At 41.0% G+C, this 253,192-nt stretch overlaps 2 protein-coding genes and 1 long non-coding RNA gene across 3 annotated transcripts; all 3 read left to right on the forward strand.

Annotated features, from left to right (window-relative positions):
* The first annotated feature begins 74,838 nt into the window (after positions 1–74,838).
* Positions 74,839–148,785, forward strand: LOC134359593 (mucin-19-like). The gene is made up of 58 exons (XM_063073090.1): positions 74,839–74,945; positions 79,372–79,425; positions 80,764–80,838; positions 80,981–81,209; positions 83,477–83,594; positions 85,314–85,392; positions 85,512–85,603; positions 88,147–88,348; positions 88,514–88,639; positions 89,202–89,322; positions 89,417–89,555; positions 89,690–89,782; positions 89,870–89,942; positions 90,042–90,179; positions 92,601–92,756; positions 94,603–94,697; positions 96,678–96,804; positions 98,649–98,895; positions 98,985–99,040; positions 99,142–99,221; positions 101,001–101,149; positions 101,244–101,382; positions 102,895–102,999; positions 103,112–103,300; positions 105,197–105,436; positions 105,516–105,672; positions 106,846–106,971; positions 109,397–109,538; positions 111,422–111,453; positions 111,886–111,966; positions 116,218–116,271; positions 116,566–116,616; positions 118,366–118,419; positions 118,697–118,747; positions 119,843–119,896; positions 123,077–123,130; positions 123,415–123,465; positions 124,346–124,399; positions 124,698–124,748; positions 134,767–134,820; positions 135,110–135,163; positions 135,896–135,949; positions 137,075–137,128; positions 137,419–137,472; positions 138,205–138,258; positions 139,386–139,439; positions 139,730–139,783; positions 140,517–140,570; positions 141,698–141,751; positions 142,041–142,094; positions 142,827–142,880; positions 144,008–144,061; positions 144,351–144,404; positions 145,137–145,190; positions 146,318–146,371; positions 146,661–146,714; positions 147,447–147,500; positions 148,628–148,785. Exons 1-58 carry the CDS (start codon positions 74,897–74,899, stop codon positions 148,783–148,785), a joined length of 5,313 nt encoding a protein of 1,770 aa, XP_062929160.1. The 5' UTR covers positions 74,839–74,896.
* Positions 148,786–151,278: 2,493 nt separating this feature from the next.
* Positions 151,279–152,469, forward strand: LOC134359368 (uncharacterized). The gene is made up of 3 exons (XR_010021095.1): positions 151,279–151,334; positions 152,067–152,120; positions 152,427–152,469. It is a non-coding gene; the product is annotated as an uncharacterized LOC134359368 (long non-coding RNA).
* A 154-nt stretch (positions 152,470–152,623) lies between these two features.
* Positions 152,624–193,503, forward strand: LOC134359594 (mucin-2-like). The gene is made up of 35 exons (XM_063073091.1): positions 152,624–152,630; positions 153,247–153,300; positions 153,591–153,644; positions 154,377–154,430; positions 155,554–155,607; positions 155,898–155,951; positions 156,684–156,737; positions 157,865–157,918; positions 158,209–158,262; positions 158,996–159,049; positions 159,348–159,398; positions 160,169–160,222; positions 160,513–160,572; positions 161,308–161,361; positions 162,442–162,495; positions 162,782–162,835; positions 163,515–163,568; positions 163,858–163,908; positions 165,075–165,125; positions 165,399–165,449; positions 166,122–166,175; positions 169,816–169,869; positions 170,679–170,743; positions 171,852–172,023; positions 172,135–172,367; positions 178,297–178,501; positions 180,527–180,743; positions 183,331–183,503; positions 184,671–184,740; positions 184,883–184,992; positions 185,087–185,118; positions 190,647–190,754; positions 191,357–191,408; positions 192,392–192,497; positions 193,151–193,503. Exons 1-35 carry the CDS (start codon positions 152,624–152,626, stop codon positions 193,317–193,319), a joined length of 2,847 nt encoding a protein of 948 aa, XP_062929161.1. The 3' UTR covers positions 193,320–193,503.
* Positions 193,504–253,192: the final 59,689 nt, after the last annotated feature.

Raw genomic sequence — 253,192 nt, forward strand, 5'->3', positions numbered from 1 at the left:
ACTGGTAAGACCTGAAAGCTTCTTGATACGCAGGATGGACCGAAGTTTTGATTCGGAGAAGGCAAAAGAGGGGGTCATGATGGTGGTGATTTGTGGTGCTTGGATGTGAGGGTTTTGTCATACTCTTGTTGCTATGATTATTTTATGTACCAAAAGAATTCTCCTCTGTGATCCTGACTGCAGTTTACATACTGCTAAGGGCCAACGTTAATCAGGCACTCGAAATATTAAATGCTGCCATCACTAAACAAGAAACAGCCCACTCTAAAATATTTCAAATCATATTCGGAGATTTCAAGCAAGCTTCTTTAAAGAAGTATCTGCCCAATTATCATCAGCATACAACCTGCAACACCAGGGGTACCAACACACTGGAATGGAATGTCTACTGCTCCATGCATAGATCTCATTTTGGTAAATCTGATCACTTAACTGTCCTCCTCCCCACACATGGGCAGGGGCTAGAGAGCAAGTCAACAGAGAAAAGGAAAATAAAGAGGTGGCTGCAGGAGGCGGAGGAATGGCTATGGGATTGACTTTCGAGTCAGTGGAATGGACCATGTTCAAGTAGGCATCAGAGAATCTGAGATGAATACAGAACAGTTGTCATGGACATTATAAAAACAGTCATGGACAAGTGTGTCCCCACAAAATCATTCAGTCTTCTCCAACCAGAAGCCCTCGAGAACCATGAGATCCAGAATCTGGTGACAGCCCAATCAGAGGCATTCAGGTCTGATGACCAAGCGGGGTTCAATTATAGCAGTCCCTAAGAAGAACATGGCAAACTGCCTCATTGATTATTGTCCAGCAGCACTTATATCCATAGTGATGAAGTGTTTTTTAGAAGTCAGTAATGAAACATATCAAATCCTATTTGAGAAGCACCTTGGATCCACTCCAGTTTGCCCAGCGGGAAAACAGGTCCACAGCAAATGCCATTTCACTGGCTTTTCATTCAACCTTGGAATATCTGGACAATAAAGGTATATACATCAGGATGTGTTTTAGCGACTACAGCTCAAGAATCAATAGAATCAGAATCAGAATCAGGTTTAATATCAGCGACATATGTCGTGAAATTTGTCAACTTAGTGGCAGCAATACACTGCAATACATGATAATATAGAAAAAAACAAATAAGTAAATCAATTACGGTAAATCTATATATAATATTTAATTTAAAATAATGGAAAATTAGAAATAATAAAAGTGAGGTAGTGTTCATGGGTTCAATGTCCATTTAGAAATTGGATGGCAGACGGGAAGAAGCTGTTCCTGAATTGCTGAGTGTGTGCCTTCAGACTTCAGTACCTCCTTCCTGATGGCAACAATGAGAAGCAAGCACATCCTGGGTGATGGAGGTCTTCAATAATGGATGCCACCTTTCTGAGGCACCGTTACTTGAAGATGTCTTGGACATTACGGAGGCTAGAACCCAAGATAGAGCTGACTAATTTTACAACTTTCTGTGGCTTCTATCAATTTTGTGCAGTAGATTCCATCCCCCCCATCCCCCCTCCCCCCATACCAGACAGTGTTGCAGCCTTTCAGAATGCTCACCATGGTAGATCTGTGGAAGTTTTTAAGTGTTTTAGGTGACAAACCAAATCTGCTGTCTTGCCTGCTTTACAGCTGCATCAATATGTTGGGACCAGGTTAGATTCTCAGAGATACTAACACCCAGGAACTTGAAAATGCTTACTCTCTCTACTTCTGATCCCTCTTTGAGGATTGGTTTGTATTCCCTCATCCTACCTTTTCTGAAGTCCACAATCAGCTCTTTGGTCCGAGTGCAGGTTGTTGCTGCAATACCACTCAACTAGCTGGTATATCTCACTCCTTTATGCCCTCTTGTCTCCATCAGCGATTCTGCCAACAATAGTTGTATCATCAGCAAATTTATAGATGGCATTTGAGCTATACTTAGCCACACAGTCCTTGGTATAGAGAGAGTAGAGCAGTGTGTTAAGCACACATTGCAGGGGCATGGAATTAGCCCCTTGCTCTACTGGTTTTATATCTATGACTGTGGCTAAGTACAGCTCCAACACCATACGCAAGTTTGCTGATGACACCACCGTTCTGAGCTGTATCAAAGGAGGTGATGAATCAGCATACTGGAGGGAGACTGAAAACTTGGCTGAGTGGTGTAATAACAACAACTTCTCAGTCAATGTCAATAACACCAAGGAACTGATTGCAGACTTCAGGAGAGGGATATCCGAGGTCCATGAGCCAGTCACCATCAGAGGATCAGAGATAGAGAGGGTTAATAACTTTAAATTCCTGGGTGTCACTATCTCAGAGGACCAGTCCTGGACCCATCATATAAATATTATTGTGAAGAAAGCATGACAGTGCCTCTACTTCCTCAGGAGTCTGTGGAGGTTTGGCATGTCATCGAAACTCTTGGCAAACTTCTATAGATATGTGGTGGAAAGCGTGCTGACTGGCTGCATTACGGCCTGGTATGGGAACGCTGTTGTATCTGTGCAATTACATAATGATTAAATAAAGGCACACACATGGGAGATGGCTTTATCTGGTATATTCACACTGCAGCAAGAGAGAGCGATGAAGTGAACAATAATGCACATATAGACAACCCATCAATATGTAGTGCTAAGGAGGGTGTCATTGCTCTAAAAGAAATAGATCCATACGTTACACTTCCTCAGCCTTTAGATTAATTCAACATAAAACTGTATATTTACAAAACATTCAATTCCCTTTTCACAAACCATATTCAAATAAGCATGCTTTCACAATAACAACCCAGAAGTAACTTCAATTTTCTAATGATTCGGTCTTTTGACTGGCGCTCTGTTTCTTTCAGGGTAGCGTCTCTGGTCCTGTGGAGTGGCATCAGGTTTGGTAGGGCCTTGTCTAAGACAACATTCGCAGTTGCTGGTGAAACATTGCTGTCAGTGACATCATCACTGAGAGGCAAGTCCTGTGACTGTAATGTGTCCATCTTGTTGGTTGCAATCAACTCGGCTGAGTTCTTTGGTTATGCTTCCAGTGTCTGGTCTACATGATGTCTCCATGTCTGATCTCCAGCATCCACGGTCTACATTAGTAGACTGGTTCTTGTAGCTATCCTACTGGGAATCTGCTTGCCTTCTCAGTAATCAGGTGCTTGAACTTTCTGTCCAATCTTGAAGCTCCTTGCTGCTTCACTTGGCAACTGGCTGAATTGTTAATTCTGCACTTCCCTCTGTAGGTCTGGTAACAGGAAGTCTATGCGAGATCTCAGATTCCTTCTCATGAACAGCATTGCTGGTGTTTGATTTGTGGTTGCATGAACAGAATTCCAGTACACAAAAAGAAAGTTGTTCACCTTGTGCTGCAGAGAAATGCCCTCCTTGTCCATAGCCTTAATGGATTTCTTGAATGTATTGTTACGTACCCCGTAACTGGGTTGCCAAACCAGCAGAAATGGATCACTCAGTTGGAGTCTGGAGTACTAGAACTAAGAAAGTTTTATTAAAGAAACGAGCAACACAGTAATCGAAAGGATAATAAATGCAACAGTTCAGCGATGATAAACGCACATGTGCACAGAATTAAGATAACAGCATCAATCAAGCTCTATCGTTGTCTAGGGGTAAATGACCAAATTTCAAAATGACTCAAAGTTCAGTCCAGTTCAGTTCGCAGTAATCGTTGCCATGGCGATGGACAACGTGGGGGAAGAGAGAGATAGAATAGGAACAACTGATCATTCAGAACCCTGCTTCACTCACAGACCAGCGAGATTGCTCACAAGCAACTTTTGAGCGGGTCCTTGGTGATGTCACCTGAGGTCACCGACTGTGACCCCTCCTCCAGATGTGGTCGATCCTCTGCAGTGAACCCGGCACCCAGGCAAGGGCGGACACACACCGGGTTCCCGCTGATCGTACCTTTCCACCCTTGTCGTTATCTGATACTTCTCACCCACTCGTGAGAGGCGCACCGCTTCCAGGGTCTCGTTACCTCGGGTGGCGTGTGTCCCTGTCTTAGCGAACCTGTCCCTTTTTATCCCCCTGCTGGGGCATCGCCTGTCCATCACTTCAAACAGCTCAGGGTTCAAAGGGGGAGCCGCTCCAGACAGCTCTCTCCCTCCCACGTCCCTTCATTACACATCTCCAGACGCTGCTCCATTGTTCCTTATCTCTCCTTCCCCTGAGGGCAGGTGGCAGACCAACTGCTGATGTCACTGATGCTAGCCCAGGCCAGCAAACATCTTAATTTTATGTGTATTCTCGTAACAGTATGGATAAACCTTTCAGCTAACCCATTAGCTGGGTGGTGAGAAGCTGACTTGAAATGCCTGATGCCATTTTTCTTCATGAATTGTCTGAATTCTTCTGACATGTATTGTGGTCCATTGCAACTCACAATCTGTTCTGGTAAGCCGTTTCTGGCAAAGATAGTCCTCAGAGGGGTTTCAGTCTTTGCTGAGGTGCTTGCCTCTGGCCCTTCGAATGAGCAGCCACAGCAATCAGAAAAAAATGGAGTCTATGAAAGGCCCAGCAAAGTCAATATGTATTCTTTGTCATGCTGAAGATGGCCAGTCCAAGGATGTAACGATGCCTGTGCGGGTGCATTTTGAACTTTTTGGTGTCCCGTATAGAATTTGGTCAAGCCTTCAAACTGTTTATCTCTTCCCTTCTCAAACAACTTCTCATTAGCATTGAGCAGTTGTGCCAGTCTCTGGTTAGTGCTACCATTTGGGTTGCAGTTGCCACTTGATGTCACATTGAGTGCTTTGATTGTTTGCCAGTCTAGTTGGATTTTTCTCAACCATTCACACCCAAAAATGTGGGCCTTCCACTTCTGGCCTCCATATGTCACATTCACCTTCAGTTTGCCTTTGGGAGACACATTTTCACTTAATAGGTCTTTAGCATCACTGCGGTCTTCTCTAATGGCATCTTAGAAAGCGATATACTTTAGTCAGCCTCTGAAATTACAGACAAAACTGACCCTGTATCCAGCTTCATTTTCAGTTTTACACCAGACACATCTATTGTGATCCATGTGATTTTGTGATCTGCTTCAGTTCTGCTATGCAGTTCTAAGCATGACAGCTCACCCTTGTCAGACTCTCCGTTGTCCGTTCCACATTTGGTCACTTTATTACCTTGCTTAATTTTGTGTTTGAAATTTTTCACTCGGTGTGTTTTTTCTCTCTGGTTGTCTCCCTTGTGCAATATCTTTATGTATACTTGTCTGGGACACATTCTGCAAACGCTTTCCTTAAACTAACAGTCACTTACATCATGGGAGGATGTGCCACATTGATAGCATTCGGGGACATTTTGCGCATTTCACATTCTAACTTCCTTTTCTGTAGTTCTACTGCTTCCTTTGCTGCAGTCTCTAACAAAATTGCATTGGTCAATGCCTGTTCTAAGGTTAGGTCTCTTTCTAACAGTAGCCTCCTCTGAGAGTATTGACTATGCATATGATATAAAGCCTTAATGCATCGGAAGGTCTATCTCTAAAATCACAGTACTGGGAAAGTTTGCGCAGTTCTCTAATGTACTAAGAAATGCTTTCATCCTTTGGCTGGTTGTTTTTGTAAAACCTAGATCTCTCAGCTATTACCACCAGTTTAGGACTCAAGAGATTTTGTAAAATGATAACAATTTCATTGAACACCTTGCTTGTAGGCTTTCTAGGAGTTACTAGGTTGCGTAAGAGAATGTATATTCCAGGACCCATGAAGTTAAGAGGTGTGAGGATCTCCAATGGCACACCTTTCTCTCTCCCCTCACCAACTTACTGCTTTCCACAGGGATTATGCCTTATGTGACTCCCTTGTCCCATTTGTCCTTCCCTACTGATCTCCTTCCTTGCAAGCAGAACAAATGCTACACCTGCTCCTACACCTCCTCCCTCACTACCATCCAGGGCCCCAAACAGACCTTCCAGGTGAAGCGACACTTTACCTGTGAGTCTGTTGGAGTCATTTACTGTATCTGGTGCTCCTGGTGTGGCCTCCTGTGTATTGGTGATATCCTACGTAGCACCTACGCTCCGCCTGCCAGAAAAAGCAGGATCGCCCAGTGACCACCCATTTTAACTCTACTTCCCATTCTGACATGTCAGTTCATGGCCTCCTCTACTGTCCTGATGACACCACACTCAGGATGGAGGAGCAACACTTTATATTTTGTCTGGGAACCCTCCAACCTGATGGCATGAACATCGATTTCTCGAACTTCCAGTAATGCCCACCACCCCCCCTTCAACATTCCTCATTCCCATTTCCCTTTCTCACCTTATCTCCTTACCTGCCAATCGCCTCCCTCTGGTGCTCCTCCCCCTTTTCTTTCTTTGATGGCCTTCTATCCTCTCCTATCAGATTCCCCCTTCTCCATCCCTTTATCTCTTTCACCAATCAACTTCCAATTCTTTACTTCACCCCTCCTGGTTTCACCTATCACCTTTTGTTTCTTTCTCCCCTTTTGCCACCTTCTTACTCTGACTCCTCATCTTTTTCTCTCCAACCTTGATGAAAGGTCTCAGTCCAAAATGTCGACTGTACTCTTTGCCTGGCCTGCTGAATTCCTCCAGCAATTTGCGTGTGTTGCTTGAATTTCCTGCATCTGCAGATTTTCACTTATTAAGAAGAATGGGGGATTCTTGTTCCTTCACGCTGTTTGCGTTACAATATAATTCCACCCTCTCAATACATGACTCCCAGCCTTCATTAGTACTATCGAATTCATCAACTCCAACTAGTCACTATTGTCTCGGCCTGAAACGTCGACTGCACCTCTTCCTAGAGATGCTGCCTGGCCTGCTGCGTTCACCAGCAACTTTTTTGTGTGTTACTATTGTGTTATTTTCAGTTTAACTTTGCTAGTTGCACATCTCTCACTGAGTACTACGTGTAGGTAACAGAGCGATACCATGTGTAGACAACAGATCAATGTGCATGCGCAGACAACAAATCACAATGCATGCATAGACAGCCAATCTTACGTAATGCTAAGGGAAATCATTGCTCTAAGAGAAATAGGACCGTACGTTACAAGCACCACTGCCTTTGAGTGGAAAGTCCTACAAAAGGTAGTGGATTTGGCCCTGTACATCACAGGTAAAACTCCCCCAACCATTGAGCACATCTACATAAAACGTTGCTGTAGAAATGTAGCATCCATATTCAAAGATTCCCACCACCCAGGCCATGTTCTTTTCTCACTGCTGCCATCAAGTAAAAGGTACAGGGTGCCTCAGGATTCAAACCACCAGGCTCTTGAACAAAAGGCGATAGCTACAATCATTTAAGATTCTATTGTATTGTAATTTCTGATGTGTTATTTATTGCTATCTAATTATATCTATAGTCACATGGTTTGTTGACATTTTCTAGTTCCTGGTGTTTACAGCTACTGTTCTGTGGATCAATTTGCAAAGTATGCCTGCAGAAAAAGGTTGTCTGTGGTGACGTGCATGTACTCTGATACTAAATTCTACTTTGAACTTTGAATTTTGGCTTGAGTCCTGATTAATGCTTTAATCATTTTTTTCTTGAAAAACATCCTTTTCATGTTGCCCTTCACTCTTACACGTGTGGGCACGTGGCCAAATGGTTAAGGCGCTTGTCTAGCGATCTCAAGGTCGCTAGTTCGAGCCTCAGCTGTGGCAGCGTGTTTGTGCCCTTGAGCAAGGCACTTAATCACACATTGCTCTAGTCTGTGCAAGGAGTGGCGCCCCACACAGACTTCCAATCTGCAACTTGTAAGGCACGAAAATGCCCGACACAGGCCCCTCATGGTCTGAGTCGACGTTCCCTCCCCCGTTTACTCTTACTTGTAACTTTTGTAAAGGTATGAAAGCTTTAGAAACGACAGAAAAAATCCACTGGAATATAAACAGGCATAAATCAAGTTAAATATAAGAGCAAGAGTAAACTATGTTTATTGTCCTTGGAACAGAGTAGGTTAGTGGGGAATTTCAATTCAAAAGTTCATTTATTATCAAAGTATTTATGCAGTATACAAATCTGAGATTTGACCTCTCCAGATGTGGGAGATGCTCAAAGAAAAACATCAACCCCCACCCCCGCACAAAAAAAACAAATCTTGGCAATGGCAACACGATCGTCAACCCCTACCCCACCCACGTGAAAAAAAATGTTGCATACGGCAACATGAACATCAACCACCACCCCCCATCCCCAGGAAGAAAAACAGTTTGTGCAAATGGCACAATCAGAATCAGTCTTAATATCATTGATATATGACATAAAATTTTGCAGAAGGGCAATTACTTGCAGTGTCTTGAAAAAGTATTTAGCTCGCACAATTATCTTCACATTTTACTGTCTCACTTTGTAAATTGAAAATATACCGAAGGAGGATTTTTGAGCAAATCTACAAAACATGTGCGGTGAGTCAAATAAAAAGGAAATTTCCAAAACCTGTTGACAATTTTCTAAAAAATTAAAACCAAAACTGTGAGACTGAAAAAGTATTCATCCTCTTCATAATTACTATGGTAACTTACTCAGATGCAGTACTGTATTACCTTTCCAACTCACCTAATCTGTTGATGTAGAAAATTGGTGGATCACCTGTTTTCAATGAATTCATAAGAATAAATAACTCCTCTCTCTGTGCGGTCCAACAGTATGGTGGATTTTCAACAGATCAAACCTAAATTAAGACAAAAGAGCATTCAAGACAAGTCAGGGAAATGATAGTAGAGAAGCACAAATCTGGGAAAGGGTAAAATCCTATCTCGCGGGCACTGAACATTTCTCAAAACTCAGTGCAGTTCATCATGAAACCACATTTCTTCTGTTCTTGTTTAAAATATTGCACTGAGAACTTTACATTCACCTCTAAGTATAGCAGGGCTGTGGTTTAACATCTACAAGGGGTGAATGATAAGTTCATGGCCTATGGTAGGAGGAGTCAATTTTAGAAAACCCAGCACATTTATTTTTCAACATAGTCCCCTCCTACATGAACACACTTAGTCCAGTGGTTGTGGAGAATACGGATCCCTTCTTTGTAGAAGTGGTCCACAGCAGGGGTGATTGATAAGTTTGTGGCCTAAGGTAGAAGGAGATGAGTTATTAACTTAAAACTTTCTGCATTATCACGCAAGGAGTTGAATGGCACGTGCACGTAACGAGACCATCTTGGATCTCCAAGTGGTCCACAGAATGGGTGATTGATAAGTTCATGGGCTAAGGTGGAAGGAGATGAGTTATACAACTCTCGTTATATGCACGTGCTGTTCAACTCTTTAAGTGAAAATGCAGAAAGTTTGGTGTTTCTCCTCATCTCCTTCTACCTTAGGCCACAAACTTATCAACCACCCCCTAGGCCACAAACTTATCAATCACCCCTCGTACTTCAAATGAAGGCACTTTCAAGGGTTCAGAGCTATATTGGAATGTCTGCCTAGTGAACTCTAAATCCAGATTCCTCTGATCTCAGGACAAGAATGCCCACAACTGCACTACAACTGGGATTCCTCTGCTCTTTATATTGCAAACCACTCAGGATAAAAGCAACATTCAATTCTCTTTTATGATCACCTTTATATGTTTATTTATTTGTATACAAATGACCTGACAACCAGGAATCATAAATTATTTTCTTCTTTATAGTTTCTAGATTCTCATAATTGGTAACTATAGGAATATATTCACTGTGGGAACCTCTGACCTGTAAGCAGACTGCATAAGAAATATTTTTAAATGCATGGGAACAGAGCAAATGTTAACATTCTGCATTAATCATATCTGTATGTTGACTTGATTGTCCCCATTGCTTTGCATTGTGTTTTTTTTAATTGCCAGGTGTTCTGGCCAGAAATTAATGTTCTTACCACAACCTGAATTACTAACTGTACCACCTACATTTATGACCTCCTTGCCAAAAGTTGAACTCCCACAATAGAGATGAGTTGTATATTTCATTAATGAATCAACGTGTACTAGGTGATCATCCTGAGGGTGCAACTCATAGATAGCTCATTGGACCCACACCTTGATGAAGTAACTATATGAAGATAGGTAAAGATTGCTTAAAATGTTACAACATCAGTGAACTTCTTTGTTATTTCTACCAGATCTATTATCTGAATAGGATACTCAAGACATCAGGTAGCAGGTCACAAAAGACATATATTGCAACTTATAAGAAATGAAATCTTGGATTTGGATAATGTGTAATTTTTATCTTTTATATACAGGTGTCCCCCGCTGCTTTTCGAACGTTCGCTTTACGAAACCTCACTGTTATGAAAGACCTACATTAGTACCCTGATTTCGCTTTCAGAAGGTGTTTTCACTGTTACGAATAAAAAGCAGCGTGTGATAAAAAATCAGCACGCAAAAAAATCAACGCGAGATAAAAGGCAGCGCGCCCCGAGCAGCCGCTCTCGCCCAGATTCGGAACAGCATTCTTGCCGGCATTCCTTAAACACTTGCCTGTGAGCAGCCATTTGCAAGATGAGTTCTAAGGTGTCGGAAAAGCCTAAAAGAGCTCGTAAAGGTGTTACACTTAGCGTAAAACTAGACACAATTAAGCGTTTCGATCGTGGTGAACGAAGTAAGGACAAAGTGAGTTTGGCTTGTGGAAGCTGATGAAGATGACGTTGAAGAGGTTTTGGCATCTCATGACCAAGATCTGATAGATGAAGAGCTGATGCAATTGGAAGAAAAAAGGATAACAATCGAAACAGAATGAGTAATGATAAAGTACGACTTTAATTTTGAAAGGGTACGTCGGTTTAGGGGATATTTTCAGGATGGTTTGAGTCCTTACAAAGAACTGTGTGATAGAAAAATGCGCGAGGCTCAGCAGTCAAGCAAGCCTTCCACATCAGCCACAGTAGACGATGAACCTCGACCTTTGACATCAAGGCGGGCAGAGATAGAAAATGACATGCCTGCCCTAATGGAAACAGATGATGATGAGATCGCACCCCAGTGTCCCACCACCCCAACCCTCGGGCCACGGACAGATACTGATTCGCAGAGAATGCAATGGTAGCCGGGAGGCACACAGCACATCTTTAAGAAAAAAACAAAATAGACATGCTAATTAATTAGGTGCTGCCGACACGTAATTGTCGACCCAGATCAGAGATGATGAAATCGGCAATCGGCACTGATCTGGGCCGACAATTATGTGTCGGGCGGCACCTAATTAATTAGCATGTTTGTTTCGGCTTGTTTCTTAAAGATGTGCTGTGTGCTTCCCAGCTACCGCTGCACCCCTGCATGGTTCACAGCAATGTATCACTCGGCGGCCTGGAGGGTGGGGGCCACTGCACCACCCAAACTCCGACTCAGCCTAACACACCATCATCAGTGTGCTCGGCGCTGTCTTCCCGATTCCGGTAAGTGATACAAAACTGTACATACATTATTTCTACTTTATATAGGCTGTGTATTTTTACGTGTTATTTGGTATGTTTTGGCAGCTTCATAGCTTAAAGGTTACTGGAGAGCGCTTGCGCCGTGTTTTTACCAACAGTGCTTGTGTGAGATTTTCTGCCGACGGCGCTTGCGTGAGATTTTTGCTACGGAGAACAGTGCAGTAATGATTGTGCAAAAGTATTTCTACTTTATATAGCCTGTGTATTTATCATATCATTTCTGCTTTTACTATATGTTACTGTTATTTTAGGTTTTATTTGTTATTTGGCATGATTTGGTAGGTTATTTTTGGGTCTGCGGACGCTCACAAAATTTTCCCATACAAATAAATGGTAATTGCTTCTTCGTTTTACGACATTTCGGCTTACGAACCGTTTCATAGGAACGGTCTACCTTAGGATGGCGGGGGAAACCTGTAATCTACTTACAAATATATTTACTCACACAATTATGTACACTCTATATGTATAAATGTAATTATACTTTATAATTATAGTCTTTGAAAAAGTAGTCAGCCCCCAGAACTAATTTCACATTACACTGTCTCATTTTCTAAATTTAAAATATATCAAAGTAGGATTTTTCGGAGCTAATCTACAAAACATAGTGCATCATGTAAACTCACAAGAAAAATTCCAAAAGCTGTCAACAATTTATGAAAAATTAACAACTAAAATTGTGAGGCTGAAAAAGTATTCATCCTCTTTGTAATTGCTACACTAATTTTCTTCAGGTACAATATATTGTATTACCTTACTAACTCACCCAATTTGTTCATGCAGAAATTGGACGATCACCTGTTTTCAATAAATTCTTGTTTCAATGTTTTCAAAATGGTCCCTCATGACAGATAGCAGCAACCAAACTTTGTCAATTCTCAAGTTCATAATTCCCTGAAATTCACCTAAATCCAAGAAAAGAACGATACAAATTGCTGAGTTTCCTGTTCAAGTACAGGAAGCTCTCATACACACAACTGATGGATATAAATACACAGCTACATAGATAGGATCCTATGTTGGACACGATCCAGGCAAGAGCAGGAATAGATATGAATGTCATCCAAATACACAAAAACAAACCGATGCAACATGTCCCATAGCACATCGTTCACCAAGGTTTGATGAACAGCTTGGCATTGACCAGATCAAATGTCATCACATGGTACTCATAGTGGCCAGTGGGTTGTGGAATACACAGATACTTTATACTTTATACTTTATTGTCGCCAAACAATTGATACTAGAACGTACAATCATCACAGCGATATTTGACTCTGCGCTTCCTGCTCCCTGGATTACAAATCAATAGTAAATATTTAAAATTTAAATTATAAATCATAAATAGAAAATCGAAAATGGAAAGTAAGGTAGTGCAAAAAAAACCGAGAGGCAGGTCCGGATATTTGGAGGCTACAGCCCAGATCCGGGTCAGGATCTGTTCAGCAGTCTTATCACAGTTGGAAAGAAGCTGTTCTCAAATCAGGCCGTACAAGTCTTCAAGCTCCTGAGCCTTCTCCCAGAGGGAAGAGGGACGAAAAGTGTGTTGGCTGGGTGGGTCGTGTCCTTGATTATCCTGGCAGCACTGCTCCGACAGCGTGCGGTGTAAAGTGAGTCCCAGGACAGAAGATTGGTTTGTGTGATGTGCTGCGCCGTGTTCACGATCTTCTGCAGCTTCTTCCGGTCTTGGATAGGACAACTTCCATACCAGGTTGTAATGCACCCTAGAAGAATGCTTTCTATGTTGCATCTATAAAACTTAGTGAGGGTTTTAGGGCACAGGCCAAATTTCTTTAGTTTTCTCATGAAGTAAAGGCGCTGGTGGGCCTTCTTGGCAGTGGACTCTGCTTGGCAGTGGACTCTGCTTTGGTTGGACCAAGTCAGGTCATTTGTGATATTGACCCCGAGGAACTTAAAGCTTTTGACCTGTTCCACTTGTGCACCACTGATGTAAATTGGGTCGTGCGGTCTGCTACTCATTCTGAAGTCAACAACCAATTCTTTCATCTTGCTGATGTTGAGGGATAGGTTATTGTCTTCGCACCATGCCAACAGGTTCTTAATTTCTTCTCTGTACTCAAACTCATCATTACCTGAGATACGGCTTACAATTGTTGTGTCATCAGCAAACTTATATATTGAGTTTGATGGAAACTTAGCTACACAATCATGGGTGTACAGTGAGTACAGCAGGGGACTGAGTACACAGCCTTTTGGGGCACCGGTGCTCAGAGTGATTGTAGAGGAGAGCTTGTCACCTATTTTTACAGCCTTGGTCCTGTCTGTGAGGAAGTTGAAGATCCAGCTGCAGATCTAAGTGCTAAGGCCCATGTTCCGGAGCTTAGGAATCAGTTTATTTGGAATGATGGCATTAAAGGCAGAGCTGTAGTCAATGAAAAGGAGCCTTACGTATGCGTCTTTATTCTCCAGGTGTTCTAAGGAGGAATGTAGGGCCAGAGAGATGGCATCTGCCGTTAACCTGTTGCTCCGGTAGGCGAATTGCTAAGCGTCGAGGTTGATGTGTGCCATAACCAATTGCTCGAAGTACTTCATAGCAATTGATGTCAGAGCCACAGGTCGGTAGTCATTCAGACATGCCACTTTCCTCTTCTGCACTGGGATTATTGTTGCCTTCTTAAAACACGAGGGGATCTTAGACTGAAGCAAGGAGCAGTTGAAGATGTCAGCAAACACTCCAGCTAGCTTGCTTGCACAGGCCCGGAGAACCCGTCCCGGTACGCCATCTGGGCCCATTGCCTTCCTTGGATTTATCTTCAGGAAGGCCCTTCTAACGTCCTCCTCAGTGATGATGATTCTCGATGCCACCAGGTTCGGTTCATCCGGAGGGAGTGGGATGCTCCTCTTCTGTTCGAATCTTGTGTAGAATATGTTAAGTTCGTCAGGAAGAGAAGCGCCACAGTTATTGATATTCCCAGCCTTTTCTTTGCGCCCAGTGATCTCATTTAGACCCTGCCATAGTCTACTGGCATCCCTCTGGTTAGCCTGGGCTTCCAACTTGGCTCGATATTGCCTCTTGGTGCCCTTAATGACTTTCCAGAGTTCACGCTTGGACTCCATGTAGCGACTGAATATCAGGAGTACATTCAGCCAGAGACTCATTCCCAGGAGTACATTCAGCCAGAGACTCATTCCACCGAGATGCAACACAGAGCGTCATAGGAAGTCATTCCTGCCTGTGGCCATCAAACTTTACAACTCCTCCCTTGGAGGGTTAGACACCCTGAGCCAATAGGCTGGTCCTGGACTTATTTCCTGGCATAATTTACATATTACTATTTAACTATTTATGGTTTTAGTACAATTTATTATTTATGGTGCAACTGTAACGAAAACCAATTTCCCCCGGGATCAATAATGTATCACTATGACTATGACTGGTATCCCCAGACCTAAAAGCTGCAGCTCTAGCCTTCAAAAGGGACTTGGCCTCATAATTCATCCCAGGTTTCCGGTTAGGAAATACCCGGATCACCTTGTGAGAAACACAGTCCTCCGTGTATTTCCAAATAAAGTCCGTGACAGCTGAGGCATATTCATCTAGGTTAGCTGCCGAGTCCTTGAATTCTAACCAGTCCACCGATTCAAAGCAGTCACGGAGGATTCCATCCATTTCCTCCATCCAACGCGACACTACTTTTGACACCGTGACCTCCTGCTTCAGTTTCTGTTTGTAAGCCGGGAGGGGGAGTACAGCCTGATGGTCCGATTTTCCGAAGTGAGGTCGTGGGACAGAACGGTAGGCATCCTTGACTGCTGTGTAGCATCTTTGATGCCAACCAATTTGTATGCATTGTGCAGAGTTATCTTGGAGAATATGGTTGCTCCTTGGAGATCTTCAAAAGCAGATGCAAGCAGGGGAAGAGGATAGTGGTTTTTCATCATGGTGTTACTGAGAGGGTGATAATCAATGTCAGGATGGAGCTTGCCATCATTCTTGCTCACAAAAAAGATGCCTGCCCCTGCTGGCAAGGTTGATGGATGGATAAATCCTAAGTCCAATATTTCCTTGATGTCTGCTTCCATAACCACCGCTTCAGGATGAGAGGGAAAAGAGCTGACCTGGAAATTAATAGTACCAGTTAAGAGATCAATATCGCAGTTGTATGGCCGGTGTGGAGGCCGGCAGGTGGCCTTCTCCTTACTGAAAACCTCAAGAAGGTCAGCATATTCAGCTGAAACAGCAGACAGATCAATACTAGCAGTTGGCACAAGAGGGTACACATTGACTGTGAACACAGTGAAGGTCAAACACCAGCAGAAGTTCAGGTGAATCAACAAGATAGAAGGATAGCTGTCCTCTATGGTTGCTTTCTAGTTAAAGTTGGAGGGGTCCTGTGGAAAGGTGGATCTTGCTGGTGCCCAGAGGCTGACCATTCAGACTTGATATTAATATTCTCTCTCAATTGTTGAGTCAAAGCTCTCCATTTTGGAGCCAGACAGATATCCATGAGGTTCCTGGCTGCCCCAGAGACAATAAATATCTGAAGCTCATGGGTCTGAGACCTTCCATGACCAGGAAGCTATAAGCAATACGTGATTAAGGAAAGATGCTTGCGATGAGAAGCAACCCATTAGAATTTCCCTTCCTGCTGACAGGTATCATTTTTACCAGGCATTAGGGAAATGATGCCCGAAAGTGTCCTAGAAGCTACAGTGGAGGCAGTAACCTGTTCTCCTGCGCTAATCTTGTTCCTCCTGAGATAGGTACATGCTCCCACCTGTATAGGCTCCTCCATGAGCTGTATACTAGATGATGACAGAGAAGATTAAGACAGACGATCATCTAAAGAGTAGGAAGCTCAGGACGTTCTCTTGTTGCACAACGCGGTTACCTGGTTTTGATTCAAATGGCCAGGTTTATTAGGTCATTCAGGCTGTTATGTTCATTTCACACTGTGATCTCGTACTGAACACCTGCGCTCAACCCATGCTGGAAAGCAGTGATGAGGTATCTCCCATTCCACCCCATCTCAACTCTGAGAGTGTGGAATTTAACTGTGTGGTCCTTCACTGTCTATTTCCCTTGGCACAGGTTCAGGAGTTATTAGGCAGCCTCCTAACCCTGTACTGGAAGATCATACTCTCTCTTGAACTCAACTACGAAGTGCTGGAAAGACTGGGCTGCAGGGGAACATTGTTCTCATAGAGCACTGAACAGGCTTAGTGGGGGTCCATCTAAGAGATTCCTATGCAGGCCAGTTTACATGCATTGTCACCGAACTGACCATGGGAAGTCAGCTCACACTGGTTAATGATGTCTGATTTATTTCAGACTTTACCAGAGTTTCCAGTTTGAAATCATCATTTGCATTTTACTGGTTCAATCAAGGAACTTCTTTATTTAGGAAACATTCTAGGCCCTGAAGAAAGGAAGTGAATGTTAGCTTAGTCTCACACTGTTAACTATATTGTGGTAGAGGTTGGGGCCTTTTCAGAAAATCTGCAACAAGTCCATAAGATATAGGAGCAGAATTATAAATGCACTTCCCATCGAGTCTGGTTCACCATTTCATCATTGCTGATCCATTTCCTTCTCAGCCCCAATCTCCTGCCTTCTCCCTGTAACCCTTCATTCCCCCACTAATCAAGAATCTATCAACCACTGCCTTAAATATACAAAATGACTTGGCCTTCACAGCCCTCTGTGGCAATAAATTCCACAGATTCACCACTCTCTGCCTAAAGAAATTCCTCCTCATTGTTTTTTTGAAATAAGCTGCAGAGACTTATAAACTTAGTCAGCTCCATCATGGGAAATAGCCTCCGTCGTGTCCAGGACATTTTCAAGGAGCAATGCCTCAAAAAGGTAGCATCCATCATTAAGGCTGCCGATCACCCAGGACATGCCCCTGTTTTCGTTGTTACCGTCAGGAAGGAGGTACAGAAGCTTGAACAATTCAGGAACAGCTTCTTCCCCTCTGCCATCTGATTTCTGAATGGACATTGAACTAATGAACACAACCTCACCTCTTCTTTTTGACTCATTTAAGTCTTTAATATATACATTTACTGTAATTCATATTTTCCCATTATTATGTACTGCATAGTACTGCTGTCACAAAGACAACAAATTTCACAACATATTCTGGTGATATCAGACCTGATTCTGATTCCTTTGTTCTGATGCTGTGCCCTTAGGTCCAAGGCTCCCCCGCCATGGGAAACACACTTTCCACATCCACGCTATCGAGGCCTATCAATATTCGATAGGTTACAATGAGATCTTCCCTCATTGTTCTGAATTCCAGTGAGTACAGGCCCAGAGCCATCAATTGGTCCACATATGTTAACCCTTTCATTCCTGGAATCATTCTTGTGGACCTCCTTTGAACCCTCTCCAATATCAGCACATCCTTTCTTATATAAGGGGTCCAAATCTGCTTTCAATATTCCAAGTGAAATCTTGGCAGTGCCTCAAACTCTGAAATCCTCACTTCTGTATACTGGACCACAAAAAAGAATGGTAATATTGCATTTGCCTTCCTCGCCACCAACTCAACCTGCAAATTAATCTTTAAGGAATCCTGCACGAGGACTCGCAATAGTGTAAAGGAATTTGAAACAAGTGATAAGCCTTGACGTTCAAGATTAATTATGAACATTTATGTGTATTTACCTCAGGTAATCATCTCACCAGGAACTTATGAAAACAAGGAACCAAATCCTTCGTATTCAGTCCCTTAAGGCAACAAGCAAGAACTTCAGAGCAACAAATGTCTACCAAACCATCAGTGAATAAAAACATGCTCTGCCCACAATAGAATAATGTAATTGACTTACAACTGGTAAAGACACTCTCCTAATATCTTTATTTGGGCCACTTTTTGGACAAGACGATTGTTTACTGTCCATTCCAAACTTTCTTTCAGATTTCAGTAAATCCACTTAACCACTGACATCTGACTTCTGAAAGTGCTCCCACACTACTGTTCCTGAAACTTCCAGGATTTAGAATTGACAACGTTGAGGTAATGATGAATTCTTTGAGGTTTGAACATTGTGCTTCTTTAAAGGGACACTGAAATTGATAGTTGTGTCTCTTCCTGTCTTCTAAGTTGATAATGTGCCAGTAATGTGGTTTTACTACTACTGCACGGAAGTGCAAGCTTGGAATTTTTAGCAATTTATAACAAATTAGAATTCTTATTTTGTTGAGAAATGCCTTTATTTGAAATTGAGAAGTAATAAGATTCAGAGTGATGGGTGGCACTAGGATCTCCTTTTCAATTCTGTATCCCTTCTTGCTGATTTCAGGGTTTCACAACTTTCCAATTTGCAAACGACCTCAGAAAAAGCAATTTCACAAAAATGACCAATTCATTTCCCACACTCAATACAATTTAACTCCTGTCTCAATGGCCCATCTGCTGACTTTTTTTTAGGTGAGTTATTAGTTCCATCCCTCTTGTCTACAAAACTTGCCCAGACAGTCTGTGAATATCTGGCCCAACTTTTAAGGCAAATTTTCATTGCCACAACTAATAGAAGCAGCAGGATTTCTGTTGATCTCTGCTGGTCTGAGCAAACAATATTTCAGCTCTTTTCCCTTTCCCTGTCCAGCTAAATCCATGCCAGTTTGTAGAATATGTCACACATTGCCAGATGTTCTCTCAGCCTTATAGCCCTGTTTAAGAATGTACATTTAGCTGCGGTCTTCCTACAACACTATTACAAGAACTTACCTTTACTGTCTGACATCATAATATTTCAGACTTCAAGTCAATTCAAAATAGATTACCTTGTCCTTGTTGAACTAATACCATCAGTGCCTAACTTGGGCTGAAGCAGACATTCCAGACTGTCTTTAGCAGTAACTAGTACTGACTTAACCAGTCTATTCAGAACTTTTTCTGGCACAGACTTCCACCATCACCTGTGATGTAATGAGCAGTAGTAATCCACAAGAATATGTTTCAAAATCAAAGTTGAATTTGTTGTCTCATGTATAAGTACATTTATGCACTGCTGCAATCAAAAACCTGCCTGCAGCAGTATCACAGGTACATAGCATGAGACACAACATTCACAAGAAAAACGTCAATTTAAATTAAATAATTTATGATTGAATTCCACACTGATATCCCATCATGCTGTTCTCTTTCTCCCTAATTCGTTATGCTTTAAGTGTTCTGACGCTTCTGTGATCAGTTTGTTTCATCATTTTTGTCAACTGTTTTGATAAAATTGAAATTTCAACTCCAAACTACATTCCCTCTAATTTGTAATGACCAGTGTGTGCAAAGATCTTGTACTGTGCAATTTTTTGCCTAGTGGCAACAAAATGTGTGCACTGAATAATTTCTTCAATTAAAACAGTATAAATAAACCAATTCTAAAATCTGAAGACAAGTTATTGCAAATGCCACGTTGTCAACATCATCCGCATAAGAAACTGGAAAAGGAAATGTGATTGTGTACGATCGTGAAATATACCAACAAGGTAAAGGGTGACAAACTTTGTGCACAGTTTAAATTCCTTGGTACACTAGTAGAAAAAGATGTGTGTGTGTGTACACACACACACACACACACACACACACACACACACCCTTAGAGGCAACATTGCCTCCAAACCACGCTACAATCCTTACAGTATAGACTTGTGCTGGTCTAGCATCATACCTACTTCCTTGTATTCTTGTGTTTATGCTCTTCTACTGTGATATTGCTGAAAGTTTAGAGGTAAGGAAAAGCCTCAACAAAGGAGAACTAGGGGAGATATCAGAACTTTAAAGGAGACATGAGGCAGCGACTGGGAAAGCTGAGAGTAACTGGGGGATGCTACTGTCAGTGGCTCAGTGAGCTGATGAACTCAGCATGGAATATGCAGAATATAAATATCGAGGTGATGATGAATACTCAAGGCTGGGCAATTCAGGAAGGGATAGCCCAGTGTTCCTGAAAATCCTGAAAGGAGGGCTGAATTCAGTTCATCAGGAACTTTTAGATTTGGGGTTCAAGCTGCTCTTCAAATGACTGCCGAGGTAGACCGGATAATGAAGATACTATCCTGTAAATTGATATACTGAGAGAGGCAAGGCCTGTTATAGGTTCAGGAGAAGGAACAATAACATGGACATGTTGGCGGCAGCAAACAAGTACAACCCATAGAATACACAAACCGGCTCGCTTAAACACAGCTGCTCCAAGCATCAGGAACTGGAGCCAGAATGGTGCACCTGGGTTATTTTGACAGCAGTTTCCAGGTGTGTGAGCTGGATACAAGCAAGACTATGGTCGGATAACAAAATACCTAATTAAAAATAGGGGGGATTTGGATAAACCCCATAAGCAGGACTCCCTAAAAGTTGATGCACTGACTGCTGTCCATTGTATAGGGAAAGAGTTGAAAAACCAGGGAATACAAAGGGAGACCTCATCAGCCACTAACTCACCTATATACCAACAGAGAAACCAGATTGATTATATTGGTAGACAATAAGACTACACCCAGTTGGCATCCCATTGTGGCAAGTCCTGCCACAGTCCGGAATAGCTTGTTCGCTGTTCTGGGTATTCCTAATGGATTTCAGGGACCTTTCATTAGCACCAAAGTCCTAAGGCTTATTTACCTTTACTCTGGGTGGGCAGAAATATACATGAACCAGACTGTTCCACAAGAGCCAGGCATTTTTCATAAAGCTATGGGGGACTTAATCTGACAGCCTACTGCATAGATGTCTTACAATATGTAGATGATCTACTAGTCGCCTCAGAGGTTGAAGCAGGTCACTTAGGGGCAATAGCCAATATTTTAGAATTACTGTTGTTTAGAGGTTTAAGATCAACCAATTTGAAGCTAAGATAGGGAAACAAATAGTACAGTTGCTAAGACACAGTTTTGAAGAGGAGGAAGGACATGCCAGATGACAAATATTCTGCAACCAGTTCAAAGCCCCATCCAGTCAATGTAAGGGATAGAGGTAGGAAATGGGCTGTTCAATTCCTGCATAATTTCACCCCAGCGTTTGCTGGACTAGTGCTTTGATACAGGTTTTAGTCTAAGTAGGAAAGCATCTCTGGAGGAGGTACAATGGGTCCCAGATGAGGAGAAGGCTTCTACAGATATCAAGAAAGCCCTGGTCTGTCCACTTACTTTAGGATTACCAGATGTGGCTCCCAGTTTCAATTTTACTACTGCAATGAGGGAGGGTATTACAATGCAATAATGGTGCAGGCTCATGTAGAGTCTACAAGACCAGTGACATATGATTCAACAAAGAAGACACAAGACACATTGCAAGTTGACAAGTCTGTAGTGATGATAGGCAGCTCATTCTACATACTCCCCACACCATTGTGAAGATAGAGGGAAGATGGTGTGGACAGCTCCTGAATCCAGGGAGGCTGAGCAGTACTGGCAGCAGGAAAACAACTGGGAAGGCAAAACCCCATTCTACAACCAACGAAACTGCAGAATTTCCTTTGATCCAAGTTATTCAGAGCAAAGTGTACTTCTGTTCTTTTCCCTTTACCTATATGGAAGCCACGTCAACTGACCAAAATAATTTTAATAACTACAACAGGTGTACTGTACATTTTCAATGTGGAAATAAAAACTTTTAAGCTTCCCAGCACTTTATACTGCTGAACAAGGCCAAATGAATAGTTCTTGCTTATCAGTATTTTTAAAATCTTCTTTGGACAAAATTCAGACATGTGGAGCCTTTGTTATATGACATTATTTTAAATGCCATCTCTTTGGAGACACAAACACCCCAGCTGGCTGGACTTGCTGACTCCCCACTGTCACACAGCTGTTCTGCTTCTTATGTCCTGCATTCTGACTTATAAATCTGACTTATCTCAGGCCGGATGGGAAGAAGGCGCACAATCTTTCAGCTAATTTGTGAGAAATGTAAATTGCATAGTGCCAATGTTCATTAAGGCATAGGTAGCAATCTTTCATGCCAATATTGCTTGTTATTTATGCTATCTCTCTGTGCCTACTGTTTTTTAACTGAGCTATGGTAGATGTCACATTATTTGGAAAATGCTATCAGAGCAGGTGGTTGGCAGGGTGGTGATATGTGTCTACCAAATGAGACACAGAGGACTCCATCCCTCTGCTAGCCCACAGATCACCCGTGGGCAAGGTGTGGCACCTGCTTAGCCCCCTGATCAAGGTCACATGAAGCCATGGGAACAGGTGGTGGATAGTCATATGAGAAGCTGGTGCATATCACAAGTCCTGGTTATTGAGACCACTGACACTGGACAGATAATGTCTGAAGAGTATTGATAATGGATGGGGTTGCCTGTCATATAAAGACACCGCTCAGAAGAAGACAATGGCAAACCAACTTCTTTTGAAAAATTTGCCGAGAACAATCATGGTCACTTATGTCATACAACATGGCACAACGTAATAATTATGATGATGGTATAAGAGAAGATTAGTGAGTAGCTGCAAATGATTTCATCCATGCAAATGACTTCACAGTGTGCCAATGGCTCATAAATGAAGAATACTGTTTTGTCCTGAAGAATGCTGAACCTTTAAGTAATTATTGACGTGCAATCATCTTGGCAAGTGAAGACTATTACATTTTACTCCAGACCTCTGCCAAAGCTTTGGCGAGTTAGTAGAGTAGTAGAGCTACTAGGACTTGATGTTTCAATCCCTATGGTAAGTCGGCACTCTCGATGTTGGCAGTGGGCTTGGAGTGGTGACAAGGAGGGAGGGTAGGTATGTCATTGGGGTCATCAGGTGGGCACCCTCCTTCTTTGACGTTTTGTTGATAAGCCCACGACGTCTCCAGAGGGCTCAACGGTGCTACCTGGTGTCCCAGATACACTCCCCTCTGTTCGATACCCTCCTGCCTTCATCTTGCAGCCCAATTGTTGTCTTTCCTTTTAATCCAAATCCAATTGCTGCTTTCTTCTGCTGTGTTTGACAAGGACTTGATTGCTTGTTGGAGGGAGTGACCCCTCACCCCCATCTTCTTCAATAGACTGGTCATAGATGTAGCAACGAATCCCCTGCATTCCAATTCTACAGGGAAAATCTTGGTCTTCCAGCCATTCTGGGCAGCTTCAGTTGCCAGTTCAGAGTACTTGGTCTTTCTCCTCTCATAAGCTTCTTCGACACCATCTTCCCATGGTACTGTCAATTCCACAACATACGCCAGCTTGGCCGTTGTGGACCACAGGACCATGTCTGGCCGGAGTCAGTCAGAATCAGAATCAGGTTTATTATCACCGGCATGTGACATGAGTTTGTTAACTTAGCAGCAGCAGTGCAATGTAATACCTAATATAGAAGAAGAAAAAAACACAAAATAAAATAATAATAATAATAAGTAAATAAGTAAATCAATTACAGTATATGTATATTGAATAGATTAAGAAGTCATGCAAAGGCAGAAATACTATATATTTTTAAAAAGTGAGGTAGTGTCCAAGGGTTCAATGTCCATTTAGGAATCCGATGGCAGAGGGGAAGAAGCTGCTCCTGAATCACTGAGTGTGTGCCTTCAGGCTTCTGTACCTCCTACATAATGGTTATGCCCTGGATGCTGGAGATCCTTAATAATGGACAATGTCTTTCTGAGACACTGCTCCTTGAAGATGTTGTGAGTACTTTGTAGGCTAGTACCCAAGATGGAGCTGACTAAATTTACAACCCACTGCAGCTTCTTTCGGTCCTGTGCAGTAGCCCCCCGCGCCCCCCCTCCCCAATACCAGACAGTGATGCAGCCTGTCAGAATGTTCTCCACAGTACATCTATAGAAGTTTTTGAGCGTATTGTTGACATACCAAATCTCTTCAAACGTCTAATGAAGTATAGCTGCTGCCTTGCCTTTTTTATAACCGCATCGATACGTTGGGACCAGGTTAAATCCTCAGGGATCTTGACGCCCAGAAACTTGAAACTGCTCACTCTCTCCACTTCTGATCTCTCTATGAGGATTGGTATGTGTTCCTTCATCTTATCCTTCTGGAAATCCACAATCAGCTCTTTCATCTTACTGACATTGAGATTAGATTAGATTATGAGGACACGCAGTCCTCTTTTAATGTCATTTAGTAATGCATGCATTAAGAAATGATACACAGTAAAAGTCTCAAAGTCTCTCGAAAGTCCCATCATCTTACACAGACAGTAAACCTCCAGCACCGTAAACTTGCCAATGCAGCATCCTGGAAGCATCCAACCACAGTCCGACTCTGAGTCCGTCCGAAAACTCTGAGTCTCTGACCAGCTCTCCGACACCGAGCACCGAGCACAATCTCTGCCAAGCGCTTCGACCCCGGCCTCGGCAACAGGCAACAGGCAAAGCCTAGGATTTGGGGCCTTCCCCTCTGGATATTCTCGATCACATAGTAGCAGCGGCAGCAAAGCGGGCATTTCAGAAGTTTCTCCAGGTGTTCCTCCACACTTCTCACAGCTGTCTCCATCTCACGGTTGTTGCTGCAACACCACTCCACTAGTTGGCATATCTCACTCCTGTACGCCCTCTTGTCACCACCTGAGACTACCAAAAATGGCTGTATCATCAGCAAATTTATAGATGGTATTTGAGCTATGCCTTGCCACACAGTCATGGATACATAGAGAGTAGAGCAGTGGGCTAAGCACACACCCCTGAGGCGCACCAGTGTTGATTGACAGTGAGGAGAAGATGTTATCACCAAACCGCACAGTTTGTGGTCTTCCAGTTAGGAAGTCAAGGATCTAATTGCAGAGGGAGGTACAGAGGCCCAGGTTCTGCAACATCTCAATCAGGATTGTGCGAATGATGGTCTAAACGCTGAACTATAGTCAATGAACAGCATCCTGACATAGGTGTTTGTGTTAACCAGGTGGTCTAAAGCCATGTGAAGATCCATTGAGATTGCATCTGCCATTGACCTATTGTGGCAATAAGCAAATTGCAATGGGTCCACGTCCTTGCTGAGGCAGGAGTTCAATATAGTCATTACCAACCTCTCAAAGCGTTTCATCACTGTGGATGTGAGTACTACCGGGCGATAGTCATTAAGGCAGCTCACATTATTCTTCTTAGACACTGGTACAATTGTTGCCTTTTTGAAGCAAGTGGGATCTTCCACCCGTAGCAGTGAGAGGTTGAAAATGTCCTTGAATACTCCCGCCAGTTGGTTGGCACAGGTTTTCAGAGCCTTACCAGGTACTCCATTGGGACTTTCCACCTTGCAAGGGTTCACTCTCTTTAAAGACAATCTAACATCGGCCTCTGAGACAGAAATCACAGGGTCATCAGGTACAGCAGGGATCTTCAGCTGTAGTTGTGTTCTCCCTTTCAAAGCAGGGATAGAGGCATTGAGTTCATCTGGTAGTAAAGCATCGCTGCCATTCATGCTATTGGGTTTCACTTTGTAGGAAATAATGTCTAGAAAACCTTGTAAATTTTTATACTTAATTTATATAGTCGGTGATTTTTTGAAGAAAAGCTTACCTTGGTTACTATACAAGAAATTCTGCCAATGCTGGAAATCCAAAGCGACACACACACAATGTTGGAGGAACAAAGCAGGTCAGACAGGGCCCTGGCCTGAAGCATGAACTGTTTATTCATTTCCATGGTGGATGGTCTGAGTTCCTTCAGAATTTTGTGTGTGTTGCCTTGGTTATTACCAATATATTTGACAACTTGGCACAAGTCATTGTTTTGCATCATTGTACCACACTAGGTCTCACAATACACAGAAATATAACATTCGTGTTTAAGTAGTTACTTGTAGATTATGTGGTGTGGCCTTTCTTAGGTCCAGACATCTTTAAAGAGATTTATTTCATAGATGTTATCTTTATGTGACATGGAGCTCCTTAATATCAGTGTCAGAATACAATGCACTTTGGTACATTACGCAAGTTTTCCTCCGTGGCTTGAGTTTTGAAGTCAAGCCAACATTACCTAAAGTACAGGAATCTGCCAAGCCACAAGGACCAGTTTTCAAGTACACCTTAATGTGGGGGTGGAGAGATAAAATTGAATCTAATAGATCTACATTACGTGTAAACAATGCATAATAAGTAAAATTATATGCCTAATGGTTAATGGATCACATATATCGAAATGACATCTTCCTACTTTAAACAAACCAGTGTCTTGTCTGTCAGCATAAGAGAAATAAAACTGGATGAACATAAATGTCAAGTACCAGGCAGTTTGACAAAATATTTTGTCAGTGCCAGGGGGGATATTTGAAAAATCTGCTTGTACGTAATACATCTACTTTAGATTAAACTATTCTGTGTGGATGCTTTGTTCTTGAAATGGATCAAAGTACAGTCTTGATTGATTGTACTCTATTGCGATTACACTAAAGACAGCAAGACCCTGAGGATAAAAGAGTTGATTGATTTGCTCAGGAGGCTAGTGGGGATGGAGGGAGAGGTTGAGTGTAAAAGGTCAAGATTTTAAAGACTTCTATTCTATCGGCCAAATAAACATTCACATGCTCCTGATGATAGGCAAGGACACAAACTTGTGTATTGAGTGCAGTTAAAGGTTTGTTCATGAATACTATCAATCAGGATGGTGAGATTGCACAATTACAATATTCAAGTTCCTTCTAAGAATTCTGTCTGAGAGACATTGCAGTAGCATAGAACTAATTTACCTTATATTTTTCAGTTATGTCCATTATCATTTTTGGACATGGGGGATAGCAATCCCATCCCATAAAAACCCAGTGTCACAGAAACATTAGCAGAAGCTCCAAGGACCTTATCGCTAGGAGAGGAAGGATAGACCAAGAAGATAGGCCACACCTGGGGACAACTTGAAAGGAGGCACAAGAAAGAGTACGCTGGTGAGCTACAGCAGAGGCCTATGCCCCAGTAAGGGTGATGGGCTTAAGGTGATGATGAAGAAGACAACATTATCATTTGTACATTAGGGAAGCTATAATCCTTCATGAACATGAGTAGCAATGAACAAAGAGAAATTACAGGGTTCATCTGGTTTTCTTTCTGCCAACTTCGTAATCAGATGCAAAATGTGGACCACATCCTACATATTAGAAGCTTCCTTTCAGTTGAGGCAGAGTCTCTATTCAAAACAAAAATCAGGACTGACCTGAAATGTCAAATGTCTATTTCTTTCTATAGATTCTGTGTAACCTACTAAAATCCTCTAGCATTTCTTATGTTGCTCCAGATTCCAGCAACTGCAGTCTCCTGTGTCTCCATCAGACATTCTATTCCAAGCTTTGCATGCAAAGGGAAACTAAGAAAAAGATTCAAGAATGTTATTAAATCTTTTTGAAGATAAGTAACAAACTCACTGACTCCTATGGGAATGTCTAGCTTATGATCCTCCTAAGCAGAAAAGGAGCAATTAGAATGGTATTGAGAACCTCAAAGCTATGTAATAAAAGCTCACAGAAGTGGCAAAATGAAATCTCACAAACTATCTAGAAACCTATCCCTGCAGCTACCTCATGGCCTATTTGCAAAAGAGTCTGGTGTTTCCACATTCGCATTATTAGCCACCCTCAACAACAAAAGCAGAGTGAAAGTAAGTCACATCATATTAGGGAATAGCAGTGATACTTGGAAAGTATAACATTCAAGATATGATATCTATTAATACAAATGAGAATTGGCTTTCAAACTATTTTCAAATGTAACTTACAAGCTTTGACTACCTAGAGAATCGAAGCTCACAATACTGTGATAGAAGTCTATTTTGGATGTCCAGTCAGAGGCTTTAAAGAATGTTTCTGTGAACTACCTTGTCTCAATAAAGGTATTTGAAGATCTTGTTCACTTAAAATGTACTCCTACTGTAAATGTATAATTCTTTAAAACTGTTTGCTCACGCTCAAAATAATGAATTAAAGGGTACATTATAAGTTTTGAAATTGTACTTGATAATACATCAGTACCTTTGCAAAAACTCAGGAGAAATGCTGATCAAATCTCCTCTACATGTGTGCTTGTACTGAATAAAGATCTATTGCAGCTACAGGGCCTGTTTTGAATGTATGGCTCATTCAAAGTCACAACATTTGGACCCAAAGGACAACATGATACGATGGATAGTTCACTTGATAAGAAGATGTAGCATCATGAATGATACACTTGTTCAGATAAAGCTTTAATAAAGGGATTTCAATAAACCAATTTTCTATTTCACAGTTCCAGCCTAATCCACCCAACATTCTGTATTTTTATTTCAGGTTTTCAGCATTTTTGATTTTCAGAATATCTGAAGGAATTCAAGCTCACCTTACCACTAAAAAAAAACAAGGTATGACTTGAAAGCTGTAAAACACAAACTACCATGGGTCAAGCAACATCTCTAGAGGTAACAGGATGATCAATGTTTCAGGATCAAATTTTAGATTTTAAATTTGAGAATGTGGTTAAAGAGGTGAAAGAAGAGGGACTGGGAGGTGATGGTTGAACCCAAGTGATTTGGGGGATGATGCACAGATAGAGCCAGGTGGTGGAGGGGAAGGGGCAATCTAGAGAGCGAGGTTGGTGTGTGATAGGTGGAGGCAAATATGAAAAAAAAACACAGATGATGGCAAACAGTTGGGAGAAGAGGAGGGGAGTGTTGGTTACCTGAAAATGGAAAATTCAAGGTTCATGCTATGGATTGTAGATTACTTCCCCACACCCTCAAAATGGCTCCATTTGCCCATCATTCCCCCCCCCCATTTGTCTCCATTTATCATCTTCCAGTACCTATCTTTGCCCTCACCCTCTTCTCACCAAAGCTAACTCCATCTACATATTTGTTTCACTTATATCTGTCATTTGTCAACCCCAGCCTCTCAACTCTTTTTGCCCTCTCCCCCACCTGCCTTCATTGACTCAGCATTCCCCCTCATCTGATCCCACCATTCACCTACTGGCCTCTGACTCATTATATTGAACATCTTCCCCCTGCACTCTCTGTCCTGATGCAGGGTCTCAGTCTGAAAAGTTGACAATCCCTTTGTTGCTAGACCTGCTGAGCTTCCCTTGCAGTTTGCCTTTTTTTTGCTCCAAATTCCCGAATCTGCAGTCCTTTGGGTTTCCATGGATTTAGAGCTAATCAATAATATAGGTATTGAATTTTATATTCAACAATGGCCAGAAAATCAAGCGTCCTAGTTATCATAATGACGATCGGTGGAATACCCTTGTAGTATTTTGATAGGATATAATTATGATAAATTTCAGTCTAACTCAGTGCTATTTAGATGTAATTTCTTCACTGTGAAAGGAGCTTCAGAAATAACACACATTATCTGCATGCTAAAATTGAATATGATGTCATGTGAGCAGCTCCTTCACCTCAGCGAATTGTAGCAAATTATATAAAAACTACTTCTAATATCCCATTATAAGTACTTTCAAACATAGGATCATTTGATTTTTTTCACTGGTGACCGAGGCCCTGTGCTCTACTCATCAACGTGTTGATTGCTGACAATTTCAGCAGGTCTTTTCCTCACAGTACTGATTTTTCATTGGTGAACACATTTCCTTTTTAACAAAACCTCAGATCTGTTGCAGAGTCTCAACCCAAAACATTAGCTATCCCTTTCCCATCACAGATGCTACCTAACCAGCTGAATTATTTACTGCCCATAATTCTTGTAAGATTACACTGCTTCTCCAGGAAGGGCATTTGGATCCTGGATAGTGAAAGGGGTGAGGTAAAACAGCAAATGTTGGATCAACTGTTGACGCTTTAGAAAGTGTTGTGACAAAGGGAATGGTGGTAGACATGGACGAGAAGACCTGGTTTCTGGAATCGATCAGTACTGTTGTGAAGTTATTCAATTTAATATTAACTCAGGTTTTCTGTTTCCAAGTACACAGTCTAATCTGCTGGATATTTCCACATTTCCTTTCTGGTTTCAGGGTGTAGCAATGGCTCAAACTTGGGTATTTGTTTGCTTTCTCTCTCTCTAACTTCATTCATGAATTGACAGACAGTTCCATAAACAATGGGATCTCCAAGGAAACACTAGCCTCACCCTATTAGAGATATTCTGTTAATCATCCCCACCTAACCACCTTTGCAACTTAAAAATAATTTCTCACAGTTCAGATGCAAGGACTTTGATGATGCATTAACTCCTTCTACTAATGCTGCTGACTTGCTGCGTGTCCCCAGCACTTTCTGTTTTTATTTCCAATTTCCTGTCAGTGGGAAAACTCTTCTTTTGCTCCATGGCTGTGTTACATTATTTATCTCGGTCTGGTGGAGGAGGAAGAAATCCAGGTTTCAGAAATTTAGGACAAATTTGCAGCTGGAGAGACATGGTCAAAATTAGTTGCATGCACTTCCACTAGACTGAGTTTTCACAAGGCACCAGTGGTTACACTGTCACCAGGTTCGGATATGGCCCAAGTGCGGAGTGAGATACTGAAGCAGGTTGATAGTTTACAGACTTTAACGCACACAGTGTTAAAAAGAAAAGAAAACAATAAATGCTAAACCAAACAGGGCCGTTCACTAAAACTCTCACATGGAACACAAAGCCTACGCTGTGGCTGAAAAGAACAACTAAGAATAAAGCGAATACTGCCAGTCTTCAGAGTCAGTTGACTCGACAGTCCAATTTCTCAGGTAAGGCAGCGAAGCATTGGCTGTGTCCAAGTCTCGACCAGTATCATGATGGAATGAATGGAGTTAAATACTATCACAATGAAATAATAATTAGCTGACACATGCATATTCACGAGCGTAATTGCCATATCTACTGCGCTGCCAAATACGCAACACTATAACAGCGCGGGGTGTTGGGAGCTTGGAGTTCAACCCCGGTGTCCACTATAAGGAATCTCTGTAAGGAACCCAGTGGAATGCGTGGGTTTTCTCTGAGTCTTCCAGATTCCTCCCACAGTCCAAAGATGTACTGGGTGCTGAGCTGTGTAGCTCAAAGGCCGGGGGCCCTATACCATGCTGTACCTCTAAACAGTAAAAACAAAATAAATAAAACAGGCTATTCATATGTTAGACCATAATGCACAGGCGCAGAATTAGGCCATTTGGCCTATCAAGTCTGCTCCACCATTCCATTGCGGCTGACTATTATCCCTCTTAATCTCATTGACTTAGCCTCTTAAAACCTATTGAAAGGCCTAGACAGAGTGGATGTGAAAAGGACGTTTCCTATAGTGGAGGAGTCTAGGATTGGAGGACAAAGACTTGGAATGCAAGGATATCCTTTTATAACAGAGGTGAGGAGAAATTTCTTTAGCCAAAAGGTGGTGAATCAGTGGAATTCATTGCTACAGACAGCTGTAGACTCTCCCCCTTTAGGAAACATTCTTTCCACATCCGCTGTATCTAGGCCTTTCAATATTCGATAGGCTTCACTGAGATCCTCCCTCTTTCTTCTAAACTCCAGCGAGTAGAGGCACAGAGCCATCAAACACTCCTCATACTTAAACTCTCACATTTTTGGAATCTTACTCATGACCCTCCTCCAGACCCAATGCCAGCACACCTTTTCTTAGATAAGGGGTCCAAAACTGTGCACAATGCTCCAAGTGTGGCCTGACCAACGCCTTAGAAAACCTCAGCATTACATCCTTGCTTTTATATTCTTCTCCACTTAAAATGAGTGCTGACATTGTATTTGCTTCACTTACCATCGACTCAATGCAATGGTGGGGAGGGTTTGATCAAAATTTATTGGGGGATGGATGCTAGTTTGTGAGCAGAAAGCGGAGAAATGTGATGCACGAAAGAATGGAAGTGATGGAAAGGATGAGAAAGAAACTGAAATGGCCAGAAAGATAAAATGAGAATAGAATGACATAAACAAAATAAGATTTAATATCACCGCAAGTCTCATGGAATTTGTTCTTTGCAGCAGCAATCCAATGCAGTAAATACTAGAGAAAAAATATGAATTACAGTATACAGTATATACTGTACATTGAATAGTTAAATCAAATAAGCAGTGCAAAAATAAAAATAAAAAAGTAGTGAGGTAGTGTTCATGGGTTCAATGTCCATTCAGAAATTGGATGGCGGGGGGATGAAGCTGTTCCTGAATTGTTAAATGTGTACTTTCAACAAGAACCTTAATGATGTATGCCGCCTTTCTGAGGCATCGGTCGTTGAAGATGACCTGGATACTACGGAGCCTAGTGCTCATGATGCAGATGGCAAAGTGTACAATGCCCTGCAGCTTATTCCGATCCTGTGCAGAAGCCCTCCTCCCGTACAATACGTTGATGCAGCCAGTTGGAAAGCTCTCCAGGCTAAGTTAAACGTAAAATAAGGATCAATGGTAGACAGATAGCAAATGGATGGTTAAGAAAGGGTGAGGTGAAGTAGGAAGCAATAAGAAATGGGATACTTAGTGAGAATGCTGTATTATTCTGTTTCGCGAAAAAGGAAGCTAGCAAAATCTCAGTAAAACAAAGACTGTAGAAAAACTGATAAAGTGAAGATATTAAAAATTAATATCTGCTTTCAAACATAGTCAAATGGTATAGTTGGGATGTGCCCTAGCTTTCTAAGGCAAGTTAGGGTAGAGATTACATGACAGTTTGGCATAATCTTCCAATCCTCCGCAGGTGCAGGGAAGGAGGAAGAAGAAAGAAGCATGACAGCTATGGATTCAAAAAAGGATTTGAGGACATGGAGGTCAGACAGCATGGACAAGTAAATCTGACAGCATGGACAGGTAAATCTGACCGCGTAACCACTACTGGGAAAGTTTATAGAAAGAATAGTGAGACCAAACACAGATTGGGTCACTGCTTTGTTGGGCACCTGCTTTATCTGCAATGACCAACCTAAGTTCCTAGTAACAAGACATTTCAATTCTTCGTCCTATTCTCACACTGACCTATCTGTCTTCAGTTTTCTCACAGCCAGGGTGCAGCCCAATGCAAACTAAAGAAACTATACCTCATATTTTCCCTGGGTCTTCTAATCCACCTGCATGAACATTGAATTCTCCAATTTCAGGTACCTATTTTCTATCTTTCTCTCTCCTCCTGATTCACCCAGTATCTCTTGCAGCTCCTCACTTCTTTACACTGGCTCATTTCCTTTTATATTCTCAAACCTTCTGCAGGGTCTCGAACTGAAACGTTAACCAACTCTCTGTCTTCACAGATGTTGCTGATCCCACGGAGATCCTCCAGCAGCTTGTTTTTTTTGCTCTAGCTCCCAGCATTTTCAATCTCTTGTGGCTTTATTTCTGCCTCTACATTACTGAGTGCAATGTTGCCTTACCTATTATACTGCTAAAGTGTTTTTATATATATATATATATAATCTCACCGACTCCAGATGGAGTATCTGATTTTCCTTTGGCAACTTTCTCATTCTTCACTGCCCATACAATTCAGCATGTTCGAAATTCCATTCTGCATCTCCAATTACGCATTGTGTTTGGCAGGCACATTATGTACATCATATCTGAAAGAGATTAGCTTACAACTCAACTGCTTAAGTGTAAAAGCAAGATATAACACATTCTAGAAACCTGAAATACAAACAAAAAGTAATGTGGATACTCTGCAGGTGAGACACCACCTATAGAGCAAAAAACATGGTGAATGTTTAAGCTGAAAGATCCTCCATCAAAAATAGGTCTATTTCCTGCACACACTTCATCAACTTGAAATATTTAGTCTGTATGATACAGGAGCAGAATTAGGCCATTCAGCCCATTGAGTCTGTTCCACCATTCCATCGTGGCTGATCCGGGTATCCTTTGATGCCCTGACCAGATGTGGCGCCAGAGACATTTTCTTGCTGGTGCTATGGAGGGGCTGAATTATTCAGTGATGGTGCTGAGGGATACACTGTATGGTAATATGTATTTGCAAGGTCAGACGTGTGTCATTAAAAAGTCTGTTTCAAGCATTATGTGCCTACTATAAATGCCTCTGTTGATTCACAAGCAACAGCAATTGATAGATCTAATATAGAAGTGAACTGTTATAGTGTCAACAGCATCAGAGACAACCTGGGCTACACAGAGCATAAACAAAAAAATCAAACAGAGCATCTGAGCAACAGCAGACAACGTGAATCATGCACCAATCCTGCAATCAGTGTCAAATGCATGCTTTTCAACTGAAAAACACAAAACGAACCCACTGCTATTCGCATTACATAGACAGCAATGCCAAAAGATACACCATTATTAAAGTTAAATAAGGCAAACAAACAGATGCAAGGCTTTACCAGGAGGTGGACAAATCATACTCTGACCATGGAATACCTCAATTAATTCAGCTGTTGAATTTAAAACAAAAAACAACAGAATAAGCGCTTGGAAGTCTAAGCAAAACCAGTAGGCTTAATAGCAGTAAATGTAATATTTTAGGATCTGCAGGAAACATAAGGACTATGGGGTATCCACCACAAAATAATAATAATAATCAGCATTAGTCGGCCCAAATTTTTAAAAAATCAGCTGCACTCACCATTAATATTTTCAGAGAAGCACAATCCGTCTGTTGTTGTGATTGGTGGCGAAAGAATCAATGATTTTCTGGATATCAAGTGCTTTGGTCCTCCGGCTGTTTATGGCCAACAGAGCCAAGTTGCTGTTCCGAGCATCGCCGCTGCTATTCCTTAGGTAGTTTTTGATGCGTCTGAGGCAAGAGAAACTCCATTCGCATGAGGCAGATGTCACAGGCCGAGTCAGTGATATGCAGATTAGTTTGTATAAATCTATAAATGCATCACGGTAAGGTCTCATTAGAGCTAGAAATTCCACTGTGTCATTCACTGTCTGTCCTTGCTTTTGTTTTGTTTCTAGCAGACGCCGAACCTGATGTAGCTCTGCAGTCAGGTTCACTTCAGTCACTCCATAGTATTGGGCCACTGGACAAAGACAATTCTTGTCTCGGAAGAGCTTGTGTTTGGGACTCAATGCTGAGACTCCAGTCAGAACACTCCCAGTCTCAATTGAGAACCGTCTTTTCATTTCAGTCAGAAGTCTGTCTATAACTGGATAGAAACAGTGGTTGTGAAGGTCATCAGAGGATATGACAGGTGTGCGTTCAGTTTGGGCCTCAACAACAAAATCATGTAGGCGGCGGGGTGGCTGGGCCTGTCTCCTTTCACGTAATCTGCTCTTTATACCGGCCTTGACGCACAGGTCCCTAGCTCTTGTCTGAATTTCACTCCATGATTCCTCTCCCCGTTTTGCTGAGAGTGCATCGATAACAGACTGAGCCAAGTCCACAGCGGATGAAAGCTCCAAACTGGGAGATTGTAGCTGGTCTGACGTGAACTTGGTGACTCAGAATAAATCCTCAAACAGAGTGAGAAGTAAAGCAAACAGCTCGTCAATCAGTCCATTTCCAGCTCAGGCCTCCATTTTCCTCCTTGCATTTGGTTGACCCATACTATCCTGTAGTGTAGCTAGAATGGCAGGGAGTGATTTCCTTATAGCCCACAAAGCTGTATACTGCCATGCCCAGCATGTATCTGATAATTTCTTCAACTCCATGGATTGTGCAGTTGATTCCATTTCTCTCTATTTCTTCATGAAAAGATCGTGGGCAACAGAGTTTGAAAAGAAGTTGTAAAGCAGCTGCAAAGTTTCAAAAAACTCACCCGCTTGTGGTACTTGCTCACAACATCTACTAAAACAAGGTTAAGTCTGTGAGCATGGCAGTGTATATATAATGCCTGTGGGACCTCTTTCCTGAACCGCTTTTGTACTCCGTTATTGCACCCGGACATCACTGCCACCCCGTCATAACACTGACCTATACACGCGTTCTTATCAATAACACACTGGGCGAGTGTCTGTTCAATGCTTTTAAGAAGTGACTCTGTGTCCAACCCTTCTGCTGGAGTGAAGTGCAAGAATTCTTCAAGCACTGTTTCGTTATTCAAATACCGCACCACCACTGATATTTGCTCCTTTTTACTCAAGTCTTTACTTTCGTCCACCATGATGGCAAAATATCCAGCCTACCTGATTTATGCACTTATTTGACGTCTGACCATATCTGCCATTATACCCATAATTTCATTTTGGATATTGTGATGGGTGTTTTTTGCATTTCCAGGATTGTCCTCTATTTTTTTAGCTACAGTCTTATCAAACTTCCCAATTACACTGAGCAACTCAACAAAGTTTCCCCTATTGCCAGATCCATCATTCTCCCGGTGTCCTCGCTGGGCAATGCCTTGGCACGCAGTATAGCGTAGAGACTCAACCACTGCTCACATATGCTCACGATTTTCTTGGGCAATATTTGCATGACCCTTATCAACCATGTTTCCCAATCTTGAACTGTCTTGTTTTCTCAATCTGAATTCGGCCCATGCCTCCATAGCAAACTTATGAGCTGCACTTACGTGGTGGGTTTTGAAAGCTGTTGTAGCTTTCCGCCAGTTGTGGTAACCGGTGACAGTGAAGGTAGACTCAGAATGGAACCCATGTCCTCTACACAGGAAATGCCTGCATGCGAAGCAGAATGTAGCATCTTTTGCGATTGAATATTCCAGCCAGGAGTACAGGTCAAATCAGCCACGAATAAAACTAAACTGTTGCGAAGGGTACTTTTTCAATGCTGGCTGACGGGGTCCTTCCTCAGGCTGCTGGCTAACATCACTAACAGTATTCCCACTCGCACTAAGAGCAGCTTCATCCACGTTCTCTTCCAAATCCCGCTCCATTTCTTGTTCCTCTACTTCGCCCTCACACTCCTTCGATGAACTGCTGTCGTCCTCATCCCCACTTACTTTCTTTCAATTAAGACATGCTCAGGCTGAGACACCACTGATTCCTCGGATGAGGTCGTTTTCTGACTAAAAATTGATCCATTTTTCACACTGGCCAAAATAATGGACGTGCCAGGCCCACACTCGCTTGTAAAAGCAGAATGTGCGTGTGTGGCATCCGTTAGTCTCGCGAGACCACGGATCTGCGCCTGGATGTACACTATCAATCTCTCGTGTGAGTGAGAGTGAGTGACGTCACCACCTTAAGTGACCTTAGAACAGCTTAACTGATCTGAGGACAGCAACGGCAAGATATTGACAACGAACGAATAAGCAGAAGTGTAGAGTGGATCTGAGAGAGTTTATAACTTTATTGCTGCGTGGGTGCTATGGTAATTGTGGGCACTGTTTCACTAGATCAACTGGAGAAACAAGCTGTATTCAAAACTATACAGAGAAAGCAAAGCAGCTGCAGATAATTTCTTGGTGGTGCTATGGTGGTGCTATTGCAATTTCTGCTGGGGCTATAGCCCCAGCTAGCATCACCTTAGCGCCTCCCCTGGCCCTGACTGATCAGGAATCGATCAAATACCACCATAAATATGTGCACGGACTTGGCTCCACTGCAGTCTGTGACAGATCATTCCACAGATTTACTACTTTCTGGCTAAAACAATTCTATCTTACCTCTGTCCTAAAGGGTCGCTTCTCATCTCTTAGACTATGCCCTCTAGTTCTGGATATCCCCACCACAGGAAACATCTTCTCTACATCCACCCTATCTAGTCCTTTCAACATTCAGTAGGCTTCAATGAGATTCCTCCCACATTCTTCTAAATTCTAGTGAGTACAGGCCCAAAGCTGCCAAACGTTCCTGACATGTTAAACTCTTCATTCCAGAATCATCCTTGTGAACCTCCTCCAATGACAACACACTCTTTCTGAGATATTGGGCCCAAAGTTGTTGAAAATACTCCTACTGCAGCCTGACTAGTGTCTTATGAAGGCTCAGCATTATCTCGTTGCTTTTATATTCTATTCCCCTTGAAATAAATGCCAACATTGCATTTGCCTTTTTTACCAAGACTCAACCAGTAAACTAACCTTCTGGGAGTCTTGCACGAAGACTCCTAAGTCCTTCTGAATCTCTGATGTTTGAACCTTCTCCCCATTTAGATAATAGTTCGCACTATTGTTCCTTTTACCAAAATACATTATCAGACATTTCCCAAAACTGTATTCCATCTGCCACTTCTTTTCCCCATTCTTCCAATTTGTTTAAGACTTGCTTCAATTGCATTGCTTCCTCAGCACTACCTACCCACACTTCCCCCCCACCCACCGCATACATTCATATCATCACAAATTTTGCCACAAAGCCATCAATTTCATTATCTAAATCATTAACAAACAATTTGAAAAGCTGCGGTCCCAATACTGATGCTTGAGGAAAATCATTAGTCATCGGCAGCCAATCAGAAAAGCCCCTTTTATTCCCACTCGTTGCCTCCTGCCTGTCAGACATTCCGCTACCTACGCCAGTATCTTTCCTGTAATGCCATAGGATTTTATCTTGTTAAGCAGCCCCATGTGTGGCACTGATTCAAAAGATTTATGAGAACCTAAGTAAATGACATCTGCTGCTTCTCCTTTGTCCAACCTGCTTGTTAGAACTCTAATAGATTTGTCAGGCGAGATTTCCCTGTACAGAAACCATGCTAACTTTGACTTATTTTATCATTATTCTCCAAGTACCTTGAAACCTCATCCTTAATAACAGAATCTAACACTTTCCCAACCACTGAGGTTAGACTAACTGGCCTATAATTTCCTTTCTTTCGTCTTCCTCCCTTTTTAAAGAGTGAAGTGGTATTTGCAATCTTCCAGTCCTCCAGGACCATACCAGAATCAAATGATTCTTGTAAGATCATGACCAATGCATCCGTTATCTCTTCAGCAACCTCTCTCAGGACTCCATCTGGCACAGGTGACTTATCCACCTTAAGGCCTTTGAGTTTGCCTGGCGCTTTTTCCTTTGTAATAGCAATGGCACTTACTCCTGCTCCCAGACACTTACGGACCTTTGGCACATTGCTAGTGTCTTCCACATTGAAGATTGACGTAAAATACTCATTAGATTCATCTGCCATTTTTTTGTCCCCCATTACTGTTTCACTAGCATCATTTTACAGTGGTCCAACATCAACTCTCACCTTCCTTTTACTCTTTATATAACTGGAAAAACTTGGGGCATCCTGCTTTATATTATTGGCTAGTCTGCCTTCAGATATCATCTTTTCTCTTCTTGTAGCTTTTTAAGCTGCCTTTGTTGGATTTTAAAAGCTTACCAATCATCTCATTTCCCACTCACTTTTGCTACCTTATATACCTTTTCCTTGGCTTTTATGCAGTCCTTAATTTCCCTTCTCAGCCACGGTTGCCTACCCCTGCCATTTGAGAACAACTTCTTCTGTGGGACATATCTGTGCCTTGTGAACTATTTATAGTAACTTCAGACACCTCTGCTCTACTGTCATCCCTGCCAGTATCCTCCTCCAATCCACCTGGACAAGCTCCTCTCTCATACTTTTGTAATTCCCTTTTCTCTACTGAGATACTGATAAAACTGATTTATGCTTCTCCCTCTCAAATTGAAGTATGAATTCAATCATATTATGGTCACTGCCTCCTAAAGGTTCCTTTAAATTAAGCTCCCTAATAGGATCTGGGTTATTACACAACCCCCAATCTAAGATAGCCTTTCCCTGAGTAGGCTCAAGCACAAACTGCTCTAAAAAGCCATCTCATCAGCGTTCAACAAATTCCCTCTCTTGTGGTCTGACACCAGCCTGATTTTTCCAATCCTCTTGCATATTGAAGTCCCCTATTACAATTGTGTCATTACCCTTATTACATGCCTTTTCCAGCTTCCTTTGCAATCCCAACTCCACATCTTGGCTACTATTTGGAAGCCTATATATGATTCCCATAATGCTTTTTTTACCCTTGCAATGTCTTAACTCCACCCACAAAGATTCAACATTCTCTGACCCTATGTCACCTCTTTCTAAAGATGTAATTCTATCTCTTATCAACAGAGCCACACCACCACCTATGTCTTCCTGCCTGTCCTTTCAATACAAAGTATAACCTTTGATGTTTAGCTCCCAACTATGGCCTTCTTTCAGCCAGGACTTAGTGATGCCCACAGTTTCATACTGACCAATCCTAATTACACCACGAGTTCATCCACCTAATCAAATGCTATGGGCTTTAAAATACAACATCTTCAGTCCTGCATTCTTTGCCTTTTGAATTTTGCCTCTGTGGTACAATTTATCTCTTTGGTCTGTCTGCATTTGTACCCAGTCATTGGCTTGTCCTTCCTTACATTCATGTTACATGCATCATCTACCTGCTGGCTCATCCTCAACTGTATCATAATAGTTCCCAACTGAGTATTCCAACATTTTCTGCTCTCATCATGAATTCAGAATCCTCAGTCTTTTAGGAAAGATTTTAAAACTTTTCTATGGACCTAAAGTTGATTTCAAATATTACTTTTATGCTGTTTACTTTGAATTCAAATATAACATGTGGATCACAGTTTTCAGATATCTGGGCTCAACTTTCCAGAATTCCTTCCTTAAAGTCCTCTATTTGTCTTTCCTTTAAAAAAATACCCCAAATCAGATGTCACCGACCAACAGTCTGATAACTCCTAATTTTTCTTCTCTGTCTAAATACTTATTGTGCCTGTGCATATTTGGAGAATTCCTGGTCACAGAAAAGTAACTCATTCTCTGACAATGTTGGTCTTTCTGTATGAAGCATCTTGTGATATTTCTGGGAAATATAATAAGTTTCTGGGAAAATGGGATCACAGTTATACTTAAGACCAAGTCCTCCAGTAATAGGAACTTAATCAAGAAGAATAAGCAAATAATTTAGAAGAGACTGGAACAGAAGTGTACTGCTGAAGATAGCTTTCCGAGTTTAATTTATGAATGATATAAAATTTTCAGAATGATATATAACTTGGGTGATTTCAGTTTTCACAATTACTAGTGAAAGAAACAGAAATGTGGCAGAGGTAGTTTAACATTTTGAGGAAAGATAGCATTTTGAAAGAGATGATTGGGTGGGCAGAAATTGTATGATGAGGAAAGTGGTGATGACACAGAAGATACAAAAATTATGAGATTTAAGTCATCAGAGTAAATTGATAAGTTTTGAACAGTACTTGGTTTTGAAATATAGTAATTACCAAAACAAGAAAGTCATGCTAAATGTTAGGTCTCCGGTGGAGAATTATGAACAGTCCTGGTGATTAGGTTTTAGAAACAATGTCAAGACCTTAAAGAGGAAGCAGAAAAGCTTTTTAAAGAGCAGAAAAGACTGAGAGAGGTCTGAAAGAGCTATTCAAAATTGTGATTGGTTCTGATGGATTAGTATACAAGGGAGAAACTGTTTCTATTAATAAGTGAGTCAGTAACTAAAGGCTCCAAATATAAAATACAGTTGATTCAAATTAACTGGGACACATCGGAAATGTCGATACCTTCAAGTTCTTTGTAGTTCCAAACTTGCTGAAGTAGTGAAATTGTTTCATTCCGACTCCGACCACTTCCGGCATGCTTGAAAGTGCAATGAGCAAAACATTACTTCTCGCCAGCTATCAGTGGCAAAAATCACTGCTTTTTGAACACAAGCGTATGCAACTGGTGCTACTTAAAAACTGTGCACTCTAAGCATGGTGTAGTGGCTACATAAGTGTACATGTCTGATGCTAGTTATAAGCTGTTCAGCAACAGTCTCCGACCCTACTTATGTGGCATAGTGTTCCAAATAAATGGAGGGAATCCTAGCTATCATCGTGATTAGTGTTTGTTTCTTCAGAGTTTTCCTAAGTAAGTGGCTGCCCTGATTAACCGATGGCCCGATAACTGGAATCCACTGTAAAGGAAAATAAAGTAGATGGTAAATTTAGGCAGATACTTTTGACTTAGATGGCTGCTATCATTTGAAAGACACTTTCTAAAAGTGTGGGATAATCAAATTCTACAGGAACTTACAATTGGTCCAATGCTTAAAAAAAGATAAGTCAAAGAATTTATAGATAAAGGTTCATATAAATTTAGAATGTTCTCTCAATTATTTGCTTCTGTGAGACTTCAAAGGGGAACACGACTTGGAAAAATACTTTGAAAGAAAGCAGTCCTTATTGGATGAGGCTAAATAAGAGATTTCATGAGACAAACAAAATGGAGGGAAAGAAAATGAACAGTGAATGCATGAACAATTAGGAAAGCATCTTTCATGGTCACTTAAATTTTAACACTGGACCTACGTCATGAGCTGGTACAAAGGGATAAGGGAAAACAGTATGCTACCTCACCATTTTCCTTTATCGCTTTGATCCTATGACCCCTTCTGCTTCCCCTCCCCCACCAACACAAACTGCTCACCACTTCTTTTTCTTTATTACATGATCTCCATTCCTATTTGATTCCTTCTTTTTCAGTCCTTCCACATCACCTTCCAGTTTCTTACATCATTCAATTCCACTCCCCCCACCACCCTCATGCCTGTCCTCTCTCACTGGGAATCTCCCCCTCCCCCTTTCATTTTTTCGGGTTTCTACTCTCTTCCTTTCCAGTCCCAGTGAAAGATCTTGGTCTGAAACATTGACTGTTTATGTCAGATTCAGATTAATTGTGCCCCAATTAACCAGAATCCATTGCATACTGTTTCCGTGATAAGGGATGGCTTCCTGGATATACACACAGCCAGAAATTTGTGGCAAATCAGAGGTCATGAGTGAACAGTCAGTGGCTGGGTTATGTCTTTAACAATATGCTCATACAAGAATGGTCATTTAATGCTTCCCTGATCTCATCATTATATCAAAGAGAGCTGATTACTACATTCATCTATTACACAAATGTTGAAGAAAGTCAGTAAATCTCATATATTTATTCATCTATTGTTCTTTCCAGTGTAGTCAAAATGGCACAGACTGAGAACATTCCGCACCCAGTGATTGGTTTCCAGGGCTTTAAAGAACAAATGCAAGTTAAACTGCGAACAGATTTCTTTGAAGCAACACACACAAGATGCTGGAACTCAGCAGGAGAGGCAGCATCTATGCAAATGAATAAACAGTCGATGTTTCGGGCCGAGACCCTTCTTCAGGACTAGAGAGGAAGGGGGAAGATGACAGAATAAAAAGGTAGGGGAGGGGGTGGGGAAGGAGGATAGCTAGAACGTGATTTCGTCTACCACATCACTTCCCAGGATGAAGCTTTCTTTCCACAGCATCAGTGATGTCCCCCTTCTTCAAAGAACAGGGTTTCTTTTCCTCCACCAGTGATGATACCCTCACCTCCATCTCCATCATTTCCCAGACATCCACACTCACCCCATCTTCCTGTTCCCTTAACAGGGATTAAGTTCCTTTTGTCCTCACCTACCACCCCATGAGCCTCCATATCCAAAATATGATTCTCCGCAACTCCCTCCATCTTCAACAGGATTCTACCAACCCCCCCACCCCATATCTCCCGGTTTCCACAGGGATCGTTACCTCCACGAATCTGTTGTCCATTCATTGCTCCCTACTAATCTCCCTCCCAGCACTTATCGCTGCAGCTGATAGAAATACTACACCTGCCCATTCACCCCCTCCCTCACCTTCATTCAGGCTTCAAACAGTCCTTCCAGGTGAAGCAACACTTCACCTGCAAGTCTGTTGTATCATCAACTGTATCCAGTACTCCCAATGCATTATATTCATGAGACCCAAAATAAGTTGGGAGACCACTTTGCCGAGCACCCCCACTCCATCTGCAAAAAGTGGGATTTCCCAGTGGCCAACCATTTTAATTTCCAATCCCCATTCCTGTTTCGACATGTCAGCCCATGGCTTCTTCTTCTGCCATGACAAAGCCACTTTCAGGTACCTCTGATATGATGGCATGAACATCGATTTTGCCTTCTTGTCACTTTATTCTCCCTCTCTCTTTCATCTTCTTATATTCCTTACTCTGGCCTCTTGCCTCTTCTCCCTACCTACCTATCACCACCCCCTGGTGTCCCCCCTCTTTCTCTTACGGTCCACTCTCTTCTCCTCCCAGATTCATTCTCCTCCAGCTCATTTCCTTTCCTCTACCCATCTGGCTTCACCTCTCACCTTCTGGCTTGTCCTCCTTCCACTCACCCCACCCTTTTATTCTGGCAACTTTCCAGTCCTGGTGAAGGGTCTTGGCTCAAAATGTTGACTGTTTATTCATTTGGATAGGTGCTGCCTGAACTGCTGAGTTCCTGCAGCACTTTTTTTTTGTCTATGTTTTTCAGTGTTTTCTAATTTCTCTCTTATGGCTAGCAGTGATTTTACACTTATTTTCCTATTTACAGTAGCACAGTCGTTTGGCCTAGTCAACCCTTTAAATTCTCTTCAGGATTCTCCAAATCACTCCTTAACCATCTACTGTACAGCTACTTTATGTAATTGTTCCATTTCTTCAGACTAATGATCTACACTGCAGTCCTTCAATAATCTTGCATCCTTTGTAGTGTCTGATACCATAAATGCAAAAAGTAGTGCAGATGTGGTCTAATCTTGATGTCTAATTGAAGATCCCTGACCCTTACTTGAATTATGGCAATAAAACCTGTGTAGAATCAAAGGGAAATCATAGCTGCAATCAGTGAATTGTCTAACTAGTGCTAACAAGTAGACAACATGTGTGTGTATATACTGCAAAAAGACACCCAGACCTACCAGATTCTCACTTTTAGGAGAGTCAATGAATATGAATTTTCCTCACACTCAGAAATAAATATATTAAAAAACTCTGATATTTAGAACTTATGAGTAAACTAACCAGCCAGCCCTTAGTTTTCCTTTTCATCAAAATCTAACATAACAACCAAAAGCATTGATTTAAAAAGAACTGAAAATTATATTAAAAAGCAAAAAAGAATTTGTAAAGTGTGAATATGAAATGAAACTGAAAATGTTGGATAAATCAGCATCTGTGTAAAATTAAATATAATGCTTAATTTCAGTTTCCAGAAGTCTGCAATAGAGAAAATCTGGAAAAACCAGCAGACCAAAGAGCAAATAAAACTGAGCTACTTCATAAATGGCCAGGAAACGTAGGCTTTCCATCACCTGTCGCCACAATTTCCACACAACTCCCATCATGACCTGTCTTTTTTTATCCTCCTATGCCCAAGGTAAAGTCAAGAAGCAAAAATAAATTTTCTGCAGAGGCTCACTATTGGCTTTGGGGCATAGGGTTGAACTCAATTGTTTCAGATAGGCAGCCTTTCCAGTGAGTCAGAATGAATCATCCCTTAGCAGGAATTACTAAAGGTACCGGCATAGACCTGAAGCATCGTTTCTTTCCTTTGATTAGTAAGGGTGTCAGAAGTTACATGGAGAAGACATGGGAACGTAGTTGAGAAGAGAAATAAATTATCCATGATCAAATGGAGAAAATGACTCAGTAGGCCAAATGGCCGAATTCTGCTCCTATGTCTTATAGTGCTATGATCCAATTGGCCCCTCAAGCCTGATCTACTATTTAGTAGAATCACAGCTATTCTATTCTTGGCATAACACCACTTTCCTGTTCTCTCACCATAGCCCTTGATCCCTTGTAGTTCAAATGCCTGACAGTTCTTGGCTTGGATATATTCAATGTCTTTGCTTCATTGCTTTCTGGAGTTGAGAATCTAGCAAATCACAGTTATCTGAGAGAAGAAACACCTTCTCTCTGACTTAAATCAGCAAAAATTTATTCAGAAACCTACTGATGCCAAAGGGTATCTCAACAATACCCCTTCCTGCCCTATCTCCAATAAAAATGCTCTCACCTTTAACTCAGAGTTTTGACCTCCACCGCATCTGTTCCTCTGACGCGGCTTTCTGTTCTACGACGTGTCCACATTCTTTAAAGAGTGGAGTTTCCTCCAGCCATTATTGATGCTACCTTCACCCACATCTGCATTTCTCAAACATCTGCGCTCACCCTGTCTACCCGCTACTTTAACAGTGATAGAAGGATCTCGGCCCAAAACATCAACTGTACTCCTTTCCATAGATGCTGCCTGGCCTGCTGCGTTCCTCCAGCATTTTGTATGTGTTGCTGGATTTCTAGCATCTGCAGAGTTTCTCTTGTTTGTGACAGTGATAGAGTTGATCCTGTCCTTAACTACCAGCCCGTCAGCCTCTGCATCCAACACATTATCCTCTGCAACTTCCGTCATTTCCAAAGGGATTCTATCACTAACCATATTCTTACCTAACCCCTCCTCTCCCCTTTCTGCAGAGAACACTCCCTCCATGATTCCCTTGTCCATTTGTCCCTGCCTTCTAATCTTCCTCCTGGCACTTATCCCTGCAAGCAGTCTAAGTGCTACACCTGCCCATGCATGTCCTCCCTCACCTCCATTCAGGGCCCAGGCAGTCATTCTACATGAGGCAACACTCACCTGTGTATCTGCTGGGGTCATCAATTGTGTATAGTGCCCTTGATGTGGCCTTCTCGACATTGGGGAGACCCATCATAAATTTGGGGACTGCTTCATCACAAACCTTCACTCCATCTGGCACAAGTGAGACCTCCTAGTGGCTAAACATTTTAATTCCCATTCCCTGTCCAAAGTGTCAGTCCTTGGCCTCATCTTGTGCCATGACGAGGCCACCATCAGGGTGTAAGAGCACCAACTTATTCTGTCTGGGTAGCCTCCAACCTGATAGCATGAATATCAATTTCTTCTCTGGCAAACAAATTTCTCCTCACGCCCCCCCCCCCTCCCTTTATTCCCCACTCTGACCTTTTAGCTCTTCTCTCCTGCCTAATACTTCCCCCCGGGTCCCCTCCTCTTTCCCTTTCTCCCTTTACTCTAGTCCTTGACCTTTCCCACCCACCTAGCTTTACATATCACCTTCCAGTGAGCCTCCTTCCCCTCCCCCTCCCCCCACCTTTTTATTCTGGCAAATTCTGCCTTCCTTCTCAGTCCTTAAGGGGCTTGGCTTGAAATGTCGACTACATATTTATTTTCATGGATGATGCCTGACTTGCTGAGTTCCTCCAGCATTTTGTGTGTGTTATTCTGAAGCAATATCCTTTTGCTCTTGATGCACTCACTAGGGGAAAGGTGCTTGCAGCATCCAGTCTGTCAATCCTCCTCAGAATCTTATTACTTTCAATCAAAAGACCTCTCAAACCCATCAAAGCTCCTTTTATTCTATTCTTTTCCTCCTGCCTGTCAGTCAACTAATCTTTGATCCATGTTTGTGCCTTTCCTTTGGCTCATATCTTGTTTAGCAGCCCATGCATGGCACTTTGTCAATGAGGATCGATTTTAACTCTCAAAATTATTAAAAGGTAAACTCGCCAAACCTAGAGTCCCACAGCATCTGGTGAAACTGCAATTTCCACCTTGGAGGCTGACATCAGAACATCCTTAAAAAAAGGTGGACCTTTGCGAGGTGCCAAGCCTTGATAGTGTACTCGGCAGTGTATTGAAAACCTGAGCCGACAAAACGTTCAAGGACATCTTGAACCTCTCACTACTACACTCAGAGGTTCCCAACTGTTTTGAAAGGGCATCAATCATACAGGTGCCTGAGAGGAGGAGGGTGAGCTGTCTCAATGACTATCACCTGGTAACACTCACATCTGCTGTGATTAAATGCATTAAGAGATTGGTCATGGCTAAAATTAACTCCAGCCTAAGGACTTGGACCTGCTGCATTTTGCCTACCACCACCATCATCAGATGTACAGTGGACACAATCTCACTGGCTTCTCGCTTGGCTTGGACCTCTAATTGCTACGTCAGCTGCTGCTTATTGATTACAGCTTGGCATTCACTACCATCATCTTTTCTGTACTAGTCAACAAGCTTCAGAACCTGGCCCTTTGTGCCTCCTTCTACCACTGGATCCTTGATATTTTCATCAGGAGAGCAGTGTGGATCAGTAATAACATCCAATCCTTCCATACAGTAACATCCAATCATCACAGGCATGCTTCAAGAATACACTACTCTACTCTCTCTATACTTATGACTACTGTATGGCTAGACCCAACACTAGCCATAAATTCACCAATGACACCAATGCTGTCGGCAGAATCTCAGACGGTAACAAGGAGGTGTAGAGGAGAAGGATAGATTGGCTAGTTGAGTGGTGTCGCAAGAACATCCTTTTACTCAATATCTGCAAGACCAAGGCATTGATTGTGGACTTCAGGAAAAGAACATTGAAAGAACACACACTAGTCGTCACAGAGGGGCCAGCAGTGTAAAGTGCAAGCAGCTTCAAGCTCCTGGGCATCAGCATCTCAGAGGATCTAGTCAGGGTCCAATACGTTGATGCAATCATGAGGAAGGCACACTAGTAGCTTTACTTTATTAAGAGACTGAAGATATTTGATATGTTTCCAAAGACACTAGCAGATTTCTGCAGATGTACTGCAGAAAGCATTCTGACTGGTCCTATCATCACCAGACATAGAGGGACCAACACTCAGGGTCCAAAGGGGCCACAGAGGGTTGTAGAGTCAGCTGGCTTCATCACGGGCACAAGCCTCCACCATTGAGGACAGCTTCAAAAGCAGTGTCTCAAGCAGGCAGCATCCATCATTAAGGTCCCTCACCATCTGGGATATGCCCTTTCTCATTACTACCAATGTACAGGAATCTGAAGATGCACACTCAACATTTTAGGAACAGCTTCTTCTCCTCCACCATCAGATTTCCAAACAATCAATAAACCCAGAAACACTGTTTTGCCATTCTTCTCTTTCACATTATTTATTTATTTCTGTAACTGATTGTAGTTTTTATGTCTTATAAAATTAAAGATTACGAAATGGTTTACTGCTGCACAAAACAACTAATTTCAAGACATATACAGATGTCCCCCGCTTTTCAAATGTTCACTTTACGAAACCTCACTGTTACGAAAGACCTACATTAGTTACCTGTTTTCGCTAACAGAAGGTGTTTTCACTGTTACGAAAAAAGGCAGCACACGAGAAAAGCAGCGCGTGAAAAAAAGCAGTGTGCGATGAAAGGCAGCGTGCGCCCCGAGCAGCCACTCTCCCTCAGATTCGGAACGACATTCTCGCCGGCATTGCTTAAACACATGCCTGTGAGTATCTGAGCTTTATGTCGATTTATTTTGAGGTTCTGTTTGCAGAATGAGTTCTAAGGTATCAGAAAAGCCTAAAAGAGCCCGGAAGGGTGTTACACTTAGCATAGAACTAGACATAATTAAGCGTTTCGATCGTGGTGAACGAAGTAAGGACAAAGTGAGTTTGGCTTGTGGAAGTTGACAAAGATGATGTTGAAGAGGTTTTGGCATCCCATGACCAAGAACTGATAGATGAAGAGCTGATGCTATTGGAAGAGGAAAGGATAACAATTGAAACCAAATGCAGTAGCAAACGGACCGAAAGTGAAGTCATCTAGGAACTGAACGTGAAGCAACTGCATGAGATTTTCGCTGCAATGATAAAGTATGACTTTTATTTTGAAAGGGTACATCGGTTTAGGGCATATTTGCAAGATGGTTTACAAAGAACTATATGATAGAAGAACGCGCGAGGCTAGCAGTCAAGCATACTGTCATCTTTCAAGCCTTCTACATCAGCTACAGCAGACGACGAACCTCAACCTTCACCATCAAGGCAGGCAGACATAGAAGAAGATGACCTGCCTGCCCTGATCGACGATGAGATGACACACCCGTGTCCCATCACCCCAGTGGTCCCAACCTCCAGGCCGCGGACAGATTCCAATTCATGGAGAATGCAGCGGTAGCTGGGACGCACCCAGCACGTCTTTAAGAAAAAAGCTGAAATAAACAAGCTAATTAATTAGGTGCCGCCCGGCACGTAAACATCGACCCAGATCAGAGCCGATAGCCGATTCTGTCGCCTCTGATCTGGGCCGACATTTACATGCCGGGCAGCACCTAATTAATTAGCTTGTTTATTTCGGCTTTTTTCTTAAAGATGTGCTGGGTGCGTCCCAGCCACCGCTGTACCCCTGCATACTTCACGGATCGGTATCAGTTCGCTGCCCAGAGGGTGGGGACCACTGCACCACCCCAACCTCCGACAACTCAGCCTAACACACCATCATCAGTGTGCTCGATCTCTTCCAGATTCCCGTAAGTGATACTACACTGTACATACATTATTTCTACTTTATATAGGCTGTATATTTTTATGTGTTATTGGGTATGATTTGGCAGCTTCATAGCTTAAAGGTTACTGAAGAGTGTTTTTGCCAAGAACGCTTGCGCCGTGTTTCTGCCGAGAGCACTTGTGTGAGATTTTCGCTACGGAGAACAGTGCAGGCAATGATTGTACAATAAGTATTTCTACTTTATATAGGCTGTGTATTTATCATATCATTCCTGCTTTTACTATATGTTACTGTTATTTTAGGTTATATGTGTTATTTGGCATGACTAGGTAGGCTATTTTTTGGGTCTGCGAACACTCACAAATTTTTCCCATATAAATAAATGGTAATTGCTTCTTTGCTTTATGACATTCCAGCTTACGAACCATTTCATAGGAATGCTCTACCTTCAGATGGCAGGGGAAACCTGTATCAAGAATAAACCTGATTCTGCTCATGCATCATAACTCAGACTTTGTATGGAATGTTATTTACTTTAAGACCATAAGACATAGGAGCAGAATTAGGCCACCTGGCCCATCGAGTCTGCTCTGCCATCCAATCATGGTTGATCCTTTTTTTCCCTCCTCCCCAACTCCAGTTCCTGGCCTTCTCCCCGTAACCTTTGATGCCTTGTCCAATCAAGAGCCTATCAATCGCTGCCTTAAATACACCCAACGACTTGGTCTCCACAGTTGCATGAGGCAACAAATTCCACAAATTCACAACCTGCTGGCTAAAGGAATTTCTCCACATCTCTGTTTTGAAAAGGCGCCCCTCTATCCTGAGGCTGTGCCCTCTTGTCCTAGACTCTCTTACCATGGGAAACATCTTTTCTACATCTACTCTGCCTAAACCTTTCAACATTTGAAAGGTTTCAATGAGATCCCCCCTCACCCTTCTGAGTTCCAGTGAATACAGATCCAAAGCCATCAAACATTCCTCAAATGGTAACACTTTCATTCCTGGAATCATCCTTGTGAACCTCCCCTGGACCCGCTCCAACGCCAGCACATTTTTTCTAAGATGAAGGGCCCAAAATAGTTCACAATACTCAAGGTGAGGCTTCACCAGTGCCTTATAAAGCCTCAGCATCACATCCCTGCTCTTGTATTCTAGACCTTTTGAAATGAATGCTAACATGGCATTTGCTTTCCTCACCACCAACTCATCCTGCAAGTTAACCTTCGGGGTGTTCTGCATAAGGACTCCCAAGTCCCTTTGCATCTCAGATTTTTGGATTTTCTCCCCGTTTAGAAAATAGTCTGTATATTTATTTCTACTACTAAAGTGCATGACCATGCATTTTCCAACATTGTATTTCATTTGCCACTTACTTGCCCATTCTCCTAATCTGTCTAAGTCCTACTGCATCCTACCTGTTTCCTCAACACTACCTGCCCCTCCACCAATCTTCATATCATCTGCAAACTTGGCAACAAAGCCACCTATTCTATCATCTAAATCATTGATATACTGTACAGCATAAAAAGAAGTGGTCCCAACACTGATCCCTGCAGAATACCACTAGTCACTGGCAGCCAACCAGAAAAGGATCTTTTTATTCCCACTCACTGCCTCCTACCAATCAGCCAATGCTCTTACCATGTTAGATAACTTCCCTGTAATTCCATGGGCTCTTAACTTCGTAAGAGCCTCATGTGTTGCACCTTGTCAAAGGCCTTCTGAAAGTCCAAATATACAACATCCACTACATCCCCTTTATCTATCCTACTTGTAATTTTCTCAAAGAATTCTAACAGGTTCATCAGGCAGGATTTTCTCTGAAGGAAACCATGCTGACTTTGTACTATCTTGTCCTGTGTCACCAAGTACTCCATCACGTCATCCTTAACAAATGAATCTTACATCTTTCCAACCACTGAGGTCAAGCTAACTGGTCTATAATTTCCTTTCTGCTGCCTTCCTCCTTTCTTAAAGAGTGGAGTGACATTTGCAATTTTCCAGTCCTCTGGCAACATGCCAAAGTCCAATGATTTTTGAAAGTTCATTTCTAATGCCACCCCAATCTCTAACACGACCTCTTTTAGAACCCTAGGGTGTGGTTCATCTGGTCCAGGTGACTTATATACCTTTAAGTCTTTCAGCTTTTTGAGCACCTTCTCTCTTGTAACAGTAACTGCACCCACTTCTCTTCCATCACACACTACAACATCAGGCATACTGCTAGTGTTTTCAATCGTGAAGAATGATGCAAAATACTCATTTAGTTCATCAGCCATCTCCTTGTCTTCTGTTATTATTTCTCCTGCCTCATTTTCTAGCCGTCCCATATCCACTCTCATTTTTTTTATTTTTAACCGGAAAAAAATTTTACTACCCACTTTGATATTATTTGCTAGCTTGCTTTCATATTTCACCTTTTCCCTTCTAATGCTTTTTCAGTTGCTCCCTGTAGGTTTTTAAAAACTTCCCAATCCTCTATCTTCCCACTAATTTTTGCTTTGTTGTATGCCCTTTCTTTTGCTTTTAAAATAGCTTTGACTTCCCTTGTCAGTTATGGTTGTACTATTTTACCATTTGAGTATTTCTTCATTTTTGGATTACATATGTCCTGCACCTTCCTCATTTTTCCCAGAAATATTTAAACATTATCTGTGCACAGATGTTGCTTTATCTTACTGAACATTACTTTGAAGTAACAGGGGACTCTTCAATGATCATAACTACTGCTATTCTTTGATACTTCTGTGGTAATGCAGAAATTTAACAAATTGGCTGACTTTTAAGTCGTCACCAGAGGTTGATGATGGAAGCTGCTGCCTTGATTTTTTAACCCAGTTAACTGATTTATGTTTTTCAAGGATGGCAACCACTCCTATTTAATCTGGCATACTTGTAATCTGAGTTGGAAGTCATGTGGTTTACTTCTTATACCCTTAAGACTGTGAACAATGGGCTGGGCACATGGCTATGTCAGTGTCACCTCCAAATGAGGAACAAATAAAATACACCATGTGAACAAAGGTAAGGTTGTCTGGTTACTTTGCCAACAAGTAATTACAAGAGGAAAAACTTTTAAGTTTAAAAAGGCAAACCTCAATATATAAACAGAGAAGTAAAGATAATCAGGTAGCCTAAGTAACTCAGAGATGTTGGCCCAGACTTCACAGTCAAATTAATCGCAAGGGTAACAATGCCTCCATTATATATGTCTGAAATTGGGAAACTCTAGCTGAAAATGTGTAACAACAAAAAGTATGCTATAATTGTTAGCATAAAAGTTATGCTAACATTGTGCTATATCATCATTTGCTTCATAAAACAGCATGTTATTAATAGCATGAAGTTGTTGTCCGCACGTATAAACTAAATGTCATACTAAGTCTCATCATTACAATTTAAATGACTTTGAACAAGATGATACACTATTAACCGATAAATCTTTCTGACATGGAAAAAGAAATGCTACAGGGATAGAGTTTCACACCTTCAGATTAATTGTTGTAGGTTTTAAAAATATTTAAAATTTTACCTTCATAGTTCTTTATCCTCCCTTTCGAACTAATAATTTTACTGTTTCTTCCTCAACCTGACTGGTATAAGTTTGTTCACCTCTAATTGACTTTCCACCTCTGAATCAGAATGAGAATCACTGGCACATGTCGTGAATTTTTTTGATTTGTGACAGCATATTGTAACACATAATTAAAAACCTATAAATGACAATTAGATATATGAAAATAAGTTAAATGAGTAGTGGAAAGAAAGAGAAAAAATAGTGAGGTCATGTACATGGGTTCATTATCCATTCAGAATGCAGAGGGGAATAAGCTGTTCCTGAAATGTTGAGTGTTTCTCTTCAGGTTCTTCTAGCTACTTCTTGATGGTAGCAATGAAAAGAGGGCACATCCTGGGTGATGGGGCATCCCATGCTTTTTGAAAGTGTCCTTGATGCAGGGGAGGCTAATGCCCATGATAGAGCTGGCTGGGTTGACAACTTCCTGCAGCTTTTTCTGATCCTGTGCAGTGGCCCCTCCGTTCCAGTCAGTGAAGCAACCAAAATGCTCTCCACAGTGCCTCTGTAGAAATTTTAAAGATTCAAAGTACATTTATTATTGAAGTATGTATGCAGTACACAACCCCAAGGTTCATCTTCCCCACAGACAGCTACAAAACAATAAAAAACATGGAACCCATTCAAAGGAAAGCAACAAGCGCCCCCCACATTCACAAAAAAACAAATCGCACAAATGGCAACCAAAAAAAATGAGGGAAAAACACAAAAACGAAAGAGACCAGACTTATTCACTTCAGCTCAGAGTTCGTCATCTGCGGGACACCCCAATGCAAAATCGACTAAAATAGCAACAAAAAAAGGAGTGATCATAAGCCAAAACATATCACAACTTGAACTACAGAGTCCAATACACAAACCACGACGATTATATCGCAGAACTGCGGTATCATCTTACAACAGCATCAAGGGAGAGAGAGACCATTTGAATGCAGGGACCTTTCGTAGGGAGCAGCAAGTGAGAGGAAGAGAGAGATAGACCATCATACAGGGACACCTTCCTCCAGCAGCAACAAGCAAGAGGCTGGTAGGTGGCACAGAACACCCACTCACCTTCCACATTCGTCTCAATGATTTCAATCTTCCTCAGTGCCTTAATTGGCAAGATCACTAAGAAATGGAGTCAATCATGGCCTCACACCCTGTCTCCAGGCTCCTTGGCTTCCAGGCCAGATGCTTCACTCAAAGCCTTATGGAAACCTCTCGGAAACAGCAATGTACCATATCGCTCTATTGGCCTGAAAACCACCAAAATATAGATCACAGGCATTGAACAGTAAATCACAGGTTCCAACAGTAGAACCACATTTGAAAGAAAAAAAAGATGTAAAAGAAGTAGTTTCATGAACCATCTGGAAGATTTTGCCATCTTCTTCCAGAAGCAGTCTTTGGTGACATGCTAAGTCTCTTCAGACTCCTAATGAAATAGAGATGCTGTTATTCCTTCTTTGCAATTGCATCAATATGCTGGATTCAAGGTAGATCCTCAGAGACATTGACATGCAGGAAAATTGAAATTGCCCACTGCTGATCCCATGTTTACGACTGGTGTGTGTTTCCTTGACTTCTCCTTCCTGAAGTCCACAATAAATTCCTTGGTCTTAATGATGTTGAGAGTAATATTGTTGTTGCAACACCACTCAACCAGCTGATCTATCTCACTTCTGTATGCCTCCTCATCAACATCTGAAATTCTGCCAATAATAGTTGTGTTATCGGCAAATTTATAGATAGCTTAAGAACCGAGCCTTGGGCGTAGAGAGAGTAGAGCACTGTGCTAAGCATGCATCCTTGAGGTACGCTGATGTTAATTGGCAGTGAGGAGGAGATGTTACTTCTGATCTGCACTGGCTTTGATCTTCCAATGAGGAAATCTAGGATTCAGTTGCAGAGGGAGGTACAGAGGCCCATGTTTTGGAGCTTGTTCATTAGAACTGAGCGTATGATTTTGCTGACTGTTGAGCTGTAATCAATAGCAGATTAACATAGGTATTACTTTTGTCCAGGTGATTTAAGGCTGAGTGGAGAGCCAGTGAGGCTGCATCATTTGTAAACCAATTGTGATGATAGGCAAATTGCAGTTGGTGCTGGTCGGTTGCTGACACAGAAATTGATTTTGGCCATGACCAACCTTTCAAAGCTCTTCATCACAGTAGATGTGATTGCAACTGGATGATAATTGTTCGGGCAGCTCAACCTGCTCTTCTAGGGCACTGCTATGATTGTTGTCCTTTTGAAGCAGATAGAAACCTCTGACTGCAGCAGTGAGAGATTGAGGATGCCCGTGAACATTCTTGCTAGTTGATTGGCATAAATTTTCAGTGTTGCACTATCAAGACTTGTGCCTTACGAGGGTTAACGCTCTTGAAGACCTTCTGTTGTTGGCCTCCGAGACAGAGATTACAGGGTCACCAGACGCTGCAAGGATTCACAAAGGTGTAGTTTGATTCTCCCTTATTTCTCCATGTGAAAACTCAGTCCTTCAATTGGTTAAAGAGATATATAGTAGTTTACCCAGGTCCCAATTGCTTTTCTGTAATGTTATCCATCATGTAAAGTATATTAAAACCTAACATGGTTAAATATGTCTAACTAAAGACAAATATCTTTGGATGTACTGGGACGGAAAGATCTAGATCGATATAATTGCAAGAGAAGTTGGCACTTTCATAACATTAGTAAAGCAAGATAAAACCAAAACCTGCAGAGATCATTAACTTTCTTTCATCTCCAAAGCCAATTAAAAGTTCGATCAAGATAAAAAGATAATTTTCAATAATTGAGAAGGAACTAAAAATTGTGTTGAGAGTCATATGAGAATAAGTGTGCAAAATCAACATTAAACACACATAAGAATCTCCCAACAGAGTTATAGAATTCAAGAGGATTACAAGATATTTTTAAAAATGTCAATAAAATGTGAAATAAACACTTGTAGATTCACTTTCAACTTCTGTTTTCTGTGGTACAGCTAGAGACAGGGTTCGAACCCGTGATTGATTGCATTTCTCAATGATTAAAATGTTGAGGAAGATTGAAAACATCGTGGTAAGTGCAGAAGGCATGCAAGTGTTCAGCACCATCCACCAGCCTCTTGCATGCTGCCGCCGAAGGGAGGTGTCTGCATGTGATGTTCTCTTTCTCCATCTCGCTCGCTGCTCCCAAAGGAAAGTCCCTGTACTCGAATGGTCTGTTTCTCCCTCGATGCTGTCGGAGGATGGTGCTGAAGTTCCAGTTCTGCAGTTTGTAGATTCGACTCCAGTCCATATTATGATATTTTTTCTGGTTTCTGGTCGCTCTTTTTCCCGTTTTGAGCGACTTTGAATCAGAGTAGCCTGCAGTTAATGAACACTGAACTGAACTGAATTACGCCTGGACTCTTTTGTTTTTATGTTTTATATTCTGTGCTCTTCATTCATTTTGTTTTGTTGCTGTTTATGTGTTTCTTTTTGCATGTGAGGGGTTTGACGTTTTCCTTTGAATGGGTCCCATAGTTTTCTCTGTTTGTGGCTGTCTGTGGGGAAGACGTATCTCAGGGTTGTATACTGCATACAGTACATAATTCAATAATAAATGTACTTTGAACTTTGAATTTAAAACCAACATGTTAGAATTTCATCTTTGGACCAAATTATGTGGTGGATTTTCCCAATTTCTTCTGTATGTTTGATTTAGTTTGGGATTCCTAGGTGACTGCTTAAGTCTAGAATTATGGTAAGCAATTCAGAGTTATTGCAAAAGATCTCATTTGTGGACTGCACTGCACTGCTGGAAAGCGCTACTGGAAAGGCTTTGGAGAGGAAGAAGTCAAACCATTTCTCAATCTTATGCCCAGATGTTTCAGGCACAGTATTTAGGTAGTTTGTCTATTTCAGATGACCTCCAGGAGTTTGCAGGTAACACACAGAAAATGCTGGAGGAACTCAGACGGCCAAGCAGCATCTATGGAAAAGAGTAAACAGTCAACGTTTTGGGTCGAGACCCTTCAACAGGACTGGAAAAATGATAAAAAGTTAGAGCAAGAAGGTGGGAGGAAGGAAGGAAGAAATACAAGGTGGTAGGTGATAGGTGAAATTGGGAGAGGGAGAGGGGTGAAGTGAAGAGCTGGGAAGCTGATAGTGAAAGAGATTAAGGGGTAGAGAAGGAGGAAACTGATAGGAGAGAGAAGGAGATAGGATGTTGAAGGTGATCAGTTTGACAATTTAACATTATTGAACATCAGAACTCTGTCTTCGCTCAGTATCAGAGAGGCACAGATGTTTATAAATGGCCTAATCTCAAATGCTGTCCTGTTGCATTCAGGCACAAACAGTTCCTTTTCCTGAGCTGTTGTAAATGGAACTTCAAATTGTGCAATAATTCAAGGCCAATGTCTTTTCTGACCCCATGATGGAGACAAAGTGATTGGTGAAGCTGCTTAAAATAGTTGAAAGAGCTGTGATCAATGGCCTTAAATATACAATCACTTCTTCTTTATGCTAGGAATATGTCTGACTGACCAGTAGAGAGTATTTTTTTCTTGTATATTACTCCATTCCTGCCACGTTGGACACTCACCAATATGCTTACTGACAGAACCACTCTACAACACATACCATAGTATCTATCATCCATTTGGCACTGACACACCTAGAAAACAAGGACACTTATGTCAGAATGCTATCTCTAGATTTCTTTTTGGCATTCAACACTTTTGACCCACAGACATTGATGAACAACTCATTCTCCTCAGTTTAAAAACACCACTGTGAAACTGGGTGGACTTCCTAATGAAACAGACCTCAGGTAGTCAGGGTGTACAACTGCTCCTCCTTCCCCATCATCCTCAATAGGGGTGTCCCAGGGCTGTGTGCTGAACTATTGCTGTATGCATTGTACACACATGATTGCTGAGCCAAACAAAAGACCATAAGAACATTAGTCACAGGAGCAGAATTAAGCCACTCAGCCTGTTGAGTCTGCTCCACCGTTCCATCACGGCTAATCCCAAATCTCACCCAAACCCATACACCTGCCTTCCTGCCATATCCTTTGATGCCCTGACAAATCAGGAAACTATCAACTTCCACTTTAAATATACCCACAGACTTGACCTCCACTGCAGTCTACGGCAGAACATTACTCTCTGGCTAGATTCACTACTCTCTAGCCAAAAAAAAATCCTCATTACCTCTGTTCTAAAAGGTCACCACTCAGTTTTGAAGCTGTGCCTTCTGGATCTGGACACCCCCACATAGGAAACATCTTCTCCACATCCACCTTATCTAATCTTTCAACGTTCGATAGATTTCAATGAGATATCTCTGCATTCTTCTAAATTCCAGTGAGTACAGGCCCAAAGCTGCCAAACACTCCTCATATGTTAACCCACGCAACACACATCAAAGTTGCTGGGGAATGCAGCAGGCCAGGCAGCATCTCTAGGAAGCAGTACAGTCGATCACGGCTGATCATCCACTATCAGTATCCAGTTCCTGCCTTATCCCCATAACCTTTGATTCCACTATCTTTAAGAGCTCTATCCATCTCTGTTTTGAAAACATCCAGAGACGTGGCCTCCACAGCCTTCTGGGGCAGAGCATTCCATATATCCACCATGCTCTGGGTGAAAAAAATTTTCCTCAACTCCATTCCAAATGGCCTACCCCTTATTCTTAAACTTGGCCTCTGGTTCTGGACTCACCCATCAGCGGGAACATGCTTCCTGCCTCCAGCGTGTCCAATCCCTTAATAATCTTAGATGTTTCAAAAAGATCCCCTCTCAGCCTTCTAAATTCCAGAGTATACAAGCCCAGTCGCTCCAATCTTTCGATATATGATCCCGTCATCCCGGGAATTAACCTTGTGAACCTACGCTGCACTCTCTCAATAGCAAGAATGTCCTTCCTCAAATTTGGGGACCAAAACTGCACACAGTACTCCAGCTGTTGTCTCACCAGGGCCCTGTACAGCTGCAGAAGGACCTCTTTGCTCTTATAATCAATTCCCCTTGTTATGAAGGCCAGCATGCCATTAGTTTTCTTCACTGCCTGCTGTACTTGCATGCTTGCTTTCAGTGACTGATGTACAAGAACACTTAGATCTCATTGTGCTTCCCCTTTTCCTAACTTGACTCCATTTAGATAATAATCTGCCTTCCCATTCTTACCACCAAAGTGGATAACCTCACATTTATCCACATTAAACTGCATCTGCCATGCATCTGCCTACTCACCCAGCCTGTCCAAGTCACCCTGTATTCTCATGACATCCTCCTCACATTTCACACTGCCACCCAGTTTTGTGTCATTGGCAAATTTGCTAATGTTACTTTTAATTCCCTCATCTAAATCATTAATATATATTGTAAACAGCTGCGGTCTCAGCACTGAACCCGGCGGTACCCCACTAGTCACCACCTGCCATTCCGAAAGGGACCCGTTAATCGCTACTCTTTGTTTTCTGTCAGCCAGCCAATTTTCAATCCATGTCAGTACTCTGCCTCCAATACCATGTGCCCTAATTTTGCCCACTAATCTGCTATGTGGGACTTTATCAAAGGCTTTCTGGAAGTCCAGGTACACTACATCCACTGGCTCTCCCTTATCCATTTTCATAGTTACATCCTCAAAGAATTCCAGAAGATTAGTCAAGCACGACTTCCGCTTCATAAATCCATGCTGACTTGGACCAATCCTGTTACTGCTATCCAGATGTGTCGTAATTTCATCTTTTATAATTGATTCCAGCATCTTTCCCACCACCGACATCAGGCTAACCGGTCTATAATTCCCTGTTTTCTCTTCAAGAAGGGAGGAAGAGGGACAACATTAGCCACCCTCAATCCTCAGGAACTGATCCTGAATCTATAGAGCATTGGAAAATGATCACCAATGCGTCCACAATTTCTAAAGCCACCTCCTTAAGTACCCTGGGATGCAGACCATCAAGTCCCGGGGACTTATCAGCCTTCAGACCCAACAGCCTATCCAACACCATTTCCTGCCTAATATAAATTTCCTTCAATTCATCCATTACCCTAGGTCCTTTGGCCACTATTACATCTGGGAGATTGTTTGTGTCTTCCCTAGTGAAGACAGATCCAAAGTACCTGTTCAACTCGTCTGCCATTTCCTTGTTCTCCATAATAAATTGACCCACTTCTGTCTTCAAGGGCCCAAATTTGGTCTTAACTATTTTTTTCCTTTTCACATACCTAAAGAAGCTTTTACTATCCTCCTTTATATTCTTGGCTAGTTTACCTTCGTACCTCATTTTTTCTCCCATATTGCCTTTTTAGTTACCTTCTGTTGCTCTTTAAAAGTTTCCCGGTCCTCCGGCTTCCCACTCGTCTTTGCTATGTTATACTTCTTCTCTTTTATTTTTATATTGTCCATTACTTCCCTTGTCAGCCATGGCCTCCCCTTACTCCCCTTAGGATCTTTCTTCCTCTTGGGAATGAACTGATCCTGCACCTTCCGCATTATTCCCAGAAACACTTGCCATTGCTGTTCCACTGTCATCCCTGCTAGGGTATTGTTCCATTGAACTTTGGCCAACTCCTCCCTCATAGCACCATCGTTCCCTTTGTTCAACTGTAACACTGACACTTCCGAGTTTCCCTTCTCCCTCTCAAATTGTAGTTTAAAACTTATCATATTATGGTCACTACCTCTTAATGACTCCTTTACCTCGAGGCCCCTGATCAAATCCGGTTCATTGCACAACACTAAATCTAGAATTGCGTTCTCTCTGGTAGGCTCCAGTACAAGCTGTTCTAAGAATTCATCTCGGAGGGACTCCACAAACTCCCTTTCTTGGGGTCCAGTACCAACCTGATTCCTCCAGTCTACCTGCATGTTGAAGTCCCCCATAACAACTGTAGCATTACCTTTGCGACATGCCAATTTTAACTCTTGATTCAACTTACACCCTACATCCAGACTACTGTTTGGGGGTCTGTAGATAACTCCCATTAGGGTCTTTCTACCCTTAGAATTTCTCAGTTCTATCCATACTGACTGTACGTCTCCTGATTCTATGTACCCCCTCGCAAGGGACTGAATATCATTCCTCACCAACAGAGCCACCCCACACCCTCTGCCCATCAGTCTGTCCTTTCGATAGGACGTATACCCTTGAATATTCATTTCTCAGGCCCTGTCCACTTGAAGCCATGTCTCTGTTATTCCCACAACATCGTACTTACCAATTTCCAACTGTGCCTCAAGCTCATCCACTTTATTTCTTATACTCCGTGCATTCATATACAATACTTTTAATTCATTACTCCCCTCACCTCCCATATCAATTCCTATTTCGCTTGGCCATACTGTACGATCCCTTCTTGAGCTTTCTGCTCTGTTAATTCCGCTGTCTTTCTTAACTTTTCTTATTCTCACTTTCCCTTTATCTCCATCCTCATGTTCCCAGTTCGTCCCCTCCCTCCCCCACTCCTTAGTTTAAACACACTCGTATTGCAGAGGCAAACCTGCCTGCCAGAATGCTGGTGCCCCGTTTATTAAGGTGCATCCCCTCCCTTTTGTACAATTCATCTTTACCCCGAAACATACCCCAGTGGTCCAAGAATGTAAATCCTTGCTTCCTGCACCAGTTCCTCAGCCACACATTCAGATCCATTATCTCCCTGTTCTTGACCACTCCAGCAAGGGGAACTGGAAGCAAACCGGAGATAACTACCCTGGAAGTCCTGCTTTTCAGTCTTCTTCCGTGCTTTAGCTGCTTTTTATTGGATTTTCAAAGCTTCCCAATCATCTCACTTCCCACTCACATTTGCTACTTTATATGCCCTTTCCTTGGCTTTTATGCAGTCCTTAACTTGCCTTGACAACTGTGGTTGCCTACCCCTGCTATTTGAGAACAAGTGTTTCTGTGGGACATATCTATCCTTCACTTTGTGAACTATTGACAGAAACTTCAGCCACCTCTGCTCTGCCATTATCCCTGCCAGTATCCTTCTCCAATCCACCTGGGCAAACTCCTCTCTCATGACTCCTTTATTCCAGTGTAATACTGATACGTGTGACTTATGCTTCTCCTTCTCAAATTGCAGTATGAGTTCAAGCATACTATGATCAATGCCTCCTAAGGGTTCCTTTATGTTAAGCTCCCAATCTACAAAAGCCTTTCCCCAAGTGGGCTCAAGCTCAAGCTGCTCTAAAATGCCATCTCGTAGGCATTCAACAAATTCCCTCTCCTGAGATCTGATGCCAGCCCTGCACCTTGAAGTTCCCCATTACAATTGTGACATTACCCTCATTACAGGCCTTTTCCAGCTCCCCTTGCAATCTCAACCCCACATCTCGGTTACTATTTGGTGGCCTATATATGATTCCTATAATGGCTTTTTCATCCTTGTGGTTTCTTAACTACACCCACAAAGATTCAACACTCTCTGACTCTATGTCACCTCTTTCTAAAGATATAATTCCATCTCCTACCAACCAAGCCACAACACCATCTATGCCTTCTTGCCTGACCTTTTGATACAAAGTATATCCTTTGATATTAAGTTCCCAGCTATGGCCTTCTTTCTGCCATGACTCTGTTATGCTCACAAGGTCATAACAACCAATTTCTAATTGCGCCATAAGTTCATCCACCTTATTCTGAATGCTCTGTGTATTTAAATACTGCACCTTTAGTCCTGCATTTTTCACCATTTTGAATTTTGCCTCTGTGGTACAATTTAACTATTTTTGCTCTGTTTGCATTTGTCCCCCAGTCATTGGCTTGCCCTTCCTTACATTCATGTTACACCCACCATCTACTTGTAAACCTGCTGGCTCATCCTCAGCTCTATCATACTGGTTCCCATCAATTGCTATTGAGGGAGTGCAGCGTTAATTCACAAGGTTAATTCCCGGGATGGCGGGACTGTCATATGTCAAAAGGTTGGAGCAACTGGGCTTGTATACTCTGGAATTTAGAAGGCTGAGAGGGGATCTTATTGAAACATATAAGATTATTAAGGGATTGGACACGCTGCAGGCAGGAAGCATGTTCCCGCTGATGGGTGAGTCCAGAACCAGAGGCCACAGTTTAAGAATTAGGGGTAGGCCATTTAGAACGGAGTTCAGGAAAAACTTTTTCACCCAGAGAGTGGTGGATATATGGAATGCTCTGCCCCAGAAGGCTGTGGAGGCCAAGTCTCTGGATGCTTTCAAGAAAGAGATGGATAGGGCTTTTAAAGATAGTGGAATCAAAGGTTATGGGGATAAGGCAGGAACTGGATACTGATAGTGGATGATCAGCCATGATCACAGTGAACGGCGGTGCTAGCTCGAAAGGCCGAATGGCCTACTCCTGCACCTATTGTCTATTGTCTATTGTCTATCCCCTGCCCTATTAGTTTAAACCACTCCCAACAATAAATCTGGTAAACCTGCCAACAAGAATATTGGTCCCCTTTACATTCAAGTGGAACCCATCCATTTTGTATAAGTCACACCTGCCCCAAAAGATATCCAAATTATCCAGAATCTGCATCCCTGCCCCCTACTCCAATTCTTCTGCCACATATTTATCTGCCACCTCATTCTGTTCCTATCCTTAATATCACATGGCACATGCAGCAATCCAACATTATTACCCTTGAGGTCCTGCTTCTCAGCTTCCATCCTAATTCCCTGTCCTCTGGTTTCAGAACCTCCTCCCTTCTTCTACCTATGACGTTGGCACCAATATGTACCATGACTTCTAGCTACTCACCCTCCATTTTCAACATATTGTGGACTCGTTCAGAAACATCATGGACCCTGGTACCTGGACTGCTAACTACCATCCATGTTCTTATTCAAGAAAAGGAGTAGAGATAGCCCAGGGAACTATAGACCAGTGAGTCTTACTTCAGTGGTTGGTAAGTTGATGTAGAAGATCCAGAGAGGCAGGATTTATGAACAGTTGGAGGGACATACTATGATTAGAAATAGTCAACATGGCTTTGTGAAAGACAGATCATGCCTTATGAGCCTGATTGATTTTTTTGAGAATGTGACTAAACACATTGATGAAGGTAGAACAGTAGATGCAATGTATATGGATTTCAGCAAGGCATTTGAAAATGTATCCCATGCAAAGCTTATTGCGAAAGTAAGGAAGCATGGGATCCAAGGGGACCTTGCTTTGTGGTTCCAGAACTGGCTTGCACACAGAAGGAAAAGAGTGGTTGTAGAAGGGTCATATTCCGCATGGAGGTTGGTGACCTGTGGAGTGCCTCAGGGATCTGTTCTGGGACCCCTTCTCTTCGTGATTTTTATAAATGACCTGGATGAGGATGTGTAGGGATGGGTTGGTGAATTTGCTGATGACACAAGGGTTGGGGGAGTTGTGAGATAGTGTGCAGGGATGTTAGAGGTTACAGAGGAACATCGATAGGATGCAAAACTGGGAAGAGAAGTGGCATGTGGAGTTCAACACAGTTAATTATGAGGTGGTTCACTTTGGTAGGTCAAACATGATGGCAGAATATAGTATTAATGGTAAGACTCTTGGCAGTGTGGCGGATCAGAGGGATCTTGGGGTCTGAGTACGTAGGATACTCAAAGCTGCTGCGCAGGTTGACTGTGTGGTTACGAAGCCATACGGTGTATTGGACTTCATCAACCGTGGGATTGAGTTCAAGAGCCGAGAGGTAATGCTACAGCTATATAGGACCTTGTTCAGACCCCACTTGGAGTACTGTGTTCAGTTCTGGTCTCCTCGCTACAGGAAGGATGTGGAAACTATAGCAAGGGTGCAGAAGAGATTTCCAAGGATGTTGCCTGGATTGGGGAGAATGCCTTTTGAGTGAACTTGGCCTTTTCTCCTTAGAGCGACGGAGGATGAAAAGTGACATGATAGAGGTGTACAAGATGATGAGAGGTATTGATTGTGTGGATATTCAGAGGCTTTTTCTCGTGGCTGAAATGGCTAGCATGAGAGGGCACAGTTTTAAGGTGCTTGGAAGGCACAGAGGAGATGTCAGGGGTAAGTTTTTTACGCAGAGAGTGGTGAATGCGTGGAGTGGGCCACTGGCAGCTGTGGTGGAGGTGGACACAATAGGGTCTTTTAAGAGACTCCTGGATAGGTACATGGAGCTTAGAGGGCTATGGGTAACCCTAAGTAATTTCTAAAGTAACTACATGTTCGGCACAGCATTGTGGGCTGAAGGGCCTGTATTGTTCTGTAGGTTTTCTATGTTCCTATGCTTCTTTTTCAGGTCCACAGAATCGCCTATATCTCCCTTTAGTTATAGAGTTGCCTATTACTGCTGCCATCCTCTTCAGTTCCCTACCCATCTGAGTCACAGGGCCAAACTCAGTGCCAGAGGCATGGCCGCTATTGCTTCCCCCATGTAGGTCCTCCCACCCCACAACAGCACTTACAGTTGAGGTGGATGGCCACAGATGTGCTCTCTCCACTATCTGATGTTCTCCCTTCCCTCACCTGACAGTCACCCATTTATGTGTCTCCTGTAGCCTTTGGGTGACCACCTCCCTGTTGTTCCTGTCTATCACCTCTTCAGTTTCCCTAACAAGCTGAAGGTCATTGAGTTGCAGCTCCAGTTCCTTAACACGATCTCTAAGGAGCTGCATCCTGAGGCATCTGGTGCAGATCTGGCTATCGGGGGAGGTTCTGGACATCCCACATCTGACACCCAGAACAGAACCCTGGCTCTGTAGACATACCCCCTATTCTTTCAAGAGTTAAATAAGAAAAAAGAAATAAGAAATAAGGAATAAACTTACCTACTTAGCTTGACTCTGCCTGTTCCCATTGAAGTCCTGTTGTGGCAAAGCCTTACCACCCTGACTCAGAATACCCCTACGACAACCGCTCCCATGATGACCACTCCGCTGGATGGTTCCCCTCTTTGATGAAGACTGGGTTTTTAAAGCTCTTCACCGGAATTGCACGGGAATGCTTCTACTGCATCTGCTTAGTACTCCAATCAGATATCATAGCAATCACATGGTCAAGTTCAGTGATGACACAACAGTGGCTCACCATCAACAACAATGATTCGGCCAACAAAGAAAGCTCATCAACTCCTCTACTTTCTGAGAAGGCTGAAGGGAGCTGGGCTTTGTGCATCCATATGCACATCATTCACCTCATTCTACACATATGCAGCAGGGGGCATACTACAAGATCCATCACTGCTTGGTACAGAAGTTGCTCTGCGGTGGACCCGTATCTACCCGTCATTAAGGATGTATATACAGAAAGGTGCTGGAATAGAGGCAGTAATATCAAGAAGGATCCCACATACCCTGCTCATTAACTGTTTGTCCCACTCCCATCAAGGAGGAGACTACGTAGCATTCAGGCCAGTATCACCAGCCTCAAAGACAGTTACTTTCCCAAGCAGTAAGGCTGATCGACACCACCACCCACTAACTCCACCACTACTTTATTATTTTCTGTCAGTCACCTTATGTACAGTCTAGTATTCCTTTATGGACATACAATCAATGTATATAAGCTATCTTATGTATTTATATCTATTGTTTGCCTACGTGCCTTGATATAATTGCCATCAATAATGGACTACAGCATTTTTCCAAATAACTGTTGTCAAGGTAATATTCTTTTAGCCCATCATTTTTGTTCCCCTTCCTCATGAAAAGCAGTTTTACATTGGCTTTATCTCAATCCAGTAAGATCATTCTGAAAACCAAGAAATATTAGTGGATCGCTATCAATCCATTCAGTACTTTTGTGGCTACCATTTTAAAACTCTAGGATAAAATTCATAGGCTTGGGGATTTTTTTTTGTTTGAGTTCAACTACTTTCTCTGATTTTTTATCTTTACCATATAAATTACCTTAACCTGTTTGTTCAAACCATGGTTACTTTGTGGAGTACGTTTTTTGTTGTCTTCTGTAAAAAGAATTACAAAATATGATTCTAATATTTTATAATTCTGCATCATGCTTTTTCCTGACTTGATTTCTAAAGGGTCTACATGTACCTTCAATACTGTCTTCCTTTTTAATACTTGTAGGAACTTTTACAGACTTTTTAAAATTATTGCTAGCTCACTCTCCTTTTCATTTTTAGTTGTTCTGTAATCAATTTTTGGTGATCCGTTAAATATCCATAAATGTTTCAAGATTAATACTCTTTTTCACAACATTACAAGCCTAATCTTTTCATTCAATGATATCCTCAAATTTTTGGTTAGGCATAGTTGGAGCACTTCTCCCATGTAGGTTTTGCCATTCTTAACTTTGTTGAAAATTTTGGAAGGACAGAAGATTATTCATCTGCCAGTAGAAAGCCTTTTCTCCTGTGCTGCATTTGAAATAATACATTTAACTTTCAGATTTGTCCCCAGGTTAATTTGTATATGTCTCAGATAACAATCAAATCATCATTCTTAAAAATTTTATTTACTTGGTCTCCACCTTCAAATCTCACAGAACTTCCTCCTTATTTTTGTCATTTTATTGGTTCTCTACCAAACACTTCTCAAGCCCAAAGGATATAACCCTAATTCTGACATGACAATATGTAATGAGGAGGCAACTGCCATTGTGTGCCACCTCATTAGAAAGCCCGTGGTTCTGGTTAATTGTACTTCACAACACCAATTTACTCTCCATGATTCCCTTGTGAGTTATGTGACAACCATGACCTAATCCAATTCACATGTTTTCATTATTAAAAGCAGCAGATGTACAATAACCATTCAAAGGAACATTGGTTGCCTTTTCCTAGTTTCTGCACTGTAGGTCTTCCATTCTCTCCTTATAATCTGGCTGAGACCATATAGTTTGGTACAACATGGAATTTTATACTACTCACATAAGCTCCTGATCAAATAAACACATGAAGCAATCAAGGAGATTCTTCAAATGACGGCAAAATTAGTCCTTCTTTGCCATTATTGACTTTAACAATGTTAAGGATATATGAAAGCAGAATCACTATGAAGGTTAATTTCCTGTATTTAAGATGATACCAAAAAAGACCAAATTAGCATATTCTTCTTTAAGTTACTTGCTTATTTTCTTAACCTTTAGTTTTTTTTATATATTATGTTGTAAGAGATGGGTTCATATCTATGGATCTCTGCTAGACGAAAGGTATAAAAAGGTATAATTGTCTTCCTTACAGTTTCGCAAATATATTAATATACAGTATATTACAAAAACACCAACCCAAAAATGTAAATTAAACTTATAATAGTTAAACCATGTTTGCTCAAATACTTTGAACTTAACATAATAAAATTAAAACAATTTAAGCTCAGCCCAGTTCACTACAACCTATTCTAAGGTGGTTATTATAAAAATCAATTAAATTTCAAAGCTTAATGCATTTACAATGCATTCACAATGCATTTTAACAGCTTTCTGTGCTGGAAGGATGTGGTTTGAAATGACATTTTACATTTTGAAGATGAAAATCTTTTTGAAAGTTTATATTGTTTGACCATTTGAGTCAAGCAAAATTAATCTGTATTTTGCTATAGTAGTAAGCAGCACTTACAGCTTCCTCCTGCTCCTGTTTCTTATTACCTTAATGGGTTACTAAGCAGTCATCACTCAAGAATAAGGATGCACATTATGCAGAACCTTTGTTTATTCAATTTGGTAAGATGCCTAAAGGTGGTCAAATATTCCTCCAGGAAACTGAAAGAAAATTAGAGATTCAATCATCTGCTCTGCTCTCCTGCGCCACTCAGTTGTAAAATTAGGAGATGCACATATAGAATACAGTGCTGTGCAAAAGTCTTGGGCGCGCGCACACACACACACACACACACACACACACACACACACACACACACATGCACACACACACACACACACACACACACACATACACACATACACACACACATGCACACACACACACACACACCACACACGCACACACACACACACACACACACGCACACACACACACACACCACACACACACACACACACACATGCACACACACATGCGCGCGCACACACACACATACACACACACACCACACACACACACACACACACATGCACACACACACACACATGCACACACACACACATACACACACACATGCACACACACACACACACACACACATACACACACACATGCACACACACACACACACACCACACACGCGCACACACACACACACGCACACACACACACCACACACACACACACACACATGCACACACACATGCGCGCGCACACACATGCACACACACATACACGCGCACACACACACACATGTGCACACACACACGCACACACACACACACACACACACATGCACACACACACACACACTATATATATATATATATGTGCGTGTGTGTGTATATATAAAGAAGAATATGCTAATTTGGTCTTATATATAACTAGGGTGCCTAAGACTTTTGCACAGTACCATATTTGTCAATGTGGAGTGGAGAGTGAATTTGTAAATCTGGTGGGAGCAGAGGATATTGGAAATGGTGAGGGTGGAGCACTGTGGGGAGGGAGTTGTGAGACAGGTGGCAGTGAAGAAGTCCAAGGGGTGGGGGGTGGTGCCAGGACTCACTCCCAGCCCTGAGACACCAGATAAGGAAATATGATTCCAGACAACTGGCTTATTCATCATTAAATAATGTCTTTCTGGTGCTTCCCACCCCCTTTCCCTCCCCCTTCCCTTTTTCTCCTCTCCCCTCTCTGGGAAGGGACGATTCCCCTCTCTCTGTCCCTTTCCCATTCTTAGTCCACAATAGAGACCCATATCAGAATCAGGTTTATTATCACTCACTTATGTCAGGAAATGTGTTTTTTGTGGCAACATTCCAATGCAATACATAAAATTACTAAAGTATTATGCAAAGCTCTTAAACGCCTTAGCTATATATATGTGCCTAAGACTTTCCCACAGTATTATATAAATATGTTAAGTTTAGATAGTTATATAACAGCAAAAAGTGCACATAAAAGGAAAAGGTGAAAAAGATAAATCATTTCCATTTACTGTATTTTGAGCCAATTTCTTGATCTTAATATTCAGATAGTGAACCCCAAAAGGGAGAGGTGTTGTCACTGAGGGTCCAAAGACAGTTTTGGTCACTGGCATTAAACTAAATCTTCAGTTGCTGGGCCATGGGCAGAGGTTGTACATTCTGTTAATTTTACACCTTCAATCTCCCTGTCCTTCACTCTTACTCTCAACCTACAGAGACCAGAATTGGGGGCAGATCTAAGATGAATGCTTAATCAGTTAGATTTGGGAAAAAGTGTGATGAGCAAAGGGGAACTGGGGCCAGCAATTGGGTCAGTGAGATAAGAAGAAGAAAGGGAAACCAAACATAAGTCAGTGATGGCAGTAGCGGATCTGCCCTATGCTGTAGTTGGTGGGCATAGTGGGAGACAGGCAGGGTGGTTGGAGATCTATCCTTGAGTTGGGGTGGATGGGCTGGAGGAGAGAGGACAGGAGGTGACTCAGGTTTTGTGTCAGAGAAGGGAGAGGGAGTGGAGCTAGTGCTTAAATGCATGATTTATGTCATGATGCAGGAGAGGCTTTTCCTCCAAGGCAACCACAACCTTGTCATAGGGTATGGAGGCTTGTGTGCCTCAATAACCCAGAGAGCTATGTTGGCTGGAATCAAGGCCTTGTGCTTTGACTCTTGATAGGGTTACCCATGCCAAACAGGCCAAAGAGTAGAGCCCAGACTAAGAGTCTAGCGGTCCTTCAGGTTCAGCGGTTCAGCCCAGAGCTAAAAATCCTGACTGGTCAAAAAACAACCAGTAATGAAGAATCCTTTTATAGAGACAGAGATGGAGGACCTTCATTGCTGCCCTAAACACTAGCAGTGTAATGGGCAGTAAGTACAGTAAGTAAGGAGGAGAGGGTTTTGCCTAGGATCTGCAAACAATTAAGTCTAGTGTGACAGCATAGATTACAGACAATGATATGACAGTGATCAAAGCCTCCATGGCATTCCACATCACCTTTTTATTTTGTCACTCACCCTTCCAGTCTTCCCATTCTCTCAGATTTATTTCCAATCTCATTGTCTTCTCACGGATATAAACTGTATGTCTGTTCACTTGCATTCTCTACTTGCTCTCATCCCCAACTCACACACAACTATCACTCAAAGCTGCTTAGTTTCCTTCCAGCTACTCTAGCCCTGATATCTCCCCTTATATTATTTCTTGAAAGCTAAATCCATGTTCATTATGTCCACCCAATCCACTGCTCTCATTTTTAATCCAACCTGACTTCTGAATTTATATCATAAACAAGAGAAAATCTGCAGATGCTGGAAATCTGAGCAACACACAAAAAATTCTGGAGGAACTCAGCAGGCCAGGCAGCATCTATGGAGAAGAATATAGTCGGTGTTTCGGGCTGAAATCCTTCAGCAGGACTGGAGAGAAAAAGGATGTTTTCTGAATTTATATTATATACTGTCCCTCTAGCATCCATCCTCACTGATACTATTAGTTTTTGCCTTTCTTTGAGGACTCATAAATAATGTGAATCAAATGTGCCTTAACCTTCATGTTACTTCGTTTAAATCTCCTCCACAATCTCCTCAGTACGGGTGCACCAAGGGCTGTGTGCCTTTACCCCTGCTCTGCTCATATGTTGTTGACCATATCAAAGGAGGTGATGAATCAGCATATAGGAGGGAGATTGAAAATCTAGCTGAGTGGTGCCACAACAACTCCCTCTCACTCAGTGCCAGCAAGACTGGTAGGGACATGCCCTTGAATGGAAAATCACACAAAAGGGAATGTATGTGGCCCGGCAGTAGAGGTCTCCTCACCATTGTGCACATCTACACAGAGCTCTGTTGCAGGAAAGCAGCTCCCATCATTCAGTGCTCCCACCATCCAGGCCACGTTCTCTTCTTGCTGCTGCTATCAGGAAGAAGGCACAGGAGCCTCAAGACTCACCACCAGGTTCAAGAACATTTCCCCCAACAAAAATCAGGCTCTTGAATCAGAGAGGAGAACCTCGGTGGCTCCATCACTGAACTGTTCCCACAACCGATGGACTCACTTTCAAAGATTCTTCATTTCATTTTCTCAATACTTATTGCTTTATTGTTAATCTACTTTTTTTCTCTTTCTTTTTGCATTTTCAGGGTTTTGTTGTTTTTTTGCACATTACTTTTTGTCCATCCTGTTGGGAGTGGTCTTTAATTGATTATATTGTGTTTCTTGTAGTTACAGTGATAGCAAACAACAAAATGAATCACAGGGTTGTATATGGTGACATATATGTACTTTGATAATAAATTAACTTTTACTTTGAACTTTCAATTCAGTATTGCTTAACATATGCTCCTGCTTTCAAGTTTTCTTTATGTCTCTCTCAGAACTATCTTCCCAAATTCATCTTAGCACAAAGAAAATGTTGGCTAAATCAGAAATATCCTCTGTGGTTTCAGTTTTATTGTATTTTGTTGAGCATGCTCGCAGGAAAATGCATTTCAGAGTTGTAGATGGTGACATTTATGTACTTCGATAACTTAATGTACTTTGAACTTTCTTAACCACTGTCTCCATTACTGAACACTACACCACACAAAATGCAAAAACAGTGCCACACCTCAAAATAAACTTCATTTGTTCATCATTACACCCTCGCTCTAGCAGATAGTCACCAAGCATCTCAACGTACTTTTTAAACTCCTCTTCTTGCTTTGATATCCCTTAATGTGCTTGTCCTGCTCTTTTTACTTCAACCTATTGGGCAGTAGCATCATTTGGCTATCCTCATCTCAAACTTTTTATTCCCTACCTCCTTCTCCCCACCATTGATAAACATTTCACCTCTCTTGCTCAGAACAAATTTCACATCATATGTCACTAATAATAAATCTGATTCTGATTTTGATTCTGAAAACTCACCCTTTATGTCAAGATTACAAAAGTTTCACTCAATAGATTACAGAGCAACAGAGTCACACAATAAAATACAGGCAATTTAGCTCAACTTGTCCACATTGAATTTGTTACTCATTGAGCAAGTCCCAGCTGACCGTATTTGGTCCATAACTCTCTAAACCTCCCCTATCCATGTACTTATCTAGATAGTTTTTTAATGTTACTAATGTGCCTGCCTCAACCTCATACTTTAGTAGCTCATTCCAAATACACACTACTCTGCATGAAAAGGTGCCCCTGACATCCCCTTTAAATCTCTCACTTCTGTTTTAACATCTCCTCTCTGAGAAAAAAAAACTATATGCTTTCATCCTGTCTATGTCCTTCATGATCTTATATACCTCTATACATCATTTAGTCTCCAATATTCTAGGTAGTAAAGTCTTAGTTTAATCAACCCCTCCTTCTAACTCAGGTCTACAAGTTTAGATCAATTCCAGTAAATCCTTTCTGCACTCTTCCTAGTTTAATAGCATCTTTACAAGGGCAACCAAAACTGTGCACGATACTCAAAATGTAGCCTTACCCATGTTATAAATACCTGCAACATAACTTCTCATCTCCTATACTCAGTGCCATGATTGCTGAAGGGTGGCATCCCAGCTGCCTTCTTTCACCATCCTACCTACCTACAACACTGCTTGGAATTGGAGTTGTTTTTTTCCCAGTGAACTATGCATTCGTAATCCAAGGTCTTTATGTTTCATAACCTCCATTGTATAAGCCTTACGCTGATTTGATCTCCCAAGATGTAATACCTGGATTGAAACACATCTGCCAATCCGCAGTACAAATACCTAGCTGATCAGGATCTCCCTATAAATTTTCATAACCTTCTGCACTATCTGCAACACCACCTATTTAATATCCACTTCTAGCTTTTATAAGTAAAAATTAGTCCAACTGCATTCCAATGCCAATCGTTGAATTACGTTTATAAAATCACAGTTCAGGAATTCTCATTCAGCTATTAGGTGAAGGGAGAGTTTAGAGACAATAATCTACCTACTTCAGTCCTGAAATGGTTACAGTGCCTGTTGATGAAAAAAAAATCGCCAGCAAATAGTGATTTCCTCATACTATTCTAATTTAAACATTTGAAGGCAAGGTATAAAACTCATCTGAACCTCCACACTCAGTAGTCAGCTGAACTCACTAACTGAACTCACCTGATTGTAATATGATCCACAGTACAACAACACAATGAAGTATTACATGTTTGTAATTGTCCTTGCTTTGATCCTCTTGGAAGGTAAGCTGTTTGATATAGATTATATTTTAACTATTTAAGAAAAGTAACAGGTTGATATATTTGTAAATATAGTCAAATTTATGATATAGCAATCAATCTAACCTAATTTTGAATAGAAATTAATTTTCAATGAGTTAATTTATCTCAATTTGAGCAAGTAAATACACATTTTCAACTGGATTTTGATTTATTGTATAAATTATAAGATGTTATTATATGATGTTTCTCAAAGTGCTAGATAAGAATACAGTACTGCAGCCAAGTAACAAGTATGTCAGTGTACAGTTGGCAACTGTTATGTCAGGGCTAAACTATATTCTGCCAAATGCAGTGGGATCATATAGAAAACATATTTTTATTTAATTAAATTCAAAATAATTGCAGATGCTGGAAAATTGGAATAAAAAATGCTAGAAATATTCAGTATGCCAGGTGGCTTCCGTTGAAAAAGGTTGAAGACTCAATACCAGGACTGTGAGAAAAAGAAAATCATACTTTCTTTAAGTTGAAAAGAAAATGCTGGAGGGATAGCTAGGAAAAAGTGAACATCACTGACAAGGCAAGGGCAGCTATAGGGTGATAATACAAATAAATAAGTACAATGCAGGGCTGTGGAAGTGCTTGACAGGTCAGGTTGTTCTATAAGAGAGAGAAAATTGCCAATTTTACAACTGGATTGATTACTTCAGAATGGCCAGTTTTAATACACATAGAGAATGCAAATTACCTGAAGAGGTAAAGTTCAGTACTGAGCTCTGGAAGGCTACAGCATGCCCACACAGAAAAAGTATTGTTCCTTTAACTCATATTGTACTTCATTGTAGCAGTGCAGGAGGGTACTGATAGACAGTTAACAGTGGTAGTGAAATGGTGTATTAAAGTGGTTGGCAAACGGAAACTTATGGTTGCCTTTGAAAACAGAATCCAATTGTTTTGCGAGATGGTTATCCAAACTGTATTTTGTATACCCAATGAAGAGAAAACCAAATTGAGAAAATTAAATGAAGTACGTAAGATAGAAAACAAGCAAGTGAATTGCTACTTCATTTTGAAAAATGGATGGGAGGGGAAATTGTTAAAGGACAGGTTTCAGATCTTCTATAGTTGCATGAGAAAGTGTTTAATAGTGGGAGAAGTTGGTGGGGATATACTGCACAACTTATTCAAATCCATTCACTTTTTCCAGGTCAAACATGCAACGATGGGCTTAAGACAATGCTGATTTTTTGTGGAATACATGGAACAGTCATTGTTTCAGTCCTTTTTGGCGGCCCCTCCCTTAATCTTTTCCTATACATTGACAACTATATTGGTTCTGCTTCCTGCACTCATACAGAACCCAATAAAAAAAAAAATTACTTCTTTTTCCAATTTCCATTCTGGTCTCAACACTTCTCTTTTCCTTAATAGATCTATTAATTTTAATCTCATCTCAGGAGATACGTTACTCACAAACTTTGATTGAAAGCTACAGACTCCTGCACTAGTTTGACTGCATTTGCTCCCACCCTGTCTATTGTAATTAGTCAACTCCATTCTCCCAATTCATCAGTCTCTATTATATTTGATCCAATGGAGAGACTCTATTTAAATGTTTTAAAATGTCTTCCTTTTCCTAATTGAAATTTATTCTCACTTTCTTTTATCACCTTTTAGAGGTGCAGACACAGAAAATTTATACCAATGTAGAAACATATCAATGGCTTAACTTACAATTAGAGTTCAAGATTTTCTGGAAATCGCTTTGTCCTATCATACTGAGTTCTTTGATAATTTCGCTTTTGCCCAAATGTACCTTCAATTTGAGATTTTGTGGCAATTAATAATGGTGCAATAAACCTAGAAAGCCAAGAGCAAATTTACTCATCTATTTGGAAAACAAAGAATAAAGTCAAGGAAGAAAGGCACACAAGAGTATAGGATCAGGAGTAGATTAACAGCCCTTTAAAGCTGTTGTGCTATTTAAATATGAAGATATTGATGCAGGCCTCTAAACCTCTTCTATGTTGTTTTTCCCAAACTGCTTCAATCCTCAATTAATCAAATACTTAACCACCTCCACTTCATGTATTCCGAGTGATATAGCTTCCCAATCCCACTTGAGCAGAGAATTCCAATGGTTCACCACCCACTGCAAGAAGAAATATTATTGTACTTCAGTTTCAAATGAGCAGCCCTCTACCTTGCACTTGTGTGAGAATTTCTCCCTCATGAAAACATTTGAACATCCGTCCTGTTGAACTTCCTGGATAATCTTATATGTTTGAAAAGAGTAACTCCTCATTCTTCTAAACACTATGGAATACAGACCCAAAGTAGTTAGTCTCTTGGTAGGACCATCCTATCATCCCAGGAATTCCTCTGTTGAATTTCCTTTATACTGCCCATATATTGTCACTATATCTTACATTTTTGGTAGGGCGACCAAAATTATTTGCAAGTATTCCAGGTGAAGCTTCATTAATAAATGAAACAAAACCTCCCTATTTTAAAAATCAAATCTCTTTGTAATGGTGGCCAAATTTCCATTTCTCTTCTGAACTATTTGTTGGTCCTGCGAACTTACTGTGACACATCTTCTTTGTATTTCACTCACCAGTAGTAATCATATTTCTACATTCAGATAATTTGTCTTCTGATTTTTATTGCGCAAGTACATGACCTCATACTTTCCCACATAAAAATCCAATTGTCAGTCTTTTGCCACTCAATCAATCTATCTAAATTCTGTTGCAATATTCAGTATCCTTGACGGAATATGCTCTTCCATCTTTGATAGAGCATGCCTATTCACCTACTTTCATATCATCAGTAAATTTGTAAATCTTAAATATTGTTACTGTATCCAGGTCACAAAGAACACATATATTTCAACTCTTTTCCATGAAACAGCTAGCTTTTGATCCATTCCAACATATTTCTTCCAATACTAAAGGCTTTTAATTTATGCACCACCAGCCTATGTGACACTTAGTCAAATGTGTTTTAGAAATCTACAGGTATCTGCAGGTTCTAGTTTAGTATCTACAGGTTCCCTCTATTAACTCTCCTTGCTACATCCTCAGAGAATTTGAGCAACTTTGTCAAACATGATTTGCATTTAATAAAATAATGTTAACTAGATTTAATTATATTCAACTTTACAAAATGATTAGCTGTTTCCTCTGTGATTAATGACACTGAAATAGTGAAATAACTGTCTGATCTGTAGTTCTCTGCTATCTGCTTTTCTCCTTCTTTAAGCAAAGATTAAAATAAAGAAAACTGAACCAGGAGTAAAAGTAAGGAAAAACTGCCATATTTAGAAAGAATGAGAATCAATTTACTAGCAGCAAAGTAGAATTTTGCATCTGAATTCCTATTTTTTCAGGCATTGGTTTTCACATCTGGATCATTAAATAACACTTATGCAAGATATTTGTAGCAGCAAGTATCCGCCCAGCATAATCTTTCATCACTATGTAAACAGAATAATTTCTTCACTCTCTCCAGAGGGGATGAAAGGGAATCTGGATCGCTTATTACCCAACAATATGTGGTTTATCTTCCACACAAAAGATTACTGATATTATGATTAGTACCTTAAATCTCTTGATAATTTTCAAACCACATTAAACAAAAATGCAGGATTAATGCTAGTTTGATTGTTTATGTACCTAATTTGTTGCAGGTTTGTGGATTCTGTTACAAACTGAGGTGGAGAGATTCGGCTTTGATATACATTCATCTTATCACAGTGCTTCTTAAATCAAAAGAAATTTACCTGCACTGAAACCCTTAATAAGAAACCCCCATCCCTTGGTACTCATACATTCATGATACATATTGACACAGAATGAGGACATAATTTTACTATAAATTTTTGATTAATTTTGTGTAGAGATCAATGTCTTAAAGAAATCCTTGAGGCCAACTTAGCTAATTATTTTATGGCAGATTCTTTTAACTTTCAATCTTTGTAAAACTTATAACCCTTGATAGTTCATTGTTATGTAACAATTAATGTTAGCAATGCATTCCCTGCTGTCATAAAGGATTGTCAGAGATTTAAGATGCATTTTTAGTCAGTACTTGTTTAAGGATATGGAATTGCAAAGATAAGCATAGTTAGAAATAATTACTTCATTTGACATTCTGTCCTGAAGAGGGGTCTCAGCCTGAAACATCGACTATCTATTCATTTCCATAGATGTTGCCTGGTTTGCTGAGTTCCTCCACTGTTTCCGTGAATTTCTTAATTAGAATGTCTTTGTGACTTTTACCTTATTAGAGCAAATATTGTATTATATAAGGTATCTACTGGAGAATCGGAAACGTTATAATATTATAGAAGATATCAACTCTTTACCCAATTTAGGTGATAATTAAATAATAAACTTTACATGTTTTACAATATTTGACTAAAACTAATTACTGTTTAATGCAGAGGTTGCTTTTGCCTCCCAACGAGTGAAACGGGATTATACATCACATTATTATGGTAAGATAACATTTAGAATGCTTAAATAAATATTTGATCTAAAGGACCTATGTCGCATGACCATTCAGGCAATTAAAAATGGCATCTGTATATTCATTGTGCATAATGAATGGAAAGCTTATACACCATCTTAACTCTTGTGGTGAGAATTTTGATTTCTTTTCTGCGCTCCAAACTTATGTCTTTTCTGCAACCATTTCCAATGTTTTCTGCCCTCCATACCGAAGTTTTCTGTCCAATGTCTTTGTTCAGTCATTGGAACTGGTGATCTAATTCTTCCATATCCATGGGCCAATATGACTCCAAAACTCTATACAGATAACATCTACCCCATCCCCTCTCCCTGGTACAGGTTGAGTAATTGGTAAAAACTACATCACTAAAATTGCAGGAGATAATTATTGGGGATTGCCATGAACATATGTTACATTGCTTTCAGAAAGTATATTTAGTAAATTATAAGCTAAAGCAACTAATTTCTAAAGTAGAGTGTAACTCCATTCTCACAGCCACAGTGATTTAAAGCTAATACTTGTTTTTAAGTACTCTGAACTCATCAGTAGAGAATGGAACATGTAACTAATATCTGAGAAAAAGCTTCAAACAACTCTCCAGCCAGGAATGCTAATGAACATGCACTTAACTGCTAGTCAGTTTTAATTCTTACCAGCAAAGCATGCATCAATTACCTGACACCTTATCTGTATTAAAGCTGCATACTTCAGAAAAGTAAAAGCCAAAATATTGCCTTTTCTTTTATACCATATAAATAGGAATTAGATTGATGGAGATGATTTGACCATTTAATATTTAAATAGAAACATAATTTAGAAAGAGAGGAATTTTTCGTTGATTGCTAGTTTATACTAAATACTATTCAAATACAGGTGATTACCCTTTCAGATTTTGTTCACTCTTTCGGTAGCAGGATTATTGAAGTATTTACTTCAATCTGAAGAAGTAGAATATATTTACTTTTTAGAAGATACAAAAGATGTTAAAGTAATAGCAACAAATAGCAAGGGGATTTTGTCTGAGTAACTCAAGGACTTTTGATTGATTTCCAATAGCATCGACGATTTCAAAATAAAATGTTTCATTTTGGTGAAAATTTAATATATCTAACAATTATACTGACATGATAAATCCCCCATATAAAAGCTTCTTTCTGACAACAGTAATATTTGCTTATATAATTAAAATTAGAGACTGAAGTTTATAGTCACAACTACTACAAGCAAAATGAGTACTAAATGGAAAGGAATAATAACTGGTCTAGAAGGGAAAAACTTCTGTGCTCTTAATTTCTGTAATTAACTTGAACCTACTTTCTGCTAGATCTGGGTGGATCTGCAATCACACAAACCTTCAGAGCTGCAAGGGAAGTTTCAAGCACAGAAGATGAAGGAACTCGTAAGTATATTTATCTTTCATTACTAGATGTACAAGCATTCAACTACTTTATCTATTTATGTTACAAACAATACTGAGTTAATGAAAACATCATGTTCAGAGAGCTGTTATAATGGAGAGGTTTTTCTTGATATTTCTTCAGATACCTGCAGTATATGGGGTCGAGGGGCAATTAGGACCTATACCGATGAATTTTATCATTTTACATCAACATGCAAGTTTATTCTGAGCCGCCACTGTGCTGATGTCATGGAAGATTTTAATGTGGAAATTCGTCATGGTTCAGGCAGCTACTTGGAGCATTTTTTTGTGAAGATGGAAGGTGCCAGGATTGTTGTGGAGAATGGTATAATCCATGTTAACGATAAAGTGTAAGTTAAGTCTAACAGATAAATACTATTAGCTATAAGATCCATCTTTACAGAATTGGATAGCATCTGATGAGCACTTAATGGGTGGAAACTTGGCAACTTGGCAGAACCTGATACTGTTCTATATTCCAGACATCCACTTCAGTTTATAACACCACAGTGCTCTCGCTTGACGCCATCAGAAATTTTTGAATCTCTGTTACACAGTATTATTTTCATACAGCAGCTCCAACTGAAAATTATTTTATGGGAATTTAATTAAAATTATTATCTTTGAGAATATTTGAAAATTGCTTACATTGTACCATGTAAATATCAACATCTCTAAAGATCTGTGCTAGAACCAACATATTGAAGCAATTACAAAGAAGGCATGATATATTTCATTAGAAGTTTGAAGAGATTTGTTCTGTCACCAAAGACTTTAGCAACTTTTTAAAAAACCTGTTATTAGTTTTTCAAAATTATAAACTCAATAACAAAGTTGGTACAAAGAGATTGGAAAAATGTTCATCAGCATATATAAAATGAATTTTAAGTAACATAGAAATAAAAGACTTCCAAACTCATAATGAGATTAAACATTAACAAAGAAATAAAAAGAAAAAAAATATAAACAAAAAAAACCCAAAAGAAAAAGAGAAAAAAAAACCCAAAAAAAGGCAAAACAGGGCTAGACCAACAGCTTGTATCAGATATGATCAATAATGTTGTTAACTCCGCTCCTCTCATCATATCATTTTAGAAAAAAGATTCGGAAAGGTCAGATTACATCATGTGAAAATGTTGCATAAAAGGTTTCCAAGTATCTTCAAATTTAACCGAAGGGTCAAAAATATCACTTCTAATTTTTTCTAAATTTAAGCTTAATATGGTTTGAGAAAACCATTGGAATGTTGGAGGATTAGTTTTCTTCCAGTTCAACAAAATAGATCTTCTCGCCATTAAAGTAACAAAAGCTATCATTCGAGAGGCTGAAGAAGACAAAGATCTATGTTCTACCATTGGCAATCCAAAGATAGCCGTAATAGGATGGGGTTTTAAATCAAAGCATAGAACTGTTGAAATAATATCAAAAATGTCTTTCCAATATTTTTCCAGAAGAGGACAGGACCAAAACATTTGAGTTAAAGAAGCCACTTCAGAGTGACATCTATCACAAATAGGGTTTATATGGGAATAAAAACAAGCTAGTTTATCTTTGGACATATGAGCTCTGTGTACTACTTTAAATTGTATTAAAATATGTTTAGCACATATAGAAGAAGTACTAACTAATTGAAAAATTTTATCCCATTTTTCTATAGGTAGGGAAAGTTGAAGCTCCCTTTCCCATTCATTTTTAATTTTATCAGATATATCTGGCTGTAATTTCATAATTATATCATAAATTATTGCTATTAGTCCCTTCTGCAAAGGATTAAAACCTAAAATTTTATCAAAAATGCCAGAAGGATTTGAAGTTGGAAAGGTAGGCAACGTAGTATTTTAAAAAATTCTTATTTGTAAGTATCTAAAAAAATGGGATCTAGGCAAATCAAATTTCTCAGATAACTTCTCAAAAGACATAAAGCAGTTATCCAGAAACAGATCACAAAAACATACTATACCTTTCGTTTTCCATATCAAAAAGGCTTGGTGACTTTAGCAACTTAATGTGCTGTGGAGAGTATTTTAGCTGGCTGCATCACCATCTGGTCTTGACAGGCCACTGCACAGGATTGGAAAAAACTGCAGACAGTTGCAAACTCAGCGAGCTCCATAATGGGCATTAGCCTTCCAACATCAAGGACATCTTCAAAAGGCAATGCCTCAAACAAGTGGCATCGATCATTAAGTGGCACCACTGCCCCAGGTTTGCCCGCATCTCACTTACCATCAGGGAGGAGGTACAGGAGGATAAAGACGCACACTCAATGTTTTAGGAACAATTTCTTCCCTTCAGCTATCAAACTTTTAAATGGACTATGAACTACCTGTGAACAACATCTCACTATTATTTTTTGCTCTCTTTTTGCACTATATTTGTGGGTATATTTTTATTATTTTTATTCATAATTTTTATATATTACACAGTACTGCTAGCACAATACAACACATTTCCCAACATATGCCAGTGATATTAAACCTGATACTGATTCTGATTCAGTATTAGTAGAAACTTAGCACTGCTCAAAATAACACTTTTGCACAAAATATTAAGATTTTGATTGATATCAATACTGTGGATCTCAACTTATTCATTCATTACTGTTTCTCCTCCACAGAGTTTCCTTGCCATATGATGACAAAGCAATTAATATTCAGCAGTATGGAATTCAAGTACGCTTTAGAAACAGGAAGCATACCATATCTGTGTTCTGGAATTATAATGATGCATTGTCGGTAAGAATGTTTAAAATGTATGTCCTTCAATCTTAATTAATAACTAATAGGCTTTGACAATGGCTAAGTTTAATTTAAATTCATACCAGTGCGTTTTCTATGTCACTGACACTGTAATCAGAGTGATTCTTTTGTTGAATTTTAATAAATGTTTTCAGACATCAGGTGTAAAATTATCATAGGAAAATCAGCAAAATATCTGTAGTTCATTATGAAGTTAAATACCAATGTAAATACCAATGACAGGAGTTATGCTTAAATTATATAGAGCATTGATAAGAACATATGAAGCTCTACGTACTATAGTGATCTTATTTAAGGAAGAATCTTTTTGCATTTCGGAAGGTTTACTAGACTACTACCTGTCAAGCGCAAATGTCTTATGAGTAAAGAATGGACACATAATACTTACATCTGCAGAAGTTTAAATATCTGAGGGGGACATGATTAAAGTCTATAAGATGCAGATGGATCTTGGCATGGTGGATGAGAAAACGTTTCTTCTCAAGAGATCATTTAGAACTGCAGGTTACACATTGAAAGTAGAAATTAGTGTCTTTTTCTCTCTTAGAGGATTGTGAGTCTTTGGAATTCACTTCAGAAAGGGTAGTGGAAGCACAGTTTTTCAGATCAATTTCCAGGGAATCCTATTAATTAATTCTGTGGAAAGAAGTTTTTTGAAACAAGCAGTGTTTTCCACTTGTTTATACATGAAGTGAAGGAACGTAAAAGGATTCAGTACAATTCAAAAAAGGCATGGATTAGACCTTGAGATTTAAACTCAAATAATGAGTCTTGTGTGCTGGCTAAAGTCATTCAAATCATTCTGACAGTTCTGCCACAGCAGACATGGAGATCATTACTAAACTATTTACAATTTATACTAAAAACTTAACAGAAAAGACATAACAAAACATATCTGTCTACCTCTGGTACAAAACACAGTGGTAAGGTACAGTAAGTTGTGAGAACACAAAGGGTAAGCCAGCAGTGGGCAAAGAGAACCGTTAGAGCATTATATAGATAAATGTAAAGTTATACATGCTGATATCTAGAAAACAGAATATTTTTAAATGATAAGAAATAAGAAAATGCTGTTGTGTACAAGTATTCTAAAGAGAATACTTTCACAAGAGGTAGAAAATAATACATCAAGTACAGCAGCAATCAGGAAAGAAAAAGGTATGACTGCCTTTATTGTAAAGTTTGATTCTGTCAACATTTTGTAAAAATTGTGCAGGAGATGTGATTTGAATGTCTAGTTTGGAACCAGTGCATTGTAGATTCCTCCCTTCATTAGAGTGATTCCTGGACTGACACAAACATATTGAGACTGGCTTATTTTCTTTGGAGTTTAGAGGAATTACAAGTGATATTGAGACAGTCAGGGATGCAAGATTGATTTTCTGGGTAGGTGTGGTCTAACTGGAAAGCTGAAAATTTATGGGCACAATTTCAAATTAAGAGGTCAGCCATTTAGAACTGACATGAGCAGCAATTTCCCTTGCACATTTTTGGGATTCTTGACTTTAGTTAACAGTGGATGTTCAATGGTTGACTATATTCGCAACTTAAAGAGTTTGTACCTTAAAAAAAGATAGTGTAGGAATCAAAATGGCCAGCATCTAAATGAATAGTCAAGCAGGCTCAAGGGGCATTGTGTTACACTTCAGTTCTCATTTGCTTACTCTATAATTTACCATGTTCTTTAATTTTCAGGTAAGCGTTGATGCACAGTACAAAGGGTCATTATGTGGTCTCTGTGGACCTTTTGATGCAAGTGCCTCAACAACTTATGGTAAAAATAGATACAAATCCACCATATATCTTAATCTTTCTCCAGATACTTTGCCATTAAAAATACTGAAAACTCTATCAATGAATGAGAAAGCTAATTTTGTCTTGGTTTTGCTGTAGATTTGAATTACATCCAAGCAAATCAATTGGATATTTTGAATAAGGATTGCTCTACCACCTTCTCAGAAAATACTGCATGTGCATCAGCTCAAGTAAGTTGCATTGTGTTGGGAGTACCTCATGAATTGCATTTCATTAAAACACTAGCTTGACAAACATAATTCTTAATGAACGAATGTAACCTCACTCTGTGAAAATCACTGCATTCTGTAAAGTTTACTTACTATCCCCCCACCCCTTTAATTATCTCTATCATATTCTATTCTACCAACATTTTGATTGCATCCTCTTCTTTGGTAAACATTGATTCAAAGCACATACAATGATCTTTAAAGTATTTATACTTGGTTTTAAATCCCTGTCAGACACCTGCTAACCTATTCCTACCTGCTTACTGTTTACATGCTAGTAAAATTAGCTGCCATTTTACTTTCATACTCTCTCTTTGCCCACTTTATTTCTTTTTCATTCACTTTCACTCTTTTTCTCGTGGATGCATCTGCCTAGCATGCTTTATACTCCATTTATTTTACTTTATCACACCCAGCATTCACTGCACCAGTCAGGGAGCCCAACTTTGGTACTCCTACCTTTCCTTTCTGTGGGAATACACCAATCTGTATCTGAAGCATCTCCTCCATAAAGACCTCTCATTCTTCTGCTACCACCATCTGACAATCTTTGATTCAATTTCATTCTGATTAGGTCCATAAGACCATCAAATATAGGAGCAGAATTCTTATATGATCCATTCTAATCCCACTAAATTTAGTCCTCTTCCATTTTAAATGTTCCAGCTTAATTGTTCTTTATTTTTATCAAGTAAAAATCTATACTTACGACTGTTATTTTCATCAAGAAACCTATCCAAATGATTCATGTCCCATCTTATTCCACAACACCAGATTGAGCAATACCTCTTTCTACTAAGGCATGATAATATACCAGTTAAAGAATTGCTCTAGTGCGCATTTCAGAAATTTCTCCACAACATTACTTTTATTCTACCATTATCCAATATATTTTTCTTAATTAAGATCCACCAATATTACCACTATCAAACTCTATGGGTCTTCAGTGAAGAATCTGAAAAGGCTTATTGTCCACTCTTGCCCATATTGACCATTTGCTTCCACCATAACTTCCACATCATTTGTATTCCTGAATTATCTTCTTTTATATTCTCTATCTTTTATATGTTACAAGCTTGACTTTGATTGACATCAATCAGCCACTGAAACTCAGACAATAAATGGCAGTTAGAATTAAATGCTTGCTACTAATATGGAGATCAGTGAGTAAGTTGTTGTTTGTTTTGGAATTGGTTGTTGACTTCAGAAGGAGTAGCGGACCGCACGACCCAATTTACATTGGTGGTGCGCAAGCGGAACAGGTCAAAAGCTTTAAGTTCCTCGGGGTCAATATCACAAATGACCTGACTTGGTCCAACCAAGCAGAGCCCACTGCCAAGAAGGCCCACCAGTGCCTTTACTTCCTGAGAAAACTAAAGAAATTTGGCCTGTCCCCTAAAACCCTCACTAATTTTTATAGATACACCGTAGAAAGTATTCTTCTAGGGTGCATCGCAACCTGGTATGGAAGTTGTCCTGTCCAAGACTGGAAGAAGCTGCTGAAGATCGTGAACATGGCGCAGCACATCACACAAACCAACCTTCCGTCCTTGGACTCACGTTACACCGCACACTGTCGGAGCAGTGCTGCCAGGATAATCAAGGACACGCCCCATCCAGCCCACACACTTTTCGTCCCTCTTCCCTCTGGGAGAAGGCTCAGGAGCTTGAAGACTCGTACGGCCAGATTTGGGAACAGCTTCTTTCCAACTGCGATAAGACTGCTGAACGGATCCTGACCCGGATCTGGGCCGTACCTTCCAAATATCCGGACCTGCATCTCGGTTTTGTTGCACTACCTTACTTTCTATTTTTATATTTTCTATTTATGATTTATAATTTAAATTTTTAATACTTACTATCGACTTGTAATCCAGGGAGCAGGAAGTACAGAATCAAATATCGCTATGATGATTGTTGGCGACAATAAAGTATAAAGTATAAGTTTTTCACATAAGTTGTGACTATTTGGAACAAGCTGCCAGAAGAGGAAGTGGAAGCAGATACTATTACCGTATTTAAAATGCATTTGGACAGACACTTAGATAGGAAAGGTATACAGGAATAGAGCCCTAATGTGGGAAAATTGGATTAAATGGATAGGTATCACAGTTGGCTTAACAATCCATTTCTGTGCTGTATGGTTTAGTGATCTTTGTAATGAAGTAGATAACATGAAATACTTTCACACCCTGCACCAGACACAGGTTAATCATGCAAATGTACATTGCATTACACTGCCCATTTTTTGAATCTCAACCAGTCTAGTTCTCCTCTCTTCACCATTTCAGCCTCACCACCAATCCTCTCTCCTCCCTAGTTCTGTAACATTAAAATTCACAATGAATAGCTTTGCAATCTTGACCCTACATGTTTGCCCTGTATATGCACTTTGAGGAAGACAGACTTTAGCAAAATCATCATTTTTGCTCTCTTTTGTAGCTCAAGAAATGTTTTGAAATTTTATTTATTAAATTATGAGTCTCTTGTTCCTGTTTGTTCAGATCTGTTCAAATATCACAGAGCTTTTCGGAGTGTGCTCTTCTGAGAAGATCAACAATGAATTTATAGTGATGTGTCAGAGGGATGCCTGTGCCTGTAATAAAATAGAGAACTGTCACTGTGCCAGCTTTAATAAAGCAGCACAACAGTGTGTATATGTAGATCAATTACAATGGAAATCATGGAGGAACACTGTCCAATGTGGTAAGTTATTTTTGTGGAGGTTAGTCAGAAATTGAAGAATGACTCTTTTAAAACTTTACAGAATACTATGCGTTTTCAATTTCAAACTTCAGTAAAAACATTTCTTATGCTGTATAGCAATGCTGTGCAATTCAAATTGTGAAATCAATAACTTTTCCTTTTCAGCACAGCCCACATGTCCTGGGAATCAGATTTACCAAGATTGTGGACCTGCTTTTCTGGCAACCTGTACTGAACCAAATTCTCAACAGCAAAGTGATCAGTGCGTGAATACATGTATTTGTCCAAAAGGTAATTATGCTTGATCTTTATAGGTAGTTTAATGTTCTGTTAAAATACAGTTTACTAAGTATTACTCAGAGTTTTTACATGTATATTTTCTTTAACTGACGATCTTTTTGAAATGAAAATATTATTTTTTTATAAAAAGGTTGACAAGGTGAAAAAGACTGAATCAAACTTTTTTTTTTGCCCTGGATATTCACTCCTCTACTTTTCATTTTTTCTTTATTCTTTAAAGACGTGATACACTTGTTTAATTAAGATTAAACAGTTGTCTCCATTCCGTTCTCGTTTGTAAAATTCAATGTTAGATATTAAGAATGGAAGTTGGTTGCAAAAGTTTAGAAACAGGCTATGGAGTCTATAAATCTCCAAAAGACTTGCTAATTTTACTATATTATTGTGAATTTTAGTAATTTGTAATAATGTTCTGCATATATCTGAAGATAAATAACGCACATGGAAAGTTTAATCGTTTTCAGGTAAACTCTAATTTTCCGATGAAAGTTGAGGACTTTGTTTTTTTTCCCTTCGACAGACATACTCAGGTATTTATTTCATTTTTCTTCAGGTACCGTCCTCAATAATGCTGGAAGTGATAAAACATGTATCAGTCAGATAAATTGCCCCTGTGAATATGATGGAAAAATTTACAATTCTGGAGAAACAATGAATTCCTTCTGCCGATCATGGTAATTGCTCAAATCATATAATTATGAATACATTAATGCTCAAAATCTTTTAGATTATATACTTTGCTATAAATATATTTCTTTGTATTTTTAGTGACTGCCAAAGTGGAATATGGAACTGTACCAATTTTGACTGCCCAGGCATATGCAAAATTGAAGAAGGAACTCATATCACAACGTTTGATGGCGCATACTATAACTTGATTGGAGATTGCTTATACTATGCAATTGTTGTAAGTGTGCTTTTACTGTATCAGTTGATTCTAATTATTCTAAGTTACACTTTCAAAGATGTATTTTGCATCTATTATCCTTTTTATACATTCAAAACACTTCTAAGTTTTGTATTTGATACTGTTTTTCACAGACAAAAGACTGGTCGGTGAAAATTGAAATGCATCTATGCCAATCAGCATACCATCAGAGATGTTTACAAAAAGTTACATACGTAAAACATCAGGTACAATTTCTTTTATAATATATACTTATTTATTTACATATAGCAGTTTTTTAAACACATTTTGTAATATGGATATTTTCATTCTAGAACTCCTACTCAATTAATAATGAAGGCGTTGTTAAATTTAATGGGAATGCAATGGTAATGCCTCTACAACATGGTAAGTATCTTTTTTTCAATCATTCAATCAATCAATCAAGCCACCAAGCAACAAAACAGATGATTAAAGTGCAGATAACCTGTTAATATTTCATTACAGGTGAAATAATGATATTTCAACAGTCATCACAGTACATTCAAGTGTTCACAAAATCTGGGTTCTCGATGCAGATACTAGTATCTCCCATTATGCAGCTTTACATGTCACTGCCCAAAAGTGCACAGGGAACTACAAAAGGTACAACTAATTGTGCATTTCTGAGAAAACAACAATGCCTTGATTGTGAACAGTGTGTTGTCAGATGAATCTGCTGGAGCTAAAGATATTAATTGAAAAAAAGACTGCCAGACTGTTTTAGAATCTCTTTTGAGCTTGTCCTCAACACCTCCATGAAATAATGTACCAATCAAATTCCTTATCAATTCTCTCATTTATTTACTTTATTAGTATCCTATTTTGACCTTCACAGATTGAAGGAAGGAAACATATAAATTAATGAGTAGGATATAGTAGCAGCTGGTTGGAAGAAACATAAGGTTGTCATAGCAGGTGATTTTAACTATTGGATCGGATTGTCATACTGTGAAAGGACTAAATAGAATAGAGTTTGTCAAATGTGTTCAGGAAAGTTTCTTTCATCAGTAGAAGTCCCAACAAAAGCTTGTGTGATACTTGAGAAAAGTAAGAGAAAGAAACTTGTGTAGGGGAATACTTTGCATCCAGTGACCACAACACATTAGCTTCAAAGTAAATATGGAAAAAAATAGGTCTGATTCGGGTGTTGAGATTTTAAATTGGAGGAAGGCCCATGAACTGGTGAATGTGGATTGGGATGGGCTGTTTTCTGGCAAAGGGGTACTTGGAAAGTGGGAGGACTTCAAAAGTGAGATTTTGAGAGTGTAAAGCTTGTATGTGCTTGTCAGAATAAAAGGTAAAGATAACAAGTGTAGAGAACCTTGGTTTTCAAGAGATACTGAGGCCCTGGTTAAGAGCAAATGGATTGTAAGGGACAAAATTGGTCCTCTGGAACATCAGAATGGTAATCCATGCATGGAGCCGAAATAGATGGGGAAATATTAAATAATTTTTTGCATCTATATTTACTCAAGAGAGGGATACAGAGTCTATAGAAGTGAGGCAAAGTGGCATCAACTTCACGGACCATACACAGAGTGTACAGAGGAGAGGTGTTTGCTGCCCTGAGGCAAATCAGGGTGGATAAATCCCCAGGGCCTGACAATGTGTTCCCTTGGATCCCAGGGAAGGCAAGTGCAAAAACTGCCGGGGCCCTAGCAGAGATATTTTAAACATCCTTAGCAACAGGAGAGCTATCAGAGGAATGGAAGATAGCTTATGTTGTTTTGCTATTTAAGGAAGATTCTAAACATAATGAAGGAAATGATACACTGATGTCTGACATCAGCTGCGGGGAAGCTATTGGGAGGCATTCTAAGGGACTGGATATATAAGTATTTGGATAGACTGGACTGATTAAGGATAGTCAGCATGGTTTTGTGCATGGTAGGTCATGTCTAACCAATCTTATAGAGTTTTTTGAGGAAGTTACCAGGAAAGTGGATTAAGGAAAGGCAGTGGATGTTGCCTACATGGACTTAAGCCAGGCATTTGACAAGGTTCCACATAAGAGGTTGGTCAGGGAGCTTCAGTTGCTCAGCATTCAAGATGAGGAAGTAAATTGGATTAGACATTGGCTTTGTGGGAGAAGCCAGAGAGTGGTAGTGGATGGTTGCCAATTTGACTGGAGGTCTGTGACTAGTTTGGGAATGGCACCAAATTTGCGGATGACACCAAGATTGGGGGTGTAGTGGACAGTGAGGAAGGCTATCATGGGATCAGCTGGAAAAATGGCTGAAAATGGCAGATGGAATTTAATGCAGACAAGTGTGAGACACTGATCTTGAATAGGTACATGGGGAGTAGGAGTATGGCTGGCTATGGTCCTGGTGCAGATCGATGGAAGCAGGCAGTTTAAGTGGCTTCGGCATGGACAAAGGGCCTATTTCTGTGTTGTACTTTTCTATGACTCTATAACTAAAATGACATAATTCATCCTTCCAGAAAACCTCAGAATATAAGTAAAAGTAAAGGTTGATATTTTATCATTAGTTATGTTTACTGCTGAAATTTTGAAATCCCAGAACAGCTTCAACGTTATAAAACAATTCCAATCTACACATCAGTTCCATTAAATGCTGCTCTAATATTGAGTTGATTTGGCTTCTGTTGAGACAGCCAAAGATGTGCATTCAACAAAAACAATTTGGTCATGTACACTAGTGTGCTGGCCAGTGGTGTGATGGCATCGGCACCGGACCTGGAGGTGAGTAGTCCTGGCCTTGAAATCTGGCTGGCTTTTTGTATGTTTTGCACCCGTGCTGGGTTGAGCATTGAGGTAACAACTTGGGCTCATAAAAAAAGACAAAATGCTGAAGAAATGGCAAGGTTGCAGCCTGATGCACCACAAGGTGTGGTGAGGAATAAGAAACATTTCAAAGTGTAACTGTTCTCAAGTTACACAGTAGTATAACTATACAGGTTAGTTTCTTCTTAATAAAATAGTTTCATTTATGTTGAAGAAGAGGTGACCCAAAAATTGAACTGTTCCATTGTGATGACCTGAACTATATTTTTTCCCAGGTTTGTGCGGCACCTACAACGGCAATGCAAATGACGACTTCCTATCTGCACAGGGTGCTCCAGAGCCAACATATGTTTCTTTCAGTGAATCGTGGACAACCAGTGAAAACTGTGATCCTCCAAAACTGAACCCTCACTGTGTTAGCTCTGAAAAAGGTAATTTTGAATAGATTCTTCCTTATGATATTTTACAATGTTTATGAGGTTTAATTTAAGATAGTGTATATTGTGAATCAAACTGGTCAAATAATTTCATTTTTCTTCTTAACCTTCATTTGCCCAGTATTCAGTACATTAAGGCATAAATATCCCTTTTAACCTACCAATGTACAAGTCCTGTCTTTGCATTAATACACCTATATCATAAAATCTGACCTTGTTACTTTTCTGTTACTGTTTCCAATCAGAATCTTGCATTGGCTGAAAGCCTAATCAGCAGATTTGGACTGAAAGTTGAATAATATCTGAAAATGACCTGGAAATTAAGCATTGATTACCAGAGGAAGTGAAAATGTACATTAGTTAGAAGAGATTATTTATAAGAAAACAGTGCAATGAAAGATATTTAGAGTCCAAATCATGGTAAAGAATAGCAGGGCAATTGATGTAATAAGACAGAGATATTCTTTGTCCTGCAGATAACTCAAGATAAATAAGCAATCTGAAATAACTGAAGTTTAGGTAGAAATTCATTTTCCTTAATAAGTGCATAATAGAGACAGTAAACCAAATAAAGCCAAACTGAAAACAAAATAACCCTGTTTATTTTACATGTATTATGTGGGGTGTACATGATAGGGCAGATCTCCCATTGTCCAACAATCATTTGTTGAGAGTTCTTGGGCCACACTGCATATTTCAACATGAGTTCAGATAAAATTGTCTGCTGGGAACCTGGTTTCCAGCTCGTGAGAATGGTTGGTGCAGATCTGGAGATGTCTCAGTGCAGGCATCCTGTTGGAATCACATAATGACTGGTGACAGTCCATTCCATGGTTCAGTGATTAAAACTATGTTTAATCCATAGTTAGTGTAGTGTCTAAGAATACATTCACCAACTAAAAGTAATCAGAGGCATCAACACTAACTCAATAAACCACTAGATGTTGTTTAGTTACCTCTTTCCATTAGCCACTGTCTCCCATTCATCTCAATGGAACCTGTTCTATTCCCACTGCTTTAAAGTGATGCTAGATTTGTTGTCAGTCTTGCTAATGTGAGAACTGGGAAGCCTGTGGAAGTTTGGACTACATAAGGATTTTACCCAGTGCAGTTCAGGGGCAGCTAGTAGCTCGTATGACTTAGGCCCCATACCAGCACTGGAACCAAGACTGCTGATTAACCCTAATTAAACACAGGTGTAGAAATAGAATTTTTAGTGTAATATTCAATTCAATTAACTGAAGAAATATAAACTAGAAATGCAGTACCTGATAGAGACCTGACTGGCAATGCTGTTCGCAGGGTTGTTTGGTTCTGGTTAAAGAGTTCCCTGCAAACAGTATTGAACTTTCCTATTTCAGCTTGCCTGGACTCTCTTTTGTCCAAAACACTTTTAAGAAATTGATTCATTTAGGTAACAATAAAAGTTACCCAAGCCCTAACAATCTCTGAACAGTCACAATTTTCAGCAATTCTAACTTAAGTGAATCTTGCCAAAATATCTTAAGCAGACTAATTTTATTAGAAATAAAATTTAACTGGCTACTGAATTAAGTGTGTGCTTACAAGAGTGCAAATATGATTTTAACCTCTTGAGTACCAACATTTAACTTAGCAGCAATATTCTTCATGTAAATTACACTGTTTTCTTTCTGGGCTGCCTTAAAGGACCTCAAATGTGAGGGAAGGGATAATGAAACTATTGTGCCAAACACTAGTATAGACCTTGCTTGGCAAACCCAAGATACATAGTCATCATTGGTCACTGTACTGATCAGGAATAATTAAGTAAATTTCTGATCCCTCTCACATCTAACCATATTTTGCATTTGTACGACAGAACGTTACGCCAAAGAACAATGTGCATATATAAAAGACACATCAGGGGCGTTTGCCAAATGCCATTCGACAGTGGATTTTAATAAGTATTATGAAGTAAGACAGAACTTTGTTTGAATTTTTGCAAATGAAAACTTCAAATTAACCAGCCTGAAGCTGCACAACAATTAAGCACAATTGTTTGTATAGGTTGTACCAGTTGGGCTATTTTCAACACAATTCAATTGAAAATTGATTCAGTCCAAAGTAAATCAGCATTTTGGGAGTGGAGAGTCCTAATATTCATTGGCAGATTAAATTATGTCAATGAAAAAATTGTTACAGCACTTTTTGTTGTGAGTCATCTTTTTGACCCTAATGTGATTTTTGCATCAGGGTTCATGTCCTACCTGCTCTCATACCACCAGTCTAAGACCACATGACTCCATGATTCTTTTGCTGCCCTTAATGATAGCCCCATATTTGATTCTGGCCTCAACCCCAATCAATTTTACTTGATGTCACTATCTTGATTTTCTCTTCACTGATGCTATTTCCCACTACAGTTTCCTAATGCTGCTCTTTATTCGTCAATCCTAAAGCTCTATCACTCTCTCATAAAGCTATTCCTTATATTCCTCTTCTAATATTGCTCCCTAATCCTCTGTCAATGTTGTTTACAGTTTCCTTCTTTTGGGCCTGTGGAAGGAACTCTCCATCCCAATGCTGCCTGCTTCCCCATTTCCTGATGCTGTTCTCCATTGAGATGTTGCTCTGTATCTCTCTTTTCCCAGAGCCCCGCTCTTCATGCATCTCCCATTCCATTATTCTGATGTTGCTCCCAATTTCCCATTTCCAATACTGCTCCCCATCACCCTATCCTAATATTGCTCTTTTTTTTCCTTCTCCATCCCTCACTTCAAATACAGTTATAAGTCATTTTCCTCATGCTGGCACTGACACCCTTCTCCCAATTCTGTTTCTGGTGCTGCGCCCCCCCCCCCCACAAATGGGTGTTATAACTTCCCTCATCAAAGCTCTCCTCTCCCAATAAACACAACAGATTCAGAGCAATACACACAATGATGAAGGGTCTCAGTTTGAAACATCGAATGTTTATTCATCTCCACAAATGCTGCCTGACTTGCTGAATATCTCCACTATTGTGTGTGTGTTGCTCTCCACTCCCAAAGCTGCTTTCAATTTTCATTTCCTAGTGCTATATCCAATATTCCTCTCCTGATGCTGCTTTTGATATCTCCAATTTGGATGCAGTGTTCAACCTCCTTGATCTCAAACCTGATAAGCCCTGAGCAAATCTACTCTGTAACACTGTGTTTTTCTGTTAGAATGTTGCAAGGGATCAGCAGTGCTGTAATCTCCTGCTGTGATGCAGAAGAGTGGGGAGATGGAACCAGCTATTCTTCTGTTCTTCTTTTTTGGGGTGAAATACCACTAAATACTTCAAAGGCATATTTCCTGTTATAAACCATCCACATTTCCATTTGGTGGATCTCCCAAACCTGCAAACCTGGTTATGAGAGAAATGGACCAAACAGCGTGTTTTCATTTTTTTTGTAACTGATGGGATGGCAACTAATATAGTCATTTCCCATCTCATTCCACCTAGTGCTCATTTGGGGTACACAGTAAAATTTCTAATTAAATATGTTTCAATGGCAGAATGTTATTAATGATTTCAAATCCAGAGCAGGCTTTACTTAGCACTAATCCACTTGGATCTTATCCTTTATTTGTGCAGATTTTGGGAAAGTTCTTATTTACAACTGTAAATAACCATAACACAAAAAAACCATTGGAACAATGTAAACATTCCTTGGGGCTTGGAAATTAGGTTTCACTGATAGAAAAACCCACTATTATAAATCATAACAATACAATTTAATGCAAAAATATAAAACTATGTTCCTTTAACAATTTCACTAGAAATTAAAACATATTGATAGGTCTAATTTTATGAAAAATATGTTATAAAAGTTAATAAGAATGTCATACACAGGTTAGAGCTTTTAAAGTTGTAATGATATTCATTATGGAGACATTCAAGATTGTAACAAATTATATTTGTGTTTTCAGATGTGTAATGCTGCCTCATGTCACTGTGAAAATATCGATGGTTGTGTGTGTGCTGCATTGGAAGCTTATGCCCATGCTTGTGCTGCAAAAGGCATCATAGTGATGAACTGGAGAAGATCAATTTGTTGTACGTGGTCATATTTTTTGGTCATATTTTACATAAATAAAGGAACACTAAGAAAAGGACTGGGTCATACATTTGCTAAGCTATTCACTGCCATTCAATTACAGTGGATTCCTGTTAATTGGGACATATTGGGACTAGTACATTTTGGCCCAATTAAGCGGCTGCTCCAATTAGCCAAAGTTTCAAGGAAGTAGTTAAAAATGTACAAAAAAAGAAACAACCGTTCAACTGAGTATCAAATTATGTATTTAAGAGAAATATAGAACAAATTAGAACACTAGTAAAACCACTACAGTATTATAAAACTGTGTCTTAGTTCCAAGTACTTGTCAATGGAGGAATTCGTCCAGTGGATGGTGTCGTGTTCTTTTGATTGACTGTAAATGAACAAAATCAGTACAGAACTCTAGTCCAGATAATCGAGTACCTTCATACTATGGTTTCAACAAAATACTATCACCTTCTACTAAGTTCAAGTTCTTATTAATAACATGACTCTACTTTTGGGGCAAGATAAACATCCAGATGTGATCCCCGAAATTTTCATAGCATATCCTTTGAATACTTTATTTCATTCTGATGCCACATGTCCATAAGATTTCAAAGGTTCAAGGGTTCATTTTATTGTCAAGTACGCATGCAGAATATATACAACTCTGATGTTCATCTTCTCCAGATAGCCATAAAATACAGAAATAGCATGAGATTGAAAGAAAAGACATCAACCCCCACCACATGAAAACAAATAGAAACAAAAACTTGCCCACAAGGAAAAAGGCAGCTAGAACATCAAACCCCAAACACTCATCCTCTGCTTTCTTTGCCAATCTTCACTTTTTGCTGTAGTGTAGACTTTTATTTTAAGTACACTTCAAATCATTCAACAACAAATAATTCTAATGTGTGTAATACACTTTATCTATTTGCATCAAAAGATTTCTCAAGCTTCCTATAACAATATTTTAACAAACAGAACTACTTTAAGATAAGTTGCTGCATTACAGATTCAGAATCAGAATCGGGTAGAATATCATCGGCACATGTTGTGAAAGTTGTTGTCATGGCGTCAGCGGTACAATGCAAAGACAACAAATTTAATGACATACATCAGTGACATTAAGCCCAATTCTGATTCTCATTCTTCAATTAAGCAATTCATCTTAAAGTAGTTATGTTTATTAAAATAATGTTTGAGAAGGCTTGAGAAACCTTTTGATGCAGCAGATACTTAGATAAGTGTATTTATTACACTATGTTTTACAATTTTTCAACACAATCGTCCACCAGTGCAAACAATGCATTTAAGATGATGCAAAGTTGTTATGATGAAACAATTAATAGCAAGCAAATCTATGCATCGGAACAGAAAAAAACATTAACTTACCTGATCAATATGAAGTTGTAGTATAATATAATTTGTGAACAATCTTTCTATTTTGTTAATTGTTAAATATCGTTATTGAAATTTTTTACTTTTATGTAGTTGATGAAATGCAATATTGTTGCAAAAGCTGGCTCGTCCATTACTTATGATTTTGTGTCATTTTAGTCTTTTAGTGCTCAAACATCTTGCTTGATGGTATTGGTCCACGGCACTAAAAACGCTGGGAACCCCAGTTTTAAAATAAAGGGCAAGAATAAAATACAGTCAAAGAAATATATTAAATATGGCTACAATGCACACTATAAAATGTTGTCAAGTCTGCAGGGAATAAACTAATTTGGTTGTGTCTTCACCAGTTACAAAATATCATGGTTTATTAATAATGAACATATATAAACATTACACTATATTTATGAAATTAGCTAAAATCAAATACTGACATGGAGTTCTTTTCTTTAAGCAATAACTTGCCCCAGCTCACAAGTTTACCACTACGATATGAGAGCCTGTAATCGTACCTGTCAGCTCCTGTCAAAGCCTGATTTCACATGTGAACTTCAAGACATTCCAGTTACTGGCTGTGGTTGTGCTGAAGGACTATACATGAATCACAAAGCAACATGTGTGAAAATATCAGAATGCCCTTGTTATGTTAATGATTTGATCATAGAAGCAGGTAGTCTCATTGTCCATAATGGAATGAATTGGTGAGATTTTCATTTTACTCTGCACAATTTGAATCAAATAATGAATTGTCCACAATCAATAAAATGATAACATGAAATTTTTCTCGCAGTTTCTGTATCAATGGAGTTCCTTCCTGCCCTGATGGTACTCTGTCCAACTCAAAAGGTAATTAATTTGCCAAACTTTGTTCAACTATTTAGGTACAACATTTAAATTTATCGTTCCAATGATAACAAATACGTCTATTAAAACTTTCTTTTTGTTAGGTTGCGAAGAAAAACAATATTCGGATTGTAGCAATGCCACTTTATGTAAGAGGACATGCGAAACTCTAAACAAACCATGTGTAAGTGAGCATGAACCAATAATATTTTGCTGCTCAGGTATCATATTTTAAAGATTGAACAATACATTCAAAATTTTTGTTTAATAAGATTAATTATATAACAAATCAATTTACCCATTTGGAAGACAACACTGTAGTATCCAATACAAGTTTTAATACAAACTTCAACAAAAAGTGTGGTTACATAAGACCATAAGACATAAGAGTAAAATTAGACTATTCAGCATATCGAGTCTGCTCCATTATTCCATCATAGCTGATTTCGGATCCCACTCAACCCCATACATGCCTTCTCGCCATATCCATTGATGCCCTGACCGATCAGAAAATGATCAGCTTCCACCTTAAATATATGCATGGACTTGGCCTCCAACACAGTCTGTGGCAGAGCGTTCTACAGATTTACTACTCTCTGGCTAAAAAAAATTCCTTATTTCCTCTGTTTCAAAGGGTCACCCCTCAATTTTGAGGCTCTGCCATCTAGTTTTGGATATCCCCACCACATGAAATATCCTCTCCACATCCACCCTATGTTGTCCTTTCAACATTCGGTAGTTTTCAGTGAGATTCTTTTGCATTCTTCTAGATTCCAGTAAGTACAAGCCCTATGCTGCCAAATGCTCCTCATATGTTAAGCCCTTCATTTCCAGAATTATCCTCATGGAACTCCTCTGGACTCTCTCCAATGACAACACACCTTTCTGAGATATGTGGCCCAAAACTGTTGACAATACTCCAAGTGTGGCCTGACTAGTGTCTTATAAAGGCTCTACATTATCTCCTTGCTTTTATATTCTATTCCCCTTGAAATAAATGCCAACATTGCACTTGCCTTCTTTACCACAGACTCAAATTGTAAATTATCCTTCTGGGAGTCTTGCACGAGGACTCCTACATCCCTCTGCACCTCTGATGTTTGAACCTTCTCCCCATTTAGATAATAATCCGCAGAATTGTCCTTTTACCAAAATGCATTATCATACATTTACCAACACCATATTCATCTGCCACATTTTTACCCATTCTTCCAATCTATGTCCTGACACAATCATTTTCCTTCCTCAGCACTACCTACCCCTCCACCTGTCTTCGTATCATCCGCAAGCTTTGCCACAAAGCTGTCAATTCCACTATCTAAATCATTGAGAAACAATGTGAAAAGCAGCGGTCCCCTGACCCCTCAGGAACACTACTAGTCACCAGAAAAGGACCCTTTTGCCAGCCATTCCGCTATACATGCCAGTATATTTTCTGTAACACCAAAGGATTTCATCTTGTTAAGCAACCTCATGTGTGGCTCCTTATCAAACACCTTCTGAAAAACCAAGTAAATGATATCACTGCCTCTCCTTTGTCCAATCTTTACAGAAATTATGCTGACTTTGGCTTATTTTATCATTAGTCTCCAAGTACCTCGAAACCTCATTCTTAATAATACACTCCAATACTTTCCCAACCTCTGAGGTTAGACTAACTGGCTGATAATTTCCTTTCTTTTGCCTTCCTCCCTTCTTAAAGAGTAGAGTGACATTTGCAATCTTCCAGTCCTCTGGGAGCATGTCAGATTTATGATTCTTGAAAAATCATGACCAATGCATCCGTTATCTCTTCAGCAACCTCTCTCAGGACTCTGGGATGTAGTCCATCTGGCCTTTGAGTTTGTAATAGCAATGTAAAAGTCCAAAGTAGAACAACTGTAATGATTACCTATTCATGACGCCCTTTGTATGAAATCTTGCCAATTCTGCCCAATTAATAAAATGTTTCTCCTTTCTAAAGCCGGACCCATGCAAGCCAGGCTGTGTCTGCCCTGATGGCTTGGTGGAGGATTCCAGTGGAAGATGTGTTGAACCATCTGAGTGTCCTTGTCTATTTGAAGGTGAAACTTATGGTCCTGGAGAAAAGATCAAAGTTGATTGCAATAAATGGTGAGCTAAAGCAATTATTAAGAGGAGCCATACTATAAATTTTCATGGACTGCACAGAAATGCAAAATGAAATAATTCTCTATTTGCATTATAGTACATGCACCGGTGGAAAATGGAGTTGCACTGATAATGTATGTCCTAAAACCTGCCTTGTTTATGGAGATGGACACTACATGACATTTGATGGAAAACGATACAGTTTTGATGGCAATTGTGAATATATTTTTGTTGAAGTAAGTTTTCGGCTGTACACATTTAACGTAGCTGTTTCTACTGGCAATTCTTTGTTTAGATGCAGATGTATTTAATTATTCCTCAGGTCTACATAATTCTGAAAAAAAACTGAAAAAGTTTTGACATTTTTAATAATTTAGTGATGCAATGCAATTGAAACTTAATGATTGACACTGTCATTATTATATTAGCTTAAAGTAAATGTATAGTTGAAAATGATTGATCTGGAGCTTCAAATAACTATTAGCACACAGTTTGTGGATGTTGCCCATTGGAGGTAAAGACACCAAATAAATTATTATTTCCTGGCGGAAAGGAATTTAAATTTTTGAATTCAATCAAATGTGTTACTAATTATCCATTAACAATCAAAGATTCAAAGTATATTTATTATTAAAATATGTATGCAGTATACAACCGTGATTCATCTTCCCACAGAGAGTCATGAAACAAAGAAAACCATGGAACTTACTCAAAGAAAAACATCAAATTCCGCTCAACACAAAAAAAAACATATTGTGTAAATGGCAAAAAAAAGAAAAAAGAGCAAAAAACACATAACATAATACACCAACACACAAGTCATCGAAAGAGCCTAAGCATAAATCCAAAATCCCCACATCATTTAAAGGTCATTACGAAACACCAAAGTTCGTTTTTATTTGAAGGAGTGATTGATGATAAGTATTTGAAATATCTAATTTAAATGCTAACTTAAGATGTTCTTGAAAGAATAAAAAGAAGAGTCATGTGGAATAGAAAGTCACAGCAACTGCTTCTCAATTTCATAAGGTTGACCTTTGTTTCGTTCTCCCTACTGATGGCTGTTGGAAGAGTGGAAACATTGCTTTCACTGCAGCTGAACATGCTCATACATTCATTTGTTCATTCACCGTAATAATAACATTTCATACTTTTACATTATTACGTTTGCTGCCATAACCATGCAGTTAAACTTTGGATTGTGTGTCAAAGAGTACAAATTGGCTTGGGCTCTGAATGATATCTGTATCAGCAGAAATGTTTTTAAATGTAATTAGAAATCACTTACATGTTGCATTTTTATGAGATTCAAATTTTATTAAAGATCCTAAGAACCCATTTTTGAGATATGATCAGAATCATAGTGTAGTGAATCATAATGTGATCTGGCTTATGTATATCTACTGATACACCATCAAATTGACCCTAGAATTCAAATGGGACAGGTGAAGCAGAATACAGCAATCAAATTGCATTTTGCAGTCTTCTGAAGTGTAAATCGTTCTTCAAGACACAGTTTAATAATTTTGAAGGACCTGACTGCTACTTGGTGCTCAGAAACCCATTAGTCCTTAATATGACCTTGCATTTTCCCCTCTTCTGCATTATATTTTCTTAGGAAATATCTTATAAAAGTGTTCCTTATTACCAAATCAAAATTATACTCAAATTACTGAACTGGTAGTGCCATGCCTAATTATGCGTTGAAATTTCACTGCATAAATTCATTCAAGTTATTTTAATCTTAGGACCAATGTCTCCAAGAGAAAGGCACATTCCAAATATTGACAGAAAGTGTTCCCTGTTGTGAAAATGGAGTGACATGTTCAAGAAATATCAAAATCTTGTTTGAGGTATGTATTTTGATCCATAACTACTAAGAGGAACTGCCAGTTGCTTGCAATGCCCATCATGAAATTATTCAGCTTGTTAAAACTGAGTTCTCTTTCAAATGTATTCTTACAGGGTAAAGAACTAATTTCATTGACAGAAAATGGAATAAAGGAGCTGCCTCTTGGCCAAAGCCAGTGCACAGATAACTTGTATACAATTCACACAGTTGGACTCTACTTAGTCTTGAAATTTTCCAATGGGATCACTGTGATCTGGGACAAACGTACAAGATTTTCAATCACACTGGATCCAAAATGGAAAGTAAGTGGGTGTGTAAATTAAAGTTTGCTGAGAAGCTTGAATAACATATAAAGCAAAAAATGCTTAATTTTAAATATATATGAAATTCAAAATTCATACAATAAGTTGAAAGAAATTAAAGAAATGTGTAAGAAAATCTGTAGTGTGGTAGACTATGCAGTAATAGCAGGGTTGGCCAGGACAGAATCCATGATATCAGTGCAGTAGTTTAAATAAGCTTTCATCTATTTAATATAATACTGTAGTGCTGAACAACATTTTTCCATGTACATGTGAGACAATATTGAAAATAAGAGAAAAAATTAATAACCTTGAGGTTTTTTATGTTCTTCTGTTCTTATGTAACTGGTTAATATTTAATGATTTATACTTTTGGGGTGGAGTTAGTAATCATTCAACAATCAAAGGATGGTGGTCAGAAATTGCTGGAGGGAGACCGAATTTGGTTAGCAGCTGAAAGTGAGGGAAAACAAATTATTACAACACATTTCATGAGTAGGAGTTAGAACCTGCTAAAACGGGATTGAGCACTGTGAATTTGCGGCTGAAAATTGCAGGGGTGAGGCTGGGAATGCTGCCAGTTCAAGAACAGCTCAAGAGCCTGGCTTAATGCCAAGAGGCTAGAAACAACAATGTGGGAAAGTAAAGAATATTTCTTTATTTGTATGTGTGCAAAGATTGTCACTCAGATTCACAAAGAGTATTTAGATATACAACATATAGCTTAAAATAACATAGGACAGAACAGCACCGGAACAGGATCTTTGGGCCTTGAGGTTTGCTGAACTAATTATGCCTATTTCTTTCAGTTCCATGTATAGATGTCCACTCTGATCTTCCAATTTCTATAGAAGCCCTTGGCATTCTCCTTCAACTTGTCTGCCAGAGCAACTTTATGCCTTCTTTTAGCCCTGATTTCTTATACTCCTCAAGTACCTAATTTGCACCTTCCCTGACTGTACCTGGTATGCAGCTCCTTCTTCTTAATCAGGGGCTCAATATCTCTCGAAAATTCAGGTCCCTAAACTTGTTATCTTGCCTTTTATTCTGACAGGAACATACAAACTCTGTAATCTCATAATTTCACTTTTAAAGGCCTTCCATTTACCAAGTACAACTTTGCCAAAAAACAACCTGTCCCAAAATACAGTTGCCAGATCCTTTATGATAACATCAAAATTGGCCTTTATCCAATTTAGAATCTCAGTCTGAGGACCAGACTTATCTTTCCCCATAATTATATTATGACCAATGGCACTATGATCACTAGATGCAAAATGATTCCCGACACAAACTTCTGTCACCTGCCCTATTTCATTCCCCAAAGGGAGATTTAGTATCACACTTCCTCGAGGTGGGACCTCTGCATGCTAATTAAGAAAACTTACTGAGACATTTAACAAACTCTATCTCACCCAAGCCTTTTACAGTATGGGAGTTCCAGTCAATATACGGAAAGTTAAAATTACCAACTATCACAACCTTGTTTCTTGGTCCTCTCAAGAAACTGTTCACCACTTCATAATTCTGCAAACTATTAACAGATAACGGAACACTCTTTGAAGCATTGACAATATTGTATTGATGCAAAGTCCACTTGATATTATATCTACTCTGTGGTTTCAGTAGCTCTTAGAACAGCTAGATACTCTGTGGTTGGGGAACGATGCTAGAAGAGGTGCATAAGGTCATATTTAAGTGTATAGAGGGAATGAAAAAGAAACAAATGAAGACAATAAATTGATAAACTCAGATTTGTAGTGCCTTACCTAACAGATCTGAAAGCACTTTACTGATCAATTCTGTGGAATGGCTTTGGTTTTGGATGAACTTCAAAAGAAGTATACAATAGAAATAATGATTTCAGAATAGTAACCATTACTTTGTTTCTCCAAGAATAAAGTTTGTGGCCTTTGTGGAAATTACAACGATAGCCTTGAAGATGACTTGACAACAAAGGGAAACTCCTTGGTAACCAGCTCTGTGGAATTTGGGAACAGTTGGAAGTCTATGCAGTATTGCTCTGATACAGTAAATCAAACTTTTCCATGTGATAACAACCCTTACTGTTTAGCATGGGCTCAGAAGAGATGCAACTTGATTAATAGTGCAGTCTTTCAAGCATGCCATAAAAGGGTAAGAGACTAAATAAATTTGAGATATAAAAATATTGTAAAATTTACCCAAAATTTCTGACATACTGGAACTTTATCAGGTTGATCCAATTCCATTTTATGATGCGTGTGTCCAAGAAGCTTGTGCCTGTGATAAGGAAGGAAAATATCTTGGCTTTTGTACTGCTGTTGCTGTGTATGCAGAGGCTTGTAACAAAGCTGATGTTTGCATTCGCTGGAGAAGTCCTGATCTCTGTCGTAAGTCTGAACTTAATTATTTTTTGCAGACAATGAATAAGATCCAAATGTTCACTAACTTAGCTTGGTTGCCTCCTACTTATTGAACGTACTGGCCAACATTTCACTTTAATGTTTTAATTTGGCACTCACTGCTGTTGCCTCGAGTCAATCTTGTAATAACATTAAGTAAATAAAGAACATGTAAATATAGAATATGTTATATCATATTCCCATCTTTTCTTTCATAGGGGGTAGAGCTGCTACATCAGAGCTCTAATAGATGGGGTGGAGGTTACATGTTCTCCCTGTGACACTAGGTTTCCTGTGGGTGCTCCGGTTTCCTTCCACAGCCTAAGGATATGCTGGACTGGCATGTTAATAAACTATGCTGTACTGTTCCAGCTATTTAAATAAATGGTAGAATCCAGGGGAAATCTTCAAGAACGTGAAGAGAATAAAACAATGGGATTTGTATTAATTGTAATGGATGGCTGGTGTGGACACAGCAGACTGTAGAACCTATCACTGTGTGTATGACTATGATAATCAGATCCCCTTTTTGAACATCAATTACTCACGGGCAATTGTTTCTGCACGTAATGATCAGTCACTTCAAAATGATCAACATCTGTGTCACTCTTTTTCTTCTTTAGAAAAGCCAATCAGCATTGCAGCACACCTTTAAAGTTTAATTCACCAAATAAAATATGTTCAGAACCTCAAACCAGACAGTATCTAGCCACTATGACAATCCACATGTCATCACAAACATTTAGCTTATCTGGTATCCTCAACTATTTGCTTTGTCCAAGATATCTGTAGACATTTATTTACGGTCTGAACTGCTACCATCCAGTCTCCATTGTTATTGCATCCCCTAGTACTCCAAAAAAATGCGAGTATCATTACAACTATCAATTTTGCTCCTGGTTAACACTATGTAACTGTGCAAAGCTTGCAGAGGAAAAGATTGTATCTCTTTTGCCTACCTCAAGACCACTTAGTAATTTGGACATAAACTTCTGCAGAGTAAAACTTCAGTGTCAATCAATGTCAGGATTTAAAATTCCCCCCAATGAAGTCCAACAGTCCAGCTAAGAGATGAATTTGTTTAAGTGGATTTGAACTGTGTTTGCTTTTGGAAATGAATGATTTAATAATCACATCTTAATATTATATTTCATACTACAGCTGTATACTGTGACTATTATAATACTCCTGGTAACTGCAGTTGGCACTATCAACCGTGTGGAACAATAACAGTAAGAACCTGCTCGGACCATTCCATTGGGAAGAAGTATTCAGCAGTTCTTGAAGGTATTATATTCAATACTTGGACATTTGAAACTTTTTAAAAGCATATTTATAAGTGAAGCACTCCGATTCTGTCCGCTGCTTAAGTCTAGGGAAGACAATCTCCAGCCCCGCCAAACGCGTGAGATTGAGGTGCAAACCCATCCCGTTTGTGTGGATGCTGCGTAATTTATTACCCTGTTACAAATAAGTGCCAAGAGTAACAGACAGTACACCGCTTACATGATTTAGCTTTATAATTCTTAATTTGACTAAAGGGTTAGTAAAGAAAGAGCAAAAAAAAAGAAAAAGGCCCATTTTAATGAAACAGTCTAATGTGCACAAGTTGGAGCTCATGGTTTCCCTTTCGCCGATCCTCCTTCGATCTCATCCTGGGCTTCGTCGAAACAGTCCCGCTCCGGGTTGAATCCTATGACCTCTTCTCTCCGGCATCTTCTCTCTTCTTCCCCTTAACAAAAGCCCCAAGCCCAACCCTCACCAGAGAAACATCTGCTTAATCCGGCCATCCTAGTTGGATGGCACACCATTCTCCTATCTCTTATCTTCAACAGTAACCCAAACAAGCTGCTTGCAGAGAACAGCAGAAAAATCAAATACAGAACAGCATAACAGTAAAAAAAAATATGAATCAGGGCATTATATACGTATGAAATTGTTTCTGATACACATTACTTAATTTTCGACAAATGATGTGTACATTTTGATGAAAATTTGTAACAATTAATAACGCACAAGTGAGGTGGCACAGTGGCGTAGTGCTTGCACAACCCTTTACAGTACCAGCACCTTGGGTTGAATTACCTCTGATGCTCTGATGGTTTCCTCCCATAGTCCAAAGATGTGCTGGTTGATAGGTTGTAAATTGTCCCATGATTAGACTAGGATACATTGGGGGATTTGCTGGGTGGCAGGCCTTGAAGGACCAGAAGGGGCTTTTCTACACTGCATCTCAATAAATAGATAAAACATAATAATTTTTAACTAATAGAATAGATGAAAGGAGACTAGTGAATGGTCTTAACTTTTGAGAAAGTCCAACCCAGAAGTTGGTCAATAGGTTAGAGTACAGGAGCACATGAATCAGTGGTAGTATACTGGCATAGATTAAATCTGGTTTTGGGACGAAAAAAAAACAAGAGTAGAAATAAACAAATCCTCCTCAGGTTGACCAGCAGTGACAAGAGGGACAGAGCATGTACCTGGTGTTGGGCTGTCTCTATTCTGATTTGGCTGAGGAAACTAAGTAACATTATTTCTAAGTTTACTGATGATTCCAAACTAGGTAAAATTATAATACATAGGAGGATGTAAGGAGGCTTCAGGGAGATAGGAACAAGCTGAATAAGTGGGTTAGATGGAACATGATATGCAAAAAAAAAAGAGATAAAATACTTTGCTGAACAAATCAGAAAATAGTGCATTTGGTAAATATTGAGAGAGATTGTGTTGATATTCAAAGGAACCTGGGTGTGGCTGTACCCAAGTCACTGAAGGCCACCATGTAAATGCAGCAAACCCTTAGAGGGCAAGTGGTATGTTAGTCTATACAGTGTGAGACATTGATTACAGCAGTAAGGAAGCATTGTTGTAATTATACAGTACTACAATTTCAAATATTACATGCACTTTTGATCTTAGCTAAGGAATGATTACTTACCATGGGGATGGGGATGGGGAAGAATGGTTGGGTCTGCAGAAATAAAACACCTTTACTCCAGAGATGGCAGGTTTTGTATTAGGAGAGGCTGAGTTGACTGAGGCTGCATTCTTTTGAGCTTAGAAGAATCCAACAGATCACTGAAACTTATAAAATCCTTATATGGTTTGCCAAGCTGGATTCAGGAGGATGTTTCCTTGAAGTTGAAAGTCTAGAACCAAGAAGAAGTTTAAGAGTAAGGTGTAGGCCATTTAGGACTGAGAGGAGAAAATAATGTAGTCATTCAGAACACCGTGAGCCATCGAAATCCTTTGGCTAAAGAGTGGTGGGGGCTAAACTATGCTCATTCAATACAGAGATTGAAAGATTTCTGGACATTAAGGGAATGGAATGATATAATGCCAGAGCTGGAAAAAGGCACTGAAGTAGAAGCTCAGGCCTGATTTCAATGAAATCAGGTTAGTTGGTCTAGTACCCCTACTTCTTACCTCTATAAAAGGAGACAAATCCTGATTATTACAATCACCGGACATAAAGAAGGAAACAAATAGCAAAACAGTGTCTTGAAACTTAATGATTATGCTCCAGCTCTTGCAAAATCTCTCTAGGATCTAAGTGGTTTATTTTAATTGAAGGGTTTCAATTATCTGAATTTTATCTGAATTTTGGTGCTGAGAGTCTAATTCATGTTTTCTGTATTTACTTCAAATATCTAGCATTCACAGTGTTCCTGTTTATCTTCATGGTGATTTTTACTTCTCAATGTTCAAGGTTGCTATGCCAATTGCCCAGAGAGTGCTCCTTATTTGGATGAAAATACGATGAGATGTGTTACATTACCTCGGTGCACATGCTATTATGATGGAAGAATATTGCAACCTGGTGAAAAAACAGCAAATGAATGCGAGGAATGGTAAAGTATTAAAAATAATGCATATTTCTTTTATCACTATTCTTCTGTGGAAAGCAAATATTATAATACAATCACAAACAAGAGAAAATCTGTAGATGCTGGAAATTCAAGCAATACATGCAAAATGCTGGAGGAACTCAACAGGCCCAGGAGTATTCTCAATGTTTCAGGCCAAGACCCTTCCTCAGGACTGGAGTACAGAAAATGAGGAGTCAGTGTTAGAAGGTGGGGGAAAGGGAGGAAGAAACACAAGCTTCTTGGTGAAACCAGGAAGTTGGGGGTGGGGGGGAGGTAAGGAACTGGGAAGCTGAATGGTAAAAGAGAAACTGGGCTGTTTAAGGGGGAATCTAACGGGAGAGGACAGAAGGCCATGGAAGATGGAAAATGGGGAGGAGCACCAGAGAGTGCAGCCAAGAAGATAAGGTGAGAGAGATGAAAGGGGATAGGGAATGGTGAAAGGGGCGGGGGGGGGGCTATTACTGGAAGTTAAGTTTGAGAAATCAATGTTCATGCCATCAAGTTGGAGGCTACCCAGACAGAATATAAGGTGTTGCTCCTTCAACTTGAGTGTGGACTCATTGTGACAGCAGAGGAGGCCATGGATTGACATGTCAGAATAGGAATGGGATGTGGAATTAAAATGGGTGGCCACAGGGAGATATCGCTTTTTCAGGCAGATGGAGTGTAGGTGCTCGGCGAAATGGTCTCCCAATCTACATTGGGTCTCACCGATATACAGGAGGCCAGACCAGGAGCACTGGATATAGTAGCTGAGCTCAAAAGACTGACAGGTGAAGTGCTGCCTCACTTGGAAGGACTGTTTGCGACCCTATGGCCTCCTCCCTCCTTCACCATTCCCCATCCCCTTTTCCCTCTCTCGCCTTATCTCCTTGCCCACACTCTCTGGTGTTCCTCCCCCTTTTCTTTCTTCCATGGTCTTCTGTTCTCTTTTATTAGATTCCCTCTTCTCCAGCCCTGTTACTCTTTCACCAATCAACTTCCCAGCTTTTTACTTCCCCCTCCCATTTTCACCTATCACCTTCTGTTTCTTCCTCCCATTCCCCACCCCCCCAACTCTGACTTCTCAGCTTTTTTCTCCAGTCCTAAGGAAGGCTCTTGGCCTGAAACATCGACCATACTGCTTTCCATTGATGCTGCCTGGCCTGCTGAGATCCTCCAGCATTTTGTGTGCACTATATCACAAAATGGGTCTTAAATCATTTATATACTTAACATTTTTCTTATTAATGTTGTAATATAGTTTCCTTTGAAAGCCGAGTTTCATTACCTTTTAAAGATGAAAGTTTTTCTTACAAGTTACTAATAAGCTAAGTTAAATTAAAAATATTTCTATTTGCTATTTACCAAATATAGATCAGTTTTTGTACTTTAAAACAAATTTAATAAAAATGCACCTTTTTCAGTCCATATCATCAGCTTGTAAAGTAGATACTACGATCATTAAAACATAAATTCAGCCAATAATAATCTGCCAATGAGCATGGGCCCTTTATCAATACTTCCTCCACTCCATCCCAAAATGACTTCAAAATCCTTACTTTTCCTTTAAAATATTTTAATCTTCTATTCCTTCAAATATCTTAGTTGTGTTCTTCCTGCTATTAATTTTCAATAGACAGTTGACCCTATTTATTCCAAATTGCTTCTTATCTGAAAGGAAATCCAAACTAAAGCTTCTTTATAATTAACATATCTACACTATAAAAGTTGTAAAGATTTTGCCAGTGATTTTAGAGTTTAAACTTACCTTCTCTTTCCTTCAGCAACCTAATGTCTATTTGTTGCCCATCATTTTGTAAACTGCGAATGTAAATCACTTTGGAATAATTTACTGATATTACATCTATTTGTTTAATTTACAGTATGTGCAATGAAGGAATAACTACATGCAGACGTAAGTAACTTCTTTCAGCATTTACTTGCTAACAAAATTAAATATGCAAAGAATCATCATCCTTTATTGTAGAATATTTTGTCTTATATTAATAGCATCAACAACTGATCTAAATGCTCTAAAAGACACTACATGTTCTGAACGTCCAAATGCAGCTACCAATTAAATCTGCAGGAAGAGGAAAATACAAATGTGTTGATATTACACCAGAGTCATTTCTTTTAAGTTCTTAGCCTTTATTTTGGTCCTCTATTTCTCCATCATTTTTGTTAATGATAAACAGTAAGGAATAAATAGTAATCATACTATAATTCTCAGGGTTTTATGTCATTATTAATCATTAATAACAAATTTTAGTCTGGTTATTATTTTAGAAAACATTACAAACTAATCAGGACTCCAGTTTTATTGTGTATGTGTTTATTATGACAGGAAGAACTACCACAACTGTAACACCAACAACAGTATCCACCACGTCATCAACAACAACAGTTTCTTCCACAGTGACCACAGGTAAAAGGATCCAGCTTTCTATTTTAATAAAGAAATCAGATTTGAAAATTAATAGCATGAATGTGGGCTTAATATTTCAATTCCATCAGTTCAAAGTGATACATATCTAACGGTGTCCAAAGTTAGAGTAGCCATGAACAATTGTGAATGAATGATTTACTCTTAATTAATGTTTGTGATTTTTTAATAATAAACATTGAAATACAAAAGGAATAAAACATGAATCAGTGTGCTTGGTTAAATTTTGGACATAATCCAGTCTAAAAGGAGTCAACATTCAGATTTTTCTACGTGTTTAAGGATTCCAATGTAAAATCGTATAGCACGTGCCTTACAGGATCTCCTGAGATTTAAGGAGATAGTAAGGACTGGTGAAGAAAGACTAATATGTGTTCCTCAATCCAAAAAAAAATGTGTAACTTTGCCTACCAAGGTGCATCTCCTCCAGCATCAGATCTACTGCTACACCACATGGTGGTGGCATCCATTAGTCTCCTGAGACCATGGATCTGCGCCTGGAAAGTCTCACTTCAGTCTGTGTTAGAGCAGCATCTGTTGTGGCTGTAAAGGCCCACACAGGAGTGACAGTCTCGGCTGCAGCGACTGCACTTGAAGGCGCTGCCCTCCAGTGTTGTCTTGGTGCTGTTTTTCCGACAAGTGCATTTTTCTTCAGCAGCAAGCCTCAGCTTCTCCTCTTTTTAGACCTCTGCGTAGTTCCAGACTCCAGTGAGAGCGATCACTTGCGATGTCCTCCCACCTCTCGATGTTCATTTTCAGTGACTTCATTTCTCTTTTGCAAACGTCTTTGAAACAAAGATGGGGCCGCCCTTGAGCTCTCTTGCCGGAGGCCAGTTTTCCGTAGGTCTTTTGGGATCCTCCCACTTGACATGCAGTTTACGTGGCCCAGCCAGCGGAGACGATGTTGTTGGAGCAGGGTGAAGAGGCTGGGTATCTGGGCACAGGCCAGGACCTCATTGTTGGTGACTCAGTCAGTCCATATGATGTCCAGGATGCGTCTCAGGCTGCGAAGGTGGAAGGCGTTGAGACGCCGCTCTTGTCTGTAGTAGAGGCTCCAGGTCTCGCTGCCGTAAAGAAGTGTGCTGAGGACGGAGGTCCTGTAGACTGTAATTTTGGTGTGCTTCGTCAGCTTTCTGTTCCCCCAGACTCTCTTTGTCAGCCTGGCGAATGTTGAGGCTGCTCGTCCGATCTGTCTGTTGATCTCCGGGTCTAGGGAGAGACTGTCCGTGATGGTGGAGCCAAGATATGTAAAATTGTGAACTACCTTCAGATCGTAGTTGTTGATGGTAATGGCAGGGGGGTGCTCAACGCCTTGGCCCAACATGTTGGTTTTCTTCAGGCTGATGGTCAAGCTGAAGTCCTGGCAGGCCCTTGAGAAGCTGTCCATGAGGCGCTGCAGCTTCTCTTCAGAGTGTGTTGCCAGTGCCGCATTGTCTGCAAACAACATGTCCCTGATGAGTACTTCATGAACCTTGGTCTTTGCCCTCAGCCGGGACAGACTGAGCAGCCTCCCCGTCCGATCTGATGTGGAGGTGGACCCCATCAGTTGATGTTCAAAAGGCGTGCTTCAGCATGAGTGTGAAGAAGATGCCAAATAGGGTGGGGGCAAGCACACAGCCCTGCTTCACACCGCTGCGGATGTTGAAGGCCTCTGAGGAAGAGCTGTCAAACTGAACGACGCCTTCCATGTCTGTGTGGAATGACTGAACTACCCTGAGGAGCCTCGGGGGACAACCAATCCTGATTTTGAACAGGCCGTCTCTGCTCACAAGGTCGAAGGCCTTCATAAGGTCAATGAAAGCGACGTAGAGTGGTTGTCTTTGCTCTCTGCATTTCTCTTGTAGCTGTCGAAGGGAGAAGATCATGTCGATTGTGGAGCATTCTGACCTGAAACCGCACTGAGACTCGGGATATACCCTTTCGGCTATTTTCTGCAATCTGTTCAGGACCACGCGGGCAAAGACCTTCCCAACGATACTTAGCAAGGAGATTCCCCTGTAGTTGTTACAGTCGCTTCTGTCCCCTTTGTTCTTATATATGGTGACAATGTTGCAGTCTCTCATGTCTTGCGGCACTGTTCCCTCTATCCAGCACTAGCACAGTTGTTCGTGCAGGTGGTTTAGCAGGACACCCTTTGCGCATTTGATGGCCTCTGGTGGAATGCCATCCAATCCTGGTGCCTTCCCAGTGGGCAGGCTGTCGATGGCTTTACTCAGCTCTTCGGCAGTCGGCAATGCATCAAGTTCCTCCACGACAGGCAGGCATTCCACGGCATCTAGTGCGCTGTCCGAGATGCTATTTTCTCTGGAGAAGAGTTCAGAGTAATGCTCCACCGATCTCTCCCTCTGCTTGCCTTTGTCATCGATGGTCTCACGTTACGGTTTTCAATGGTGCTGTCTTGCTGTGGGTTGGCCTGATGGCTTTCTTGATCCCCTCGTACACTCCACGGATGTTGCCTGTGTCAAATGATAACTGAATGCTTTCGCATAGTTGTAGCCAGTAGTCATTTGCACAGCGTCTGGCTGTTTCCTGGGCCTTGCTTCTTGCTGTCCTTAGCGCTTGCAGTGTTGCCTGGGTGGGGTGGCATTTGTGCTCTAGTAGTGCAACATGATTTACCTCGATGACAGCAGTGAGCTTACTTGAGCTCGCTTCAAACCAGTCCTGTGTCTTGCCCCGTTTCTTCCCGAAGGCCTTGAGTGCAGTGCTGTGGATAGTGTCCCCGAGAGAGTCCCATCTCTGCTGAGCATCTCCTTCTGGTGGGTCTGCAAGGAGAGCATCCTCCAGTGACTTGATGAACTCTGCAGCTTTGTCTGGGTGTTGTGTCTTACTGGCATCGATGCGCTGCTTGCCTGGAGGCTTGGCGCAGTGCATCTTCTTCGGCTGAAGCTTACAGGACCACAGAAAAGCAACTATTGGTATCAAAGGCACCCCGATATCTTACATTTTTAAGGAATATCTAGGAATGTACACATAATTGCAATTTCTAATTGTTGATCTGGATTGGAGACTCATATTGAACTACAATGATTAGGCTAAAGGTAAATATTGCAGTATCACATCACAGGTCTGAAATAAATAAGTGTTGAGTTAGAAAAAAAAGCACTGTTGGGATATTTTGTCTTTCAGCTAAGATATATGACACTCAGTTTCCTATCTCAACTTACATCAAAATTTCATAATACATTGTCTATTTATAAGACATCTGCAGATATTGAGCACATCAGTTTCATGTAAGTCAAATCATGTGCGTTTCATGGTAACTTGCAATAATATATCAAATCTCACTTTGATTATGATATTTCCTTTTTGAAATAGTTGCCCAAAATAACTGCTTAACTATGTCACAATTTGGTTAAAAAATATTAGACCAATGTATGATGGAAACTTCCAAAAGCATAGGATACTAACCAAAATTAAATTAGTTAATTGTCTTCATAAGAAAAACACCAACAACATCAACAACAGGGACGGCTTCCAGTACTACATCAGCTTACTAATAACACTTCTCAAAAGAACTCTCCTCTCCTTCCCTTCAGCAACTCTCTGCTGGATTTCATGACATTGCATTAAATCTAACTTCAGCAACAGTTGTTCATATTTCCTCTGAATAAAATTACAACCTCTCACTGTGAAAATATTAGAATAGCTTATGAATTGACTAAGTGGCTTGTGGGATCACACTGTACACAGTCTTTTCAACCGCAGCAAGAAGCATGGATCACTTTGGTGGACACAAAAACTAAATTTCAGTACAGTGGTCTTTCCATCCTAAAAACATGCTGAGGATAGTTAATAATAGATTAATAATTATTAACAAGATAGTTAATAATAGATTTCTGAATATAGTACATTGCCCAGTAACAGCTGAAAACTATACCGATGAAGGGATAGATTGTTCCTTTCTTGGGGAATGCAGCTCCAACTTTTCAGACTCAGTCAGTGAAATAGATTGTTTACCCGGCTCTTCCCAAAACCCCTTCACACCTTCTCACTGGTCAATGTAATAAGTATCTATTTAGAATTGCATGAAAATATTCTTAACATATTCATATACTCAGAGATGACACACTTACTAAATGGTGGGCATTAGAACATTATCAAAACAGGAATTGATTGGTCCCACAAAATAATCTGGATATGGCTTCCGCAACAGTACTTGATAAATTCAAACCGGTCTGACTCATATTTCAACCTTCCTGATCCAGCTGAAACACAATTGTACTTTTTATCCAGGAACAACATCATCAACAACAGGTACAACTGTGTCCACTACCAGTTCCACAGCAGGTAAGGAAAATTTGTTCAGTAATTATAAGTGAATTTTAAGACACTGAGTTGCTAGTTCTAATACATCTCACATCTATTTGGAAATTTTCTTTAAAACTATTTCTGCTGTGAATACAGATTTCAGTCACTCACATTTTAGCTCAAAATTATAGGACCAAGTTATTGTGAAATCTCAAAAAAAAGAGGAAATATGGAGGATTTTAGCTGGTGTTCTTGTCTGACTTTGATACAGTCAGGAGCAACAATGAAAATTTGCCTGCCATATTTTACAATAATATCATTTTCTTTCATTAGAAACAACACCAACGACATCAACAACAGAAACCACAGTCAGTACCACATCAGGTGAGTAATATCATTTGCAAACCATTCCTTTCTACTTCACAACTTCTCTGCTGGATATCACAACATTCCATTAAATTTAACTTCAGGAACAGTCAGTTATATTTCTTTTGAATAAAATTACAACTCTCACTGCAAAATTTTGGGAAAGCTTATGAATTTACCAGGTGCCTTGAGTGATCACACTGCCCTCAGCATTTTCGAAAGCAGCAATGAGCGTGGCAGACTTTGATGGACACTAAAACTAAATTTCGGTGCCAATGATTTTTCAACTTCTCAGACTCAGTCAGTTAGGAGATTGTTTATCCTTCTCTTCCAAAAATCCACTTCACACTTTCACACCCTTATATGTCATAAATATCCATTTAGAATTGCATTGAAATATTCTATAAATATTCCTACACCCACAGATGACTTGCTCTCCAAATGGGGTGCATAAGATCATTGTCAAAACAGGAATCAATTGGACCCTTAACATAATCTGGTTACATATTCCTCAATAGAGTTCGATAATTTCAAGCCAATCTTATTAATCTTTCCTGACTCATACCAAAAGTTACACCTTGCTCTTGGTACCTAACATACCTGATAGAGATGGAACACAATTGGACTTTTTCCTACAGGAACAACCACATCAATAACAGGTACAATTGTGTCCACCACAAGTTCCACAACAGGTAAGGAGAGTGCCTTCAGTAAAGAATACAAAATCTTACAACAATGAGTGCATACCTCTAGAATTTCACCTCTATTATGACAGTTCATGTTTTAACATATTTCAATATAAATGCATAAGATATAAGATAAAATATTACACCAAAGTGCTTGAATAACATTGGCAATGGACTGTATTGGTAACTATATTGGTAACTTATCACGGTCTTCAATACATTCTGCCGCAACAACCAAGCAATGAATGCCTAGGTTAAATATAATATGCCTTTCTTTCGTTAGAAACAACATCAACAGGGACCACAGCCAGCACCATATCAGGTTAGCAATAACCTGTTTGCAAGCCATTCTCTTCTACTTCAGCACCTCTCTGCTGGAGATAATAACATTGCATTAAATCTAAAATCAGGAACAGTCTGTTATATTTCTTCTGAATAAAATTACAATATTTCACTGTGAAAACTGAGAAAAAGCTTCTGCATTGATAAGGTGCCTTGTGGGATCAGACTGCACTCAGTATTTTCAACATTAGCAATGGCACACTTTAACGGTTACGTAAACAAAATGTCAGTGCCAATACCTTCTTCATAAAATATCCTCTCCCGCCAAGAAACATGCTAAGGATGTTTAATAAAAACTATATTATTGAATATAACACATTGCCCAGAAACCACTGAATATTATGCAAACAACGAGATGAAAGGTTCCTTCCTCAGCGAAATTACCTCCAACTTCTCGGACTCAATCAATGAAGGAGGTTGTTTAATCTTGTGTTCCCAAAATTAGCGTAAACCCTTTGCACCATCCATATCATTAAAATCTTTTCTAAATTGTAGAAAACTGTTCTGAATATATTCATATACTCATCGATGACATGCTCACGAAATGGTATGCGTTAGATCATCAACAAAACAAGAATTGATTGGTCTTTTAAAATAAACTGGTTACGGTTTCCTCAACAGTGCCTGATAAATTCAAGCCAGTCTGATCCATATTTGCTGATTCTTTCCAAAAATGACCTTTTGCTCTTGGTTTGTTAAGCTTCCTGATCCAGCTGAAACACATATACTTTTTTTCCAGGAACAACATCATCAACAACAGGAACGACTGTGTCCACCACAAGTTCCACAACAGGTAAGGAAAGCCCTTTCAGTAAACATCACAAAAACTTACAACAATATGTGGATGCCTGTAATAAATTTCACATCTATTCTGACAGTTCATTTTTTTAACATGGTTGTTCAAAATAAATGCATAAGATTGTCACACATTTTGCATCAAAAATATTAGACTAAAGTTGATAATGGACAGTAATTAAATTGGTGACTTGCTACTCCCTTCGATAGACTCTGCTGTAACAAATACCACTTTGATTGCCTCGATTGAATAAAATATACTGTTCTTTCGTTAGAAACAACACCAACAACATCAACAACAGGGACCACTGTCAGTACTACATCAGGTGAGTAATAACACTTTTGTAAACCATTCCCTTCTACTTCAGCACCTCTCTAATGCGTAAAACAACATTGCATTAAATCTAACTTCAGGAATAGTTAATTTTCTCTGTTCTGAATAAAGTTACAACATCACACTGTAAAAAATATTGACAGAGCTTCTGAACTGACCAGGGTACTTTGTGGGATTACACTGACTTCACTATTTTCAAAAGCAGCAATGAACATGGCACACTCTGGTGGACATGCAAACTAAATTTCAGTCCCAATAATTTTCCAGCAAAGAGTCCTCTCCCTCTTAGAAACAAGCAGGGGATGTTGAATAACAGCTAGGAGTCTGAATATGCCTGCTAACTACTGAAAACCATATTTATAAAGAGTTGCAATGTTCATTCCTCAGCGAATGCACCTCTAACTTCTCAGACTCGATCAGTAAAGGAGATTGTTTATCCTTCTCTTCAAAAAACTTGCTTCACAGATTTGCACTTGTCCATATCCAAGATATCCATTCAGAATAGCATTGAAATATTCGGAGTATATTCCTGCACCTAGAGATAATGTGCTTTCCAAATGGGGTGCATTAGATCACTGTTAAAACAGGAATCAATTGGACCCTTAATAGAACCTGGTTATGTATTCCTCAATAGAAATCAATTAAATTCAAGCCAGTTTAACTATTCTTTGCTTACTTATACCAAAAGTGACCCCTTGCAGGTAAGGTAAGGAAAGCCCTTTCAGTAAACATCACAAAAACCTACGACAATATGTGCATGCCTGTAGTAAATTTCACCTCTATTACAACAGTTCATTTTTTAATATATTTAGATTAAACATCCCAAAATTCCCTTCACACCTTCTCACCACTCCATGTAATAAACATCGACTTAGGATTGCAAGAAAATTTATCAAATATATTCAAAGACTCATCGATGATATGCTTACTAAATGGTGTGTATTGGAATATTGACAAAACAGGAATCGATTGGTCCCTATGGTTTCCTCAACAGTAAATGAAAAATTCAACCAGTCTGATTCATATTTGCTGATACATATTTTTAAGCTTCCTAATTCAGCTGATACTGAATGCACTTTTTCTCCAGGAACAACATCATCAACAACTGGAACTACTGTGTCCACCACCAGTTCCACAACAGGTAAGGAATATTCTTCCAGTAAGTATAAACTAGCTTTAAGACAATGACTTGACACTTCTCCGACAGATCACACCTAGTCGACAATTTTCTTTGATACCATTTTTGCTGCGAATACAGATTTCAGTCTCTCACACTTTAGCTCAAAATCATTAGACCAAGTTATTGTGAAATCTGAAAAAAAAATTGAGGAAATGTGAAGGATTTTAGCTGGTGTTGTTCTCTATCATCGATACAATCATGGCAACACTTAAAGTTTGCCTGCCATACTTTACAATGATATTCTTTTCTTTCATTAGAAACAACACAAACAACAACTACAACAGCGACCACAGTTAGTACCACATCAGGTTAATAATATAACATTTCTCAGAAAACCAACCATTACATTCACCTTCTGCAGCTGATTGGTAGATTCAATGATGTTGAACTGCACATAACATATGGAAGAATCAATCAGAATCAGAATCACAATCACATTTATTATCAGTGGCATGTGACGTGAGATTTGTTAACCGAGCAGCAGCAGTTCAATGTAATACATAATATACAAGAAAAAAACAAAATAAAGTAATAATAATAATAACAATAAACAAGTAAATGAATTAGAGTATATGTATATTGAATAGGTTAAAATCGTAATTGGATGGCAGAGGGGAAGGAGCTGTTCCTGAATCGCTGAGTGTGTGCCTTCAGGGTTCGCTACCTCCTACCTGATGGTAACAATGAGAAAAGGACATGCCCTGAGTGCTGGAGGTTCTTAATAATGGACGCTGCCTTTCTGAGATACTGCTCCGTGAAGATGTCCTGGGTACTATGTAGGGAGCTGACTAAATTTATAACCCTCTGCAGTTTCTTTCCATCCTGTGCAGTAGCCCTTTCATACCAGACAATGATGCAGCCTGTCAGAATGCTCTCCACAATACATCTATAGAAGTTTTTGAGTGTATTTGTTGACAAACCGAATCTCTTCAAACACCTAATGGAAGTATAGCCGCTGTCTTTCCTTCTTTATAGCTCCACTGATATGTTGGGACCAGGTTAGATCCTCAGAAATCTTGACAACCAGCAACTTGAGCAGTCTCTCCCCTTCTGATTCCTTCATCTTACCCCTCCGGAAGTTCACAATCAGCTCTTTCGTCTTACTGATGTTGACTGCCAGGTTGTTGCTATGGCACCACTCCACTAGTTGGCATATCTCACTCCTGTACATGCTCTTATCACCATCTGAGATTGTATCATCAGCAAATTTATGGACGGTATTCGAGCTATGCCCAGCCACACAGTCATGTGCATATAGAGAACAGAGCAGTGGGCTAAGCACACACCCCTGAGGTGTGCCAGTGTGAGCATCAACGAGGAGAAGATGTTATCACCAATCCATATGGACTGTGGTCTTCTGGTTAGGAAGTCGAGGATCCAATTGCATAGGGAGGTACAGAGGCCCAGGTTCTGAAACTTCTCAATCAGGATTGTGGGAATGATGTATTATATAGAAAGCTATGGTCAATGAACTGTATCCTGACATAGATGTTTGTGTTGTCCAGGTAGTCTAAAGCCATGTGAAGAACAATTGAGATTGCGTCTGCCATTGACCTATTGTGGCGATAGTCAAATTATAATGGGTCCAGGTCCTTGCTGAGGCAAGAGTTCAGTCTTGTCATGACCAACCTCTCAAAGCATTTTATCATTGTAGATGTGAGTGCTACTGGGCGATAGTCATTAAGGCAGCTCACATTATTCTTCTGAGACACTGGTATATTTGTTGCCTTTTTGAAGCAAGTAGGAACTTCCGCCCATAGCAGTGAGAGGTTGAAAATGTCTTTGATTCATCCCGTCAGTTGGTTGGTACAGGTTTTCAGAGCCTTACCAGGTACTCCATCGCGACCTTCCAACTTGCGAGGGTTCACTCTCTTTAAGGACAGCCTAACATCAGCTTCCAAAACAGAGATCACAAGGTCATAAGGTGCGGAAGGGATCTTAACAGCTGCAGCTGTGTTTTCCCTTTCAAAGCGGGAATAGAAGGCATTGAGTTCATTTGGTAGTGAAGCATCGCTGTCATTCATGCTATTAGGTTTCGCTTTGTAGAAAGTAATGTCTTGCAAACCCTGCCAGGGTTGTTGTGCATCCGATCTCACATCCAACCTCATTCAAAATTGTCTCTTCGCCCTTGAAAAGGCCTCTGAAAATCATACCTGGTTTTCCGGTCTAGGCCTAGATTGCCAGATTTGAAAACCACGGATCTAGCCTTCAAATACCTCCTGGTTCCACCACGGCTCTTGGTTTGGGAATGTCTTGGTAGGCACACACTCATCCATACAGGTTTTAGTGAAGTCGATAACAATTGCAGCATACCCATACAGTTTTGAAGATGAATCCCTGAATATAGTCCAGTCCACCAATTCAGAGCAGTAAGCACCCCTGTGCTTCCCTTGTCTATACCTTCTTGGCCCTCACTACTAGTGCTGCAGTCTTCAGTCTCTGCATATACTTAGGGAATAGAAGTACAGCCAGGTGATCAGACATCCAGAAGTGAGGGTGTGCAATAACACGGTAGGCATTCTTGATGGTGGTGTAGCAATGGTCCAGTGTGTTGTTTCCTCGAGTGTTGCAAATGATCTGTTGATAGTAATCATTGATATCTCTACTGAATAAAAGTTACAAACTCACATTGTGCAAATATCAAAATGGCATTTAAATTGACCAGGTGCCCTCTGAAATCAGAGTGCACTCTACTTTGAAAAGCAGCACTGACCATGGCACACTTGATTGGACACAAAAATAAAATTTCAATCAAAACGACTTTGCAATAAAATATCTTCTCCCTCCAAGAAAAAGGTTGCAGACGTTAAAAAAACACCTAGGTTTCTGAATAAGGCACATTACTGGGTAACTACTAAATACTATATGGACGAAGAGTTGGGATATTCAATCCACAGCAACCAACCGCCAACTTCTCAAACTCAGTCAGTGAATGAAATTGTTTATCGTTCTCTTCCCAAGTCTCTTTTCACATTATAGCACATGCCCATATAATAAATACCTCTTTAGAATTGCACTTAAGTAGTCTAGCTATGGTTTCCTGAATAGTAATTGAAAGGTTCAAGTCAGTCTGATACATATTAGCTGATTCACATTTTGAGCTTCCTGATCCAGCTGAAACACAATGTACTTTTTCCCCAGGAACAACTTCATCAACAACTGGAACAACTGTGTCCACCACCGGTACCACGACAGGTAAGGAATATTCATCCAGTAAATATAAACTAATTTTAGGACAATGACTTGATACGTCTCCGACAGATCTCACCGAGTTGACAATTTTCTTTGATACCATCTTTGCTGTGAATAAAGCTTGCAGTCACTCACGTTTTAATCAAAATGATAAGACCAAGTTATTGTGAAATCTGAAAAAAAATTGAGGATTTTAGCTGCTGTTTTTCTCTATCTTTGATACAGTCGGTGGCAACACTGAAAGCTTGCCTGCCATACTTTACAATAATATTCTTTTCTTTCATTAGAAACAACAGGAACAACCACTACAACAGGGCCCACAGTTAGTACCACATCAGGTTAGTAATATAACATTTCTCAAAATCAAACATAATGTGGAAGAACCATTTTATAACTTCTGAATGAAAGTTACAAACTCACACTGTGCAAATATCAAAATGCCATGTAAATTGACCATATGCCCTCTTGAATCAGATGCAGTCTACACTTCGAAAAGTAGCATTGAGCATGGCACACTTGATTGGACACAAAAATTAAATTTCAAAGACAATGACTTTGCAATAAAATATCTTCTCCCTCCAAGAAACATGCTGACGTTAAACAAAACCTCGAATTCTGATTATTTTAGCTGGTAACATTACTCGGTAACAACTAAGTACTATATTGTCGAAGACTCGGGACATTCATTCCTCATTGAACCATCACGAACTTCTCAAGTTCAGACAGTGAAGGAAATTTTTTGTCCTTCACTTCCCAAGATTTATTTCACTTCTTCAAAATATGCTGAGGATCTTTAATAAGAGTGAGATATCTGAATATAACATATTGCCTGATACCTCATGAATCCTTCATCGACGAACAGCTGGAACATTCTTTCCTCGTGGAATGCACATCCAAATTGACAGCCTCAGTCATTGAAAGAGAATCTTTATCCAGCGCTTACCAATTTCCCTTCACACCTTCTCACCAGTTCATCCAATAAATATCTATTTCGAATTCCAAGCATATTTTCCAAACATCTTCATATAGTCATGATGACATGCTTAGTAAGCGATGTGTATTAGAACACTGACCAAACTGGAATCGATTGGTCACTTACAATAATCTAGCGGAAGTTTCCTAAATATTAATTGAAAAATTCAATCGGTGTGAATCATTTTTCTGATTCATACTTTAAGATTCCTGATCCACCTGAATCACAATCTACTTTTTCCCTAGGACCAACATCATCTACAACTGGAACAACTGTGTCGACGACCACTTCCACGACAGGTAAGGAATATTCTTCAGGTCAATATAAACTAATTTTAAGATTATGACTTGACATTTCTCCGAAACCTAACCCCTAGTTTAGAATATACTTTGATACCATTACTGCAGTCAATACAGATTTCAGTCTCTCAGATTTTCGCTCAGAATTATCAGACCAAGTTGCTGTGAAATCTGAAAAAGAATTGAGCAAATATGACGGTCTTCAGCTGCTATTGTTATCTATACCTTTGATACAGTCAGCAGCAACACTGAAAGTTTGCCTGCCATACTTTACAATAATATTCTTTTCTTTCATTACAAATAACAGGAACAACAACTACAACAGGGCCCACAGTTAGTACCACATCAGGTTAGTAATATAACATTTTACAACACCAAACATTGCATTCTCCTTCTGCTTCTCATTGGTAGATTCTAAGATGTTGAATGGCACATAAAATGTGGAAGAATCACTTTCATATCTTCTCAAGTAAAATTACAAACTCTCACAGTGCAAATATCAAAATGGCATGTAAGTCTCACAGGTGCCCTCTGGAGCTCTGTGCACTCTATACTTTGAAAAGCACCATTCATCATGGCACAATTGATTGGATACAAAAATCAAATTACATTGACAATGACTTTCCAATAAAATACCCTCATCCTCCAAGAAACATGCTGTGGGTGATAAACAACACCTAGATTTCTGTATTTACCACATTATCGGAAAACAACTAAATACCTTATTGACAAAGACTTGGGACATTCATTCCTCGGCGAACCACCACCAACTTCTCAAATTCAGTCAAGAAAGGAAATTTTTTATCAGTCTCTGTACAAGTTTCGATTCACACCCCAGCACATGTCCTCATAATGAATTTCTGCTTATTATTCCACTTAAATATTCTGAATAAATTCCTGCACCCAAGGATAACATGCTTTCCAAATACTGGGCATAACATCATTGACAAACTAAGCATCAATTGGTCAATAAGAATCAATATAAACTGATTATATGTTCCTCAATAGATCTTCAAATCTTTAAGTCAGTCAAATTATTCTTTCTTAACTCAAGTCAAAAGTGACACCTTGCACTTTTAACTTAAGATTCCTGCTTGACTTGAAACGCAATTGTATTTCTTCTCCAGGGTCAACACCAACACCGACTGGTACAACAGTGTCCACAACAAGTTCCACCACAGGTAAAGAAAGTCATTTCAGTAAACATCACAAACTCTTCGGAGAATGGGTGGATACCTGCACTACATTTCCCCTCAGTTGTGAAGCTTCAATTTTACTACTATAGCTCCAAATAAATGCAAAAAATTCTTCCTTAATTTGCCTCAAAATTTTAGATAAAATGCCCGCTGAAAAATGTTGGGTACTGACTGTAAATTAAAGTACTGACACGTCATAGTCTTCAATACATTCTGCTGGAACAACCAGCACTTGTTTGCTGTGATTGAGTATTATATCCTTTTTTTTTCATTAGGAACCACACCAACAACATCAACGTCAACAGGACCCACAGTCAGTACAACGTCAGGTGAGTAATATCATTCGCAAAACATTCCTATCCACCGCACAACTTCTCCGCTGTATATCACAACATTGCATTCAATATAACTTCAGGAACAGTTAGTGATATTGCTTCTGACTACAATTGCAACCACTTTCTGCAAATATACTGGAATAGCTGATGAATTCAGCAGGGCTTGTGGAATTGAACTGCCATCAGTAATCTCAAAACCAGCAATGAGTATGGCAGTACTGGTAGACATGATAATTCAATGACAGGAAGAATGACTTTTCAGTAGAGTAGTCTCTCCATCTTCAAAATATGCTGATGATCTTTAATAAAAGCGAGATTTCTGAATATAGCATATTGCCTGATACCTAATGAATACTTCATCGACGAAGAGTTGGAACATTCATTCATCGTGCAATGCACATTGAAATTGGCAGCCTCAGTCATTGAAAGAGAATCTTTATCCTGCGCTTCCCAATTTCCCTTCACACCTTCTCACCAGTTCATCGAATAAATATCTATTTCGAATTCAAAGCAAATTTTCCAAATATCTTCATATACTCATGATCACATGCATAGTAAGTGCTGTGTATTAGAACATTGACCAAACAGGAATCGAATGGTCACTTACAGTAATCTAGTCGTAGTTTCCTAAACATTAATTGAAAAATTCAATCGGTGTGAATCATTTTTCTGAATCATACTTTAAGCTTCCTGATCCACTTGAATCACAATGTACTTTTTCCCTAGGACCAACATCATCTACACCTGGAACAACTGTGTCGACGACCACTTCCACCACAGGTAAAGAATATTCTTCAGGTCAAAATAAACTAATTTTAAGATAATGACTTGACATTTCTCCGAAACCTAACCCCTAGTTTAGAATATACTTTGATACCATTACTGCAGTCAATACAGATTTCAGTCTCTCAGATTTTCGCTCAGAATTATCAGACCAAGTTGCTGTGAAATCTGAAAAAGAATTGAGCAAATATGACGGTCTTCAGCTGCTATTGTTATCTATACCTTTGATACAGTCAGCAGCAACACTGAAAGTTTGCCTGCCATACTTTACAATAATATTCTTTTCTTTCATTACAAATAACAGGAACAACAATTACAACAGGGCCCACAGTTAGTACCACATCAGGTTAGTAATATAACATTTTACAACACCAAACATTGCATTCTCCTTCTGCTTCTCATTGGGAGATTCTAAGATGTTGAATGGCACATAAAATGTGGAAGAATCACTTTCATATCTTCTGAATTAAAATTACAAACTCTCACAGTGCAAATATCAAAATGGCATGTAAGTTTCACAGGTGCCCTCTGGAGCTCTGCGCACTCTATACTTTGAAAAGCACCATTCACCATGGCACAATTGATTGGATACAAAAATCAAATTACATTGACAATGACTTTCCAATAAAATACCCTCATCATCCAAGAAACGTGCTGTGGGTGATAAACAACACCGAGATTTCTGTATTTACCACATTAGCAGAAAACTACTAAATACCTTATTGACAAAGACTTGGGACATTCATTCCTGGGCGAACCACAACCAACTTCTCAAATTCAGTCAGGGAAGGAAATTTTTTATCAGTCTCTGTACAAGTTTCGATTCACACCTCAGCACATGTCCTCATCATAAATTTCTGCTTATTATTCCACTTAAATATTCTGAATAAATTCCTGCACCCGAAGATAACATGCTTTCCAAATACTGGGCATGACTTCATTGACAAACTCAGCATCAATTGGTCAATAAGAATCAATATAAACTGATTATATGTTCCTCAATAGATCTTCAAATCTTTAAGTCAGTCAAATTATTCTTTCTTAACTCAAGTCAAAAGTGACACCTTGCACTTTTAACTTAAGATTCCTGCTTGACTTGAAACGCAATTGTATTTCTTCTCCAGGGTCAACACCAACACCGACTGGTACAACAGTGTCCACAACAAGTTCCACCACAGGTAAAGAAAGTCATTTCAGTAAACATCACAAACTCTTCGGAGAATGGGTGGATACCTGCACTACATTTCCCCTCAGTTGTGAAGCTTCAATTTTACTACTATAGCTCCAAATAAATGCAAAAAATTCTTCCTTAATTTGCCTCAAAATTTTAGATAAAATGCCCGCTGAAAAATGTTGGGTACTGACTATAAATTAAAGTACTGACACGTCAAAGTCTTCAATATATTCTGCTGCAACAACCAACACTTGTTTGCTGTGATTGAGTATTATATCCTTTTTTTTTCATTAGGAACCACACCAACAACATCAACGTCAACAGGACCCACAGTCAGTACAACGTCAGGTGAGTAATATCATTCGCAAAACATTCCTATCCACTGCACAACTTCTCGGCTGTATATCACAACATTGCATTCAATATAACTTCAGGAACAGTTGGTGATATTGCTTCTGACTACAATTGCAACCACTTTCTGCAAATATACTGGAAAAGCTGATGAATTCAGCAGGGCTTGTGGAATTGAACTGCCATCAGTAATCTCAAAACCAGCAATGAGTATGGCAGTACTGGTAGACATGATAATTCAATGACAGGAAGAATGACTTTTCAGTAGAGTAGTCTCTCCATCTTCAAAATATGCTGATGATCTTTAATAAAAGCGAGATTTCTGAATATAGCATATTGCCTGATACCTAATGAATACTTCATCGACGAAGAGCTGGAACATTCATTCATCGTGCAATGCACATTGAAATTGGCAGCCTCAGTCATTGAAAGAGAATCTTTATCCTGCGCTTACCAATTTCCCTTCACACCTTCTCACCAGTTCATCGATTAAATATCTATTTCGAATTCAAAGCAAATTTTCCAAATATCTTCATGTACTCATGATGACATGCATAGTAAGTGATGTGTATTAGAACATTGACCAAACAGGAATCGAATGGTCACTTACAGTAATCTAGTCGTAGTTTCCTAAACATTAATTGAAAAATTCAATCGGTGTGAATCATTTTTCTGAATCATACTTTAAGCTTCCTGATCCACTTGAATCACAATGTACTTTTTCCCTAGGACCAACATCATCTACACCTGGAACAACTGTGTCGACGACCACTTCCACCACAGGTAAAGAATATTCTTCAGGTCAATATAAACTAATTTTAAGATAATGACTTGACATTTCTCCGAAACCTAACCCCTAGTTTAGAATATACTTTGATACCATTACTGCAGTCAATACAGATTTCAGTCTCTCAGATTTTCGCTCAGAATTATCAGACCAAGTTGCTGTGAAATCTGAAAAAGAATTGAGCAAATATGACGGTCTTCAGCTGCTATTGTTATCTATACCTTTCATACAGTCAGCAGCAACACTGAAAGTTTGCCTGCCATACTTTACAATAATATTCTTTTCTTTCATTACAAATAACAGGAACAACAATTACAACAGGGCCCACAGTTAGTACCACATCAGGTTAGTAATATAACATTTTACAACACCAAACATTGCATTCTCCTTCTGCTTCTCATTGGGAGATTCTAAGATGTTGAATGGCACATAAAATGTGGAAGAATCACTTTCATATCTTCTGAATTAAAAGTACAAACTCTCACAGTGCAAATATCAAAATGGCATGTAAGTTTCACAGGTGCCCTCTGGAGCTCTGCGCACTCTATACTTTGAAAAGCACCACTCACCATGGCACAATTGATTGGATACAAAAATCAAATTACATTGACAATGACTTTCCAATAAAATACCCTCATCATCCAAGAAACGTGCTGTGGGTGATAAACAACACCTAGATTTCTGTATTTACCACATTAGCAGAAAACTACTAAATACCTTATTGACAAAGACTTGGGACATTCATTCCTGGGCGAACCACAACCAACTTCTCAAATTCAGTCAGGGAAGGAAATTTTTTATCAGTCTCTGTACAAGTTTCGATTCACACCTCAGCACATGTCCTCATCATAAATTTCTGCTTATTATTCCACTTAAATATTCTGAATAAATTCCTGCACCCGAAGATAACATGCTTTCCAAATACTGGGCATGACTTCATTGACAAACTCAGCATCAATTGGTCAATAAGAATCAATATAAACTGATTATATGTTCCTCAATAGATCTTCAAATCTTTAAGTCAGTCAAATTATTCTTTCTTAACTCAAGTCAAAAGTGACACCTTGCACTTTTAACTTAAGATTCCTGCTTGACTTGAAACGCAATTGTATTTCTTCTCCAGGGTCAACACCAACACCGACTGGTACAACAGTGTCCACAACAAGTTCCACCACAGGTAAAGAAAGTCATTTCAGTAAACATCACAAACTCTTTGGAGAATGGGTGGATACCTGCACTACATTTCCCCTCAGTTGTGAAGCTTCAATTTTACTACTATAGCTCCAAATAAATGCAAAAAATTCTTCCTTAATTTGCCTCAAAATTTATATAAAATGCCCGCTGAAAAATGTTGGGTACTGACTATAAATTAAAGTACTGACACGTCAAAGTCTTCAATATATTCTGCTGCAACAACCAACACTTGTTTGCTGTGATTGAGTATTATATCCTTTTTTTTTCATTAGGAACCACACCAACAACATCAACGTCAACAGGACCCACAGTCAGTACAACGTCAGGTGAGTAATATCATTCGCAAAACATTCCTATCCACTGCACAACTTCTCGGCTGTATATCACAACATTGCATTCAATATAACTTCAGGAACAGTTGGTGATATTGCTTCTGACTACAATTGCAACCACTTTCTGCAAATATACTGGAAAAGCTGATGAATTCAGCAGGGCTTGTGGAATTGAACTGCCATCAGTAATCTCAAAACCAGCAATGAGTATGGCAGTACTGGTAGACATGATAATTCAATGACAGGAAGAATGACTTTTCAGTAGAGTAGTCTCTCCATCTTCAAAATATGCTGATGATCTTTAATAAAAGCGAGATTTCTGAATATAGCATATTGCCTGATACCTAATGAATACTTCATCGACGAAGAGCTGGAACATTCATTCATCGTGCAATGCACATTGAAATTGGCAGCCTCAGTCATTGAAAGAGAATCTTTATCCTGCGCTTACCAATTTCCCTTCACACCTTCTCACCAGTTCATCGATTAAATATCTATTTCGAATTCAAAGCAAATTTTCCAAATATCTTCATGTACTCATGATGACATGCATAGTAAGTGATGTGTATTAGAACATTGACCAAACAGGAATCGAATGGTCACTTACAGTAATCTAGTCGTAGTTTCCTAAACATTAATTGAAAAATTCAATCGGTGTGAATCATTTTTCTGAATCATACTTTAAGCTTCCTGATCCACTTGAATCACAATGTACTTTTTCCCTAGGACCAACATCATCTACACCTGGAACAACTGTGTCGACGACCACTTCCACCACAGGTAAAGAATATTCTTCAGGTCAATATAAACTAATTTTAAGATAATGACTTGACATTTCTCCGAAACCTAACCCCTAGTTTAAAATATACTTTGATACCATTACTGCAGTCAATACAGATTTCAGTCTCTCAGATTTTTACTCAGAATTATCAGACCAAGTTGCTGTGAAATCTGAAAAAGAATTGAGCAAATATGACGGTCTTCAGCTGCTATTGTTATCTATACCTTTCATACAGTCAGCAGCAACACTGAAAGTTTGCCTGCCATACTTTACAATAATATTCTTTTCTTTCATTACAAATAACAGGAACAACAATTACAACAGGGCCCACAGTTAGTACCACATCAGGTTAGTAATATAACATTTTACAACACCAAACATTGCATTCTCCTTCTGCTTCTCATTGGGAGATTCTAAGATGTTGAATGGCACATAAAATGTGGAAGAATCACTTTCATATCTTCTGAATTAAAATTACAAACTCTCACAGTGCAAATATCAAAATGGCATGTAAGTTTCACAGGTGCCCTCTGGAGCTCGGCGCACTCTATACTTTGAAAAGCACCATTGACCATGGCACAATGATTGGATACAAAAATCAAATTACATTGACAATGACTTTCAATAAAATACCCTCATCCTCCAAGAAACATGCTGTGGGTGATAAACAACACCTAGATTTCTGTGTTTACCACATTAGCAGAAAACTACTAAATACAATATTGACAAAGACTTGGGACATTCATTCCTGGGCGAGCCACAACCAACTTCTCAAATTCAGTCAGGGAAGGAAATTTTTTATCAGTCTCTGTACAAGTTTCGATTCACACCTCAGCACATGTCCTCATCATAAATTTCTGCTTATTATTCCACTTAAATATTCTGAATAAATTCCTGCACCCGAAGATAACATGCTTTCCAAATACTGGGCATGACTTCATTGACAAACTCAGCATCAATTGGTCAATAAGAATCAATATAAACTGATTATATGTTCCTCAATAGATCTTCAAATCTTTAAGTCAGTCAAATTATTCTTTCTTAACTCAAGTCAAAAGTGACACCTTGCACTTTTAACTTAAGATTCCTGCTTGACTTGAAACGCAATTGTATTTCTTCTCCAGGGTCAACACCAACACCGACTGGTACAACAGTGTCCACAACAAGTTCCACCACAGGTAAAGAAAGTCATTTCAGTAAACATCACAAACTCTTTGGAGAATGTGTGGATACCTGCACTACATTTCCCCTCAGTTGTGAAGCTTCAATTTTACTACTATAGCTCCAAATAAATGCAAAAAATTCTTCCTTAATTTGCCTCAAAATTTATATAAAATGCCCGCTGAAAAATGTTGGGTACTGACTATAACTTAAAGTACTGACACGTCAAAGTCTTCAATATATTCTGCTGCAACAACCAACACTTGTTTGCTGTGATTGAGTATTATATCCTTTTTTTTTTCATTAGGAACCACACCAACAACATCAACGTCAACAGGACCCACAGTCAGTACAACGTCAGGTGAGTAATATCATTCGCAAAACATTCCTATCCACTGCACAACTTCTCGGCTGTATATCACAACATTGCATTCAATATAACTTCAGGAACAGTTGGTGATATTGCTTCTGACTACAATTGCAACCACTTTCTGCAAATATACTGGAAAAGCTGATGAATTCAGCAGGGCTTGTGGAATTGAACTGCCATCAGTAATCTCAAAACCAGCAATGAGTATGGCAGTACTGGTAGACATGATAATTCAATGACAGGAAGAATGACTTTTCAGTAGAGTAGTCTCTCCATCTTCAAAATATGCAGATGATCTTTAATAAAAGCGAGATTTCTGAATATAGCATATTGCCTGATACCTAATGAATACTTCAATGACGAAGAGCTGGAACATTCATTCATCGTGCAATGCACATTGAAATTGGCAGCCTCAGTCATTGAAAGAGAATCTTTATCCTGCGCTTACCAATTTCCCTTCACACCTTCTCACCAGTTCATCGATTAAATATCTATTTCGAATTCAAAGCAAATTTTCCAAATATCTTCATGTACTCATGATGACATGCATAGTAAGTGATGTGTATTAGAACATTGACCAAACAGGAATCGAATGGTCACTTACAGTAATCTAGTCGTAGTTTCCTAAACATTAATTGAAAAATTCAATCGGTGTGAATCATTTTTCTGAATCATACTTTAAGCTTCCTGATCCACTTGAATCACAATGTACTTTTTCCCTAGGACCAACATCATCTACACCTGGAACAACTGTGTCGACGACCACTTCCACCACAGGTAAAGAATATTCTTCAGGTCAATATAAACTAATTTTAAGATAATGACTTGACATTTCTCCGAAACCTAACCCCTAGTTTAGAATATACTTTGATACCATTACTGCAGTCAATACAGATTTCAGTCTCTCAGATTTTTACTCAGAATTATCAGACCAAGTTGCTGTGAAATCTGAAAAAGAATTGAGCAAATATGACGGTCTTCAGCTGCTATTGTTATCTATACCTTTCATACAGTCAGCAGCAACACTGAAAGTTTGCCTGCCATACTTTACAATAATATTCTTTTCTTTCATTACAAATAACAGGAACAACAATTACAACAGGGCCCACAGTTAGTACCACATCAGGTTAGTAATATAACATTTTACAACACCAAACATTGCATTCTCCTTCTGCTTCTCATTGGTAGATTCTAAGATGTTGAATGGCACATAAAATGTGGAAGAATCACTTTCATATCTTCTGAATTAAAATTACAAACTCTCACAGTGCAAATATCAAAATGGCATGTAAGTTTCACAGGTGCCCTCTGGAGCTCGGCGCACTCTATACTTTGAAAAGCACCATTGACCATGGCACAATGATTGGATACAAAAATCAAATTACATTGACAATGACTTTCAATAAAATACCCTCATCCTCCAAGAAACATGCTGTGGGTGATAAACAACACCTAGATTTCTGTGTTTACCACATTAGCAGAAAACTACTAAATACAATATGGACAAAGACTTGGGACATTCATTCCTGGGCGAACCACCTACCAACTTCTCAAATTCAGTCAGGGAAGGAAATTTTTTATCAGTCTCTGTACAAGTTTCGATTCACACCTCAGTACATGTCCTCATAATAAATTTCTGCTTATTATTCCACTTAAATATTCTGAATAAATTCCTGCACCCAAGGATAACATGCATTCCAAATACTGGGCATGACTTCATTGACAAACTAAGCATCAATTCGTCAATAAGAATCAATATAAATTGATTATATGTTCCTCAATAGATCTTCAAATCTTTAAGTCAGTCAAATTATTCTTTCTTAACTCAAGTCAAAAGTGACACCTTGCACTTTTAACTTAAGATTCCTGCTTGACTTGAAACGCAATTGTATTTCTTCTCCAGGGTCAACCCCAACACCAACTGGTACAACAGTGTCCACAACAAGTTCCACCACAGGTAAAGAAAGTCATTTCAGTAAACATCACAAACTCTTTGGAGAATGGGTGGATACCTGCACTACATTTCCCCTCAGTTGTGAAGCTTCAATTTTACTACTATAGCTCCAAATAAATGCAAAAAATTCTTCCTTAATTTGCCTCAAAATTTATATAAAATGCCCGCTGAAAAATGTTGGGTACTGACTATAAATTAAAGTACTGACACGTCAAAGTCTTCAATATATTCTGCTGCAACAACCAACACTTGTTTGCTGTGATTGAGTATTATATCCTTTTTTTTTCATTAGGAACCACACCAACAACATCAACGTCAACAGGACCCACAGTCAGTACAACGTCAGGTGAGTAATATCATTCGCAAAACATTCCTATCCACTGCACAACTTCTCGGCTGTATATCACAACATTGCATTCAATATAACTTCAGGAACAGTTGGTGATATTGCTTCTGACTACAATTGCAACCACTTTCTGCAAATATACTGGAAAAGCTGATGAATTCAGCAGGGCTTGTGGAATTGAACTGCCATCAGTAATCTCAAAACCAGCAATGAGTATGGCAGTACTGGTAGACATGATAATTCAATGACAGGAAGAATGACTTTTCAGTAGAGTAGTCTCTCCATCTTCAAAATATGCTGATGATCTTTAATAAAAGCGAGATTTCTGAATATAGCATATTGCCTGATACCTAATGAATACTTCATCGACGAAGAGCTGGAACATTCATTCATCGTGCAATGCACATTGAAATTGGCAGCCTCAGTCATTGAAAGAGAATCTTTATCCTGCGCTTACCAATTTCCCTTCACACCTTCTCACCAGTTCATCGATTAAATATCTATTTCGAATTCAAAGCAAATTTTCCAAATATCTTCATGTACTCATGATGACATGCATAGTAAGTGATGTGTATTAGAACATTGACCAAACAGGAATCGAATGGTCACTTACAGTAATCTAGTCGTAGTTTCCTAAACATTAATTGAAAAATTCAATCGGTGTGAATCATTTTTCTGAATCATACTTTAAGCTTCCTGATCCACTTGAATCACAATGTACTTTTTCCCTAGGACCAACATCATCTACACCTGGAACAACTGTGTCGACGACCACTTCCACCACAGGTAAAGAATATTCTTCAGGTCAATATAAACTAATTTTAAGATAATGACTTGACATTTCTCCGAAACCTAACCCCTAGTTTAGAATATACTTTGATACCATTACTGCAGTCAATACAGATTTCAGTCTCTCAGATTTTTACTCAGAATTATCAGACCAAGTTGCTGTGAAATCTGAAAAAGAATTGAGCAAATATGACGGTCTTCAGCTGCTATTGTTATCTATACCTTTCATACAGTCAGCAGCAACACTGAAAGTTTGCCTGCCATACTTTACAATAATATTCTTTTCTTTCATTACAAATAACAGGAACAACAATTACAACAGGGCCCACAGTTAGTACCACATCAGGTTAGTAATATAACATTTTACAACACCAAACATTGCATTCTCCTTCTGCTTCTCATTGGTAGATTCTAAGATGTTGAATGGCACATAAAATGTGGAAGAATCACTTTCATATCTTCTGAATTAAAATTACAAACTCTCACAGTGCAAATATCAAAATGGCATGTAAGTTTCACAGGTGCCCTCTGGAGCTCGGCGCACTCTATACTTTGAAAAGCACCATTGACCATGGCACAATGATTGGATACAAAAATCAAATTACATTGACAATGACTTTCAATAAAATACCCTCATCCTCCAAGAAACATGCTGTGGGTGATAAACAACACCTAGATTTCTGTGTTTACCACATTAGCAGAAAACTACTAAATACAATATTGACAAAGACTTGGGACATTCATTCCTGGGCGAGCCACAACCAACTTCTCAAATTCAGTCAGGGAAGGAAATTTTTTATCAGTCTCTGTACAAGTTTCGATTCACACCTCAGTACATGTCCTCATAATAAATTTCTGCTTATTATTCCACTTAAATATTCTGAATAAATTCCTGCACCCAAGGATAACATGCATTCCAAATACTGGGCATGACTTCATTGACAAACTAAGCATCAATTCGTCAATAAGAATCAATATAAATTGATTATATGTTCCTCAATAGATCTTCAAATCTTTAAGTCAGTCAAATTATTCTTTCTTAACTCAAGTCAAAAGTGACACCTTGCACTTTTAACTTAAGATTCCTGCTTGACTTGAAACGCAATTGTATTTCTTCTCCAGGGTCAACCCCAACACCAACTGCTACAACAGTGTCCACAACAAGTTCCACCACAGGTAAAGAAAGTCATTTCAGTAAACATCACAAACTCTTTGGAGAATGGGTGGATACCTGCACTACATTTCCCCTCAGTTGTAAAGCTTCAATTTTACTACTATAGCTCCAAATAAATGCAAAAAATTCTTCCTTAATTTGCCTCAAAATTTATATAAAATGCCCGCAGAAAAATGTTGGGTACTGACTATAAATTAAAGTACTGACACGTCAAAGTCTTCAATATATTCTGCTGCAACAACCAACACTTGTTTGCTGTGATTGAGTATTATATCCTTTTTTTTTTCATTAGGAACCACACCAACAACATCAACGTCAACAGGACCCACAGTCAGTACAACGTCAGGTGAGTAATATCATTCGCAAAACATTCCTATCCACTGCACAACTTCTCGGCTGTATATCACAACATTGCATTCAATATAACTTCAGGAACAGTTGGTGATATTGCTTCTGACTACAATTGCAACCACTTTCTGCAAATATACTGGAAAAGCTGATGAATTCAGCAGGGCTTGTGGAATTGAACTGCCATCAGTAATCTCAAAACCAGCAATGAGTATGGCAGTACTGGTAGACATGATAATTCAATGACAGGAAGAATGACTTTTCAGTAGAGTAGTCTCTCCATCTTCAAAATATGCTGATGATCTTTAATAAAAGCGAGATTTCTGAATATAGCATATTGCCTGATACCTAATGAATACTTCATCGACGAAGAGCTGGAACATTCATTCATCGTGCAATGCACATTGAAATTGGCAGCCTCAGTCATTGAAAGAGAATCTTTATCCTGCGCTTACCAATTTCCCTTCACACCTTCTCACCAGTTCATCGATTAAATATCTATTTCGAATTCAAAGCAAATTTTCCAAATATCTTCATGTACTCATGATGACATGCATAGTAAGTGATGTGTATTAGAACATTGACCAAACAGGAATCGAATGGTCACTTACAGTAATCTAGTCGTAGTTTCCTAAACATTAATTGAAAAATTCAATCGGTGTGAATCATTTTTCTGAATCATACTTTAAGCTTCCTGATCCACTTGAATCACAATGTACTTTTTCCCTAGGACCAACATCATCTACACCTGGAACAACTGTGTCGACGACCACTTCCACCACAGGTAAAGAATATTCTTCAGGTCAATATAAACTAATTTTAAGATAATGACTTGACATTTCTCCGAAACCTAACCCCTAGTTTAGAATATACTTTGATACCATTACTGCAGTCAATACAGATTTCAGTCTCTCAGATTTTTACTCAGAATTATCAGACCAAGTTGCTGTGAAATCTGAAAAAGAATTGAGCAAATATGACGGTCTTCAGCTGCTATTGTTATCTATACCTTTCATACAGTCAGCAGCAACACTGAAAGTTTGCCTGCCATACTTTACAATAATATTCTTTTCTTTCATTACAAATAACAGGAACAACAATTACAACAGGGCCCACAGTTAGTACCACATCAGGTTAGTAATATAACATTTTACAACACCAAACATTGCATTCTCCTTCTGCTTCTCATTGGTAGATTCTAAGATGTTGAATGGCACATAAAATGTGGAAGAATCACTTTCATATCTTCTGAATTAAAATTACAAACTCTCACAGTGCAAATATCAAAATGGCATGTAAGTTTCACAGGTGCCCTCTGGAGCTCTGCGCACTCTATACTTTGAAAAGCACCATTCACCATGGCACAATTGATTGGATACAAAAATCAAATTACATTGACAATGACTTTCCAATAAAATACCCTCATCCTCCAAGAAACATGCTGTGGGTGATAAACAACACCTAGATTTCTGTATTTACCACATTAGCAGAAAACTACTAAATACAATATTGACAAAGACTTGGGACATTCATTCCTGGGCGAACCACAACCAACTTCTCAAATTCAGTCAGGGAAGGAAATTTTTTATCAGTCTCTGTACAAGTTTCGATTCACACCTCAGCACATGTCCTCATAATAAATTTCTGCTTATTATTCCACTTAAATATTCTGAATAAATTCCTGCACCCAAGGATAACATGCATTCCAAATACTGGGCATGACTTCATTGACAAACTAAGCATCAATTCGTCAATAAGAATCAATATAAATTGATTATATGTTCCTCAATAGATCTTCAAATCTTTAAGTCAGTCAAATTATTCTTTCTTAACTCAAGTCAAAAGTGACACCTTGCACTTTTAACTTAAGATTCCTGCTTGACTTGAAACGCAATTGTATTTCTTCTCCAGGGTCAACCCCAACACCAACTGGTACAACAGTGTCCACAACAAGTTCCACCACAGGTAAAGAAAGTCATTTCAGTAAACATCACAAACTCTTTGGAGAATGGGTGGATACCTGCACTACATTTCCCCTCAGTTGTGAAGCTTCAATTTTACTACTATAGCTCCAAATAAATGCAAAAAATTCTTCCTTAATTTGCCTCAAAATTTATATAAAATGCCCGCAGAAAAATGTTGGGTACTGACTATAAATTAAAGTACTGACACGTCAAAGTCTTCAATATATTCTGCTGCAACAACCAACACTTGTTTGCTGTGATTGAGTATTATATCCTTTTTTTTTTCATTAGGAACCACACCAACAACATCAACGTCAACAGGACCCACAGTCAGTACAACGTCAGGTGAGTAATATCATTCGCAAAACATTCCTATCCACTGCACAACTTCTCGGCTGTATATCACAACATTGCATTCAATATAACTTCAGGAACAGTTGGTGATATTGCTTCTGACTACAATTGCAACCACTTTCTGCAAATATACTGGAAAAGCTGATGAATTCAGCAGGGCTTGTGGAATTGAACTGCCATCAGTAATCTCAAAACCAGCAATGAGTATGGCAGTACTGGTAGACATGATAATTCAATGACAGGAAGAATGACTTTTCAGTAGAGTAGTCTCTCCATCTTCAAAATATGCTGATGATCTTTAATAAAAGCGAGATTTCTGAATATAGCATATTGCCTGATACCTAATGAATACTTCAATGACGAAGAGCTGGAACATTCATTCATCGTGCAATGCACATTGAAATTGGCAGCCTCAGTCATTGAAAGAGAATCTTTATCCTGCGCTTACCAATTTCCCTTTCACACCTTCTCACCAGTTCATCGATTAAATATCTATTTCGAATTCAAAGCAAATTTTCCAAATATCTTCATGTACTCATGATGACATGCATAGTAAGTGATGTGTATTAGAACATTGACCAAACAGGAATCGAATGGTCACTTACAGTAATCTAGTCGTAGTTTCCTAAACATTAATTGAAAAATTCAATCGGTGTGAATCATTTTTCTGAATCATACTTTAAGCTTCCTGATCCACTTGAATCACAATGTACTTTTTCCCTAGGACCAACATCATCTACACCTGGAACAACTGTGTCGACGACCACTTCCACCACAGGTAAAGAATATTCTTCAGGTCAATATAAACTAATTTTAAGATAATGACTTGACATTTCTCCGAAACCTAACCCCTAGTTTAGAATATACTTTGATACCATTACTGCAGTCAATACAGATTTCAGTCTCTCAGATTTTTACTCAGAATTATCAGACCAAGTTGCTGTGAAATCTGAAAAAGAATTGAGCAAATATGACGGTCTTCAGCTGCTATTGTTATCTATACCTTTCATACAGTCAGCAGCAACACTGAAAGTTTGCCTGCCATACTTTACAATAATATTCTTTTCTTTCATTACAAATAACAGGAACAACAATTACAACAGGGCCCACAGTTAGTACCACATCAGGTTAGTAATATAACATTTTACAACACCAAACATTGCATTCTCCTTCTGCTTCTCATTGGTAGATTCTAAGATGTTGAATGGCACATAAAATGTGGAAGAATCACTTTCATATCTTCTGAATTAAAAGTACAAACTCTCACAGTGCAAATATCAAAATGGCATGTAAGTTTCACAGGTGCCCTCTGGAGCTCTACGCACTCTATACTTTGAAAAGCACCATTCACCATGGCACAATTGATTGGATACAAAAATCAAATTACATTGACAATGACTTTCCAATAAAATACCCTCATCATCCAAGAAACGTGCTGTGGGTGATAAACAACACCTAGATTTCTGTGTTTACCACATTAGCAGAAAACTACTAAATACAATATTGACAAAGACTTGGGACATTCATTCCTGGGCGAACCACAACCAACTTCTCAAATTCAGTCAGGGAAGGAAATTTTTTATCAGTCTCTGTACAAGTTTCGATTCACACCTCAGCACATGTCCTCATAATGAATTTCTGCTTATTATTCCACTTAAATATTCTGAATAAATTCCTGCACCCAAGGATAACATGCATTCCAAATACTGGGCATGACTTCATTGACAAACTAAGCCTCAATTCGTCAATAAGAATCAATATAAACTGATTATATGTTCCTCAATAGATCTTCAAATCTTTAAGTCAGTCAAATTATTCTTTCTTAACTCAAGTCAAAAGTGACACCTTGCACTTTTAACTTAAGATTCCTGCTTGACTTGAAACGCAATTGTATTTCTTCTCCAGGGTCAACACCAACACCAACTGGTACAACAGTGTCCACAACAAGTTCCACCACAGGTAAAGAAAGTCATTTCAGTAAACATCACAAACTCTTTGGAGAATGTGTGGATACCTGCACTACATTTCCCCTCAGTTGTGAAGCTTCAATTTTACTACTATAGCTCCAAATAAATGCAAAAAATTCTTCCTTAATTTGCCTCAAAATTTATATAAAATGCCCGCTGAAAAATGTTGGGTACTGACTATAACTTAAAGTACTGACACGTCAAAGTCTTCAATATATTCTGCTGCAACAACCAACACTTGTTTGCTGTGATTGAGTATTATATCCTTTTTTTTTCATTAGGAACCACACCAACAACATCAACGTCAACAGGACCCACAGTCAGTACAACGTCAGGTGAGTAATATCATTCGCAAAACATTCCTATCCACTGCACAACTTCTCGGCTGTATATCACAACATTGCATTCAATATAACTTCAGGAACAGTTGGTGATATTGCTTCTGACTACAATTGCAACCACTTTCTGCAAATATACTGGAAAAGCTGATGAATTCAGCAGGGCTTGTGGAATTGAACTGCCATCAGTAATCTCAAAACCAGCAATGAGTATGGCAGTACTGGTAGACATGATAATTCAATGACAGGAAGAATGACTTTTCAGTAGAGTAGTCTCTCCATCTTCAAAATATGCTGATGATCTTTAATAAAAGCGAGATTTCTGAATATAGCATATTGCCTGATACCTAATGAATACTTCAATGACGAAGAGCTGGAACATTCATTCATCGTGCAATGCACATTGAAATTGGCAGCCTCAGTCATTGAAAGAGAATCTTTATCCTGCGCTTACCAATTTCCCTTCACACCTTCTCACCAGTTCATCGATTAAATATCTATTTCGAATTCAAAGCAAATTTTCCAAATATCTTCATGTACTCATGATGACATGCATAGTAAGTGATGTGTATTAGAACATTGACCAAACAGGAATCGAATGGTCACTTACAGTAATCTAGTCGTAGTTTCCTAAACATTAATTGAAAAATTCAATCGGTGTGAATCATTTTTCTGAATCATACTTTAAGCTTCCTGATCCACTTGAATCACAATGTACTTTTTCCCTAGGACCAACATCATCTACACCTGGAACAACTGTGTCGACGACCACTTCCACCACAGGTAAAGAATATTCTTCAGGTCAATATAAACTAATTTTAAGATAATGACTTGACATTTCTCCGAAACCTAACCCCTAGTTTAGAATATACTTTGATACCATTACTGCAGTCAATACAGATTTCAGTCTCTCAGATTTTTACTCAGAATTATCAGACCAAGTTGCTGTGAAATCTGAAAAAGAATTGAGCAAATATGACGGTCTTCAGCTGCTATTGTTATCTATACCTTTGATACAGTCAGCAGCAACACTGAAAGTTTGCCTGCCATACTTTACAATAATATTCTTTTCTTTCATTACAAATAACAGGAACAACAATTACAACAGGGCCCACAGTTAGTACCACATCAGGTTAGTAATATAACATTTTACAACACCAAACATTGCATTCTCCTTCTGCTTCTCATTGGTAGATTCTAAGATGTTGAATGGCACATAAAATGTGGAAGAATCACTTTCATATCTTCTGAATTAAAATTACAAACTCTCACAGTGCAAATATCAAAATGGCATGTAAGTTTCACAGGTGCCCTCTGGAGCTCTGCGCACTCTATACTTTGAAAAGCACCATTGACCATGGCACAATTGATTGGATACAAAAATCAAATTACATTGACAATGACTTTCCAATAAAATACCCTCATCCTCCAAGAAACATGCTGTGGGTGATAAACAACACCGAGATTTCTGTATTTACCACATTAGCAGAAAACTACTAAATACCTTATTGACAAAGACTTGGGACATTCATTCCTGGGCGAACCACAACCAACTTCTCAAATTCAGTCAGGGAAGGAAATTTTTTATCAGTCTCTGTACAAGTTTCGATTCACACCTCAGCACATGTCCTCATAATAAATTTCTGCTTATTATTCCACTGAAATATTCTGAATAAATTCCTGCACACAAGGATAACATGCTTTCCAAATACTGGGCATGACTTCATTGACAAACTAAGCATCAATTCGTCAATAAGAATCAATATAAACTGATTATATGTTCCTCAATAGATCTTCAAATCTTTAAGTCAGTCAAATTATTCTTTCTTAACTCAAGTCAAAAGTGACACCTTGCACTTTTAACTTAAGATTCCTGCTTGACTTGAAATGCAATTGTATTTCTTCTCCAGGGTCAACACCAACACCAACTGGTACAACAGTGTCCACAACAAGTTCCACCACAGGTAAAGAAAGTCATTTCAGTAAACATCACAAACTCTTTGGAGAATGTGTGGATACCTGCACTACATTTCCCCTCAGTTGTGAAGCTTCAATTTTACTACTATAGCTCCAAATAAATGCAAAAAATTCTTCCTTAATTTGCCTCCAAATTTATATAAAATGCCCGCTGAAAAATGTTGGGTACTGACTATAACTTAAAGTACTGACACGTCAAAGTCTTCAATATATTCTGCTGCAACAACCAACACTTGTTTGCTGTGATTGAGTATTATATCCTTTTTTTTTCATTAGGAACCACACCAACAACATCAACGTCAACAGGACCCACAGTCAGTACAACGTCAGGTGAGTAATATCATTCGCAAAACATTCCTATCCACTGCACAACTTCTCGGCTATATATCACAACATTGCATTCAATATAACTTCAGGAACAGTTGGTGATATTGTTTCTGACTACAATTGCAACCACTTTCTGCAAATATACTGGAAAAGCTGATGAATTCAGCAGGGCTTGTGGAATTGAACTGCCATCAGTAATCTCAAAACCAGCAATGAGTATGGCAGTACTGGTAGACATGATAATTCAATGACAGGAAGAATGACTTTTCAGTAGAGTAGTCTCTCCATCTTCAAAATATGCTGATGATCTTTAATAAAAGCGAGATTTCTGAATATAGCATATTGCCTGATACCTAATGAATACTTCAATGACGAAGAGCTGGAACATTCATTCATCGTGCAATGCACATTGAAATTGGCAGCCTCAGTCATTGAAAGAGAATCTTTATCCTGCGCTTACCAATTTCCCTTCACACCTTCTCACCAGTTCATCGATTAAATATCTATTTCGAATTCAAAGCAAATTTTCCAAATATCTTCATGTACTCATGATGACATGCATAGTAAGTGATGTGTATTAGAACATTGACCAAACAGGAATCGAATGGTCACTTACAGTAATCTAGTCGTAGTTTCCTAAACATTAATTGAAAAATTCAATCGGTGTGAATCATTTTTCTGAATCATACTTTAAGCTTCCTGATCCACTTGAATCACAATGTACTTTTTCCCTAGGACCAACATCATCTACACCTGGAACAACTGTGTCGACGACCACTTCCACCACAGGTAAAGAATATTCTTCAGGTCAATATAAACTAATTTTAAGATAATGACTTGACATTTCTCCGAAACCTAACCCCTAGTTTAGAATATACTTTGATACCATTACTGCAGTCAATACAGATTTCAGTCTCTCAGATTTTCGCTCAGAATTATCAGACCAAGTTGCTGTGAAATCTGAAAAAGAATTGAGCAAATATGACGGTCTTCAGCTGCTATTGTTATCTATACCTTTGATACAGTCAGCAGCAACACTGAAAGTTTGCCTGCCATACTTTACAATAATATTCTTTTCTTTCATTACAAATAACAGGAACAACAACTACAACAGGGCCCACAGTTAGTCCCACATCAGGTTAGTAATATAACATTTTACAACACCAAACATTGCATTCTCCTTCTGCTTCTCATTGGGAGATTCTAAGATGTTGAATGGCACATAAAATGTGGAAGAATCACTTTCATATATTCTCAATTAAAAGTACAACCTCTCACAGTGCAAATATCAAAATGGCATGTAAGTTTCACAGGTGCCCTCTGGGGCTCTGCGCACTCTATACTTTGAAAAGCACCATTGACCATGGCACAATTGATTGGATACAAAAATCAAATTACATTGACAATGACTTTCCAATAAAATACCCTCATCATCCAAGAAACGTGCTGTGGGTGATAAACAACACCGAGATTTCTGTATTTACCACATTAGCAGAAAACTACTAAATACCTTATTGACAAAGACTTGGGACATTCATTCCTGGGCGAACCACAACCAACTTCTCAAATTCAGTCAGGGAAGGAAATTTTTTATCAGTCTCTGTACAAGTTTCGATTCACACCTCAGCACATGTCCTCATAATAAATTTCCGCTTATTATTCCACTTAAATATTCTGAATAAATTCCTGCACCCGAAGATAACATGCTTTCCAAATACTGGGCATGACTTCATTGACAAATTCAGCATCAATTGGTCAATAAGAATCAATATAAACTGATTATATGTTCCTCAATAGATCTTCAAATCTTTAAGTCAGTCAAATTATTCTTTCTTAACTCAAGTCAAAAGTGACACCTTGCACTTTTAACTTAAGATTCCTGCTTGACTTGAAACGCAATTGTATTTCTTCTCCAGGGTCAACACCAACACCGACTGGTACAACAGTGTCCACAACAAGTTCCACCACAGGTAAAGAAAGTCATTTCCGTAAACATCACAAACTCTTTGGAGAATGGGTGGATACCTGCACTACATTTCCCCTCAGTTGTGAAGCTTCAATTTTACTACTATAGCTCCAAATAAATGCAAAAAATTCTTCCTTAATTTGCCTCAAAATTTATATAAAATGCCCGCTGAAAAATGTTGGGTACTGACTATAACTTAAAGTACTGACACGTCAAAGTCTTCAATATATTCTGCTGCAACAACCAACACTTGTTTGCTGTGATTGAGTATTATATCCTTTTTTTTTCATTAGGAACCACACCAACAACATCAACGTCAACAGGACCCACAGTCAGTACAACGTCAGGTGAGTAATATCATTCGCAAAACATTCCTATCCACTGCACAACTTCTCGGCTGTATATCACAACATTGCATTCAATATAACTTCAGGAACAGTTGGTGATATTGCTTCTGACTACAATTGCAACCACTTTCTGCAAATATACTGGAAAAGCTGATGAATTCAGCAGGGCTTGTGGAATTGAACTGCCATCAGTAATCTCAAAACCAGCAATGAGTATGGCAGTACTGGTAGACATGATAATTCAATGACAGGAAGAATGACTTTTCAGTAGAGTAGTCTCTCCATCTTCAAAATATGCTGATGATCTTTAATAAAAGCGAGATTTCTGAATATAGCATATTGCCTGATACCTAATGAATACTTCAATGACGAAGAGCTGGAACATTCATTCATCGTGCAATGCACATTGAAATTGGCAGCCTCAGTCATTGAAAGAGAATCTTTATCCTGCGCTTACCAATTTCCCTTCACACCTTCTCACCAGTTCATCGATTAAATATCTATTTCGAATTCAAAGCAAATTTTCCAAATATCTTCATGTACTCATGATGACATGCATAGTAAGTGATGTGTATTAGAACATTGACCAAACAGGAATCGAATGGTCACTTACAGTAATCTGGTCGTAGTTTCCTAAACATTAATTGAAAAATTCAATCGGTGTGAATCATTTTTCTGAATCATACTTTAAGCTTCCTGATCCACTTGAATCACAATGTACTTTTTCCCTAGGACCAACATCATCTACACCTGGAACAACTGTGTCGACGACCACTTCCACCACAGGTAAAGAATATTCTTCAGGTCAATATAAACTAATTTTAAGATAATGACTTGACATTTCTCCGAAACCTAACCCCTAGTTTAGAATATACTTTGATACCATTACTGCAGTCAATACAGATTTCAGTCTCTCAGATTTTTACTCAGAATTATCAGACCAAGTTGCTGTGAAATCTGAAAAAGAATTGAGCAAATATGACGGTCTTCAGCTGCTATTGTTATCTATACCTTTCATACAGTCAGCAGCAACACTGAAAGTTTGCCTGCCATACTTTACAATAATATTCTTTTCTTTCATTACAAATAACAGGAACAACAATTACAACAGGGCCCACAGTTAGTACCACATCAGGTTAGTAATATAACATTTGACAACACCAAACATTGCATTCTCCTTCTGCTTCTCATTGGTAGATTCTAAGATGTTGAATGGCACATAAAATGTGGAAGAATCACTTTCATATCTTCTGAAGTAAAATTACAAACTCTCACAGTGCAAATAACAAAATGGCATGTAAGTCTCACAGGTGCCCTCTGGAGCTCTGCGCACTCTATACTTTGAAAAGCACCATTCATCATGGCACAATTGATTGGATACAAAAATCAAATTACATTGACAATGACTTTCCAATAAAATACCCTCATCCTCCAAGAAACATGCTGTGGGTGATAAACAACACCTAGATTTCTGTATTTACCACATTATCGGAAAACAACTAAATACCTTATTGACAAAGACTTGGGACATTCATTCCTCGGCGAACCACCACCAACTTCTCAAATTCAGTCAGGGAAGGAAATTTTTTATCAGTCTCTGTACAAGTTTCGATTCACACCTCAGTACATGTCCTCATAATAAATTTCTGCTTATTATTCCACTTAAATATTCTGAATAAATTCCTGCACCCAAGGATAACATGCTTTCCAAATACTGGGCATGACATCATTGACAAACTAAGCATCAATTGGTCAATATGAATCAATATAAACTGATTATATGTTCCTCAATAGATCTTCAAATCTTTAAGTCAGTCAAATTATTCTTTCTTAACTCAAGTCAAAAGTGACACCTTGCACTTTTAACTTAAGATTCCTGCTTGACTTGAAACGCAATTGTATTTCTTCTCCAGGGTCAACACCAACACCGACTGGTACAACAGTGTCCACAACAAGTTCCACCACAGGTAAAGAAAATCATTTCAGTAAACATCACAAACTCTTTGGAGAATGTGTGGATACCTGCACTACATTTCCCCTCAGTTGTGAAGCTTCAATTTTACTACTATAGCTCCAAATAAATGCAAAAAATTCTTCCTTAGATTCCCTCAAAATTTTAGATAAAATGCCCACTGAAATATGTTGGGTACTGACTGTAGATTAAAGTACTGACACGTCAAAGTCTTCAATACATTCTGCTGCAACAACCAACACTTGTTTGCTGTGATTGAGTATCATATCCTTTTTTTTTCATTAGGAAGCACACCAACAACATCAACATCAACAGGACCCACAGTCAGTACAACGTCAGGTGAGTAATATCATTCGCAAAACATTCCTTTCTACCGCACAACTTCTCGGCTGTATATCACAATATTGCATTCAATATAACTTCAGGAACAGTTGGTGATATTGCTTCTGACTACAATTGCAACCACTTTCTGCAAATATACTGGAATAGCTGATGAATTCAGCAGGGCTTCTGGAATTGAACTGCCATCAGTAATCTCAAAACCAGCAATGAGTATGGCAGTACTGGTAGACATGATAATTCAATGACAGGAAGAATGACTTTTCAGTAGAGTAGTCTCTCCATCTTCAAAATATACTGACGATCGTTCATAAAATCGAGATTTCTGAATATAGCATGTTGCCTGATACCTAATGAATACTTCATCGACGAAGAGCTGGAATATTAATTCAGTGTGCAATGCACATCGAAAGTGGCAGCCTCAGTCATTGAAAGAGAATCTTTATCCTGCGCTTACCAATTTCCCTTCACACCTTCTCACCAGTTCATCGAATAAATATCTATTTCGAATTCAAAGCAAATTTTCCAAATATCTTCATATACTCATGATCATATGCATAGTAAGTGATGTGTATTAGAACATTGACCAAACAGGAATCGAATGGTCACTTACAGTAATCTAGTCGTAGTTTCCTAAACATTAATTGAAAAATTCAATCGATGTGAGTCATTTTTCTGAATCACACTTTAAGCCTCCTGATCCACTTCAATCACAATCTACTTTTTCCCTAGGACCAACATCATCTACAACTGAAACAACTGTGTCGACGACCACTTCCACGACAGGTAAGGAATATTCTTCAGGTCAATATAAACTAATTTTAAGATAATGACTTGACATGTCTACGAAACCTAACCCATAGTTTAGAATATACTTTGATACCATTACTGCAGTCAATACAGATTTCAGTCTCAGATTTTCGCTCAGAATTAGCAGACCAAGTTGCTGTGAACTCTGAAAAAGAATTGAGCAAATATGAAGGTCTTCAGCTGCTATTGTTATCTGTACCTTTGATACAGTCAGCAGCAACACTGAAAGTTTGCCTGCCATACTTTACAATAATATTCTTTTCTTTCATTAGAAATAACAGGAACAACAACTACAACAGGGCCCACAGTTAGTACCACATCAGGTTAGTAATATAACATTTGACAACACCAAACATTGCATTCTCCTTCTGCTTCTCATTGGTAGATTCTAAGATGTTGAATGGCACATAAAATGTGGAAGAATCACTTTCATATCTTCTGAATTAAGATTACAAACTCTCACAGTGCAAATATCAAAATGGCATGTAAGTTTCACAGGTGCCCTCTGGAGCTCTGCGCACTCTATACTTTGAAAAGCCCCATTGACCATGGCACAATTGACTGGATACAAAAATCAAATTACATTGACAATGACTTTCCAATAAAATACCCTCATCCTCCAAGAAACATGCTGTGGGTGATAAACAACACCGAGATTTCTGTATTTACCATATCAGCAGAAAACTACTAAATACCTTACTGTCAAAGACTTGGGACATTCATTCCTGGGCGAACCACAACCAACTTCTCAAATTCAGTCAGGGAAGGAAATTTTTTATCAGTCTCTGTACAAGTTTCGATTCACACCTCAGCACATGTCCTCATAATAAATTTCTGCTTATTATTCCACTTAAATATTCTGAATAAATTCCTGCACACAAGGATAACATGCTTTCCAAATACTGGGCATGACTTCATTGACAAACTAAGCATCAATTGCTCAATAAGAATCAATATAAACTGATTATATGTCCCTCAATAGATCTTCAAATCTTTAAGTCAGTCAAATTATTCTTTCTTAACTCAAGTCAAAAGTGACACCTTGCACTTTTAACTTAAGATTCCTGCTTGACTTGAAACGCAATTGTATTTCTTCTCCAGGGTCAACACCAACACCAACTGGTACAACAGTCTCCACAACAAGTTCCACCACAGGTAAAGAAAGTCATTTCAGTAAACATCACAAACTCTATGGAGAATGTGTGGATACCTGCACTACATTTCCCCTCAGTTGTGAAGCTTCAATTTTACTACTATAGCTCCAAATAAATGCAAAAAATTCTTCCTTAATTTGCCTCAAAATTTTAGATAAAATGCCCGCTGAAAAATGTTGGGTACTGACTGTAAATTAAAGTACTGACACGTCAAAATCTTCAATACATTCTGCTGCAACAACCAACACTTGTTTGCTGTGATTGAGTATTATATCCTTTTTTTTTCATTAGGAACCACACCAACAACATCAACGTCAACAGGACCCACAGTCATTATAACGTCAGGTGAGTAATAGCATTTGCAAAACATTCCTTTCTTCCGCAGAACTTCTCCGCTGTATATCACAACATTGCATTCAATATAACTTCAGGAACAGTTGGTGATATTGCTTCCGACTACAATTGCAACCACTTTCTGCAAATATACTGGAATAGCTGATGAATTCAGCAGGGCTTGTGGAATTGAACTGCCATCAGTAATCTCAAAACCAGCAATGAGTATGGCAGTACTGGTAGACATGATAATTCAATGACAGGAACAATGACTTTTCAGTAGATTATTCTCTCCATCTTCAAAATATGCTGACGATCTTTAATAAAAGCGAGATTTCTGAATATAGCATATTGCCTGATACCTAATGAATATTTCATCGATGAAGAGCTGGAACATTCATTCATCGTGCAATGCACATCGAAATTGGCAGCCTCAGTCATTGAAAGAGAATCTTTATCCTGCGCTTACCAATTTCCCTTCACACCTTCTCACCAGTTCATCGAATAAATATCTATTTCGAATTCAAAGCTATTTTTCCAAATATCTTCATATACTCATGATGACATGCATAGTAAGTGATGTGTATTAGAACATTGACCAAACAGGAATCGAATGGTCACTTACAGTAATCTAGTCGTAGTTTCCTAAACATTAATTGAAAAATTCAATCGGTGTGAGTCATTCTTCTGAATCACACTTTAAGCCTCCTGATCCACTTGAATCACAATCTACTTTTTCCCTAGGACCAACATCATCTACAACTGAAACAACTGTGTCGACGACCACTTCCACGACAGGTAAGGAATATTCTTCAGGTCAATATAAACTAATTTTAAGATAATGACTTGACATGTCTACGAAACCTAACCCATAGTTTAGAATATACTTTGATACCATTACTGCAGTCAATACAGATTTCAGTCTCAGATTTTCGCTCAGAATTAGCAGACCAAGTTGCTGTGAACTCTGAAAAAGAATTGAGCAAATATGAAGGTCTTCAGCTGCTATTGTTATCTGTACCTTTGATACAGTCAGCAGCAACACTGAAAGTTTGCCTGCCATACTTTACAAATAATATTCTTTTCTTTCATTACAAATAACAGGAACAACAATTACAACAGGGCCCACAGTTAGTACCACATCAGGTTAGTAATATAACATTTGACAACACCAAACATTGCATTCTCCTTCTGCTTCTCATTGGGAGATTCTAAGATGTTGAATGGCTCATAAAATGTGGAAGAATCACTTTCATATCTTCTGAATTAAGATTACAAACTCTAACAGTGCAAATATCAAAATGGCATGTAAGTTTCACAGGTGCCCTCTGGAGCTCTGCGCACTCTATACTTTGAAAAGCCCCATTGACCATGGCACAATTGACTGGATACAAAAATCAAATTACATTGACAATGACTTTCCAATAAAATACCCTCATCCTCCAAGAAACATGCTGTGGGTGATAAACAACACCGAGATTTCTGTATTTACCACATCAGCAGAAAACTACTAAATACCTTATTGACAAAGACTTGGGACATTCATTACTCGGCGAACCACAACCAACTTCTCAAATTCAGTCAGGGAAGGAAATTTTTTATCAGTCTCTGTACAAGTTTCGATTCACACCTCAGCACATGTCCTCATAATAAATTTCTGCTTATTATTCCACTTAAATATTCTGAATAAATTCCTGCACACAAGGATAACATGCTTTCCAAATACTGGGCATGACTTCATTGACAAACTAAGCATCAATTGCTCAATAAGAATCAATATAAACTGATTATATGTTCCTCAATAGATCTTCAAATCTTTAAGTCAGTCAAATTATTCTTTCTTAACTCAAGTCAAAAGTGACACCTTGCACTTTTAACTTAAGATTCCTGCTTGACTTGAAACGCAATTGTATTTCTTCTCCAGGGTCAACACCAACACCAACTGGTACAACAGTGTCCACAACAAGTTCCTCCACAGGTAAAGAAATTCATTTCAGTAAACATCACAAACTCTTTGGAGAATGGGTGGATACCTGCACTACATTTCCCCTCAATTGTGAAGCTTCAATTTTACTACTATAGCTCCAAATAAATGCAAAAAATTCTTCCTTAATTTCCCTCAAAATTTTAGATAAAATGCCCGCTGAAAAATGTTGTGTACTGACTGTAGATTAAAGTACTGACACGTCAAAGTCTTCAATACATTCTGCTGGAACAACCAACACTTGTTTGCTGTGATTGAGTATTATGTCCCTTTTTTTTCATTAGGAACCACACCAACAACATCAACGTCAACAGGACCCACAGTCAGTACAACGTCAGGTGAGTAACATCATTTGCAAAACATTCCTTTCTACCGCACAACTTCTCGGCTGTATATCACAACATTGCATTCAATATAGCTTCAGGAACAGTTGGTGATATTGCTTCTGACTACAATTGCAACCACGTTCTGGAAATATACTGGAAAAGCTGATGAATCCAGCAGGGCTTGTGGAATTGAACTGCCATCAGTAATCTCAAAACCAGCAATGAGTATGGCAGTACTGGTAGACATGATAATTCAATGACAGGAGCAATGACTTTTCAGTAGATTATTCTCTCCATCTTCAAACTATGCTGACGATCTTTAATAAAAGCGAGATTTCTGAATATAGCATATTGCCTGATACCTAATGAATACTTCATCGATGAAGAGCTGGAACATTCATTCATCGTGCAATGCACATCGAAATTGGCAGCCTCTGTCATTGAAAGAGAATCTTTATCCTGCGCTTACCAATTTCCCTTCACACCTTCTCACCAGTTCATCGAATAAATATCTATTTCGAATTCAAAGCAAATTTTCCAAATATCTTCATATACTCATGATGACATGCATAGTAAGTGATGTGTATTAGAACATTGACCAAACAGGAATCGAATGGTCACTTACAGTAATCTAGTCGTAGTTTCCTAAACATTAATTGAAAAATTCAATCGGTGTGAATCATTTTTCTGAATCATACTTTAAGCTTCCTGATCCACTTGAATCACAATGTACTTTTTCCCTAGGACCAACATCATCTACACCTGGAACAACTGTGTCGACGACCACTTCCACCACAGGTAAGGAATATTCTTCAGGTCAATATAAACTAATTTTAAAATAATGAGTTGACATTTCTCCGAAACCTAACCCCTAGTTTAGAATATACTTTGATACCATTACTGCAGTCAATTCAGATTTCAGTTTCTCAGATTTTCACTCAGAATTATCAGACCAAGTTGCTGTGAAATCTGAAAAAGAATTGAGCAAATATGACGGACTTCAGCTGCTATTGTTATCTTTACCTTTGATACAGTCAGCAGCAACACTGAAAGTTTGCCTGCCATACTTTACAATAATATTCTTTTCTTTCATTAGAAATAACAGGAACAACAACTACAACTGGGCCCACAGTTAGTACCACATCAGGTTAGTAATATAACCTTTTACAACACCAAACATTGCATTCTCCTTCTGCTTCTCATTGGTAGATTCTAAGATGTTGAATGGCACATAAAATGTGGAAGAATCACTTTCATATCTTCTGAATTAAAATTGCAAACTCTCACAGTGCAATTATCAAAATGGCATGTAAGTTTCACAGGTGCCCTCTGGAGCTCTGCGCACTCTATACTTTGAAAAGCCCCATTGACCATGGCACAATTGATTGGATACAAAAATCAAATTACATTGACAATGACTTTCCAATAAAATACCCTCATCCTCCAAGAAACATGCTGTGGGTGATAACACCTAGATTTCTGTATTTACCACATTAGCAGAAAACTACTAAATACCTTATTTTAAAAGACTTGGGACATTCATTCCTCAGCGAACTACAACCAACTTCTCAAATTCAGTCAGGGAAAGAAATTTTTTATCAGTGTCTGTACAAGTTTCGATTCACACCTCAGCACATGTCCTCATCATAAATTTCTGCTTATTATTCCACTTAAATATTCTGAATAAATTCCTGCACCCAATGATAACATGCTTTCCAAATACTGGGCATGACTTCATTGACAAACTAAGCATCAATTCGTCAATAAGAATCAATATAAACTGATTATATGTTCCTCAATACATTTTCAAATCTTTAAGTCAGTCAAATTATTCTTTCTTAACTCAAGTCAAAAGTGACACCATGCACTTTTAACTTAAGATTCCTGCTTGACTTGAAACGCAATTGTATTTCTTCTCCAGGGTCAACACCAACACCAACTGGTACAACAGTGTCCACAACAAGTTCCACCACAGGTAAAGAAAGTCATTTCAGTAAACATCACAAACTCTTCGGAGAATGGGTGGATACCTCAACTACATTTCCCCTCAGTTGTGAAGCTTCAATTTTACTACTATAGCTCCAAATAAATGCAAAAAATTCTTCCTTAATTTGCCTCAAAATTTTAGATAAAATGCCCGCTGAAAAATGTTGGGTACTGACTGTAAATTAAAGTACTGACACCTCAAAGTCTTCAATACATTCTGCTGGAACAACCAACACTTGTTTGCTGTGATTGAGTATTATATCCTTTTTTTTCCATTAGGAACCACACCAACAACATCAACGTCAACAGGACCCACAGTCAGTACAACGTCAGGTGAGTAATATCATTCGCAAAACATTCCTTTCTACCGCACAACTTCTCAGCTCTATATCACAACATTGCATTCAATATAACTTCAGGAACAGTTGGTGATATTGCTTCTGACTACAATTGCAACCACTTTCTGCAAATATACTGGAAAAGCTGATGAATTCAGCAGGGCTTGTGGAATTGAACTGCCATCAATAATCTCAAAACCAGCAATGAGTATGGCAGTACTGGTAGACATGATAATTCAATGACAGGAAGAATGACTTTTCAGTAGAATAGTCTCTCCATCTTCAAAATATGCTGACTATCTTTAAGAAAAGCGAGATTTCTGAACATAGCATATTTCCTGATACCTAATCAATACTTCATCGACGAAGAGCTGGAGCATTCTTTCCTCGTGGAATGCACCTCCAAATTGACAGCCTCAGTCACTGAAAGAGAATCTTTATCCTGTGCTTACCAATTTCCCTTCACACCTTCTCCCCAGTTCATCTAATTAATATCTATTTCGAATTCCAAGCCAATTTTCCAAACATATTCATATACTCATGATGACATACTTTCTTAGTGATGTGTATTAGAACATTGACCAAACAGGAATCGAATGGTCACTTACAGTAATCTAGTCGTAGTTTCCTAAACATTAATTGAAAAATTCAATCGGTGTGAATTATTTTTCTGAATCATACTTTAAGCTTCCTGATCCACTTGAATCACAATGTACTTTTTCCCTAGGACCAACATCATCTACACCTGGAACAACTGTGTCGACGACCACTTCCACCACAGGTAAGGAATATTCTTCAGGTCAATACAAACTAATTTTAAGATAATGACTTGACATTTCTCCGAAACTTAACCCCTAGTTTAGAATATACTTTGATACCATTACTGCAGTCAATTCAGATTTCAGTTTCTCAGATTTTCACTCAGAATTATCAGACCAAGTTGCTGTGAAATCTGAAAAAGAATTGAGCAAATATGAAGGTCTTCAGCTGCTATTGTTATCTATACCTTTGATACAGTCAGCAGCAACACTGAAAGTTTGCCTGCCATACTTTACAATAATATTCTTTTCTTTCATTACAAATAACAGGAACAACAATTACAACAGGGCCCACAGTTAGTACCACATCAGGTTAGTAATATAACATTTTACAACACCAAACATTGCATTCTCCTTCTGCTTCTCATTGGGAGATTCTAAGATGTTGAATGGCACATAAAATGTGGAAGAATCACTTTCATATCTTCTGAATTAAAATTGCAAACTCTCACAGTGCAAATATCAAAATGGCATGTAAGTTTCACAGGTGCCCTCTGGAGCTCTGCGCACTCTATACTTTGAAAAGCCCCATTGACCATGGCACAATTGATTGGATACAAAAATCAAATTAAATTGACAATGACTTTCCAATAAAATACCCTCATCCTCCAAGAAACATGCTGTGGGTGATAAACAACACCTAGATTTCTGTATTTACCACATTAGCAATAAACTACTAAATACCTTATTGACAAAGACTTGGGACATTCATTCCTCAGCGAACTACAACCAACTTCTCAAATTCAGTCAGGGAAAGAAATTTTTTATCAGTCTCTGTACAAGTTTCGATTCACACCTCAGCACATGTCCTCATAATAAATTCCTACTTATTATTCCACTTAAATATTCTGAATAAATTCCTGCACCCAAGGATAATATGATTTCCAAATACTGGGCATGACTTCATTGACAAACTAAGTATCAATTGCTCAATAAGAATCAATATAAACTGATTATATGTTGCTCAATAGATCTTCAAATCTTTAAGTCAGTCAATTTATTCTTTCTTAACTCAAGTCAAAAGTGACACCTTGCACTTTTAACTTAACATTCCTGCTTGACTTGAAACGCAATTGTATTTCTTCTCCAGGGTCAACACCAACACCGACTGGTACAACAGTGTCCACAACAAGTTCCACCACAGGTAAAGAAAGTCATTTCAGTAAACATCACAAACTCTTTGGAGAATGGGTGGATACCTGCACTACATTTCCCCTCAGTTGTGAAGCTTCAATTTTACTACTATAGATCCAAATAAATGCAATAAATTCTACCTTATTTTCCCTCAATATTTGGATAAAATGCCCTCTGAAAAATGTTGAGTACTGACTGTAAATTAAAGTACTGACATGTCAAAGACCTCAATACATTCCGCTGCAACAACCAACACTTGTTTGCTGTGATTGAGTATTATATCCTTTTTTTTTTCATTAGGAACCACACCAACAATATCAACGTCAACAGGACCCACAGTCAGTACCACGTTAGGTGAGTAATATCATTCGCAAAACATTCCTTTCTACCGCACAACTTCTCTGCTGGATATCACAACATTGCATTCAATCTAACTTCATGAACAGTTGGTGATATTGCTTCTGACTACAATTACAACCACTTTCTGCAAATATACTGGAAAAGCTGATGAATTCAGAAGGCCTTGTGGAATTGAACTGCCATCAGCAATCTCAAAACCAGCCATGAGAATGGCAGTATATGGTAGACATGAAAATTAAATGACAATACCAATGATTTTTCAGCGCAGTGGTATCTCCATCTTCAAAATATGCTGACGATCTTCAATACATTAGAGATTTCTGAATCTAGTATTTCGCCTGATACCTAATGAATACTTCATCGACGAAGAGCTGGAACATTCTTTCCTCGTGGAATGCACATCCAAATTGACAGCCTCAGTGATTGAAAGAGAATCTTTATCCTGCACTTACCAATTTCCCTTCACACCTTCTCCCCAGACCATCTAATAAATATCTATTTTGAATTCCAAGCACATTTTTCAAACATCTTCATATACTCATGATGACATGCTTACTAAGTGATGTGTGTTAGAACATTGACCAAACAGGAATCGATTAGTCACTTACAATAATCTAGCTGTTGTTTCCTAAATATTAATTTAAAAATTCAATCGGTGTGAATCATTTTTCTGATTCATACTTTAAGCTTCCTGATCAAGCTGAATCACAATGTACTTTTTCCCTAGGACCAACATCATCTACAACTGGAACAACTGTGTCGACGACCACTTCCACCACAGGTAAGGAATATTCTTCAGGTCAATATAAACTAATTTTAAGATAATGACTTGACATTTCTCCGAAACTTAACACCGAGTTTACAATATCCTTTGATACCATTACTGAAGACAATACAGATTTCAGTCTCTCAGATTTTCGCTCAGAACTATCAGACCATGTTGCTGTGAAATCTGAAAATCAACTGAGCAAATATGAAGTTCTTCAGTTGCTATTGTTCTCCATACCTTTGATAAAGTCAGCAGCAACACTAAAAATTTGCCTGCCATACTTTACAATAATATTCTTTTCTTTCATTAGAAATAACAGGAACAACAACTACAACAGGGCCCACAGTTAGTACCACATCAGGTTAGTAATATAACATTTTACAACATCAAACATTACATTCTCCTTCTGCTTTTCATTTGTAGATTCTAAGATGTGAATGGCACATGAAATGTGGAAGAATCTCTTTCATATCTTCTGAATTAAAATTACAAACTCTCACAGTACAAATATCAAAATGGCATGTAAATTGACCAGGTGCCCTCTGGAGCTCTGCGCACTCTATACCTTGAAAAGCCACATTAAACATGGCACAATTGATTGGGAAAAATAATCAAATTACATTCACTATGATTTTTCAGTAAAATACCCTCATCCTCCATGAATCATCCTGTGGGTGATAAACAACACCTAGATTTCTGTATTTACCATATTAGCAGGAAACTACTAAATACCTTATTGACAAAGACTTGGGACATTCATTCCCCAGCGAACCACAGCCAACTTCTCAAATTCAGTCAGGGAAGGAAATTGTTTATCAGTCTCTGAACAAGTTTCGATTCACAGCTCAGCACATATCCTCATAATAAATTTCTTGTTACAATTCCACTTAAATATTCTGAATAAATTCCTGTAGCCACAGAGAACATGCTTTCCAAATACTGGGCATGACATCATTGACAAACTAAGAATCAATTGGTCAATAAGAATCAATATAAACTGGTTATTTGTTCCACAATAGATCTTCAAATCTTTAAGTCAGTCAAATTAATCTTTCTTAACTCAAGTCAAAAGTGACACTTTTAACTTAAGATTCCTGCTTGACTTGAAACGCAATTGTATTTCTTCTCCAGGGTCAACACCAACACCAACTGGTACAACAGTGTTCACAACAAGTTCCACCACAGGTAAAGAAAGTCATTTCAGTAAACATCACAAACTCGTTAGAGAATGTGTGGATACCTGCACTACATTTCCCCTCAGTTGTGAGGCTTCAATTTTACTACTATAGCTCCAAATAAATGCAAAAAATTGTTCCCTATTTTGCCTCAAAATTTTGGATAAAATGCCCTCCGAAAAATGTTGGATACTGACTGTAAATTAAAGTACTGACACGTCATAGTCTTCGATACATTCTGCTGGAACAACCAACACTTGTTTGCTGTGATTGAGTATTATTTCGTTTTTTTTTCATGAGGAACCACACCAACAACATCAACATCAACATCAACAGGACCCACAGTCAGTACCACGTCAGGTGAGTAATATCATTCGCAAACCATTCCTTTCTACCGCACAACTTCTCTGCTGGATATCACAACATTGCATTCAATCTAACTTGAGGAACAGTTGGTGATATTGCTTCTGACTACAATTACAACCACTTTCTGTGAAAATACTGGAATAGCTGATGAATTCAGAAGGCCTTGTGGGATTGCACTGCCATCAGCAATCTCAAACCCAGCAATGAGCATGGCAGTTTATGGTAGACATGAAAATTAAATGACAGTACCAATGACTTTTCAGTGCAGTTGTCTCTCCGTCTTCAAAATATGCTGACGATCTTTAATAATAGTGAGATTTCTGAATATAGCATATTGCCGGATACCTAATGAATACTTCATCGACGAAGATCTGGAATATTCTTTCCTCATGGCATGCACATTTAAAATTGACAGCCTCAGTCAATGAAAGAGAATCTTTTTCCTGCTCTTACCAAATTCCCTTCACACCTTCTCACCAGTTCATGTAATAAATATCTATTTCCAATTCCTCACAAATTTTCAAAACATTTTCATATACTCATAGATGACGTGCTTACTAAATGGTGTGTATTAGAACATTGAGAAAACAGGAATCGATTGGTCCCTTACAATAATCTAGTTATAGTTTCCTTCAGAGTAATTGAAAAATTCAATCAGTCTGAATCATTTTTCTGATTCATATTTTAAGCTTCCTGATCCAGCTGAATCACAATGTACTTTTTCCCTAGGACCAACATCATCAACAACTGGAACAACTGTGTCCACGACCACTTCCACGACAGGTAAGGAGTATTCTTCCAGTAAATTCTTCCAGTAAACTGACCAGGTGCAGAGTGCACTCTATACTTTGAAAAGCCGCATTCAGCAGGGCACAATTGATTTGATACAAAGATCTAATTTCACTGACAATGACTGTGCAATAAAATATCTTCATCCTCCAGGAAACATGCTGTAGATGTTTAAAAACACCTAGATTTCTGAATTTACCACATTAGCAAGTAACTCCTAAATACCTTATTTTTGAAGACTTGGGACATTCATTCCTCAGCTAACCACAACCAACTTCTCAAATTCAGTCAGTGAAGGAAATTTTTTATCCTTCTCTGACCAAGATTCATTTCACATCTCAGCACACGTTCAGATGATAACTACCTGCTTAGAATTCCACTTAAATATTCTGAATAAATTCCTGCACCCACGGATAACATGCTTTCCAAATACTGGGCAGGAGATCATTCATTCCTCAGTGAACCTCAACTATCTTCTCAAATTCAATCAGTGAAGGAAATTAATTATCCTTCGCTTCCTAAGTTTCATTTCACATCTTAGCACATGTCCATGTCATAAATACCTCATTCCACTGAGATGCAACACTGAGCGTCGTGGGAAGTCATTCCTGCCTGTGGCCATCAAACATTACAACTCCTCCCTTGGAGAGTCAGACACCCTGAGCCAATAGGCTCGTCCTGTACTTATTTCCTGGCATAATTTACATATTATTATTCAACTATTTATTGTTTTATTACTATTTAATTATTTATGGTGAAACTTGTAATGAAGACCAATTTCCCCTGGGATCAATAAAGTATGACTATGACTATCTTTTTAGAATTGCACTTATATATTCAGAATATATTCCAACGTCCAGAGATAGCATGCTTTCCAAATACTGAGCAATAGATCATTGACAAAACATTAATTAATTGGTTTCTTCATAGAATCTGGTTACATATTCATCATTGGATCTTCATATATTCAAGCCAGTCCAATTAGTCTTTGCTGACTCAAACCAAAAGTGACAGCTTGCACTTGGAACTTAAGATTCCTGATTGAGTTGAAGCAAAATTGTATTTCTTCTCCAGGTACAACAACAACAACAACTGGTACAACTGAGTCCACAACAAGTTTCACAACAGGTAAAGAAAGTCTTTTCAGCAACATCACAAAATCTTAGGACAGTGTAGTGATATCTGTAATGCATTTCACCTCAATTATTATCATTTATTTTTACCATAATAGCTCGAAATAAATGCAAAAAATTGTACCTCATTTTTGCTCAAAAATATTGGACAAAAGTTCTCTGAAACACATTGGTACGGACTGTAAATTAAAGTACTTATGTGTCAATGTCTTCAATACATTCTGCTGCAACAACCAACAATTGTCTGCTGTGGTTGAGTACTATATGCTTTTTTTCATTAGAAACCACACCAACAACATCAACATCAACAGGAACAACAGTCAGTACCACATCAGGTGAGTAATATCATTCGCGAACCATTCCTTTCTACCTCAGAACTTCTCTACTGGATATCACAACATTCCATTAAATCTACCTTCTGGAACAGCTGGTTATATTTATTCTGAATACAATTACAACCTCTCACTGCGAAAGTATTCGAATAGCTCATGAATTGACAAGGCCTTGAAGGATTGCACTCCCTCAGTATTCTCAGAAGCAGCTGTGATCATGGCACAGTTTGGTGGACATGAAAACCATCTTAGAAATATGGTGAGGATAGTGAATAACAGATGGATTTCTGAACGTAGCCCATTGCCTGATAACTACTGAATACTACATCAACTAAGATATGGAACATTTCTTCCTCGGGGAATACACCTCCAAGTTCTCAGACTCAGTCAGTGAAAGCAAATCTTTATCCTGCTCTTCCCAAAATTCCCCGCATATCTTTTCACTAGTTCATGTCATATATATCTATTTAGAATTGCAGGAAAATATTCCAAATATATTCATATACTCATAGATGACATGCTTACTAAATGGTGTGTAGTAGAGCATTGACAAAACAGGAATCAATTGGTCCCTTTAAATTATCCGGCTATGGTTGATAAATTCAAGGCAGTCTGATTCATATTTGCTGATTGATATTTTAAACTTCCTGATCCAGCTGAAATTCAATGACTTTTTCTCCAGGAACAACATCATCAACAACTGGTACAACTGTTTCCACCACCATTTCCACAAGAGGTAAGGAATATTCTTCCAGTAAATATACACTAATTTAAGACAATGACTTGACACTTCTACAACAGCACACATTGAGTTGAAAATTTTCTTTGATACCATTTCTGCTGTATATACAGATTTTAGTCTCATATATCAGCTCAAATTCATCAAAGTATTTGTGAAATCTGAAAAAAAATTGAGGAAATATGAAGGATATTAGCTGGTGTTGTTCTCTGCCTTCGATACAGTCAGGGGCAACAATGAAAATTTGCCGGCCATACTTTACAATAATATTCTTTTCTTTCATTAGAAACAACACCAACGACAACAACAACAGAGACCACAGTTAGAACCACATCAGGTTAGTTAAAACATTTCTCAAGGCCAACCATTAACTTCTTCTTCTGCATCTCATTGCTCGAATCAGTTATGCTGAATTTCATATAACATGTGGAACCATGTCATAGCACTTTTACAAACTATTCACTTCTCCTTTAGCACCTCTCTGCTGGGTATAATAACATTGCATTAAATCTAACTTCAGGAATATTTGGTTCTCTTTCTTCTGAATTACATTAGAACCTCTCACTACAAAAATATCATAATCGCTTATGAAATGACCAGGTGTCTTGCGGGATCACACTACTTGCAGTATTCTCAAAAGCAGCTATGAGTATGGCTCACTTTGGTAGACATGAAAACTGAAGTTCAGTGCCAATGACTTTTCATCACAGTAATCTCTCCATCCTTAAAACATGCTAAAAATATTTAATAACAGGTAGATTTCTGAATATAGCATCCTGATAACTACTAGATACTGTAGTGACAATGTGATGGAATGTTCTTTCCTTAGGGAATGCACCTACAAATTCTCAGACTGCAGTCATTGAAAGAGAATTTTTAACCTGCTCTTCCCAAAATTCCCTTCACACCTCCTCACCGGTCCATGTAATAAATATCTATTCAGAATTCCATTAAAATTAAACTTCAGGAACGGTCGGTTATATTTCTTCTCAAAAAAATTACAACAAAAACTAAATTTCAGTGCCTAGGATTTTTCAGTAAAGAGCCCTCTGTCTCCTAGAAACATGCTGAGGATGTTGAATAATAACTAGATTTCTGAATATAACACATTTCTCGGTAACTACTGAAAACTATATTGACGAAGACATGGAACACTTATTCCTCAGCGAATGCACCTCCAAATTCTTATACTCAGTCAGTGAAGGAGATTGTTTATCCTTCTGCTCTGAAAATCCGCTTCACACTTTCATACTTGTCCATGTCACTAGCATCCATTTAGAATTGCAGTAAAATATTCTGAATATATTCCAACACCCACAGATGACGCACTTTCCAAATGGGGGTCAAAACCCTTAATATGATCTGGTTATGTATTCCTCAATCGAACTTGATAAATTCAAGCCAGTCTTATTATGCTTTGCTGATGTATACCAAAAGTAACCCCTTGCTCTCGGTACTTAACATTCCTGATTGAGTTGTAACACAATTATACTTTTTCTCCAGGAACAACATCAACAACAGGTACAACTGTGTCCACCACAACTCCCACAACAGGTAAGGAAAGTCCTTTCAGTACACATCACAAAAAACTTACGACAATCAGTGGGTACCTGTAGTAAATTTCACCTCTATTATTACAGTTCATTTTTAATGTATTAGCTCAAAATAAATGTATAAGGTTATTATATATTTTGGCTCAAAAATATTCAACCAAAGTACTATGGAAATGTTGGTAATGGACTGTATTTAAACTGGTAACTTATCACGGTCTTTGATACATTTTACTGCAACAAGTAACACTTGTTTGCCTCGCTTTTCTTTCATTAGAAACAACACCAACGACATCAACAACAGGGACCACAGTCAGTACTACATCAGGTTAGTAATAACACCTTTGCAAACCTGAATAAAATTACAACATTCCACTGGAAAAATTGAGGAAAAGCTTCTGCATACCAGGTGTCTTGCAGGACTACACTGCCCTCAGTATTTTCAAAAGCAGCAATGAGCATGGCTTACCTTGGTGGACGTGAAAACTAAATTTCAATGCCAATGACTTTTCAGCACAATGATTTCTCCATCCTCAAAACATGCTGAAAATAGTTAATAATAGCTAGATTTCTGAATATAGCACATTGTGCAATAGCTATTGAATATTGTATTGACATAGAGATGGAATGTTCTTTCTTCGGGGAATGCATCTCCAAATTTTCAGACACAGTCAGTGAAAGCGATTATTTATCCTACCCTTCCCAAAATTCCCTCCACACCTTCTCACAGGTCCATGTAATAAATATCTATTCTCACTGGTCCATGTAATAAATAACTGCGAAGATTTTCCAAATATATGCATATACTCATACATGACATGCTTACTAAATGCTGTGCAATAGAACATTGACAGAATAGGTTACTGATTGGTCCCTTAAAATAATTGGGATATGGTTTACTCAATAGTACTCGATAAATTCAAGCCAGCTTGATTAATATCTGCTGACTCATGTTTTAAGCTTCCTGATCCAGCTGAATCACAATGTACTTTTTCTCCAGGAATAACATCATCAACAACTGGCACAACTGTATCCACCACCGGTTCGACAACAGGTAAGGAAAATTCTTTCGGTAAATATAAACGATTTTTTAGACAAAGAGTTGACACTTCTAATGTAATTAAAATTTGCCTGCCATACTTTACAGTGATATTCTTTTCTTTCATTAGAAACAATTCCAACAACATCAACAACAGCTTTTGAATTGAACAGGTGTCTTGCGGGATCACACTGCCCTCAGTATTTTCAAAAGCATCAATGAGCATGGCACACTTTAGTGGCCATGAAAACTAAGTTTCAGTGCCACCAACTTTTCAGTGAAGTTTCCTCTCCTCCTAGGAACCTACTGAGGATATTTAATAATTGCTAGATTTCTGAATGTAGCCCAATGCCCGGTAACTACTGGATGCTACCACTACAAATAGATGGAACGTTCCTTCCTCACGGAATGCAAACATAGAAATATAGAAAACCTACAGCACAATACATATAGTTTCCACATCCTTGCTGTAGTGAGGTGACCAGAACTGAGCACAGTACTCCAGGTGGGGTCTGACCAGAGTCCTATATAGCTGTAACATCACTTCTCGTCTCTTGAACTCAATCCCACATTTGACCAAGGCCAATACACCATATGCCTTCTTAACCACACAGTCAACTTGCGTAGCAGCTTTGAGTATCCTATGGACTTGAACCCCAAGATCCCTCTGATCCTCCACACTGTTAAGAGTCTTACCATTAATACTATATTCTGCCATCATACTTGACCAACCAAAATGAACCACCTCACACTTACCATCTTACAGATGGGTTGATCTCCATCTGCCACACTGATGACAATGTGTGGATGCTTGGAAAATATTTCATTTCTATTATGACACGTGACTTTTTACATACAAGCCACAAATAAGTGCATAAGATTGTCAGACATTTTGGCTATAAAATATAAGACTAACATAATTTGAGAGCTTCCAAAATCATTGGACTTGTACAACCAAAGATAGGCTGCTGTGGTTGAGCATAATATACTTTTCTTTTTATAAGGAACAACACTGACAACATCAACAACAGGAACCACAGTCAGTTCCACATCAGATTAGTAATAAGACCATAAAATTCATAAGATATAGGAGCTGAATTGGGCCATTTGGCCCATTGAGTCTGCTCCGTCATTTAATTGTGGCGATCCAATTTTGCTCAGAGTCCCATTCTCCTGCCTTCTCCCCGTATCTATCAACCTCTGTCTTAAATATACATAAAGAATTGGCCTCCACTGTGGCAAAGAATTCAACAGATCCACCACCATCTGGCTAAAGAAATTCCTCCACACCTCTGTTCTAAAAGGATGCCCTCTATTCTGAGGCCTCTGGTTTTAGTCTCTTCCACATAGGAAACATCCTCTCCTCATCCACTTATCAAGGCTTTTCACCATTAGATAAATTTCAATGAGGTCACCTCTCACTCTTCTGAATTCCAGTGGATAGAGCCCCAGAGCCATCAAGTGTTCTTTCAGTCCTGGAATCATTTTCATAAATCTCCTTTGATCCCTCTCCAGTTTCAGCATATCCTCTCTAAGAAAAGGTCATATATGTGCGCAGAATACTCCAAGTAAGACCTCATCAAGGCTTTATAAAGTTTCAAAATTACATCCTTGGTTTTATATTCTAAAGTGCATGACCATACACTTTCCGACACTGTATTCCATGTGCCATTTCTTTGCCCATTCTCCTAATCTGTCTAAGTGTTCCTATAGCCTCTCCAATTTCCTCAAAACAATCTGCTCCTCCACCTATTTTCATATCATCTGGAAACTTTTCAACGAAGCCATCCATTCCATCATCCAAATCATTGACATATAACGTAAAAAGAATTGCTTCCAACACAGACACCTGTGGAACACCATTAGTCACCAACAGCTAGTCAGAAAAGTCCTTTTATTTGCACACTTTGTCTCCTGCCAATCAGCCATTACTTTATCCATGCTGGAATCTTTTCTCTCTCTTATACTTATGTATCTGAAGAAAGTTTTGGTATCTTCTTTAATATTAATAGACATCCTACTTTCATATTCCATCTTTACCTTCTTAATGACTTTTCTGTTGCCTTCTGTTGGCTTTTTAAATCTTCCCAATCCTCTAACTTTGCACTAATTTTTGCTCTATTATATGCGCTCTCATTGGCTTTTATGTTGGCTTTAACTTCTCTTGTTAGCCACGGTTGTGTCATTTCTCCTTTAGAACATTTCTTCCTGATTTGGGATGTATATATCCTGTGCCTTCCAAATTGCTTCCAGAAATTCCAGCCATTGCTGTCATCCCTGCTGGTGTTCTTTTTCAATCAATTCTGGCCAACTCCTCTCTCATGGCCCTATAATTCCCCTTACTCCTCTGTAATACTGATAGATCTGACTTTAGGTTCTCCTCAAATTTCAAGGTGAATGCAATCATATTATGATCATTTGCCCTAAGGGTACTTTACCTTAAGGTCTCTAATCAATCCTGGTTCATTACCCAATCTAGAATAGCTGATCCTCTAGTGGGCTCAGCCACAAGCTGCTCTAAAAATCCATCTCATAGGCACTCAAGTAACCCCCCGTGTACTAACTGCAGACACCTCAAAATATATCTCTTTTGTTACAGTGTTGAAGGATGGTACCATGAATATACAGAAGGTTGAGTGGCAAAACAGATCTGTCCTGGCCTCTACATTAAGTGGCACAGATACATCTTTAATGAAGTACTAATAGGAGGAGTATTCATCTATAGTTTTTTTCCTATGTAGTTTCAATAGGGCCATAATTAGAATACCTGACACCCATGGAACAAACTATCAGTTGGAAGCTAAATCGTGTACAGTTTTTATTTCCTGAAAACTGATTCTCATATTAGTTGATCCATAATGTCATAGCCCCAGAATGATCCCTAACAAGCTGCAACAAGCAAAACTTAGCTGCTGTGTTTGAGTGTAATATTCAAGAACATCTACAGCAAAAACCACACTAGATTTGTCACATCTTTCAAAAGCATTCCACCTTCACTATGTCTCTGCTAGGGGTTTGATGATTAACTCTAACTTCAGCAACTGTTGTTTATAGTTTGTTCAAAATGTTACAACTTCCCACTGTGAAAATTTGGGAATAGCTTATGAATTCAAGAGGTGCCTTGGAGTTCCCACTACCCACTGACACAGTCAGTGGACAGGGATTTTCAGTGCCATTCACTTTTCATAAAACTCTTCTCTCTGTCCTACAGACATCTCGAGGATATCTATTAATAGGTAGAATGTTGAATACATTACATTACCAGATGATTCCTGGTTAATAGACGATAATGAGATTTAAGGTAGATTGCTTTATTTCCTTCTAATCCAACTCAGTCAATGAAGCAGCATCGGTCCCAACATCAGATTCTCTCCTTCATATCTGTCCATATAACATATTAATTCAGGTTTGCATAAAATGTTCTGAAAATGTTCATATTCTCATGCATCACATCTCCATTAAGTGCTGTATTTCAACTCATTAATGAAACAGAAATCGAGTAGTCCCTGGACGTAACCTGGTTAAGGATGCATAACCAAGATTTGATAAATTCAAGCTTGTCCGATTAATATTTGCTGACTCATTCCAAACTGAACCTCTGTTCTTGCAATTTAAGGTTCCTGTATCAGTCGTAACACGTGTGCTTTTTCTCCAGGAACAACACCATCAATGACTGGTACAACCAAGTCCACCACCGGTTCCACAACAGGTAAGTAAAAATCCTTTCAGTAAATATTAGTAATTAATTTAGATCACTTTGTAGAGATCTGTTTTCACTTTGACATGAACGAGTCTTTTTCTGTTGATTAGTGTCAAAAGATGTCAAATTAAATCCACTGTGATTTAATGTTGTAAAGCAATAGAACATGAAAACTTCCGGGGAGGCGGGGGGTGAATACTTTTTATAGCCACTGTTCCTGACTAGAAGTATCACTGAAGTTTATGACACAAATATTCTGATAAAGATCATCATCTCCTGGATCACATGCTAACTAAATGTGCATCTGAGAGAGAGAGATTGAGATCATAGAAATCCTGTATTTTCCTGGATAAATTCAGAGCACACATGTGAGATCAAAAGTATTAAGCCCAGTTTCTCTTACAAAAACTAACTCATACCAAACCCGACATGCAGTCATGCAATTCAACTGCATTCAGTAAGTGTAAATGTATTTCACTCCTTCACCGAAAACAACACCAACGTCAAAAACTCCAATAACCGAGTCAGCCTATCAGTTCTACAACAGGTAGGTTAAATTTCTTTCAGTACACATTGGAATGTCTTGTGACAAAGAGCAAACATTTTTAACAACAGCAAAATGACTTCATTTTTCCAACATATTTGCATTCTTGATTAACAAACACGCTGTAATTACACACATTATGTTTGCACAGTTTGCTGAAAACAATCGTAATAAATTATGATTGCAAACTTAAAAAAGCTTACAAAATATGGAAGAAAAGTATTGGTGTCTTGTTATTCCCATTGAATCTAATCTCCAGCTCCTTTATCAACAGTTATTACGACTCTCCCCACCCCTACAGAACCAGAATGTTTCTGTGATGCATATCCAGAAAGAAAGGTAAAAATATTCCACCCAATTTTGTAAGTTTAAAATTTCAGTAATCTTACGCCACAAATATTTTTAAGTGATTAAAATATGTTTCACAATATGAAGAAAAACATTGTTATATAGCATCTGCAGAATCTCTTGTGTTTATAGTAATATGATGCCTGCTTCTGATCTATTCTTACCCACCGTCTCAAGACTGTTTATACCTTCAGCATACTACTTAATAATGAACTGAGATTCTGACCACATTTATTCCCTATTATTCAAAACTTTCACTTCAAGCTTACTCTCTTATTTATCTCACTTACCTGCACTCATTTCAGCCTATTGCTGCCAAAACCACTGTACGCACATACTTTAAAGCAACTCTTCAAAGTCTTGTTTTTTTTGGTTTGGCTGCAGTAAGCAAAGATTTTATGAACCAATATATGTGTAGCACCTACATATGCAAATAATCTTATTTCTGCAATGTTATTTGCACAATAGTCTATCATCATAAGCAATCAATGAGTATGTTAAAATAAAAAACGATACCAAAAATTATTAGCTGTGATTATCTTGAAATGATCATGCCAAAACATGGCTGATACAAATTCAGCCACTAATTAATAAAACTTGACATATTTTTGTACAGGATTCTCCTCTGTAGCCCTAAAGAAACCCCAAACGTTCACCACAGTCCATCCATATTTGTTCTTGATAACATCTTGTTAGTTTTGATCATAAAATTATATTGCATATGATGTGGCATTCTATGAACTCAACAATTAAAACAAGTGTCCCTTTAATTTTATGTGCCAGTCATCTGCTAGAGGATATCGATAACAATAGGATGATAATAAGTATTACTTATGAGTCAGAAAGTCTGCTCACTGATAATCTCACTAATAATCTCACAGTAAAATCTTACTATTAATATAGCAAATGTAATGCTGGCTTCCCAAGAATGACATAAAAATGACCCTCATGGAAAGCTTTTTTTTAATTGTATAGTTAGAGCAATCTAACCTAAGCTAACCAAAAACATATTTTTTCTTTATTGCTAGTAAAATGAATACTTGTTCAAAACTGTTTAAATCTTTACTGATGAATTGTTTTATTCTGTATTACTTTCTAGTGTAATGAAACATGGAGGGTGAACTGTTCAATCTTTACTTGTATCAAAGAAGATACGTACACAATCGAACACATTGCCTGTCAACGCCCACAGAAGCCAAAATGTAGCAATGGGTTACAGCCAGTTAAAATCCATACTGAAGATGGCTGCTGTGTAAATTGGGATTGTGAATGTGAGCATCTCTTTAACCATTCAAATTCATATTTTCTCATTAAATTGCAAATAGGGACCATAATTACATTTATAAATGAATCCAAAAATCAATATTTGTTTTAAATTTTAGATATTTGTCATACATGGGGACAGGAACATTATCAAACATTTGAGGGAGTAGCCTACAAATTCTTTGAAAATTGTTCATATGTTCTTGTGGAAGAAGTGGATGGAAAATATGGATTTTCTGTGATCATTGATAATTACTACTGCAGGACGTCAAAGCCTTATTCTTGTGGAAAAACATTAATTATTAAGTATAATGGAAACACCTTACATGTAAATACTAAACGAGAAGTTGAAGTAAGTATTGATATCCCCTCGTACAGGTACATTAGATCATCAAAAATATTTTTTTGTTGATAATCTTCTTTGTACAACTGTTCATATTGTGCTGAACAATAACAAAATATATTATACAATTACTATACTTCCACATGATTTGTCCTCACCTATTTAATACTTCTGAAAATATAAATGCCAAGAAATTCTATCACAAAAGCTCAGAACAAAGTTTTCATAAGCTGTATGGCATGCAATACTTTAATATTGATATTTTATCTACTTCATCCCCTATCAACATAGGTAGGAAAAGAAAGGAGGTCCTGAAAACAGACTACAGGGAGTTAGAAAAGAAGCTGAGAAGCAGGAACAAAGGGTAGTGATCTCGGGATTACTGCCTGTGCCACGCAACAGTGGGTATAGGAATAGAGTGAGGTGGAGGATAAAAGCATGGCTGTGGGATTGGAGCAGGGGACAGGGATTCAGATTTCTGAATCATTGGGACCTTTTATGGGGCAGGTGTGACCTCAGAATCAGAATCAGGTTTATTATCACCGGCATGTGACGTGAAATTTGTTAACTTAGTACAATAAGGATATGTTGCACTTGAATCCGAGGGGGATCAATATCTTGACAGGGAGGTTTGCTAAAGATATTGGAGAGAGTTTAAATTAGAATTGCTAGGTGGTGGGAACCCAACTGAAGAGACAGAGGAAGGGGCAGTTGGCTCACAAATAGAGAAACCTTGTAGGCAGTGTTAGAGGGAGGATAGGCAGGTGATAGAGAAGGAATGGTTTGAGATGTGTCTATTTTAATGCAAGGAGTATCATGAACAAAGCGGATGAGCTTAGAGAATGGATCAGTACTTGGAGCTATGATTTTATGGCCATTACAGAGACTTGGATGGCTCAGGGGCAGAAATGGCGACTTGGAGTGCCAGGCTTTAGATATTTCAGAACGGACAGGGAGGGAGGCAAAAGCGGTGGGGGCATGGTACTGCTGATCAGAGATAGTGTTACAGCTGCAGAAAAGGAGGAAGTCAGAGAGAGATTGTCTACTGAGTCTCTGTGCATGGAAGTTAGAAACAGGACGGGGTCAATAACTCTAATAGATGTTTTTCACAGACCACTCAATAGTAACAGGGACATTGAGGAGCTGATAGGGAGACAGATTCTGGAAAGGTGTAATAGTAACAGGGTTGTCGTGGTAGGAGATTTTAATTTCCCAAATACCGTTTGGCATCTCCCTAGAGTAAGGGGTTTAGATGGGGTGGAGTTTGTTAGGTGTGTTCATGAAGGTTTTCTGATACAATATGTAGGTAAGCCTACAAGAGGAGCGGCTGTACTTGATCTGGTACTGGGAAATGAACCTTGTCAGGTGTCAGGTCTCTCAGTGGGAGAGCATTTTCAAGATAGTGATCACAATTCTATCTCCTTTACCATAGCATTGGAGAAAGGACAGGAGCAGTCAAGTCAGGAAAACACTTAATTGGTGTAAGGGAAAATAGGAAGCTATCAGGCAGGAAGTGTAAATTGGGAGCACATGTTCTCAGGAAAATCTACGGCAGAAATGTGGCAAAAGTTCAGGGATATTTGCATGGCGTTCTGCATAGGTACATTCCAATGAAACAAGGAAAGGATAGTGGGGTACAGGAACCATGGTGTACAAAGGATGTAGAAAATCAAGTCAAGAAAAAAAGAAAAGCTTACAAAAGGTTCAAAAAGCTAGGTAATGATATAGATCTAGAAAATTACAAGGCTAGCAGGAAGAAGCTTAAGAATGAAATTAGGAGAGCCAGAAGGGGCCATGAGAAGGCCTTGTCAAGCAGGATTAATCAAAACCCCAAGGCATTCTACAAGTATATGAAGAGCAAGAGGGTAAGATGCGAGAGAATAGGACCAATCAAGTCTGACAGTGGAAAAGTGTGTATGGAACCAGAGGAGGTGGCGGAGGTACTTAATGAATAACTTGCTTCAGTATTCACTACGGAAAAGGACCTTCGTGATTGTAGGGATGACTTACAAAGGATTGAAAAGCTTGAACATATAGATATTAAGAAAGAGGATGTGCTGGAGCTTTTGGAAAGGATCAAGTTGGACGACATGTACCCCAGGCTACTGTGAGAGACGAGGGAGGAGATTGCTGAGCCTCTGGCAATGATCCTTGCATCATCAATGGGGACGGGAGAAGTTCCAGAGGATTGGAGCATTACAGATTCTGTTCCCTCATTCAAGAAAGGGAGTAGAGATAGCCCAGGAAATTATAGACCAGTGAGTCTTACTTCAATGGTTGGTAAGTTGGAGAAGATTCTTAGGGGCAGAATTTAAGAGAATTTGGAGAGGTATAATATGATTTGGAATAGTCAGCATGGCTTTGTCAAAGGCAGATCGTGCCTTACGAGCCTGATTGAATTTTTTGAGGATGTGACTAAACACATTGATGAAGGTACAGCAGTAGATGTAGTGTATATGAATTTCAGCAAGGCATTTGATAAGGTACCCCATGCAAGGCTTATTGAGAAAATAAGGGGACCTTATTTTGTGGATCCAGAACTGGCTTGCCAACAGAAGGCTGTAGATGGGTCATATTCTGCATGGAGGACAGAGACCAGTGATGTGCCTCAGGGATCTGTTCTGGGACCTTTACTCTTTGTGATTTTTTATAAATGACCTGGATGAGGAAGTGGAGGGATGGATTAGTAAATTTGCTGATAACACAAAGGTTGGGGGTGTTGTGGATAGTGTGGAGAGCTGTCACAGGTAACAGCGGGACATCGATAGGATGCAAGACTGGGCTGAGAAGTGGCTGATGGAGTTCAACCCAGATAAGTGTGAGGTGGTTCATTTTGGTAGGTCAAATATGATGGCAGAATATAGTATTAATATTAGGACTCTTGGCAGTGTGGAGGACTAGAGTGATCTTGAGGTCCGAGTCCATAGGATACTCAAAGCTGCTGCACATGTTGACCCTGTGGATAAGAAGGCACATGGTGCATTGGCCTTCATCAACCGTGGGATTGAGTTCAAGAGCTGAGAGGTAATCTTACAGCTATATAGGACCCTGGTCAGACCCCACTTGGAGTACTGTGCTCAGTTCTGGTCACATCACTACAGCAAGGATGTGGAAACTATAGAAAGGGGGCAGAGAAGATTTACAAAGATGTTGCCTGGATTGGGGAGGTTGAGTGAACTTGGTCTTTTCTCCTTGGAGCGACAGAGGATGAGAGGTGACCTGATAGAGGTGTATAAGATGATGAGAGGCATTGATCGTGTGGATAGTCAGAGGCTTTTTCCCAGGGCTGAAATGGCTCACATGAGAGGGCACAGCTTTAAGGTGCTTGGAAGTAGGCAGAGAGGAGATGTCAGGGGTAAGTTTCTTACGCAGAGAGTGGTGAGTATGTGGAATGGGCTACTGGCAATGGTGGTGGAGGTGGATACAATAGGGTCTTTTAAGAGACTCTTGGATAGGTACGTAGTGCTCAGAAAAATAGAGGGCTATGGGTAACCCTAGGCAATTTCTAAAGTAAGTACATGTTCAGCACAGCATTGTTGTCCAAAGAGCCTGTATTATGCTGAAGGTTTTCTGTGTTCTATGTTCTATATAATCTTTCAATCTCTTCTGTGCAATCTTTTCTAGTACCCTTAATCTTGTCTAAACATCAAACATCAAATAATTTCCCTGAACTTCTGTCCCCATACTTTTCAGTCTTTTCAGCCATCCAGTATTTCCTAATCATTGTCTGGGTCCATTCTTGTCTTCTGTGTTCTTCAACCAGATCTTCCCTCCTCCACCACGCCCACTTCAAGCACGCAAATGTAATTATCTTTTTCAACTGCCCATCAAAGGATAAACTGAGTCACTTTTTGTTACTTTCATCACCAGTAAAACAGAATGAGTGAAACTGTCCCTCCTCAGATTCTCCATTGCCAAAAATGTTAATCTGCTGATTGGAACAATTTCTCTGTAATTATGTTGTCAAAATAATTCATGAACTTTTATATCAACCTAACTGAACTATCTTATTACTTAAGAGTTTGACAATCCAATTATGCTCTGGATGCAGGGCTATCATGCAGCCTGTCATATCCCCCCAAAGTTTTCATTAGTCAGACTACAATGCCTACACAATTTATCTATTAATGGTCATGGATCTGCTAAGCTGTATCTAACAGAAAAAGAAACAGGATCTGAGGAAAACAACCTTAAGTTCCTTATTGTAATATTAAATCTGATTTCCTAGATTACTAGAAACATTCTAAATATCTCAGTGCATGTTCTTCAAGAGGTGGCATGATCAGAATTGAACAGTAAACTCTAATTCAGGCCTAAACTATGTCCTGCACACAACTTCTCTTCTTCTGTACTTGCTATTATTTATGAATTCCAAGATCCTAAATGCACTATTATCAATTTCAAGCTTTTATGCACATGAACACCTAAGACTGCATTCCTGCAGACCAGATATTGTACAAATTATCTCAATTGTCTCACCTTATTCTTTCTGCCCTCTACATCATATCATACTTCTATTAATGAAATTTCACCTGGCATTTGTCCACTTATTTTGCCAGCCTAACAATGTCTTTTGGCAATCTATTGTTATCCTCCTCATTGTTTACCATATCACCAAGAATTGTCATCCTCAAATTTGGAAATCTTAACCTGTGCAACCATTTCTAAATCATCAATAAAGATTAATGAAAGCAATGTATTACTTATTAATCCAAAGACAACTAATTATCACCATGATTACTATGCTATTTGCTCTTAAGCCTGTTGATCTATCCAAGTTGCTTATGACTCAAATTTCACATTTCTTAATTTGGCTGAAAAGCCTTTTGTGTGCAACTTTATGAATGTCTTCCAAAAGTTAATAAAGATTATATCTAGTCCATCCCTTTCATCAATTTTCTCCACTGCATCATCAAGAAAGACTCAGGTAGTCAAAAGCAATTTGCTTTTACTTCATCAGCACTGGCATATCTTAATTCAAGCACCTCAAATGCCTTTGTTATTTTCACTGCCTACTGGTACTAAAATGTACTCATAGCTGAGGTTAAACTGAATGGCCTCTTGTATCTTGCATACTCTTACATCCTTTAAGCAACATGTGAAGAGCTGATCTTCATAACATTAATTCATATTCCTTTAGTGTGTGTTGAGTTTTGTAAGAGGGAGCAGTTGTAAGGAAGGGAAAGCTAACAGACAATTTCACTGTTCTGGATGAATTATTACAATAGCTTTGCTCTAAAAGCCCAAAGCTCAACAGCTAGCAAATGCAGAGCAAACAAACTGATCCTCTGTATGTGAATGGTATTATGTGAGACAGAGACACTCCAAGCAGCTTCTCAAAAAAGATGGAAATGTAAATTTCATTAAAACCTTAAAATATTAACAAATAATTAAATACATTAAAGTAATATAAAATAGCTCTAACACTGTACTGCATTTATCTTTTTCCTCAGGTAAGAGTCGCTATTTAAATAAATGAGGCTATCATACAGCAGCCTGCCTTGATAGTAGATTGAATAACTGGACCCCCTTTTCAGCATGCTCAGCTAGTTATGGAGTTCAGTCGGATCTGCTGGCACCTGACCTTGCCTCGATATACGCTTAAAAGTTGATCAAACATGTGTAAAGGTCTGAGTCAAGATGACTTACAGATGGTTAACAGCCACCCAATCCTTTTTTCAGTCCACTTCTTTTGAGTCCCTGCTGGATGAGGTGTCTGCTTGCAACTAGAAAATCAAAACCAGACATTAAATTCACAGGGCCTTTATTTTTACTGTTGCAAGGGAGCCTTAAACTGTTTATAAAATTGCCTTCAATCAAATCTGACCCCCTTTACAATTGAGACTATCATATTCTCTTCAGAAATGCTATAGATCACTAGCCATAAAGTTTTAATTATTGTTTTTTGACATAATCTTGTAATAATTTTCTTTTGCAGAGCTCCATTTACTTTTTGCAGGAAATGCTCAATGGAGAAGCCTTGCGCTTACCACATAATGCCAAAGGATTTAGCATTTCAAAACAGGGAAGCAGAGTAAACATTGATATTCCAGATATTCGAACCACTATTATAGTCAAGAAAAACTATACCTCGATTAAAGTATCAGAGGAACTTTTCCTCTACAAACTACGAGGGCAATGCGGTATGTAATATAATGTTGCTAATAACAATATGAACTTAAACAATTGTAGTACCCTTTTAGTTAGTTAGTAGAGAAGTTATACAACAGCCATAAGTTCATTTAGTGTCATAAAACTTTATGAGCCAGATTTGTTGATCTACTTAAGGTGTTATATTTATGATACATAGATGACAATAGCAATTATTATGATTCTACATTATTTAAAAAAATTTACCTTCAATATAGATTTATAGATTTTAATTTATTTCGTATACTTCATCCTCTATAGACATTGTGAAAGAAGATACAGATTTAAAATATGTGCTAATACTTTGCTTAGTGAGGACCAACACCCTCAAAAAAGCGATGCCTCAGGAAATCAGTTTCCATCATTACTTACCGCACCATTCAGGACAGGCCCTATTCTCATTACTACCACTGCGAGGAAGTATAGTAGCCTGAAGATCTACATTCAACATCATTGGAACAGCTTCTTTCCCTCTGCTGTCAGATTTCTGAACAAATCATGAACTTTGGGTCTGCTAAGGATGCCAGGGCCAAGTCCTCAGAATTCTTAAGTGGAAGGGTGAACAACTATGTAGGTACCAAAGACATAGGTAGGAATGGTGACAAGGTTCTGCAAAGTAAGTTCAGGGAGCTAGGTAATACAGACAAAATGCTGGAGAAGCTCAGCAGGCCAGGCAGCATCTATTGAAAAGAGTAAACAGTCGATGCATCAGGACTGAAAAAAAGAGATGAGAATTTAGAGTAAGAAAGTGGAGCAGAGGGGAGGAAGAAGTACAAGGTAGTAGATGATAGGTGAAACCGGGAGAGGAAGAGGGGGTGAAGTAAAGAGCTGGGAAATCAATTGATGAAAGAGATAAAGGGCTGGAGAAGGGGGAATCTGGCTGGAGAAGGGGGAATCTGGCTGGAGAGGACAGAGGACCATGGAAGAAAGGGAAGGGGGAGGAGCAACAGAGACAGATGGTGGGCAGGTTAGGAGATAAGGTGAGAGAGGGGAAGGAGAATGGGGAATGATGAAGGGGCGGCAATTACCGGAAGTTCAAGAAATCAAGGTTCATGCTGTCAGGTTGGAGGCAACCCAGAAATATGAGAAGTTGCTCCTCCAACCTGAATATGCTCTCATCACGATAGTAGAAGAAGCTGTGGACTGACACGTCGGAATGGGAATGGGAAGTAAAACTGGAATGGGTGGCCAATCTGAGAGATACAACTTTTTCTGGTAGTCAGAGCGTAGGTGCTCAGTGAAGCAGTCTCCCGACCTATGCTGGATCTCAACGATATATATGAGGCCACTCCAGAAGCACCAGATACAGTGTTTGACCCAAAAAAAGCTCACATGAGTAGCGTTGCCTCACCAGGAAGGACTTTTTGTGGCCCTGAATGGTAGTGAGGGAGAAGAAGTAGGGGCAGGTGTGATACCTAAAAGGATAAGTATCAGGAAGGAGATCAGTGGGGAGGGGCAAATGGACAAGGCAGTCACAAAGGGAGCGATTCCTGCAGAAAGCAAAAAGTTGGGGGAAAGATGTGCTTGGTGCGTCCTTTGGGGATGGCAGGAATTACGAGAATTATGTGCTGGATTCGGAGGTTGGTGGGGTGGTAGGTGAGGAGAAGAGAAATTCTGTCCCTGTTGGGGTGGTGGATGGATGAGGTGAGGGCTGACATGTGTGAAATGGAAGAATGCAGGTGAGGCAGTGTTGATAGTGGAAGAAGGAAAGCCCCATTCTTTGATGAAGGAGGACATCACATTAGTTCTGGAGTGAAAAGCCTTATCCTGAGAGCAGATGTGGTAGAGACAAAGTGCAGCAGGTTAGTACAAACTGATATATTTCTATCATGAACTTGTCAGGAAGAGTGGAACTTTCACTTCTAGATTTACATGCAGTTTCCAAACTTTTTCATGGTTTGAAAATGACAAAAGTTCACTAAAGACTTGCCCAAATTTGCCAACAAGTTTGTTCCTTAACTGTTTTGTTATTAAGTCATAGAATTTGCTGATTAAAACAAACTATTTCCATTTCATAGGTACTGTTTCTAAATATAAATCTGATGAATGTATGAGGCGGAATGGAAAGGTGGAGCCCAATTACTGTTGTTCTGAAACAGCATATGAATGGAAAGTCAGTTCTAGAAATGGACAACACTGTACAGATGTACCTACAAATAAGCCTTGTATTCCAACAACTGCTCCTCCTCCACCATGTGAATATGGGGCAGAAGTGTGTGATGTCATTACGGAAGAGTATGTAACATTCTTTCACTTCTTAAAAACAAGCATAGCTTTAGTTAACGTAATTATACGTAAGTGCTTTCACTTTTTTAAAAAATATATCACATTATTTTTAATTGAACCCAACTCTTTATTAAATTCAATTGTGATGGTTATATGTTAATTCTTTCTACTTGCCTTGGTTTCTGATTAGCTGCGTAACTCATTTAACAATTTTCATTGCAGCTCTGAAGTGTAGACAGAATTTGCCAACTGCAAAATGTTTTCATTGGCATGGTATTCTATAAGAAAGGTATCTAGAACTGCGGAGTATTCCTTAAAAAAGAGAATTTGAAGATTTTAATCTGATATCTAGAAGTACATAGTTAATCTGTGAATCATTTATTTAAATTTTACTGATACAAACCACAACAATAAAATTTAAGTAAATGTTGTGACACTAATTAATCCTAAATCGAGCACCAGTCAGAATATACTTGAAAGAAAAAGCTTAATCAAAACCTTGAACTAATATCATCTCAGTCTGGTCTACCATCAGCAAATGAAGTTGATGTTCATACAAGACCATTGACAAATGATCTTTAGGCCAATGTGTTTAGAAAATTACAAATATAATCTAGTTATTAAAATTCAGAAATCCCTTGAGACATATGTAAGATGCAGTGTCAATAAGAAATTGTAAGTTAGTTTAAAAATTCCATTTGTCAATATACACTAAGTTCTCACTAATAATGATATCCAGAAAACATCTTCCTTTATCATTCTGGCTGAAGGAAAATATGAGGATAAGGGATAATTTCACTGCTTTCTTTGAAAGTATTATCATTCCATGCTTTTTTTTCTATTTGAAAGATCAAATAAAGCATAACTTTACCATTTCATTCAAAAAGTACCATCTTCAACAGCCCAGTATTCCACAGTAATAAACTATAACTTAAACCTTCATTTTTGTGCTCAAGTCTCTGGGGTTTAAATTGAGCATTTCCCTTTTGGCTTTAGAAACATAGAAACATAGAAAATAGGTGCAGGAGTAGGCCATTCGGCCCTTCGAGCCTGCACCGCCATTTATTATGATCATGGCTGATCATCCAACTCAGAACCCAGCCTTCCCTCCATACCCCCTGACCCCTGTAGCCACAAGGGCCATATCTAACTTCCTTTTAAACATAGCTAATGAACTGGCCTCAACAGTTTGCTGTGGCAGAGAATTCCACAGATTCACCACTCTCTGTGTGAAGAAGTTTTTCCTAACCTCGGTCCTAAAAGGCTTCCCCTCTATCCTCAAACTGTGACCCCTCGTTCTAGACCTCCCCAACATCGGGAACAATCTTCCTGCATCTAGCCTGTCCAATCCCTTTAGGATCTTATACGTTTCAATCAGATCCCCCCTCAATCTTCTAAATTCCAACGAGTACAAGCCCAGTTCATCCAGTCTTTCTTCATATGAAAGACTTGCCATCCCAGGAATCAATCTGGTGAACCTTCTTTGTACTCCCTCTATGGCAAAGATGTCTTTCCTCAGATTAGGGGACCAAAACTGCACACAATACTCCAGGTGTGGTCTCACCAAGGCCTTGTACAACTGCAGTAGTACCTCCCTGCTCCTGTACTCGAATCCTCTCGCTATAAATGCCAGCATACCGTTCGCCTTTTTCACCGCCTGCTGTACCTGCATGCCCACTTTCAATGACTGGTGTATAATGACACCCAGGTCTCGTTGCACCTCCCCTTTTCCTAATCGGCCACCATTCAGATAATAATCTGTTTTCCTATTTTTGCCACCAAAGTGGATAACTTCACATTTATCCACATTAAATTGCATCTGCCATGAGTTTGCCCACTCACCCAACCTATCCAAGTCACCCTGCATCCTCTTAGCATCCTCCTCACTGCTAACACTGCCACCCAGCTTCGTGTCATCCGCAAACTTGGAGATGCTGCATTTAATTCCCTCATCCAAGTCATTAATATATATTGTAAACAACTGGGGTCCCAGCACTGAGCCTTGCGGTACCCCACTAGTCACCGCCTGCCATTCTGAAAAGGTCCCGTTTATTCCCACTCTTTGCTTCCTGTCTGCTAACCAATTCTCCACCCACACCAATACCTTACCCCCAATACCGTGTGCTTTAAGTTTGCACACTAATCTCCTATGTGGGACCTTGTCAAAAGCCTTTTGAAAATCCAAATATACCACATCCACTGGTTCTCCCCTATCCACTCTACTAGTTACATCCTCAAAAAATTCTATGAGATTCGTCAGACATGATTTTCCTTTCACAAATCCATGCTGACTTTGTCCGATCATTTCACCGTCACCATTTCACTTTGAGTCAAGAATGTCAGCAAGTAAGCTATGACAGAAACTCATGAAATGTTGCTTGTGATTTTGCATCATAGATGTGTTCAGAGTTCCTATTTATTAATTCTTTTATAGTCCAATGTTTGAAAACCAGCAGAAAAAGTATGCCTTTAATACCAGTCCCTTGCACCGTATTTTATTTCACTGCTGAATTTTGAAGATTTATTGGAAATAAAATGACTTTGGTTTTCTGCGCATATCTTTTTGCACAACCTGTCTTATATCTGAATTTAGCAGGTCATTCTCAACTTGCCGAAGTCATGATAGTCTTTCTTCTTATGTCGACGCATGTCGGTATGATAACTGCAAAAAGAATAAAACAGATTGCTCCAGCCTGGAGGCAGCTGCCATGAGATGTAATGCAGTTGGATCATGTGTTGACTGGAGACAATCTACAAATGGATTATGCAGTGAGTAATGTGAAGCTATAGAGTTATGATTAAGGAATAAACTATGGTTATAGACTAAATTATAAAAGTAAAAATAATTTTAGATTAAATACAAAACTAGTGGATTTAAATAATTTTGTTCTTTAGTTAAGATCAGAATTATTTCAGTAGCCAGAAATATGTGGTGGTAATGATTTATTGTGATTTAAAAATGAGAGAACTTGATTTAATTAGTAGACAATGATCCTATTTTCCTTTTGCTCATCCTCTTCTAAGATTGTACCCAATTTAGCCACAAAACCTGTGCTTTCCCTGTTGAGATCTAAATTTGGCAAACTTATGAATTCAGCTCAATAAATCCATAAATTTGGTTCACACTACCAGTAAGATCTTGTAAGATCTTACAGCCCTGTCCAAAAACAGATGGCGGAAATCCTTATGCTCATGGTATTTTCTTGCTGACCTTACCAATTAAAAATAAAACGGTGAGGAGATTTTAGGAACAAACTAGCAGGTCCTTGAGTCACCAGAAAATGCAGGAATTAATTTACACAATTCCTACTTCATTACTTATTGCCATCACTTCCATCTTTCACCTTTCCTCTGCTACACAAATATGGAATCAATTTCCTCTAGTAAGGAAGAAAAAAATCTGAATGAAGTTGTGCAAATAGGAATAAAATTATTGTTATCTGTGAATAGTTACATTAAATCTTTGGGAAAAAAAATACTGGTGTTAATGAAGAAGTATATGTTGTCATTTTCAGGAATTAATTCCTATACATGGTATCTGTCACAAGCAACATTAAATAGCAATTATAAGCTGAAAATCACAAAATGAATTTTAATGACAGTTTTTCTTGTCATTAAATCATGAGAAAAGTTGGAATCAACTTTGAATCTAGTGAATGGAGGAAAGTATGCTTTTGATCACCAGTGATAAATGCGAATCCAGTCATTGGTCACCAATTGTCCTTTTATATGCCTGCTAATTTTAATGGCACTGGATGTCCAGAAATGAAAACAAAGCCCATTTTCCCCCACAAAGTATTTTCAGTTGCAACTAATATTCTGTGCAAACAGTAAATTTATTACCCACGGAGTTTTTATGAAACCACCGAGGCTAGCTTGAATGATAAGTGGATAATTTGAATGATTCTGTGCCTAACATTATTCCTTTCCTTTAAGACTACATCTGTCCACCTGGTTTTGTCTATAAAGCCTGTGCCAACTTTAATCACAATTATTGCCGAGACAAGTAAGTATTTTGTAATATATTACCCATTACCCGGATCCACTTCATAGTACTTGTTTGACATGTTTGTAATATTTATGTTTGTTTTAATGCATTCTTCCCTATAACATTGAATAATGCAACAGATATCCATATTTATTTTTAGCAAGATGGTAACTGGAAAGGAGTTTAATAAGCCTGTTGAAGGTTGCTTCTGTCCGGAGGGAACGATGCTGTCTGAAGACTGGCGCCGCTGTGTTTCCTCATGTACTGGAAGTGAGTTAACTTTCCACATAGAGAGACTTATAATGTACATAAACTGGGAAAGGTAACATATATTTAATAAATTGCATATTTTTTTACTCTCTAGCGTGCAAAGACTCCTCAGGGAATATAAGAAATGTGAGTATATGAAAAACCTTTTATATTTTACTGAAACCCTTATCTTAAGTAAAATCATTCCACATAGTAACAATATCTTGTTAGTATCATGAGCAGAATTTCACAAGGGAATGGTGTATTTTGATTCAGATGGTTGAAACACATTACATGTCTACTGTATATCTTTAATTTTCTGGATTTATTGTTTTGAAGCTATGGTATATTTTTAGACCCTCAAAAATGTACTCTGGTTTAATGATGTTATTTAGTAATAGTGCAGTACTATAATTGTGCAACATAACTTTGAATTCTATAGCATAAAGATTTCTATTTGCTTCCTTGTGCTCCCACTGGCTTTTCGAAAGTACTGAATACTCTGACTATTTTTCAAATTATCTCTGAAAATCATGCCCTGATTTGCAGCTTGGTGCTGATAATGCAGGCATTTTTGTTTCTCATGCACATGATCATATATTTAATAAGTGCTAGTACCTGGATCAGGGAATTTTCATAAGCTTTTGTACTTCTCTTTTTGTCAAAAGGCAAGAGAGTGCCACAAACATTTGTCAAAAAGAGGACACAGTCAGTATTTTCAGCTCCCCTACCAATCAAATTATCAAAGGATTGTTTATTTCATAGCCCTGGCACTAAGGCTACCAGAGCATCAGTTTGTTGACAATGGGATGCAGACCAGATTTTTCCAGGGCCACAGTAAAAGTTCTCTTTGACCTCCTCTGTAGCTCTTGCACTGCGACATTAGTTTGCCAAAGGGTATGAGATGTTTGCTAATCACAGAGGTAAAAAATCCTTGAGACAACAGACAAACTAATTTTTCCTCATAGTAAATTTCACCCCATTAACAGTATTAATTTTCCAGTTTGATGCTCCACCCCCATTCTTCAGTTTGTCCATACCTGTTAAATCTTCCACAGCTTAGTGATGTCAATAATGTTTCTGTATTCTTGGGCAATTAGACCATCAGACCCTAAGACTACAAGACAGAGGAGCAGAATTAGGCCATTCAGCCCATCGAGTCTGCCTCACCATTCCATCAAGGCTGATCCCGGATCCCACTCAATCTCATACACCTGCTTTCTCACCATATCCTTTGATGCCCTGACTGATTAGGAAACGATCAACTTCCGCCTTAAATATACACACAGACTTGGCCTCCACTGCAGTCTGTGGTAGGGCATTCCACGGACTTATTACTCTCTGGGTAAAAATAAAATTCCTCCTTACCTCTTTTCTAAAGGGTCACTCCTCAATTTTGAGGCTGTGCCCTCTAGTTCTGGATACCCCCACCAAAGGTAACATTCTCTCCACATCCACCCTATCTAATTCTTTCAACATTCAGGAGGTTTCACTGAGATCCCCACACATTCTATTAAATTTCAGTGAGTACAGGCCCAAAGCTGCCAAATGCTCCCCATATGTTAACTCCTTCATTCACGGAATCATCCTCGTGAACCTCCTCTGGATTCGCTCCAATGCCAACACATCTTCCCAGAGATATAGGAGGCAAAACTGTTAATAATACTCCAAGTGCGGCCTGACTAGTGTCTTATAAAGACTCAGCATTATCTCCTTGCTTTTATATTCTATTCGCCTTGAAATAAATGACAACATTGCATTTGTGTTCTTTACAAAAGACAACCTGTAAAATAACCTTCTGGGAGTCTGGCAAAAGGATTCCTAAGTCCCTCTGCACCTCTGATGCTTGACCCTTCTCCCCATTTAGATAATAATCCACACTGTTGTTCTTTTTACCGTAATGTATTATCATACATTTCCCAACACTATATACCTACCCCTCCACCTATCTTCGTATCATCCACAAACTTTGCCACAGAGCCATCAATTCCACTATCTAAATCATTGACAAAGAATTTCAAAAACTGCAGTCCCAATACTGACACTTGAGGAACATCACCAGTCATCAGCAGCCAACCAGAAAAGGCCCCTTTTATTCCCACTCATTGCCTCCTGCCTGTCAGCCATTCCTCTGTACATGCCAGTATCTTTCCTGTAATGCCAAAGAATTTTACCTCGTTAAGCAGCCTCATGTGTGTATCAAACACCTTCTGAAAGTCCAAGTAAGTGATATCCACTGCCTTGTCCACCCTGCTTGTTACTTCCCTGAAGAGTTCTAACAGATTTGTCAGGCAAGATTTCCTTTTAAAGAAACCATGCTGACTTGGACTTATTTTATCATTAGTCTCCAAGTACCTCAAAATCTTATCCTTAATAATAGACTCTAATGCTTTCCCAGCCACTGAGGTTAGGCTAACTAGCCTATAATTTCCTTTCTTTTGCCTTCCTCTTCCTCCCTTCTTAAAGAGTGGAGTAACATTTGCAATCTTCCAGTCCTCCAGGACCATGCCAGAATCAAGTGATTCTTGAAAAATCATGACCAATGCATCCGTTATCTCTTCAGCAACCTCCCTCAGGACTCCATCTGGTCCAGGTGACTTATCCACCTTAAGACTTTTGAGTTTGCCTAGCACATTTTCCTTTGTAATAGCAACTGCACTCACTCCTGCTCCCTGACACTCACGGACCTCTAGCACACTGCTAGTGTCTTCTACAATGAAGACAGATGCAAAGTTCCCATTAAACTCATCTGCCATTTCTTTGTCCCCCATTGTAACCTCACCAGCATCATTTTCCAGTGGTCGAATATCAACTTGCTCCTCGCTTTTAGTCTTTATATTTAAACTGAAAAAACCTTTGGTATCCTGCTTTATATTATTGGCTAGGCTGCCTTCAGATGTCATCTTTTCCCCTCTTACAGCTTTTTTAGTTGCTCCTTGTTGGATTTTAGAAGCTTTCCAATCATCCCACTTCCCACTCACTTTTGCTACCTCATATGCCCTTTCCTTGGCTTTTATGCAGTCCTTCACTTCCCGTCAGCTATGGTTGGCTACCCCTGCCATTTGAGAACTTCTCTTCTGGGGGATATATCTATCATGTGCCTTGTAAACTATTTCCAGAAACTTCAGCCACCTCTGCTCTGCTGTCATCCCCGCCAGTATGCTCCTCCAATCCACCTGGGCAAGCTCCTCGCTCATGCCTCTGTAATTCCCTTTATTCCATTGCGATACAGATACATGTGAGTTATGCTTCACCCTCTCAAATTGCAGTATGAATTCAATCATATTATGATTATTGCCTCCTAAAGGTTCCTTTATGCTGAACTCTTTAATAAGATCTGGGTTATTACACAACACCCATTACATCCCATCTGGGTGATTACATTACACAAGATAGCCTTTCCCCGAGTGGGCTCAAGCACAAGCTGCTCTAAAAAGCCATCTCATAGACACTCAACAAATTCCCTCTCTTGCAATCCAACACCAGCCTAGATTTTCCCAATCCTCTTGCATACTGAAGTCCCAATACAATTGTATCGTTACCCATATTACACGCCTTTTCCAACTCCCTTTGCAAACTTAACCCCATATCCTGGCTACTATTTGGAGGCCTATATATGATTCCCATAATGATTTTTTACCCTTGCAATTTCTTAATTCCACTCACAAAGATTCAGCATTCTCTAGCCCGATGTCACCTCTTTCTAAAGATGTAATTCCACCTCTTACCAACAGAGCCACACCACGGTCTATGCCTTCCTGCTTGACCTTTCAATACGAAGTATACACTTTGTTATTAAGCTTACAACTGTGGCCTTTTAGCTACAACCCAGTGATGCCCACAATGTCAAACCAACCAATCTCTAATTGCACAACGAATATGACCACCTTATTCTGAAAGCTACACGCATTCAAGTACAGCACCTTCAGGCCTGCATTCTTTGCCCTTTTGAATTTTGCCTCTGTGATACAATTTAACTCTTTGCTCTGTCTGCATTGAGCTTAATCATTGGCTTGTCCTTCCTTATATTCATGTTACATCCATCATCTACTAGTAAACCTGCTGGCTCATTTTCAACTCTATCATCCTGGTTCCCATCCCCCATAGTTTAAACTACACCCAATAGCAAATCTAGTAAATCTGCCCACAAGAATATTGGTCCCCTCAGATTCCAGTGCAACCCATCCCTTTTGTACAGGTCTCACCTGTCCCAGAAGAGGTCCCAATTATCCAAAAATCTGAATCCCTGATCCCTGCTCCAATTCTTCAGCCACACATTTATCTGCCACCTCATTCTTCTCCTATCTTCACTGTCATGCGGCACAGACAGCAATCCCAAAATTACTACCCTCGAGGTCCAGCTTCTCAACTTCCTTCTTAACTTCCTATATTCCTTTTTCAAGGCCTCCTCCCTTTTTCTTCTTATGTCTTTGGTACCAATATGTAGCACAAATTCTGGCTGCTCACCCTTCTTTTTAAGGATATTGTGGATGCGTCCAGAAACATCTTGGACCCTGGCACCTGGGTGGCTAACTACTATACATGTTTCCTTTTCGCTTCCGCAGAATTGTCTATCTGTTCCCCTGACTATAGAGTCCCCTATTACTGATGCCATCCTGTTCAGTTCCATCCCCTTCTGGGCCACCGGGCCAGAGTCAGTGCCAGAGGCACGGTCGCTGTTACTTCCCTCAGGTAGCTCATTCCCTTCCCCTCAACGGTACTCAAAATGGAGTATTTATTTTTGAGAGGGATGGCCACAGGGGTGCTCTCCACTATCTGATATTCCCCCTTCCCTCCCCTAACAATCACCCATTTATTGGTCTCCTGTAGGTTTGGGGTGACTACCTCCCTGTACTTCCTATCCATCACTGCCTTACTTTCCCTAACAAGCTGAAGGTCATCAATCTGCAGCTCCAGTTCCCTAACACAGTCTTTAAGGAGCTGTATCTTGATGTACCTGATGCAGGTGTGGCCATCAGGGAGGCTGGGAGTCTCCTGGAAATCCCACATCTGACACCTAGAGCACTGGCTCAGTAGACATACCCCTATTCTCTCAAGATTTAAATAAGAAATAAGGCATGAACTCACCTGCTTACTCTGCCTCCATCTGTTCTCAGCGAGGCCTTATTGACCCAAAGCCTTACTAAACTGCCTCAGACTACTCCAAGAACTGCTCCCACAATGAGGCAATACCTCTGTTTTATAGCGACTGCCAAAAACCTTTGTTGGACCTGCGTGGGGATGCTCCTGTGCATCTGCGCAGTACTCCAATCAATGACTCCCATAGAAAAACTTGCTAATTTTTCAAGCTCTTTGTCAGACCTGTGCAGGAATGCTCCTGTTGCATCTGCACAGTATTCCAATCAATGACCTGTGAGGTCTCCTGAAAAAGACTAAGGTTAGCATTTGAAACATTATAAAACGTCAAATTTCACCTAAAATCTACAAATATCAATCAGGAACAGAAGACTAATTTTGTCTTTCCTTCTCAGGGCAAAATTAATTTATTGATCTGACTTAATAAATTAGCTGAAGTTGGCTTCCTTGGCAAATAATATTGCCACATGTAACATATATTTACAGCCAAAATACACTCTGATATTCTTTGGGAAGAGCTTCTATCCATTTGACTTGACAAGTACTTTTGTGCTGATACTTGTGCTTTTTGTTACCAGGATGGAGAAGAATGGTCTGAATCCAATAATACATGTGAATACTACAGATGTTCAAATGGCACAATAATAAAAATGAAAATATCATGCTCTTATCCCAAATGCGATGAGGTATGTACAAATTTTAATTGTAACAGATTCCCTGCATCGCAATATACATTCACACTAAATACTGATTTGCTTTTTTTATGTCAACTTAATTCACCAACGGATGATCAGTTTCTTAAAATAATTCAGAACATTGAGTTTTGGGTGCTGGGACATTAACTATTAGAAGAAGCGCCATATTCTTTTCCACTACACAATGCAACTTATAATTTAGGGCTTCTCTTCAATCTTCCTCCAATGCTTCGGATGTGCATTCTATGAGTTCATTCCTACAGAACTGGACTTTCAAAAAAGTCCTGCTTCTACATGATTTAAAGAAGGACCTCTGATCCTAGGAACCTCATTTAATATATTTGTTTACCTACTCTCCTTCAAGTACATTCCTTCCTCATCAACCCCTCCCCCACCACCCAGTGATCAAAAAAAAAGTTCTTACTTATTCTGGTGGAAACTTCAATTCAGTGGCAATTTATTTATAATTATTGCTTGTTTGGATTTTCTATGTAATTCACATATTAAAACATATCCTAATGAAATAACATATTACAATTGATATTTAAATATAATGTATACCACAATAACAATTCAATATTTCTTGTACTTAGTCTGAGAAAAAATGGGATCGCCGTCACTGCTGCTATGATTGTTTTCCAAAATGTAAGTAGTTATATTTTGAGTGCTGGAGTTTATTTTCAAACTATATAATCTCTCTGGAGAATTTGTAACTTCCATCTTTTCCTGATCTGAATGTGTCCTTTCTCATATATGCACATCCTATGTGACCCAATCTGTAATGTAGCATTTACTTAGAGGAGCCGAGATAATGATTGATATTTTTAACATCCTGTGATCCACCTGAGGGTAATGGTGTCTGCTCTGGAAAGCAATACGCTGGAACACTCAGTTCCTTGATCTGTAGTGTTCTTAAGAAAGGAATAAATACTTTGCAGAGTACTCAGTACAGTTCTTCATACTGATTTAAAGAGAATTTGAATGTTGAATTTTTGACATTAATCTTACATAGGACTGATGCATTTGGCCCCCATTCCATTTCACTGTGGAACAATCAAATAAATTCCAACACGCTCATGATATACACATTGCTGGTTGTAAGTCCTGTACGAGTACAGAATGACATTTCCATACTCCTACTGATTCCTTAACCAAGGTTTGTAATCTAAGAATATACAAAATTGTATTGCATATCAGTTTAAAATGAACAGATCTTTCATTATTTAACTATCCTCTGTGCACATTTGTTAACATCTGCTGAATCTGATGACAATAACAATCAACACACATCAAAGTTGCTGGTGAACGCAGCAGGCCAGGCGGCATCTATAGGAAGAGGTGCAGTCGACGTTTCAGGCCGAGACCCTTCGTCAGACGAAGGGTCTCGGCCTGAAACGTCGACTGCACCTCTTCCTATAGATGCTGCCTGGCCTGCTGCGTTCACCAGCAACTTTGATGTGTGTTGCTTGAATTTCCAGCATCTGCAGAATTCCTGTTGTTTACAATAACAATCATATTTGTTCTTTTAAAAAAAGGACACCCTGTCTCACATCCGACTTTTCTGTCATTTCATAACATTGAATGATAGTGAAAATCTCTGTTCTCCTAATTTCCATGTTTTTCAACAGTGCACCCATGTAAAGTTCAACCCAAAACGCTTACAATCAACAAGAATAATTGTACAGCAACAGTTGAATTGAATTCATGTGAAGGAAACTGCAATTCATATTCCATGTAAGTAATTGTAATAATCTTGTGATGGTTTAAACACAATGATGTCTCTAACAAAGAGCAAGAACTGTTGAGATAGTACGACCACATAGTAAACTCTGGAATGGTGCTCACTAGAAGGTGTGTGTTCCTCTTTTAACATTATTGCATCTTCCCACTTTCCTAACAAACCAATCAACTCATTCCTGACTGAGGTAGGAAAAAGGATGATCCAGGAAAATGGACAGACAATGGCAAAGAAGATATGGAAGGCCACTAATTTTGCCTTTTATATCACCTATGCCAGTGACTGGCAAGCTGGAAAACAAGTGGTGATATCTCTTGGGCAGTGCCAGAACATCTGCGAAAATTCTTGTATGAAATGTGAGCCAAGTAATCGCTACTTAATAATGATGAGAATACATAAAATTTTATTAATGGATAGGATGCTAACTTTATACAGATGAAATTCTTTGCAATCTTTTTCTTTGAGTATTTGCAATTGTTTTGTTTAAATAATCATTAATTAGTTAAAATAACATTGTTGTTACGTCTGTAATCCCATGTCAGCTTTCTGCCATTGTTACAATTCTACATGTAATCAAAATAGGTATAATAGTGTAAGAAAATATATCATACTAATTGAATTATTCCATTGTGATCTTCTTATATTTTAGGTTTGATTATACACTAAATAACATGAAGCATAAGTGTGAGTGCTGTCGAGAACAAACAATTGAAGAAAAAGAAGTAACATTGGATTGCAATGATGGATCGACTAAACCATACTCCTACATTTCCGCAAAGACATGCAGATGCTCTATCTGTGAAGACAGTACAAATTGAAATGAAATTTTAAGCTCTTTTCTCATTTTTACTTTCTAACTTTTGATGCTTTTTAGGCAAATAATACTTGGTGATGATTGAAAAATGTTTGCTAACATCTATTCCTAACCACAAGTTTCTTCACATCATACTTTTGTTTTATTCAATGGAAAACTGAAATAAAATACTTTCTGCATGTGATTCACTGCTATTTGTCTTGAAAGTTTCTTTTTCAAAACTACATCAAAAACAGAATGCAATTTGCTTCCAATTTAAACTTACCTACTTTACATCCTAATGACAGTGCAATAAATCCAGACTACTGCATTCAAATGGAGCAACCCATTAAATGTAACATGTCACAAGGTTTACTCAAGATCTTCAAATGCTGTACTTCAGTTTCCCTTCATACCCTTATACAGCAAATTGAAAAATGTTCATTCACTGGCAGGGAAGAACTCCTCTGAGAAACTCAGGAAGTTTCTTGAATCTAAAACTTGCTCAATATACACATCAGTTCCTTCAAATGCACCTGCTATTTGTTTTCAGTAGTAGGTATTGTACTCCTTCGCAGATTTGAACATCAAATTCATGGCTTTTCCAGATAACAGCTAATTCTGCATGCAATATAGACAGGTTAAGTTCACTTAATAGGGGTGGCTATTGCATATCATCTGACTGGCAGAGGTGATGCTAGCCACATTTCAGGCCATGTTTCATAAATACTGCTTTTTCTGAGATAGATAGATAGATACTTTATTGATCCCAAAAGAAATTACAGTGTCACAGTGACATTACAAGTACACAGATATACATATATTAGAAGAAAAAAAACAAAAACAAGTTACCTTAAAAACAAGATGTACAAGATTTACAAATCAAAGATTTCAAGATTTACAAATTCATACTGATAAGATGGTAATACAAGAATTACCATAATATTTTACAGTAATGCATGCACTGAGGACTTGTAACTAAAATTCAATGTTCTGTAATGCCCACACTCATCACTTATGATTGAACAACTGATAATATAGTTGAACATAAATGTTTCCAGGGCATGGCCCTGAGGATTTCATGCAGTGCCATCCTTACCATCAATTATTGTGCTTGATGGCTGTTATAATTCTTGTCAGTGAGAGATTTCCTTTTGATTCTCATTGACCAGTTCCTTTACTGATCTTAGTTTGATGGTGTTTTGAGTGATTGTCAGTCACTCTTGGCTCACCTCTGAAATTTGAATTTGTCTTTCTTTTTGTTCTTCTTTGAATCAGTACTGCTTGCCAATAGGAGCAGAGTGGCTCAGGTGAATATCAAACATAAAACTATTGAGTAAATGTGGCTTGACAGTACAATATTTGACACCTTCCATCAATCTACTCATGACTGAAAGTAAACAGAAGAACTGGTATTTTGACAACTTGCTTCTTTTACCTGCCCTTATGTTGGGCATAACTGTGAAGGTTTCTACCTTGTGGATAGATAGAAATAAAGGAGATGGAAGAGGAAACAGAGGATAGTAGGGAAAGAGAAGCAAAAAACATTGGGATGGACAAATAAAAATAAAGTAGAAGGGATAAGGGGTAAAGAAGGATAGAAAAGTCAAGGACTATGCTGTATATCAGTGAGGCTGAGAGCACACAAGAAACAACAAGGACAGCATAGACTGAGAGAAGGGAAAGACATCAGAAGACAGAAAGGACTAAAATTAAGTTCAGGAGAGGAAGTTTTTGTGGAGAGAAAATGAAACATTAAGATTATGTTGTAAATTGTAAATTAAGTGGTTCTCAAGTATTTCAGATTGATCTTTTTCTACCTCCCCAAGCAAACACAAAGTTAGGGAGCTCTGATCAAAGGTGCTTCTACAACCTCTCCTCATGCTTGATTGTTGTCTCCCATCAGAAGCCCTTCAAATCTCCTTCAAATCTGCCATCCTCTTTCTTCCAAAACCAACCCTTAAACTATTTGTATAGTATTGTCTCATTATCAACTTCCCTTTCCTCTCATGTCTGTGAATTGCTGTCACCTTTCAGATAAATAAAGTATCATTCTTGGAGTAGTACCTGTCAATCTCTGCAATTGGATTTTCATCAAGTTATCTCAGGGTGAATTTGACAGTCATGAAATTACAAATGACAGTGGTAATTCATGTCCCTGCATCAGCTTATTTTTTTCACAAAGATAATCAGAGTCCTATTTGTCAAATATCTTTGATAGTCAGAAGCTTTCTAAATCATTTCCAAACAACAAAATTGCTATTGGTAGTGGTTTATTATTGCCATATACCAAGATGCAGTGAAAAGCTTGTCTTGCATACTGTTCATACAGATCAAATCATTACACATTGCATTGAGGTAGAACAAGATAAACAATAACAATGCAGAATAAATTGTAAAAGCAGTGGTTGGCATCTGTCTGTCTCAAAGGATAATGGGTGATGATGATCATCATCACAAGCCTGGGCAAAGGGTGTGGAGATCCTGAGATGCCCAATTGTCAAGATCCCCCTCTCAGCCTCACCGTCCAAAGGAAAGCTTATAAAGCAATACGTTTGGTACCAGCTTGGCTGCAGGAACTGCTGGAAGGAAGTTCAATGATGTCCAACTGCCTTAGGGGCTCCACGGCCTTCGTCTTTCCCAAAGCTGCCCACAAGGCAGTACGGTTATTTACCTGTGGCTGGGGATCTGGTTCAAAGCACCAGGACATATCCACACACTGGTGGGCCTGCAAGCTACATGTGCAGGGGCCAGACTTCCTCCCTATCCTCTATAGTTCAGCCTGACTCCAAAAGGAGTTCAGTTTCCGTGTGTCGCCAGCGAGAAGGCACCATGTGAGGCTTGCTGTTGAACAGGTTATGTACTGGCAGGGAGAGACTTACAAAACCAGCTCTCCTTTTCGCAAGGCTACTAGACAGTGGTGAAGCTGAAAGTGAAAGCAACAAGCACTGCCCGCTACTCTAGCACACCAGACGCCTAACAACAACAATTTTGACACCACAGAGAAAGTGCAGTACAGACAAACAATGCAATGCAGGAACATAACAAGGTAGATTGTGAGGTCAAGAGTCCATCTTACTGTACAAGAGGTCCCTTCAAAAGTCTGGTAACAGCAAGATAGAGCTGTTCTTGAGCCTGGAGGTATGTTTTGCTGACATTGGGGAAAAGGTTGTGTCATGACACCATGTTACTAATCTATCTTCTTCCCGTATTCCAACTCATTATTTGAGATACGGCCCACTAAGTGGTATCATGTGCAAATTTGTAGACAGAGTTACAGCAGTCACAAGCGTACAGGAAATAGAGCAGGAGGCTGAGGACACAACCTTGTGGAGCACCAGTGTTCAGAATAATTGTAGTGCAGCTCTTGCTGACTACCTTTACTGATTGCGAACTGTTGGTCAGGAAGGAAGGATCCAGTTGCAGAAGGAAGCATTGTCCTCCGGGATCCAGAGTTTGGTGATGAGAAGCGAGCAGCTGTTCACTTACACAGCTTAAACATCATTAAACCATGGTGCCCTCTAGAGGTAATCTGAATTCTATACTAACAAGGAAGGAAAGTATGATGGAGCAAACAACAGGAATTCTGCAGACGCTGGAAATTCAAGCAACACACATCAAAGTTGCTGGTGAACTCAGCAGGCCAGGCAGCATCTCTAGGAAGAGGTACAGTCGACGTTTCAGGCCGAGACCTTTCGTCGACTGTACCTCTTCCTAGAGATGCTGCCTGGCCTGCTGCGTTCACCAGCAACTTTGATGAAAGTATGATGGAGACACATTTTCTGCATATCCACCTATTTCCTTTGCCTTGTTTGAACACTCAAGTCAAGTTCATTGTTATTTAAATATATACAAGTTACTGTCAAAAGAGACAATGTTTCTCCAAACCAGGGTGTTAAGCATTATAGTATATGTAACACATAATAACTTAGGAAAGTAAGGATTAAATCTACAGATAGATTACACACAAATAAACAAACTAAAGTGCATAAATTAAATATTGCATAGTACAGAACATAGTAACCCTTTGAATGCAATCGGCAGGAGTTCAGAAGTCTAATGAACTGAGGGAAGAAACTGTTTCCCATCCTGACTGGTCTTGTTTTTAATACATTGGACTCTGCTGCTGATAGTGAATGGGTGGGATCCTCAGTAATACTAGGGGCCCTGTGTACATTTGACCTTTATCAGTGGAGATGAATCAGTGATTCACAACCACTACCTCATATTCAGCCCACTGCATTCAATGTTCGTCATGCCATCTCTTCCAAATGGAGAAAATAGAGATTGCTTTGCAGGACATGATGTTCCGTTCTCGACAATGACTGAGCTTCCAGTTACAAATAGAAAGATAGAGCAGTTATCTAAAGTTGGATAATTCAGTAATGAGTCTTGCAGATGGCAATAGGTCCCAAAGATGAAGTGTCTTCAAGTTTATACTTAGCCTCAATGTTACAGTGCAGGAGGACAGAGAGGTCAGGGTGAAATGGTGATGGTAGACAACCAGAAGCCTAGGGTAATTTCCTAATACAAGTTCCACTACCTTTTGACACCACTTTTATAGCTGGAGAGCCACTCTCAGTGAAGGTAGATATTGCTGATGAATTACATCACCAAATTCTAATTACCTCACAGTCTTTGGTTGATTGAGGAAGAAATTATTTGAAAATCAGGACATCAGGCCTGACACAATGCATGAGTCTACCTTGCATCGGTGACTCTTGCTTTCCTGTATGCTTCTGAGGCCTGAACTTAAATAGGTCTGTATTATTAACCTTAATAACTTTAGAGACTTCAATTGAACCTCATTATTGGTCTCAATTGTTCCAAAAAATTACGACACAAGCAAGCCCTTCAGCCCTTCTAAATTATGCTGGCCTGGTCTTCTTGCTAGTCCCATCTACCTACCTACACCTAAACCATAACCTTCCATACCTATCTCATCCATGTACCTATCCAAATATACCTTAAGTGGTACAATTGAATACACAGTTACCACTTCTTCTGACAGCTTATTCCACACTTGCACCACTCTCTGATGGAACAAGTTCCCTCAGACACTCTTCAAATCTTTTAGCTTTCAACCTAAACCTTTGACCCACATCAGGGAGTTGACTTCTCAAGAGATATGGTTTGTAAAGTGATGCGACTGTGAGATATTCCCTAATGCATCTGACAAAGAGAATTTGTGAATTGGCTGACATCAAACCAGAAACACTGGCTAGATTATTTTGCACGACTGTGACCCAGTTCAAAGAAGCTTGCAAACTAAACTGCCATTGCCATTCAGCACATCAAACATGCACACAGGGATATTTGTTCGGTCAACAGTTGAGATAATTGTATACTCAGAGTTAGCCCTCACAAAATTAACTTTGATTGTCTGAAAATTAATTTTGATTGTCTCTAACACATAATGCAGCACAGCATTAAAAAGGCCTTTCAGCTCACAATATTGTGCAAAATTGAATGTTATTAATCAAATGCCAAACTAAACTAAACCCTTCCACCTGCATAAGGTCCAAACATTTCCACTTCCTGTACATTCCTGTGCCTGTCTTAAGAGTCTCCTCCAGAGTTGTTATATGTCTCTTGATGGCCTCCCTCACTAGTCCCTTTCTTGCACGGTCACTCAGTTTTTGAGGATGGCCTTCTCTAGGCAGATTTACAGCTGCACCATACTCTTTCCATTTCGTAATGATTGACTTAACTGTACTCCAAGGGATATTGGGTGACTTGGAAATTTTCTTGTATCCTCTCCTGATTTGTGCTTTTCAATACCCTTTTCATGGTGTTCCTTGGCATGTTCTTTTGTCTTCATGGTGTAGTTTTCACCAGGATACTGACTCACCAGCAGTTGGACCTTCCAGATACAGATGTATTTTTACCACAATCAATTTAAATGCCTTGACTGCTCACAGATCTAAAATCAGATCTCTATTTAACTAATTATGCAACTTCTAAAACCAGCTGGCTGCACCAGTGATAATTCTGTGTGTCATATTAAAGGAGGGGTTGAATACTTATGCAATCAATTATTTTGTGTTTTATATTTGTAATTAATTTAGATCAGTTGGTAAAGATCTGTTTTATTTTTGACACAAAAGAGTCTTTTTTCTTTTGATCAGTGTCAAAAAAATCCAAATTAAATCCACTGTGATTCAGTGTTGTAAAACAATAAACCATGTAATCTTCTGGGAGGGGGTGAGGAATACTTTTTATAGGCACTGTATGTGAAAAAACACTTTTGGTATCATCTTGGCTAGCTTACCTTCATATTTCATCTTTTCTCTTCATATGGTTTTTTAATTGCCTCCTGGTGGTTTTCAAAACCTTCCCAACCCTCTAACTTCCCATATAACTTTTGCAATATAATAGGCCCTCTCTTTTGATTTTATGCTGTCTTTCAATACTCTTGTTAGCCACAGTTTTATTATTCTCCCCTTAGAATGCTTCTTCATCTTTACAATGTACCAATACTGCTCATTCTGAATTGCTTTTGGAAACTCTACCCATTGCTGTTCTGTAGCCATACCTGATGGCCTGTTCGTGTCCCCTTCCAATCAACTTTGGCAGCTCCTCTCTCTTGCCTCTGTAATTCCTTTTATTCCACTGAAATACTAATACATCTGACTTTAGCTTCTCCCTCTCAAACTGCATGGTGAATTCTATCATATTGTGATTCCTTTACCTTAAATTCCTTTATCAAATCTGGTTCATTACACACCACTAATCCAGAATTGCCCTCCCCCTAGTGGGCTCAACCACGAGCTGCTCTAAAAAGCCATCTTGTAGGCATTCTACAACTTCCATCTCCAACCTGTTCCAACAAGTTCCATTCAGCACCAACTTAATTTTCCCAATCTACCTACATATCAAGATCGCCAATTGCCCTTTTTACATGCAATTTCTATCTTCCATTGTAATTTGTACCTCATATCCTGGCTACCGTTCAGAGGTCTGTACACAAGTCCTATCAGGATCTTTTTACCCTTCCAGTTTTTTACCTCTACCCACAAGGATTCAAAAGCTTCCAATCCTATGTCACCTTTCTATGGATTTGATTTTATTTTAACAACAGAGCCACCCACCCCCTCTCCCCACCTGCCTGTCCTTTCAATACAATGTGTATCCTTGGATCATTGGCATACTGTTTGTCATTAAGTTTGTTGTTTTAAAGCAGTAGTACGGTACAACACATAATTCAATAAACTATAAACTACAAAAATATGTATTTACTTACTGAGTTAAGTAGTGCAAGAGAGAAAGTGGTAGTGAGATACATGGGTTCACTGTCCATTCAGAAATCATAAGTCAAAGGGAAGAGGCTATTCCTAAAATATTGAGTATGTGCCTTCAGGCTTCTATACCTCCTCCTTGATGGTACCAATAACAAGAGGCATGTCCTGGGTAATGGGGCAGTTAATGATGGACATTGCGTTTTTGAGGCATGGCCTTTTGAAGGCTGGGGAGACTAGTACCCATGATGGAGCTGTCAGAGTTTACAACTTTATCCAATCCTGTGTAGGGCTCCTCCATATTAGTTAGAACACTCTCCACAGTGCATCCATAGAAATTTGCTGGAGTCTTTGGTGACATACCAAATCTCCTCAAACTCCTAAGGAAATACAGCTGCTGTAATGCCTTCTTTATGCTGTGCCCAGGTTAGATCTCCAGAGATGTAGACACTGAGCAACCTGAAAGTGCTCATCCATCAATGAAGACTAGTGGGAGTACCTTCAACTTCCCCTTCCTGAGCCTACGATCAATTCCTCGGTCTTACTGACATCGAGTGCAAGGTTGTTGCTGCAAGACCACTCAACCAGCTGATCGATCTCACTCCATACGTCTCCTGTAACTCTGCCACCAATAGTTGTGTCATCACCAAACTTATAGTCGGTATAAGAGCTGTACCTAGCCAGAAAATCGAGGTTGGAGAAAACAGAGCAGTGAGCTAAGCACACATCCTTAAGGTGCTCCGGTGTTGAGTGTCAGTGAGGAGGAGATATTATTTCTGATCCGCACTGACTATGATCTCCTGATGAGGAAATCAAGGATCCAGTTGTAGAGAGAGGTATAGAGGTTCAATGCTGAGCTATAATCAATCAATAGCAATACTTAAGTATTGCTAATGTCCGGGTGGCCCAAGGCTGAGTGGAAAGGCAGTGAGAGTCAATCCGCTGAAGAGCTATGTGGCGAAAGGCCCTTCCTTAGGGCAGAGTTAATTCTGGTCATGACCAACCTCTCAAAGAACTTCATCACAACAGATATGAGTACAACTGGGTGACAGCCCCCTGTTCTTCTTGCGCACGGGTATGATTGTCACCTTTTAGAAACAAGTGAGAACCTCCAATTCCAGAAGTGAGAGATTGAAGATGTCCTCAAACACTCCCTCCAACTGGTTGATACAGTATCTTACCAGGTATAGTATCAGGGCTTAACGCCTTGAAAATGCTTCCACTCTTGCGAGATGTTCTCCCATCGGCCTCTGGGACAGGGATCACAGGGTCACCAGATGACGCAGGGATTCGCACAAGTGCAGTTTTATTCTCCCTTTCAAAGTGTGCATGAATTTTGCTGATCTCATATGGGAGTAAAGCATTACAGCCATTTCATGATGTTAGGTTTCAGCTCGTAGAAAGTAATGGCCTTCAAAACCTGCTGGAGTCAAGTGTATCCAAATCCATCTTGAACTTCAATCTGTATTGTTTCCATCACACTTAAAATAGCCTTCTGGATGACTGGTCGCCACTAATCTAACCCTCAGCAGACTATAAATCTCATGTTTTATTCATGGCTTTTAGCTTGGATATGTCCTATATATTCTTGAAGGCACACTCATCCACATAGCTTTTGATGAAGACAGTGACAACTGTGGCATGTTCATTCAGATTTGAATGTGAATCCCTGAATATTGTCAAATCCACTGACTCAAAGAGTCTTGAAAGCGCTGCTCCGCCTCCCTTGTTTGTACCTTTGTGGTCTTCAACACTGGTTCTGTGGTCCTCAGTCTCTGTCTGTATAGTGGGAATAGGAATGCAGCCAGGTGATCAGACTTTTCAAAGTGCAGGCATAGAATAACACAATATGCATTCTTATAACCTATGCACTGCTTTAACTATATAGTTACAATTAATGGTTAAAAAAGTGACAGATACATAAAATCTTCAGTAATTTCAGATGCATGTTTATTTGAGCATGTGTACTTATTTTATCTATGACATTTGCTTGGTCTTAATAAACTCCTCAGAGAGTTTTGTTGTTCTGTCAGCCTTGACGTTTTTTTTTACCCGATCCAAATTGGTTCAGGCTGGACAAAAAGTGCAGGCAGAGGTAAAAACCTACACCAGCCTGCATGCTTCAAAAGGAAGGATAAGCATTAAAGTGGACTGAAAACATAAAACTCTTCCAATCCTACTCACGTAGAGATTGCTGAGCCTCCGGCAATGATCTTTGCATCATCAACGGGATGGGAGAGGTTCTAATGGATTGGAGGGTTGCAGATGTTGTTCTCTTATTCAAGAAAAGGAGTAGAGATAGCCCAGGAAATTATAGACCAGTGAGTCTTACTTCAGTGGTTGGTAAGCTGAAGGAGAAGATCCTGAGAGGCAGGATTTATGAACATTTGGAGAGGTATAATATGATAAGGAGTAGTCAGCATGACTTTGTCAAAGGCAAGTTGTGCTTTACAAGCGTGATTGAACTTTTTGAGGATGAGACTAAACACATTATGAAGGTAGAGCAGTACATGTAGTGTATATGGATTTCAGCAAGGCATTTGATAAGGTACCCCATACAAGCCTTATTAAGAAAGTAAGGAGGCACGGGATCCAAGGGGACATTGTTTTGTGGATCCAGAACTGGTTTGCCTACAGAAGGCAAAGACTGGTTGTAGATGGGTCATATTCTGCATGGAGGTGGTGACCAGGGGTGTGCCTCAGGGATCTGTTCTAGGACTCCTTCTCTTCACGATTTTTATAAATGACCTGGATGAGGAAGTAGAGGGATGGGTTAGTAAATTTGTTGATGACACAAAGGTTGAGGGGTGTTGTGGATAGTGTGGAGGTCTGTCAGAGGTTACATCGGGACACCAATAAGATGCAAAACTGGACTGGGAAGTGGATGATGGAGTTCAACACAGTTAACAGGGAGGTGGTTCATTTTGGTAGGTCAAATATGAGGGCAGAATATGGTAGTAATGGTAAGACTCTTGGCAGTATAGAAGATCAGAGGGACCTTGGGTTCTGTGTCCATAGCACACTCAAAGCTGCTGCGCAGGTTGACTCTGTGGTTAAGAAGGTACACAGTGCATTGGCCTTCATCATCCATGGGTTTGAGTTCAAGAGCTGAGAGGTAATGTTGCAGCTATATAGGACCCTGGTCAGAGCCCACTTGGAGTACTGTGCTCAGTTCTGGTCACCTCACTACATGAAGGATGTGGAAACTATAGAATGGGTGGAGAGGAGATTTACAAGGATGTTGCCTGGATTTAGCAGCATGCCTTACGAGAACAGGTTGAGTGAATTTGGCCTTTTCTCCTTGGAGTGACGGAGGATGAGTGGTGACCTGATAGAGGTGTATAAGATGATGAGAGGCATTGATAGTGTGCTTAGTCAGAGGCTTTTTCCCAGGGCTGAAATGGCTAACATGAGGGGGCATAGTCTTAAGTTGTTTGGAAGTAGGTACAGAGGAAATGTCAGGGGTAAGTTTTTTTACGCAGAGAGTGGTGAGTGCGTGGAATGGGCTGTGGGTGACTGTGCTGGAGGGGGATACAATAGGGTCTTTTAAGAGACTCCTGGATAGGTACATGGAGCTTAGAGGGCTATGGGTAACCCTAGGTAATTTCTAAAGTAAGTACATGTTCGGCACAGCATTGTGGGCTGATGGGCCTGTACTGTGCTGTAGGTTTTCTATGTTTCACTATGTTTCTAAGTAAGTATCTAATATATAAAGTAGATTCCTATGATTTGAAAGACAGAGGATACATCATTCTCCAACCTACAGGGATGGTAGCAATATAGAAATCACATCAACAATATCTGTGCATAAGAAAACAGATGAATAAATTCAGACCACATTGATTTTAATGAATCGTGTATCTACAGCACCATCTCTTCTCCCCACCTGCCCATCACTTTGTGTGGTGCTCCTCCTCCTTCCCTTTCTTCCATGGTCCAGTGCTATAAATTTTCTTTTTCTTCAGCCCTTTACCTTTTCCATTTATCACCTATCAGCTCCTTACTTTGTCCCGCCTCCTGCTCCACCCACGCACTTTCCCTCTCACTTGCCCATTTGTACTCTTTCCCATCTCCCCCCCCACCTCACTTTTTTATTCTGGCTTCTTCCCCCTTCCTTTCCAATCCTGATGAAGGATCCCGGCCCAAAACTTACTGTTTCTTCCCCTCAATAGATGCCAACTGACGTACTAAGTTCCTTCAGTATTTTGTGTGTGTGGCTCGAAATTTCAAGAATTTCTTTTGTTTGCTAATCATATCTCTTAAGGAGCATCCTGCTGTAAACCAATAATTTCAGACAGTGGTGCTAACTCATGCAGCTGTATTCTGATTACTGTTTGCAGTTTATATTTTGAAATAGTTTATGAAGACTGTCTTTATTTGTGTTAATGTCTGTTACCTCCTTTACTCCAGAAAGTTGTCATATGCCTAAGAATCCCTCACAGTAGTTTAAGTATAGTGAATTAACAGATGATTTGGCAAAACGTCAGAAAAATATTTTGTGAAACTTTGAGAGACTAAGGGTTGGGACAGGTTACAGTTCATAGATAAGCAGTCCTTGTTTGACCAAGATGTCTTGAAGTTAATTTTCAAAAACAGTGGGACATTCCATCATAAATGTGAATGTAATTCTACCTACATGCTGATTTACCAGCAATTTGCCAAATGCAGCATAAACTCTAACTTCTATTCTTTCTATTTCACATAAAGTTAACACTAACCATTCTCTTAAAATGAAACTATCAAAGGAGGTAGTATTTCAACTTGATCATTCTCTGCTAATAGCTGGATACTTACAGAACATCCAGGAGATACAATACAATAATTTAGAACTCCTGGCACAGAAATGAGGAAGAAGTATCTCAGTATTTACCCACCGTTTCTTTACACAAAATCTGTTGATAAATCATGCAATGATGCAAAATCAAAAAAATCAAAATATAATTAGGCTTAAAACATGCAGAAAAAATGATCATCTCCTGCAGGCAAATTCACAAGGAAACAGATCCTGGAGATTATTTTGAGAAAAGGATGAAAATAGGTGTTCAGCAGATACTACCTTTGAAAAAATTTGATTAAGATTGATTTGCACTAATTGCTGGTTTCATGATTTAACAATGCATTCATATGTTACACAAAAGATTATGCACAGGTAAGAACTGACAAGTAATAACTTTCATGAAGTGGCGAGTGAACCCACTGCAGTGTGATACGGAACTGGATAGGGAACGTTCGGGATTCGAAGTGGTCTTCTGGTGCAGCAATAGAGTTTTTGGTGGAAGTTATTCAAGAGAGAATTTACTATACAGGTGAGCAGAAAGAAGGACACACAACTAAGGGCTACAACTGGCTTGGTATGAGATGGCAGCCAGAAGTACTTCTTCCTGTGCTCAATTTCATTAGGTTTGTCATGACCAGACACAAATTTTAAAGTAAAATGCAATGAAAACAAGAGCACCAATGACTGCATCATATCTTAATCTCTACCAAATCGATACCAGAGGCATCGATGCTGGGGAAGCTAGTGCCTATGATGAAGCTGGCTGAGTTAGCATCTTCCTACAGCTTTTTCCAGTCTTGTGCAGTGACTCTCCATATGAGACGTTGATACAATTTGTTAGAATGGTCTCCTATGCTAGTCTTTGGTGGCATATCAAATCTACTCAAATTCTGAATTAAATATAGCTGCTATTGTGTCTTCTTTGTAATTGCATCATTATGTTGCACCCAGAATAGATTTTCAGATGGTGTCACCCAGCAACATGAAGCTGCTCACCAGTTCCACTGTTGATCCCTGAATGAGGACTGGTGTTTGTTCCTTCAACTTCCCTTTTCTGAGGTCCACAATTAATTCTTTTGTCTTACAAACGCTGATTGCCAGGTTTTTGTTGTGATGCCAGTCAACCAGCCAAACTATCTTGCTCCTGTATAACTCCCTGGCAACATATGAAATTCTGCCAACAGTAGTTGTGCCACCGCTAAGTTTATGAACATCATTTGAGCTGTGCCTAGTCACACTTTCATAGAAACATAGAAAACCTACAGCACAATACAGGCCCTTCAGCTCACAATGCTGTGACAAACATGTACTTACTTTAGAAATTACCTAGGGTTACCCATAGCCCTCTAAGCTCCATGTACCTATCCAGGAGTCCCTTAAATGACCCTATCATATCCGCCTCCACCATCGTCACTGGCAGCCTATTCCACGCACTCACCACTCTCTGCGCAAAAAACTAACCCCTGACATCTCCTCTGTACCTACTTCCAAGCATTTTAAAACTATGCCCTCTCATGTTAGCTATTTCAGCCCGGGGAAAAAGCCTCTGACTATCCACACAATCAATGCCTCGCACCCTTTCATGGGGGTGGAGAGTGTAGAGTGTTGAGTTCTGTTCATTTGGACTATGTAAGTACTTAGTATGCACGCACAGTCTCCCTGTTATGCATGTGCGCACTTGTGGAGGGAGAGGAATTATGGGATATAAAGGTGGCGACACTCAGCTATCGGAGGGAGACATTGAAAGTGAAGTTGTTTAAACAAACAAAAAATGTGTCCTTGTTGTTTGGGTATTACCGGTGGTAGCAGAGGATGGCTTCCAATTATAGGATCCTGCCAGCATTTGATGAGAGCAAAGCTTACGAAAGCTGGAAAAATGAAACTGGAATATGGGCTCATGCTACTGAACTGGTGAAGACAAAGCAAGCCCTTGACTGTTGCCTTGTGACTTTCAAGAAGAGCGAGAGAGACTGCAATGGGAATTTTGGTGGAAGGCTTGAACAAAGATGACAGTATGAGTACGCTAATAAATACATTTGACTCTTTTTTTTGAAGGAAGAAATGGATTGGATTTATGAGACATAGTTAGACTTTGACAAAATATATAGAGATAATTCTAAAATTATGACTTGATTACATTACCGATTTTGAACAAAAGTACATTCGTATGTGTAAATACAAAATGGAACTCCCTGAATTGTTGGATACCGCATGTCTAGACATAAAGGGCAGACAGCTAGTTAACTGCATGCACAAACCTAAATTTGCATCTATGAAATCAACACAGATGAGGATTTTTGGAGAAAAGGCCACTAAAACAGTCTGAATTAGTATGAGTTAGGAAACAGCATACTTCACTGAGCAGAAACATGAGTATAGCAAGCGTAGATTCCAGAGGGGTATCTGGCACAAATCCAATAAACAAATACGGTAGGAGATCGAAATGTGCGGTATGTCAAAGTATTTACCACTGGGCAAGAAACTGTCCACATAGAACTGAATAAGTTAGGCTAACTAAAGAAAATAACAAATCTGAAAATGTAGAAGAGTGTCATATCACATTGTTTGGAAATGAACCACTAACTAATGCAGAGATTTTGATGATAGAATCTCTGGGATCTGCTGTTATTGATACAGCATGCACACGCACAGTGTGTGATGAAAAATGGCTTAAAAGCTATGCAATTGAACTAAACCAGAATGAAGTGCAGAAACTAGTGAACACAGATACAGCTAGTAACCGAACATTCAAATTTGGAGATGGAAAGATTGTACATTCCACCAAGAGTGAAAATACCAACAAAAATAGGGCAGACAAAATGCTACAATGAAATGGAGGTGGTACCAGTGAATCTTCCTTTATGCTTGAGTAAATCTTCCCTAAAGAAAACAGGAACAGTACTGGATATGGAATATGACCAAGCAACGATGTTTCAACAGCCAGTGTCTCTTGAGCTCACCAGTTTTGGATATTACTCTGAGAACATTCTAGATAAAGACACAACTGAGAAACCAATGTGAGAATGAAGTATTAACTGTCACACAAAACATGACCATAGATGAGAAATGCAAAGTATTGCTCAAACTTCACAAACACTTTGGACACGCTTCAATTGATAGACTTGAGAAACTGCTCAAAAGTTTAGGAAACAAATATGCAGATTATTTTTTTCTATTCTAATGCGGATAATTGACAGCTGTGAGATGTGCTAAAAGTTTGGAAAGTGTAAGCCTGAGCCTGCAGTGGGTTTGCCACTACCATCTGAATACAATGAAACAGAAGCCGTAAGCCGACATAAACTGGAGCAAGGAGTGTGGTATCTCCAATTCATTGAGTTCACACGTTTCAGTGCTGGTAGCATCGTAAATACAACGAGACCCTCAGAGATAAAGAAAAACTTCATTCATTCCTGGATAAGTGTGCATGGCCCACTTCGTAAAATATTCAGTGATAATGGCAGTGAATTTAATAATAATGAATTCAGAGTACCTTAACATTGAAACAAAAACAATAGTGGTATATAGTCCTTGGAGTAATGGACTTCTGGAGCGACACAACCAAACGTTTACAGAAATAATGCTGAAGGTAAAGAAAAGCGACGGCTGTGATTGGAACAAAGCCCTGGACTGGGCCCTTATGACGAAGAATACCATGCACAATGTACATATAGTCCGTATTAATTGGTGTTGGGAAGAATCCAAATCTTCCGTCTGTACTGATTGTCAGACTATCTACTCTAGAGGGCACTACATGGAGTGAATGGGTTGGGAAACAGATTTCAGCACTGCATGCATCAAGGAAGGCTCTCACTGAAGTAGAGTGTTCAGAGAGAATTCGAAGAGCACTGAGGGCACAGGTCTGTCCTACAAATGACAAATATGAATCAGAGGAAAAAGTGTATTACAAAAGAGCAGACTGTACAGAATGGAAAGGTCATGGAGTTGCAATTGTTCAGGACGGAGTTGTGTTATTCATGAGACATGGGGGTACATATGTGAAAATACATTATTTCAGACTACATAAAGCAGAAACTGAAGACCATCAGAACTCGGTGAAGAATGATACAAAAAATAAAAAGCACTTAACTGACACACAGTCACATAGCAGAGTTAGAGATGAGGAGAATGAAGCTAATTACCCAACAGAGCTGCTCAACAGTGGCACAGACTGTACTGAAAAGAGTGCAGTTGATGAGGACCGCCCCTGTCTGCAAATGGAGTAGCAGTAATTTTGTGCAGCTCTTAGTTTTCTTTCTCTCCCCCAGTATAAACTTTGAATTTAAAATTTTTATTTGCTGATTCTTGAGGGGAAACAATACGTCTATGTCTACGAGAAGTGGGAAGAATTTACCTGAACCTAGTGATGAAGGTAATGGGAAAGGAAAGGTGCAAAAAGAAAGATCTGATGAAATGCCATCGTGGGCTGAAGATATTGTTCGGATACTGAATTCAATTAAGGATCAGAATGGATCAATTAAAGACCAACTGGAAAAGAATAGTAATGAAATGAAGTCATTTCTGGGAATACTGGAAACTCAAAAGTTATTACACATGAAGAGGAATTGAAGATAACTAAGCAAAAGTTGTCTGAAGCTACAACTTGTTTGGAAAGATATCAAAATAAGATTATAGACCTGGAAACTAGGTCTCGCCGAAAGAACATACGAATTGTTGGGCTGCAAGAAGGAGCCGAAGGTGGAGATTTAACTGCTTACTTTGGTAAGCTTTTCCACACTTTATTTCCTACCATTTTATCAAAGCTGCCTGCTATAGAAAGGGCACACAGGGTGTTTACTTTGAAATTGAAGGATTCTAGTAAACCAAGATCTGTTCTGGCTTGCTTTCATCACTTTAAAATTAAAGATCAAATAATGCGACAGTCAAGAAAACAGAGAGTTTTTAGGTTTATGGAGTCTGAGCTCTGTTTTTACAAAGATTATCCAAGAGAGATAATGGAACAAAGATCAAAATTTGCCCTCTGGTAATGAAACAGGCATATGATTAAAAAAAAACTCTTTCCCTCTCTGAGGTATCCAACAAGATTTAAAGTTTTTCCTGCTAATTCTACTCCTCGTACTTTTTTTGATCCAGAAGCTGCACTGGACTTTGTTCAGGCTATACCCACTGCTGTTACTGCTGCTGCTGTTGAATGAACTATCTGAAAGGTTGTTTGGCTATCTGTATATTATTCGCATTTTGGAAAGAAGAGTTATGAAGGTCATTTGTATATTTCATTGACAGACTAATTAAAGAAGACAAGGAGAGTTGTTCATTGTTGCATATTGTTGGTTTTCCTTTGGAAAGAAGATTTACGGCTCAAGTACGACTGTCTAAATGATCATCTGAACATTCCACTGAGAGAAGATGATAAGGGGATTTGTTCCTTTAATTTATTACTTGGTTTGAGTTTTTTTTTTGTTTCTTTTTTTAATCAGTTAATTGGTAGTTTTTTCTTACTAATAGGGCTCTCTCTCTATACATATATATATATATATAAAATTGGGAGGGTTTAATTACTTATAATATTATTAATTAATATTTTTGAAAATTCAGCTAGGTCAAATATACTATTAATTTTTTCTGTTTTATTATAACATTTTATAATTGAATTTAAAGTTTTTTTAGGGAATTAATATTAAACTTAAAGATGGTGCTGGTTTTTCACTCTAAGAGATAACATTATTTTGGTTCTTTCTTGTTTATTAGATGATGGAATGTGAACACCTTTCTTTGCTGAGACTTTATTGTCTTTTTTACAAGGTCATTCTACTTCTTTACTAACTGGGGCGAGGGAAAGAAAATACAGACAGAGCGGTCAGTAGCTTTGAACTCTATCATAGATCGCTTGCCTTTTTCAGGCTTCTGTGTGTGGGTGGGTGGGTTTAGAGTTGGGTGTTTTTTTCCCATTGGGTGGTTCCGGAGCATGTGTGTTTTTTTTATGTGGTTGTATTCTTCATTAACGCCATTTTTGATCATCCCGTATTGGTATGTGCTCTGCGCATGTATAAAGTAGAATAAAATTATAGTATGGTATTTAAACGGATTAATATAATAAATTGGAATTATGTGGTTGGAATCATCCTATTAAATGAAAAAAGACTTTTAAAATTATTAACCGATTCCAACCTGATATAATTTTTGCTCAAGGGACACATATCAGGGCGGGAGACCAAAACAGATTTTTTGGATGGTGGAATGGTTTGCAATTCCACTCTACTTCTCAGAGTAAGACAAAAGGCATGTCTATTTTTATTAAATCTAATATATTTATTCAAGAGGATATTGAATCAGATTCCAATGGTAGATTTTTAATTGTTGAAGGAACAATCTGTAACAGAAAAGTTGTTTTGGTTAATTTGTATGGTGCTAACTTAAATGATCCTTCTTTTTTCAAAAAGGCATTTGCTTTACTGCCTGATTTAAATAAATATATGCTGATAATGGGCGGGGATTTTAACTGCTGCTTAAATCCTATGATTGATAAGAGCTCAACCAATCAGCGACTTCCAAATCGATCTGCATCATTTATTAATTCCTTTTTGATTGATTTTGGGTTGATTGATTTGTGGAGGTATCTCCATCCCATTAACAAAGAATATTCCTTCTTCTCACGTTTATAAAAAATAATGGATCTCCGCTTCTTGCCTAGTGTTAAAAATTGTGAATATAACACTATTGCTATATGTGATCATGCGCCTCAGAGTTTGTCTTTTGAATTTGATGATGTCATTCTTGCCTGCCCATCATGGCGCATGTCTCAGACCTCATTGCAAAACTCTGACTTTGTCAGTTTCATTGAAACCCAGATAAAAGATTTTTTTATTTTTAATGATATAGGGGGTAGGTCTAAATTAATTATATGAGATACATTTAAAGCATTTTTACGTGGTCGGATTATTTCTTATTCAGCTAAACTTAAAAAACAGACTAAAGCAGAATTGGATAGAATTTCAAAACAAATTAAAGATTCAGATAATATCTATGCAATTTCCTCCAATATTGATTTACTTAAACAAAGGGTGGAACTTCAATCACAACTTAACCTGTTATTAACTCATCCCATTGAAGGATATTTTCTTAAGTTAAAGAGCCAATTTTATATGTTTGGAAATAAAAATAATAAACTGCTCACATGTCAATTAAAAATGGCTGCAGCCAAAAGGAAAATCATGAAAATTCGTGGGAAAGATGGTACCTTGGCTCAGGAATATGAAGAAATTAATAAGATTTTTCAAGATTTTTATGCTGAACTTTATAAATCTCAATGTCCGTTAGGTTCCTCTGAAATTAATGCTTTTTTACGAAAGATTGTTTTTTCTAAAATCTCGGCTGAGGATCAAAAAACTCTTGATGCTCAAATCACTGAAGCCGAAATTCATAAAGCTATATTTTTCAGTGCAATCTGGTAAGTCCCCAGGACTTGATGGCTATCCTGTAGAACTTCATGAAAAATTTGAGAAGTTGCTTTCTCCGTATATGTTGGAAATGTTTAAGGATTCTTTTGTGAAAGGTGACTTACCCTCTACTTTTTATGAGGCTTCTATTTCTTTAATTCTTAAAAAAGATAAAGATCCCACTGACTGTGCTTCATATAGACCTATTTCATTACTGAACGTCTACGCTAAGATTGGTGTTGGACGCCTGTCGTTTTTACTCGAAACCGACGTTTTCAAATTTATCTGGTCTAGTGTGGACGTAGCCTAATTCCCATATCCTAATGGACATTAGAATTGTTTGGACATTTGAAATGTCTTTAAATTTTTTTTTCAAATTTTATGTTTCAGTATATACATAAAAAGGATGGGATATTGTTGAGTTCTGTCATTTGGGCTATGTACGTATTTAATATGTAGGCGCACTCTCCGTTATGTGCATGCACACATGTGGAGAGAGAGGAATAATGGGTGTAAATGTGACAGCTCTCAGGCACTGAAGGAAGATGTTGAAAGTATAGTTGTTTAAAACAAAAGAAAAAGGTGTTCTTGCTATTTGGATGTTAACATAGAGCAGTGGATGAGGCAAGTATCCTTAAGGTGCAGTAGTGTTGATTGTCTGTGAAGAGGAGATGTTATTTCTGATCTGCACTAACTGTGGTCTCCTGATGAGGAAGTCAAGGATTCAGTTGCAGAAACAGGTACAGAGGCCCAGGACTATGAGTTGCAGTTCCGGGGGAGGAGCTTGGCTGCTTGGGGTGCGCACTGCCTTTTATCGTGCACTACCTTTTATCGCGCACTGCCTTTTTTCGTAACCGTGAAAACACCTTCTGTTAGCGAATGTAGGTCTTTGGTAACAGCAAGGTTTCATAAAGCGAACGTTCGAAAAGCTGGGGACACCTATACATAAGTATTTCTGTTGTCCAGCTGGTTCAAGGCCAAGTAGAGAGCCAGTGAGAGTCCATTTGCTGTAGACCTATTACAGCAATAGGCAAATGGCAGTGGCTACAGATCCTCGCCTAGCCAGGAGTTGACGTTGGCTGTGACCAACATTTAATCAAAGCACTTAATCACAAAAGGTGTGGGTGCAACTGAATGATAGGCATCGAGGCAGGTCACCCTGCTCTTCTTGTGCACTGGTATGATTATCACCCTTTTGAAAAGTAGGAACATCTGATTGCAGCAGTGAGAGATTGAAGATGTTCTTGAACACCTTCTCCAAATGGTTGGCACAGGTTCACAGTATCTTACTAGGTATATTATCAGGGCCTGATGCCTTGTGTGTGTTTACTCTCTTGCAAGGTATCCTGCCATTGGCCTCTGGGGCAGAGCTCACTGGATGCTGCAGCAATTTGCACAGGGATTTATTCTTCTTTTCAAAGCATACTTAAAAGTTGCTGAGCTAATCTGGGAGTGAAGCATTACAGTTGACTCATAATGTTACGTTTCGCCTTGCAGGAAGCAATGGCCTGCAAACCCTGCCAGAGCTGATGTGCATCCGATTCCATCTCCAACTTCAATTGTTATTGATTTTTCAGCCTTAAAGTTGCTCTCCATACATTGTATCTGGACTTCTTGAAAGTTCTAGATCAGTGGTCTTGAATGTCACAGATCTAGCCCTCATCAGACTACGAATCTCATGGTTCATCCATGGCTTTTGGTATGTGTCTGTCCAGTATGTTTTCGAAGGCACATTCATCCACAGAGGTCTTGACGAAGTCACAACAGTGGCATATTTATTCAGATTTTAATGTGAACGCCTGAATACTGTCCCATCACTGTGTTGTGATGGAAATGAGACAGATTCTTTGGGTCTCAAAGGCAAGGATTCTGGACACACAGTTTTAACAATAAGGAGTTTATTTACAAGGGGAGAAGAGCTTGGGGACAACACAAGCGGCTACAATATTCGCACAAACGCGCTTAGAGTAGTCAAGTGTGGGAAAAGTCCGGTCGGCAGTGCAATACACGGGAAAACGGTGTGGGGACAGAGTACAGGTACATATTCAAGCACGGGAAAGGTAATTACGATACCTGCCACCCCTTGACTATGGGCAGGCTCAGCTCTCTGTTACAGGGACAATAATAAACGCTCCCAAAACCCTATTCAATGCACAACTCACCAACAGCAGGGTGGTCCCTCGGAGACAGCAAAAAAGAGAGCGAGCCAAGCACATGTAGCACCCTTTATAGGTCAGGGGGCTGGAGGGTCCAGCCCAGATGATTCACCAGGGGGGCCAACTGCTTGGTGTTAGATGGGTTAATCCAATTAAGGTGGTCAATGGTTAAGTGTGCATTGATTAGTTGGGAGGGGTGAAATATTGACTGGCATGTGGTGTGCTTTCTGACCAGGTAGAGGGCAGTGCTGAGCCGTGACAGGCACGGCTCTCTGGATACACACGGTAAGCATTCTTACAGCATTTGCCATTGCTTAAACTATTAATTTCAAAAGCATACCTGTGTAGTATGCGTACTTATTTTATTTGTTATATTTATTTGGTCTAAATAAACTTTTAAGAGAGTTCTGGATTTTGCTGTTCTGTAAATGACTTTTCTTTGTAAATTATGAACCATCAATATTGGTTCAGACTGAGCTCAAAACAGGCAGAGGTAAAAATCTATACAGCCTGCATGTTTCAAAAGGATGGATAAGCTTTAAAACAGACTGTAAGCATAAAACTCTTATAACCCCGACTGAAGTAAGTATGTAAAATATACATTTTTGTTGTTCAGTCATTTAGTCGTATCCGACTCTTCGTCCAGATACTGCTGGGTTTGAACTCAGGACATCCACCTTGAAGTCCAGTGCTGAGGCCACTAGACCACCAGTTGGCCCAAATATACATTACAGTCCTACAATTTGAAACACAGAGAATACGTCATACTCCAAACAATCTACAGAGATGGTAGCAATGCAGAAATCATGTTAACAATATCAGCGCATAGCAAAATAGCTGAGAAAATTCAGACCACATTGATTCCAATGAATGTTGTATCTACAGCACCATCTCTTCTCCCCACCTGCCCATCACTTCTCTCAAGTACTCTTCTCCTTCCCTTTCTTCCATGGTCCACTCTCCTGTCTTAGCAAATTCCTCCTTCTTCAGCCCTTTGCTTTTTCCATCTATCACCTGCAAGGTTCCAACTGCATCCCCTCCTCCTCCACCCACCCACCTTCCCCCTCAACCACTTTCACCTATCACCTGCAATTTGTACTCTTTCCCCCCCATCCGCCCCCCACTTTTTCATTCTGGCTTCTTCCCCTTTCTTTTCCGGTCTTGATAAAGGACCTCACAGAAACATAGACTGTTTATTCCCCCTCCATAGATTCTAACTGAGTAAGTCAGTTAGAATCTATGGAGGGGGGATTCCTTCAGTATTTGATGTGCATTGCTCTGACTTTTTAGAGTCTCTTGTGTTTGCAAACCATACCTCATAGGTAGCTTCCTGCTGGTAACCAATAACCAACTAATTCATACAACTATGTTCTAATTCCTACTTACAGTTTATATTTTGAAATAGTTCATGAAGACTGTCACCCGTGGCATGATAGTGTGGTGGTTAGCACAACAATTTACAGTTCTAGCAACCTGGGTTCAATTCCAGCAGATGCCTGTAAGGAGTTTGTACATTCTCCCCATGATGGCGTAGGTTTCCTCAGGGTACTCCAGTTTCCTCCCACAGTCCAAAGATGTACCAGTTGGTAGGTTAACAGGTCATTGTAAATTGTCTAGTATTAGGCTAGGATTAAATTGGGGTTATAGGGTGCCATGGCTCAAAGGGCCGGATGGGCCTATTCTGCACTGCATGTCAATAAATAAAGCTGTCCTTGTTTGTATTAATAGCTGGTACCTCTACGGCTCCCATAGGATATTACATGCTTAGCAAACTTCCCTGGTGGTTTTGCAACATACAACATAAATGTTATTCATTAAAAGGCATATTGAATTAACAGATGATTTGGCAACTTGTCAGAATAATATTTTGTGAGACTTTGAAAGACTAAGGGTTGGAACACAGTTCATAGATAAGGGGTCCTTGTTTGACAAAAATGTCTTAAAGTTAAGTTTCAAGAACAGTGGGACATTTCACCATTAATACAAATGTCACTCTATCAATTAGGCATAAAACAATACAATACAATTAGGCATAAAACATGCAGATTGTCACTCTATTTCTGCTGGCAGTTCGACGAAAGTATCATAAACTCCAACTTCTTTTCCTCCTATTTCACATAAAAGTAACTCCAACCATTTTCTTAAGATGAAACTATCAAAGAAGGTAGTCATTCAACTTGTTCATTCTCTGCTAATAGCTGGAAACTTGGTGAACATTGAGGAGATATGATACAATAATTTAGAACTCCTGGCACAGAAACGAGGAAACAGTACCTCAACATTTACCCTGTGTTTCTTTACACAAGATCTGTGGAAAAGACACACAATGATGCATGACCATGTAATCAAAATACAATTAGGCATAAATCATGCAGAAAATTGGTTGGCTCCTGCAGGCAAATTCACAAGGAAACAGATCGTGGAGATTAATATGAGAAAAGGATGAAACTTTGTGTTCAGCAGATGCTCTACTAAAAAAGACCCCCTTGAATAAACTTAATGAAGGTTGATTTGCACTAACTCGTTGGTGGCAGCAACATCCATACGTCTCGAAAGACGATGGAGTGTGCATTTTTCTGATGCTTCTTGGAGCTGTAGACTTGAGGCTAATTGCACTTTCTAGAGTGGCTGTACAGCCCCACTCTAGAATGACAATCTCTTTCACAGCCGTTGCAGGTGAAGGAGGAAGGTGCTCTGGCTTTTCTTCTGACTCTCTTATTGATGAGCATGTTGGTCCTTGCTATCTCAGCACGCTGTACATGCTTTTGACTGCGGCCCTCCGTGCTATCCGGTCTTCAACTCTTTCTTCCAATGTGTTGAGGTCGATGCCTGCCAGCTTCATGTCGTGCTTGCAGACAGACATCCCTGTAGCGGAGGCATGGTCTTCCTTGTGGGTGGTGACCCTCACTCAACTCACCGTGCAGCATCTCCTTGGGAATGCATCCCTGGTGCATCCATTTAACTTGGCCCAACCATCTGAGGCATCTGTGGGTAGTGCATCAATGCCTGAGGTGTTAGCCCACTGCTGAACCTCTGTGTCGGTGTTTCTGTCCTGCCAGAAGTGCAAGATGTGCCAAAGGCAGCATACATGGAATGGGTTTAGCCTCTTCTCTTGGCTGATGTGTGGCGTCCAAACCTCACTGGTGTAGAGGAGTATGTTGAGCACACATGCAGCCTGGTCTTCATCAGCTGTCTGTTGTTGCACACTCTGTTGTTCAGTATGGCCATGACAACTGCAGTTTTGGCAAAGCTGCTGTTCAGCTCCGCTTCGAGGGACAGGAGGGACAGGGAGCCGGTGATGATCGACCCAAGGTAGGTGAAGGAATCAACTACATCAAGAGAGCAACCATCAATGGTGATGTTTGGGGGAGATTCTGCGTCCTGGGCCATGATGTTTGTCTTCTTCAGACTGATAATTAACATCCAATCTCCTTGCAGGCATGGGCGAAGCAGTTAATCAGTCATTGGAGTCTGCCTTTAGTGTGTGACGTCAATGCTGCATCATCTGCAAACAGCATTTTCGTGGATGAGGGCTGTCCTAACTCTGGTCTTGGAATGCAAGCAAGCGATGTTGAACAGATTGCCATCAACTCTTCTGTGAAGGTAGGTGTCTTCAGTGCCGTCTACGAAAGCATAGTGCAGGAGCCTGGAGGGGAAGATTCCAAGGAGGGTTGGTGCCCAGACACAACCTTGTTTCACTCTACTGTTCACTGCGAAGGTATCAGAAGTTGCTCCACTGAAGCAGACAGTGCTGTGTCTGTCCTTATGGAAGGATGATGTGATGCTGCGCAGTTTTGAGGACAGCCAATCTTTGGCAGGAGTTTGAAGAGTTCACTTCTGCTGACGAGGTTGGATGCCTTGGTCAGATCAACGAAGACTTTGTACAGTGGCTTCTGCTGCTCTCAACACTTCTCCTGCACCTGCCTGCTCTGAACCCACACTGGGACTCTGGGCAGACTTTGGATGCAAGGTCCTGAAGTTGTGCCAAGATGACGCAACTGAATATTTTCCCCACAATACTGAGGATCAAGATGCCACAGAAGTTGTTACAATCACTACGGTCATCCTTGTGTTTGTACAGCAAGATGCACTAATTGCTGATTACATAATTAAACAATACATTCATGTGTTAAAGCAAAGACTGTGCAGTAAACACTGGCAGGCAATCATTTTCTGGAGTGGCAAAAGTAGCTTTTATGCACCCACTTGCACTGTGATAGTGAACTGGTTAGCAAGAGTTTGGGTTTTGAAGTGAAGTCACTGGTCCTCTGGTGCAGTAACGGAGTTTCTAGAGGAACAGTTACAGTGGAGAGAGGATGTACTACACTGATGAGGAGAAAGGGGGATAATGGCTAAAGAATACAATTGGCTTGGTATAAGATAGCTGCCAGAAGCACTTCTTCCTTTTCTCAATTTCATAAAATGTCATGACTGACACAAATTGTAAAGTAAAATTTGATAAATACAACAGCACTATTAACTGCATTATAAATTAGTCTCTACCAAAAGCACGCTCCCTGTACACTGACACCCTTCCACTCACACTACTTCACCTTTTGCAGGAAGTACTTCTGCCTCAGACATGTAACAGCTCATCAACCATGTGAAGTATCACATTTATATAAAAGCATGTTATAACAATCCTTTTTCTTGTCCAGCAAATAGCTGTCAATTACAGTTATCCAGGAGAAGATAGCTGCGTCTAAACAAATGCAGAGGATACAGCACACACTGGCCAAGCAGAAAACACATGGAGGTACGTGGCCATCTTAATTTTTAATTGAATCCACTATAATTCCATTCTGAAGTCAAATTCTTCCCCAAGTTCATCAACTTCTTATCATACATACATGCTGTCCTTTGGTGACCACACACATTACACATTAAGCTTTTCAGAATTTTTACAACACGTTTACAGAAGCATAACCCATGATATGCCCATGGACAACCTGAAAAAAAGGGTCGGGGTGGAAAGAGTGACAAAGATTTTAAGCTTCACGAATCATTAACAGAACTGTGTAAAATTTAGGGATGGATGTGAAAGTTGAAGAATAAACACTTACCCCGCCAATAGTTATCTAAAAAGTGTAACATGAGAATAAGGAGAATTTGCTCTTATCACTCCACTATCCAGGGCCCAGAAAACTAGGCAGCCAGTGTGAAGTATATCATAGGCCCTACTTTCTGAGAAGCAAGTTCTCTTACCTTTTCTCTTATGAAGATTGTAGATGAGAACCTCCAAATTTTACACTTCAAAACAAAATTGAAACATCTGACAAACCAAATGCAAGGCTCTTTTCACAGCCTATCTGAACGATTACCTGCTGTGGTTCAGAGGACGGAGAAGCATTCTTCCTGTTTAACCTGTGGCTTGTTACAGACAGAAACTTACTTCTCCATGTCCAACTTGTTTCCAAATTCCATGAGATGTACAACATTAATCCTGGTGGAGGCTTGAAGTAAATTCTACTGTTATTAACTTCCAAACTAATAGTTATCTACAGTGGTCCTAGAAAGTTTGTGAATCCTGGAGAATTTCCTCTATTTCTGCATAAATATGACTTAAAATGTGATTAGATCTTCCTGCAAGTCCTCAAATAAAGGAAGTCCTTAAATAAATAACACAAAAAACATTATACTTGTTCATTTATTTACTGAGAAAAATAGTCCAATATTACATATATTTTTTGGAAAAAGTATGTGAACTTTTGCTTTCAGTAACTGGTATGACCCCCTTGTACTGTCACCTGGTTCGGACATGGCCCAAGTGCGGAGTGAGAGACACTGAAGCAGGTCGATACTTCACAAACTTTAATGCAAACAGGGTTAAAGAATGAAGAAAACAATAAACTCTAGGCCAAACAGGACCATTAGCTAAAACTCTCAAATGGTGAACAAAGCCTACACTGCGGCTGGAAAGGACAATTAAGAATAAAACGAATACTGCTAGTCTTCAGAGTCAGTTGACCTGACTGTCCAATTTCTCAGGCAAGGCGGAATGCAGGCAGCAAAGCGTTGCTGTGTCTGTGTCCAAGTCTCAACAAATACTACGACGGAATGAATGGAGTTAAATACTATCACAATTAAATAATAATTAGCTGACACATGCATATTCACAAGCGCAATTGTTGTATCTACTGCACTGCCGAATCCGTGGTTAAGACATGTACAGTAACAATTTCAACCAAATGTTTCTGGTAACTGTTGAGCAGTCCTGCACATCGACTTGGAAGAATTTTAAGCCATTCCTCCTTACAAAACTACTTCAATTCTGGGATGTTGGTGGGCTTCCTTGCATGAACTGCTTGCTTCAGGTCCTTCCAGAACATTTCTATAAGTCAGGACTTTGACTCGGCCATTCCAAGACACATTTTCTTCTTTTTAAACTATTCTTTTGATTTACTCTTGTCTTTTGGATCAGTGTTTTGTTGCACTATTCAACTTCTATAAAGCTTCAGGTGTCAAACTGTTACCCTGACATTCTCCTGTAAAATATCTTGATACAATTTTGAATTCATCATTCCCTCAATGCTTGTAAGCTGTCCAGGCCCCAAGGCAGAAAAGCAGCCCCAAACCATGATGTTCCTTCCACCATGCTTCACAGTTGGGATGAGGCTTGGTGTTGGTATGCAGTGCCCTTTTCCTCCAAACATAGCAATGTGCATTTCTGCCAAAAAGTTTAACTTTTGTCTCATCTCTCTACAGAATATTGTTGCAGAAGTGTTGTAGAACATCCAGGTGGTCTTTTGCAATGTTTTTTGCAGCAATATTTTTTTGGAGAGCAGTGGTTTCCTCCATGGTGTCCTTCTATGAACACCATTCTTGTTCAGTGTTTTTCTTATAATGGACACATGAACAGAGACTTCAGCTAATTCTAGAGATTTCTGCAGGTCTTTTGCTGTTACCCTTGGGTTCTTTTTCACCTCCTTCAGCATTGCACATTCTGCTCTTGCTGTGATTTTTGCAGGACACCCACTCCTAGGGAGAGTAGCAACAGTACTGAATTTCCTCCATTTGTAGATAATTCCTCTTACTGTGGACTAATGAACACTCAAGTATTTAGAAATGCTTTTGTAGCCCTTCCCAGCTTCCTGCATCTCTACAATTCTCCTTCTAAGGTCTTTTGAAAGTTGTTTTGATCAAGGCATGGTGCACATAAACGGATCTTTCTTGAGAAGAGCAGGCTCTGTCAGTAACCTGACTTTCTATATTTATTTTATAGGGCAGGGCATCTCTACAACCCACACCTCCAGTCTCATCTCATTCACTGGAACACCTGACTCCAAATAGCTTTTGTAGAAGTTATTACCCCAGAGGTCCACATACTTTTTCCAACAAATAAAGTAATATTGGACCATTTTTCTCAATAAATAAATAAACAAGTATGTTTTTGTTTTGTTCATTTAATTGGGTTCTCTTTATCTAGTTTGAGGATTTAGATGAAGATCTGATCACATTTTTGGTTGTATTTATGCAGAAGCAGAGAAAATTCTACAGCGTTCATAAACTTTCTAACAACTGTATATGTCAAGTTTCATTATCCTTATTCTATTTGGTGTCATTCTATTCTTTTAAATTATAATAGTATGACAGATGCTTATAAAATAGATTATAGACTGGCATAATTTCAGATATAAATTACCTACACATTGATTACTGGCCACATTTTTTGCTATAAAATCAATGACATTTAGAGAGAATGTTCACATCAAATTCTTTATATTTATTGAAATTTAAGTACCAGCATTTATTACCCATTGGTAATTGTCCTTGCTACCCTTCAAGCAAAGGTATACTCACTATGCTATTGAGTAAAGGTTTCAGGATTTAGACCCAGGAACTGTGAAGACATGGCGATATATTTTTCAAATAAGAAATGAGATAACACTTGAAGGGGAAACTTCAAGTGGTGATGGTTGCTTGGATCTGCTGCCTTTGTACTTTATATACTGTAGTTTGAGAGGTACTTTTAAAGAGGTTTAGTCGAGGAACAGTATAAATTATGTCTATATTTTATCCTAAATCTCAGATTTTATTACTCATTATTAGTGAGTGTTTAACACAAATGGGTGTAACGTGGAGGCGAGGGTGTCACATGTAATAATTTCATTTTTAAAAATATTTCCTAAAGGAGAGAACATTAAGCGAAGATGTGGTAGGGAGGCTCCATGTTACTTGCTTTCAACTGATACTAATTATTAATTCAAAGACTAGCATTCAGTAGGATATTTGGTGTTGGGATGAGGAGGACTCACTTATCATAATATTCCTGCTTGCTCTGATGCAAAAGGCGTGTTGGATTCTCATGACCGAACATTCTGCCACTGCATTTTAAAAGCCGGTTATTCTATTTATCAGCTGAAAATCTTTAAACAGAAAATCATTTAAAGCAGGAAGCACCTCGTCCTTTTACAGTAAACGCCCACTGCTAATTGTCTCTGCATACAGATGTGCCTACTTCTGAGGAACGTAGCAAATAGGAGATGAATCAAGAGATAGAAGCCCATCAAGTCCGGTCTGCCATTTCATCATGGCTGATCTATTTTCCCTCTCAACCCCATTGTCCTGCCTTCTGCCCATATGCTTTCACACCCTAACTAATCAAGAACCTATCAACCTCTGCCTTAAATACACCCAACAACCTAACCTCCACATACACCTGAGGAAGCAAATTCCACAGATTCGCCTTTCTTTGGTGAATCTCCGTTTTAAATGGACATCTCCTTATTCTGAGGCTGTGCTCTCTGATCCTAGACTCCCCGCTATTGCCACGTCACCTCTGATCTGGGCCGATAATTTATGTGCTGGGCGGCACCTAATTAATTAGTTTGTTTATTTCGGCTTTTTTTCTTAAAGATGTGCTGGGTGCATTCCGACTACCGCTGCACCACTGCATTCTTCGCGACAATGTATCGGTCTACGCTCCGGAGGTTGGGGACCACTGGTATAGAGAAGGTGTACTTTCCTATTGCATAAACTGTTGTATGTTTACAAGTCTGGGTCTGTAGAATTTTACCAGGAAATGCTGGAAGTTAGGGATTTATGTGCAGAGGAAAGGAAGAAAGGATGGACCTTTAGTTTGGCTGGGAATTCTGAAAATATTCAAGAGAGGGTCGCCACACCTTTTGGAACTTTATGTCCAAGTTGAGAATTGAGTAATGGATCTTCTCAAGGTATAGACTGAACATGATGTCCCTGAGGCACTGAGCGTGGGTGGGAGGGACAGCATCCCTCCACCTGAGCAAGACTGCATGCCTGGCCAACAGAGAGGCAAAAGACAGTGTGCGACGTTTGGTCAGACTTAGGTGCATGTCCCCCTCTCTGGAGGTGCCGAAAAGAGCAATCAAAGGGTTAGGTTCCAAATTATAATTAAGTATTTGGGATAGAGTTTGGAAAACATCTTTCCAGTATTTTTCCAAGCTCCGGCATGTCCAGTACATGTGAATAAGGGAAGCCTCACCCCTTTTGCACTTGTCGCAGCAGGGATTAACATCTGGGTAACTGCGAGATAATTTAGTTTTAGACATATGGGCCCTGTGTACAACCTTGAACTGTAACAAGCAGTGGAGGGCACATAAAGAGGTTGAGTTAACTAACTTCGGAACTGAATCCCATACATCGTCTGACAGTGAGAAATTTAGATCTTGTTCCCAGGCAGTTTTAACTTTGTCAAGAAGGGTTCGCTTCAGGACTGCTAGCTTGTTGCAAATAGTAGATATTAGACCTTTGCGTAATGGATTCATGCAGAGAAACATATCAACGACGTTTGTGTTGGGTGCCACAGGGGAGTTTGATATCAAAGGGCTGATAAAATGTCTAATTTGCAAATATCTGAAGAAATAAGTGTTGGGTAGGTTAAATTTTGCAGACAGTTGTTCAAATGGTGCAAAGCAGTTATCTATAACAAGATCTTTAAAGCACCTGATGCCCTTTCTATACCAGTCTTGAAATGCTGAATCATGTATAGAAGGCTGGAAGAGATGATTATATAGCATAGGACTTGAAAGAGAGAAGCCATGAAGACCTCTATGCTTTCTGAACTGAGCCCATACTCTCAGGGTGTGCCTGATAACAGGATTAACAACTGGTTTAGGAGTAAGAAAAGGGAGTGTGGATCCAAGAAGTGTGGAGATAGAGAAATTCTTAATAGAGTTCAGCTCCATTGCCACCCATATTGGGCAGTCAGATTGGTCGTAAAAATGAGACCAGAAGATGAGACAGTGTTTGTTAGCTGCCCAGTAATGTAAGTGGAAATTGGGCAAAGCCATGCCCCCAACACTTTGAGATTTTTAAAGATGGATTTTATTCAGTCGGGGATGCTTGCCTTTCCATAGTAGCACGATATGACTGAGTCTAGCGAGTTAAAGAAGGCTTTAGGAATGCAAGTTGGTACAGATTGAAAAAGGTATAAGAAATTAGGAAGGATGTTCATTTTGACAACTTTAATTTGGCCCATCAGGGACATGGACAGGGGTGACCACTGTGCTAGGCTCTGTTTTGTATAATTTAACAAATTAATGAAATTTTCTCCAAAAAGACGCTTATGTTTCCTTGTTGCTGTGATGCCAAGGTAAATAAATTAGTTATTCACTACCTTAAAGGGGAGATTATGGAACTCTGATGCTTGTGCTTCTCCATTTATTGGAAAAAGTTCGCTCGTGTAAGTTAAGTTTGTATCCTGAAAACCGGCTAAATTTGTTAAGGAGTGAAAACATGGGGGGTAAGGAGGTGATTGGGTTTGATATAAAAAGTAAAAAATCATCAGCATAAAGGGAGACATTGTGCTCACCTCCCTCCCTCCAAATCCCCGTCAGATCCACACAACTGTGGAACGCAATCGCCAGTGGCTCTATGGCCAGATCGAAAAGTAAAGGGTTTAAAGGGCATCCTTGGCAGGTTCCACGTTTGAGGTTGAAAGGCTGAGATTGCTGAGGGTTGGTCAAAACAGAGGCGGTGGGACGTGAATACAACAGTTTAATCCACGTGATAAAACTTGGTCCCAAAATCAAATCTTTCTAAAACAGCAAAGAGATAATTCCATTCCACACAGTCGAATGCTTTCTCTGCATCTAAGGAGATCACACATTTAGGGATCCCAAATGAAGGTGAATATAAAATATTTAATAGACGGCTTATGTTAAAAAGGGGGAGGCGGTTTTTGACAAAACCAGTTTGGTCTTCAGAAATAGATGAGGGTAGGATGTTCTCCAGTCTACGGGCCAAAACTTTAGCTAAGATTTTGACAATGATATTTAACAGAGAGATTGGCCTGTATGAGGAGCACTTTGTTGGATCTTTGCCTCTCTTCGCTAGAAGAATGATGCATGCCTTATTAAATGGTGCTGGCAGTTTACCTTGTTTAAACGAATCAGATAGAACCAAGGTTAGTTGAGGTAACAGCAGTGATGAAAATGATTTAAAGAGTTCTACAGGGAACCCGTTGGGTCCTGGAGATTTACCAGTCTGCTGTAACGAGATGGCTGAGGATATTTCCTCTAATGACATTGGCTTATTCAGTTTCATTTTGAGATCAGGAGAAAGTGTGGGGATATTTAAGGGGTTTAAAAAATTCTCAACCGAAATGTTATCATTTGGAGATTCAAAAGTGTAACGTCGGGAGTAAAAATTCCTGAATGTGTCGTTGATTTCAGAATGACTCAAGGTGATGCTTCCATTTTCCATTCAAATTTTTGTAATATGTTGTTTGGCTCTGAAGCCCCTTAATTGATTGGCTCAAAATTTACCAGATTTGTCACCATGGTTATAGAACCGGCTCTTGCTCTTCAAAAGTAGGCGTTCAATTGGGTGAGTGGAAATAAGATCAAATTTAATTTGAAGTTCCACTTGTTTTTTGTACAGCTCTGGATTTTTAATTTGAGCATATTGTTGGTCTATTTCTTTAATTTGATTGGTCAGATCTAGTCGTTCTTTATGGGTCTTTCTTTTCATGTTCGTAGTGTAGGAAGTTATTTGATCCCTGAGGTATGCTTTCAAAGCACCCCAAACAACCAGGCTTGAGGTTTCAGGTGATGTATTGGTATTAAGATAAAAGATTATCTGGTCTTCCATAAATTTTACAAAATCATTACCTGACAGTAAGGTCGAATTAAAACACCAATGCTTATTTATTTGAGGAAGGCCAGGAAGAATTATAGAGAGGACAACTGGAGCTTGGTCTGATATCACTATACTCTGATAAACACAGGAACAGACCTATGGAATCAGCTGGTTATCAATTAGAAAGTAGTCAATTCTAGAAAAGGTGTGATGGACATGTGAGAAAAAAGAATATTCTCTCTTATTTGGGTGGAGTAAGCACCATACATCAGAGATGCTATAGTTGGAGAGGAAGGACTGAATTAATAAGGCAGATTTATTTAGTACTCTGGGAATAGGAGACGATCGATCCAGCACTGGATCTAACAAACAGTTGAAGTCTCCACCTAGTATGAGAAAGTATGAACTCAGATCAGGCGCAGCGCAGAAAAGAAATGTTCATAGAAGTCCACATCATCCGAGTTAGGGACATATCTGTTAGCCAACACTGCCAATGTATTATATAATTTCCCCGAGACAATGACAAAATGGCCGTTTGTATCTGATATTGTACTGTGGAGCTCAAAGGGAGTGTTTTGATTTATGAGAATTGAGAGCCCCCTGGCTTTAGCCTGAAAAGTGGAGTGCAAGTGCTGCCCCGCCATCGTGACATAAGACGGGAATTGACAGAACCGTGAATGTGTGTTTCTTGTAGAAATGCAATTGCTGTATTAAACTGTTTGAGATATGAGAACACCTTCCTTCTTTTAACAGAGTGATTCAGCCCTTTGACATTCCAGCTTACAAAATTTAATGGACTAACTATTCTCCTTTAAAAGAGATACAGGTTGATAGGCATAAGCGGTGTCAAGATTGTCAAGAAGGGTGCCATGCACAATCCTGATTTGATGGAGACAGATGTGAGAGCACGGAGGAACATCTGTGAAACTTCTGAAATGCCTGCTTCGCTGCTGCTGTTACTGTATGATCCAGAATCTCCAGAGTCCTCAGCTTTGCTTGTTGTTCGGCGGCCGGGGCAGGGTCAAAGTGCTCAGCAGAGATGGTGCTCGGTGCTCGGTGTCGGAGGGCTGGTTGGAGGCTCGAAGTTTTCGGACGGACTCAGAGTCGGCTGCGGTCAGGTGCTTCCAATGCATCGGCAAGTTTGCGGTGCTTAGAGTTCATGGCAGGGAGAGTTTTTCCCTTCTACTGTCTGCGTGAGATGATGGGTCTATCGGGACTTGAGACTTTTTTTTACTGTGCCCATGGTCTGCTCCTTATCAAATTACGGTATTGCTTTGCACTGTTGTAACTATATGTTATAATTATGTAGTTTTGTCAGTTTTAGTCTTGGTTTGTCCTGTGTTTCAGCAATATCTTTCTGGAGGAACATTGTATTATTTTTTAAAACATGCATTTCTAAATGACAATAAACGAGGACTGAGTGTCCTCATAATCTAAAAAAAAGATTTTGGTTATCAGCTCTGAGGCAAAGATGTAAAACAAAGAGAAACAGGGCAGAAATAAATCCTGTATAACAAGGATTTCGAAGGGTTCTTAAAACAGTACTGGCATTAGAGTACCCTCCCCCCACCCCCCCCAACCCACAACAAGACAGCTGCCAGAGAGCATAGCAGCAAGCTCTTAAGAACAATAATCATCCAATAGTACAACTTCCTTCACTCGTAGCGCCATCTTCAACTCTGTTATTGATACTTAAAGGAAACAGTAAGCATTCAACACTCCTAAACTGACATTGTGCTTAGTGACAGACAATTTCCCCAAAGTTTATTAAACATAGCTCTGAAAAATGAACCATAAAATAGAAATATGAACTGATATTTGAAGAAAATAAAAAATAAAAAATAAACAGACTTTACCCAGTGCTCTTCCCACGAAAGGTTGTAGAATTCACTGAATTGAAGGTAAAAGGAAATACTCTCTCAAGAGAGCAGTCTGTATGAATATTATTCCACCTATCGTGGTAGTCAGTACCTAACCCGGCCAAGCCAGACCAGACCTCACTATCCAAGCACTGCTAACGTTACCTGGCAGAGGGTATGGGAGAAAAGTATTTTATGAAGAATTTGGTGTAGTGGGGAGGCTGTGATGCATTTCCATGCTTCGTCTACTGAGCGCAGCCACTTCTTGTCATCGCTGGGAAGAGTGATATGGAGCTGTGCAGGATATAGTAGAGAAGGCCTGAGTCCTCGGTTGTATAGCTCCATCATTACTTCTCTATACTCTACACAGGCTCAAAACTTTGGGAGAGTAGTCCTCCACAGCCCGAATCTGCTGGCCCTGGTATTCTAGCTTCCCTCTCCGCTGGGCCTCTCTAACCAGGAGATCTTTAATCCTGTAGTGGTGCAGGTGAAGAATGACTGGGCGCGTCTCTATCCTGGGGCTGGTTTAGCTGCTAGTGAATGGTGGGCTCTATCAATCTCCGGCGGGGATGGGAGCGTCTTCTTCCCGAAGATCTCACAAAGCAGACTGGAAAAAAATTCAGTAGGACGCCCATCTTCAATAGATTCCGGCAGGCCTAGGATGCGTAGGTTCTGCCATCTGCTCCGGCCCTCCAGGTCAGTAACTTTAGCCATTAGCTTGATATTGCTTTCACATAAGCTGGAGCAGATGTTTTCCAGCTCACTGACGCGCTGGCTCAGGTCATCCGTAGCAAGCTCGAGAGAGGGTAGGTGTTGGCCGTGGTCTTCCACTTTGCATTGGATTCGGTCAAGTTTCGTTTCCAGCAGGCTGAAAAAAGATCTAAATTTGGCCGCTAACGCTTCACGGTGTTTGTCTAGTAGCATGGAAATAGCCTCCACTGTCAAGCCAGCCGCCGAATCGTCTTTTTTCCCTGGATTTAGTACTCTTTGAGGTCATTGTGAAGCGAGCATAGCCACAGGCAGGGAAGAGCAAAAAGTCCAACAGCTTGGTATGAGAAAAGGGGGAAGAAGGAGTGTGGAAATAAAAAGTAGGACAGAGTGCCCATTCTCTGCGACTACTTCATGTGGCTGCCAACCGTAAGTCCATCCGATTTTCCTATTGTTTACCTATCTGAACACTTATCTCAACTCCACACACTTATCGAGCGCTTAAGCCAACACAGGCTGATTATTAATCCTGCTAAGTGCCGGATCGGGTCATCAACCATTGACTTTCTCGCCCATCACATCTACGCAGAAGGTGTGAAACCCATCGGATATAGCCACTATTATAGATTTCCCACTGCCCCGCACTAGTAAAAACAAACTACTGAAGTTTTGAAGCATGGTGGATTTCTATCACAGCTTCATTCTGCAAACTGCTGAACATATGTTCCCCCTGTCTAGTACACTTAAAGGCAATACCCCTAAACACATGCTTGACTGGTTAGCGGATATGGCCAGGGCATTTGATGACAGCAAATGAGCTTTCTAACGCAACCATGCTGACGTACCCATTCCCCAACGCACCCATAGCCATTACAACTGATGCCTCAGACCATGTTGTGGGTGCTGTGTACGAACAGTTGATCAGAACCATGTGGCAACCGCTTGCCTTCTTCAGCCAGCAGCTCTGTCCCTTAAGAGAAGTAAGTGCACTTGACCATGAGTTTCTCAGTCTCCATCCAGCTGTCTGCCATTTCTGGAAGGTCACCATTTCACAGCGTCCGTTGACCACAAACTGCACATCCATGTGATAGCCAAATATCAGACCCTTGGTCTGCACAGCAAGAACACCACCCGACCTACACATCCAAGTTCACAACTAGTATACAACATATCAAAGGGAAAAATAATGTTGTGGCTGATTGCCTCTCATGGCCAGCCGTTAAGGCCGTACAGTTAGGGATGACTACACCAACATGGTAGCCTATCAAGTTACTGACCCAGAGGTCCAGGCTCACTGATCAGCAGTCACAGGCCTGTGGTTGGCTGACATTTATTTCGGGAAGCTGCAGTCTCTCTCCTGTGCGAGTTTCTCAACCGGTCACCCTCACCCCATAGTACCCCCAAATTGGAGGTGGACTGTTTTTGACTCCATACATGGGCTTTCGCATTCGGGCCGGAAGGCCTCACAGAAACTTGTTATACTGAAACTTGTGTGGGATGGCCTTAGGAGGGATGTACTTAATTGGAGTAAAGCCTTTGTGGTGTGCCAGTGAGCAAAAATTAACTGTCATGTCCAGATGCCATTGGCACCTTTTGAGATCCATGAGTAAAGGTTTGCAAACGTCATTGTGGACCTTGTTGGCCCTCTTCCCACAGTTCCATGCACCTCTTTATCATGGTGGACTATACCTCATGGTGGCTAGAGGTCATCCCCCTAACATCAACAGGAGCTACAGAAGTGCTCAGCACCTGGGTTGCTCAGCTTGGCATCTTTCTTCTGACCGCAGTCCCCAATCATCAGTCTTCTGGGTTGTCATGGCCTAGAACCTCGGCGTTCGACCACATCACACCACAGCATATCACCCACAGTCCAATGGCAAAGATGAGCGGTTTCACTGCTCCTTATAGACTGCTCTGAGGGCTTCCCTGACCAATGAATGTTGGCATGATCATCTCCTGTGGGTCCTGCTGGGGCTCAGAACAGCTCCAAAAGAGAACCTGCAGTCGTCTATGGCTGAGTTGGTATACGGATAGCCGTTACAAGTGCCAGGTGACTTCATTCATGATGCCAAGACTGCCTGATCGGCCTCTCAACAGTGTTCCACCCTCCTTAGTAAATTCAATTCCTTTTCAGCTATTTCTATCCCTCACCATGGTGTAGAGCACTCTTAGCTTCCTGTTGACCTACATTCCACCGAGTTAATTTTCCATGATGCACACCAACACTCCCTTAGAGCCCTTTACAATGGCCTATTCTGGGTTTTGGAATGAGGGGAAAAGACTTTTATCATAGATAAGAGGGGTAAACCTGAATGTATTTCGGTAGAATGCCTTAAACCAGCCCACCAGAATTTGGAGGATACCACCACCATGCCCCCAGCATCACGACATGACCATGGGCGTGTCAACACACCTCTGGATGATCCAGAGACACCAGCTGTTCTTCTACCCATGGAACATGTACCCGAGCCAAGCGGTTGATTTGAGCTCCAACCAGGCTCAGAATCCCAGTTTGAGTGAATTCGGGACTGTGTAGGGTAGGCGGAAGGGGGGGAAAGATGGTGGCGTGACGGCAGCGTGCGCGGCCACTTCGGTGATGATACCTGTTACCTGTCAAGTAGGGGACCGTGCACAATTCTGATTTGATGGAGACAGGAGTGAGAGCACAGCGGAACATCTGGAAAATTTCTGAAATGCCCACTTCGCTGCCACTGCTACTGTGTGGTAACTGGAATCTCCGGAGCTGAAGGCCTAGAAATTCTCGGCTTTGCGTGTTTCAGTGGCCGGGGAAAGGTCGAAGGCGCTCGGCAGAGGATGGTGCTTGGGAGGCTGTATCGGAGAGGCTGGTCGGAAGCTCAAAGTTTTTCGGACGGATGGACTCAGTGTCAGCTGTGGTTGGCTGCTTTCAAGGTATCGGCAAGTTGACGGTGCCTGGAGGTTTATGGCGGGGAGTTTCTCCCTTTTGCTGCCTGCTATCAGGGACTCAGGAGTCGATCGACTCAGGACTTTGAGACTTTTTTTTACTGTGCCCATGGTCTGTTCTTCATCAAATTATGGTATTGTTTTGCACTGCTGTAACTATATGTTATAATTATGTGGTTCTGTCAGTGTTAGTCTTTGGTCTGTCCTGTTTTCTGTGATATCACTCTGGAGAAACATTGTATCATTTCTTAATGCACATGTGCATTTCTAAATGACAATAAAAGAGGACTGAGTGTTCTCATAATCTAATCTAATCTAAGGTAATTGGTGGAAATGTACATAATTCATAACCACCAACATTGAGTTGGGGTTTCACTTCAAGAGGCTGGTCTGATATGATGACCTAATACATAAAAGACATTTAGCATGCTTTGTGTTCAGTTTTTGGTGTTCATTAAATGAGTTGCTACGTTTTTTTTCTCAAACATAAACTGTCTCCACCATTTTGTTTGTGAAAATCTACAATACTGCATTATTCCCATTTTTATTCTCCCATTTTCATCAACTGCCCCCATATAAGGGACAATTTACAGTGGCCACATCTGACATAACCTCCCAGTGCTGTAAAACATCATGAAGGTGGAAGATTAGCCATGATTTTGATTAATGGAGGATCAGGCTTAAAAGACAATGGCCTATATCTGCTCCTGAATTATTATGAGGCAAAGTCCTCATAAAAAGATATAAATAAAATACGGATAAGTAACACAGTTAAAAAGCCCTTTTGGTCTAGCTTATTCCCTTCCCTTAAATATTGATCCATATGAGATTAAACACCTTGAATCCCATATACATCTTAACAGGTTTAGAAGGATATGAGGTAAATAGGTCTCGCTCGGGTAAGGTAGAGAACTTGGTCAACGTGGGCTACAACTCTCTGCATGTCGTTGTTATTAATTTTTAATACCTGGTGTCTATGCATTTCTATCGCGTTGCGATACCCCTTTGTGTTCTCCCTTGAAGATTATGTTCTGCGCGGCGAGGCTCGCGAGCTAACATCGATTCCGGTGACGCGAAGAGCGGGCCTGGCCGGGTGTGCAAGCAGCATTGGAACCGAGGGAAGGCAGACTCAAGCGGCAGCTGGAGACCGGGAACATAGGCAGCTACAAACAGGGAGGGAGCTGTAAGCGAATGGGGAGTTAAAAACCTGGAGGACTGCGCGAGTGAAGAGTCAAGTGGAATGGAGGGAAGGGGTTTGCTGTTGGATCTAGAGGCGCACACACACACACACACACACACACACACACACACACACTCAGCGTGCTGTAATAAAAAGTTAATGTTAACAAGTAATGCATGTATTTTATGTTTATTTTGTCTCTCTTGAAAAATGGGGAAGTTCACTGGTCTAAACAAACCTTTAGAATGCTTTAATTTCCAGTTAAGAATCATGTAAAATCTGTCAAGTGGATGTATTTTGTATTTAGATCACCATCCTACTATATTCTCTTCTATTTGCTTTTATTTTCTTTTTTCCCCACGTTCATGCATCGTTTCTTTAAAGCAAGAGAAAATTTACATCTTTTAAGTTTTCTTTTCTCTGTAGAACATTATTAAGGCTGACTGAAGTAGAGATATTCAAACTTGTTAATCCACTAAAAGACTGAAACTGAATGTTTTTTTATTAGAAAGACAATTTGATCAGTTTTTACTCTACATATTCTTGGCTTCTATTTTAATACTGTTCTGTAGCCTACCTTTATTTTTCTGCAGGAAAATTACTGCTTGCCAACCATAATCCAAAACAGTGTACTGTTATATATTCATAAGACAATTTTTATACATGGTATTTACAAGTGTTGATCAAACTGGCTTCATAGAACAGCATGAAAATGACTTTATGGTGAACAGGCAGAAAATGGCACCTTATTGGTCTCAACAAAACAGTATACCATAAGACCATAAGACAAAGGAGCAGAAGTCGGCCATCTGGTCCATCGAGTCTGCTCCGCCATTTTATCATGAGCTGATCCATTCTCCCATTTAGTCCCACTCCCCTGCCTTCTCACCATAACCTTTGATGCCCTGGCTACTCAGATACCTATCTATACCTCAGTGATATACCCAAAAAAAGATGTTGAGAAACAGTATGTTGTTGTGGAAAGTCTGAGATCAATATCTGTAAATGTACAACAATTAAAGGTGAAACTTTTATAGATAAGTGTACAACTCTTAGGAAAGGCAATAACAAGGAAACTTCTGAATGTTAAGCACAAATGAAGCTACTAATGGCATAGTTGTAGTCCGCATCTGACCTCCAATTTAGAAACAGCAGCATTTGATTATTCCTCCACCAAAACTCAAACTGCGGATTCAATACCAGCAGAGGGCAGATTGGATGATGTTCTGTATACCAGCTTAAAGTTTGCTGTAGGCTTTTGTACTATTCAGAATCCCAGAGCTGTCAGCTCACCAATCTGTGAGGTTGCAAAATCCATTTTTCAGATTGATCTGCCTGCCTTGCCATTTTCAGGACATTTGTTGGAGACTTCAATGACTCCAGGCCCTAAAGTACAAGCACTCAAAAACTAGATGATGTAGATGTATTTGGTGGAGGTTCTCAGCGGTTTGGCATCTTTCTTCAGCAGTTTTCCTTTTATAGTCTACTGGGTGATGGTCATCCTAAAGCTCCCCACCATGAACCAGAGGTAGATGGGGCCAATGAACAACACTACCCAAGGCGACATCCTCAAGATGGGTCACAAAGCAATTCTTTCCACTTCTGCATCCTTGTTTTATTTCAGATATGATTCTGCCACTGTTAGAGCTTGTAATCTATATTGTGGCGGTGTGATTTCGGGCCAATCATGTGACCTAGCGCTTTGCTGTCTCCAAGAGTGTGCCACGAGGAAGCGACCTACGCATGTGGTACGAAGGTCAGCGGGCCAGGAGCAAGCCCACGATCGACTTCATCTCTGCCAATTAAAGCGCCGAGGAAGATTGAAATCATTGAGGCAGGTATGGGCAGCAAGCGAGTGTTCAGTGCCTTTTATCAGCCTCTCTCTCTCTCGCTGCTACCAGAGAAGGTGTCTGCATGAGGGGGTCTTTTGCCCTCTCATGCTTGCTGCTCCTGAGGCAAGGTGCTTGCTTTCGAGTGATCTCTCTCTCCCCCAGTGCTGTTGGCAGATGGTGCCAGAGCAAGGTTTAGTCGATGCAGACTGGAGATCTGCACCCTAATTCAGAGTTACAATGTGTTCTAGTTTCTAGTTTTAGTTCTGGTCGCTCTGTTTTATTACTACTTTTGGATGATTTTTGAATGGGAGTGGCCTGCAAATAATGAACACTGAGCTGAACTGTACTGAAATATTGCTTTTGATTTTGTGTTGCGTAAGACTCGTTGCATCTAGTGGCATGATGTCGGTGTGGCGCCCCTTCCCTGACCAAACTTTAGCACTCTTATTTGAGTAGATGCTGCGTGTTTTGTCCCCTGTGTAACATCAGTACTCCAAAATAACATTCAGTCCACAATCTGCGGTTAAACGATTAAGATCTTATATTTAAGTATGTGGTTAGTAGAAAAACAAAAGAAAAGCAAAACAAGTAAAAGGTGCCAATAATCTCATAAACATGTCCAGTGCACAAATGTTGGAGCTCACGGATTCCGTTTCGCTGATCCTCCTTCACTAGTCGGCCCCTGGGCTCCTGCCCCGAGCCCAGGCCCAGCGGGTCCAGCAACCGTCTCCTCAAGCCACTTCTTCTCTTTTCATCCTCCTCACGCCTTCTCCCCCAAGCCCACAGAAGCTAACAGCTTTAACACAGAGAGAAAGAATAACATCTATCCCAATTGGTTAGCAAATGAATACAAGTCCCATTAACACTAATTTTAATCCAAACACGCTGCTACAGAGAACATTACCTGATCAATTAACACTACAGAGAAGCCATTTCATTATTAGCCTCAGCAAGTAACATGAAAGAAGAAACCCTTACAGTTGTATATCCTGTATTTTCACTCGTTTCTTTTTGTTGCTGTTGGCGCAATGTTTTTGCACATGGGGGAAGGAGTGTGTTTGATGTTTGATTTTTTTTTAAAGGGTTTGTTCCATGGTTCTTTGTTTTGTGGCTGTGTGTTGGAAAGACTAATTTCAGGGTTGTGTACTGCATACATTCTGTGAATCTCGACTGTAGATTCATTACTAAAGCAGTTAGGACCACTTTCCTAAGAATGACAATATTTGGGCTGAGACGCTTCGTCGGGACTGGTGAAGAAGGGGGAAGAAGCCAAAATATGAAAGTGGGGAGAGGAGGAAGAGTATAAGCTGGTAGGTGATAGCTGAAACTAGGTGATGGCGAGGGGAGATGAAGTAAGAAGCTGTGAGGTGGTAGCTGGAAGAAGTGATGGGCTAAAGGAGGAATCTGATAGGAGAGGAGAATGGACTACAGGAGAAAGGGAAAGAGGGGGTGCATCAGAGGAAGCTGGTGGGAAGATGAGAAGAGAAGGGGTAAGGAGGAAACAGAATGGGGAAGGGAATGAAGAAAGAAAGAAGGTGAGGGGAAGAAAATACCAGACACTTGAGAAATTGCTGTTCATGCCATCAGGTTGGAGGCTACCCAAACAGAATATAAGATATTGCTCCTCCAGCCTCAGTATGGCCTCATCATCACAGTAGAGGATGCCATGGACCAACATGTTGGAATAGGAATAGGAAGTCAAATTGAAACAGATGGCCTCTGAGAAATGACTCCTTTTGTTTCAGGCAGAACAAAGGTGCTTGGTGAAGCAGTTCCCTCAGTCTTCATCAGATCTTACTGATGTAGAGGAGGCCACACTAAGAGCACCAGTGATGACTTCGACTGACTCATAGGTGAGGTGTCACCTCATCTGGAAGGACTGTTTTGAGCCCTGAATGGTGGTGAAGGATGAGGTGTAGCAGCAGTTGTAGCACTTGTCTCATTTGCAGTAATAAATGACGGGGGGAATCAATGGGAAGGGAAGAGTTGACAAAGGTGTCATGTAGAGAGTGATTCCTACAGAAAGCAAAGAGTAGGGAAGAAAGACAGATGTGCTTAGTGGTAGGATCCCGTGGTAGGTGGCATAAGTTACGGAGAATGATGTGCTGGATAAGGAGGCTTTTGGAGTGGTAGGTACAGACCAGGGGAACTCTAACCCCACTAGAGTGGTGAGAAGATGAAGTGAGAGCAATTTGCAGGAAATGGAGGAGATACAGGTAAGGGGAGCATCCCGGCAGTACATGGAGCTGAGAAAAATAAAGGGCTATGCGCTATGGAAATTCTAGGCCATCTCTAGAGTAAGTTACAGGGTCGGCACAACATCGTGGGTTGAAGGGCCTGTAATGTGCTGTAAATATATATATTCTATGTTCTGTGTTCAGTCATTGGTGGAAGGAAACCTTCCCAACCCCGCCCCACTTTTTGGAGAAGAAGATCATCTAAAGTGTTCTGGAATAGAACGACTCACAGAGTCATTAAAAAATAAAGCACAGAAACAGACCCTTCAGCCCTTCTTGTCCATGCTAAGTTATTAAATACACCTCGTTCTGGTAAACTGGTGACCCATTCAGATGCAGCGGCCTCTTGGAGACCAACTAAAGGTGTTCTTTTCTTTGCTAAATGTGTTTGTTTCATGATCATAAGAGAATGAAGAGCCGGCCGGTGTGTGGGCGGAGGAGGAGGAGGAACTGGCTGGTGTGGGAGGAGGAGGAGGAGGAGCTGGCTGGTGTGGAGGAGGAGGAGGAGGAGGAGGAGGAGCTGGCTGGTGTGGAGGAGGAGGAGGAGGAGGAGCCGGCTGGTGTGGAGGAGGAGGAGGAGGAGGAGGAGGAGCTGGCTGGTGTGAAGGAGGAGGAGGAGGAGGAGGAGGAGCTGGCTGGTGTGGAGGAGGAGGAGGAGCTGGCTGGTGTGGAGGAGGAGGAGGAGGAGGAACCGGCTGGTGTGAAGGAGGGGGAGGAGCCGGTTGGTATGGAGGAGGAGGAATCGGCTGGTGTGGAGGAGGAGGAGGAGGAGGAGCCGGTTGGTGTGGAGGAGGAGGAGGAGGAGGAACCGGCTGGTGTGGATGAGGAGGAGGAGGAGTAGGAGGAGCCGGCTGGTGTGGAGGAGGAGGAGGAGGAGGAGGAGGAGGAACCGGCTGGTGTGGAGGAGGAGGAGGAGGAGGAGGAGGAGGAGCCGGCTGGTGTGGAGGAGGAGGAGGAGGAGGAGGAGGAGGAGGAACCGGCTGGTGTGGAGGAGGAGGAGGAGGAGGAGGAGGAGGAGCCGGCTGGTGTGGAGGAGGAGGAGGAGGAGCTGGCTGGTGTGGAGGAGGAGGAGGAGCTGGATTGTGTGGAGGAGGAAGACGAGGAGGAGCTGGCTGGTGTGGAGGAGGAGGAGGAGGAGGAGGAAGAGGGGGAGGTCGAGGAGGAGGAGCTGGCTGGTGTGGAGGAGGAGAAGGAGGAGGAGGAAGAGGGGGAGGACGAGGAGGAGGAGCTGGCTGGTGTGGAGGAGGAGGAGGAGGAGGAACCGGCTGGTGTGGAGGAGGAGGACGAGGAGGGGCCAGCTGGTGTGTGGGAGGAGGAGGAGGAGGAGGAGGAGCCGGCTGGTGTGGAGGAGGAGGAGGAGGAGGAGCTGGCTGGTGTGGAGGAGGAGGAGGAGGAGGAGGAGGAGGAGCTGGCTGGTGTGGAGGAGGAGGAGGAGGAGGAGGAGCTGGCAGGTGTGGAGGAGGAGGAGGAGGAGGAGGAGGAGGAGCTGGCTGGTGTGGAGGAGGAGGAGGTGGCTGGTGTGGAGGAGGAGGAGGAGGAGGAGGAGCCGGTTCGTATGGAGGAGGAGGAGCCGGCTGGTGTGGAGGAGGAGGAGGAGGAGGAGGGTCCGGCTGGTGTGTGGGAGGAGGAGGAGGAGGAACCGGCTGGTGTGGAGGAGGAGGAGGAGGAGGAGGAGGAGGAGGAGCTGGCTGGTGTGGAGGAGGAGGAGGAGCTGGCTGGTGTGGAGGAGGAGGAGGAGGAGGAACCGGCTGGTGTGAAGGAGGAGGAGGAGGGGGAGGAGCCGGTTGGTATGGAGGAGGAGGAATCGGCTGGTGTGGAGGAGGAGGAGGAGGAGGAGCCGGTTGGTGTGGAGGAGGAGGAGGAGGAGGAACCGGCTGGTGTGGATGAGGAGGAGGAGGAGTAGGAGGAGCCGGCTGGTGTGGAGGAGGAGGAGGAGGAGGAGGAGGAGGAGGAACCGGCTGGTGTGGAGGAGGAGGAGGAGGAGGAGCCGGCTGGTGTGGAGGAGGAGGAGGAGGAGGAGGAGGAGGAGGAACCGGCTGGTGTGGAGGAGGAGGAGGAGCCGGCTGGTGTGGAGGAGGAGGAGGAGGAGCTGGCTGGTGTGGAGGAGGAGGAGGAGCTGGATTGTGTGGAGGAGGAAGACGAGGAGGAGCTGGCTGGTGTGGAGGAGGAGGAGGAGGAGGAGGAAGAGGGGGAGGTCGAGGAGGAGGAGCTGGCTGGTGTGGAGGAGGAGAAGGAGGAGGAGGAAGAGGGGGAGGACGAGGAGGAGGAGCTGGCTGGTGTGGAGGAGGAGGAGGAGGAGGAACCGGCTGGTGTGGAGGAGGAGGACGAGGAGGGGCCAGCTGGTGTGTGGGAGGAGGAGGAGGAGGAGGAGGAGCCGGCTGGTGTGGAGGAGGAGGAGGAGGAGGAGCTGGCTGGTGTGGAGGAGGAGGAGGAGGAGGAGGAGGAGGAGCTGGCTGGTGTGGAGGAGGAGGAGGAGGAGGAGGAGCTGGCAGGTGTGGAGGAGGAGGAGGAGGAGGAGGAGGAGGAGCTGGCTGGTGTGGAGGAGGAGGAGGAGGAGGAGGAGCCGGTTCGTATGGAGGAGGAGGAGCCGGCTGGTGTGGAGGAGGAGGAGGAGGAGGAGGGGCCGGCTGGTGTGTGGGAGGAGGAGGAGGAGCTGGCTGGTGTGGAGGAGGAGGAGGAGGAGGAGGAGGAACTGGCTGGTGTGGAGGAGGAGGAGGAGGAGGAGCTGGATGGTGTGGAGGAGGAGGAGGAGGAGGAGGAGGAAGAGGAGCCGGGTGGTGTGTGGGAGGAGGAGGAGGAGGAGGAGGAGGGGGAGGACGAGGAGGAGGAACCGGCTGGTGTGGAGGAGGAGGAGGAGGAGGAGGAGCCGGCTGGTGTGGAGGAGGAGGAGGAGGAGGAGCTGGCTGGTGTGGAGGAGGAGGAGGAGGAGGAGGAGGAGTCGGTTGGTGTGGAGGAGGAGGAGGAGGAGGAGCTGGCTGGTGTGGAGGAGGAAGACGAGGAGGAGCTGGATGGTGTGGAGGAGGATGAGGAGGAGGAGGAGCTGGCTGGTGTGGAGGAGGAGGAGGAGGAGGAGGAAGAGGAGCCGGGTGGTGTGTGGAAGGAGGAGGAGGAGGAGGAGGGGGAGGACGAGGAGGAGGAACCGGCTGGTGTGGAGGAGGAGGAGGAGGAGGAGGAGCCGGCTGGTGTGGAGGAGGACGAGGAGGGGCCAGCTGGTGTGTGGGAGGAGGAGGAGGGGGGGAGGAGGAGGAGGAGAAGCCGGTTGGTGTGGAGGAGGAGGAGTATGAGGAGGAGGAGGAGGAGTATGAGGAGGAGGAGGAGGAGGAGCTGGCTGGTGTGGAGGAGGAGGCGGAGGAGGAGGAGGAGGAGCCGGCTGGGGTGGAGGAGGAGGAGGAGGAGGAGCCGGTTGGTGTGGAGGAGAAGGAGTAGGAGGAGGAGGAGGAGGAGGAGCCAGCTGGTGTGGAGGAGGAGGAGGAGGAGGACGAACCGGCTGGTATGGAGGAGGAGGACGAGGAGGGGCCGGTTGGTGTGGAGGAGAAGGAGTAGGAGGAGGAGGAGGAGGAGGAGCCGGCTGGTGTGGAGGAGGAAGAGGAGGAGGAGGAGTAGGAGGAGGAGGAGGAGGAGGAGCCGGCTGGTATGGAGGAGGAGGAGGAGGAGAAACCGGCTGGTGTGGAGGGTGAAGGAGGAGGAGGAGGAGGGGCCAGCTGGTGTGTGGTAGGAGGAGGAGGAGGAGGAGCCAGCTGGTATGGAGGAGGAGGAGGAGGAGAAACCGGTTGGTGTGTGGGAGGAGGAGGAGGGGGAGGATGAGGAGGAGGAGGGGAAGGATGAGGAGGAGGAGCCGGTTGGTATGGAGGAGGAGGAACCTGCTGGTGTGGAGGAGGAGGACGAGGAGGAGAAACCGGCTGGTGTGGAGGAGGAGGAGGAGGAGGAGGAGGAGCTGGCTGGTGTGGAGGAGGAGGAGGAGCTGGCTGGTGTGGAGGAGGAGGAGGAGGAGGAACCGGCTGGTGTGAAGGAGGAGGAGGAGGGGGAGGAGCCGGTTGGTGTGGATGAGGAGGAGGAGGAGTAGGAGGAGCCGGCTGGTGTGGAGGAGGAGGAGGAGGAGGAGGAGGAATCGGCTGGTGTGGAGGAGGAGGAGGAGGAGGAGCCGGTTGGTGTGGAGGAGGAGGAGGAGGAGGAACCGGCTGGTGTGGATGAGGAGGAGGAGGAGTAGGAGGAGCTGGCTGGTGTGGAGGAGGAGGAGGAGGAGGAGGAGGAGGAACCGGCTGGTGTGGAGGAGGAGGAGGAGGAGGAGGAGGAGGAGCCGGCTGGTGTGGAGGAGGAGGAGGAGGAGGAGGAGGAGGAACCGGCTGGTGTGGAGGAGGAGGAGGAGGAGGAGGAGGAGGAGCCGGCTGGTGAGGAGGAGGAGGAGGAGGAGGAGGAGGAGGAGGAACCGGCTGGTGTGGAGGAGGAGGACGAGGAGGGGCCAGCTGGTGTGTGGGAGGAGGAGGAGGAGGAGGAGGAGCCGGCTGGTGTGGAGGAGGAGGAGGAGGAGGAGCTGGCTGGTGTGGAGGAGGAGGAGGAGGAGGAGGAGGAGGAGCTGGCTGGTGTGGAGGAGGAGGAGGAGGAGGAGGAGCTGGCAGGTGTGGAGGAGGAGGAGGAGGAGGAGGAGGAGGAGCTGGCTGGTGTGGAGGAGGAGGAGGAGGAGGAGGAGCCGGTTCGTATGGAGGAGGAGGAGCCGGCTGGTGTGGAGGAGGAGGAGGAGGAGGAGGGTCCGGCTGGTGTGTGGGAGGAGGAGGAGGAGGAACCGGCTGGTGTGGAGGAGGAGGAGGAGGAGGAGGAGGAGGAGGAGCTGGCTGGTGTGGAGGAGGAGGAGGAGCTGGCTGGTGTGGAGGAGGAGGAGGAGGAGGACCCGGCTGGTGTGAAGGAGGAGGAGGAGGAGGAGGAGCCGGTTGGTATGGAGGAGGAGGAATCGGCTGGTGTGGAGGAGGAGGAGGAGGAGGAGCCGGTTGGTGTGGAGGAGGAGGAGGAGGAGGAACCGGCTGGTGTGGATGAGGAGGAGGAGGAGTAGGAGGAGCCGGCTGGTGTGGAGGAGGAGGAGGAGGAGGAGCCGGTTGGTGTGGAGGAGGAGGAGGAGGAGGAACCGGCTGGTGTGGATGAGGAGGAGGAGGAGTAGGAGGAGCCGGCTGGTGTGGAGGAGGAGGAGGAGGAGGAGGAGGAGGAGGAACCGGCTGGTGTGGAGGAGGAGGAGGAGGAGGAGGAGGAGGAGCCGGCTGGTGTGGAGGAGGAGGAGGAGGAGGAGGAGGAGGAGGAACCGGCTGGTGTGGAGGAGGAGGAGGAGGAGGAGGAGGAGGAGCCGGCTGGTGTGGAGGAGGAGGAGGAGGAGCTGGCTGGTGTGGAGGAGGAGGAGGAGGAGCTGGATTGTGTGGAGGAGGAAGACGAGGAGGAGCTGGCTGGTGTGGAGGAGGAGGAGGAGGAGGAGGAGGAAGAGGGGGAGGTCGAGGAGGAGGAGCTGGCTGGTGTGGAGGAGGAGAAGGAGGAGGAGGAAGAGGGGGAGGACGAGGAGGAGGAGCTGGCTGGTGTGGAGGAGGAGGAGGAGGAGGAACCGGCTGGTGTGGAGGAGGAGGACGAGGAGGGGCCAGCTGGTGTGTGGGAGGAGGAGGAGGAGGAGGAGGAGCCGGCTGGTGTGGAGGAGGAGGAGGAGGAGGAGCTGGCTGGTGTGGAGGAGGAGGAGGAGGAGGAGGAGCTGGCTGGTGTGGAGGAGGAGGAGGAGGAGGAGGAGCTGGCTGGTGTGGAGGAGGAGGAGGAGGAGGAGGAGGAGCTGGCTGGTGTGGAGGAGGAGGAGGAGGAGGAGGAGCTGGCAGGTGTGGAGGAGGAGGAGGAGGAGGAGGAGGAGGAGGAGCTGGCTGGTGTGGAGGAGGAGGAGGAGGAGGAGGAGCCGGTTCGTATGGAGGAGGAGGAGCCGGCTGGTGTGGAGGAGGAGGAGGAGGAGGAGGGGCCGGCTGGTGTGTGGGAGGAGGAGGAGGAGCTGGCTGGTGTGGAGGAGGAGGAGGAGGAGGAGGAGGAACTGGCTGGTGTGGAGGAGGAGGAGGAGGAGGAGCTGGATGGTGTGGAGGAGGAGGAGGAGGAGGAGGAGGAAGAGGAGCCGGGTGGTGTGTGGGAGGAGGAGGAGGAGGAGGAGGAGGAGGAGCGAGGAGGAGGAGGAGGAGGAGCGGGATGGTGTGGAGGAGGAGGAGGAGGAGGAGGAGCCGGCTGGTGTGGAGGAGGAGGAGGAGGAGGAGGAGGGAGGAGGAGGAGGAGGAGGAGGAGGAGGAGGAGGAGGAGGAGGAGGAACCGGCTGGTGTGGAGGAGGAGGAGGAGGAGGAGGAGCCGGCTGGTGTGGAGGAGGAGGAGGAGGAGGAGCTGGCTGGTGTGGAGGAGGAGGAGGAGGAGGAGGAGGAGTCGGTTGGTGTGGAGGAGGAGGAGGAGGAGGAGCTGGCTGGTGTGGAGGAGGAAGACGAGGAGGAGCTGGATGGTGTGGAGGAGGATGAGGAGGAGGAGGAGCTGGCTGGTGTGGAGGAGGAGGAGGAGGAGGAGGAAGAGGAGCCGGGTGGTGTGTGGAAGGAGGAGGAGGAGGAGGAGGGGGAGGACGAGGAGGAGGAACCGGCTGGTGTGGAGGAGGAGGAGGAGGAGGAGGAGCCGGCTGGTGTGGAGGAGGACGAGGAGGGGCCAGCTGGTGTGTGGGAGGAGGAGGAGGGGGAGGAGGAGGAGGAGAAGCCGGTTGGTGTGGAGGAGGAGGAGTATGAGGAGGAGGAGGAGGAGTATGAGGAGGAGGAGGAGGAGGAGCTGGCTGGTGTGGAGGAGGAGGAGGAGGAGGAGGAGGAGGAGCCGGCTGGTGTGGAGGAGGAGGAGGAGGAGGAGCCGGTTGGTGTGGAGGAGAAGGAGTAGGAGGAGGAGGAGGAGGAGGAGCCAGCTGGTGTGGAGGAGGAGGAGGAGGAGGACGAACCGGCTGGTATGGAGGAGGAGGACGAGGAGGGGCCGGTTGGTGTGGAGGAGAAGGAGTAGGAGGAGGAGGAGGAGGAGGAGCCGGCTGGTGTGGAGGAGGAAGAGGAGGAGGAGGAGTAGGAGGAGGAGGAGGAGGAGGAGCCGGCTGGTATGGAGGAGGAGGAGGAGGAGAAACCGGCTGGTGTGGAGGGTGAAGGAGGAGGAGGAGGAGGGGCCAGCTGGTGTGTGGTAGGAGGAGGAGGAGGAGGAGCCAGCTGGTATGGAGGAGGAGGAGGAGGAGAAACCGGTTGGTGTGTGGGAGGAGGAGGAGGGGGAGGATGAGGAGGAGGAGGGGAAGGATGAGGAGGAGGAGCCGGTTGGTATGGAGGAGGAGGAACCTGCTGGTGTGGAGGAGGAGGACGAGGAGGAGAAACCGGCTGGTGTGGAGGAGGAGGAGGAGGAGGAGGAGGAGCTGGCTGGTGTGGAGGAGGAGGAGGAGGAGGAGGAGGAGCTGGCTGGTGTGGAGGAGGAGGAGGAGCTGGCTGGTGTGGTGGAGGAGGAGGAGGAGGAGGAACCGGCTGGTGTGAAGGAGGAGGAGGAGGGGGAGGAGCCGGTTGGTGTGGATGAGGAGGAGGAGGAGTAGGAGGAGCCGGCTGGTGTGGAGGAGGAGGAGGAGGAGGAGGAGGAATCGGCTGGTGTGGAGGAGGAGGAGGAGGAGGAGCCGGTTGGTGTGGAGGAGGAGGAGGAGGAGGAACCGGCTGGTGTGGATGAGGAGGAGGAGGAGTAGGAGGAGCCGGCTGGTGTGGAGGAGGAGGAGGAGGAGGAGGAGGAGGAACCGGCTGGTGTGGAGGAGGAGGAGGAGGAGGAGGAGGAGGAGCCGGCTGGTGTGGAGGAGGAGGAGGAGGAGGAGGAGGAGGAACCGGCTGGTGTGGAGGAGGAGGAGGAGGAGGAGGAGGAGGAGCCGGCTGGTGAGGAGGAGGAGGAGGAGGAGCTGGCTGGTGTGGAGGAGGAGGAGGAGCTGGATTGTGTGGAGGAGGAAGACGAGGAGGAGCTGGCTGGTGTGGAGGAGGAGGAGGAGGAGGAGGAAGAGGGGGAGGTCGAGGAGGAGGAGCTGGCTGGTGTGGAGGAGGAGAAGGAGGAGGAGGAAGAGGGGGAGGACGAGGAGGAGGAGCTGGCTGGTGTGGAGGAGGAGGAGGAGGAGGAACCGGCTGGTGTGGAGGAGGAGGACGAGGAGGGGCCAGCTGGTGTGTGGGAGGAGGAGGAGGAGGAGGAGGAGCCGGCTGGTGTGGAGGAGGAGGAGGAGGAGGAGCTGGCTGGTGTGGAGGAGGAGGAGGAGGAGGAGGAGGAGGAGGAGGAGCTGGCTGGTGTGGAGGAGGAGGAGGAGGAGGAGGAGGAGGAGGAGGAGCTGGCTGGTGTGGAGGAGGAGGAGGAGGAGGAGCTGGCAGGTGTGGAGGAGGAGGAGGAGGAGGAGGAGGAGGAGCTGGCTGGTGTGGAGGAGGAGGAGGAGGAGGAGGAGCCGGTTCGTATGGAGGAGGAGGAGCCGGCTGGTGTGGAGGAGGAGGAGGAGGAGGAGGGGCCGGCTGGTGTGTGAGAGGAGGAGGAGGAGCTGGCTGGTGTGGAGGAGGAGGAGGAGGAGGAGGAGGAACTGGCTGGTGTGGAGGAGGAGGAGGAGCTGGATGGTGTGGAGGAGGAGGAGGAGGAGGAGGAGGAAGAGGAGCCGGGTGGTGTGTGGGAGGAGGAGGAGGAGGAGGAGGAGGGGGAGGACGAGGAGGAGGAACCGGCTGGTGTGGAGGAGGAGGAGGAGGAGGAGGAGCCGGCTGGTGTGGAGGAGGAGGAGGAGGAGGAGCTGGCTGGTGTGGAGGAGGAGGAGGAGGAGGAGGAGGAGTCGGTTGGTGTGGAGGAGGAGGAGGAGGAGGAGCTGGCTGGTGTGGAGGAGGAAGACGAGGAGGAGCTGGATGGTGTGGAGGAGGATGAGGAGGAGGAGGAGGAGCTGGCTGGTGTGGAGGAGGAGGAGGAGGAGGAGGAGGAGGAAGAGGAGCCGGGTGGTGTGTGGAAGGAGGAGGAGGAGGAGGAGGGGGAGGACGAGGAGGAGGAACCGGCTGGTGTGGAGGAGGAGGAGGAGGAGGAGGAGCCGGCTGGTGTGGAGGAGGAGGAGGAGGAGCCGGCTGGTGTGTGGGAGGAGGAGGAGGAGGAGGAGGAGCTGGCTGTTATGGAGGAGGAGGACGAGGAGGGGCCAGCTGGTGTGTGGGAGGAGGAGGAGGGGGGGAGGAGGAGGAGGAGAAGCCGGTTGGTGTGGAGGAGGAGGAGTATGAGGAGGAGGAGGAGGAGTATGAGGAGGAGGAGGAGGAGGAGCTGGCTGGTGTGGAGGAGGAGGAGGAGGAGGAGGAGGAGGAGCCGGCTGGTGTGGAGGAGGAGGAGGAGGAGGAGCCGGTTGGTGTGGAGGAGAAGGAGTAGGAGGAGGAGGAGGAGGAGGAGCCAGCTGGTGTGGAGGAGGAGGAGGAGGAGGAGGACGAACCGGCTGGTATGGAGGAGGAGGACGAGGAGGGGCCGGTTGGTGTGGAGGAGAAGGAGTAGGAGGAGGAGGAGGAGGAGGAGCCGGCTGGTGTGGAGGAGGAAGAGGAGGAGGAGGAGTAGGAGGAGGAGGAGGAGGAGGAGCCGGCTGGTATGGAGGAGGAGGAGGAGGAGAAACCGGCTGGTGTGGAGGGTGAAGGAGGAGGAGGAGGAGGGGCCAGCTGGTGTGTGGTAGGAGGAGGAGGAGGAGGAGCCAGCTGGTATGGAGGAGGAGGAGGAGGAGAAACCGGTTGGTGTGTGGGAGGAGGAGGAGGGGGAGGACGAGGAGGAGGAGGGGAAGGATGAGGAGGAGGAGCCGGTTGGTATGGAGGAGGAGGAACCTGCTGGTGTGGAGGAGGAGGACGAGGAGGAGAAACCGGCTGGTGTGGAGGAGGAGGACGAGGAGGAGGAGGGGCCGGCTGGTGTGGATGAGGAGGAGGAGGAGGAGGAGGAGGAGGAGGAGGAGGGGGGGGAGGACGAGGAGGAGGAGGAGGAGCCGGCTGGTGTGGAAGAGGAGGAGACGGCTTGTGTGGAGGAGGAGGAGGAGGAGGGTCCGGCTGGTGTGTGGGAGGAGGAGGAGGAGGAGGAGCTGGCTGGTGTGGAGGAGGAGGAGGAGGGGGAGGAGGAGGAGGAGCCGGCTGGTGTGGAGGAGGAGGAGGAGGAGGGGCCGGCTGGTATGGAGGAGGAGGAGGAGGAGGAGGAGGAGGGGGAGGAGCCGGGTGGTGTGTGGGAGGAGGAGGAGGAGGAGGGGGAGGACGAGGAGGAGGAGCCAGCTGGTGTGGAGGAGGAGGAGGAGGAGGAGGAGGAGGGGGAGGAGCCGGGTGGTGTGTGGGAGGAGGAGGAGGAGGAGGGGGAGGACGAGGAGGAGGAGCCAGCTGGTGTGGAGGAGGAGGAGGAGGAGGAGCCGGCTGGTGTGGAGGAGGAGGAGGAGGAGGAGAAACGGGCTGGTGTGGAGGAGGAGGAGGAGGGGCCGGCTGGTGTGGAGGAGGAGGAGGAGGAGGAACCGGCTGGTGTGGAGGAGGAGGAGGAGGAGCCGGCTGGTGTGTGGGAGGAGGAGGAGGAGGAGGAGGAGCTGGCTGGTGTGGAGGAGGAGGAGGAGGAGGAGGAGGAGGAGCTGGCTGGTGTGGAGGAGGAGGAGGAGGAGGAGGAGGAGGAGGAGCTGGCTGGTGTGGAGGAGGAGGAGGAGGAGGAGCCGGCTGGTTTGGAGGAGGAGGAGGAGGAGGAGGAGCCGGTTGGTGTGGAGGAGGAGGAGGAGGAGTAGGAGCCGGCTGGTGTGGATGAGGAGGAGGAGGAGGAGGAGGAGGAGGCGGAGCCGGCTGGTGTGGAGGAGGAGGAGCTGGCTGGTGTGGAGGAGGAGGAGGAGGAGTATGAGGAGGAGGAGGAGGAGGGGCCGGCTGGTGTGGAGGAGGAGGAGGAGGAGGAGGAGGAGGAGCTGGCTGGTGTGGAGGAGGAGGAGGAGGAGGGTCCGGCTGGTGTGTGGGAGGAGGAGGAGGAGGAGGAGCTGGCTGGTGTGGAGGAGGAGGACGAGGGGGAGGAGGAGGAGGAGCTGGCTGGTGTGGAGGAGGAGGAGGAGGGGGAGGAGGAGGAGGAGCCAGCTGGTGTGGAGGAGGAGGAGGAGGAGGGGCCGGCTGGTGTGGGAGGAGGAGGAGGAGGAGGAGGAGCCGGCTGGTATGGAGGAGGAACCGGCTGGTGTGTGGGAGGAGGAGGAGGAGGAGGAACCGGCTGGTGTGTGGGAGGAGGAGGAGGAGGAGGAGGAGCCGGTTGGTGTGGAGGAGGAGGAGGAGGAGGAACCGGCTGGTGTGTGGGAGGAGGAGGAGGAGCCTGCTGGTGTGGAGGAGGAGGAGGAGGAGGAGGAGGAGGAGGAGGAGGAGGAGCTGGCTGGTGTGGAGGAGGAGGAGGAGGAGGAGGAGGAGAAGCCGGCTGGTGTGTGGGAGGAGGAGGAGGAGGAGGAGGAACCGGCTGGTGTGGAGGAGGAGGAGGAGGAGGGTCCGGCTGGTGTGTGGGAGGAGGAGGAGGAGGAGGAGCTGGCTGGTGTGGAGGAGGAGGACGAGGGGGAGGAGGAGGAGGAGCTGGCTGGTGTGGAGGAGGAGGAGGAGGGGGAGGAGGAGGAGGAGCCAGCTGGTGTGGAGGAGGAGGAGGGGCCGGCTGGTGTGGGAGGAGGAGGAGGAGGAGGAGGAGGAGGAGGAGGAGGGGGAGGACGAGGAGGAGGAGCCAGCTGGTATGGAGGAGGAACCGGCTGGTGTGTGGGAGGAGGAGGAGGAGGAGGAACCGGCTGGTGTGTGGGAGGAGGAGGAGGAGGAGGAGGAGCCGGTTGGTGTGGAGGAGGAGGAGGAGGAGGAGCCGGCTGGTGTGGAGGAGGAGGAGGAGGAGGAGGAGGAGGAGGAGGAGGAGGAGGAGGAGCTGGCTGGTGTGGAGGAGGAGGAGGAGGAGGAGGAGGAGGAGAAGCCGGCTGGTGTGTGGGAGGAGGAGGAGGAGGAGGAGGAGCTGGCTGGTGTGGAGGAGGAGGAGGAGGGGGAGGAGGAGGAACCAGCTGGTGTGGAGGAGGAGGAGGAACCGGCTGGTGTGGAGGAGGAGGAGGAGGAGGGTCCGGCTGGTGTGTGGGAGGAGGAGGAGGAGGAGGAGCTGGCTGGTGTGGAGGAGGAGGAGGAGGAGGAGGAGTAACCGGCTGGTGTGGAGGAGGAGGAGGAGGAGGAGGAACCGGCTGGTGTGGAGGAGGAGGAGGAGGAGGAGGAGGAGGAGGAGCTGGCTGGTGTGGAGGAGGAGGAGGAGGAGGAGGAGCTGGCTGGTGTGGAGGAGGAGGAGGAGAAGCCGGCTGGTGTGTGGGAGGAGGAGGAGGAGGAGGAGGAGCTGGCTGGTGTGGAGGAGGAGGAGGAACCGGCTGGTGTGGAGGAGGAGGAGGAGGAGGGTCCGGCTGGTGTGTGGGAGGAGGAGGAGGAGGAGGAGCTGGCTGGTGTGGAGGAGTAGGAGGAGGGGGAGGAGGAGGAGGAGCCGGCTGGTGTGGAGGAGGAGGAGGAGGAGGAGCTGGCTGGTGTGGAGGATGAGGAGGAGGAGGGTCCGGCTGGTGTGTGGGAGGAGGAGGAGGAGGAACCGGCTGGTGTGGAGGAGGAGGAGGAGGAGGAGGAGGAGGAGCTGGCTGGTGTGGAGGAGGAGGAGGAGGAGGAGGAGCTGGCTGGTGTGGAGGAGGAGGAGGAGGAGGAACCGGCTGGTGTGGAGGAGGAGGAGGAGGAGGAGCCGGCTGGTGTGTGGGAGGAGGAGGAGGAGGAGGAGGAGCCGGTTGGTGTGGAGGAGGAGGAGGAGGAACCGGCTGGTGTGGAGGAGGAGGAGGAGGAAGAGAAACGGGCTGGTGTGGAGAAGGAGGAGGAGGAGGAGGAGGAGGAGCTGGCTGGTGTGGAGGAGGAGGAGGAGAAGGAGGAGCTGGCTGGTGTGGAGGAGGAGGAGGAGGAGGAGGAGGAGGAGCTGGCTGGTGTGGAGGAGGAGTAGGAGGGGGAGGAGGAGGAACCGGCTGGTGTGTGGGAGGAGGAGGAGGAGCTGGCTGGTGTGGAGGAGGAGGAGGAGGAGGAGCTGGCTGGTGTGGAGGAGGAGGAGGAGGAGGGTCCGGCTGGTGTGGAGGAGGAGGAGGAGGAGGAGCCGGCTGGTGTGTGGGAGGAGGAGGAGGAGGAGCTGGCTGGTGTGGAGGAGGTGGAGGAGGAGGGTCCGGCTGGTGTGTGGGAGGAGGAGGAGGAGGAGGAGCTGGCTGGTGTGGAGGAGGAGGAGGAGGAGGAACCGGCTGGTGTGGAGGAGGAGGAGGAGGAGGAGGAGGAGGAGCCGGCTGGTGTGTGGGAGGAGGAGGAGGAACCAGCTGGTGTGGAGGAGGAGGAGGAGGGTCCGGCTGGTGTGTGGGAGGAGGAGGAGGAGGAGGGGGAGGAGCCGGCTGGTGTGTGGGAGGAGGAGGAGCCGGCTGGTGTGGAGGAGGAGAAACGGGCTGGTGTGGAAGAGGAGGAGGAGGAGGAGGAGGAGGAGGAACCGGCTGGTGTGGAGGAGGAGGAGGAGGAGGAGAAACGGGCTGGTGTGGAGGAGGAGGAGGAGGAGCCGGCTGGTGTGTGGGAGGAGGAGGAGGAGGAGGAGGAGCTGGCTGGTGTGGAGGAGGAACCGGCTGGTGTGGAGGAGGAGGAGGAGGAGAAGAAACGGGCTGGTGTGGAGGAGGAGGAGGAGGAGGAACCGGCTGGTGTGGAGAAGGAGGAGGAGGAGGAACCGGCTAGTGTGGAGGAGGAGGAGGAGGAGGAGAAACGGGCTGGTGTGGAGGAGGAGGAGGAGGAGGAGGAGGAGGAGCCGGCTGGTGTGTGGGAGGAGGAGGAGGAGGAGGAGGAGCTGGCTGGTGTGGAGGAGGAGGAGGAGGAGGAGCCGGCTGGTGTGTGGGAGGAGGAGGAGGAGGAGGAGGAGGAGGAGCAGCTGGCTGGTGTGGAGGAGGAGGAGGAGGAGGAGGAGGAGGAGCCGGCTGGTGTGTGGGAGGAGGAGGAGGAGCTGGCTGGTGTGGAGGAGGAGGAGGAACCAGCTGGTGTGGAGGAGGAGGAGGAGCTGGCTGGTGTGGAGGAGGAGGAGGAGGGGGAGGAGGAGGAACCAGCTGGTGTGGAGGAGGAGGAGGAGCCGGCTGGTGTGGAGGAGGAGCCGGCTGGTGTGGAGGAGGAACCAGCTGGTGTGGAGGAGGAGGAGGAGGAGGAGAAACGGGCTGGTGTGGAGGAGGAGTTGGAGGAGGAGGAGGAGGAGCCGGCTGGTGTGTGGGAGGAGGAGGAGGAGGAGGAGGAGCTGGCTGGTGTGGAGGAGGAACCGGCTGGTGTGGAGGAGGAGGAGGAGGAGAAGAAACGGGCTGGTGTGGAGGAGGAGGAGGAGGAGGAACCGGCTGGTGTGGAGGAGGAGGAGGAGGAGGAACCGGCTAGTGTGGAGGAGGAGGAGGAGGAGGAGAAACGGGCTGGTGTGGAGGAGGAGGAGGAGGAGGAGGAGGAGGAGCCGGCTGGTGTGTGGGAGGAGGAGGAGGAGCTGGCTGGTGTGGAGGAGGAGGAGGAGGAGGAGGAGCCGGCTGGTGTGTGGGAGGAGGAGGAGGAGGAGGAGGAGGAGCTGGCTGGTGTGGAGGAGGAGGAGGAGGAGGAGGAGCCGGCTGGTGTGTGGGAGGAGGAGGAGGAGGAGGAAGAGCTGGCTGGTGTGGAGGAGGAGGAGGAGGGGGAGGAGGAGGAACCAGCTGGTGTGGAGGAGGAGGAGGAGCTGGCTGGTGTGGAGGAGGAGGAGGAGCCGGCTGGTGTGGAGGAGGAGGAGGAGGAGGAGCCGGCTGGTGTGGAGGAGGAGGAGGAGGAGGAGCCGGCTGGTGTGGAGGAGGAGGAGGAGGGGGAGGAGGAGGGGGAGGAGGAGGAACCAGCTGGTGTGGAGGAGGAGGAGGAGCCGGCTGGTGTGGAGGAGGAGCCGGCTGGTGTGGAGGAGGAGGAGGAGGAGGAGCCGGCTGGAGTTGAAACACGAAAGCAGCATGCAGTGTAAACATGAGCGACTCTCTTGGATGTTTGTCTTGCAATAGCAAGGCCCTTTTGAACATTGATCATGTAAGATGCTGCCAGCCTTGTTCCCTTATTTGGTGGTACATCAGATGGCAAGGCAGTAGTGTGGCCTCGGTTGTACAAAGGATTAGGTTTCAAGCGGCAAACTTGACTGCTACTGCAGTCGAGGTGAGGAGATGCCAGAGGCAGTGTAGCATGGCATTCATGCTTGGTTGGGGTCTGGCCTCGCCCATTGCTGCTGCCCTCTAGTGCTTTTGTGGAATGATAGACTCGACTGCCGGGAACTGTACTGTCAATTTGCAGGGCATGTTCCTCAGGGTCTTGGATTATATGAGTTTTCTTGCGTGACTATGTTTTTTTTTCTTCACTATTTTGCATGTGCTCTCTACGTTTTGCACCTTGGCCCCAGGGAAATGCTGTCTCGTTCGACTGTATCCACGTACTGTGGAATGACAATTAAACTTGATTTCATTTTTTGATCTGATTTTTTTTTAGTCCATTCAACCTGCACTTGAATCATGGCCCTGCTTGCA

This window comes from Mobula hypostoma, chromosome 20, assembly GCF_963921235.1.
Source record: "Mobula hypostoma chromosome 20, sMobHyp1.1, whole genome shotgun sequence".
Taxonomy (NCBI): domain Eukaryota; kingdom Metazoa; phylum Chordata; class Chondrichthyes; order Myliobatiformes; family Myliobatidae; genus Mobula; species Mobula hypostoma.

Coding starts and splice junctions, on each gene's coding strand:
- LOC134359593 (XM_063073090.1), top strand. CDS start 74,897: ATGAAGTATTACATGTTTGTAATTGTCCTTGCTTTGATCCTCTTGGAA. Junction 79,426..80,763: donor TTATACATCACATTATTATG/GTAAGATAACAT, acceptor ACTTTCTGCTAG/ATCTGGGTGGATCTGCAATC. Junction 89,783..89,869: donor TTACATACGTAAAACATCAG/GTACAATTTCTT, acceptor TTTTCATTCTAG/AACTCCTACTCAATTAATAA.
- LOC134359594 (XM_063073091.1), top strand. Junction 161,362..162,441: donor CACGACCACTTCCACGACAG/GTAAGGAGTATT, acceptor TTTCTTCTCCAG/GTACAACAACAACAACAACT. Junction 170,744..171,851: donor ATGCATATCCAGAAAGAAAG/GTAAAAATATTC, acceptor ATTACTTTCTAG/TGTAATGAAACATGGAGGGT.